The following is a 220,137-nucleotide window of genomic DNA, read 5'->3' as shown; positions in this document are numbered from 1 at the left end:
GGGTGACTGCAGGCCTGGGGGTGCATGGGCACTTGGGACCCCGGGGAGTGGAGGCGGGCTCATCTACGGCAGGGTGACATCCTTTCTTCCCCAGGCTTGTCATCTTGGTTCTCTGAGTAGTGCCCTTGAGTGGGGGCTGTGCTGGGGCTGTGGGCGGGGTGGAGCTGGGGGTAGGGGTCCTCAAGGACCTGGGATGTCAGGCCATGTGGACCCACCAGCCCTGTGTGGCCCTCCCCCAGCGACACCCCCACCTGGGTTCCTGAGCTCATTACCTTGGGCCCGGGGGGCAATGTAGGAGTGCAAACCACTGTTTGTTGGACCAGGACCCAGTCTAGCCTAAAACCCTGGGTGTGTAACGGAGGCCGTGGGGTGGGGACCCCCCCCCAGCAGCATGGCAGCAAGTCATTAGCATCTCAGATGAGCCCCCACAGGATGTGGCTTTGAGGAGCTTGACGTCCGTGCTGGGGGCTGTTGTGTCTCACCTGGTCTCTCAGGACTACGTGCTCTATGGTGGCCACCTCAGACCAGGAACAGCCCTATGACTGGGCTTGGGGATCTTGTGGGGCCTCCCAGGGCAGCAGAAGGTGAGCAGGGTCACCCGGCTGTACCTCTCCTCGCCAAAAACGAAACAGTACGTAGGAACTGGAGAGACGGGGAAGCCTATGGATGCACCCCTTCTCGGCTGCCGTCCCCCACCCCCATGTTTGGACGTTTGTCCTGCTGGCCATTGACCCTTTCTGACATGCGAGTGCAGGTTTCCAGCCTCCACCAGCAACAGCGGTGCTGGGAGGCAGCCTGCTGTATGCCGTCCTCCTCGAGCATTGTTCTCTTAGCCAATGGGTTGAGAGAGACTTCCTGTGGTGCACGTTCTGGAATTGACCCCTGAAGCGTCACTCGTCACACGTATGCCAGCCTGTGCACCAGCTGGGCATGTTTCCTTCACACGCATACCTGTCATGCTTCCTGCTTTTTCCAATCACAATAAAATGAGACTGAAATGAGGCCTCCGTGTGCCACATTTTTAAAAAAATCATTCATTCATTCATTCATTCATTTTTAATTGGTTTTTGTATGTGTGTTACTTTTTACACTTGTGGATGATCCTAAGGATCTCCACATGTATTGCAGGGTGGCCTTTCCTCTCATGTGAGTTTGTGCAGAATTTCACTGCGGTGTTCGTGTTTCCCTTATTGATCGTGTGGGCTTCTTACATATTGTATCGTACTTTGGTACCACGCTAAATTTAAGTCTTTTTTATGTGGTAAAATCTGACTGTGACTTTTGATTATGTGCTATATTTAGAAAAACTTTCTCTACCTGCAAATCGTAAAAATATTCTCCAGCACTTCTAGTATTTTATTTTTCAGTAGAGCTCTCGAATCTAGATGGGATCTATTAGCTGTAGGGTATGAAATAACTATACATTTAATATTTTAAAAGTCAGAGTGCAGTTTACATACGCTGAACCCAGATACAACTCAGAAGTTTTGACAGATGCCTTTGCCCATGTCCCTTCCCAGAGGACAGGACATTCCCATCACCTGGTTCCCATCGCCAAGAGGCGTCTCCTGTTCAGGTTCCTTCCACCATAGATTAGTTGTTCCTTTTGTGGAACTTGATATAAGCAGAGCCACGCTGTAGGGGACTCTCTTCTGTAGCTTCTCTTGCTCAGTTTTTTTCTTTTTTTCTTCTTCTTCTTCTTCTTTTTTTTTTTTTTTTTTTTTCTGGCTCGTGTCAGTTTACTGTGGAAGAGAATCCCTAGTGAGGATATGCAGTTTTGTTGACTCATCCCCCATGGCACGTGCATTTACGCCTCAAGTCTGAAGTTGTTGCCACTATAGTCTGCACGCGGTTCTGTCCGTCTGGGGAGAATCCCCGGGTGTGGGTTTCTGCATCGCGTGGTCAGCACATGCTTTGCCGTGGCTGTGCCATCCCACTCACCAGTCACTGGTGATGGAGCTCTGCCTGTGTCCTTGCTAAGATGGTTTCCTGTCTCTGATTCCGCCCACCCCGGTGAGCACATGGTGGTATCGTGGGTTTCGCCTGCATTCCCGAGGACTGGTGAGGAGCACCGTTCCAGACCCTTGCTGTCTGCACCTGGATCTTCATTTGCAACATGTTTGGCCTTTTGCGCATTTTTAATTGGATTCTCTTTCCACTGCTGAGCATAGGAGTCCTTTGTGCCTTCTGGATACAAGTCCTTGTCAGACGCAAGTATTTACATGTTTTCTCTCCCTCTGTTACTTTGTGTTCATTTTCTTAAGAGCAGAAGTTTACAATTTTGGGCAACCCCAGTGTTTCTTTGGGGGACAGATATTTTTCTCTGTTCCGCTCCAAGGTTGGGAAGATCATCTGCCATTTTCTTCTAAAGCATTATAGTTTTAGATTTCATATTTTGGTGTGTGACCATCTTAAATAACACTTAAATAAAGAAGGAGGTTGAGATCAAGTATGTTCCTCTCCGGTGTGGGCATCCAGTTGTTCCGTACTTACTTGATTTTAAAAAATATTTAGATTCTCCTGTTGAGTGGCATTGGCTCCTTTGTAGAATTTTTTTTTTTAAGATTTATTTATTTATTCATGAGAGGCACAGAGAGAGAGGCAGAGACACAGGCAGAGGGAGAAGCAGGCTTCATGCAGGGAGCCCGACGGGGCCTCGATCCCAAGACCCCAGGATCACTCTCTGAGCCAAAGGCAGACGCTCAACCACTGAGCCCCCCCAGGCGTCACTCCTTTGTAGAATGTTAATTGACATGCATGTGGGCTCCATTTATGAGTTGTTCTGTTCCATTGATTATTGGCCTATCTTCCTGTTTTTATTACTGTAGCTTCATTTTAAGTATCAATATCATGTGGTATAAGTACTCCAAACTGTCCTTATTCTTGAAGATAATTCTTTGACGACTGGCTGTTGTAGGACCTTTGTATTTTTTTTTTAATAAATTTATTTTTTATTGGTGTTCAATTTGTCAACATATAGAATAACACCCAGTGCTCATCCCGTCAAGTGCCCACTTCAGTGCCCGTCATGACCTTTGTATTTTTTTCAAGACTTGTTAATGTATTCATTGAGAGTGAGTGAGAGCACGAGCTAGGGACAGAGGCAGAGGGAGAGGGTAATGTGGTCTCCACACTGAGAAGGGAGCCCAATGTGGGCTTGATCTCAGGACCCCGAGACCACAACATGAGCTGAAGGCAGACGCTTCACTGACGGAGCCCTCCAGGCGCCTTGGCCCTTTGTATTTTTATGTAAGTTTTAGGAAGAGCATATAAATATTTAACAGCAACAACACCAAAAAGCTGGTGGCCCTTTTTCAGCTTTCAGAATTAGCTTTCTTGAGATATAATTCATCTGTCACAAAAAGCACTCGTTCTAAGGGTTCCATGAATTCTGACAACTCTAAGTCCTCCTGTCACCACCATCAACAAACACCACATTGAAGACGTGAGGAACGTCTTCGTTGCCCCCAAAACTCCCCAGTGCCTCTTGGCATCAGGCCCACCCTGCCCCAGGGGAGCCAGCTTGCCCTTGTCAGTACAGATGAACAGTTCCCAGACTAGAATCTTCTGTAATTGGGACTGTCCAGCATATATTGTGTCCTCTCACAATTTTAAAATATACGTGAAGCCAAAGAAGCCAGGAGAGCTGCTGGCCGGGACAAAGGGCAGATCCTCCACGAGCCCTGTGAGGGCAGCCAGCTCGACGCTACATCATCCTTACAGGGCCGTTGTCTCGTGTGACCGACACCAGGATGGCGCCGCTCTGCCCCTGGAGCCCCTGAGTGGTGTTGGCTGTCATGCAGCCCCACTCGCCCCTGCATGTGGGTCTGGCTCAGCATCCCGTGGCGTTGAGTCGTCCTGTGCCTCCAATCTTCATTCTGGAATAGTCTGCCTCCTCGGTTTGCACTTCTGGAGACCACAGGTCAGGTTGCTCGTAGGACAGCCTCTGGGTTTGTCTACGCCCTCTGGGTTGGATGGAGGGTTGTGCATCCTGAGCAGGAGCATCACTGACATGCTGCTGTACTCCTGGGGTGTCCCGCTAGGTGGCCCAGGGGTCACACTTGACAAGGCAGCCCTCAGCCGTGGTGTCTGCACCTCCCCGAGGGCAGGGCCCGCTGGAATCACCCGCATCCTGCTCGAGGGCACTTGGAGACCATGTGACAGCTCCATCCTGCGTCACGACCTCACCTCACATGTCGGCAGACAGACTCAGTCTCCGGTTCAGTGGGTTGTGATGTTGTTGGTATTTGCGTGGGCACTGAAAGTGTTGGAGGTGTGACACATTGGGCAGTTCCTGTTCCCTTTGACATGCCCTGCGTTTGATGAGCTCGCCCTACTTTGTGTCGCAACAAAGTATCCCGGGCTCCTCTGTGCTTTTTCTCCAACCTGCCGGCGGCGTTTTCTGAAATTTAGATTTACCAGTTTGCTACTTGTTTTCTCTTGATCTCATCTGTTCTTTGTTCCTCTGTTTCTGCTTCTTTGGTGGTAAGGATATCTTCATGACCCATTCAGCTCGTCCTTTGGCTTCCTGGCTCCACCACTTTTCTCATCGTTTCACACTTGCTCCAGGCTGTACAGTGTGAATATGTACCTTCCGTTTGGCCACAGCCCACCTTCCTATAATACCATATGGTCCCCTGTTGTACATGTGAGGTCTGAAGTAGGAACTATACGGTGCTCACCAGACCTTCACCACATTCTCATATGTCTTTCTCCATACAGTTTATACCTAAAGATGTTATTGTTATTTTTGCTTTAATTATCCATTTATTATTATTTTAGTTTGTAGTCTGTCTACTCATTTCTTCACTGGGTTCTTTTTCTTTCTTGTAACAGTTTTTTTATTTTTTTTAAAGATTTTATTTATTTATTTATTTATTTATTCATGAGAGACACACAGAGAGAGGCAGAGACACAGGCAGAGGGAGAAGTAGGCTCCACGCAGGGAGCCTGGCCTGATGTGGGACTCGATCCCGGGACTCCAGGATCATACCCTGAGCCAAAGGCAGATGCTCAACTGCTGAGTCCCCCAGGTGTCCTGCGTGTTTCTCACTTTAAATCAGAAGCTAGAAATGATTCCGCCAAGTGCAGAAGGCCTGTCAAAACAGGCCGAGAGCCAGGCCTCTTGCACCAAACATTGGCTACACTGTGAATGGCATTACAGGTACTGCCCCAGGGAACACACAAATGGTAAGAAAGTGGAACAGTCTCACTGCTGACAGGGAGGAAGCATTAGTCGTCTGGATGGAAGCTCCACCGGCCTCAGCCTCCCCAACAGGGCTCTGACTCTTTAATTTTGTGCAGGTGAGGAGCTGCAGAGCCTGCAGCCAGCTGAGGCTAATGCATGACGTTCAGGGAAAGACCCATCTCTATGATGTAAAGGCCAGGTGGAGGCAGCAGGTCACCCATGTGACCGAGATCTTTCATGAAGACAGCAACACTAAACATCAGATTTTCAGTGCAGACAGAGCAGCTCTGTGTTGCCAGGCGAGGCTGTCCCGGACTGTCACAGTGAGAGAGAAGTCTGTGCCAGCCTCAGAGCTCGGGGGGCAGGCTGGGTCTCTTGGTAGCAGCTCAAGTACCTGGTGGCTCGAAGTTGAGGCCCGTGCTCATTGACCTTTCTGGAAATCCACAGCCCTTGAGCACCGTGCTCCATGTCCCTGGCCTGTGCTCTGAGTGGGACAAGGCCCAGGTGACTGCACATCTGCTCACAACATGGTTTGCTGAATATTCTAATCCCACTGTAGAGACCTAGCACTCAGGATACAGGGTTCCCTCTGCTGTATCTGGCCACTGAGAGCTCTGATGGAGACGCACAAGGAGACTGACACTGTGTTCATGCCACTGACATGACATCCGTTCTGCAGCTCACGTATCAAGAAGTGTTTTTTTGTTGTTGTTGTTGTTTTGGGTTTTTTTTTTTTTTAAATTCATGAGAGACAGAGAGAGGCAGAGACACAGGCAGAGGGAGAAGCAGGCTCCATGCAGGGAGCCCGATGTGGGACTCAATCCCAGGTCTCCAGGATCAGGTCCTGGACTGAAGGTGGCGCTAAACCGCAGAGCCCCCCCAGGCTGCCTCCAAGGAGTGCTTTTTACTGGCAGGTCTTATTATCGAAGAAACACATTGCATGAGGCCGTCGCTGCCATAGGGACCCCTCTGATGGGGCTGGACTTTGAGAATCTTCTGGAAAGGGTTCATCATTCTAGATGACACTAAGAACACTCGAAGTTCATGGGAAGAGGCCAAAATATCACAATGGACAAGAGTTTAGAAGCAACTGACGTTGAGGAGTTGCAGCCTTCAAGAGAGGACACAGCAACAAGTGTGGTGGAAGGAGCAAGAGAACCCATGTCAGGGGAGCCCCTCGGGGCCACAGGCTCGTGGTGAAGCTTCGGTGGGTGAGCAGCTGCATCCTGAGCAGAGACAGTGGTTTCTGGAGATGAAACCACTCCTGGCGAAGATGCCGTGAAGACTGTTGAAGTGGCAGCAAAGAATCTAGAACCTGGCTCTGTGTTGAAGCAGTGGCACACAGTCTAGAGGACAGACTCCAGGTGTCAGAGAACTCCCACCATGGGTGAAGTGCTGCCGACAGTGCTGCCGACAGCACCGACTAGTGCTGGGCACCGCGACCATGGAGGAGGGCTGGTACCTGCAGACAGTCGGGCTCGCTGCAGGCTGGTTGATGGCCAGGATTTCTCAGTGAGTAAATGCTTTTTAACCAAGGAATCTGCATAATATTTTTGAGACATACACTATCTCACACTTAGTAAACTACAGGATAGGAGAAGCATAACTTGTATAAAATGCACCAGGAAACAAAAAATTGCATTCAACCTGCTTTATTGTGAAAATCCCTTTATTGTGCTGTTCTGGAAGCCGGCCCCAGCACCTCTGAGGCACACCTGTACCGGTTACCATATCGTGGCCGGATGCAGACAATTGCTAAACAAATGTTCCTCCCTGTTCCAAGCTGACAGTTTCTTTCTTTCTTTTTTTTTTTCTTTCTTTCTTTCCTTTTTTTTTTTTTTAAGATTTTATATATTCATGAGAGACAGAGAGAGGCAGAGACACAGGCAGAGGGAGAAGCAGGCTCCATGCAGGAGCCCATTGTGGGACTCGATTCCAGGTGTCCAGGATCACGCCCTGGGCCAAAGGCAGGCGCTAAACCGCTGAGCTACCCAGGGGGTCCCAAAGCTGAGAGTTTCAAAGGCATTTGTTGACTCATCTCTCCTTCCCAAACCCCAGGTCTTGTCTCCCAGCTGCGTGCTCACACACTCCACTCTGCTTTCTTCCGCACGCTCCCGTTGGTGTCATCCTTGCACGCAGGTCCCAGTTCCTTACGTTTCCACTTAGAAAACACCTGCTGTAAATTCAGCGCAGAAGGGAAACGTGTGGGATGTCCACTCACCCCCAGTGTCCTCCTTGAAATGAGCAGTTTTGTGAACATCCAAACCTTTTATGTAAAAAGTCTATCAATACAAAGAACAAAACCAACTGTTTCTGAAGCTCTTGCTGTTTGTTTGACACCCAGACACTGTCCAAGGGCTGACTGCATGGAACTGCAAGGAACTGTCCACTCCTTGACACATGATGGGACTAGGCCTGCGGCCATGTGGCCATCCACCGAGGGCCCACACCCCACCCCTTTGAGCCCCTGGTGACCCTATGGGGGGCCGTGGCACTTCCAGACCTTTGCCCTCCGGGGGCTCTGCCTTGTGTAGTTTCAGTTTCCCTTGCAATTGTTTGTCCTTCTCTGTGAAGCAATGTTTCAGGTCCTTTGCCTATTTTCAGTGAAGTTGCTAATCTTTTTATTACTGATCTGAAAGAGCTCCTGAGCTAGAAGAGCACTTGTCCCTTGTCTTATGCATCAATAATACTTTCCAAGTGCACTTCTGTGCTTTGTTTATGGTGGGTTATTTAAATATATATATTAGCTTTTGAATGTTTCTTTTGTTTCTGCCTTACAAGAATTCCAAACTCTTCTGGAATCCAGTCTGGTGGCTTCTTCCTTTAAGCTGGTAGCTGTCAGCCCACAGCTGTGCTGTACCGACCACAACCACGGGTGAGCCCACAACACATCTGTGCAGAAGCTTCTGGACCTGGTGTCACACTGAAGCTTGTGACCCCCCCACTGCTCTCCTGGGAGATCGCTTTACGCTTGTGCCATCCCTCCTGCAATTCCTCTGTAAGCGTATGGAAACAGCACGGGCTGCTGCCATTTTATAGCATTGGGACTGTTCCTTCATTGCTCTTCTCCGTGTTCTGTTTCTCATTTGTTTGCTCCTCCAGAGTAGCTCTGTTACACATTTGTCAACTTCCTCCCATCTGTCTTTTTAAAAATCTCATTTCTCTAGGGGAGAATGTCCAGAAACAAATGGATCCCCAGCTAGGAAACTCAGGAGAGGAGTCTGTACCAATTTGGGAACGGCCAAGACAGAGCAGTGGTTTTCTGCAGGGGTGACAATGCCCTCCTGGGGACATTTGCAAGATTTGCAGACAGACCTGGTTGTTGCAAGTATTTTGACCTTTGCCGGCATGGAGCAAGGATGCTGCCAAACATCCTGTAATGCACCGGGCAGCCCCTACAACGAAGAATTCCCTGTCTTCAAACATCAGTGGTGTCCAGATGGACCAACCCAGCAGTACAGAATCTAATTGCAAAGGTAGGGGAGGGGGAGGGTGTTTTGGGTGGGGGGAGGGCAGTGACAACGTGCAGCACGGGCCAGTGGGTCCCCCCCGGGAGTTCCCAGCTGAGCCATAGGGCTAGAGAGGAGGCCGGTTGGCTACGAATGTCCCAGGCCAGCCAGAGAGCTTGGATTTTGAAAGTCACAGAGAGAGCTATGTGCTTTGGAAACATTGCTGTGACTGCTGAGGGGAAGGGACAGGTAGCAGCTGTCCATGCTGGGCCAGGGCAGAGGGAAGGGAGAAACCAGGAACAATTCTGGGGCTGGAGTGAGCAGGGCAGGGTGGTGTGCTGGACACAGGGTCTTTGGCAAGTGTTTCCTGCTGCCTGTCAGTATCATGTCACAGCGAGGACGGTGGGGAAGAGCACAGGCCTCGTCATCTTCCTGGTGGGCATCCATGCTAGTCAGGGACACAGGTAAGAATGGCTGGAGGCTGTGCTGGAGAAGGAGATCTCATGAGGATGCAGCTTCTAGCTGAGACCTGAGGTGTGGACCAAGTTGTCTGGGCCTGGGGACAGCATGTGGCATATGCACAGACTCACGACTAGTAAAGCAGCCACTGGAAAGGAGGCAGGTAGGGTGCTGACACTGGTAAGGTTGAAACTGGAACAGGCCCTGTTGGCTGCAGAACAGGGATGGGACAGGGCCACAGCATTCCCAGGTCCAGGCAGCACTTGCCCAACAAACAGGAGGCTGGCCACACTAATGAAAGGAGATGAAAGAGGCCCAAATATCTTAGTTTTTAAATGACTTATATTTTGTTTAAAAGATTTTATTGAGGTAAAACTCATTAACATAAAATTCAGCATTTTAACCATTTAAAAACATACGATTCAGTGGCTTTGAATCAATCCACAATGTTATGCAATCATCACTGATATCTAAGTTCAGAAAATGTTCATCATTCCAAAAAGAAACCCCATACCTGTGATCAATCCCTCCCCATCAGTTCCTCCCTAACTGGCAGTCACTAAGCTCCTTTCTTTGTCTACGGATTTCCTTATTCTTGAAACATTTCATACAATAGACTCACGTAGTAGGTGGCTTCTTATGTCTGGGTTTTTTCAGTTAGCACGATGTTTTCAAAGCTCATTCAAGGTGCAGATGGGATTAAATGTACAAGGGTTTTATTAGATGGTAGTAGGTGACAATGAGTAGATGTTATTATTACTGGAATAAATTGGGAGGCAGTGGGGGTTGCCCCTGGGGGAGCCATCAGACTGGAGCAGCTCTGACTTCTAGTAGAGAGTGACGGAGCCTGGGTGGGAACATCTTCCATCCTTGAGCATCTGAGGCAAGCTCAGTAAAGCCACCACAGAGTCATTGACCCAAAGAAGTGTGTCTATGGCACAAACGCCATGATTGTTTTGGAGCGTACTGGCTGAGCCCCCTGTGAGTCGTGTTTCTGGCAGTTTGAGGACTCCTGTTTTCATTCAGCCACAACTGTTTAAAATGATAATAATGTCCTGTGTTTCCTTTAAGAAAGTCTGAAAATTAATTAGCTAATCATCCACCTGAAGAACTGATGGATAAACCCAAAATGAAGGAAAGGAGAGGAAATATAAAGAGCAGATATTAATGAACTAGAAAATAAATGTATGATAGGGATGATCAGGAAAGCCAAAATGGGTTCTTTGACAAGATTAATAAAAACAGCAAACCTCTAGCAAGACTGAAAGAGGGAGAGAGGAAAATACGTAAGTAATACTAGGGACTTAAAAGCAAACATAGCCATAGATAATATGTGGATTAAAAGGATGATGTGAACAACTTTGCGCTAGTAGATTTCTAGAAAAATAGAACTGAATCGAACTGACCCAAGAGGAGATAGAAAATCTGAACAGTCTTATAACCCTTAAAAATAGAGAATCAGTAATTAGAATCACAAAGAAAACATCAACCCCAGCCAGTGAGTTCCACTGAATTTTCAAAGTACAAATTCTCTATAGAAATGTTCCCCAGCTCCCTTAAAGGACAGCATGACATTGATACCAAACTCTGGGAGGAATGGGAGCCCAAGGAGAGCTGCGGGGGGATGTCATTCAGAAACCAGTGAAAACTCTAGACAAATTCTAGACAAATTATTAGTAAACCAAATCTCAAAGACAGTAATCAGTCATGACCAAGTTTGACCTGCCTGAGGAATGAGAGGGTGGTTTAACTTCAGGAATTGATGACTGTGAGCCACTGGCTTAGTGCACAGGAGAAGTCAGATGACGGCGCTAATACAGAAAAGGCACTTGGTAGAATCCATCACCTTTTCATGATAAAAACTCCTAGAAATTAAGACTAGAGGAGAATTTCTTAATCTGATGAAGGATACCTACTATGGGGCATAGCAAACATCATGCTTCATGGTGAAATGTTGAAAGTACTTAAGATGAGGAATGAAACACTGTGCCCACTGTCACATTTTGGGACTTTTTTGTACCAACTGGCACAGGAAGATAAGGAAAACACATGATACAAGAATTAGAAAAGGAAAAATGAAACTTATTTTTAAATATTATCTACATAGAAAATAACAATAAATTGTTTTTGTTTTGTTTCTTAAAGATATTATTTATTCATGAGAGACACGGAGAGAGAGGCAGAGACACAGGCAGAGGGAGAAGCAGGCTCCCTGATGCATGACTCAATCCCAGGACCCCGGGGTCACGCCCTGAGCCAAAGGCAGACGCTCAACCACTGAATCACCCAGGCGTCCCTAACAATAAATTGTTAAGATAAGCAGAAAATTTAGAAAAATTGCTTATATAAAATCAATATCCAAAGAAAACTGCGTTTCTAAATATGAGCAACAGAAAATGTGAGCGGTTTAGCACCTCCTGCAGCCTGGGGTGTGATCCTGGAGACCCGGGATCGAGTCCCACGTCAGGCTTCCTGCATGGAGCCTGCTTCTCCCTCTGCCTGTCTCTGCCTCTCTCTCTCTCTTTCTCTCTCTGAATAAATAAATAAATCTTTTTAAGAAAATGGGATCCTTTATTATAGCATGAAAACATAGAGCACCGCAGAATAAAGCTCATATAAATATGTAGGACCTAATTCATGGGAAAAATGATAAAACTTTACTGAAATAAACTAAAGACTGCTCATATAAATGAATATAAAATAGATATTTTGCTCATGCATTGAAAGTCTCAATATCACAGGGATGTATATTTGTCCCAAACTGATCTTTTTTTTCTTCTTTCTTTCTTTCTTTCTTTCTTTCTTTCTTTCTTTCTTTCTTTCTTTCTTTTTTCTTTCTTTTTTTTTTTTTTTAGAGTGAGAGGGAGAGAGGCAGGCGGAAGAGGTGAAGGAGAGGGAGAGAATCCAAGGCAGACTCCATGCCCAATGTGGGGCTCAATCTCATGTCCCTGAGATCACGACCTGAGGCAAAATCAAGAGTTGGACACAACCCTCTGTGTCAGCACCCCCCACACACACATTGATCTTTGGAGTCTGTGTGATTCCTATCAAAAACCCATTGACAAATTGATTCTAAAAATGATATAGACTTAAATAACAAGGATAGCAAAAACTCTTCTAAAGGAGAACACCAGGTAGAGATATTTACCTTACTGTAGAGCTTTCATAACACATGAACACAGCATGGTGCTGGCAGAGAGACAGATGGACCATCCGAGCAGACCCAAGGATGGACCCACACATACACACAACTGTGGTTTATGAAAGAGCTGGTTTTGCAGGGGGGAGGAGGAGTTTTCAACAAATGGTGTTCTGACAATTTAACTATATAAAAAATTAAAGTGGACTCCTGCCTCACATCATATAGAAAAACTAGTTCCATGTGGTTTGAAATGTAAAATGCAAATGTACAAATTTTAGAAGAGAATATGGGAGAATGTACTCTTACCATTCCAAAATAACATTTTGAGAGTATCTTCACAACAGTAATTAAGGAAGAATTTCTTATGATTCAAAAATTACTGGGATGCCTGGGTGGCTCAGTGGTTGAGCATCTGCCTTCAGCTCAGGGCATCATCCCGGGGTCCTGGGATCAAGTCCCGCATTGGGCTCCCTGCAGGGAGCCTGCTTCTCCCTCTGTCTGTGTCTCTGCCTCTCTCTGTGTTTCTCATGAATAAATAAATAAAATCTTTTTTAAAAAATCACTAAAACACAAAGGAAAAATGAGGTAGATTTAGGTTACATCATAATAAATACATCTGTATCATGAATGAGAGGAGGTTTTGCAACACTTACACCTGACAGGCTCATGTAAGAACATGCAAGAACTTCTGAGTCAATAACAAGGAGAAAGATAACCCCATCGAAAGTGGACCAAGATTTGAATGGATGATGTGACAAAGGGGAAACGTGCATGGGGAGTAAATATGTGAGGAGCTGCTCAACTGTATGGGTCATCAAAGAAGTGCAGAGTAAAAGCCATGGTGAGATATTTGAAATGTCCACCAGATAGACAAAAATTTTGTCCTGATAATGGTGGCCTATTAGAGGGTTGCTGAAGGAGTGTCAGCTCACACCCTCTGGGCATTAATCAGGTGGTACCCCGGGAGGCTGAGATCCCGTCCCACAGCCTAGTAATCCCTCTCCTTGATTTGAGACTCCTGGAGATTCTTGCCCATATTCCAGGAGAACCATATTAGATGCTTATTAGAAAATTCTTTGAAGCAGCAGAAAACAAAGCAGCGTGTCTACATCACAGTAAGATGAATAAACGAATTATCATGCAATCAACTAACATATGTGATGACGACAGATGGTTCACAGCTTCATGAAGTGACGTGAGTGTTCAGTGGCAGCTGATTATCGAGTGGGAATAAAGTTGTAGGAGAATATACACAGCTCGGTTCTGTCACCAGCATGGAGAATTATGTAAATATTTTGCAGGGACAACAAGAGGGAAGGGTGAGCATAAAATTCAGGACAGGGGTGCCTGGGGCTCAGTCTGTGAAGCGTCTGCCTTCAGCTCAGGTCATGATCCCAGGGTCCTGGGGTCGAGTCCCATGTCAGGCTTCCTGCTCAAGGGGAAGGGTTATGCTTCTCCCTCTGCCTCTGCCCCTTTCCCTGCTTGTGCACCCTTGTGGTCTCTCACTCCTTGTCAAATAGGTAAATAAAATCTTTAAAAATAAAATTCGGGACAGCAGTGGCCTCTGTGGGAAGTGGGGGGTCTGGGGCACATGGGGGCTTCATGGAGTATCCTGGGTCTATTTCCTAAGCTGGTTGGTGGGTTATTCATTAAACCTCATGCATATTTTATAATTTGCATGTGTTCATTGTTTGATTTTAAAAACTAAATGGCAATATGGGGATGATTAGGGAGGGTGCCAAGAGCAGTGGGGGTGTGGAGGGAGCATATGGGGTGGGAAGTCAGAAGGGGGTTGCACAGGTAAGTGGGAAGTGCGGGAGTCTTGGCTTTCTGTTCCATTTGCCTTTATTATTTAAATAATTAATCATTAATTTATATAACAACAAAAATTTCCTCTTACTTCTCTCTCCCCAATGCCTGTATAGGAACCCCACACCTAGTGGCAGAGTTGTGTCTAGGAGGGAAGGTACCTTTCATCTACATTAGAATCAGAAGCATAAAATACTTAGGAATAAATTTAACCAAGGAGATGAAAGATCTGCACGTTGATAAAAGACACTGAAGAGGGACACCTGGGTGGCTCAGCAGTTAAGCGTCTGCCTTCAGCTCAGGGTGTGATCTTGGAGTCCCGGGATCCTCCCACATCAGGCTCCCTGCATGGAGCCTGCTTCTCCCTCTGCCTGTGTCTCTGCCTCTCTCTCTCTCTCTCTTTCTCTCTCTCTCTCTCTCTGTCTCTCATGAATAAATAAAATCTTTAAAAAAAGACATTGAAGACATACATAAAATGGAAAGACAGCCCCCCCACACACACCCTGTGTCTGTATACCAGAGGAGTTAATACCATCAAAGTGTCCACACTGTCCAAAGCCATCTACTTATGCAATCCCTATCAAACCTCCGACATTTTTCATAGACATAGAAAAAAATAATGATCTAAAATTCATATGGAACCGCAAAAGATCCCAAGCAGCTAAAGCGACCTTGAGAAAGAAGGAAGCTGGAAGCATCCCACTTCCTGATTTCAAGCTATATTACAAAGCTATTTTGGTTACAAATCAAAATAGTGTGGTGTTAGCATAAAACGGACAAAGACCAACGACACAGAATCAAGAGCCCAGAAATAAACCTGCACATATACAGTCAACGATGTTTGACAAGGGAGCCATGAATACTTGAGGGAGAAAGGATGGTCTTTTCAATAAATGGTGTGAAAACCGGACATTCACATGCAAAAGAATGAAATCGGACCGCTTTTCCACACCACTCACAAAAGTGAATTTGAAATGGATTCAACAGGTAAATGCAAGACCCAACACCATGAAACCACTGCAAGAAAAGATTATTAAAGATCTCCTTGACATTGGCCTTGGCAAACATTTTTTTGGATGTAACACAAAAAGCACAAGCAACAAAAGCAAAAACCAACAAGTGGTCATCGAACTAAAAAAAAAAAGCTTCTGTGCAAGGGGAGCCCCCGTCTGACTCAGTTGGTGGAGCATGGGACTGTTGTAGGTTCGAGCCCCATGGGGGCTGTAGAGATTACTTAAAAAATAAAATCTTGGGCAGCCCCAGTGGCTCAGCGGTTTAGCGCCGCCTTCAGTCCAGAGCCTGATCCTGGAGACCCGGGATCAAGTCTGGTGTTGGGCTCCCTGCATGGAGCCTGCTTCTCCCTCTGCCTGTGTCTCTGTCTCTCTCTCTCTCTGTCTCTGTGTGTTTGTGTGTGTGTGTGTGTGTCTGTGTCTCATGAATAAATAAATAAAATCTTTAAAATAAAATTTTTGACAAAAAAATAAAAAGCTTCTGTACCACAAAAGAAAAGGCAACAATACAATGTGGGAGAAAATATTTGCAAACCGCATATCTGACAAAGGGTCGATATCCAAAATATATATAGGAGATGTGTAGAACTCAAGAGCAAAAAAATCCCCAAATAACTCAGTTTTAAAATGGGCAAAGGACCTGAACATTTTCCCAAGGAAGATCTAAAAGTAGCCAACAAGTACATGCAAGGGTGCTCGACGCCACTGATCATCAGAAAACTGCAGATGGAATGCGCAGTGGGATGTCCCACCTGCTAAGATGCCGGGCATCAAGCAGACAAAAGACAACAGGCGCTGGCGAGAATGTGGAGAAAGGGGAGCCCTCAGGCACCGCGAGTAGGGATGCCAGGTGGTGCAGCAAGGGTGGAAACCAGTGTGGAGGGTCCTCCAAAAATTAAAAATAGAGCTGCCTTAGGACCAGCATCCCACCCTTAGGTATGCATCTAAAGGACATGAAGTGCGGGTCTTGGAACGGTGTCTGCACCCCACATACACTGCGGCTTTCTCTACAGTGGCCAGGACGTGGGAGCAAGCTCAGTGTCTGCTTACAGATGAGCGGGTTCATAAGATGTGAGACCTAAGTACAGTGATGTACCTGAGTACAGTCATAAGAAGGAAATCCCGCCGCCCCCCCTCCCCACCCTGTGACATCACAGATGATCCTGGAGGGAGCTGCGCTGAACAGATTAGTTCTGCTGCTGATACCGTACAATGCACTCATGTGATGGACCTAAAAAGGCCGAACTCCTAGAAACAGGGCAGAATGGTGGTTGCCAAGGGCTGGGAGTGGGGGAAATGGGGAGATGTTGGTCCAAAGCCACATACTTCAGCTATCTCAACAGCAACAGAGGGAAAAGAAACTATGTAAAGCAATGGGTGTGTTAGCTGACCTTACCATGGTGATCATTCTGCAATATACACCCACATGGGTTCATCACGCTGTGCACCTTAAACCTATGCCGTGTTATATGCCAGTTATATATCAGTAGGGTGGGGGGAAAGAGGGGGAGTGACCTCTGTAGGAGACACTGAGGCAGCGCTGGGCTTCCAGGTATGTGGATGGAAGGGGGCAAGGCCTCTATCCTCTGAGAATGGACGGCGGCTGACCTTTGAGGACAGTGGGACACGATGATGCTGCTGTCGTCAAGCATGGGGCAGTCCTGACCTGGAGACCCTTGAAGACTTCCCAGGGTACTGTGGTGACCCCGGTCTGTCCAGTGTGTGGCCTTCTGCAGCTGCTGGGACCTCAGGAGGTGTCCCTGGAGGTTCAGAGGGGGGTGTTGTGCCAGTGAGGACAGCTGGTAAGGTACCAGGGGGCCCTGCCAGGAGACGAGGGAGCTGGGGAGTTGGAAACACTGAGATCTGGGGGTAGGGGGACACAGAGCATGTGAGCTGGACGGCCCAGGGAGGGAGACGGTGTCATCAAGGGTGACACGCTTCGGGGCACCTGGGTGGCTCAGCGGTTGAGCGTCTGCCTTTGGCTCAGTTCGTGATCCTGGGGTCCTGGGATAGAGTACCACATGGGGCTCCCTGCAGGGAGCCTGCTTCTCCCCCTGCCTGTGTCTCTGCCTCTCTCTATCTCTAGCTCATGAATAAATAAAGGGTGACAGGCTCCTAACCTCACCCCCAGTGGCGCTTCCCTCTGCCTACCTCCCAGCTCGGCACTGCTTGGCCCCACCACATTTCCCCAGCAGATTCACCTTTTCGTTTCTCTGGGCGAACATTTCCACCTGCTGCTCCTCCTCTCAACCTGCAGCACCCCTACCTCCTCTTGGTTGATTGTCTTGTTCCTTATTTCATGGAGAAAGTAGAGCAATCAGAACAGAGTCCTCTTCTTCCCCTCAGTCTACAAACCCACCTGTGCCTATGACCGTGCAGCGGGTCTTCCCTTCTGTCACGACCAGTGATCCGTCCCAAGTCCTCTGCTCTCTTAGTTCCACTAGGCTGCACGCCCTTCTTGCTCCGCCAAGTTTTCATCCTATTGAGTAATTCCAATGTGCATAAAAAGTGCATTGATGTCCCCATCTTTTTTAAATATTTTATTTATTTATTCATGAGAGACAATGAGAGAGAGGCAGAGACACAGGCAGAAGGAGAAGCAGGCTCCCTGTGGGGAGCCCGATGCAGGACTTGATCCCAGGACCCCAGGATCACGACCTGAGCCAAAGGCAGACGCCCAACCACTGAGCCCCCCAGGTGTCCCTAACATCCCCGTCTTAAAAAAAAAAAAAAGAAAGAAAGAAAGCACACAGACTCCTTCAATACCACACCTCTCTTTAGCTGGACTGTTCCATGTCTCTGCTCCCCTTTTGCAGAAAAACTTCCCGTACAAGGTGTATGCCCTTGCTGTATGTAGTTCCTCATGAGTCACCCTCTTTCATCCGTTGCACTCAGCCTATCTTACTCATCTGTGGAAACTGCTTTGATCAAGGTAACAGGTGTCTCTGTCTTGCTATGCTAATGATTGGGCGTTGGCCTTCATCTCTCTGAATTGCTCAGCAGGATTTGGCAGATGAGTATACCCCCACCCCACATTTGCTCCTTCCATGGCCCTGCAAACCAGGCTGTCCTGACCCTTCCCTCCCTTAGTTCTCTGCTCCGTCTCAGCCGCCTTTTCATCTACTTGATTCTTTCTGAGTGCTCCCCCCCCCCCCGGCTCCCTGGGCTCTCTTCTCTCTGTCTACACTTTCTCCCTCCATGATGACTTCTGATTCAGGCAGTGGTCTGACTGGGTGGCACACTCACGGGGACTCTCTACTGTGACCCGTGCAGCATGTAACAAAGCTTCGAGGGACTAACGACTCCACACCTGCAGAGACAAGGACAGGGAGCAGTAACTGGAAGGGGTGACAGGAATGGAGACCTTCACTTGAGGCTCATGGGCAACCCCTGGTGAGCCAGCAGGAGAGAGCTGGGGGGACACAGACCTCGACCTCGCTCTTTCCTTCCTCCGAGGGCTTCCTGGTGCTTCCTATCAGCCAAATACAACCAAGAGCTGGACGTCAAGGGAGGGAGCTGAAACAGTCTACACAGGCCAGTGCCTGGCATGGAGCAGAGTGAGGAAGGGCAGAGAGAATGGGAGGGTCAGGCACAAAGTGCTCAACACAGCTTCTTGCGTCCCAGCTCCAGCCATGACCTCTCATCTGAATGCCCCTTGCCACAGCCAACTGCGGACTCAACATCACCACTTTTATGTCAAACACGTAATTCTTAACCTCTGCCCTGGGTGCAAGAAGCTCCTCCCCTCATTTCCCTGTTGCAGCGAAGACCACACTGTCACTTGGGTGAAACCCTAGGAGCCTCCATTCCTTCTCCCTCACGTCTTACAACCAACACATCACCACTCAGCCAGCTGCATGATAGAGCTGCCATGTGTAATGCTTCTCATCCGAACCATGCCATCTCTCCTTTGGGCTGAGATGCCCAAGACCTAAGAGGAGGCCAAAGACTCCTGATGGCCTCCCAGCTTCCCCCAGTGACAGGCTATTTGGCAGCCTCCCTATAGACTTCCCTTCCACTTGGCAGCTAAGTGAACCCTGTGTATGTCTGGGGTCAGTCAGTACGTGCCCACCTCTTTGCTACCCATCCACTTCCCCACCCTCTTGAAACCAGGGCTGGTCCATGGGCCAGATGTGCCCAATAGAATTTAAAGAGAAATTTAAAAATAAATAAATAAATAAATAAATAAATGGAAATTTGCTGAGGAGCTGCTGAGAAACTTTTCCTTTGTTATAAAAGGAAATCATGTGTTTATTTTTTTAAAAATGAATTTTTTTACACCCTCCCCTTCTTTCTTTTGAGATGGGACATTTTGTGCTATGGTTGCCACCTTGGGCCATGAGGTGACAAGCATGAGGACATGCTGTCCTCATGCTGAGGATGGAAAGAGTTTGTGTTCCTAAGGTGGCATAGTTCATGAGGTTAAAGCTGTGCTGTGTGAGCCGCGGGTCACTGGCTGGAGTCGCTTACCCTGGAACGCATCCTGGGCAGCGCACCCTGGCCTCCCAGTTTGTTCCCTGCTCACCAGCCTGAGGGGCCTCTTTAGAACTGGAGTCACCATCACCCCTCTGCTCAGAACTCTTCTCTGACTCACTTGTCACACTAGGAACAGAAGCTGGAGCCCATTACCCCCGACTCCTGAACCCCTGGGGCTCTGCGCTCTGTCTTGGTCTGACTTCTCTACGACACTCAGGTCTGTGCAGGGATCATTTCCTGCCAGAGGTCTCTCCTGACTCTGTGATGGAAAAGCCTCCCCCAATGTCACTTGCCATTTTGTGTCCTTGTTCTGTCCTCTCAGCACTCACTGCCACCTGGTGCTGCCCTCCGTACCGATTTGCCATCCTGTACTGGTGAAGGGGACACTGGGTTCCACATCTACTTTATGCCCTCACTCACCAGGAGCGATTCCTGAAGTCTTCTTATCTGAATGTCGTGAGGACCGAATGGACGAATAGTGTATGAATGGAGTAGAGCAGGGTCTGGCACAGTAGCCACTGTGGAAGCACTTGTCATTCCTTGTATGAGATTGTCAGCTCCATGAAGGCAGAGCTGGGTGCTGAGTGCCTGACATCTACTAGGCATTTAGAGGAGTCATTGGATGGACGGGTGGATGGATGGATGGATGGACGGATGGATGGATTAAGAGTAATGGCAGGTTCTCATTAATTTTTATTGACTGGATGGTGGAACAAAGGAATCTCTGAACTGAGATTTTGGAAGTGATTCAGTGCATGTTGACAGGAAGGCCTAGGATAGGACGGAGGGCCAAGGGGCCCCAGGACAGACTTGTGCATCCTGAGAACTCAAGACTAGGGAGTTGAAAGCATGGTGTATGGAGGTGTCACAGACTCGGAGAGGATGGCAGGAGAGGGCCCCCGGAGCTGGGATCTTCTTGGAGGAAGCCAGTGGTCTGCAGCAAGGGGAGTGAGGTGTGGAAAGAAACATGGGGAGCCAGGGGCCTAACCGTTCGCAGTCTGGGCTGGAGCTTCTCACGGCTGGTGACGCCTCCTGCTTCTGGGGGCAAGGGAGGGTCCACGAGGTCAGTTCGGCCGCCCGTTCCGCCGTCGAGGGCGCCCAAGCCCCTCCGGCTCCCGGCCGCAGCCGCCCGACTCAGCATCTGGCCAGCGCCCGCCCCGGCGCGAGGCTGGACGCGCAGACGGCGCCCGCGCCACGCGCCCGCCCCAGCCCCGGGCTCGGCCGGGAGGGCTGGTGGCGGGGACCGGCCGCGGGGGACAGGGCGGGGGCGGCCCGCTGGGGGCGGGGCGGGCGGCAGCCTGGCGGGCGGGGCGAGCGCCGATTGGCCGGGAGCCGCCACGTGACCGGCCCCTTATAGGGCGTGGTGCGGGCGGTGGAGTCGGGTGCGGCGGCGGGGCCGGGCGAGGTCCGGTGCGGGTCCCGCGGCTCCGCTGCTGCTCGGCTCCGAGCGCCTGGCTGTCGCGCCCAGCGCCCTCCCTGCCGGGGCCGCCGGGCCGGGGGATGCGCGCGGCGCCCGGGGACCATGGTCCGCTTCGGGGACGAGCTGGGCAGCCGCTATGGGGGCGCCGGTGGGGAGCGTGCTCGGGGCGGCGGGGCCGGCGGGGCGGGCGGCCCGGGCCCCGGGGGGCTGCAGCCGGGCCAGCGGGTGCTCTACAAGCAGTCGATCGCGCAGCGCGCGCGGACCATGGCGCTGTACAACCCCATCCCGGTCAAGCAGAACTGCTTCACCGTCAACCGCTCGCTCTTCGTCTTCAGCGAGGACAACGTCGTTCGCAAATACGCCAAGCGCATCACCGAGTGGCCATATCCTGCCGGGGGCCGGGCCGCGCGGGGGCCGGGGGACCGGCCGAGGTCGCGGGGACGGGCCGGGGTGCGGCGTCCGGTGTCGGCGCCCCGGCTGGCCTGGGTGGGGCGGCCTGGGCGGGGGGCCGGGGCGGGGGCTGGGGCGGGTCGCGGGCTGCGCCCAGTGGCCATCTTTCCCGGGGTCGGGAGGAGGGTGCGACCTGGGGAGAGGCGGATCGGGGACGCGGCTCTCGGCGAGGAGGGGGCGGGGCGGGGCTCCGGGGCCCTCCGCGCGCCGCGTGTGCGTGTGTGTGAGTGCGCGCGCGCGTGGTCCTGGTGGCGGCGGCTGCTGGAGCGGGCTGGACGCTGGGTGGAGCCCCCTGTCCCTGGACTCGTCCCTTCACCCCTGGGTGTGGGTGCGGAGCGCGCGGCCAGCCTGGAGGGCACCCGAGGGCGAATCCGTGTCTGTTTAGGTGTGGGCGCCCCTGTGGACGCGAGCCCGGGCGCGTGCCTGGCTGCAGGTGCCTGCGTGTGTGTGCGGGCATTCCATGAACCCGGTGGTGCGCGTGCGTGCGTTCAGGACCCTGGGTACACGTATGTTCGAGTGCCTCTGTGGGTCCATGTGGCTACGTGTCCCCAGGTCGGGGTGTGCGCCTGCGCGGGGTCCTTCCTCCGGCCTCGCGCGGGGGGCGCAGTCCCCTCCCTTGGGTCGCGGGGAGCCGGGCGGAGCGGGGGCGCTGTCCGCGGTGCTGACGGCCGCCGGGACGTGCGGAGGGGCTGGCCGCTGACACACTGCAGAGGCTCCGCCCCGAGGCGGCCTCGGGCTGAGGGCGGGGAGGACGGCGTGGGCTTCCCGCCGGCCCTTCTCAGCCGCTCCGGAGGGGGCCTGGCCGCGGCTGCTGCCTGCCCCGCGCTCCGTGGGCCTCGGCCTTCGCGCCTACCTTCCCCCGTGGCGCCTCCTGGCCAGTCCTTAACCCACGCACTCCGTTTGAGTACATGATCCTGGCCACTATCATCGCCAACTGTATCGTGCTGGCACTGGAGCAGCACCTTCCCGACGGGGACAAGACGCCCATGTCTGAGCGCCTGGTGAGTGTGGTGGCGGCCGGGTGGCAGCCGCTTGCCCGATTCCACGACCCTCCAGGATCCGTGGGTCAGTTTAGGTTCCTGGAGCAGGCTCATCCAGGTGGCTCCCTTCTTTTTTTAGTGGAGGAAGAGGAGAGAACGCAAGCAGCGAACACCTCCCTCAGGGACGAGAGGACTGGGGTAGCCAGCCCAGCCCCTGATAGGAAGGATGACTTGAGAGAGGCCACGTTGGCTAGCAGCTCCTCTGCCCTGGTCCACAGCCAACCCACACCCTGAATGGGCTGTCCAGATCCATGACCTTAACTCTTGATCCAAGAAACTAAGTGAAACCTAAGACAGGGAAGGGGTATTAGTAATGGCCCAGGGTCAGGAATGTCAGGGTCTCTGAGCACCCTGGTGCCACCCTTTCCTGCAGGGCCGGTCCCTGTGGTAGGGACCTGGGTCTAGGGACTGTCCACTTGTCCTTCAGAGTTGTCTTTCCTGCTCTGCTTGGAATCCCTTCCCCTTAGGGCCACCCCTTCATATAGGAAGCACTCCTTCCCAGGCCTTCTTCCCAAACATCCTGAATCATTTTCACCCACTCCTGTCAAGAGCTCCACAGATCCCTGTGGTGTCCTCTATTGCACATGAGAATCAACAGTCTAGGGCAGGGTCTCTGGAGGGACAGAGACAGAGGAAGGGTGGTATTTGGAGCACTGAGCCCCATTTCAAAGGTGAGGCCATGTCCCCTAGCCCCGCCAGTCTTTCCTGCTGACCTGACCCTTTTGCTTGGGCTGGGTGTAGGCTCCTAGGCCTGAGAGATTGAGCCTCAAAGTGGGGAGGGGCCTGGAGAGGGGGCCTGGGGCCTGGCTGCAAAGCTGCAGAGGTCCTAAGGTCCCTGAGAGACAGCCCACCTCCTGGGGGCATTGAGCATGGAGAGAGAATCCCTTTTTCCTGGTACCCTGGCAAGTGATGATTGACCCTCTCCATAGCTTCTCTTCCTAACTTCAGTGGGACAAGGCAGTAGGCTCACCGTAGGAGCTCTGAATGCCTCCCCTCCCTGCCATCCCAGGCCAGGGGTGGGGAAGGGAAGACAGAGTGAGGCTGACCTTGGGCAAGGCACCAAAAGACGGCAAGGAAGTGGACATCAGGGGACGGGAGGTTCCTGGAGCAGCCCTAAGCAGGCACTTGGAAGGCCAGGGTTGTGGGAGAGGAGAGGTATGAAGGAAGGCATGGCCGTGCCACCTGGCAAGAGTGGGTGTGGTCCCCATGGGTGACTCTAACCCCATGTGGAGCTGGACGGGTCACTGGCCTCCTGTGGGCCTCATGTGCACACTGGTGTTGTGTGTGCTTGTGCTGAGCGTCTGTTCCGGAGGCCGGAGAAAAGGGTGAAAGTGAGAGCACGGAACCTCTGCCAGGCCACAGGGCGTGGCCGTGCCTCCAGGGAAGTCTGGCAGGGGTAGGGCCAGAACGCAACGGGCCAAGAAATGGTAGGGGGCAGGGAGGCCAGCAGACAGCAGTTGGTCTCAGGCTTGTCCCTGGTGGGTGGCAGGTTCGAATGGGCCAGCCAGACATCTGAGCAAGTCTGAGCTCCCGCTTTCCCGGTGAGGGAAGGTTTGCTTTTGGTGATGGGGGTGGGCCATTGGGAAGACAAGCAGAATGAGCCCAGCCTGGGCTGGGCCTAGAGGCCTGAGGAGCCCTCCTGACCTTAGTCCTGTGTGCAGACATAAGCCTTAGACTCCTGGTCGGAGAGAAGGCTGCACACACAGCAGGGCCTGGAGAGGAGGGGCTGTGGCAGCTTTGGCCTTCAGTCCAGGAGGCTTGTGCTGGTGCCAGGGGAGTAGGTTTGGGGCTTGGTGGTGCAAGGACAGCCTCTTCATTGTTTGCCAGCCTGGCCCAGGGTGGGGCCTCCACAGTTCCCTGTCTCTGGAGGCTCTGCTTCCCAGCCACCTATCAGCCTTTAGCCAGGACCCTCAGCTGGCAGTCCCATCCCACCCCTCCCCGAGCCAGCCCTCAAGAGAGGGGCTGGGGAAAGAGCCATGAAGAGAGGGACCTGGGGTGGGGCCACACCCCATCTCCCAGCTCTGGCCTGCTCTCTTATGTGTCCAGAAGCTCTCTGTGAAGATGTGTGTGTTCGAGCCAAGCTGTTCCCTGGGCCAGATGGTCAGCAGCCCCTTCCCTTGGGGAGAGGGGACCCTCCAACTTGGCTGGACCTAAAGCTTCCGGGGGATGATGTCTGTCATGAGTCAGCATCTGGGTAGCAGAATGGGAGAGCTGGGCTGCCCGGGCCCCTGGGGGCGGTAGCTTCCGCCAGGCACAGCTGGGAAGGCCCAGTAGCAGGGGTTACCAGGTCAGATGGGGAGAGCTCCTGAGGACCAGCTCCTTGGGGGAGGAAGGCACAGGGCGCTGGCCCTCAGTGGGAGCCCATCTGGCTCTCCTGTCCCCTGCAGCCCCCAGGTGGCTGTCCTCCAGTCCTCCAGCACTGGCCCCTCTCTGGCAGGGCAGAGCCAGTTTCTCGAAGGGCCTCCTGTGGCTTCCTGAGGGCAGGCCCTTCCCACTATCTGCTCACCTGCTTTTTGCAACAGCAGCCTTGGAGCACAGGTGTCCAGAGTCAGCACTCAGGCTATTTCTTAGGCCAACCCTCCCAGTGCACTCCCTTGGCCCAGTTCCCTGGGGCGCACCAGCACCAAAGCTCTCTATGCCACCCTCCCCCAGAGAGCGATGCTCCTGGTTACTTACTGCACTGTCTCTGCATGCCTCTGTGTGGCATCCTCGTCCCCAAGCTCCATGCAGCTTGTTTCCTGCCTTGCTCAGCACCAGAGGGGTCTGGCCCTCGTTGATGCTCCTGGCTGAGTGACAAGATTGCTTTGGTCACACTGTCCCCTCCACCTGGAATTCCTTTCCTTGCTGCCCAGCTGGATGCCTTACTCTCCAGAGGCTCCCTGAGGCTGGGCTGTATTTGTGCCCAACAAGATTTGTATTTGCAAGTTATGATTATCCAGAAGATGTGTGTTGAATGACTAAGTGGGTCCTGGGTTGCACTCTAGGGACTTGGGGCATCATCCAGGCAACTTCTGTAGTGGTTGGAGCTCAGGACCAAACCCAGGTCGCTCAGGGTTTGAATATGGCTCTCTTTCCAACAAACTGTGAGTCTCCAGCCTAGACCTTGACCTCTCTGTGCCTGTTCCCTTTAGGAACAGGATGAGAACAGTGCTTAACACACGGGGTGTTGGATGGAGTATAGGAAAGCTCACAAATGCTGTCAACTGCTGCAGGGCTTTGAGGGGTGGGCTGTCCCAGGACCCCTCCCCACTGTGACTGGGATGTCACTGGCTATGGGAACAGGGCGGAGGAGCAGGCTGGCTAGAGGCAAGGGCCAAGTTGGAGATGTCTGTGGGTGGCGAGGCTGAGTGGGGAGTCAGAGCTGGGGCCATGGCTGCGGTGTGGCTGCTAGCCTCGGGGGTGGTGGCGATCCTCTCTCTGCTTCTCCCCAGGACGACACAGAGCCCTATTTTATTGGCATCTTCTGCTTTGAGGCGGGGATCAAGATCATAGCTCTGGGCTTTGTCTTCCACAAGGGCTCCTACCTGCGGAACGGCTGGAACGTCATGGACTTTGTGGTGGTTCTCACAGGGTAGGCGGCCAGGGCCCAGGGTGCGCCCTTGCTTGGGGCTGGGGGTTGGGCCGCAATGTGCACGCCCGGCCGCGCGGGTGTGGCGGGTGCGGGCGGCTGCGTGAGGACAGGCTGGCCGCCCCCCCTCCCGCTCTGGGGCCGGGTTGTTGCCCGAGGGTGGCCATCCTGGCTGAAGGGCTCACTGGCAGTGCTCGGTCCCAGGTGAGGCTGCTGCAGAGCCACAGGCCCTGCCCGCTGGTTCCGTGGGGGCGGGGCGAGGGGCGGGGCGGGGCGAGGGGGCGGGGCGGGGCTCCCGGGGCAGGGGCGGGGCTGTGGGCTCCAGCCTTGCCAACGTCCAACGTCCGACGGAGGTCCACCATCAAGGCCGCATCCGAGGTCGGCCTGCGGTCGGCCGGAGGTGCGCTGGCTCCCGCCTGGGGAGCCCGCGGAAGCACATTCTTAGAGCAGGCGCTGCGCTGGGATGAGTTCGTGCGCCTGATGCGCTTCCTCAGTGTGTCCTACCCACTACGTTCCTCCCCGAATGGCCCTCGATAGTGACCGGTCTGTGGTTCCCAGAGCAGTCCAGGAGGATGGGCTCGGCGCAAGGCGCAGGCAGGGCACCTCGCTTGTCGCCCGCGAGCCGGTCCCCTGGGTCCCTGTCTGTCCCTAGCCCTGGAGCAGAGCTGTTGCTTTTGCTCGGGGTGCAGTGGCTGAGTGCTTGGGGAATTGGCTCCACAGGACCTGTTTGCACAGCGCATGCCCCAGGGACCGCAGTCTCCTCTTCCCTGGGGCCTTGGTCCTCCTCCTCCTCGAAAGACCCAGAGCCCAGATCAGGGGGAGGGAGCAGGCCTTGCTGTGGCCCCGAACACTCCTTCCCAAGGCTGGTGATTGTGAACATGGCCTCTGACCTTGTGCTGGGCTGAGCTGCCTTCGTGCAGTGAGCACGTGTGCAGAGGTGCTTTGGGCAGAAGGCGGGGATGGAGGAGGGCACAGCAGGTGCCCCAGGTCTGGGGCTCAGGCCTCCACGGGCTCCTGCGTGTGAGAGGACGCAGATTGGCTAACTAGCCTCTGGGCTCCCGCAGACGGCCTCTCGGGGTGCCTGCCTGCCCTGTCCCTGTTTGCTCCAGGTGGTGATGGCTCGGCCGCAGTGTCTGGGCACCCCCAGTGAACATCAGGGAGCATCACTGAGCATCAGGAAGCATCAGGGAGCAACAGCGAGCATCAGGGAGCATCAGGGAGCATCAGCGAACATCAGGGAGCATTGGGGAGCATCAGAGAGCAACAGGGAGCAACAGGGAGCATCAGGGCCTCTCAGCTGGCTGCTGTCTTGCAGGGATGGCACCGCTTGACTGCTTGCCCTCTGTGCCAGAGCCCATGCACTTCCCTGTACCACCACCGATGGGATGGGTGCCTCTGGAATCTGAATTAGTAGTTTTTCTGCACCAGGGGCTGATTTCCCTTCCATGCTTCATAGTGACTGGGAAGGGAGGAGGAGTGGAAAGCCTTCTGCTGGGAGAAGTGGGGTTCTGAGGCAAGGTGGACGCAGCCCACAGCTGCCTGAGCCTGGGGCACTCCCACTCCCTGGTGGGGGTGGTGTTGGTGAATTTGCCAAAATTCCTCTGAGGCCTGGTGGAGATCACAGCCCCGCAGACGATGCTGGTGGGGGTGTGCAGGTGAGTGTGGCTCAGTCCACGGGGCTCCGGGTAGGGTGTCCAGGAGTGTCCCTGTGTATATTGCTCCCTCCCTCTAGGCATGCGTCCCTGAGGACAACAGTGCTTATTTTTCAGGGTGTCTCTGGAGCCTTGCTTGGGGTGACCCCAGGAGGGGTCAGAGGAGACCATCTGCTGAATTAACGGGTTACTGAAGCAGGGGTGCAGGGAACGGTCTGGGAGGTCTAGTCCTGCCCCTGGGAGGCCATCAAGGTGTAGAGTGTCTGGGCTTCTGGGAGCAAGGCAGGGAGGCAGAGCAGCCCCTGCTGACGCTCTGGCAGGACCCCTGGTCTTCTGAGAGATGCATCCTGCTTTCAGGTCAGGGGGCCGGTCCTTCCATGGAGCTGTGCCCAGTGACGCACAGGAGGGTAGAGGATGGGCTCACCTTGGCCCCAGCGAGGGGTCCCCGGTCCTGCCCCTTCTTTGGAGACCCCTCTCTCTGTGCATTTGTTTTCTCTCTGATTTTTCTCTTTCTTGGGTCCCCTTCTCTCCTGCGCTCTGTCGTCCACTCACCCGTCTCTGCATCTCTGCCTCCTTTCCTTCTTCTCCCTGCCGTACTTCCTTGGTCCTGTCTCTGCCTTTCCCACCTTCTCTCTCTCTCTACTCTCTCCATCTCTGTCTTTTCCTCTTGTTCTTTCTTGCTCTTTTTCTCTTTCTGGCCTTGTTCTGCGTCTCTCCTCGGGGAGGCAGAGCCTCTGCTCTGTCTGCAGGAAGAGGGCCAGGGTTGGCACCAGTGGTTTCCAGGCTCCCTCTCTCTGCACATTGTCCCCAGAGGTGGCTCTAGCTTGGGAGCGGGCCCCTAGGTGGGGAGGAGGCTCACCCGGGAGCCCAGAGTCGCACGGGGAACCTGCTCTGTTGCTCCTGCTTGCAGCTCACAGGGACTCATGCACCTGGGTGTGTTTGCACGTGGGCATGTGCTAGAAGGAGGCCCTAGGCCCATTTTGGGGTGAGTGCTAGCCGGTGGGGAATCCAGGGAGTTACCCTGACCCAGCCGCCCCAGAGCTGAGGTCCCTGTGGGTGGCCATGGGAGGGGCATTACTTCTCATTACTTTGTTGTTTTTAATTAGGGTTTAGTTAATTGGTGCTCAGAGGGCTGGAGGCCCAGGGTGGGGAGGGGAGACTGGCTGGGGAGGCCTTGTTGCTTGGTGAAGCCCAGCTTGTCCCTCGAGGCCACCTGGGGACCCTGTGCTTCTGAGGCTGGTGAATAGGTCATGGGAGGAGCCTGGGGCGGGGTGGGGTCCTGACCTTGCCTCAGGAAATGCTCTCTCCCTCATACACCCACCTGTAAACCAAGCCTAGCTTCACCCTTGGTGGTAGGGGGCATAGCACCTTGTCCTGGCTCCAGGGGAATGAGCTGAGGGCTGTCCTGCCTGTGGTCCTTCTGTCTGCCCTCTCGTCCACGCACCTGCCTGCTAATCATTTGTTGACCACTCAGCACTCATTTATGCAGAATTTGCTGAGCCTCTGCCAGGCACTGGGGACACAGCAGTGGACAAAACCCCTGAGGCCTGTGGGCAGCTTTCCGGGGGGCACAGTCTCCCCAGCCCTGCTGTTTCTTCTTATTGTGGATAGTCTTCCTAGAACATTACACTTCACTTAACGTGAGATGTTTCCTTGTGGCCCTCACGACCCCTGCCCCTGAATATATGACAATATATCACTGCATTTGCGGGTGGGGTGCCATGAAGATTACTCCATCCTTTAGTTCCCCGCATGCAAGTGGCAATAAGGGGTGCAGAGTGTGGCCTGGGAAGCTGCTGCGTGTGGGATGCTCAGGGGAATCCTCCACGGTGAGTTTGGAATGATGTGAGGGATGAGTCACTTAGATACTTAGAGAGGCTGTGGTGAAGGTGTCAGCGCAGGGCACAGGCGAACTTCTGGTCATCTGAGCCCAAGACTAGGCAGGATCCCTGGGGAAGCCGCCCTCTGAGCCTAGGGACCTGAGTTTGTGGGTTGGGACTGGCCAGTGAAGTGGGTGGAGAACCCCAAGAGGAAAGTGGATGGTGTTTCAGGAAGGAGGAGCTCTTCTTGAACAGAAGCAGGAGGAGGATGCACAGTTGAGGATGGCATTCAGCAGCGTGCACGTGGTGGGGTCCTGACAGTGGCTTGCCAGGAAGTGCTCTTGCAGCAACGGAGGAGGGGTTCGTGGTGAGCACCTGTGGTGGCTCTTCTTTTCCAGGGTGTTTTGTAGCAAAGCAAGGCAGAAGCTGGGGTAGTAGCAGAAGGGAGATGAAGGGGCAGGATGAGGGCTGGAGCCTGTGGGCTCATCCAGGAGGCAAGGACTAGCAGGGGACGTAGACAGCAAGTGCTGGAGAGACATCCTGGGTGGATGAGGGGAGGTGCCACCAGGGGGTGCAATGCGTAGGTGTCTGGGTCTCTCAGTGGGAAGCAGAGGTGGGGGTGGGGGTCGGGGTGGGGTGGGGTGGGGGAGGTGGAGCTAAGTGTGCCCTGGGCTGGCCTGTGAGGAAGCAGCGTCGTCGTTGCACCAGGACTCAGACTGTTGTGTGACTGGTGAACTCGGAAGCAACATGCGGGCTAAGATGCAGTGCAGAGAGAAGGTTAGAGGCTGATGTACAAGGACCAACGGGGTGTGAGACGGGGAGGGACAGGGAGAGGGATGGCGAGATGAAGAGAATGGCTTCGTCCCATCTCCCACCTCCTCCTTGGTTTCCTCTCTGTGCACGTTCCCTCCTGTCCTCCGTGTGGAGCAGTCCACCCCCTCGTGCACTTGGAAGGTACTTGTCAAATGCTCTAGCTGCTAGGGACACGGTGATGACAGGGGGGCTGCCTTCTCCTGGGGGTGATGGTGAAGAGCAGTGGCAAGCACATGGCCTGGGCAGGTTGAGGATGAAGTTTGTCCCTCCGTGGGGGTCAGGAAGGTCCTTGAGAAGCACTTTGCTTTGCAGAGGAACAGGCAGGGTGGGTGGGTCTTATGCAGGAGGCCGCGGGGCCATGGGGGGCTCTGGGTGCAGGGCTGGCTGGATATGCTGGGGCCTTGCACTGCGCTGCAGCTGGAGGGATCACTGGCCTGGTCCTGGTGCCCAGGAAACCCTGAGGCAACCCTGGTGTGGCACCTGTACCGCAGCCCCTCTGTGTGTGACTTCCTGATGCTGCCCCCTTCACTGTCTCCATCCTCCCATTCCCCTTGGAAGCCCCGCCACACCTTTGGTCCTAAGGGTTGATTCCAGCTGGTGTTCAGGGCGGGGGGTGGGGGTAGGGTCCCCTCAGACCCCAGGGGCCTCTTCCTGCTGGCGGAGGGCCCAAATCTCCAAGCCCTGAGTAGCCCTGCTCCTGCCATGGCCTCAGCCTGGTGCTTTCCTTGCTGGTCCTAGGGGACAGCAGAGAAATGTGTCCCAGCTCAGGTGGTTGGCTCCTCTAGGGGACCTTTCCAACCGCAGCTTCTCATTTTACTTCAAATTAAACTGGGATTTCTTTCCAGGACATGTAATTAGAGCTCAAGGTCCTGCCTCCCTGGACCGGGCCTCCTGTGGGAAGGGGAGGGGGAATGGGCTGCAGTGCATTGGGGTGGGGAGGGGAGTTTGGTCGTGTGGCCAGCCCTTGGCCACCAGTAGGCCTGCTGCTTCCTGTCAAGCAGGGGACATGAACAGCCTGCCTCCTGGCACCAAGGAGGCCTGGCTAAAGAAGGTGGTGAGGTGCAGGAGAGTGCTGTGGAGAGTGCTCCCCCCTGCCCTGGGTCAGAGGGGTACAGAGGTGTGGACCCAGGTGAGCAGTGACTTGTGCATCCAAGTGTGGACACCAGGGAGCTGATGACAGGTGACTTCACACCTGAATACAGGGGGACCCTGTGTGTGTGTGAGTTTGAGATGACAAGAGACACCATATCTCAGTGCCCAGCAACAGTGGGTTTGGACGTGGGCTGCCCCGTGTGTGTCCGAGCCCTGGGCGCCCGAGCAGTGTCATGTCATGCCTGGTCAGGTTAGGTGGTTCCTGGGGGGGTCTCTATGCCTGGTCAGGTCAGGGTTCCTGGGGGGGTCTCTATGCCTGGTCAGGTCAGGGGGTTCCTGGAGGGGTCTTTTTTTTTTTTTTGGAGGTACCGCACGCTGAGGGCCCGCAGCTGGCTCCCCTGGAGGGGTCTTTATGCCTGTTCAGCTCAGGGGGTTCCTGGGGGGGTCTTTATGCCTGGTCAGGTCAGGGGGTTCCTGGGGGTCTCTATGCCTGGTCTGGTCAGGGTAGTACCTGGTCAGGTTGGTGGTTGCTGAGTTGGTGCTGGGTCTGGTTGGGGGTTTGCTGGATTTTTTCTCCTTGTCTTCACCTGGGGCTGGAAACAGCCTCCTCAACATGTAGCTGGGACCAAGGGGAGGGGGGCTGAGCTCTAACAAGTGGTCCCCGGAGCAGCCGAAGGAGGCTGCTGAAGTCTCAGGTCCTCTAGGCAGCATCCAGGGGCATCACTGATGATCCAGACCTTTCTGTGGCCCCCAGGGTGCTGTGGTATCATGGAGAAGTCCACCCCCATAGTGGGCTGGGGATGGACGGGGCGAGGTGCTGTGTGCACCCCACCCCCCTCCCGCCCGGTGCCTTCCTGCTGACTGTGGGCTCCTGGGGTCTGCTGGTCCCTGGGGCCAGGCCTGGAGCTCTGAGCTGGCTTATGTAACTGGAAGGAGGTGGGTAGGGTGGAATCCCGGCCTCCCTCAGCAGCACACGCCCCCGGGGTTGGTATTTATAGAGGACCGGCTCACTCCCCTCCGCTTGCCGCCTCTCATGTCTCCTCTCTCCTACTCCCCTTCCCCCTTCTTCCTCTGTTTTGGGGTTCTTCACGCTCTCTGGGGCTGGAAGCAGCCAGACTCAGGCCCCTTTTCAGGCGGTGCCCACAGAACCCCCACTCCCGCCTTATGTCCAGCGGCATGGCTGAGGGGGACCACCAAGGGCCCAGTGATCCTGGGTAGGGCAGGGGATCCAGATCGTTGGCCCTCAGGAGCTGAGCTGTGCTGCGGGCAGCGGACTCCAGATTCAGGCTCTGGTCCTGGGGTGTCCTGAAAGTTGGCTGGGCCTAGGCCTTCCCATGTGTGGTGGGCATTGGAGGGCTTCTGGGCAGGAGCCTCAGGTCAGTGTGCAGATGCCTCAGGGGCACTGCATGACCTGGGAGCACCTTTTCCATGCCATCTAACACAGCAGCCTGAGGGAATATTGGCCCGGTCTCTGCAAACCTGCTGCCATGGAGCCCAGGGCAGAGATACAGCCAGCTGCTTCCTAGGTAGCTCTGGACAGAGAGTGAGGAGGTTTCATCCTGAGGGAGCCTTGGAGCCTCGGGGGTCAGACTTGGGCCCCCTCCACCCAGCTCCCATCAGGTTCCTCAGGGAGGGATGGAGGAGAGGTGGGTGGTGCAGCCTGGGGACATCAGTGGAGTTTTGGCTGCTGGGAGGGGATAGGGTGCTGGAAGGCGGCTTCTGGGAAGGGAGGGGACACAGCCAGGCTGCTCCGTCCTGGGTCTGCGCCTGGTGGGCTGGGGAGCCGCAACCAGAGTTCTGAGATGGGCTCTGAATTAGTTGTCAACCTTTCAGAAGAAAGAGCTTCAGGGCACCTGGGCGCTCAGTTGGTGAGGTGTCTGACTCTTTTTTTTTTTTTTTTATAGTGAAACTTTTTATTTATTTATTTTTTTAACTTATGATAGTCACAGAGAGAGAGAGAGAGAGAGAGAGGCAGAGACACAGGCGGAGGGAGAAGCAGGCTCCATGCACCGGGAGCCCGATGTGGGATTCGATCCCGGGTTTCCAGGATCGCGCCCTGGGCCAAATGCAGGCGCCAAACCACTGCGCCACCCAGGGATCCCGAGGTGTCTGACTCTTGACCTCAGGGTCCTGAGTTCAAGCTTCTCGTTGGGCTCTACCCTGGGCATGGAGCCAGCCTGCTGAAAAATAAAAAAAAAGAAGCAGAAGAAGGAACTTTTACATGAAAATCCACATTTCCATCTGGCTTGGGAGAGGCCTGGAAGCCTCTGTTCCCTTGGGCTCCTGCAGGTCTGTGGCCTCCTATCCAGGCTCTGCTACCCCAGGCGCCACAGTCCTGCCCAGAGGGTCCCCCAGCACCCCCTGCTTCAGGCAGCTGCCCTCACCACCTCTTCTCACACTGGTGAGCCGGGAGCTGTGCATTCACACTGACGTAAGAATGGCTGTGAATGTCTTCTTGCTGCTGGGCCTGGGGCTGGTGGTGGCAGAGCCGGTGCAGAAGGGGGGACACTGAGCAGCTGCGCCCCCTGCCTCCCCGGCTCCTGGGCCCTTCTCAGGCTGTACCACTGGGTTGAGCAGGGCTGGGCTTTTCCCGACCCTGTGCCTCCCTCCCCTACCTGGGCCACCCCCCACCAATCTGCTGTCAGATGGACCTAGAGCACAGTGTTTCTCAGGAGGCCCAGGGCATCCTGCCACTTGCCCTGCCAGCACCATCCTGCACCCCTTGCTGCTCCCCACTCAGCACCTGCTTTCCCAGCTTTGTATCTCGGCCTCTTACCTGAGGAGACCCTCTAGGAGCCCCCACCACACCAGCTGGGGGGCAGGAGCTGGTGTGTTGGGTCCCCTGCCCCCCCCAGGTGATGGGGGGCCCTCTGTGGCTTCTCTCCAGCTCCTGCCCTATTCTCTGGCTTCTTCATCCTTTGGCCCCATGAGGCACTCCATCCGGAGCTCCTCGACAGACCCATCTCTCTGCTCACAGACATGCTCCCTTGAAGGGCTGTGTGGGGTCAGCTTGGCAGGGGTGACTCAAGCGACAGACATTCATTGGAGGCTGCAGGGCTGAAACTAGGTGCTGACAGGGTTGGTTTGGACTTGTGGACCACCTACCTGTCGCGCTGTCCTCACGTGGTCTCCGTGCACACCGAGAGGTCTCTGGTATCTCTTCCTGTTCTCAGAGGACAGGGGGGTCCTACAGAATTAGGGCCCAGTGTTGTGACCTCCACATGCAGTCACATTAGGGCGAGACTTCCATGTAGGGATTTGGTGGTGGGGGACACAGTTTCCGTTCCTCAGATGGTGCTTAGACCCCAGGCTCTTCTGTTCCTATCAGCCTCGTGCCCCGTTGCTGATATGCTCACCCAATCCTGTGGGGTTGGAACCCAGCCTGGAGAGAGGGAGCCCACCTGAGCCCAGAGGCACAGGGTGCTGTTGGGACTGCACACAGGCCTCTGTTTGCCACGGCTGGCATGTGTGGCTGAAACTCATCCTCCTCTGGCCCTTTGCCCTTCCTCTGACAGTGGGCCCTGTCTTATCCCCTGTGGGCATCTGCTCTGCGGCCCCAAGCAAGCAGCAGCACTGAGGATGGGCGGGGCAAAGGGTGGGGGTGGGTGCTGGGCCTCCCCCCACACCGGATGGTGCATTTCCTCCTTGGGGACCCAGGTGGGGTGGATGCAGAAGGGTTCCAGAGACCCCGGGTGGCCCCTGGCTCCTGAGAGCGACGAGGTGTCCTGAGCTGGCAGCTGCTCTGATACGATAGTCCTGCCGCTGTCGAGCCATGTGCCGCTATTAGCACCTCTGCCTGAAAAACTGAATATTTTGAGCTACTTGTAGATTCTCAATATACACAGACAGTGATGAGACGGAGGCACAAAATCCCAGGTGGATGTTTGTGCCTTGTGGCCCCGTGGCTGTGCCACACTGGCTTCGAGCCTTGCCCTCCCTGGCCCCTTGGCAGTCACAAATCCATCCTCCATTTCCATAATGTTTTATTTTTTAAATTATTTATTATTTATTATTATTTTTATTTTTAAAAAAGATTTTATTCATTTATTCATGAGAGAGAGGGAGAGACACAGGCAGAGGGAAAAGCAGACTCCACGCAGGGAGCCCGATGTGGGACTTAATCCCGGGACTCCAGGATCACGCCCTGGGCTGAAGACAGGCGCCAAACCACTGAGCCACCCAGGGATCCCCCTGTATTTTTAAGAACATTATAGAAATTCAGCCACACCTTTGGGGACTGGCTTTCTTGGCCAAGGCAAAAGGGGAAGGTCTGAGAGGCATCCGTGGCTCCTGGTCTGTCTGACCACTCACCTGCTCACGGGGTTGCTTCCAGGTTTTGAAACAACACAAGCAAGTTGCCATGCACATTCCTATGCAGGTTTTCACGTGAACGTGTTTCCTCTGGGACGAATGCCCACGAGTGTGATGACCCAACTGCTATCGAGAGGTGGTATTATCTCACATTCTTTACGTTACCACTAGTAATGTGTGAAGGCTCTGGGTTCTCAGCATCCTCGCTGGCATGTGGTGTTGTCACCACTTTTTGTTTTAGCCATTCCAATAGACATGCCACGGAATCTCAGGGTGGTTTTGCTCTGCATTTCACCACCGACCAGTGGTGCTGGACAGCCTCTGCTGCATCTGTCTACCCGTCTGTGTGTCCATTTCAGTGGAAATGGAATTGTTGGATGCCGGTCCGTTGTCAGGCATGTGACTTGCACGTACTTTCTCCCAATACGTAGATTATTTTTTCATTCTACAAAAGGGATTTTTGCAGAGCAGAAGACTGGAGGGTTAATGAAGTCCAGTTTACCAGCTTTTCTGTACATGGGCTGGGCTTGCAGTTTTAAGTCTAAGAACTCTTTGGCAACCCTCAGTCCTGAGGATTTTCTCCTCTGTTTTTTTGTGTTTTTTTCTTCCTACAAATTTTATTGTTTGACATGTCACTTTTAAGTCTGTGACCTGAGTCGAGGTGGTTTTATATCAGGTTTGAAGAGGAGGCCGAGATACGTTTTTTCCCCTCCTGTCGATGGATGTCCAGTTGCTCCAAAACCATTTGTTGAAAAGGCTCTATTTCTTCCCTTAATTTTTTTTCTTTTGTACTTCTGTCAAAAACAATCTGGGCATGATTGAGTGATGTGTTTGGGATTCTCTCTTCTGTGCCACCAACCTGTGCATCCAGCCCCACACTAGACTTGCGCTGTCTTCATTGCTGTGGTCTCGTAAAACTTAAAATCACGTAGATGCAGGCCCCCTACTTTCACTTTCTTCTTTTTCTCCCCCAAATTGTTTTAACTCTTCTTTTTTCTTTCCTTTCATATAAGATTTTGGAACAATCTTGTCAGTATATTCACAGATCTTGATAGGAGCTGTGTAAAACTGGTATGCTAATTTGAGAGAATGGACATCTTTCTTTCTGTTGCATCTTCGCATCCGTGAGCATGGTCTGTCTCTCCGTGTGAACCTTGTTTGACTTCCTTTACTCAGCATTTTGCAGTTTTCAGGATTCAGGTCCTGCACATGTTTCGTAAGATTTACATCTAAGTTCTCTTGTGTTTTTGCTTGAGTGGAAGTGCAGTTGTATTCTGTTTTTGTTTTTATTTATTTATTTATTTATTTATTTATTTATTTATTTATTTTTGTATTCTGTTTTTAATTTTGGTTTCTACATGTCCATTGCCAGTATCTAGAAAGACAATAGATTTTTTAAACGCTTGTCTTCCATCCTGCAACCTTGCTGAATTCATTAGTTCTAGGGGATATTTTTTTTAAGGTATTTTGTAATTTTCTATGTAGACAACTATGTCGTTTGCAAGTAGAGACAGTTTTATTTCTTTTGTTCCAAACTGTTTGCCTCCTCATGGCTTTTCCCGCCTTCCCACACTCACAGGACAGAGGGCACCGTGCTGAGTAGGGGTAGAGAGTGGACGTCTGTCTGGTTCCCCTCTCAGGAGGAAGACACTCAGACGTTCACGCTCAGCTTTGCAGGTGTCTGTGACTCAGGTGAGGCAGCTCCCCTCTGTTCCTATTTTTCTGAGGATGTTTGTTGTGAATCAGGGTCACATTTCATTAAATGTTCTTTCTGCATCAGATCCCGTGATTTCTGGGCTCTGGGATATGGTGATCACAGCGATGGATTCTGCATACTGAACCAGCCTTGCCTTGTGGGGTAAATGTGGGCGTGGTTTGCACCTCTTTGTCACACCCTGCTGACGTCCCCATGCTGGTAGTTTGTGAAGGACTCTTGTATCTGTGTTCATGAGGGTTGGTGCTCTGCAGTTGTTTTGGGTTTGGTACCGTCTTGATCAGGTCTTACGTCAGGATACTGTGAGTCTGGAGCTCCCCTTGCCATCCTACTTTCTGGAAACCGTTGTGTAAAAATGCTGTGAACTCTTTAAATATTTGGTAGGATTCTGGGATGCCTGGGTGGCTCAGTGGTTGAGCATCTGCCTTTGGCTCAGGGCGTGACCCCGGGGTCCTGGCATCAAGTCCCACGTCGGGCTCCCTGCGTGGAGCCTGCTTCTCCCTCTGCCTGTGTCTCTGCCTCTCTCTCTGTGTTTCTCATGAATAAATAAATATTTTTTAAAAATTGGTAGGATTCTGTGGTGAATCCAGTTGGGCCTGACAATTCCTTTTTTGGGAGTTTTAAAATTATGAATTCAATTTCCTTAACAATTAATGGGCTATTTTAATCATGTCTCTCACATGGGATGAGTTGTAGCGGTTTGTGCTGTTTAGGGGAGTGGTCCGCTTGGTCTCCACCATCGGATTCCCAAGCGAGTGGCTGCTCCGTTCCTCGTGCACAGCCTGCCTCACCTCTTGGAACACTGTGCCCGTCTCTGTGTCCCCGTAGTCCCACTGGGAGTCATCCACTATGTGATTTCTTCAGAGAACCAGCTCTTAGTTTCACTCTCTCTCTCTCTCTTCCCAATTTCACTTATTCTGTCATTATTTCCTGCTTTTGGTCTGCTTCGGGCTTGTTTTACTCTCCCTCAGTTCTCGTGGTGGAACTTGGGTTAGTGATCTGAGATGTTTCCTTTCCTTCCCGATGTGTGGATGTGTGCCTGTCGTGTGAGGAGCCAGCCTCCCGGCGCGGCCCACGCTGCACCCACACTTTCCATAGGCCGCGTTTTCCCGGTGATTCAGTCCCGCACGTGTTTAAGTTTTCCCGCAGACTTCTCCTCCGACCCGCAGGCTTAACGGCGTGCTGTGCAGCTTCCGAACGTCTGGACATTTCCCCGGGGCGTCTCCTTACCGGTCTCCGCTCTGGCTCCGCTGTGCTGCGTGCTCCTGGCCTTGGCGTGTCCGCCTCTCCGGGCCTCTCCGGGCCAGGTCGGGCGGGAGCCCCAACCCCCTCTGGCCCCGCAGGTGCGGCCCGCGCTGGCTGCAGACGGCGCTCCCCAGGTCCCGGGCGTCCCGGCTGGGTTTCAGTCCCCCCGCCTCGGTCCCCCGCCTCGGTCGCCGTCGCGAGGGCGCTGCGGGGGGCCCCCCTGTAACTCGGGAGGGGGTGGCTGGTCTTTCCAGGCTGCCAGCTTCTGTCCGGCATCCTGCAGCCCTGTTGCTGGGCGCGTGGGCAGCGCCGCCGCTGTGTGTCCTTCTTTGTCTCTGGTGGTTTGATCTGCCCTGAAGCCGACACTAGCAGACACACTGCGGTCGCTCTGGCTTTTCCTTCGCTCATATCAGCACAGTATGTCTTCTTCTACCTTTTTACCTCCAGCCTGTCTGTCTCATGACGTGTGAAGTGACTTTCCCGTGGACAGCCCTCAGGTGGCTCATGATTGTTTATTCTCCTTGCCACCTCCTTTGTTTGACTTAGTTCAGTTCCAAGCAGTATGGTTATTGGCGTTAGGACTCGAGTCCATTGTGTTTTTTGTTTCTGTTTGGCCTCCCTCTTTTATGTCTCTGATTTTGTTTTTCTTGTCTTCTCCTGGGCTACTTGAACAGATTTTGTAACTTATCTGTGTTTTTTTTTTAAGATTTTATTTATTTATTCATGAGGGACACACACACACACAGAGAGAGAAAGAGAGAGAGAGAGAGGGAGAGAGAGGCAGAGACACAGGCAGAGGGAGAAGCAGGCTCCATGCAGGGAGCCTGATGCGGGACTCGATCCTGGGACCCTGGGATCATGCCCTGGGTTGAAGGCGGCACTAAACCACTGAGCCACCCGGGCTGCCACAAGCATAGAAATTTTCTGTACCTTTGAGTCCCATCACCTTCCTCCACTGGTAATATAACCACCTTACATATTTCCTGTGCTTGTGTGTGTGTGTGTGTGTGTGTGTTTTAAGATTTTATTTATTTATTCATGAAAGACAGTGAGAGAGAGGCAGAGACACACAGGCAGAGAGAGAAGCAGGCTCCGTGCAGGAAGCCTGATGTAGGACCCGATCCCAGGACTCCAGGATCACGCCCTGGGCTGAAGGCAGGCGCCAAACTGCTGAGCCACCCAGGGATCCCCTGTGCTTGTGTTTAAGAGTTTTATTTTTATTTTTATTTTATTTTTAAATTTATTATTATTATTATTATTTTGTTTAAGAGTTTTAATTTATTTATTTGAAAGAGAGCAAGAGACTGCGTGTGTGAGCAGGGTGGGCAGGGGCAGAGGGAGAAGGATTCTCAAGCAGAATCCATGCCCAGTGGGGAACTTGACTCAGGGCTGATCTCATGACCCTGAGATGGTGATCTGAGCCAAAACCAAGAGCTGGACGCTCATCCCCCTGAGCCATCCAGGCGCCCCGTCCACTGCTTGTGTTGAGAACGGCTCTAACTTTGCTTCAACTGTCAAACATAACTTATAAGACTCAAAGAGAGAAAGAAATTGTGTGGTTTTTACCCTTATTTTAAATCTTTCCATTGTGCCTCCTTCGGGGTGACCAGTGATTCCTTGTTTCCATCATGTCCTTTCTGACTAGAGACTATTTTTTTTAAATTTTTATTTATTTATTCATGAGAGACACACAGAGAGAGAAGCAGAGACACAGACAGAGGGAGAAGCAGGCTCCATGCAAGGAGCCTGACGTGGGACTTGATCCCGGGTCTTCAGGATCACACCCTGGGCTGAAGGCAGGGGCTAAACCACTGAGCCACCCAGGCGTCCCAGACTAAAGACTATTTTTAAGTCATTCTTTTAGGGTAAGTGATAGATTTTCTTGGCATTTCTTCACCTATCAACGTCCTGATTTCCTCATTCCTGAAAGATATTTTTGTTGGGTATTGGTGTCGGGTTGATACTTCTTTTTCTTCAGCACCAGGGAGTACTGGTGCCGCTTCCTCCTCCTCCCCTTCCTTCTTCTCCAGCTTCTCCTCTTCCTCCTCCTCTTCCTTCTCCTTCCTCCTCCTCCTTCTTTTCCTCTTCCTCCTCGTCCTTCTCTTTCTCCTTCACTTCCTCCTCCTCCTCTTCCTCCTCCTCTTCCTCCTCCTTCTCCACTTCCTCCTCCTCCTCCTTTTCCTCCTCCTCTTCCTCCTCCTCCTCCTTCTCCACTTCCTCCTCCTCCTTTTCCTCCTCCTCCTCCTCCCCTTCCTCCTCCTCCTCTTCCTCCTCCTTCTTTTCCTCTTCATCCTCTTCCTCCTCCTCTTTCTCTTTCTCCTCCACTTCCTCCCCCTCCTCCTCTTTCTCCTCCTTCTCTCCCTTCTCCTCCTCCTCCTCCTCCTCCTTCTTCCTATTTCCTCTATTTGGATGTTGAGCCCATCCTGTTAGCTTCTCATTTTGGTTGTTGTATTTTTCAGTTATAAATGTTAAAAAATATTTACTTATTCATTTTTTATTATTTTATTTTTTAAAAAAGATTTTATTTATTTCATGAGAGACACAGAGGGAGAAGCAGGAAGTGGGGAGCCCGATGTGGGACTTGATCCCAGGACCCCAGGGTCATGACCTGAGCCACCCAGGCACCCTATTTATTATTTTAGAGAGAGAGCACATGCGGGAAGGGAGAGGCAGAAACTCTCAAGCAGATAGATTCCTTGCTGAGCACAGAGCCTAACATGGCTCCATCTCTTAACTCTGAGGTCCTGAGCTGAAATTAAGAGTTGGATGCTTAACTGACTGCATGACCCAGGTGCCCCCAATTATAAAATTTTTATAAGATTCTTTTTTGTATCTTTTATTTTGTTGATACTTTGGTTTTTTTTTTGTTTGTTTCAAACATACATGTAATTGTGGAAGCATTTTTATAACTGCCTCAATATCTAGCATTTCTTTGATCTCAGCGTTAGCGTCTGTTGATTGTCTTTTTTTCATTCAGTTTAAAATCTTCCTGTTTTCATTGAATGAGTTTTGATTGAAACCTGGACATTTCTGTAGTATTTTCTGAGACTGGATCTTACTTAACCATGTTTTAGCTGGATCTCTGAACCTGACCCTTAAGGGTCCCTTGTGCTAGTGACTTGGAGGTGTCTCTCCCTGGGGTATCCATGGCTGCTGTGAGAGTCTGAGGTCACGATGACCTCACTGATCAGGTTTTTACTGCACTTCACCAAAGCAGTAGGCCTCTTGTGAGCCTGGGCAACTCAAAGGCTTGATGAACACCTGAGGGGCCACCTTGTGCCAGTGCAGGTAGGGGTGGTGAGGGTCGGGGAGGTCAGAATGAGGGGCTGCATAGCACATCCCTGCAAGGGTCACTCACTGTGCCCTGAAGGAGCTTGGGGCCTGTAGTTCTTACTGTCCACTCTGCAGGATTCCCTCTTGTCCTGCCCTATTTAGGAGAAGTGACTGGGGAGAATGGCCACATGTGTCTGGACTTTTCTGTGCTTTGGGCAGGGACTGACACTTATGGTACAGAGGACTGACCTCAGCATGTGTGTCAGTATGTGGCTTGAGGCCCTGGCTAGTGTCCCAGCCCCATAGTTTCCTGAGTTGTGAGCTGGACACTTGAGTGTACTGTCTGAACATGTTTCTTCCTCTACAATGTGGGGGTCCCTATGCTGACCTCTGAGAGTCCCCAGTGCACAGTAGACAGCCCATAGTGTTTTTGTTTGAGGGACACGTGAGTGCCGTTGGTGCCAGGAGTAGGGCCTTACCCACGCCAGGCCTGGCCCTTCTTCTCTCCCCGAGGCTGCCTGGGTTACCGTAGGCTCAGGGCCTCTGGTGCAGGGGACGTGGGCCCAGCAGGCCCTACGTCTGTGCTTTCTGCTCAGCTCTGGGTTGAGAGTGGGATGGGAAGCTGAGAGGATGCTGAGGCATCTTTGGCCAAGACCCACAGGCTGTCTCCATGGCAACTGCCAGCAGCCTCCTGGGCAAGAACCAGTACCTGGGAAGTCAGTGACAAAGCAGTTCCTGGAGATGGTGCTGCCTCTTCCATGCATCTGCCCGCTCAGCTCTTGGGTCTCCTTGGGCTGTGGCCTGAGTGGCATGGCTCCTCAGTGGGTCCTGGCCCAGAGACCCCTAGCCTGCCTGTGTGAGCTTAGGCAGGGTCATGCAGTGTGGATGCTGGTCTCCCGGGGAGCCCCTCGCCTCCTCACCCCCTCGTTGAGGAGAGCAGTGGTAGTTCTGAGGATGCTGGTGCCGGCACCGCTGCCACTGGCAGGTGCTGATACTGTCAGGCACATCTTCCAAGGGTTCTCTCATGGAACTCTCACGCTGTTATTTCCATATCACGGAGGAGAGACTGGACGCTCAGGCGTGTGGTGTCTTTCCGAAGTCCAGTGGCCAGGAGGGTGCAGGCTCACACTTGGATCCTAGCTCTGGTGGTCCAGGGCTCAGGTTTCCCCAGGAGAGGCCTGTGGAGCCCGGGGGGCTCATGTCGGGGCAGAGAGGGCACTCCCAGCAACCTGGCCTCAACAGGGCCTGAGCTTCCTAAAAGGGGCTGAGTGGTGCCTCTGAAGAGCTTCCTACCTCAGGCTGGGGCTGGGAGGGAGCTCAGCTCAGCCTGGAGCCAGAACAACCATTGCCAGGGTCACAGCATCTCTGAGGAGATGGATGGGCACCTGCACGCCAGACCCTTCTCATGGATGTGTTGTCCAAATTGAGGTTTTCTTCAAAGTCAAAGGGACGTGCTGGGTCAGGAGCACTGGCGAAGGCTGTCAGTGGCAGAGAAGTGGTCACCCTGGCTCTCTTCCCTTTGCTGCACTTGATGGAATGGGAGTCCTAGATCGAGCTGCCAGCTGCACCTGGGGGTGGGCCAGGGACTCCATGTACCACCGTAAAACAACATGTCCCAGGGAACAATTGTGAGGTTCAGCAGGGCAGGACCCTCCAACCCCAGGCCGTCCTCACCAGCCTTGTGTCATGGTTCCAATGGCTGTCCCGAAACACTGGCTGATAAGCTTGGGGACTGCTGGGCCTACTGGGTCTATGGTGCCCCACAGCTCAGCGTGGACCCTCTGAACGGCTGGGGCAGGGCTGTGTCCTGGGAGGGGCCGCAAGGAGCAAGAGCAGGAGGTAGGGGCAGGCCCGGGGTAACTACCAAGATGCAGGTTAATGTTGGGCTGGGAATTAGGGCTGGGGGCAGTGGGGGCTTCCCTGTCCTCCTCCTTCCTCTCAGATGCACAGTGGTTGTGGCTTCCCGCCCTCCTCTGGCAGGTCTTGGCATTTTTAGAAGAGCGGCCTTGTGGGGTGTGGCTAGGTGGAGTAAGGCCTCGGACACCGGCTCTGGCTGTGACCCTGTGACAGGATCCCAGGGGCTGCGGCACAGACAGCTGGTGAAAGGCAGGGTGACCTCGGCTGGGCCCCCAGTGTCTGGGGGGTGAGCTCCTGTTTAGGGAGCCCACCAGGGCTGTTGCACAGTGCAGGGGGAGAGAGGGTTTTGCAGGGGACGGGCTGCTGTGTCTGCGCGTCCCGATGCCCTGTGTCCTTTTGTCCCTGGTCTGCTGTGTGTGTCCCCACATCCCCAGCCCATTACCCCTTTGTGCCCCGTGTGCTGAAGGTGACCTGGACCTGGCAGCTGGGTGATGATCACACGTGGGGGTTCCATGTGCTCTGGGGCCCAGATCCCCGTGTGTCATATATACTTGTATGTCACCTCTTTTCTATTTGTATAGCAGCGCATTGAGGTAAAACTCATGTACCATAATGCTCACTTTTTTTTACAGCGTGTGTAATTCAGTGGCTTTTAGCGTGGCTGTGGAGTGGCACAGCCATTGCTGCAACCTAATTCTAGAAGATTTCCGCCAGTTCCCCAGGGAAACCTCCTGCTGGCCCCCCAGCCCCTGGCCACCCCAACCCTCCTTCCTGTCTATGGACTTGTCTGTTCTGGACATTTTTTTTTTAAGATTTTATTTGATCATGAGAGACACAGAGAGGGACACAGAGACACAGGCAGAGGGAGAAGCAGGCCCCTGATGCGGAACTTGATCCCAGGACCCCGGGGTCACACTCTGAGCTGGATGCAGACCTGGACTCCTGGGGCTCCAGGCAGCCTGTTTGGGATATTCACTCCCAACGTGCCCCCTCGGGTCTCACTGCTCCCACTTAGCATGTTCTCCTGGCTCTGCCAGCCTGTCATTCCCGTGGTGTCACCACGGCGAAGTCCCCTAAGGTGTTACCTTCTGCACCGCCACCTGGTGCCGCGTTCCAGGCTGGGTCCGGTCGGTGCGGAGCTCCTCTGCGTCTGCGCTGTCGCGATTCGTCTGGCTGATGAGCCACCATCCCGTGACACCTCTCCGTGTGACGGTGGCTGCTTTATTTTGTGTTATTTCAATGTGACAGACTCCCAGTGCGGACCGGCCGCAAGTGTCTAAGTGTGCGGTGCTGTTTCATTTTGCCGAGTTGTTTTCGGACTGGAGGGGAGGCCTTACCTTACGTTTCCCACCAGTTGTATTGACATCGTTGGCTTCGCAGCAGCTCTGCCACCAGGGGCGATAATGTCCCAGGGCACTGACTTCTCCACCTCCGGCCGCTCCCCTTTCAGTCCCCATGGCTGGCGAGTCTGGGGTGTGCATGCGGCACGCACTGAGCTTGTTTAATTTTACGGGGTCCCTCTGTGGATGCCTTGCCATTGCCTTGCGCAGTAAGACCACTGCGCTTCCTTACCCGGCAGGCCCTGGAGGCAGGGAGCCCACCCCCACCGTCCCCTCCCTCCCTGACTCGCACCACCACCTTGCCCTCCAGGATTGTTCTAGAGCTAAGACCTCGGGAAGAGTCAGCACCGAGAAACACTTGCTGAGACCAGGACGCGTGCTGAGACCATCTCTGTTAATACTGCTGCTGTTGTTAACATGACGTCTGTGCTCCAAGGACGTCAGAGTCATTATTATCTTGCGGTTTTTAATTCCAGTGAAGGATAAACACTTCTTTTTCCTGTGTAAATAAAAACTATTGGTTCTCTCACTTTAAAATGCTGCCATTGGAAAGAATAAAAACCATGGCCCACAGTCTCACCGTCCAGAGGTAACCACCGTCAGTATCTTACTCAGTTTCTTTCCAAGATTATTCTATGTGTAGGTTTTAGAAATACACAGCTGGGATCATCCTGCAGGGATGTCACCGGCACCCTGCTTCCGCCGCATGCAGGCCACCCCCACGCGGAGTGCACTCTGCAGATGCGGTTCCCTTGCCATGTGGACGGGCCTGGGTCACCCAACCCCTCTGGTCAAGCATGTAGTTTAGGTCCAATTTTGCTTTTACAGAGAAGACCCAAGATGTACGTGCATCTTCACCACACCCCTGATTATTCCCTTGGAGCAAATGCTTAGACATTGAATGATGGTTTGCTTTTTTCGCCCTCTGTAAATCAGATTTAAAAATTCTTTAGTTTCCTGTCATTTGGTTATGGTTCTGTTGTCACATCCTTAAGCATTTTTGTGCTTAAGGGCTCTGCTTCTGTGTTTCGATCCAAACTCGCTTGGTGCTTGCTCTCTCTGTCGGTGTATCTCCAGTTGCTGAGCTCGGAGCAAAGGCTCCAATGTCTCCTTAAATGAGTCCTTTGCTCTTGGCTCTTCTTTTCTTTCTTTCCTTTTTGTTTTTTTTTTTTAAAGATTTATTTATTTATTTATGAGAGAGAGAGAGAGAGAGAGAGAGAGAGAGAGAGAGAGAGAGAGAGAGGAGGAGGAGGAGGGAGAAGCAGGCCCCATGCCGGGAGCCCGATGTGGGACTTGATCCTGGGACTCGATCCTGGGACTCGATCCTGGGACTCCAGGATCGCGCTCCAGGCCAAAGGCAGGTGCTAAACCGCTGAGCCACCCAGGGATCCCTTTGGCTCTTCTTTTCTGAATATTTCTTCAGTTTTTTTTTTTTTTTTTTTTTTTTTGCCTGTTTCGTTTTCCAGATAAATTTTGAGATCGATTTGCTATAATTCCAAGAATTCCCCTTGGGATATTGTTTCAATGATGGAGAATCTCTAAGTTGATCTGTGAGAATCGGATTCTAAAGATACATGTTTTGTCTGTCCATCCAGGAGTTCAGTGTATCTTACCATTTATCCAGGGTTTCCCCTGCTTTTTATAAATCAGATATTGTGGTTTTGTTTCTGTAGGTCACTCCTGTTTCTTCCTCTTTTTTTTTTTTTTTTTTTTTTTTTGGTCACTCCTGTTTTCAGAGTTGTTTCTCAGTGGCTTGTATTCCCAGAGGCCCACGTAATGGGAGTGTTTGATGTTCCTGTATCTGCAAGCAGTGACGTCTGGGGTCCCTTGCACTTGTGCACATTTGTGTTCTTGTTCTCGTCACGCTGCGGGGCTCAGGTGTGTTGGTGCAGGTTGCATCTGGGTGGAGTTGTGCTTTGGTCTTTGCTAATGGATGGCTTACAGCCAGCTCTGTTTTGAGCCTGGATCTCCCTACGTGGTGGGATCACTGCACCTGCCAGCAGCCATTGTGTACCTGTTATCTCTCCTTGCATTTGCTCTTGCTCTGCCCTTTTTTCCTCAAAGGCTCTATGCTATCTTCTGTCTTCCACAAATGTTGCAGTGAGGGGAGGGTCCCTTGCAATCCTGCTGGCAATGTTCACACTGGTGCTGTTGGCCCGCAGACCTCGACCCTCGAGGGGCATCACAGTTGCCCTTGGCCTTCTCGCAGCCCTGGGCCCACCCCTGAGGCTGAGCTCCTCATCAACATCCCGGGCGAGGCTGACCAGGCTCCTGCGAGTTTGATCATTGTCTTTGGAAATAACCACCATGTCTATTCATGTCTTCATTTCTCATTCAAGTTCTCTTATGTTCCCTAGGACTCTTTAATATGATTAAGTGAGAATAATGGTGGTAATTCTTATTATCTGATTTTAAAGGAAATCCTGCATGATGAATGTGCATTTTGTTGCTACTCTTAAGAGTGGGTTTTGAGCATGGAATGTTATTCAGAAACCGTTTTAGTTTCTTTTTTTTTTTTTTCTGTTTTAGTTTCTAAGGATTAACATTCAGTTTATTAAAGTCACAAATACACAGGTGTCATTATTTTTTTTAAGATTTTATTTACTTATTCATAAGAGACACAGAGAGAAAGAGAGAGAGGCACAGACACAGGCAGAGGGAGAAGCAGGCTCCATGCAGGGAGCCGGATATGGGACCCGATCCTGGGTCTCTAGGACCACACCTGGGCCGAAGGCGGCGCTAAACCACTGAGCCACCTGGGCTGCCCCAAATGTCCTTCTTTTTAAAAAATTTAGATGAGTTTGCGACAATGCGGATGGACCTAGAGGGCATTATGCTAAGTGACGTGAGGCACAGAAAGACAAATACCATATGGCCTCACATTAGTGTGGAATCCAAAACCAGAGCTAAACAAACCAAAATGCCAACTGCATAGAGAAAGAGGTCAGCTTTGTGGTTTACCAAAAGTGGGGGTTGGGGGCAAGGGCTCGGGTAAGCTGGTCAGAATGGACAAAGTTCAGTTACAACATCAGGATGGGAAGTACCAGGGATGCAATGAGCTGGGTGACACATGGGGATGCTGCAGAGAGCGGGTGGTGGGAGCTCACCACGTCCTTTTTACGTTCATCTATGGGTGATAGTGGTGCTACCTAGACCTGTCATGTGACCACAGCAGGTGTAAATCAGAGCACCTGCTGTACACCTCACACTCAGTGATGTGGGCCAATTATTTCTCAGTAAAATGGAAAAAAAATTTTAGATTCTGCTTATGAAAAATTATACATTTAGCAATTAAAAAAAGATTTTATTTATTCATGAGAGACACACACAGAGAGAGGCAGAGACACAGCCAGAGGGAGAAGCAGGCTCCATGCAGGAAGCCCGATGTGGGACTCCAACCCAGGACCCCAGGGTCACACCCTGAGCCGAAGGCAGATGCTCACCCAGGCGTCCCTACATTTAGCAATTTTTAACCATGACTTTCAAGATGACTCGAAATAGTGCTTTATCCCATTTCATAAACTTAGTCATTGTCCAACATTTAAAATTTCTTTTATAAATTCACTGTAACTGGCTCTTCCTAAGGACTTACATAATGTGTATCCAGTAACTTAAAGTGTGAATATGGTGGATCATAAATTTGTTAAAATGTTCCAATACTTTTTTTTTTAAAAATTTATTATGTTTTCCATTTGAAATCACAGGTCTAAATCAATTTTTCCATTACATTTATAAACTTACAACCCTCAGGGCAAATGTGATGTTAGATGCAGTCATGTTCAGGGTGCTGGTTGTTCTGACAAATTCTCCTCATCATAACCCAACACATGATGAGGAAAGTTTGACTTTTGTAGACATTTCCATGTTTAGTTGTATGTCTTCCCAGGGATTAAATATGTTCATCCCCTGAGGAAACCATTTTCTTTTTTTTATAATAAATTTATTTTTTATTAGTGTTCAATTTGCCAACATACAGAATAACACCCAGTGCTCATCCCGTCAAGTGCCCCCCTCAGTGCCCGTCACCCATTCACCCCCACCCCCCACCCTCCTCCCCCTCCACCACCCCTAGTTCATTTCCCAGAGTTAGAAGTCTTTATGTTCTGTCTCCCTTTCTGATATTTCCCACACATTTCTTCTCCCTTCCCTTCTATTCCCTTTCACTATTATTTATATTCCCCAAATGAATGAGAACATACAATGTTTGTCCTTCTCCGATTGACTTACTTCCCTCAGCATAATACCCTCCAGTTCCATCCACGTGGAAGCACATGGTGGGTATTTGTCGTTTCTAATGGCTGAGGAATATTCCATTGTATACATAAACCACATCTTCTTTATCCATTCATCTTTCGATGGACACCGAGGCTCCTTCCACAGTTTGGCTATTGTGGACATTGCTGCTAGAAACATCGGGGTGCAGGTGTCCTGTCGAGGAAACCATTTTCAAATGAATGAGGGGGAGGCTCCCTTCCCATTGGCTTTGGGGTGCCTCCTGGGCTGAGGCTGAGCCCCAGAGGCCTGGGCAGGTGCCTCTCTCTCTACGCTGCGCTCGGTGCTCAGAGCACCCATGACTGCCGGTCAGCTGTCATTGTTTTGTGGGTAGATGTGTGTTGATGGTTTTTAAGATTGTGGATACATTCTCTCTGGGTCTAAACACCCTTGGAACCTCCGTCCAAAAGCAGCAGCTGTTTCCCTGGGCTTCGACTGCGCCAACCTGGCCATCGCCGTGCCTGCTTCCATGTGGCGGCCGTCCCCACTGCCCGGCACTGCCTCGGAGGTCCTCAGACTGACGCACCAGGGTCCGTCTGTGGCCCCCCTGAGCCCTGGTGCTTGGAAGCCTTGGGTGAAGGGCGATGCTCCCTCCTGTGTGTTGGTCTCTTCTCAGTGTTGGGGCTTTGCAGGTGCCAATTGGCAACTAGGCGTGTGGTGTCCTTGCTTGGTGAGCTCTGCTGGGCGCGTGCCCGTTGGGCACAGGCTCCCTACAGGTCTGGGGATTTCTCTCGGACGAGTGACCTTACCAGGGTTGCTGAGCTCTCCTGCATGTGCCCACCCCCTCCACCACTTTCCTTCTCCCTCACCTTCTGGCATTAGCAACTGGCCTGACATGTGGTTTTGGCGCCGGTGTGCACGTCAGTACTCACACTCCTACCACGTGCGTCTGTACCCACAAGCGATGTGCAGCATTGCATTGCTCAAGTGCCTCTAGGTGTGTGAGTGGACGTATACACACAGGGATGTCATCATTTCTTGACTTATGTTTGTGCCCCTTGACACTGTTTTAGACATTTTCTGTGTTAATATGCATAGGTGTGCCCGATGTTACAGGCTCCTGCCCATCTTAGGTGGAGTAGCATTACGGCGCTTGCAGGCATGTGTGGAGCAGCGGGTTTTCTTGCGTCTCACTGTTACGAACAGGGAGCTGCTGTGAATGGGCCTGTATGTGTGTCTGAGAGTGTTGGTGCCACGTGTCTAGTGTGTGGTTAGAAGTGGTTTTCTGAGTCACAGGCATGCTCATTTTAAAGTTTTCTGGAAGTAGCCATATGCTCTCCAAAAGGAATTTACAATTCCCTCTTCTGCCTGCAGGGCTGTCCAGCGACATCACTGGGCTGTGATTTGGCTAAGGTGAGGGGATAAAATGACATGTCCTGTAATTTGAATTTCCCTGATTGCCAGTGGTTTTGAGCATCTTCTTGTCTCTTTTGCAGTTTGTTTACTTTTCTGACAGGTTATTTGTATTTTTAATAGGAATTCATACGTACTCTCTAGATTTTGGAGACAAATTCTATGTCAGTTACATGCATTTTCTCCAGTCTCTTTCATGTTATAATTTAAATGTTATTGGAGTCAAATTTATCAACCATTACTTTATGGTTTGGGATCTATATGGTCTGGGATCTTTATGGTTTGGTCTTTAGAAACCCTCTCTACCTCACAGTCATTGAACTCTTTCCTTGTTTGTTTCAGAGTTTTAGATTGCTTTCTGCAATTAGGCCTCTTTTTATTTTCTAATTTTTAAAATTGTGGAAAAACATAAAGAATGTGGACTTTGCCATCTTAGTCACTGCTCAGCGCATGCTCAGCAGTGCTCAGTGTACTGTGTCGTGCGGCCACCTGTCCCCAGGACTCTGCTTACCTTGCAAATCTGAGACTCTGGACCCGTGAAACCCTAGCTCCCCGACCCTCCACTTAGACCCCGGCAGCTGCCCATTCTAATCTTGAGCCCTGTGATTTTAGCAGCTCTGGGTACCTCATACAAGTGGAATCAAGCAGTATTTGTGTTTTTGTTTTTTTGTGTGTGATGGGCTTATTTTAATCAGCATTGTGTCCTCAAGGTTCATCCATGTTGCATCTGTGTTAGAATTTCCTGCCTTTTTAAGGCTAATACTCCACTGTATGTAAATACCATAATTTCCTTCTCTGTTCATCCAGTAATGGATACGTGGGTTCCTTCCTACTTTTAGCTATTGTGAGCAATGCTGCTAACTATGACCCTGGCTGAACAAATATCTCTCCGAGACCCTGTTTTCAATTCTTTTGTGTATATACCTAGAGGTAGAATTGCTGGATTGCGTGGTAATCCTATGTTCAGCTTTTTTTTTTTAAGATTTTATTTATTTATTCATGAGACACACAGAAAAAGAGGCAGAGACACAGGCAGAGGGAGAAATAGGCTTCCTGCAAGGAGCCTGATGTGGGACTTGATCCCAGGACCCCAGGATCATGACCTGAGCCGAAGGCAGGCGCTCAACCACTGAGCCGCCCAGGTGCCCCTATGTTCAGCTTTTTGAAGAACTGCTCTGCGGTTCTCTACAGCGGCTGCACCATGCTGCGTTCCCATCCACAGTGCACAGGCTTCCAGTTCTTCATGTCCTCACCAAAACATAAACACTTATTTTCCTTTTTTTTTTTAATAGTAGCCATCCTAATGGGTATGAGGTGGTGTAGTTTGGATTTGCACTTCCCCAGTGATTAGTGATGTTGATTGAGCATCTTTTCATATGCTTGTTGGCCATTTGTGTATATTTTTTAATTTAATTTTTTAGAGAAATATCCATTCCGGTCATTTGCCTATTTTTAAATTGGGTCTTTGTTGTTGTTGAGTTGTAGGAGTTCTTTGTGTATTCTGGGTATTAATCCCTTATTACAGAAATGTTTGTGAATATTTTCTCCCATTTTGTAGGTTGTCTTTTCACTCTTTTGATTGTGCCCTTAAATTTAAAAATTTAAAACTTTTGTGCATCAAAGTCCAATTTATGTGTGTTTTCTTTTATTGCCTATGCTTTTGGTGTCATATCCGAGAAATCATTGCCAAATCCAGTGCCATGAAGATTTTCTCCTATTTTTTTTCCTAAGAGTTTTATAGTTTGTCTTATATTTAGATAAGCAAAGATCCATTTTGAGTTAACTTTATGTATATTCGATAAGGGTCCAACTTATTTTTTTCATGTGAATTTTCAGCTTTCCTAGCACAATTTGGTAAAAAGATTTTCTTCTCCCCATTGAATGGTGTAGGCACTTTTATTGAAAATCAATTGAATGCCATTGATTTCTGGGCATTGATTTTGTATCCTGCCATGCTACCAAATTGCTGTATGAGTTCTAGCAATCTTGGGGTGGAGGCTTTTGGTTGGAGCCTCGGTGTCCATCGAAAGATGAATGGATAAAGAAGATGTGGTTTATGTATACAATGGAATATTACTCAGCCATTAGAAACGACAAATACCCACCATTTGCTTCCACGTGGATGGAACTGGAGGGTATTATGCTGAGTGGAATAAGTCAATCGGAGAAGGACAAACATTGTATGTTCTCATTCATTTGGGGAATATGAATAATAGTGAAAGGGAATATAAGGTAAGGGAGAAGAAATGTATGGGAAATATCAGAAAGGGAGACAGAACATAAAGACTCCTAACTCTGGGAAATGAACTAGGGGTGGTGGAAGGGGAGGAGGGTGGGGGGTGGGGGTGAATGGGTGACGGGCACTGAGGGGGACACTTGATGGGATGAGCACTGGGTGTTATTCTGTATGTTGGTAAATTGAACACCAATAAAAATTAATTTATTAAAAAATAAAATAAAATAAAATAAATAAAACGTTAAAAAAAAGAAAATCAATTGACTATATATGTGAGGATTTGTTTCTGGGTTATTATTTTATTCTGTTGGTCTATATATCTATCCTTATGCCAGTACCATGTTGTTTTGATTACTGTAGCTTTGTAGTAAGTTTTGAAATCAGGAAATGTGAGTCTTCCAATTTTGTTCTTTTTCAATATTATTTTGGCTATTTAGGGTTCCTTGAAAGTCCATATCAATTTTAGGTTGAATTTTTCTATTTCTGCAAAAAATGTCATTGGAGTTTTGATAGGGATTGCATTGAATCTGTAGTTTGCTTTGGGTAGCGTGGACATTTAACAATATTAAGGTTTCCAATTCATGGACATGGGATGTCTTTCAGTTTGTTTAGTGTTCTTTAATTTCCTTTAGCAATGTTTTATAGTTTTCAGTGTACAAATCTTTCACCTCCTTGGTTAATTTTATTCCTATTTCGTTCTTTTTTAAAATATTTTATTTATTTATTCATGAGAGACACAGAGACACAGGCAGAGACAGAGGCAGAGGGAGGAGCAGGCTCCATGCAGGGAGCCCGATGCAGAACTCGATCCTGGGACTCTGGGATCATGCCCTGAGCCAAAGGCAGATGCTCAACTGCTTACCACCCAGGAGTCCCTATTTAATTCTTTCTTGATGCTACTACAAATGGATAAAATTTTTTTTCTTTTTTTGTTTGTTCATTGCAAGTGTATAAATATACAACTTAATTCTTGTTTTGACTTTCTGTCCTGAAGCTTTGCTGAATTCTGGTAATTTTTAGTGGATTTTCTATAAATTTAGGGTTTTCTACATATGTGATCTGTTGGGATTTTCATTGCAGTTGCATTGAACTTGTAGATTAATTTGGGTAAAAGAGATATCTAATGGTATTGAATTGTTTCATCTGTTAATACGGTTCATTTTAATTATCCCTTTGTTCTTCAAGATGTTTTGTGACTTTTATTATTAAGGTATTGCACTTATTTTATTGAGTTTATCCCTAGATACTCTTGATTTTGTTGCTTTTATGAACAATATTTTTATAACAGCTTTATTGAGATATAATTCACACACTACGAAACTCGCCCTTCTAGTGTGTATCACGCATTCAGTGGTTTTCAGTCTAGTCAGACTGTGCAGCCATGATCACTGTCTAATTCCAGATCATTTTCATCACCCCAGAAAGACGTTCCATACCCATTGGAATGATAGTTTTTATTTATTTTTATTTTTTATTTTTTTAAAAATATATTTATTTATTCATGAGACACACACACACACACACACAGAGAGAGAGAGAGAGGCAGAGACACAGGCAGAGGGAGAAGCAGGCTCCATGCAGGGAGCCTGACATGGGACTTGATCCCAGGTCTCCAGGATCATGCCCTGGGTTGAAGGCGGCGCTAAACCGCTGAGCTACTCGGGCTGCCCGGAATGATAGTTTTTAAAAGTTATATTTTCTATTGTAAATGAAAATAATCTTTTTTGTATACTTATATATTCTATAGCCTTGCTATAATTATGTATAATTCTATATACTTGTATATTGTAAAACTCTTATAGTTTTTCATATATGCTTTTGGGTTTCCTGTGTAGAAATCACATTGCCTTTGAATATGACAGTTTGTTTTCTCCTTTCTAATCTTTATATATTTTATTTCTTTTTCTTTTTTTATTGCCTTGGCTAGGACCTCCATATGATATAAATAGTATACTTGTATTATTCTTTTTAAAAAGATTTTATTTATTTATTCATGAGAGACACAGAGAGAATGAGAGACAGACACAGGCAGAGGGAGAAGCAGGCTCCATGCAGGGAGCCCGACGTGGGACTCGATCCTGGGTCTCCAGGATCACACCCTGAGCCAAAGGCAGCGCTAAACCGCTGAGCCACTCAGGCTACCCTATTTGTATTATTCTTGAATTTAAAGAAGTTGCTCCAAACACATATTGTCAGTTTAACGGATTTTTCTTTCTATCCCTAATTCTTATTTAATGATATTGAAATTTCATTGAATAATTTTTCTGAAATTTTTGACATGATGACATGGTTTCTGTTTTGATTTTTAATGTGGTGGATTGCATTAATAGTTATTCTACTATTGACCTATTCTTTATGTTCCTATGACAACTCATTGGTCATTAAGTATGTACTTTTGAATTTCATTCTAATTAGTAATTTAAGATTTATGTTCATAATTAAGATGTGTATAAAATTCTCTTGTCCTTTTCTTGTTTTGATATCAAGAGTATATTAGCATCATAAAATGAATTGAGATTTTCTTGTATTTTTATTCTCTGAAACAGTTTGTATAACATGGAAGTTATCTGTTCTTTGGATGCTCATAGAACTTGTTTGTAAAATTGACTGGGTCCGATGTTTTGCTGGAGGAAAACTGTATCCAAATTCATTTTTATAAATAGTTTTGTTAGTCAGAATCTGAGACAGCCTCTAAGGTTTCCATCCCTACCTGTGGTCGTCTCCCCTTGAGTGTGGGAAGGAGCATGGATATGATAGGATATCACTGCCATTGTTAGTTTACCAAACAGTTGACTGAGTTAACTGAAAAGGTCCAACCTAATTAAGTTAATCTTTTTAAAGAGACTGAGCCCTTTGTAAAGTCAGAGAGTTCAGAGGTGTGAGAGGGACTGCTGAGACCAGCTGGCAAGGACCTGAGCATGGCTGCCAGGAGCCAAGAGAAGCCCCCTGCTGACAGCAGGACAGTGGGCCTCCAGTTCTACTGCAAAGGATGTGAAGGAGCCAGGAAGCAGGACTTGCCCTGGGTTAGCCTCTGGGTGACGATGCGGCTGCTTCCACCTTGATCTCAGCCTCATGAGACCCCAGAGAACCTAGTCACGGTGTGCCCAGGCTTTGACCTATGGAGCGTCAAGTCCAAGCCTTTTCAAGTCACTAAATTTGTGGCAAGTCTTTACACAGCAATAGAAAACTAATATAATCACTCTTGGTTTATTCAGGTTTTCTACTTCTTCAGTTACTTTTGATAATTAGCATTTGGGGGGATATATCCATTTTATCAGAATTTTATTTTAATGTTGGCATAAAATAGTTAATAATATTCTTTTGTAATTCTAAAAATCTATCCTGTCTGCGGTTGCATTCCCTGTATGTAAACACATCACCATACATATATATACATATGTGTGCATGCGTGCACAAGTCTGAGCATACACATACATGCATGTGTTTGTATATGTGTGTATCTGCATACAGGTGTGTACAGATATGTGCACATTCTCTTTTTCTTGATGATTCCTGCCAGAACCTTGTTCATTTTATTCAAGTTCAAGTTCATTCAACTTTCAAATTCGGCTTTCTGTTATTTTTCTATTTTCTGATTGAACCATGTCTATACTTACCTTTATTATTTCCGTTTTTCTCTTTTCTGTAAATTTACTCTGCTGTTCTTTTTTAAGATTCTTGAGACATATCTGTGCTTGGTTTACTTATTTTTAATCTTTAAAAAAGCAAAACATTTTAGTTTATAAATTTCCTCCTAAACATCACTTTAACTGGCCCCCATACATCATAATACGTAGTATTTTTGTTGTTGATGGGGTCGAAATTTTTGGTAATTTCTCTTTTTACTTCCTTAGTTAATGAGTTATTTAGCATTTTGAGGGTTTCTATACATATGAATTTTCTTACAGTGTGTTTTTATAGTTGTGTTCTCATTTAATTACATTTATTGAACAGCGGAAGTGTGATGATGTAACTAATTCTTTGAAATTTGCTGAAGCTTTCCTTTTGTGATGTAGGGTATGGGCAATTTTCTCTCTTTTTAAAATATTTATTTATTTATTCAAAGTGAGGAGGGGCAGAAGGAGCGGGGAGAGAAACTAAAGAGGCTCCGCACTGAGTGAAGAGCCCAACATGGGGCTCCATCTCATGACTCTGAGATGAGACCTGAGCCGAAACCAAGAGTCAGATTCCCAGGTGACTGCACCACCCAGCTGCCCCAGACATGTGCAATTTTCAAAGATATTCCTGTGTACTCAGAAAAGGCTATGTTCTCTATTTGTTAGGAGCAGATTCTGATAGGTAAGATGGGAAAGATATAGAAGATTAGAACTATATAATAGATCAAGGCTGCTAATTTTTTTTAAAAAAAGATTTATCTAGGGATCCCTGGGTGGTGCAGCGGTTTAGCGCCTGCCTTTGGCTCAGGGTGCGATCCTGGAGACCCAGGATCGAATCCCATGTCGGGCTCCGGGTGCATGGAGCCTGCTTCTCCCTCTGCCTATGTCTCTGCCTCTCTCTCTCTCTGTGACTATCATAAATAAAAAAAATTTAAAAAAAGATTTATCTATTAGAGAGAGAGAGTGAGAGTACACACATGGGAGTGGCAGGATGGGCAGAGGGAGAAAGAATCTTAAGCAGGGTCCATGCCCAGTGTGGACTCTCACGACCCTGAGATCATGACCTGAGACAAAACCAAGAGTCAGATGCTTACCCAACTGAGCCACTCAGGTGCCACAAGGGTGTTAATTTTGTTTTGATCTTATGTAGCCTTACTGAATTTTGGTATTCTGACCTTCAGATTATTTTTTTAAGATTTTATTTATTTCTTCACAAGAGACATATATATAGAGAGAGAGGCAGAGACACAGGCAGAGGGAGAAGCAGGTTCCTTGCAGGAAGCCCAGTGCAGGACTCAATCCCAGGACCCCGAGATCACAACCTGAGCTGAAGGCTGATGCTCAACTGCTGAGCCACCTGGGTGTCCTCAGATTCTGATAGGAGCTTTGCTAGAATCTTTGACTAGGCTTGAATTTGGGATGATGACTTCTTTTATATCTGAAAATGTTTATTTTAAACTCACTCTTCATTGACAGTTTAGCTGGATATAAAGTTCTAAGATGACCATTACTTTCTGCTGCTTTTTGAAGGTATAATTTGTCTTCTAGCATATTTTTCTTCCAAAGTTAAGTTGTTTTTTCTTTTTAGTTATACATTTTCTCTAGATACTTTGTCTTTCCTTTTTCTTTCTGATATCATCTAAGGCTGTCTTTTTATGCTTGATGTTCTGCAGTTCCTTCCTGTTTCTAGTTGGAAATATTTTCTTTATCTGATTGGTACTTATAGTGCACTTTGAATTTGAGAAGTCATTTTTGTTTTATTTTATTTTTTAAAGGTTTTTAAAGATTGAGAGAGAGCGAGAACAAGCCAGCGTGCAAGTAGGGTAAGGAGCAGAGGGAGAGGCAGACTCCCTGCTGAGGAGGGACTCTGGGATTATGACCCAAGCCAAAGGCAGTAGCTTAACCAACTGAGTCACCCAGGTGCCCCAAGAAGTCATTTTTCATTCTGGGAATTTCTTAGCTGCTACCTCTTCAAATGTTGCTTCTTCACCATCTCCCCCATTCTCTTCCACAGCTCATACTGGGTGTGTGCTGGGCATGTGATCTAACCTCCATATTGCTCAATATCTCTCTCATGTTCCTTCCTTGGCTTTTTGATGTCTGTGGGTGAGTTCCTCAGTACTAGCCTCTGTACTGTTTTCTAAACCATTAATGCTCACAAACTGTGTCTCCAGCCCAGAATGTAATTTATTACTGTTACTATTATTATTGATATTATTTCAATAACTATTTGCTTATTGACAACCTTTTAGCTAGTCTTTAAAATACCTACCTGTTTCTGGCTTTGTTTGTTTCATACTTTGCTGATTTCATCAGAACAAAATTAATCTTCCAATAGTCCATTTCAATAGTTGAATGTCCCCCTTAGCTTTGGGTTTCCTCATGTGCTCTGGATTTTTGGTTTAAAGAGGTATTTTCTTGTTGCCTTTCTCTTCCTTTCCACGGAGAGTTTCATCTTATTTTGACTGCAGCTCCATCTCAAATTCTATTCTCACTGCCAGGTATCTTAAGCAGGGGGGCACAAGGCCTTCTTCAGCAAGAGTCCAGGATGCATTCTAAAAGCAGAGCCACCAGGATTATTGGTGCATTAGATGTTGAGTGATGGGGAGAGAGGGCTTGAGGTTGAAACTGTGGTTGTGACTGAAATAACAATTGAGGAGTAGTGCTCACTGAGTGGGTATCAGGGACGAAGCAAGGCCAGGGGTAAGAATCAAAGTTCTTAGTCACCACAATGTGACAGCTCTGGACTTTTTAAAGAAGTACATTTCAACACTTTTAAACATTAACGTTTAAAAAATAGTTCTTTAATTATATAATGCTTGATATACTTTTTTTGGTATCCAAGTGGAAATGTTAAAAAGGCGGTTGGATGTATGAGTCCTCAGTTCCAGATTTGAGTTAAAGATGTGTGATTATGAGTGATGAGCATGCTGTGGTATTCAGGGCTATGGCGTAGGTCTGGTTGGGAGTGAGCCCAGGGGCATCCACGTCTTGAGTCTGGTGGACGAGGCAACAGAGGCAGTAAGGACCTGGAGGGACTCCTGGGGGGCTCAGGGTAAATGAGAGAGTTGACCAAAGGGCAGAAAAGAAACTGTTTAGAGAGGGAGATATTGCTGTTGGGGTGGCAAGACAGAGTCTCAAACAGCATTTCAGTGGGACGGTGCAGGTGAGAGCTTGATGGGGACCGCTAATGGAGACCTGTGATGGTGGGGAGACCCAGGACCGACCATCTGATTTGAGCTCTGGTGTGAAGGGAGCAGAGAAATGTGCCGTGCTGACAGGTGGATGTCAGATGTTTTGTTTTGTTTTGTTTTAATTTTTATTTATTTATGATAGTCACACAGAGAGAGAGAGAGGCAGAGACATAGGCAGAGGGAGAAGCAGGCTCCATGCACCCGGAGCCCGACGTGGGATTCGATCCCGGGTCTCCAGGATCGCACCCTGAGCCAAAGGCAGGCGCTAAACCGCTGTGCCACCCAGGGATCCCTGTTTTGTTTTTGTGGGATTCGATCCCGGATCTCCAGGATCGCGCCCTGGGCCAAAGGCAGGCGCTAAACCGCTGCGCCACCCAGGGATCCCTGTTTTGTTTTTGAAATGGGAGACATTGGAATATGTTTGTCAGCTAATGGAACTGATTGTGATGGCTTTCCTGAGACCCCTGAACCCTTTCTTTCACCTTTCCGGCCCCACTCTGCTATTCTCCTAAGAGAAGGCGAAGAAGGGCATGTGTGGCACCTGCTCTGGAAAATCAGCCTTATTTTATCCCTGTTTCTACTCCTCCTCACCTTGTGAGGCTGCTTGCAGTGCAGTGGGGGTTTGGGGACCTGGTTCTGGCTTGGATTTAGTTGGAGGGTGGATTAAAGGCCAGGCCAGGTACCAGAGACCAAGTGTCCTCTCAGGGTGATTCCTTTGAGCTGGGGGGTCACGCTGTGGGGACATCTGAATTTACTCCTTGCTTCTCCCTGCCTGGCAGGCCCCACACCCTGTGCTAGTCCTGTGTTTGGATGGTGGGGATGTGGGTGATGGGGCATGTGTTCGCCTCCGACCTGAGTATGGAATCCCTTATTTTCCTCCTTTTCTTTTCCTGCCAGGATCCTGGCCACGGCTGGCACTGACTTTGACCTGCGGACCCTGCGGGCTGTGCGCGTGCTCAGGCCCCTGAAGCTGGTGTCTGGGATTCCAAGTGAGTCTGGCAAAAGCAACCAGGCCCAAGCCTAACCATCTCCCCCAAGCCCACCACAGCTATGGCCACTGTTAAACCCTAACCAGAAGGCCCTTTAGGAACCAGGTGTGAGGAGCCTGGAATACCCTGTGAAAGCCCAGACAGTGATCCTGTTGTTTCGCCCTGACTTGGCTTCCCCAGATGGAAGCTTTGTTTCTCCTCATGCTCTCTGCTCTATTTCCAGCTCTTTGCTGCTTTCTTTTTCTGGGGTCAATGCACAGATAAGAGATTGAGCAAGGCAGTGGGCAGGATGCCTGAGAAAATAGTCAGAGGCTGCAAAGGACCACCTATCTTGGCTCAGGCCTGGCAGGGCCACAGAGAATGAGGCCAGATTAAGACAGGCTCCCGGATTCAGCTGCCCAAGGAGCCGAGCCTGGGCAGGAGGATGGCCAGGGCTGAGAGGCAGGCATCCACTCCAATGAGAAGCTTGGCATCAGTTTTTCTGAGAGCCCTGAGTGGGCAGGGACCCAGGGATGGACCTGAGGCCACTGTAGGGAAGCCCCTGTTCTGCCCCAAGACCCTGCTAGGCAAAAGCTCTGGCCTGTATCTAAGAGATGGGCCAGGTGGGAATGGAGTTATGGGCTGAGCTTCCCCTGTGTACTGAGTTCTTTTGGCCTGGATGCACCCTGCCTTGGGGTCAGTGGTAAGACACTCCTGCGAGCAGTCCCCTCCTTCACTTCCCTTAAGGATTTGGGTTTGTCAGGACCTCCTGCACTTCTCTCCCAGGATCTCCAGCTCTCAGCCTCCAGAATCTTCTGCTTTCTCCTCCCAGCATTGCCTCCCCACCGTAGGATCCTCTGCTCTCGCTCCACTCAGAGCCCTTCATAGGTCCACACATCTCATCAGCACATGCTCTCCAGCAGATGCCCCACACTCTGCTCCTCCCCTACTCTCAGTGTATTTCCCTCCAAGACTTATGTTTGTTCCCCTACCCTGAGGACTCTCGTGTAAGCACATGTGGTTCCCCCAAGACTCATGCTTCCCCACAGTCCCCGCCCCATCCCTACATTGCAGGCTCCTCCCTCAGCACCTTTCCCCGGGATGCCCGGTGCTACCCAGCCCAGGCTGTGGCTAGTCTGCGCACCCCCGCCCGAGCCCCTGTCCTGCCCACCGGCTCTGACCTGCCCTGCTTGGGCTACTCTGGCCCAGGTTTGCAGGTGGTGCTCAAGTCTATCATGAAGGCCATGGTTCCACTCCTGCAGATCGGGCTGCTTCTTTTCTTCGCCATCCTCATGTTCGCGATCATTGGCCTTGAATTCTACATGGGCAAATTCCACAAGGCCTGTTTCTCCAACAGCACAGGTGAGGCCTGGCAGGACCCCTTAGACCCCTCCTCATTCCTCCAGGAGACAGGCCCGGCTCTAGGTCTGGCCTTACAGGTGCCAGACGAGTGGGGTGGAGCTTGTGTTCCGGTGGGGGACACACAGCATGACCTGGAGAACACAGATATGTGGACAAAGACATGAGCACAGTGACTGTACATTGTACTGATTTCTAGGGAAAAAGCAAAAGGGGAACTTGCAGTAGAATAATTTGGGAGCCTACTTCGCAGAAACCAGCCTGGGAGGCCTCTCTCCCGAGGTGACAGTGGGGCAGCCATCAGGGTGCAGGGAGGGGGATTGCTGGGTGGCCACTGGGCCAGGGAGCACCAGTTACAGGAACAGTGTGTGAGAGGCCGGAGCAAGGAGCAGTGAGAATAAGGGGAAACCATGCGGCATTCGTGGCTGTGGGGGGAACTGTGTGTGTCATTCTGGAGAACTCAGGAAGGTGGTGGGGGGCTCCACGTGAGCAGAGACATCATCCCAGTCTTCTCGCTGTTCTGGAGAGGCCGAGGCAGAGAGACGGGCTTGGGCAGGAGGCTGATGTCTCGATCTGGGAGGAACAGTGGCTGTGACCAGGTGCTTTGCTGCAGGTGGTCAGAGTGGGGCAGGTTCTGGGTATATTTTGCAGTGAGGCCGATGAGCAATATGATCATGTCCATCGATGCAGAGGAAGCTCTTACTAAAATTTAGATCATTCATGATTTTTAAAAACCTCTTCTCAAGGCTGGTAGAAGCATATCCATGCTGCAGGGGCCAACGTAGTGAGGACCCGGCCCGGGCCCCCAGCCATCCTCCGGGCATGTGTTGGGTGGGCTCTGAGCCAACCTGCCTGATAAACAGGGACTGCAGTGGCTGCATCCAGGCTGACAGGCCGATCCGCGCGTCGGGAGAGTCTTGGTGGTGGCTTGGCTGTGAGGAAAAGGAGAAACAGGTGGTAGTGGCAGGAAGAATTGGGTGTTAGGACTTCTTTTTTTTAAATTTTCAAGTGAGTAAGTCCTGAGCATGGTTAAAGGATGAGGGGCAAGTTCCAGTCAAGAGGGAGAGGTTGACCAGGAGTTCCTGGGAGGGTTGGTCTAAACTCAGGTGAAGGCAGGCTGTAGGCACAGGGAGAGAGCTGGTGCAAGGAGGGGTGGTGGGAAGTTGAGGGAGGATTTCTATCAGGTCTCCACAGCCCAGGAATCCCAGCAGGGGTTCAAGAACTTGGTGTTTCTGGGCTCAGGGTCTGTGCTTCATTCTCTTCACAGATCCAGATCCAGTGGGGGACTTCCCCTGTGGCAAGGAGGCCCCGGCCCGGCTGTGTGAGGGTGACACTGAATGTCGGGAGTACTGGCCAGGGCCCAACTTTGGCATCACCAACTTTGACAATATCCTGTTTGCCATCTTGACGGTATTCCAGTGCATCACCATGGAGGGCTGGACTGACATCCTCTACAATGTGAGTTGTGTCTTGGCCCTGGGACAGTGGATGGGCTCTGGAGCTCCTGGGGTCCCATTTGGGGTGAGGTTTCTGACCTCAGAGCCTCTGCCCATCCCCTAGCTCCTTCCTCCACCGTAGGATGAAATACAGGTGCCTTCCTTCAGGTGGCTCCACCAAGGGCCCACTATTATCACTGTCAACTCAAACTCTTGACCTTGGCCCTAGAGTGTCCGGGATAGCTCTTTGTGTGAAAGTAACACTAAGGGCTACTGGATGCTACTGCTGATGGTTGAGATGGCTACAGCACGATCCCTCAGGCTCGCTGCAAGCTTGCTCCAAGTTAGGTCCTATGTGAAGTGTCTCATCCCTATTAACTCATAGAATCATCTCAAGAAGCCCATCGTACAAGGAAGAAACAGGCATGGAGAGGCTGTTTAATCTGTTCAAGGCCTTAAGACTAGTGGCGGCTTGCTGGGAACTACCATTTAAGCTATCTCTGCTGGGGTTTTCTGGATGGACTGAGGGGTGGTGAAGCTTACTGGCCTCTCCTTGTCCCTAGGCTGCCTGATGAAGACAGAGGAGGGCAGGGTTTCGGGCTGCATGGAGCTAATGCTTAGGGAGACCTCTCTGATGGTGCTGAGGTCAGAGCATGTGTCTTGCACATTTCTGTCTTTTTTGCTGTGTCTTCTGGTGCTGTTTCCTCTCAGTCTTCTTGCCCATTAGGGTGCCTGCCTGTCATAGCAGTGTATACAGGGCAGTCTGGGTTAGTGCCCATGACAGAAGATGGGCTAAGGCCTTTCTCTGGTGACTCCTCTCACTCCCACCTCCCCTCCATGTGAAGCTGTCCTTGGAGGACTCTACTATGAATTCTTGAGCAGATTTCTGTCTCTTTTTTTATGTGATGAAACCCCTAGCTGCCTTCTACCCCCTAGAGCCTTGTGAGTTGCCAGGGCATAAACACAATTAAATGAGTCCCTCAGGGACTTTAGGAGGTAGAGAAAGAAGGTACACAGGAGCTAGGAATCTTGGAAGGTTTGGCTCGAGAGGTACAGTGGGTAGATTGCTGTGTCCTGGATAGCTGGAGTATGCTGTGCTCAGGTATTGGGGGGTAGAGGACCCTGCAGCACAAGGTACTTTACGTTGATCCTGCCACTCGTATGCTGATGTGTGGTTTGGGTTACAAGCTCCTGGAGCCTAGAGAGGAAATGATGGTGGCATAAGCTGGTGGCATGATGGACAGGATGAAAGGGACAGGATGCAACCCTTTGCCCTATGCCTTCTGCCTGGGTTCATAAAGACCCAGGTGGATCTCAGAGCTGGGCATCTAGCAGGTACTTGGTGAATGCTCATTGAGGAGGCACAGGGAAGAAGAGGAGGAGCTAGGAAAAGCTGGCCTGAAGTTCCTTGAACCAGATCCCTCCGTGGAATGGGAGTTGTGTCTTATGACAAGCTCTGTTTAATTGAGGAAAAGAGAACAGGCACAAAGGCAGTTTTGAGGAGCTTGGCTGTTCTCTTCCTGTAGCCAATCAAAGAGCAGTTTCCCAAAGACAGACCCTAAAAATAGCTCTGAGCTGGCCACATCCCTGCCAACCCCACCTGAACAAGGAGTGCTAGAACAGGTTTCTACAGATTTCAGTGCCCACTGGGACTTGGCCACTGGCCCAGGTGACTCAGACTGGTGGGTCTGTGCCCTGTGGGGGATGGGGCTGGGCAGGAACTCAACCCCGGGGCAGCACACACTGGTCAAGAGAGCCACAGAGGATTCATCGGACACATATTTTCATGGGACTCATCAGGCTCTGGACACTCCTCAAGCTGCTCCCTGTACAGTGGCGAGCAGGAGGCATTCAGTAAGGGCCTAATAATGGCAAGTGCTCTGAAGAGGAGCAGGTAGTGATGAGTTAGAGAACCTTATGAAGTTAAGGCCTGGCAAGGTCTGGAAGCCAAACATGCAGGTGTTATGAGATTTTGCACTGGGGGTTTGGCATGGCACCAGGCCACAGTGACTGCAGTCAGCTGAGGCTGGTGCCCAGAGCAGGTGGCCAAGGTCTGACTGGGTCCACGCTCCACACTAACAGGGTGGGTTGTTGCAAATCAGGCAGGGTTTTTGAAGGGGATTCTTTGGAGAGAGAGCCTGCCTCTTTCCTCAGTCCAGCGAGAGGGGCTTTTATGATCCTTTCAGACCCACTCCCTGAGTGTAGAGGCCAAGTGACAGTGCCTGCCCTTTATGGGCAGGAGCCATGGGCCCGCAGTGGTGGGCAGAAGGGAGGGAGGTGGAGAGCATGCTTGGTGTTGGGAACAGGGGAGAACGTGTGAGTATTTCTCACGGACAGACCAGCTGTAGCTGAGGGGTTGTGGGCAGCCAGCAGCCCTTCTGAATTCTGACCAGGGGAATGATGAGGTCTTAGCAGAGAACATCTGTTCAGGACAGACTGCTAGAAAATTGGTGGTGGGGGGTGAAGGAGTTCTCCTTCAGTCCTTCTGTGACTGAAGGAGAAATGACTTGCCTGTATTTTGAAAAGTAAGTGAAGTCAAATGGGGTCCTGGAAGATACACAGAAGCGCCTTGTGAGAGACCAGTAAGCAGGAAATTTCTGTCAGGCCCAGAGAGACAAGATTATCTCAGGGCAGCACCCTGAGAACTTGCCCGTCCCCCTCCGCTCCCTTCCTGGCCTGGATTGTGTTGGGGTCAGTAACCCAGCAGCAAGCTGGGGAAGAAGGAGCCGTGTTAGGCGTGGAGGGGCAAAGAAGGGCCACGCCTCCGTCGCCCCATGAAAGCAGCCAGCTGTGGCAGGCCAGCCAAAAGAGTACAGATTCTCAGTGTGAAGCATGTTAAACAGTTTTATTGCCAGCTGGGACTGGACACTTAATTACTGAATTGAGACTGTGTTTTCTACTTGAGGTGATTGGAGAACTTTCTGTTACCCAGGAGTTATCAAAAAAGTCATAAGACTTATCTCAATTTTTATCCAGGGACATGAATACGTTCAAAGGGACATTAGAAGATAAATAAGTAGGCTTATGACAACGTACGTATTTATGAGAACATATGTATTCATGAGAATATACGTATTTATGAGAACATACATATTCAAGAGAACATACATACATACATATGCCTTTGCATATGTTCATTGAACTGGTTACATAAAGATGTGAAGAAGGGGTGTTCAGATGTGTAGGTTCCAAGGCTGTGTTTTACAGTTAGCACAGGTAGGGCTTGTTCATCAACTGAATGTGCAATGTGAGAAAAGGAAGAGCCAAAGAAGATGTGACTTCAGCGACTAGGAGAGGTGGTGTCTTTTCTTGAGAAGGGAGACTTGGGAGCGAGATATTTGCTCAGTTTTGTTTCATTGGATGAGTAGTAGAGCTCAAGGACCCTGCTTTGGCTGAATTATGTTTCAGAGAACTATTTTCACACTAAGTATGCAGTGACATAGCGGAGAGGAGACGGTAGGGCTGAGAGTGTCTGCCTGAGGTCATGGATGGTGTTCCACATTATGGGAGATGATTGGCCCAGTAAGGGCTGTAGAAAGAGAAGGAAAGGAGGCCAAAGACTGAGCCCTCTCCAACTTGGCTGTGGAGGGAAGTTCTAGCGTTCAGAAGCTGAGCAGGAAAAAAGGAGCTGGCAGAGAGACCAAGGTGGAGCCATTGAGGCAGGGTAAGAACAATACCATGAGCTTGTCTTGGAAGCAGAGCTACGGAAAAAAGTTTTCAGAAAGCGATCAACCAGGATCAGGTGTCTCTGAGAGGTCGAGAAAGATGCTGCTAAACTTGACAAGAGCAGTGTCAGCAATGGGGGTAGGACCTTGGAACGTGCAGGAGATGGAATGAGGGCAGCGGAGAGAGTCAGCTCTTTCACGGGGTTTCCCGGGAGGGGTAGTGGCAGGTAAGCGAGGGAGATTTGAGGACTGGCTGTTTTTGTAAACCTAAACTTTGAGATAATTCAGGGTTTATGTGTAGTTGTAGGAAATCTGTCAAGAGATCTCCTGTGTCCTCTCATGGTGATAACCTGCAGGAGTATCACCACCAGAATGCTGGTGTGGGCACGGTGGAGACAGAGAACCTTCCATCCCAGCAGGATCCCTGCGTAACCTCCTGTAGCCGCACCCACTTCTCTCTTACCCCGTCCATCCCTGTTAATCACTGATCTTTTGGCCATATCTGCAATTTCAAGGAGGTCCCGTAAATGAAACCATAGTCTCTGTAACTTTTTGGTGTTGACTTCATTTCACTCACATGATTCTTTGGGGATTCACGCAGATTACTGTGTGTCAGCAGTTGATTCCCCTTGATCCCTAGCAGTCTTCTGTGGTGTGGGTGGACTCTACAGTTTGCTTAACGTTCATTGAGTTCCATTGTATTCCATTGTATATATAGACCATGTCTTCTTACCCATTCATCTGTCCAGGACATCATGGCTCCTTCCACAGTTTGGCTATTGTGGACATTGCTGCTGTGAACATTGGGGTGCAGGTGTCCCCATGTTTCACTGCATCTGTATCTTTGAGGTAAATACCCAGTAGTGCAGTTGCTGGGTCATAGGATAGCTCTATTTTTAACTCTTTGAAGAACCTCCACACAGTTTTCCAGAATGGCTGCACCAGTTTGCATTCCCACCAACAGTGCAAGAGGTTCCCCTTTCTCCACATCCTCTCCAACATTTTTTTGTTTCTTGTCTTGTTAATTTTCATCATTCTCACTGGTGTGAGGTGGTATCTCATCGAGGTTTTGATTTGTATTTCCCTGATGGCAAGTGATGTGGAGCATGGAGTTTTCATGTGCTTGTTGGCCATGTGTATGTCTTCTATAGAGAAATGTATGTTCATGTCTTCTGCCCATTTCATGATTGGATTGTTTGTTTCTTGGGTGTTGAGTTTAATAAGTTTTTTCTAGCTCTTGGATACTAGCCCTTTATCTGATGTGGCATTTGCAAATATCTTCTCCCATTCTGCAGGTTGTCTTTTAGTTTTGTTGACTGTTTTCTTTTGCTGTGCAGAAGCTTTTTATCTTAAGTCCCAATAATTCATTTTTGCTTTTGTTTCCCTTGCCTTCATAGATGTATCTTGCAATAAGTTGCTGTGGCCAAGTTCAAAAAGGTTGTTGCCTGTGTTCTCTTCTAGGATTTTGATGGATTCTTGTCTTACATTTAGATCTTTAAGCCGTTTTGAGTTTATCTTTGTGTCTGGTGTAAGAGACTGGTCCAGTTTCATTCTTCTGCATTTGGCTGCCCAGCTTCCCTGCACCATTTAATGAAGAGACTGTCCTTTTTCCAGTGGATAGTCTTTCTGGCTTTGTCGAATATTAGTTGACCATAGAGCTGAGGGTCCATTACTGGGTTCTCTGTTCTGTTCCATTGATTTAGGTGTCTATTTTTGTGCCAGGCCCACACTGTCTTAATGATCACAGCTTTGTAATACAGCTTGAAATCCGGCATTGTGATGCACCAGGCTTTGGTTTTCTTTTTCAGCATTCCTCTGGCTATTCAGGGTCTTTTCTGATTCCATATAAATCTTAAGATTATTTGTTCCAACTCCATGAAGAAAGTCCATGGTATTTTGATAGGGATTGAATTGAATGTGTAAGTTGCCCTGGGTAGCATAGACATTTTCACAATATTTATTCTTCCAATCCATGAGTGTGGAATGTTTTTCCATCTCTTTATGTCTTCCTCAATTTCTTTCAGAAGTGTTCTGTGGTTTTTAGGGTATAGATCCTTTATCTCTACGTTTATTCCTAGGTACCTTATGGTTTTGGGTGCAATTGTAAATGGGATTGATTCCTTAATTTCTCTGTCTTCTATCCCATTGTTAGTGTATAGAAATGCCACTGATTTCTGTGCATTGGTTTTGTATCCTGCCACATTGCTAAATTGCTGTATGAGTTCTAGCAATCTTGTGGTGGAGACTTTAGGGTGTTCTTTTTTTTAAAAAAGATTTTATTTATTTATGTATTTATTCAAGAGAGAGGCAGAGATATAGGCAGAGGGAGAAGTAGGTTCCCTGTGGAGCCTGATGCCTGGAACCCTGTAGGTTCCCAGGACCCCAGGATCACGACCTGAGCCAAAGGCAGATGCTCAACCATTGAGCCAGGTGCTACTTTTTTGGGTTTTCTATGTACAATATCATTTCATTGGCGAAGAGGGAGAGTTTGACTTCTTTGTCAATTTGAATGCCTTTTATTTCTTTTTGTTGTCTGATTGCTGAGGCTAGGACTTCTAGCACTATGTCGAATAATAGTGGTGAGGGTGGACATCCCTGTAGTGGGGGAAAAGCTATCTGTTTTTCCCCATTGAGAATGATATTTGCTGTGGGATTTTCATAGATGGCTTTTAAGATGCTGAGGAATGTTCCCTCTATCCCTACACTCTGAAGAGTTTTGATCAGGAATGGATGCTATATTTTGTCAAATGCTCTCTCTGCATCTATTGAGTGGATCATATGGTTCTTGTTTTTTCTCTTATTGATGTGATCTATCACATTGATTGTTTATGAGTGTTGAACCACCTGGGGACAAATCCCACTTGGTCATGGTGAATAATCTTTTTTTCTTTAAATTTTATTTATTTATTCACGAGAGACACACAGAGAGAGAGAGAGGCAGAGACACAGGGAGAGGGAGAAACAGGCTCCATGCAGGGACCCTGATGCGGGACTCAATCCTGGGACTCCAGGATCACGCTCTGGGCCAAAGGCAGGCGCTAAACCACTGAGCCACCCAGGGATCCCTGAATAATCTTCTTAATGTTGTGTTGGATCCTATTGGCTAGTATCTTGGTGAGGCTTTTTGCATTCGTGTTCATCAGGGATATTGGTCTATAATTCTCCTTTTTGGTGGAAGTCTTTGTCTGGTTTTGGGATCAAGGTAATGCTGGCCTCATGAAATGAGTTTGGAAGTATTCTCTCCCTTTCTATCCTTTGGAACAGCTTTAGTAGAATAGGTATTATTTCTTCTTTAAATGTTTGATAGAATTCCCCTGGGAAGCCATCTGGCCCTGGAATTTGTGTCTTGGGAGGTTTTTGATGACTGCTTCAATTTCCTTGCTGGTTATTGGCCTGTTCAGGTTTTCTATTTCTTCCTGTCTCGGTTTTGGTAATCTGTAGGTTTCCAGAAATGCATCCGTTTCTTCTAGATTGCCTAATTTGTTGGCATATACCTGTTCATAATGTTTTTAAAATCATTTGTATTTCCTTGATATTAGTTGTGATCTCTCCTCTTTCCTTCGTGATTTTATTAATTTGAGTCTTTTCTTTTTTCTTTTTAATAAGGCTGGCTAATGGTTTATCTATCTTATTAATTCTTTCAGAGAACCAACTCCTGGTTTTGTTGATATGTTCTATGGTTCTTCTGGTCTCTATTTCATTGAGTTCTGCTCGAATGTTTATTATCTCTTTTCTTCTGCTTGGTTTAGGCTTTATTTGTTCTTTCTCCAGATACTTTAGGTTTGAGGTTAGCTTGTGTATTTGAGTTTTTTTCCAATTTTTTGAGGGAGGCTTGTATTGGGATGTATTTCCTGCTTAGGACTGCTTTTGCTGTATCCCAAAGATTTTGAATGGTTGTATTTTAATTTTCATTAGTTTCCAGGAACATTTTTAATTCTTTCTAATTTTCTGGTTGACCCATTCATCTTTTAGTAGGATGCTCTTTAACCTCCATGTGTTTGAGTTTCCTCCAAATTTCTTCTTGTGATTGAGTTCTAGTTTCAAAGCATTATGGTTTGAAAATATGCATGGTACAGTCCCAGTCTTTTGGTATTCGTTGAGACCTGATTTGTGACCCTGTATGTAGTCTATTCTGGAGAAAGTTCCATGTGTGCTTGAGAAGAATGTGTATGCGATTGCATTTGGATGGAAAGTTCTTTATATATCTGTGAAATCCATCTGGTCCAGTGTATCATTCAAGGCTCTTGTTTCTTTGGTGATATTTTGCTTAGAATATCTGTCATTTGCAGCAAGTGCCATGTTGAAGTCTCCTACTATTACTGTATTATTATCTAAGTGTCTCTTTACTTTGGTTGTTAATTGATTGATATACTTGGTAGCTGGTAGCTCCCACATTAGGGGCATAAATATTCATGATTGTTAGGTCTTCTTGTTGGATAGACCCTTTAAGTATGATATAGTGTCCCTCTTCATCTCTTACTACAGTCTTTGGGATAAACTTTATCTGATATGAGGACTGCTACCCTAGGTTTCTTTTGAGGACCATTTGAATGGTAAATTGTTCCCCACCCCTTCATCTTCAGGCTGGAGGTGTCCTTAGGTCTAAAATGAGTCTCTTGTAGACAGCATATAGATGGGTCTTGCTTTTTTTGGGGGGGGGGTCTTGCTTTTTTATGCAGTCTGTTACCCTGCATCTTTTGATGGGATCATTTAGCCCGTTCATGTTCCAAGTAACTATTGAAAGAGATGAGTTTAATGTCATCATAATACCTATTCAGTCCCTGTTTTTGTGGATTGTTTCTTTGGGTTTCTTCTTTCTTTTACAGGGTCCCCCTTAGTATTTCTTGCAGACCTGGTTTGGTGGTCACATATTCTTTCAGTTTCTGCACACTGTGGCACCTCTTTATCTCTTCTTCTATTCTGAATGACAGCCTTGCTGGATAAAGTATTCTTGGCTGCATGGTCTTCTCATTTAGTACCTTGAATATATCATAGCAGCTCTTTCTGGCCTGCCAGGTCTCTGTGGAGATGTCTGCTGTTAATCTGATATTTCTCCCCATGTAAGTTAAAAATCTCGTCTTAAGCTGCTTTAAGAATTTTCTCTAAAAAAAAAAAAAGAATTTTCTCTTTATATTTGAAATTTGCAAGTTTCACTATTAAATGCTGAGGTGTTGAATGGTTTTTGTTGACTTTTCTGGGGAGGGGGTTCCTCTCTATCTCTTGGATCCAAATGCCTGTTTCCTTCCTCAGATTAGGGAAGATCTCAGCTATGATTTGTTCAAATATACTTGTGGTCCTCGCTCTCCCTCTCTCTATATATATGCCTTTTCTGAGATTCCAATAAGATGAATATTCTTCCCTCACGAGCTTTCCTTTATTTCTTTTTTAATAAATTAATTTTTATTGGTGTTCAATTTACCAACATACAGAATAACACCCAGTGCTCATCCCGTCAAGTGTCCCCCTCAGTGCCCGTCACCCATTCACCCCCACCCCCCGCCCTCCTCCCCCTCCACCACCCCTAGTTCATTTCCCAGAGTTAGAAGTCTTTATGTTCTGTCTCCCTTTCTGATATTTCCCACACATTTCTTCTCCCTTCCCTTATATTCCCTTTCACTATTATTCATATTCCCCAAATGAATGAGAACATACACTGTTTGTCCTTCTCCGATTGACTTACTTCCCTCAGCATAATACCCTCCAGTTCCATCCACGTTGAAGCAAATGGTGGGTATTTGTCGTTTCTAATGGCTGAGTAATATTCCATTGTATACATAAACCACATCTTCTTTATCCATTCATCTTTCGATGGGCACCGAGGCTCCTTCCACAGTTTGGCTATTGTGGACACGGCTGCTAGAAACATCGGGGTGCAGGTATCCCGGCGTTTCATTGCATCTGAACCTTTGGGGTAAATCCCTAACAGTGCAATTGCTGGGTCGTAGGGCAGGTCTATTTTTAACTCTTTGAGGAACCTCCACACAGTTTTCCAGAGTGGCTGCACCAGTTCACATTCCCACCAACAGTGTAAGAGGGTTCCCTTTTCTCCGCATCCTCTCCAACATTTGTTGTTTCCTGCCTTGTTAATTTTCCCCATTCTCACTGGTGTGAGGTGGTATCTCATTGTGGTTTTGATCTGTATTTCCTTGATGGCAAGTGATGCAGAGCATTTTCTCATGTGCATGTTGGCCATGTCTATGTCTTCCTCTGTGAGATTTCTCTTCATGTCTTTTGCCCATTTCATGATTGGATTGTTTGTTTCTTTGCTGTTGAGTTTAATAAGTTCTTTATAGATTTTGGAAACTAGCCCTTTATCTGATACGTCATTTGCAAATATCTTCTCCCATTCTGTAGGTTGTCTTTGAGTTTTGTTGACTGTATCCTTTGCTGTGCAAAAGCTTCTTATCTTGATGAAGTCCCAATAGTTCATTTTTGCTTTTGTTTCTTTTGCTTTCTTGGATGTATCTTGCAAGAAGTTACTGTGGCCAAGTTCAAAAAGGGTGTTGCCTGTGTTCTCCTCTAGGATTTTGATGGAATCTTGTCTCACATTTAGATCTTTCATCCATTTTGAGTTTATCTTTGTGTATGGTGCAAGAGAGTGGTCTAGTTTCATTCTTCTGCATGTGGATGTCCAATTTTCCCAGCACCATTTATTGAAGAGACTGTCTTTCTTCCAGTGGATCGTCTTTCCTCCTTTATCGAATATTAGTTGACCATAAAGTTCAGGGTCCACTTCTGGGTTCTCTATTCTGTTCCATTGATCTATGTGTCTGTTTTTGTGCCAGTACCACACTGTCTTGATGACCACAGCTTTGTAGTACAACCTGAAATCTGGCATTGTGATGCCCCCAGCTATGGTTTTCTTTTTTAAAATTCCCCTGGCTATTCGGGGTCTTTTCTGATTCCACACAAATCTTAAAATAATTTGTTCTAAGTCTCTGAAGAAAGTCCATGGTATTTTGATAGGGATTGCATTAAACGTGTAAATTGCCCTGGGTAACATCGACATTTTCACAATATTAATTCTGCCAATCCATGAGCATGGAATATTTTTCCATCTCTTTGTGTCTTCCTCAATTTCTTTCAGAAGTGTTCTATAGTTTTTAGGGTATATTTTGAGAACCATTTGAATGGTAAATGCTTCTCCAACCTTTTATTTTCAGGTTGTAGGTGTCCTTCTGTCTAAAATGAGTCTCTTGTAGACAGCAAATAGATGGGTCTTGCTTTTTTATCCAGTCTAAAACCCTGCGCCTTTTGATGGGGTCATTAAGCCCGTTCACGTTCAGAGTTACTATTGACAGATATGAGTTTAGTGTCATCATGATATCTATTTAGTCCTTGTTTTTGTGGATTGTTCCACTGAACTTCCTCTTAAAGGGGAATTTTAAGAGTCCCCCTTAAAATTTCTTGCAGAGCTGGTTTGGAGGTCACATATTCTTTCAGTTCCTGCCTGTCTTGGAAGCTCTTTATCTCTCCTTCCATTTTGAATGAGAGCCTTGCTGGATAAAGTATTCTTGGCTGCATGTTCTTCTCATTTAGGACCCTGAATATATCCTGCCAGCCCTTTCTGGCCTGCCACGTCTCTGTGGAGAGGTCTGCTGTTACCCTAATATTCCTCCCCATGAAAGTCAGGGACTTCTTGTCTCTTGCTGCTTTAAGGATCTTCTCTTTATCTTTGGAATTTGCAAGCTTCACTATTAAATGTCGAGGTGTTGAACGGTTTTTATTGATTTTAGGGGGGGATCTCTCTATTTCCTGGATCTGAATGCCTGTTTCCCTTCCCAGATTGGGAAAGTTTTCAGCTAGGATTTGTTCAAATACATATTCTGGCCCTCTGTCCCTTTCGGCGCCCTCGGGAACCCCAATTAAACGTACGTTTTTCTTCCTTAGGCTGTCATTTATTTCCCTTAATCTGTCTTCATGGTCTTTTAACTCTTTTTTCCTCAGTTTCCCTCTTTGCCATTAACTTGTCTTCTATGTCACTCACTCGTACTTCCACCTCGTTAACCCTCGTCGTTAGGACTTCTAGTTTGGATTGCATCTCATTCAATTGATTTTTAATTTCTGCCTGATTGGATCTAAATTCTGCAGTCATGAAGTCTCGTGAGTCCTTAATGCTTTTTTCTAGAGCCACCAGTAGCTGTATAATAGTGCTTCTGAATTGGCTTTCTGACATTGAATTGTAATCCAGATTTTGTAACTCTGTGGGAGAGAGGGCTGTTTCTGATTCTTTCTTTTGAGGTGAGGTTTTCCTTCTAGTCATTTTGCTCAGTGCAGAGTGGCCAAAAACAAGTTGTATTGGGAAAAGGAGAGAAAGAGAGAGAAGGAAAGAAAAGAGAAAAAGGAAAAAAAGAGAAGAAAAAGAGAAAGAAAGGTGAAAAAAAAAAGGGGTGGGTGGGGGAAGCAATCAGAAATCAAAAAGAAAAGAAAAAAGAAAAGAAAAGAAAACAAAACAAAACAAAAAACCACGGGGGAGTATCTTCTGATTCTGTAGACTTTAAGTCCCTTGACTTCCCCTGGAACTGGTCCATCTAGCTGGTCTTCTGGGGGAGGGGCCTGCTGTGCTGATTTTCAGGTGTTAGCACTTGGGGGAGCTGCTCTGCCCCTGCCTGCTGCAGGGCTCAGCGGGGGTTGTTTACCCCGTGAGGCCCCAGGAGGAACAGCCGCAGTTGCTATGGCAGCTCTGGAAGCCTGGATTCAGCCCCCGCAGGAACTACGGGGCTCTCCGTCCGCAGGGCCTGGAGGCTCCGGGGCGGGGCCGCTGATCTGCTCAGCTCGGGGCAGGAGCGTCCTCGCTGTCCTGGGCCCTCCCGGCCTCTGCCTGCCCGGAGGAGGCCGGATCCTGGGCTGTGTCCCGGCGCCCTGTGCTCCGGGGCCTGCGCTGTTGGATTCGCGCTCCCGCCCCGCAGCCCCCTCCGTGGAGCCGCCGCCCAAGCCCCCCCGAGCTGCTCCGGGCCCCGCCGTGCGCGCTGCAGCCCTTAGGGAGCTCCGCGCGCTCTCCTGCGCTCGCAGGTGTCTGTTAGTGTCCCCGGGAGCCCAAGGGCATCCCCGCCCTCCTGGGTCCTGCTCTAACACCCTGCGAGCCCCTTTCCTCCCGCCCGGGAAGGTTGGTGCAGCTCCTGCTCCTCCGGGACGGGGCTCTCCTGTCCTGGGGACACTCGCCCCGGCCTCAGCCCGGCTCCTCGCGGGCCCCTCCCCCTTGGATGCCTTTTGTTTCTTTATTTCTTTTTCCCCGTCTTCCTACCTTGATAGAAGCGCGAACTCTTCTCACTGTAGCGTTCCAGCTGGTCTCTCTTTAAATCTCAGGCCGAATTCGTAGATTTTCAGGATGATTTGAAGGTTATCTAGGTAATTTGTTGGGGACAGGTGGTTTGGGGACCCTACTCTTCCGCCATCTTGCCCCTTCCTCTCCTTTATTTCCTGAAGCCTTTACTCATGGGCTCTTGTTTTGTTTTTTCTCTTTTTTCCTCAGCTTCCTTCCTTTCCATCAACTTCTCTTCTATGTCACTCACTCTCTCTTCCACTTCTTTAACCCTAGCAGTCAGAGCATACAGTATAGACTGCATCTCACTTAAAATATTTTTAATATCAGCCTGATTAGGTCTCAATTCTGCAGTAAGAGAATCTCTAGAGTCCTTTATGCTTTTTTCCAGAGCCACCCGTAATTTTATAATTGTACTTCTGAATTGTATCTCTGACATGATATTTAAATCCACATCCAGTAATTCTGTGGCAGAGAGTATTACTTCCTGTTCTTTCTTTTGTGGTGAATTCTTCCTTCTAGTCATTTTGTCAGTGTAGAGTGGCTGTATGAGCATGCAGAGTCAAAAATATCAACTATGACCTAAGTAAAATACACCCTAGATGATTCCAAAGAGGTCAAAGACCAGAAAGTAAAAGAAAAAGAAGAACAGAACAAAATAAAACAAAAGGACTACTATAGTGATAAATTTTAAAACAAAATAGGGGGATCCCTGGGTGGCTCAGCTGTTCAGCGCTTGCCTTTGGCTTGGCCCAGGGCGTGATCCTGGAGATCGAGATCCAGGATCGAGCCTTGGATTGAGCTCCTTGCATGGAGCCTGCTTTTCCCTCTACCTGTGTCTCTGCCTCTCTCTCTCTCTCTCTCATGAATAAATAAATAATCTTTAAAATTTTTTTAAAAACAAAATAGAATAAAAAACAAAAAAACAAAGGAAAAAAGGGGGTGCTGAGGAAGTGGTGGTGGAGAGAGAATATAGTCTCCCCGAGGGAACCTAGAGGGTGATCCTCTTGGTTCTGAGTGTATTTTGTTCTGTATGTTAGAAAATGCTCATTTCCAAATTTATATAAAGCAGTAAAACTTATATAAAGCCCCAACATTGACCACAAGAGCATAAACAAGATAAAAGAGGGGGGCAGAATGGGAAGGAAGAGAGAATATAGTTTCACAGAATGAACCAACACAGTGTTCCACTTGGTTCTGGGTGTATTGTGGTCTGTGTGTTAAAAGGTACTAACTTCCACCATGTAAAACAAAATGAGACAGAAAAAAAAAAAAACAAAAAACAAAAACTCATGACTCATGTATCTACCAAAATTAAATTGAGTATGTTGAAGGGAATCTAAAAATGAAGAATATACCTAAGACATGTAATTGTAGAAATATTAAAGCCAAAAAGGAAAAAGGTTAAAAATGAAGAGTTGGTAAAATATAGTAGTTAAGGCAGGAAAAGAGAAAAAAAATTAGAAAATTTTAACCTTAAATATAAATGAATTGTAATGAACAAAACCTCTAGTTCTATATACTATTCCGTGAGTTCTGGAGCTTGCCAGTGCTGCGTGGTCAGTAGACTTGCTCTTCTCCGACCTTCCAGTCCTTCCAGCTGGGCTTCTGGGGGAGGGGCCTGCTGCGCTGACTCGCAGGTGTGTGTACCTGGCAGAGCTGCCCCGCCCCTACTAGGTGCCGGGCTCGGTGGGAGCAGTTTATTCCGTGAGGCCTTTGTTCCCCTGCGGCCCTGCCGCTCCCAGGTGAACAGCAGAAAAAAGAAAGAAAACAAAAAAAACGGCGGCGTCCAGATCTCCAGCTCCGGAGCCAGGAGCTCCCTGGGAGCCCCAAACCGCGGTCTCCCGGGCCGAGCGGCAGGAGAGTTCTCGCCGTGCTGTGCCCCCCGGGTCGGCTCTCCTGAGGGCAGTGGAGGGCAGCCGGCTCTGTCCACTTTGGTGCCCTCGGATCCAGGGCCCTGCGCCGCTGGGCCTGCGCTCCCGGGGTCTACCCCTCCCACAGGGAACAGAGGACGGCCGCCTCTATCGGTTGCCCGGCTCTAGGGGGTGGGGAGCTCCGCAGCTGCCGAGCAGCCGAGCAGCCGAGCAGCCGAGCAGCCGAGCAGCCGAGCAGCCGAGCAGCCGCTGGCCTCTCCCACAGGCCCCCGAGGGCTGCGGCGCTCCAGCCCTTTACCGGGATCTGACCGCGGTTGGTTGGCGGGGAGCTCCCCCCGGGGCGCCCCTAGTCTTATTGTGTCTCTGGGAATCTTGCGGCTTGACTGCCCCTCCTGCGATGAGCACTTTCCAGTCAGGGAAGACTCAGGCGTGGATTTTTAAAGTTCCCACTTGTCTGCAGCTTGGCTTTCCTGCCGGTTTGCCCGGCTCCCCTCCCCTACTTTCTTCTTGGCTTTCCTACCTTAGCAGAAGCGATCCTTTCCTCTCTGTAGCATTCCAGCTCTTCTCTCTTTACGTCTCAGGTTGAATTCATAGGTGGTCAGGGTGTTTTGAAGGTTATCTAGGCAAGTTTGTGGGACCCGATGAATGGAGGACCCCTACTCTTTTGCCATCTTGCCTCCTCCGCTGTTGGGATTGTTATTTTGCTGTGGAGTTTTTATATATTCTAGAAACTAGTTCTTTTTCAGATACGTGTTTTGCAAATATTTTTCCTAGTCATTGACTCCATGGACTTGACTTATACCCTTCACCTGATCTTTCACAGAACAAGTTTTTTTGTTTTTTGTTTTTTGTTTTGTTTTTTGTTTTTAACAGAGCAAGCATTTTAAATTTCGATAGAGTCCAGTTTATCAATTTTTGCCTTTTTGGATTGGGCTTTTGTGGTCAAGTCTAAGAACTCTTTGCCTAGTCCTAAATTCTGAAGATTTTCTCTTGCTTTTTTTTTTTTTTTACATTTTATATGCAAGTCCATGATCCATTTTGAGTTAATTTTTGTATAAAGTGGTAGGTTTAGGTTAGATTCTCTCTTTTTCTCTTCCCCCTTTCCCTCCCTTCTTCCCTTCCTTCACTTTTTTAAAAAAAGATTTTATTTATTCATTCATAGAGACAGAGAGAGAGAGAGAGAGAGAGAGAGAGAGGCAGAGACACAGGCAGAGGGAGAAGCAGGCTCCATGCAGAGAGCCTGACGTGGGACTTGATCTAGGGTCTCCAGGATCATGCCCTGGGCTGCAGGCGGCGCTAAACTGCTGGGCCACCGGGGCTGCCCTCCTTCACTTTTTTTGAACTTATGAATGTCCAGTTCCTCTAGCACCCCTTGTTGAAAAGGCTATGTTTCATCCATTGACTTGCTTTTGCACCTCTGCCAAAATAGTTGGGTGTATTTAGTGTGGGTCTGTTTCTTTCTTTTTCTTTCCTTTTGAAAGCAAGCTCTACATCCAACGTGGGGCTTGAGCTCAAAATCGTGAGACCAGGAGTTGCATGCTCCACTGACTTAGCCAGGTAGATGCCCTGTGTGGGTCTGTTTCGTTCCAATGATCTATGTGTCCCTCTCTACCAATACTATGCAACCTTCATTATTGTAGCTGTGCTGTAGAGTAAATCTTTTAAAGCAGGTAGACTGATCTTTCCTGTTTTATTCTATTTTGGAGAATTGACATCTTTACAATGTTAGGTCTTCCAATCCATGAGCATGGTATAGCTCTCCGTTTATGTAGATTATATTTGATTTCTATAATCAGCATTTTGTAGTTCTCAGCATACAAGTCCTGCATACATTTGTATGCCTTTTAGTTCCTTTTTGTGCCTTATTGCACTGGCCAAAACTTCTAGCATTATGTTGAATAAGAATGGGGAGAGCAGACATATTTCTCTGTTCCTTTTTTTTTTTAATTTTTTTTTTATGATAGTCACAGAGAGAGAGAGAGAGAGGCAGAGACACAGGCAGAGGGAGAAGCAGGCTCCATGCACCGGGAGCCCGATATGGGATTTGATCCCGAGTCTCCAGGATCACGCCCTGAGCCACAGGCAGGCGCCAAACCTCTGCGCCACCCAGGGATCCCCCTATTTCTCTGTTCCTAATCCTAGGGAAAAAGCATTCAGTTTTTAACTGTTAAATGTAAAATCAACTGTAAGTTTTTCTGTTTTTTTTTTTTTTTTGTAGATGCCCTTTATCATACTGAGGCAGTTCCTCTATTCCTACTTTTCTGAGGGGTTCTATCATGCATGGGTATTGAATTTTGTAAAATACTTTTTCTGCATATGATAATGTGATTTTTTTCTTTAGCCTGTAATATGGTGGATTATATTGATTGACTTTTTTTTATTGATTGACTTTTGAATTTTGAAACAGCTTGAGAGTAAACAGGAATAAACTCCATCTAGTCATCATGTATAATTATCTTTATATTTTCCTTAGTTCTATTTGTTAATATTTCATTAAGGATTCTGGTATCTATATTCATGAGGTCTTTTGGTCTGTAATTTCCACCTTTTTTGAAGTGTCTTTGTTTGGTATTGGTATGAGGGCAATACAAGATTTAGAAATGAATTAGGAAGTAATTCTATCTCTTCCATTTTCTAGAAGAGATTTATGTAAGTGGTATTGTTTCTTTTGTAGAGAATTGATACATTTTGGTACCATTGGTACAAATTATGCAATCTAAGTCTAGAGATTTCTTTCATGGATTTCTTTTCAAATAACACTTTTGCTGAGATATATAATTCATATACCATAAAATTCACCACTTTAAAGTATAAAGTTAATGACTCTTGTATGTTCACAGGGTTGTGTGGCCATCAGCATTATCTAATTTTTGAAGATTTTTGTCAAGCAAAAAAGAAACCCTGTGTCCATTAGCAGTCATTCCTCATTCTTCCATCCACTAGCCCTTGGTAACCACTAATACATTTATGTCTCTATTAATCTATTCCAGACATTTCCTATAAATGGAATCATATAATATGTGGACTTTTGTGTTTCTAAGGTCCATCCATGTTGTAGCAAGTATCAGTATCTCATTGCTTTGATTATCAAATATGATTTCATTAAGCGGATATGCCCTGATGAAAATTTAGGTTGTTTCAACTTTTTTACATTATGAATCATGCTACTATGACCAATATGTACAAGTTTTTGTGGGGAATATGTTTTTAGTTCCCTTAGGTATATGCCTAGGAATAGAATTGCTAGATCATATGGTAACTTTGTGTGTAACCTTTTGAGTTGCTGCCAGACTGATTTCCACAGTGGCTGCAGCACCCTATATCCTACCAGGAGTGCACAAGCATTCTAAATCCTCCACGGTCTCATCAACACTTGTTATCATCTGTCTTTTTAATTTTAAGCATCCTAGTAAAATTAAAATTTAATTTTAAAACATCCATTTATTCATTCATGATATAAGTGATTTCTATTATTTTCTTTACAGTGTTTTATTAGTTTCAGGTGTACAATATAGTAAGTTAAGAGTCTGTTTCCTGGTTTGTCTTTCTGTTTCTTTTTTTTTTTAATTTGCTCATTTGTTTTGTTTTTTTAAATTCTACATACGGATGAAATAATATGGTATTTGTCTTCTTGGACTGGCTTATTTCACTTAGCTTAATACTCTCTATCTGTGTTGTTGCAAATGGAGAGATTTTATTCTTTTTTATAGCTGGATAGTATTCCATTGTGTGTGTGTATGTGTGTGTGCATTGCATGTGTATAATCTTTATCATTCATCCCTCAGTGGACACTTGGGCTGTTTCCATATCTTGGCTATTGTAAATACTGCTGCTATAGACATTGGAGTGCATGTATCCCTTTGGAATAGTGTTCTTATATTTTGGGGGTAAATACCTAGTAGTGCAATTGCTGGATTGTAGGGTAGTTCTATTTTTAACTTTTTGAGGAACCTCCATGCTCTTTCCCACAGTGGCTGCACCAGTTTGCGTTCCTACCAACAGTGCATGAGTGCTCCTTTTATTCAACATCATCAACAGCACCTGTTGTTTCCTGTTAAAATTTATTTTTTTAAAAAAGATTTTATTTATTCACTCATGAGAGAGAGAGACACACACACACACACACACAGAGAGAGAGAGAGAGAGAGAGAGAGAGAGAGAGGCAGAGACACAGGCAGAGGGAGAAGTAGGCTCCAAGCAGGGAGCCCGACGTGGGACTCGATCCCGGTCTCCAGGATCAGGCCCTGGGCTGAAGGTGCCGCTAAACCACTGAGCCACCGGGCTGTCCTTAAAATTTAATTTTAAATTTAACCAAACAACCATGAAGTGAAGTGGTGTTTCATTTTGGCTTTGATTTGCATTTTCTCTAATGACTTATGATATTGAGCATCTTTTATGTGCTTATTGCACCACTTATATGTCTTCTTTGGAGAAATGTATATTCAGATTCTCTTCCTATTTTAAAATTGGTTAATTTGTCATTTTTTTATTGATCTGTAATTTTTCTCTATATATTATGATGCTAGACCCTTATCAGATATATGATTTGTAAATATTGTGTCATATTCTGTGGGTTATCTTTTCACTTTCTTGATGGTGTCACTTGAAGTACAAATGATTTTTATATTGATGAAGTCTCATATTTCTATTTTTTTAAAAAGATTTTATTTATTTATTCATAGACACAGAGAGAGAGGGAGAGAGAGAGCGAGAGGCAGAGACACAGGCAGAGGGAGAAGCAGACTCCATGCAGGGAGCCCGATGTGGGACTCAATCCCACATCTCCAGGATCAGGCCCTGGGCTGAAGGCGGTGCTAAACCGCTGAGCCATCCGGGCTGCCCTCATATTTCTATGAGGCATATTCTATGCCCTCATATTTATTTTCATCATTGTGCTTTTGGTGTTATAGCTAAGAATTCATTACCTAATCCAAAGTCATGAAGCTTCACTTCTGTATTTTCTTTTTAGGAGTTTTCTAGTTATTGTTCTTGTCTTTAGGTCTGTGAGTATTTTTCAGCCTCCTCCTCTTTGTCCTGTATTCTGCTATTCTGAGGACATGAATGTTAGATCTTTTGTTAATAGTCCCACAGGTTGTTGAGATTTTCTTGTTTGTTTTAGTTTTTAAATCCAGTTTCTCTCTGCTTATCAGACTAGGTAACTGCTCTTGTTCCCTTTTACTGTTCACTGATTTTTCCCCCCTTCTCCTCCGTTCTGATGCTGTGCCTTTCCATTTAGATTTTTATTTTGATTATTGTGGTTTTCAGTTCTAAGTTTTCCATTTGGTTCTTCTTTATATCTTCTACTTGTCTGCTGATACTATTTCTTTGTTGAGACTTTCTATTTTTGAGTGTGTTTCAACTGTGTACATAATTGCTCTTTAAAGCATTTTTATGATAGCTGCTTTAAAGTCTTTGTCTGATACTTTTCTCATCTCTGTCATCTTAGTGTTGGCAATATGCACCAGTCAGGGTTCTCCATAAATACAGAACCAGTAAGATGTGTATATATGTGTGTGCATACATAGATATGTATGAAGAGAGAGACTGACCAATTGATTAATAGAAATTGGCTCTTGTGATTATGGAGGTTGGTAAATCTAAATCTGCAGTTCAGGCTGGCAGGTTCAAGACCCGGGAGAGATGGTGTTATGGTTCCAGTCTGAAAGCCAGCAGGTGGAGACCCAACAGAGTCAATGGTGCAGATGAAGTCTGAAGGCAGTCTACTAGAGAATTTCCTTTTACTTGGAGGGGAGTTTTTTTTTTTTCTCTTTAGACTTTCAACTGATTGAATGAGGTCTACCACCTTATGGAAGGCAATCTGCTTTACTCTATCAATTAAGATGCTAATATCATCTAAAAACACATTTACAGAACCGCCCAGAATAATATTTGACCAAATATCTGGAGACCCCATGGCCCAGTCAAGTTGACACATAAAATTAACCATCATGGCATCTATTGATTATCTTTTTTCATTCAGTTTGTGGTTTTCCTGGTTCTTGGCATAGCAAATGAGTTTCAGTTAAAAATTGGACACTTGGTATCATATCATGAGACCCAGGCTATATAAAAGTCAAAAGATCTGGGAGATGCCCTTCCTTGCATTCTGTTTTTGGATCATACATGAGTGCTGGCTTCTGGCTTAAGCCAGGCACATGGTAAGAACTGTTCCTGGGGAACTTGTAGGCTTGCTCTTGATATGGGGGAAATATGGCATAGGGCTCACTGCCTCTGAGCTATGGAAGCTACTATAGACAGATTAGATTTGGGCCTGGGGCCTGTGGGCCCCATTCAAGAGAAATGTCTTTAGAGCTGACTGGTATGTCCAGTAGCCTGGGAAGAATGAGGAAGGTATCTAAGCGGAGGCCAGGCATGCAGCCTTCCAGGTATCTTGGAAGTCTTTGGCTCCCTGGAACAATTCCTTAGCTTTTTAGCTTTGTTGGGCAGTGACTAGGAGTGCTAATTGTCCTTGGTTCTTTGAGAGCTCCAAGACAGCTCCAAAAAAAGCTCTGTGGGGCAAGAGCAGGCAGATCTCATGTGGGCCCTACCTGGACCCCCCAATACCTGAATTCTCCCTGCCTAGGCCCTGCCAAGTGTTTGAGGAGGGGTCAAGGGCACATCTACAGCCCAGGCTATGTGTCTTGTCCACCTGTTTTTCCTCATCTCCTTTTTGCTTGCAGACAAATGATGCAGCTGGCAACACTTGGAACTGGCTCTACTTCATCCCTCTCATCATCATTGGCTCCTTCTTCATGCTCAACCTGGTGCTGGGTGTGCTCTCAGGGTAAGAGGCCCTGTGGGCTTGTGTGCTGCCTGCCTGCCCCTCTGTGTTCTCAGGCTAAGGGGACAGGTGGTAGAGTCAGACATGGGCATGTGTGATGTCAGGGCCTGGCCTGGCCTCATGGCCACCCTTTGTGGTGGCCACTCCCACTATCCTGAGCTCTGGCCAGCCTTTCCTCTGTGCTACTATGCTGACTCTCTCTTGGACTCCTTACCTCCATCTCACCCTTGGCCTTCACCTTGGCCCCTGATGATGGTGGAGGGGCTGCTCCTGGATCTCACTGGGGTCCATGGTGTGGTTTGCTGGCAGCCCTGGTGCCTAGAGGATCCTCCCTGGTAGAGTGGAGAGTGGGGAGCAGCCCTATATCCTGTCTATAGTGGTCACTGGGATCCCTGTGGTCACTTTGGCCCCTGGTTTGCTCCTCCTCTCCAGATACCTTTCTGTGCTGAGCTCCTACAGGAGAGAACCAGAGAGGGTGAGGGGTTGGGATTCCTTCCTGAAGGGAGGTGGTTCCTGACCCCACAGTGGGGCCACTGGCTACAGACATGCTGGTGCTTAGGGGCACATGGGGCTGGTGTTTGGGGATTCCCCCACTTCCACCAGTCTGGGGAAGCTGTGTAGGGAAGGCTTGGTCTGTGCTCTGTCACCACCTTGGTATCATACTCCCTGTAAGGCTGGAGAAGAATATCTCCATCCTGCCCACCCTGAAGATTCCTGCTCAGGTCCAGGGCTTCTGAGGTAGGCTCGGGGAGAGCCTGGTAGATCCACGGGGCCTAGAAAGGAACAGCCATTGAGAGGACAATGGTTGGAGGCCAAGGCCTGCTTGCTTTGACTCTGGAATGTGTCCTTAGCCTCCATCCTGTCCTGTAAGGGGTATGTCACTGGCATGTCTTTCCGAGCACCTCCATAGGGACAGGCAAACCCACAGCCCAGTGGATGCATGTAGAACTTCTCGTCTGATGGAATTCCATGATTTGAGCTGCACAGGGAATCCAGAGGAGGCCTGGGGCTCAGAGAATGCCCAGGAAAGGGCATTTACATTGAGACCCAAAGGGAGACCAGCAGTGAATGTAGCAAAGGAGGGGAAAGGGTGTCCCAGGCAGAGAAGAGCTGGAGTAGAGGCTCTGGGCTACCCAGAAGGACACATTGTGTGCTGCAAGGGTGCTTAGAGCTGGAACCAGAAGGTGTGGAGGGGAGAGGGTGCTGGGGCTGGCAGACGGCAGTCTTGTGTGGAGCGTGGGCTCTGTGCTGAGGACAGTGCACAGTGGGGAGGTGGTAGGAACATGAGTGGGTTCATGGTGAGTTGGGAGAGCAGCCTGCTTGGGGTGGCTTTGTGCGGCTTACCCTGAAGAATGTGCAGAAAGGACTGAGGGGTTGAGGCTGTGTGGCTCCTCACTGAGGAGGGCCATGAACTTTGTGGCTTCCCAGCCTCTTCCCACCTGTGAGCATCCTGGCCTCTGAGGATGGGGTGATGTGGGATGGTTTTCCCAATTAGTCTCAGCTGAGCCCTCCCTTGGCCATCCAGGCCCAGCAGAGGGACTCCTGGATTCTCCTTCAGGTGTGGGCAGGCTTGGGCACGGCAAGGCCCCTAGTCAGTGCCTTGCCTGTGGGCCCCATGCCGGCTGCACTCCAGGCTGCAGTAATTAGACTCGGCCTCTAGAACCAGACTCGGGGAAAGCTTACCGTGCAGGCTCGGTCCAGCCATGGCTCTGCGGACTCTGGGCAGGAGCTCCTGGGAGGGCTGGGAGGGCACAAGCCCTGTGCTCCTTCATGCCACAGGCTGTCATCCCCAAAGCATCTGGGAGGAGCAGGGTCAGTAATTTCTCCTGTGGCTTTTCCTAGCAGTGAGGACTGAGGCCCAGGGAGGACAGGCTGTTGGCTGCCATGTAAGAAGTGGCTGCTCTGTGCAAGGGAGAGATGGCTGCAGCGTTTTTTTGCTGGGGGCTCTCAGACAGACTCAAGCGGTGTCCCTGTGCTACCCCTGCACCCCTGGCCCACCTGCCCTCATCAGGCTAAGGCAGAGAGCCTGGACAGAGGGGAGGAGCCCTGTGTCACCGCAGATTTGGGGCTTGGGAGGGATGGGAGGTCCAGGCAGGAGCTGGCTCCTCTCATTGCCAGGGTTGCCATAGCTCGGGCCCTGGTAGACACTGGTCATGGGCTTGGGTCAGTGCTGGCCAGAGCCAAGCTCTCTCTTTCTTGCCGCGGCTGTGTGGCCTGCTGGGCTCTAAGCCCAGAAGCTGCCTCTTCTGGAGGAGAAATAGTCATTCAGCTGAGAACATACATCACTGCTTTGGAGTGGGGTGTGCCCATCTGTCCTTTGGGGACCTGGTCTTGTCCCAAGCCTGGGCTGAGAGGCTTGCCATGCTGGACACAGGGTGCATGTGTGCATGGGTACTGGGGTGTTCTCATGTGCCTGTAGGAGCCTACAGGCTGGGCTGGGAGGCTGGGCTGGGGTGCTGAGGACGAAGGTGGGCAGAGATCTCTCTCCTGGTCACTGTGAGCCTTGCAGCTTTGGCTGAGGTGGCTGCAGGGGCTCTGGAATGTTTTCCTTCCATGCCTGGCTGACCCCCATCCAGTCCCTTCTGGCTCCATTCCTGTCAGCCTTTCCCCTCCCAGCAAGGGCTCCGGGTCTGAACCAGCAGAAGAAGCAAAGTGCCAGTCCTCTGGGCAGTTCTCGCACAGAAGTTCTCTGTGGGATGGCCAATGGCAGGACCTAGCCTCGGAGGGTGTGCCCTTGGCCTGTCCTTGTCCCTGGCACCCGCTCTGGGGCCTGAAGTGCTGTCCTTGTGCGGGAGGATATGAGGAAGGAGGGGTCAGGTTGGCAGAGGCTGTGGTGATGTGGCCTCCTGGCCCCGTCTGCCTCTGTGTCGTGGGGCTGGTGGCTGGCTCACTACTCACCTGATTTGCTTACTTTTCCGACCCCTGCACAATGCAGAGAGTTTGCCAAGGAGCGTGAGAGGGTGGAGAACCGCCGGGCATTCCTGAAGCTCCGCCGCCAGCAGCAGATCGAGCGGGAGCTCAACGGGTACCTGGAGTGGATCTTCAAAGCCGGTGAGCACCAAGGGCTGCTGCTATGCTTGTGGCCCCCCCCAACTGTCAGGGCCCTGGGGAGGGTGACGCCAGAGTAGGGGAGGGGTGCTGAGACGTCTGAGGTGTGTTCTTATGTGGCTCTGGGGACGCTGGCCTTTGTAATGGAGGCTTCTGGCCTGGCCCAGCCAAGGGCTAGTTTCTGCCTGTCAGACTCCAGTGCCCTGCCCTTGACGTGAGCCTGCCCTGTGCTCCATGCCCTGGGGTTCTGTCTAACCCCTCACCCCCGCCCCAGACCAGCATTCCTTCCTCCATATGGGGCACCTGCTGTGTTTTGTCACCTAGTGGGGTGGCTGCTCTTGGGGGTGGGGGGTGATGGGAACACGGAAATAGGCCAGGCCCCCCTCAGGGCACTGTCTGCGGGATATGTAGAGGGTGTCTGTCCTAGTAGGAGACGCTCTGCCATGAGCCCCACAGGCTGCTGGAGCTATTAGGGCTGAGAAGGTGAGATCCTGCAGCAGAGGGGCACCTTCATCTTTGTGTGTTTCTGGGTAGCGGGCCCTGGTTGGGGGTAGGGACGGGAAGGCTCCAACCTGAGGCTATGTGTCACTCGCAGAGGAAGTCATGCTGGCCGAGGAGGACAAGAATGCGGAGGAGAAGTCCCCCCTGGATGGTAGGTGACCACTGTCAATGCTGTTAGCAAGATGTGTGTGCATGCTTGCACGGACGATGCATGATGCTCTTGCTGCCATCTGTCACATCATGCACAGTCCTGGGTGGAGCCCTATCTGGAGGTCAGTGCGTGCTCCTGGGGGCTTGTGTGCAATGGACCAGAGTGCATGCAGCTGCTGGGGGGCTCAGACACCTGCAAAGTGTCAGCCTGGGACCCAGAGGAGCCCGTGCCCACAGTATGGTCCCGAGAGCTGTGTTGTCCAGTGTACTTGTAAGTGCGCTGCAGTCACATACAAGTGAAAGTCCTGTTCCTCGGGCTTACCCACCACATTTCAAGCGTCCCATAGCCAGATGGGGCTCGAGGCTACTATGTTGGTCACTATAGATGTAAATCATTTCCATCATTGTAGAAAGTTCTGTTGGGCGCTGCAGCTTCTAGAAGCTTTCCATCAGGTTTAAGCCAAGCTGCATCTGTCTACAGGGCTCAGGATGATAGGGCTTCCATGCAGCCCTGAAAGGACTCCTGGCAGTCTGGGGCCACTGAGACCAGGGCGGCCAGTGTGGCCATAGTCACCAGTCAGGCTACTAGCACAGCCTCAGTGGCGGGAAGGCTGTCCTCTTTTTACATTGATGCAGAGGCCAGAGAGGTTGGCCATGTCTGCCATTGCCTCTGTAGAACCTGCAGCTGGAGCTTTAACTGGTCTGCGCTGGCCCCTCCACAGGCCTGACTGGTCCCTGCTCCCACCTGGCCTTGCCGTGTGGGCTGCTGGATGACTGGCTGCAGCTCTGTCCTTGGCCTGATCTCCCTGGGAGCTGGGGCTTCCCGCTGGCAGCGGTGTGGAGAAAGGGAAGGTGGGATTCTGTGGCAAATCCCTGTCCCTTTTGCTCTAAAGACCCAGAGGGGCTCCTAGGGGCCAGGATGGGGGACCCCGGAAGACAGATACACCCTCAGCTCAAGGACAGCCCAGCCCTGAGGGGGTCACCTTGTACTGGCTCATGCCGTCCCCTCTCCCCACCGTTGTTTAAAGCAGTGTTGAAGAGAGCAGCCACGAAGAAGAGCCGGAATGACCTGATCCATGCCGAGGAGGGAGAGGACCGGTTTCCTGACCTCTGTGCAGTTGGTGAGTCTCTGAGTCTTTCTAGCTGGGTGGTGTCTGTCCGGATGGGGTATAGAGGATGCACCTGGCTTCCTGCCTGTTCCCTGGACTCCCCAGCCCTCAGGGTCCCTCCTTGCCTTCCTCCTGCATCCAGGCTCCTGGCAGCAGGGAGAGCACCCTCTGCCCTGCTGTGTGTGTCCCACTGTCCTTCCCGCAGCCAGTGAGGGAGAGTATGTACAGCTCCTAGAAGTTCCCCTGCCCACTGCTGCTGCCCCTGGCTATGCCACCCTTGTGTGGACACTGAGCCTTGGGCCGCATGCACCCCTCCATGGGGACCGAAAGGTTCTCCCAGCCCCTGCCTGCCATCCGTGCTCCTGGGCCTCTGGCTCCGTCCGCATCTCTAACAGTGGAAGAACAACTGTGGTTATTTTCATCACTCGGAGCTGCTTTGATTTCCATCCCGTGGCTGGTATGCCAAGCCTTTCCCACCAAGCACCCTGTTACTACATGTTCCGGGGGTCTCTGCCTCAGCAGTTGGAGAAGGGTGTGCGTGGCAGGGAGCAGCTCACTGAGGCACTGGGTCATTCACTGTGCAGCTGGTGTTGGTCTCCAGCAGTGAGTGCACCACGGTCAAGGTCTGCTCTCCTGGCATGATCACACTTACGAGCACATTTACTTGTGTGTCTATCAATCTATCCATGTCCTGTGTCTCTTTCCATCTACCAATCTATGTATCACTTATCATCAATCATCTATCAATCTATGTATCTATTGATTCATCACCTGCCAGTCATCATCTATCTATCTCCCTCTTTTTTTTTTCTCATTCAGGCCCACTGAGCACCTGTCAGTAGCTTGGGATCTACCCATTTCTCACATAAATGCACACATGCACGTGCGCATACACGCATGTAGAGTTCTGAGACCTTTGCATGTTACAGAAGTGTTTTCACACGGATTCTCAGTACGAGCTGCAGACCACACCCCCAGAAGCCTGACTGTCATTCGACCTCAGCAGCGGCTGCATGGTGCTCTGTGGGGTCACTATAGATCGTTGGGCTGCTCTCTGTCCGTGGCCATTAATTTATTTTTAGATTGTTTTATCTTCATCGTGAAAACTGAACCCTGTAAGCACCTGCGCTTCCTTCCAAGGGCTTCTGTCCCTGCAGTGGCTCCTCACTCCTAGCATGCCCCCTCCAGTCCGTGCCAGAGCCATGTGTGATGTCTGCTGGCTTGACGCCACTTTGATGATGATAAAACGATGTTTCTTTAGGACTGCCGTTCTCATTTCACTCACTACCAGTGATTTGTGAGTCTCTTTTTAAACGTCAATTTTCCCATTTGAATCTGGGTTTCGGTGATTCTTTGTATATCCTGTCCATTTTTCTTTCGGGCGGTTTGTGTTTGCTAATTAATAAGAGGCTAATGTGTGTGGTGGATCGGACTTTTGTTGCAATTTTTACAGATTTATCACGTAGTTATATTTAAATACCGAGTTTACCTAGTTTTTATTCTGATTTTGTAGCAATAATTGGAATGATTTTTTAAAAAGTCTTTTTCTATGGCTTAGAATAATTTAATAACATCTAGCCAATCTGTTCTTCAGAGGTGAGATAAAACTGTGAACCCAAAATTAAAAGAAACTTGGACCAGTGTTATAAATCATGCTTTGTGAGGAAATCTTCCATTTTTTCAGCGTTTCACACTCATTTCTGTAGAGTCACCTGCACTTTTCTCATCATTCTCTTCATCTGTCCTGTGTTCAGCTGTCACCGTGTGTTCATTCATTCTCACCGTGTGTTCATGGTGTGTGGGTCGCTGTTCCCGATGCTGGGGCGACAGCATTGACCAGGACGACAGCGCCCCTTCCTCTCATGGTTTTTCCTCCAGGGTGCCATCAGATCACAAGCAAAATAACAGGAAACGTATGCAGCGCATCACCCCCGGAAAAGGGCAGAGTTGAGAAGGGCTGGGAGGGCTAAGGGGCTTGGGCGTTTAATGAGAAAGGCCTCGGAAGGACCCTCGGGGACAGTTAGGGTCCTTGCCTCTGGGTCAAGCTGAAGGAAGCGAGGAAGTCAGAACATTCCGGCAACAAGCAGGAGGGAGCAGCACAGGTGGAGACCGTCAGAGAGGCCCGTGTGGCTGGAAAGGCTGGGGGCTCAGTGCCACGGGGATGAGGTCATGGGAGGTGAGGGCCACTGGAGGGTGTGTGGAGGGGAGACGCTGCGGGGCCCCAAGGGAAGGAGGCGCGGGAGCCTCGGGGTCTGGGTGCTTTCTGAAGGCGAGCACACAGGGTGTGCCGCCCAACGTGTAGTTGGGGGAGACTCACTCCCCCAGGGGTCGGGGCTGGACAGACGCCTTGGGAGTGTGGGGGGTGCACTGGGGGCTGGACAGAGGCTAGGAGGGCCTGGGGCACACCGGGGGCTGACAGAGAGGCTGTGGGGGCGGGGGGCACACTGCAGGCTGGACAGAGAGCCCATGGGGGGTTGGGGGGCTAGATGGAGAGGCTGTTGGGGGGCGGGGAAACACCCAGTGGTGAGGGTTTGGGCCTTTGGGGCCTGGACCTGCCACGTTGCTCTTGCTCTTCTCCGCTTGGCAGGCTGTGGTCTGGTTTACAAATTTGGATCACACATACCTGATAGGCCTTGACTATCACATAAAATCTCCCGATTTTACACTTCCTGTCTTAAATGTCATGACATCCACTTGGATCTTCATCAAGTTCTACATTATTTTGATTGACTTTATTATTACTTTCCCAATTTCTTCCAAATGTGCAACCTGTTCTTTGTCTCTTCTTTACCTGCGAGGACACAGAGGCAGTGCCGCCCGTCTGCCTGATGCCTGCGTGGTGGCCTCTCTCGGCCTAGACCGCAGGCTCCGCACTTTGCATCCAGTTCAGTTATCCACCCTGCTCACTGCTCCCCTCCCCTGCGCCCGGGGTTGGAGCTTCTTCACTGCGGGGTCTTGTGTCCTTACTGACGGGATTCACCATCCAGTCCATGAGGGACTTGCTCTATTTGCCATCAGCCTGCTCCTGTGTGCCCCAAAGGTCAAGATATGACCTGCTCTGCCTCTGCCTTCCTGCCCCTCTCCCTCTTCCTTCCCTCCCGCCTTCCCTCCCCTCCCCACCTCCTTCTCCCTCCCTGTCTGAGGACTGTGGCCCTGGGCTGTCCTCAGTCTCTATGGCTGCTACTCCAGAACCCTTGGTCCTTATGGTTGCTGCCATTGCAGAGGTGGCTGCTCACGCGCATGGGGTTGGTTTCAGAGGCCCTGTCCTGCGGCTTCCACGGCTTCTGCTTTCCCGGGTGCTCCTCTGTGCGGCCTCCTCCTGCTCTGTGCTGTTGGCCTCACCCCTGCTGGCAGGGTCAGGAGCCTTCCTTCACCCCTCACAGAGCGCCTTCCCGTTGGTGTAATGAGCTCATCTCCTTTATGGTTTTGCACCTGGAATCCCAGTATTTTTGGTCCCATCTCCACTTGGTTCCTGTCTCACCCTGTGTCCCTCACAGTTTCTGCCCTCATTCAACACAGCTTATGCTTGTCCTTCAGGACTCTTAGGGTTTTAAGACAGAAGCTCCTTTCCTTTCATCTGCTGAAGGGAATTTACTTTTTTCTCCAGAAAGTCTCTCCTTCAGTTTTCTGTTGATAGGTTTGGTGCTATACTTCCGTCCCTGGGATTTTGCTTACTTTTCCTCCGGGGTCCCCAGCGGGGCCTCAGACCTCAGCAGTGGCTGGTTGGGGGCCGGTTGGGGACAGGTTGGGCATGGGCTGGAGAGAGGAAAGACACCTTCTCCATCTGTCCGTATGTCCAAGCACAGCCATGTCTCGGGCACTGGCTTGTCGCCCCTCCATCCCAGCACTGTTGCTTAGGCCCATGTGCCAGCCCCCATGCCATCGTCCATTGACTCCTACCCAACCCGCGAGGTCCAGGTTACCTGCCATCTGTGTTTGAGTGAGGACTCTCTAGGCTGTGTGACAGGTAGAAAGCTGTGTGCCCAGGGCAGGGGGGACAGGGCTTGTGTCTCTGTGGCTTGTTGTTGAACATCACTTTCATCATCCCATGCTGGTGAGTGTAACGGCTGAGCAGGAAGGGGACGCACATTTCTCCTCTGTCCCTTCATGGGCCTCTAGTGGGGTTACTGAGGGCAGGGATGGATCTTAGTCCTTCTGTCTTCTCACTGCTGCTTAGGGCCTGACACAAGACTGTACATGTTTGTGGAAGGGATGGGTGCAGGGCCAGCATAGATTTTATTTTAACTAATGAACTCCCTTTTGAGCATGAGGGAAAGAGATCCAGATGTTGCGTTCAGTCGAACATCATTCTCACTCATGTTTAACTGCTGTCATTCACAGGTTGATTTGATTCTTGATTTCTTCTAGCTTGATGATACGTTCTTTTCCTTGAAATAAGCCTTTTGATTATAAAGAATATACACTGATTAAGGTAAATATGGAAAACGCGCAGTGTGAGGAAAAGCAGTCCTAGTCTCTCACGGTTTTCCCTCCCAGAGCTACAGTTCTGACATGATGTGTGTCCGTGTACACGGTGGACCCCTGCTTTCACCAAAGAGCTGGGCCGGACTCACTGTCCAGAGCTGAGCTGAGCACACACTGGCTGCCTGCTGGGAAAGGCTGTCCTCTGGGGCCTGCACCTGTCTCCAGAGACCCAGTGCCTGTGTGGTGTGTGCCTGTATCTCCCTGTTCCCTGACCAAGTGGAGGCCAGGAGGCTGCAGGTCTCTGTCCTTAGTTGTGCCGTGGCATGTGTGTAGAAACACCTCTCCCTCGGGACGGAGCAGGGAGCACCTTGTGCAGTGCCGGGGCTCTCCCTCCCCATCCCATCCCTTGAAGTGTGCTGTGGGGGGATGGGCGGGCCTTCAAGAGCTAAGCAGGGGTGCGTGGTTTTACACAACTGTGGCTGCAGACACCACTGGGTTTGCCTTGACAGGTGAAGCTGTGTGGTGGTTTACATGTGGGCTTGGGTGGGCTGGGAGTCAGAAGCTGTGGTAGGGCAGCATTCCCGTGAGGCCTTTTGCATGGCAAGGGCTCACTGGTTCTTACTGGGCAGGTCCAGTGAGCCAGGTGGGGATGGCCATGGAACCTCCCCTGGAGAACTTGCTGCTTGTCTCGCTGGCTATACGTGTACGCACAAAGTGGTTCATATGAGTCACATGTCCCCTTTACCTTCCTTCCCAGAGTGACCCTGCGTGTGCTCACAGGTGTGTCCCTGTATGATTCCACATAGTGGTTGTGTGTTTGACAGTGAGGTGGTCAGGGTGTGGGTGTGTGCTCTGCAGTGTATGCGTGTGACTTCATTTCTAAATATCTCAGGAAGTGCTGGGACATCTGAGCCTGTGGGTTCTCCAGGTGGACCTGTGCATGGCTCTGCACATGTGGTCTTTCCTTGTTGGGGCTGCTTGCCTGCCTTCCTTGGGGCCCTACTGCCATTTTTGAGGAGGGAGTAGGTGTGTCTGGCTGTGGCCTTGGCACTTTGCAGCCCTTAGTAAGGCTGGCCAAGAGGTTTTGTTGAATGAGGTCACTCTGACTAATTGGCAGTGGCTGGTGGCTGGACATAGACTGTGAGGCTGTGTCCTGGCTTCTCAGGAGGCTGTGATGGGGCCATGTCTTCCATGGGTATAGATGAGGTCTGGCATCTAGGGTACTGTGAGGGTCCTCAGAGGGCTGGCTGATGGATCCTGTCCTCTGGGCCCACTTTCTGTGTTTGGGGCTGCTGTACATAGCATCTCCGCACCCATGCAGCTGGTCAGCATACAGATAAGTCTCTCCAAAGACCTCAGGGCCTGTTCTCATTTCAGTGAATTCAAGGATACTAGTCCCAAAATGCTATTAGTGTGCTACCAGGAGTCTGGGTGCACACACACATGTATGTGCATGTCCATAGGACATCGCAGGACACACACACACACATACTCCACACTCTCATCTGGGGACCCGAAGCCCATGCTGAGAGACAGCCATGCATACTCACCACCCACCCTTGGCTCATTTGTCAAGGAGTACGTGGGGCTGAAGTGAGTGCCTTGTCCTCTCCTATCCTCACAGAATGTGTGGTCTGGTCTGGAAGCGGGGCACAGAACAGGTCAACAAGCCAATATGGGGGCAGATGGTGTGAGTTGTGATTATTGCTGGGGGGCCGATGACCATATTTCAGAAGGAGCACCCACAGAAGGGTGTTTTATGGAGGTGCCATCAAAGTCCAAGTGTGAAGCTGAGGAGCAGCCAGCTGTGGAAAGAAACCAGCAGTGGGAAGCATCTCACACTTATTGTCACAGCAGAGCAGAGGGATTGCGCACATGGAGGCATGGGTAGGCTGTGGTAGCTTCATAGGCAAATGTTCCAGAGACCATGTGAGGCTGTGTCTCTGCCTCCCCTCTGCCTCTGCACCAGGACAGCCGCCGTGGACCAGAGGCAAACCAGGGAGCTTGGCTGAGTTCTAGTAAAAGTACTTAAGAATAGGTGGCCGGGGCTCCTGAATGACTCAGTCAGTGAAGTGTCTGCCTTCTGCTTAGGTCATGATCCTAGGGTCCTGGGATCGAGCCTCATGTCAGACTCCCTGCTCAGTGGGGAGCCTGCCTCTCCCTCTCTCTCTGCTGCTTCCCTGCTTGTACTGTTTTGCTTGTATTCTCTCTCTTTCAAATAAATAAAATATTTTTAAAAAATGAAACAATATATTTTAATGTTTTATATTATATTTATATACTTAAATTATAAAAATTTAAATAATATTTAAATAATTAAAAAATTAAAAAATAGGTAGGCAGTGGTTGCTGATCCAAGTTGAAGCGAGAGGGAGGCCCACAGAAGGGTTGGGATGGCTGGGGCTGCTGGAAGGTGGCCTGGGGTGCTGAGGCCATTAGGAGCCTAGTGACTGTGGGGACAAGGCTCTTGGTCCCCTCATCTGTGACATGGGATTGGGGTCAAGACCCTTCACTGGATGTGTAGGGGTCATCAGCTAAATGCCAGTAGCACACAGGGTCTGACACACGTGGTGCCTGCAACCAGGACTCGGGCCTTGGGCCAGGCCCGGGCTAGGACAGGTGCCCATGGGAGAGTTCTGAGATGGGCGGGGAAGCGTGTCCATGGGGCACATGTCTGTGGAGGGAGAGTGTGTCCTCAGTGACCCCTTCTTCCCCCAGGATCCCCCTTTGCCCGTGCCAGCCTCAAGAGCGGGAAGACGGAGAGCTCGTCATACTTCCGTAGGAAGGAGAAGATGTTCCGGTTCTTCATCCGGCGCATGGTGAAGGCGCAGAGCTTCTACTGGGTGGTGCTGTGTGTGGTGGCCCTGAATACTCTGTGCGTGGCCATGGTGCACTACAACCAGCCACAGCGGCTCACCACGGCGCTGTGTACGTAGCTGCAGCCTGGGCCTCCCCCTCACCTCTTCCCGAAACACCTCTGGTCTACAGCCTGGAAATCCTGGTTCACAGCCTTTTGCCTTGGAATGCCCTGGGTAGGACCCCAAGGGCCTCTGCTGGGGCCTGAGTTCCCCGTCCCAGGTGGCAGGAGGCCTAGCTGGTTGGAACGGGCTATAAACCATCTGTCAGTGTGGTGGGAAATGATGAGGGGTCCAGGGCACCCTGGGAGGAGGTTGATGGGGTGAGCAGGCATAAGCCAGGCCAGATGGACCTGTGTCCTCCCTTGTAAGGGCCTCAGACCTGTGGACCAGGGCACTTAGCCCCTCATTCCAATCTGCCACAAGGCTGGAGCTCCCTCCCAGGACCCCTGAGGAGAAAAGAGTCCTGCCTCCTCGGCTCTTCCTGGGCTCTTCCTGGGGCTCTTTCTGGGCTCTTCCTGGGCTCCTTTGGTTGTCTGCACTTTTCTTTTTGCTTGTTGAACCTGTGTCTGAGACCAGGGCTAACTTACCCGTGTCGATGAGCCCAAGGATAGGCCACTGGAGTCTGAGTCATGACTTCTCTTGTTACATTTCCAAGGAGGAGAGGAAGGTGACCAGGGTGGTTGAGGCTGCTTGCACCTCTGCAGGAACCAGGGATGCCCTTCCAGGACCAGCCCTTCACGTCCTAGGGCTCTGCAGGTCATGGGGAGCCTGGTCCTGGTCTGTCATCCCATCTCACGAGATCTCAAGATGAAGGCTCGTTGGTGGTTTCTGTTCTCTGGTCAGGGGTTCCATCTCCCATTCCCTGGAGGTCAGCTGCATTTACCCTGCTTGGTATCTGGGGCTGATCTGGAGCTGGTGGGCATAGGACCTTTTTTGGGCTCCCACCAGGGCCTTGCTTTCACCATGGGAGTCCTATATGCCTGAAGCTACCCTGAGGTGGCAAGAAAGTCTTTTCTCCAGAGAAGAACCGTCCTGGACCTAAGTTCCCTGGTGGGTCAGCCACACTCCCCTCTTTTAGACCACAGAGCCTGGTCAGCTCTAAGCAGGAGCTTAGGTAGCTCTGGAAGTGTTCTTAGGAGCTCTAGACTCTGATGGCTCCACAGGCCACTTACACATGTGGGTGGCGGTGACTGTTGGGGATGCAACGCTGGGCTATAGTTTCTCACATTTGTATAGAGATCTCTCACGTAATGGGGAAGGGTGGAGAGGAAGGCGGAGGGGCCCAGGGAGCTATTCCTGGGGCATCCAGGCCTTTCCTTCCCATGGGGCCCAGTCAGTGTTGTGGTTATTCCTTGTTTCCTGGGGATTTGCCACCCAAGGGGCAAGTGGGAAGCTGCACAGCCTGGCCACCCATCTGTGGTGTGGGAGCATAGGACTGAGAGTACCCAGCTGTTGGGCCTGGCCCCAGATCTTCCTTCTTGCTGCTCTGTCTTTTCTGTGGTTCCCTGGGAATTTCTGAGTTCATGGCATTACCAGGGAGCTCCCAGACTGGCAGGAGAGGTGGCTGCATGCTGGGTGTACATACCTCTGCTCAGCGTCCTGGGCTCCATCCTCAGCAGGACTGGAGCTGAGGAGGGCTGATCTAGCCAGGAAGGGCAAGTCTCGCAAGGGGTAGAGGCAGTGGCAGAGGTAGGAAGGGGGTGCCCACCAGGACTAGCAACATTGGAGCTCCCCACAGGGCGCTGCCCTGAGGCTGGCCACGGTGCAGACAGTGAGTTCTGTGCACCGTGGTTATCTGTCCAGCCAGGTCCACCCCTGCTGCACCTCTAGAACCCCCAAAGCTTAGCTGGTGAGGGGGAGGGGGTGCTGTGCTCAAACAGGCAGCCTGCTGTTGGGCTTTGTTGTCGCATGAGCCCTCTTGGCCCTGCAGGTCACCTTGACCACCCTCTCCTCTGCCCCTTGGGTCCCCTGGCACATGGAACAGTGTTCACATCTGCCTTGGCTCCCCCTTGGCATGCGCCTGGAGAGAGGGGTCAACTCTGTTTCCTCTTTAGGTTCAAGGCAGCACCAGTGCCTGGGAGTTGAACGAATGATTCAGGAGTGAATGAACGGATAGTGAGCATATGAAGCCGAGGGTGTTTCTTCCTCAGGAGAGTGAGAGGGCTGGCAGGACTGCTCCCATTTCCTGAAGAAGTCGCACCTTTGTCAGGTCCTGGGCTTGCTCCTCATGGTGCCCTCACTGGATCTCCTGGGAGCAGGATCAGTGACCAGGCAGCTGAAGTTCCAGGGCCTGGCATGTGGGCAGCTGGAAGTCCCGTCTTTGTGGCCTCTTTCTCCAGGGCCTGAGGTCTTCCTGTGGGGTGCCCCAGGGCACATGTGAAGAGGCTCTGGGACTCAGCAGCCATGGATCTTGGCAGGTTGCTAGGGCATTCTGAGTTGGACTTGGGGGCACGGTGCTGTCCTCCAACCACTCCTCATGCCTGCTGCTCCGCACAGCCAGGACCAGTGTTCAGTCATTCAGACCTGGCTGGAGTGGGTTCTTCTGCCCAGGTTAGTGGACATCTGTGCCTGGCACGCTGGCTTCTTGGCTCCTCCAGGGAGTCAGCTTTGCCTTCTCATGACAGATCCCATGCATGGCTGGGGAGTCACTGACTTGTTGGTTGGCCTCAGAGGCCAGGCTGATTGTGTGAGTTGCTGCCAGGAGCTGATTATCCATGTAGTCAAGGCAGAGGAGGGGTTCCCTACCTGAGACCTCGGCCCATGCAGAGGGCTGCGTGGGCAGCAGGGCTGTGCAGCATCTGGGCTATTGCAGGTTTGCCCCTAGCAGAGGCTGCTGAGTGTCCATAGCACAGTGCTGGTGGAGAGCTGTGGAAGACAGCACACGTTGGGGTCCCTAGGGTTGGCAGGAGGTGTGTGGTCTGTTCTACCAGGAGGTGCTTGGGGTCCAGTTTCCCAAGTGATCTGAGTACTAGAAGCCGCAGGGAGGCTGGGCTGATAACTTTCCAGGGAGCGGACTTCTCTGAAGCTTACCATCCATTCATGCTCATGGCCTGGACCCTCTGGGACCAGCCCTGCCCACGCTTCTGAGCTGCCCTGGGGCTGGAGGTAGGCATGGTCCCTGTGGGCTGCTCTACAGAATAACATGCCAATGCCAGCTCCACACTCGTGGGGAAGGATCAAAGGCAGTGCCCTTGTTCTGGCATCTGGCATTCCTGGTTTGGCTGGAGCCAGGGCCCGGCTGTGCCTCGTGCTGTCTGTGGCTTTGTCTGGCTCTTGGACCAGCTCGGCCTGGCTCGGGGTCCTGCTGTCTGTGTGTCTGGATTCCCCAGTATTGCCCTTAGTTCCAGTGCGGCCAGCACGGCCTCCCTTTGGCTCCTAGGCCCTCAAGGGTCCATACCGCTGGTGGCAGGACTCCAGGGTAAGGCAGGAGGGGCACCTGCAGGAAGGTGGAGGAGACTGCAGGAGCCTCTGAGTGCCTCAGAGTGAGGGGGCCATATCCTCCTGGCCCCAAGCAAGCGCTGGCCCTCCTGGGAGCCTCAGGCTGCCGGGCCAGGCAATGCTCATGTGCCAGGTGAGCAAAGGTCACAGCAAACACGATGATGTGGGGTTTTGAGGAAGGTGTCAGGGAAGCTCCCGCGGGAATATGGGGCAATTCTGATGAGGAGGCTGAGGGTCTCCGCGGTGCTCACAGAATGAGGCGGGGAGCAAGCCTGAAGGTGGAAGGACAAGTCCAAGCCCATCCTCCGGTGGGTGCTGAGTGGCACCAAGAACGCACTCCTGAGCCCAGGCCCAGGGTCTCACCTCCTGCATGTCTATCTCTGGTGCTGTAGGCACTGGACACGTACCACGTGTCAAAGTGGAGCCAGCATCTGTGTGTCCCTCCCAGTTCCAGTTGGTTCATCATTCTCATTCTGAGCTGTGATTCCCCAGCTCAGGGGCCACAGACCAGGCTTGCAGGGCTCAACCCTGGGAAGCTCAGAGGTCTGGTGTCCTCCAGTCTGGGCTGGAGCCAGGTGGGAGGAGGCTGAGAGCTAATCCCCCTCTTCTCCGGCTTCTCCTAGACTTTGCAGAGTTTGTTTTCCTGGGTCTCTTCCTCACAGAGATGTCATTGAAGATGTATGGCCTGGGGCCCAGAAGCTACTTCCGATCTTCCTTCAACTGCTTTGACTTTGGGGTGAGTAGGATCCTCAGGTGCTGGCCTGGGGTCCCGGCAGGTCTGTATCTGGGACTGAGCGTCCACACAGCCCCTCCCACCATGCTGTATCCGCGTGTGCTGTGGGGTCTGTGCAGCAGGACCCAGGCAGTTGAGCATGCTATGACCCTGTGTGGGTCAAAGAGGGAGGGGCCCTTGACAGAGAGGAGTCCAGGCCTGACCTACGGGGGTGTCAGCTGCAGGACATCCTCCTCCCTGCCTCCGGCCCTGTCTGTAGAATCTCAAGGTCAGCTGAAGGCACTGTGACCCCCTTTGTGCCTGGTGCAACCATCTTTTAAATATGCCACTGTTTTGCAGAGGGCTCAGTGTTCCCAGCAGAGCTTCAGGGGGGTGGGAGCTGGCTCTGGGCAGCTTGGGCACCTGCTTAGGGGTGGGCCGATGGGGGCTTGGTGGTGGTGCAGCCTTCCTCGTGGGCCTGGCTTGGGTCCCTAAACAACTTCTTTGGGCCTGGGAGTATTCACAGGACTCGCTGGGACAAAGCCCAGGGAGTGACACAGGCCCTCCCAGGCCAGTGGAGCGTGGACACCTCCCCGTGCCGAGCCTGGAGCCCAGGGGTAAGCTCTGACCGGTGCGGGCTTTCCAGAAGTGGCATGCCAGCCCTGAGGAAGGCTCCCACCTCTGCAGAGTCCTGAGGAGCTGGTGGGCAGGGGGCAGCCTGGACACAGGTAGAAATAAAACCTCAGCTCAAAAATTCAGCATGGCTTTGACTTTTCCCATCAGTGGAGTTAATGCAATGCTGTGTCCACAGGGGAGGCAGCAGGGACCCGGAGGCCTGGCCCCAGAGCCTCAGGTGACGCCCCACGGCACTGCAAGGTCTCAGTGGGGAGGGAGGAGCGGAGGCTTCCCAGGCTGTGCCCCAAGCCGTGGATGCCATGGTTCTTTCTGGGGGAAGGTTTCTTGTCCTTGGCCCACTTAGTTACTGGGAAAGACTGTGGTGCATGCAGGCCAGAGGGACCCCAAGGGGTTAGGGGATTTCAGAGGATCCTTGATCTTTCAAACATCTTCTGCTCCAAGCTGACTGGGTCCCGGGCCGTGGCCAGGTTTGCATGTAGCCACACAGAGTAAGCATGTGTCGTCTCAAGGTTCCTATAGGTCAGGGGCCCAGGCCTGGCTCGGCCACGGGCCTGTGGTCCAGGGTCTCTTAAGGGGCACAGCTGACAGCCAGGAAGCCACAGCCTCATGACGTGATGAGCACTGGAGAATTTGCTTTTCAGTTCCTCAGGAGGCTATTGATGGGCCTCAGGGGACTGGCTTCCATGCTCACTCACGTGGTCAGTAGCAGGCCTCAGTCCTGGTCACATGGGTCTCTCCCCGGGGCTGCCTCATGTCCTTATAATCTGGCAGCTTGTGACCTGACACAGAGACCGAGAGTTCCTGAGACAGAGCCGCGGAAACCCAGTCTCACAGAGATGACCAAACTGTGCCATTTTCTTTGTTCAGAGTGAGTCACTTGGCTGAGCCCATGCCCAACAGGGGTGGGGATGTTACCCGGGGTAATGACCCCCAGGAGGCACGGGGCACGGGGGCCATCTTAGAGGCTGCCTGCTGCAGTCCATGCCCCGGCCCCCAGTAGCCCAGACCCTTCCCCATGGGAAATACACGCATGTCCTCCGGCTTCCCCAGCACGTTGCATCCCAGCATCAGCTCAGGGTCCAGGCCTCATCGTCCAAGCCAGGCCCAGGTGTGGTGGAGGGTCCTCCAGGATGGCTGCTCAGCCCCTCCCCACCTGCGGACCTGTGGAACGAAGGAGATGAGCTGTCACCTGCACAGTTGTTGGAGGGGCTCAGAGGAGCTGCCATAGGCATTCCTGCCCAGAGGGACCCACGGTAGGACCCACAGGGAGTCTCTGGAATCTGGCTGGGAAAAGTCAGAGACCCTGGGACTAGACCTTAAGGCCTGAGAAGCCCTTTGGGCTTCAGCTGGCTTTTGGATCACCCTTCTTGTTCCAGGAAAGGTAGCGAGTGTTTTCAGTTGTGCAGGTCTCTCAGCCTGCTTCCTGCCAGTAGGATTCCAGGATCCAAAGGCCTGTCGTTTTGTCTTTCGCCCCGAGCAGGGGGCATTTCTGCAGAGCCAAGTCTTCTCAGAGCGTCTGGGTGTGTTGTGGGTCTTCCTGGAGGTTGTTGCACCCAACAGAAGATGTACCTGAACTCTGGGGATGGGCCCTTCCCTGCAGGTCCCATGGTGACACAGCTGAAGCCTTGCTGTTCCTGGGGCTGCCGTGCAAGACCGTCTCCATGGGGCTAGAATGTGGGACTGGGCGGTACTCTCGGGCGCCTGCAGCATCCGCTGCCTCTGTGGACTGTGTCATTTCTGACCTTGGCATCCTTGGCTGTGTGGCGAGGCTGAGTATTTCCAGAGCCGGCAGGTCCTGGTGGACAGCACTTCCTTCCTTGCACACTGACCATGAGTGGCGGGGGACCCAGGCCGCACCTGCACACTCTATGCGGAGATCCAGAGCCCTCATGGTCATGGTGGCACACTTTCTTCTGCTCACAGAACTGTGGGCGACTGTGTGGCCGAGGTTTCTGCCAGGACACAATAGGGCACCCACCCTGTGTCCTGTGGATTCCTCCTCGCTCCCTTGCAGTCCAGAGCCATGAGTGGTGCGTCTAGGGCTGTGGATCCGACATGCCACTCAGTGCCTGCTCTGGCTCCCAAACCACTGCTGTGTTGTTCAGAGCTTCGCTTCTGTCTCCAAAATGTGCATTGCTTTTCTCTTGACATGTAACAAATCACCCCAAGGGTTAGTGGCTTAAAACAGCCAACACTGTTGCTCTCTCTTGTTTTGGTGGTAGGAGCCCCCTGCTCCTACTGCCCCACCATGCTGCGGCAACTGCAGGCCCTTTGGGTGGGGAGCTCATGTCCAGGCTCCTTCTTGGGGCCACTTAGTCCCTAGCCACAGCTCCTCGTGTCCCACCACACAGCAGCTCTGACCTGCAGCAGAGCTGAGTACCCAAGAGGAAGCCGGTCCTTGTGACCTGATCTCAGAGGGGACAGCTCATCACTCTGTCCCGTTCTGTTGGCTAGCAGTGAGTCACTGGGTCCATCCCAGTGAGGGGACAAGACTGTCCAGGGGAGCACCACATACTGGGGGTCACGGTGGGCGTCTCAGGGGCCATCTGCTCAAGGAACACGTGGGGACAAAGTCTGAGGGTTAAGGAAAACGGTAAGAACATGGACTTAGGAAACCGGGAGCTCCAGCCCCAGACAAACATGGGGTGCTGTGCGCCTGCTGCAGGAAATTGGCGGAGGTGCTCAGGGTCGCCAAGGACAGGTGGTGGCATGCTCATCCCCTTTGTCATGCTGCCCAGGGTACAATGAGTGCAGCTGTTGGGCTGTCTGGATGCCAGCAGGACATCGGATGTGCTCTAAGTGATGCGGTTGTGTTCAGTGTGGAAAAGTGTGCAGAGGAGGGCTGTGAGCTGGGGTGAGCCATCACTGGGGCACCTGCCAGAGCAGATGTATAGGGTCCTAGACCAGTGGTCACTGTACCAGAGCCTCCAGTCATACCTGAGGCCTGGGTCCTAGTACGTCACCAGCTTCCTGGCCCTGGGGGAGAATGCTGACATTGAGCTGATGTGATTTGCAGTTGGTCAGTCAGGGAACCTATCAGCCTGCCAACACTCCATGCCCTGGACACACTGGGGGGCACCTGTTGGGGGACGGATGGCCCCAGGACTGGGGGGGCGGAGCTCCCGAAGGCTGCACGAGCTTAGTGTGAAATGTGAATCCTGTGTTGTGGATGCTCACAGAGGGACTGCAGCTGCTGCCTCCAGATGCGCACGTGTGGGCTGGTGTCTGTGTGCCTAAGGCTGACCCTGTCTCCCTGCAGGTCATTGTGGGGAGCATCTTTGAAGTGGTCTGGGCGGCCATCAAGCCAGGAACATCCTTTGGGATCAGTGTGCTGCGGGCACTGCGGTTGCTGAGGATCTTCAAAGTCACAAAGTATGTTATCCACGTGCTCCTGAGTGAAGGGAGGAGGGACGCAGGCCGCACGTGAGACTGGCCAAGCAGCGTGCTTGCTCCTGGGGGCTCATGGGGCTGGCCTCGAGCTCTACTATCTGCAGTCTCTTTTTGTGCTTGTAATTGGCAGTTTTAATGCCCCTGCGTGGCATGATTGTTTCGGTCACAGGGCCGTACCTGTTCTCAGGGTGGTTCCCCATTGGCCTCAGTGCTGCCGCCAGGGTTCCTGGTTCTCTAGGTAGCTTGCTTCCCACAGTTTCATACTGTCCCCTCTTCTGAAACCAGCAGTCCCGTCTTTCAACCTTCAAACGATTACTTGGCTTCATAGTTAACAGAGAAAATAGAAGTTACCAGAAGGAGGTGTTTTTTATGGTCTAGCCCGCCCCCACACCTGGCCACCTGCCTGTGGCCCCAGCCCTGCAGAGGGAGGGAGGCCTCAGCTGACTCTGCCCTTCTGACCTGAGCCGGCATGGCTCCCATGTGGCTCCCACACCCAGGCCTGCCTTCCCCACCCTGTGCCTGACGCTGCCTTGCTTAAGCCGTGGCAGGAGGATAGGTGCCAGGTCTGTTTTCAGTTCTGTTCCACTTGGTTCTTCACGTGACCCTGGAGGCCATTTGCTCCACTTTGTCTGTGAGGGGCAGCAGCCCAGGGCGGGGGTGTGATGCGGTTACCGAGAGACCACTGTCTACGCCAGGGCCTGGGGGTGGGAAGACGGGGCACCCCACAGCAGGACCTCCCCTACCCTGAGTGCCTGGACCCCTGTGCTGTGAGCATGCAGCCCACACACGCTCTAGCACGGGGCTCCATGCCATATCCCCAGCCATGGGACCCAGGGAGCAGGCCTGGCTACACTGGGCCTGTGTGGGAGGGCTTGGGCCCTGGGTCACCCCTCCAGTGATTTTCAAAACCTCTTATCTCCCCGGGGTAGACAGGAGTTCTTTTGGTCCTTCCCAAACTGTTTATTTGTTTGTTTGTTTATTTATTTATTTAAATATTTTATTTATTTATTAATGAGAGACACACACACACACACACAGAGAGAGAGAGAGAGAGAGAGAGAGAGAGAGGCAGAGGGAGAAGCAGGCTCCATCCAGGGAGCCTGACATGGGACTCGATACTGGCTCTCAAGGATCACGCCCTGGGCTGAAGGTGGCGCTAAACTACTGAGCCACCCGGGCTGCCACCCCCAGTCTGTTTTAAATCCAAACCTGAGACCATTTGAGGACACGATGGTGTCCCTGCAAGAGAGTTTGGCCAAGAATGTGGCCCATCTAGGGCCACAAATGCTGCTGTGCATCCTCTGTGGCCTCCCCATGCGATGCAGGTACATCACCCTGGGAGGAGGCCAGGACAGCCGTCTTCACCTTGGTTGTGAGGCCTGGTGTCCTAGGGCTCTGCTTCCTTCTGGAAGCCAGGCAGCCCCTGTCCTGAAGTGGGCTGGCTTTTCCAGTTTTCCCAGCCCATGATGTACCCTGTAAGAGAATCCATGGAACACAAGTGAACCTCTGTGCCACCAGCAGTAGGGAGGACAGGATTGGAGGGTCCAGGGACACCCAGGGGCAGGGTGAACATGGAGACTGTGATCTGTCCTGCCACTCCTGCCTTTCCAGGGTGCTGGGAGCTTATGTGCAGAGACACAGAGGCATATGGCGTGTCTCCTGGTGGCTGGAGGGAAAGCCACATGCCCCAGCCTTTTCTGGAGGAGCTCCCCAGCCATGGGCATGGGGTTGAACCCCCAGCCTCCCAATGAGCAAGCTGTCAGCAGCCTCAATGCCCCCCCTCAGTGGACTTCAATGGGGCCTGTGTGCCCTTGGGGGGCACGAGGGACACAGTATCTGACCTCCAGGAACATTTGAGGAGTGTGATGGAGAGGTGGGGGTTGTGGGATGCCAGGGGAACGGTCTCGCAGCACTGCCCCCCACCCTGACCCTCTCCAATCCATGCTGTGTCCTGGGCCCTTGGTGAGAGGGGCATTCACACCTGGGTTTCATGTCACCGATCACAGCACCGAGGACCTGCCCAGGCCATGGGCTGATTACCCTCCACTGCAGCTCCTTCTCAGCTTGTGGTCTAGGTGGAGGTTACCCTAAGGCTGCCTGGGTGTGGAGAGGTGGAGAGGGATGGCAGCAATAGGGGAAGCTTTGGGAGATGAGGGCGAGCCCAGCCCTGGATGTGGCCGTCCCCCCTGGCGTCCCTGGTGGAGAAGTGCTCTGGCTGCCCATCCAGGTGGGAAGCCTATGGGGTTTAGAAAGTCTGGGAAGCCATAGGTTTGACTGTGAGACCCATGGAGCATGGTGTCAGTGGTGGGTGGCGGGTGTCAGCCAGCTCTGTGGGGGCGCGGCCGGGCATGGACAGACCGCATCTGCCCTGACAGGTACTGGAGCTCCCTGCGCAACCTGGTGGTGTCTCTGCTAAACTCCATGAAGTCCATCATCAGCCTCCTCTTCCTGCTGTTCCTGTTCATTGTGGTCTTTGCTCTGCTAGGAATGCAGCTATTCGGGGGACAGTAAGTGGGCCTTGGGGGGTATAGGAGGCTGGGGGCCCTGCCAGGGAGACAGAGCTCAGAGCAGATGTGCTGCCCAAGTGCCCCACACCTGTCTTCTGCCTGGGGGTCGCCTGAGGGGACAACGGCCCCTCACAGCCCCCGCCCAGCCTGAGACAGTGCTGCACACCCGGGTGCCTGGCTGGGCTCCTGGTGGGCGACCTCCTGCCAAGACTTCTTGTTTTCCTCAGGTTTAACTTTAGAGATGAGACCCCGACAACCAACTTTGACACTTTCCCCGCGGCCATTCTCACTGTCTTCCAGGTAAGGCTCCTGGCTCTTAGCGCACTGCTGGCCTGCGTAGCTCTCCAGGTATGGGGAAGGCAGCCTTCCCTGTCAGTGCCTGCACGCCCTGGACAACCTACATTTCAGACAGAACTTTCCAGAAAACAGAAGGGGACAAGTGGGAGATGAGCATAGAGACAGTCCCTGGGACTGTACTGAGTCTAGAGCCTGGGTCTGGAGGGAAACCGGGGCCCAAGAATCATGTATGGTTCCCTGGGGAGCTCAACTGTCCTGTGGCCCTGGGCTTCAAACCACCAACTGGTCCCAGCCCCTGGGACCTCGAGCCACAAGCTGTCTTTTCCCCTTTGAGAATAAAACAGCAAAGCATTCCATATGCTTCTCCCTCCTGTCAGGCCCAGTGGTCTTTTAGTTCTCTTTTCTGTCTAGAGAACATGCCTGCCACAGCTCCTGGAGAAGCTGAGGTTCTTGGCCTACATCTCTGTGACACAGACCTTGTCACTCAGGTGACTTCTGCCCTCTCGGAGAGGTTCCCTTTTGAAGATGCTCTTGGTTGAGCACTTTGACCCCTTGCAGGGCTGTAGCACCCCTAATACCTCCATGACTGGCCTCACTGATAGTATAATGCCGACGTTTCTATCTTATGAAGCCTCCTTGGATACCATGCCTGCGATCGAGCTGTTGGGGTGAATTGTTGTTTTGCTCTGAATGACCCTTAGGGGAGTCCAATAGGCCATGTATGCTCAGGCCAGAGGGCTTAGCTAGCCTCCTGGTCTCTGGGGTTGCTCTTGTTGTCTGAGTTGGGGCCTCTAGGAGAGATCTGCTCAGTGATGGGAAGGAGCTCCTTTCTGCTGTGCGGTGCTAGGGCTGCCCAGCAGGATCTAAAAAGTCAGCAAGGGAATTGGTGGGAATGTGTTTCAGGCACAGTGGGAAGGTGAATGGAGTCAGGGCAGCAAAGGCAAAAGGCATAAGGTTTGTGACAGGACTGGCGCTGGCAGATGTCAGATTGGATGGGCCTTCCAGGGCAGACCCAGAGGCTTCACCCAGTGGGAGCAATCTCAGAGACTCCCAAAGTAGGGAGGGCACATGATTGAAAGTTAGAGCTCTGCATTGTTCTGTTTGTTGCAAGAAAGGAGTGAATGTGGTTGGTTAATGGTGGTGGTGTGGGACAGAGGGGAAGAGGAAGTCAGAGTTAGAGGAAAAAGATAGTTTATTATGGTCAGATGATGCTCTGGTTTAGACCTCAGACCCTCTCTGCTCTGGAGTGGCAATAAGGTAATAAATACATCTAGAAAATAAAAGGACCCAGCCAAGCAGAAAACAAACTGTGGCCCGGAAATGGAACAGTGAGGAGAGATCCAGAGACCCGGGTCCCTGGGATGTGGTCTGGATGAGGCAGATGGGTTAGACATTAGGGGCATCCCTGTGTGGCCTACCCAACTTGGCACTGGGGAAGGTGTGTGGCCCTTTGAGGAGCATAGGAGCAGAGCTAAGAGAGGGTAACTGTGGCTGGAGGAGGACAACAAGGTTGCAGGGGTGGATAGCTGGCCAGGCCAAGCCTTCACTTTCTGTGGATGGTGCTGGACTGGGGCCTGAGACCCCAGGATGGAGCTTGCTTTTGCTTCTGAATGGGGCTGGAGAGGGTAAGGGAGTGTGTGACCAGGAAGAAAACACCCCAAGTCTGCTCATGGTAAGCGTGCAGACTGAACCATGGTGAAACTGACCCCACAGAAGAGGCCTGACAACACCTGCAGTCAGAAGGTGAGCTCACTCCTAAAGAAATGAGAATAAGAGAACAAATGTAGGGGACTTTGCACCAAACGTGCTTGAGATCTACACAGTATTCGAGGAGGAACTTGTAACATGTAACACAAATTTACAAAAGTACCTGAGAACCAAGAACAGGTTGATACGAAAAAGAACTAAGTACAAATCCTAGGAATGAAAAATATTGCCGTTTAAATAGAGAAATGAAGGGTAAACTATACACTGGACACAACCTAAGAAAGGTGATCTGAAAGGTGTGGAGGAACATGGGACATGGGTGTGAAGCTGCTATGTCGGGTGAGGGAGACGATGCTAGCACCATCCGGGAGAGTCTTAGAGGGTGTGCACTCAGGCCAACCCAGGTGAACAAAACTAATGCCAAACCTAGATGTGTTGTGATAAAGAGGAAATCTTAAAAGCAACTCTGGAGAGAGATTCCTCACAGAAGAATGACAGTCTGATGGCAAAGGGTCAGGAGGTGACTTTGAAACACTGGGGGTCAGGCCGCATGACCCAAGAATGCCAATCCAGAGAGCTGAGGTTCAAGCATGAAGTGGAATTGGACATGTTCACAGGCAAATACGGAGAGTTACCATCTTCCTGATTACCCAAAGCACCACAGATATTTATGTATTTAGTAAAGCCAATGATTCAGAAGAAAAAAAGTAACATGACACCCAAGAAGAAATGAAAGACCTGAACCATTTCAGAAATTGAGTGATTAAAAATCTGCTTACCCAAGCCACCATGTTCTGGTAATTTCACAAGTGAATTCTACTAAAATTTGAGAAAGACGTCATTCCAATTTTATGCAGATGACTCCAGAGAAGACAAAAGGAAGGCACTCAGTTCACTTTATGAGACTACGGTAACCTTGATTAAAAAAAAAAAGACCCTAACTGAACTAACATGAATCTTCTCCTTAGTGACTTATAGGAAGAAACTCCAGCGAGGGAGCTGAAGTGGGGGTGGGGGGTGGCACAAAAAGGGAAACATTTATTTGCAGTAAATAAGGAGCTCACAGGAAATAACTTCCAAATCTGTGACTCCCCGTGTGGGATGAGTGGGTTCCTTTGATTTAGGGTTCAGAGCTTCGTCATTACAGAGGTGGGCATAAGGTCAGGCACATGTGCTCGGGAAACATGCCTATGCACGCATTGTCTGTTACGCTGACGGGGTTTGCGCTCCTCCTTGGAAGTAGATTTCACACTAGAATGAGGTATAGAGGTAACTGCCCTGCATTGTATGGCCTACCTACGCAGGTAGGGGTCAGGGACTGAGCCCTTCTGTTGCTTTCCTCTGAAAAGATAAGGTTAACATTCTTGTGGAGGAGGAGGCCAGTGGGGGTCTTAGGTCATGGTCACAAACACAGAGACAGAGGGAAGTAGTGACTAACCAAATTAGATATGCCTACAGGTTAACGAACTTGAGTTTATCCTAGAAACATGCAAGATGAACTAACATTGGAAAGTCTATTAATGTAATTCATCATTTTAGCCAATTAAGGAAAAACCATGTCATCAGAAAAAAGATGTGAACCCGGCAAGAGCATGGCACAGAGTGAGAGGGCAGGAGAAACAAACCTGGGAGATATGTTGTTCACTGTTGAGGCTGGATGACCAGCATGAGGAGATTCATCACAATCTCTACTTTATGTATGTCTGAAAATGTGCATAATGCATCCTTTTCTAAAAAAAGTAAAATTGCATGATAAAACCCAACACTCTTTTCAAGTAAAAACTCTTGGCAGATTATGCTGGTCTCAGTGGCCTTGGTGTAATAGGACAAGAAAATAGGAAATGCAATTTCTCAGGGTTGACAAAGAAAGAATAGTCACAGCCAAAATATTTGTGTACACCGAAAACTCAAATGTTGTGATTGCAGATGGTGTGGGACGATTTGGTTATCCACAGAGCAAAATGTGAAAATTGAATTTCTATGGCAATCTACTTTGTTCTAGATTTGAAATCAGTTTGGATAGATTAAGACTTAAATGTGAAAAGCAAATCTGAAGTTTTAGAAGGACGTGCAGGAGTGTGATGGTACTAACTCAAGGCAGGAAAGTCCCTCTTAAAATATAAGAAGCACAGATCATAAAGGAAAATATTGACAAATTAGACTGTTAAAATAGAAATTTCTGTGCATCAAAAGATACCACAGATAGATGTCTCTGAGAAGACATTTCCACCGTGTTACAATAACCACTGGAAGGTTAGTGTCCAGAACTTCCACAAATCAAAGAGAAAAGACAAATAACGTCATAGGAAAAGGCAGAGTGTAAACAAGTATACCAGAGGAGAGGAAGTTGAATGAGTTCTCTGATGAATAAACCTGTGAGAACTATTACTGGTGTTGCTAGAGATACAAATTAAACCCACCATGAGACAACCTCTCCACCTGTCAGTTTAGCAGAAATTTAGAAATCTAATATCAAGTTTTAGAGAAGATGTGGAGAAATAGGGATTCCTTTATGCTGCTGGTGGGTTGGTGGAACGAGTGTGGGTAGTAATTCCATAAAATCTAATAACTACAACTTGCATATGGGTGGTTCTTGTCGTGGGTCTGTGCTCTGGAAAGTCTCCTGCCCAGTTGTACAAGAAGATCCATGTGAGACATCAGGGCAGCATTATTTATAATAGTAAAAAACAGAAGTCACAGAAATGCTCATCATCACAAGAATGGATAAAAAAAGTGAGCCGTATTATCTATAGAGCAGGAAAATGAGCGACCTAGAATTAAAAGCATTAACATGGATGAATCTCACAAATAGAATATTAAGCAAAAAAAATGAGTAAGATTCAGAATAATACACAATATATGATACCATTTGAATAAGGACGAAATCATGCAAAACAATATTGTTTATGGCATACGTGTGGTGAAAGTATAAAGGCTTGCATGGGAATGATAATAGCAGACTTGGGTGATGGGGGAGTTCCACCCAAGGGGCGCCACCTTCTTTTGAATGCTGTGGTTCTCAAGCCAGGTAGTGGGTATACAGAGGTTGGTTAAAAATTATTCATCATCCCTTTCGTAGTGTTTGAAATAGTACATAATTAAAAAGTCAAAGGATACAAAAAGAGAAACTAAGAAATCATCCGAAGGAAGGCTGGCACAATATTCACATAAGCCAAAGCAGAAGCTAAAGGAAAAAAAGCATTTGGAAAAATAAATAAATATATTAAATAACAACGAAGAGAAGGCCGCAGTCATTAGCCTGCCCGACCTAAAAACTCGGCCTAAAAATACACTGAGCAAAAACTGCCAGAAGCACGTGGAAGTGTCCATCTTACAAGAGGGTTGTTAATACATTTCTATCAAACTGCAGGAGGAGGCTGACATCTGTGGACTCTGCACCCAGCTGACAGCAAACAAGACAGTCCTCATTTGGGGCACACAGGGCATTTGTGGAAACTGACTATATGTTCAGTACCCCAGGAAATTCCTACGAATATCGAAGAACTGTCATGCTATAGAACACGTTCCTGATGTAATGTAAATAAATACACAGACCTTGTGGAAAAAGTCATTTAAAATCTTCCCCCAGGTTTGAAAGCTGAAGGGCCAAGCTAAAGAAGACATTACAACGGACCTTATGAAATACTTGGAAGTGAACGATGACATCAAAACTTATGGAATGAGGTGGGAGTAATACTTAGAGGAAAGTTTATGAATGATCTTAAATGCAATGATCAAGATAAAAGAAAGACTGGAAATAAGCTAGTGATATACTCATTTCATAAACCTAGAAAAGAGAACAAGTAAACCAAAGAAAAATTGAAAGCAGGGAAAAAATGGTTAATAAGCAGATATTAGTGACACAAAACACCAAGGCAACAAAATCATAAAAAAAAGCAAACTTGCTCTCGGGAAGACTAATACGGCACCTCTGCAAGACTGGTCAAGAGAAAATGCACAAAAGTATAGCCCAGAAGGGAGGCATACCTACAGGAATGGGAGAGGTTGTCTTAAATCCCAAACAATATGGCCAGAGGTTTGAAAAGTAAGATGAAACATGCACTTTAATAGGAAAACCTCAAAGACATAAAGTAGCTCAAGAGGAAATGAAAAACCTGGGTAGCTTTCTAACCATGAAAGACAAGGGATCTGTAGAGCTCTTTCCCTGCCCTGGGCCTGGCATGTGTAAGATGAGCCTTACCAAGTCCATACAGTTCACTTGTGCCACAGAACACAAAATCAACATTCAAAAATGTGGCTTTTCTATGTGATGTAACCATTCAAGTAAAAAATTCAACGAAAATGAAAAATTTCATTCCAGAGGCAACAAAAGCTGTAAGGCACCCAGAAATCTGCAAACAGTATATAAGACTTTTATGGGTGAAATTATGACTTGTTATCAAAGGACCTACAGTTCTGGGCTCACAGGGGGTATATTTAAAATGGGGAGGCCTGAAAGGGGTCTGTTCTCCTAATTTAATTTCTTGGAATTCAGCATATTGATAATGTGGACAGGTCAATGTCCATGGATAGCCAAAGTGGTTCAGGAAGGAGGGTTTTGCCTCACTGTGTGTCGCGAATGTTTACAAAGCTACAGTGGAGGATCCTGAGATGTGAGGGCAGACCAGAGAACCCAGAAACAAGGCCAGGCTACATGGGAAGCTGGCCATAGGAAGAGGCTGGGCACAGAATATCTTAAAAAGTAGGTCTGAAAACTGGCTTTCTGCTGGGGAAAAGCCAATCTCCGGGTCCATGGATACACAGAGTGGTAACCATACACTGCAAGTGGATTAGAAATCCACCTGTGAAGGACCAGACTTCAAAGTGGTTCAAAGAAGACATAAGAATATTTGTAGGAATATTTGTAGTATTTGTAGGAATTTGTAGGAGAAGAATTTCTCAGCTGCTTCACAGTTTGTCAGGACACAGACATGAGCTGCAAGCATGTGTAGTCGCTCCTGCAGACGGAGGGTGACAATGAGCCAGAGGATGTGTGGAAGTGTCACCATCAGCATGAGGAAGACGAGTCCAGGAGACCCCAGAAGATGACCCTGACCCACTGGCCCTCTTGCCCCTGTGATGATGCAGCTTAGGGTGCACACTTTGGAAATGTCTCGTGAAATCAGAGGTGCACCCGCCTGCTGCCTGGCCACCCCAGGTGTGTGCAGACCTTTCACATGTTCACTGAGGCTCAGTGGCAAATCCCTGGAAAGAAGGAAGGTGCCTGTTGGGAGGCACATGGGTGGATGGCCTGCAGGGACCCTGTGGGGTGGGGGGATGGGAGTAAGCTCATTTGCATGCCTTGTACAGACAAACCTCAAAGATACGGTACTGGGTGAGGATGACCAGATGAAGAACGGTGTGTGCAGTCTCATATCTTCCCACGAGCATTTAAGGCATGTGTGGTGTATTTTGCATGTAAATGCATGTGTGTGGTGTAGGGGGAGCCCTGCTGGCATGGTTCCCCCGCCCCAGCTTTGTGACTGGGGTCTTCAGGTGGGAGTGACTGTGGGCAGTGGGATGCAAATGGACAGATGTGAGCTGGATTCGTTTTGACAGGTAGACACGTGAACGTCTGTTTGTTATCTTCTTGTACTTTCCAAAAATACAGTAGCAAAGACCCACATGCTTCCCGGTGGGGCAAGGATTGCATTTGGCCACACTTGCTGGACCCACTGTCCCCTGGACTGTCCCGTCAGGGCCCGGTGGCTCTGGGAGCAGGGTGCTTTGTCCTCCCAGCCCGGCCTCATTTCTCCAGCTTGTTGCTACAATCCTCTTCCTTGCCTTTGCTCACACTTCCCTTCAGTGTGGTGCTTCCTTTCCTTCCATTTTTGGCCAAAAAGCTAGAACATTGTCATCTTTTGAGGCCTGACCCAGCTTAGCAGCAGCCTTGTCTTTCTGGAAGTTTCTCTGGAGGACCCTGGGCCACCTTGGCCTCTGGAAGCACCATCTAGGAATCTGTGTGCAGGTGTGCCCCCGGGCTCCTGGGATGCAGCCGTGTCTTGACCCTGAGCGTGCATGTGGGTGAAGGCAGCCACGCAGGCATGCCCTGTGGTGCTATCCCTCCACAGATCCTAACAGGAGAGGACTGGAATGCGGTGATGTATCACGGGATCGAGTCACAAGGCGGAGTCAGCAAAGGCATGTTCTCCTCCTTTTACTTCATCGTCCTGACGCTGTTTGGAAATTGTATCCTTCTGCGCGGCTGGGGTGCAGCCTGGTCAGTGGTTGGCTGGGGCCCGCTTCTCCCACTTCCCCCAGGAGGACGGGAAGGGTGTTGTTGAGGGCCAGGACACATGAGGCATCAGTGGGGTCCCACGGCTGGGGAGGGAGATTGGGGCTGAGCAGAGGCATTCAGGCTCTCATGCTCCTCCACACGTCTACATCCCCCAATCAAAGCTCAGGGTCTAGTGCACAGATATGTGTGCTGACGCTATGGCCTGGGGACCTAACTTTGAGCCATGCCATAGCAAACACCCTGCAGAGCCTGGAGAAAGGTCTGAGCTGGCTGCAAGCACCTGTGGGTTGTCTTCTCCCAGACTGACCTATGGGCTCGGCCTCCTCTCCCTGTGTGAGCACCTGGACACCTGCCCCTGCCTTGCTGGCTCTCATGCCAGCCTATGACCTGGGACCCTGCGCACTTTGTTCTCTTGGCCTCCACTGGCCTGTCCTTCCCACTGCGGCTCCGATCAGCCCTGGACCCAGGGCAGGGGGCCCTGCCTCCCTCAGGGCTGAGCATGAGGCCCAGGAAAGAGTCAGGGGGCTTGGGAGGGGCAGGGCTCGCATCCCTGTTTAGCAGGTGGCAGGGACCTGGGCGCTGGTGGAGAGGAAACCCCAAAGTGGCAGCCATGCTTAACAGGGAAGGTAGGGGCCTACAGCTTGGCCTCAGATGGGGGACAGGGTTGAGACTAAGTGGGGTCCACAGGGAGGTGCCCCCCCCCCCAACTAAGCAGCAGCCCAAGGCTCATCGCAGCTCCTTCTGATGCTACACAGGCCTGGTGTGTCAGTGGTCAGGCCTTGGGCTGGCCAATGGGAATCCGTTCCTCTGCCACCACATCTCTCTGGCTGGGGTTCTCTGGGGTGGTGGTGGCTGTGCTTAGCATGGGGAAGCAGCCCCCAACCTCAGTGTCCTGTCCTTGGGGCCCTGCTGGAGCCCTGAGCACCATGCCTGTGAGGTGATGCTCTGGCATGTGGGTGCCTTTCCCTGCAGGGCTGGGTCTGGACCAGCAATAGGTCTGTTGCTGCTGCTCAAGCCTTGCACTGGTGGGAACCGTCGAGGCCTGGGTGGGGAGGGGTGGAGGTGAATCCCGGGCCCATGGTGCAAGAGGCCACCTTGAGGGTGTGGCTTGGCCCCCTGAGGATGTTGCCAATGTCTGAGACAGCCTGCTTGCTTAAGGAGAAGGTGCTGGGCTGTACCCAGGCCTGCTGCTCAATATCCCACGACAACAGAGGGATGGCTCCAAACGTCAGCAGAGCCAAGGAATGAGCTGATGCCTGGGGAAGGCCTGAGTCTGTGGGAGTGGCGCTGAGGCAGGGCACAGAGTGCAGGGAGGGGACAGTTCCAGGGAGGGGCTGCTCTCAGGACAGGGGCTTGTGGGAAGAGGTGCCTAGGGACATTGAAATGACCCGGGTGAGTGCCCGATCTGAGACATGGGAAGGTGGTACAGGGCAGCAGCTCTGGTCGCTGAGCTGGGCTGTGTCTGGAGTAACAGGGCCCTGAGGAGCAAGGGGATTGAGGGGCGTGTGGCCACCAAGGAAAGGAGGCTGAGGGGGATGGGGTTCTGCTCCCCATGGGGGAAGCCACGGGACGCTGGATGGGGGCAGAAGGGCTCCTTTCCTTAGCTGGAGCCAACCAGACACGCTACTGAATGTCTTCCTGGCCATTGCCGTGGACAACCTTGCCAATGCTCAGGAGCTGACCAAGGTATGTGCACGGGGACGCCGCCTGCAGCTGGGAGGAGCCAGAGGGACAGGGGCAGCAGGCCGTGTCACTAGGCCTGAGCCCAGACATCCATGAAGAGCACCAGGCCAGGGTTCAGGATCCATGTGACCACTGTCCAGGGGAGCCTCCTCAAGGTCCCAGATAGGTAGAGGTTAGGCTGCCCCTCGGGTGTGGCACATGGTACTGAGGAAGCTGAAGGTACCATACCTGGATGGGCAGCTCCTGGGGAAGCCAAGACCTGTAAGGAGTGGCCAGGAAGGCAGGAGGGAGGATGAGGAGGTACGGGCTAGAGATGACCCTAAGTGGTAGGGGGCAGACTGCATTGGCCTAGGGGTCAAAGACCAGGAGGAGGTGTGGCTGAAGGAAGGGGCAGTTGTTCCCCAGCCAGAGGGATGCATCAGGTGGGCTTAAGGGACATCCACCCCTGAAGGCCCTAAAGGGAGGTGTGGGATTGTCTGTGCTCATCCCTGGGCCATGAGGGGCCTCTGTGGGCAGTCTGAGTGTGCACAGTGGAAGCTTGGGTGGTTCCGTCCATAGATGCTGGGCCTGGCTGGGCCTGGAGGAGCAGCTGCTGCCCCTGGTCAGCTCGTCTGGGCCTCAGCAGGACAGCCTCTTCTCCTGGCGGTACCCAGCAGGCAGCATCTAATACTCATCTCTCATCCTTGAACCTGGCGGGGGATGTGATTACATGTGTCTTCCCCTATGGCTTCCTTCCTGATGACACAGCCCCCTGCCTGGTTACCTTCACCCTCACACCATGGATGGTGTAGCTGGGTTTCCTGCTGCTTTGGCCTCAGGCTTGTGCTATGACCCGCTCTGGCTCCCAGTATGGGGGGTATGGCTGCAGGAGTCCCTGCCCTCCTGGCTGAGCGTGTGGCCTGTTGGGGCACGGTTGGGGGGAGAACCCTTGTATCCACAGAGCACTCCTCTTTGAGTGGAGCTGTGCTGGAGCACACACCTATGCACATCCCTGTGTGTGTCTGATGCAGTCCAGCTCTAACCACCTAGCACGTCCTGGCTCTCACACCGAGGAAGGCACACCTGTGCTACTCTGCTTCTGGTGGTGTGTGTGGTCCAGTGCCCCTGCTGCCCCCACCCTGCTCTCTGGAAGGAGGGCTCCAGGTAGAGGCAGGCCTAGTCAGTGTGTCTTCCTTTGCTCCTGCTCAGACTTCCTCTCTTCCTGGCACAGATGCAGGCTGCGGCAGTGCCTGTGGGTACAGATGCCTCCCTTGCTCTGGCAGCTGCCTTCCCAGGACCTGGAAGGCCCACTGGGCTGCTCATTTCTGCTGTTGGCCAGGACTCAGCCCTCTAGGAGTGGCTGAAGAATGACTGTCCCTGGCTCCTGGCTGGGCTCCTGGCTGGGCTAATGGGGGCACAGGTGGGTGGGGGGAGAACCCTTGTATCCACAGAGCACATCTTGGTGTCAGGATTTCCAGGACCATGTGAACTGGGGCTGCCCAGGAGCACCGGCTGTCTTGAGCACAGGGCTGAGCTTGAGAGCCCCAAGTTCTCACTGTCTCTTCAAGTTGTGCTGTGGGTGAAGACATGTCAGAGAGGTGATGTCCTTGGGACCCTGTCTCCAGGAACAGACTGCTTGTGCAATGGCACTTTTGGGCCACCTGACCTAATTCAGGAATTCCCTTTCTTTGGGAGTTGGGGCAGGCAGAGGCCTCACTGTATCAGGCTGTGGGGCATTTCCTGGGATGGCTATCTCTCCTTATGTTCCCAGAATGTATTACAGCGTCAGGTTCTTTTCAAAGTGGAAATAAACTCAGTGGAGTTTGTAGAAACTCATCCTCTGCCCTGGAGGGCTGTCGACCAGGGTGGAGTCCATAGTTTAAAGACGGACCTTGTGGGGGGTGCAAAAAATAGATGGACCTCGATAGGGGAATTCTGTGATAGATCAGGCTTTGCTTCCTCTTTGGGGCCTCAAGCTTGAGGACCTCTTCAGTATGGCGGAGAATCTGCAGGCAGCTAACAGGAGTCTTAGTTTTTGTCATTTTGGGGGCCTCTAGGAGAAGATTTTGGACATTTTGGGCCACACTGGGAATGCCACTTTCCATGGAAGCCAGGCAGGCCAGGGAATTGGGGTTTTTTTGGGGAAAATAATGGTGGTTTCAGCAGTCTAGTTGGATGACGTGGAGGCCTTGGTTTCCCTTCCTGGGCCCACGGGCTTAGCCCAGAGCTTTTCATCCAGATCCCAGGAGCAGAGCATGTTGGTTTTGCCTAGTGACATGGGGTCAGGGCCAAAAGGCCTGCCCAGGTGTCCACTCCCCTTCCCATGGAGGGCAGAGACAGGTCAGGTTATCTGTACATGTGTCAGAGAGCTGTGGGGTCCTCCCCAGGAGTTCGGTGGTGGAGGGAACACAGTCAGACACTGTGAGTGGCTGTCCAGGTGGATACAGGGAGGGACTTTCTCCAGTCACAGCTGGGGGCAGGTAGGAAAGCTCAGAGACTGGGAGGTGCCCCTGCTAGACCCACTCCTGGTGACAATTTCTGCGGGCCATGCTGGGCCAGGACCTAGGCTCAGGGTGCAGAGACCCATCTTTTGCTTTTGCTCATGGCTCTGGAGCAGAGACTAACTTCGTCCAAGTGACAGGTTCTCCTGTGGTGGAGGGGCAGTAGGTGAGAAGAAAGGACGGATGGGCTTGCATTTGGACAGCACCAAGTCTGAAACGCTGTGGGACAAGCATGTAGGCAGCAGCTGGGTCCCTGCGGCTTCAGCTCAGGAATGGGGGTGTAAGTCACCAGCTATGAGCACCTGGGAGACAGCCCATGGCGAAAGGTGTTGAGGCAGGTACAGAAGGGGGGGGGGTCCCTGAAGGCTACCAGGGAGCTCAATGCTGGAGCTGCTGCCTGGCCCACAGGTTCAGAGGGCAGGAAGGACTCAGAGACCACGAGAGGAAGAGCTGATGCCTTCAGCACAGATGCAGCACTCCCAAGGCTAGCTGCACCCTTCTGTCTGTTCAAACAGGACGAAGAGGAGATGGAAGAAGCAGCCAATCAGAAGCTTGCTCTGCAAAAGGCCAAAGAAGTGGCTGAAGTCAGCCCCATGTCTGCTGCAAACATCTCCATTGCTGCTGCGTAAGGCTCTTGGGGGTGGATAGCCAGGTGGTGGGTGGGGGCTGCTGCAGAGTCTGGCAGCTGGGCCCTCAGCAGAACACTCCTTCTGGGGGCTTTCTGTTTCCCTTGCGTTGGCTGGAGCCTCTTAGGACACAGCCCCCTCCCCAGCCCCAGGAGCTGTGATGAGAAGGAATGGCTCCCTCCTGTGGGAGCTTTTGAGAAGAGGGTTCACCAGGAAGAGCCTTCATGGCTTCTCCCAGGTTGAGTTGGAGCAGGGTGTGGCAGTGCATGGCTCTCCCATCATGGGTAAGATTGGCTCTGATTCACTCCTCAGCAGTCCTGGGTGGCTCCCGTGAGCCAGAGGATTCCAGCTGGTACTTCAGGAGCCCAAGAGACTTCATGCAGTTTCCCAAATGGCTTTGAGGTTTTGGTACAGGAACAGAGGTCAAGGGGAAGCCTTGATGAGGAGAAAAGGTGAAGGCAGGGCCGAGGATTCCCTGGTGCAGCTGGGCCTCATGGCATGTTGCAGAGCCACATTTGGAAGTGTTAGGGCCTTCAGAGTTGGGACAGAGTGCCCAGCCCAGGGCCAAAGGCTGCAGTGTCCTGGGGGAGGTCGCCGCTGGGGACAGGGAGGAATGGAAGGTGAAAGGAAAGTCTGGCCTAACGTCGGGGTGGCTGTGAGAGAGCACAGAGAAGCTCTTTTGTTGGAAGCTTGCTCTCTAGGCCAGGCCAAGTCCATCTGGAGCTGCTGACATATCTTGGGTGGCACGCCCACCCCACCACATAGCTTCTACCTCCCATCCTAGTCCCGCTGGCCTCCCTCCCTCTCCGTGTTCCCTAGGGCCAGCCTGAGGTATGTCTGTGGTGACACATGCATCTGTGCTGCTGGGTGTGCTGGCATGTGGATGAGTTTGCTGGGAGCGTGGGTGTGCAGGTATGAGTGTGTGTGCACATCATGCAGCCCTATTCTGGTCTGGCTGTCCCCAGGGTGATGGCCTGGGTTCTAGGAAGGCCTTGTGCAGAGGACCAGCCCCTCAGCCAAGTAGGAAGCCCTGGCCTCTGGAGAAGAAGCAGCTAGAGGAGTTACGGGCCCCTGGCGGGTCTGGGCAGGGATGCAGGAGGCCTGCGGGGAGCCAGGCAGGACACGGAGTCGGAGTCGTTACTCAGCTGCTGGGTGGCTTGGTGTCCAGTTGTCTCTGCGTTTTGTTTGGCCGATTCAATGACTCGGTCGGCTTGGTCCTGGGCTTGCTCTGAGGAGGTTGTGGTGATCCAGCAGACGGCCCCTTCTCCTGGAGCTTTGTAGACTGCTGGTGGTCTGCTTTAGCAGAGGTTGCGGGTGAGCCTTTCGCATATTCATTGGGTCTTATGGGTTTCTGTTTGGCATTTGCCTCTTCTGCTCTGGGAGCTGAGTGCACTGCCCCCCAGGCCCCATACCTGCCAGAGCTGCCTACACCTTAGGGGTTTGTGGCGGGTCTCCATTCCCATTGGGGCTGAGACCCCAGAGAGGCAGGCACTGGGGTCCTCAGCACAACCCTGGAGACCATGTCAGGCCACCAAGGAAGGTCTGGAGGTTCCTTATCTGGGGACACTGCTACGTAGGTACAGGGCTGCACAGGGCATGCCCAGGGTATCTGACAATACCAGCTGTTGGCCTGGTCACCACCCTGTGCTGCTTTTCTCCTGGGGATGCACAGGTGTGCTGCCTCATGGTGGCTCCTGAGCTTGGTGTCAGCTCATTCCTGTTGTGCCAGCCTGCAGTGTGTCCAGGCATGGGCTCTGTGCTCCCCTTCTCGGGCTAGCTATAGGCCCTGTAGGTTCTCTGGAGATATAGGTGCTGGAGCTTTGTCCTATAAGGCATGTCCCCAGTCTGCCTCTGTCACACACGGCCGTCAGCGTGATGTGGTCACTGAAGATCCTGCCCACTGGGCCAGGTCTCAATTCCTGGGTGTGTGTGGGACAAGGTGTTGGTGTTTGCTTTCCTGTTTGTATGGAGACCTCTGAGCCCTGGAAGCTGAGGCTCAGGCTCCTGTCTGTCTGTTCACTGCCCCCCAACCTCCCAGCTGTTTCTGCTCTCCTGGTGAGTCGTATTGGGTGGACAGGCGGCTCCTGCTTCTTCCCCCTCTGCTGGGCTGGGGTGAGAGCGAGATCCCTGCGTGACACGCATCTCCATGCTGCTCCCCACAGCCATGCTGTGTGGTCTGTAAAGTGAGAGGACTGGTCCAGAAATTCTCTGTGATGCCTTGGGTGCTGAGGGGCCCTTACTGCCTTTAATGTTGAGAGGCTCCCCTGGGCTGTGTAGCTTCACCTGAGGGGCTCCATGCGCGGTCCCTTGGAGTTGGGCTTCAGCCTCAGGTGACCAGGGGGGGAAGGGATGCTAGGGGTGACAGCTCTCTGCTGTCACCCTTTTCCTCACCTGGACTTCCAAGTGCTGCTGCACACACTCACTCACACCCTTCACTCAGCTTCCATGATTCACAGTCCCCGACAGTCACTGTCACATGCACTCATGCTCACACACGTTCACACTCACACACATGCTTAGTCACAACCTCCTGCTCATTCACACACTTACATCCACACTCACACTCAGTCACACACTGATTTGCACATTCTTTCTTTCTCTCTCACACACACCTATTTGCACCCAGGACCTGCAGGTGGATGAGCGGCTTTGAACACCTCACAAATGTGTGTAGACTCAGCCATGAGGAGGAGGAGCTGGGAAGCCATGTAGTTCTCCCCAGGGGAAACATCCTTAAGGGGGAATGATGGTAGAGATTTTTGGTTTCTCTGTTGATTCTGGAAAAGATTCCAGAAAGTCACTAGGAAATGGCTTGGATTACACCCAAAGGAAGTGGGTTGGAGATGTAGCCTCTTTGCCCTTGGGAGGGTTGTGGAGGCACCTGGTTTAAAGCCTGAGGAGGCAAGGGGACTGGTGCAGGGTGGACAGACAGCAGGGCTCAGGTGAAGCCTAAAGGTAAGGTGTTCTGTGGCAGCTGGCCTTGATCCATCCTGAAGGCACGGCAGGTGCACAGGTCATCCCACCATGGCCCCGTGGGAGTGGGACACCAAGTGGCAGGGGAGGGCCACTTGGAATTTAGGGGCATGTGGTGCTGGCTCTTTCCAACCCTACTGCCCTTCTAGGGGCAGAGCGTGCTGAGCTGGAGTGGATGGGTCCCCAGCTCACAGCTCCCTGTCTTCCAGCCATGGTGGGGTGTGCTGTGTTCTTTTCAATGTCACTTCTCTGCCGATGCTCTTTCTTTCTCAACTTCTCTTTTACCCCGAGGTCTCAACTGGTGCCCATTCTGATGGAAGCGTCCCTGGCCTCCTGCCCAGATGCACACTGCAGCCTGCACCCTGACCTGATGTGGCTTAAATGTGTTCTGTGTCCCTTAGAACCCTCTCTGGTTTTCTCACTTGTGTTTTGTTTTGTTTTTTGCATGTGCAGTTTTGTAAAGCACACTCGAGGTGCTGTATCTCGCAGCTCATCTGTCTCCAGCGTAAACTCACCGTGAGTTGCTCTGCTACGATACCCATCTGTGGCTTCATGGCAGCTACATGCGAACACCCCCCTCCACTCCTAACTGCTTTTCCACCTCAAACCACTTGCTTCGAGGGCAGCTCCAGGAAACCCTTCTGCAGCTGACAGGGGACAGTGGGCATGCTTCCTGACATTCCCGAGCCCTGCTCATGGGCATCAGGCTCTCTGAGCTCAGCCCTTCCTCCTCTCCCTCCTGGTCCTCTTGTCTGCTGTCTGTGTGCTGTCCCTCTGGTGTCTTGAGGCTCTCTGCTTCTCCTGAGGTGGCCACTGCTATCTCCTCGTGGTTCCCACAAAGTAGAGTGTTCACTAGGACTCACTGAGGATATTTATGGGGTCCTCCTGCCCCATCCTTTTTGACTTGAGAGAGAAAGTATCTGTGATCCTTAGGGAGTTGTCCTAGCAAGAGCAGAGCTGCTGTCTCATGATAGCCCAGAGCCTGAGGCAGAGCCATAGAAACCACAGCATGTCCCTCTTGGAGGTGACACCAGTCTGACTGGGGAAGTGGTCCTGGGGACGCTTACCCCTGGGGGCTTCCTCCCGGGGCTAAAACCAACTCTTGCAGGTGAGAAGTCCCTGGTGTGGTTGAGTCTAGTCAGCACACCTGGATGGGCGTAGCCAGGTGCTCTCTCTATGTTCAGGTGGTGTGGGAGCTCTTGCCACCCCGGAGCCACCTGTTCCCTACTCAGCTAGCATAAGGCTAAATTGGGCTTGCACTTGGGACTGCTGGCAGTTGGGGCTCTGATGTCTCACAGAGTAAGAAAGTTGGATCCTGGATGACTGATTCACAGGGTGGAGTGGGATGTGGATGTAGGTATCGATGGCATCACAGTGAGGGCTGCTTTACGTTATCAGCAGCTATGGGTATCTGGCTCTGTTATCCCAGAGACCTCAAAGCAGAGCCATGCCACTGAGGCTCCTTTTTGGGTCCTTCAGGCATCCACAGCCTGGGTTGGGTGTGGCTGGATAGGGCTACACCAGCAAGGGGGTCGAGACACTGTGGAGCTGCTGCCCCATGTGACTCCTTACAGGGCCTTTTAAAATAAGGACTTTGCCTGAATTATCGTCACGGTGCATCAGATAGTAGTCTGGCCCCCACCTTCGTGTTCTTGCTGCTGGTGAACCAGGTGGAGAGGTAGAGAGTGAGAGGCCAGTGGTGGCCACACTACTTTAATGTGCCAGACAGAGCAAGGACAGAACAGCAGCTGGGGGGTGCAGGCTGGCTCAGGCACTGACAAGGAGGACAGGCCTGGTGCAGACCAGAGAGGGAGCCAGGATATTACGGAGGGGTGAGTGGGCCAGACAGTTTGAGGTGGTGTTACGGCCCAGAGAGGCCGAGAAACCCAGGCTGCTCAGGGTCTTGCTCCCCTGGGAAGTTCTGAGGGGAGTCCATCAGCCTCATTTAGCAGGTAGCTCACTCCTTTGTGAAGTGTAGCTGGTTCCTGGGAGAGAAGTTGCTGCAGCTCAGTGTCAGGGCGAGGGCAGAGCCATGTCAGCAGGAACCCATCCTCACCTGAGCTCCGAGCCACTGCAGTGTCTCCATCGTCGTTACTGCCGGCCCGCTCTGACAGAGAACTGGCCTCCAGGTCTTGGGCTGCATCCAACACTGACCCTGCTGATCAAGCAGAGCGGAGTCTAGGCCTATGTCAGGCTGCCGGCCTGGCTGTCTGTCTTCACGGGCTCCTATGCCTGAGGAGTGCCCCTTAGTGCTGTCATCCACTTCACACAATTCAGCATTGTTTGGAGTTGGGTCATTTGTTTTGGTGCCAGGCTGGGATGGGTAGGTCCCCAGTGGCTCTAGGCTGAAGCTGAAGAAACAGAAGGTGTTAGGACTGTTGCAAGGAGTCCCCAGGATCAGGGAAGCACATGTGTCAGAGGAGGCAGGTCAGGGCCTACTGTGGCAGCCGAAGGTGTGGGTTAGCAGATGGCCAGAGAGTCTGACAGTTGTTCCCTGTGCATTGCCCTGCCTGCCCACAGTATGGACTCCTAGGTGCAAGTCAGATATTGTATTCTTCTGCCTCCGTGTTTTTGATGCACTGCCCTGGAAATGGCTCCCCACGCTGGAGCTTGGACTTCACCTCCAAAGAGGTAGGCTTTGGCATCATAAACTTTGTGCAGGTCAATTGCAGGGACTAGGCTTTTCCCACACCTGGCCACCTCTGTCTTTGCAGGTCAGCATGGTGCTCAGTGACCCAGGGCACTGGAGCTGGTGGCCTGTCCAGCCTGGGCCCTGGTTTGAGGCCCCTCAGGCTGTGACTCTGTGCCGTCAGTGCAGTTGGGGTCTGGCTAAGGCCTCGCATCTTTAGATGACCTTTTTTTTTTTTCTGTTTTGCCTTTGCCTGCGTCTGATCCTGGCTCCGTCAGTGACTTGCTGTGGGGCCCTCTGTGAGTCACGCCTTCTAATAAGTTCAGTGTCTTTACCTGTGAAATGGGGACAGGAGCAGCACCTAATTCCTGAGGTAGTTGTGAGGATTGGATGAGGTGGGCACTGTAGCCCATAGCACAGTGTGGCTCTGAACAACACAGGTGCTACTACCACCACCACCAGGGTGGGTCTAGAAACCTCCAGAGGCTGAAGGACAAGACTCTGGCCTCAGATGAGGTTTCTGCTTGGCCGAGGTGGGACTGAGGTCGCCTACTTTGGAGGCCTTTTTCAGCACAGATTCCAGAATGCAAATAGCTTCCTGTGTACCCTGGGCTGTGGAGCCCCACATGGGACCGTGTGGGTGAGGCTGGAGGGGGTCAAGCCTTTGGTAGCCTGTGCAGTGAGGGCCAAGACTCTGGAGCACCATGCCTGGTGTTGGAGGGCTCCTCTCTGCTCGGGTGGATGGACTGGGCTCTCTGTGGAGCCAGGAGAAGGGAGGGCATTGAGGAACACAGGAGATTGCATCTCTAGCCCTAGACCTAACTGCTAGGTTCCTGGGAGCAAGTGGTCACTGAACCAAATGGCAGCTGCCCAGATGGGGCTGACCAGCTTAGGCACAGCTTACCCTTTGCCCCTGATAGGGCTGCTGCCACTGTCCCCTTGCTCCCCAGGCTGCTGCCTGCCTCATTCCCAAGGACCCGCCTCTTCTCAGGGTTTCTCACAAACATCCCTGTCTCCTTCTGGCCAGTGGCTGTTTTTCTGGAAGTGGAGATAGAGAAGCCCCTCCCCGGGCAGCTCTACTCTATGTTACAGCAAGGCCCGCGCTCCAGGACTGCTGAAGGGGGCTCGCGGCCTTCTGCCTCTTCCTTAGCCCTGCCCCATTTGGGCGCTGCCCCCTACTCTCCCCATGTTGGCCTTCCTGGCTGGCAGCTCACCTGCCCTGGAAGCCTGTCTGCCACCTCATGCTGGTGCCTATCATTCCCACTGCCCTGCGTCCCTTGGCCAAGGGCCCCTGTACACCCTCGAGGGTGGCCTTGAGCCCCGCCCCCAGGCTGTTGCTCTCACAGTCTCTGGGATCACGACGCGGTAGGGGCAGTGCTGAATCCTTGTTACCCTGGGTATCGCCTCCTTGTTCTGCACTGACTGCTGGCGGTCTTGAGGGCTCCTGCCACCCCCCCCCCCGCACCCTCTCTGCCATCCCTTCATCGCTGTGTCCATCTGTGGCTTCCCTGTGAGGCAGGGAGGTTGGAGAGCGGCTCAGGGGGCCTCCGCTCACTGCCGGTCTCCCCACAGCAGGCCGCAGAACTCGGCCAAGGCGCGCTCGGTGTGGGAGCAGCGGGCCAGCCAGCTGCGGCTGCAGAACCTGCGGGCCAGCTGCGAGGCGCTGTACAGCGAGATGGACCCGGACGAGCGGCTGCGCTACGCCACCACGCGCCACCTGCGCCCCGACATGAAGACGCACCTGGACCGGCCGCTCGTGGTGGAGCTAGGCCGCGACGGGCCGCGGGTTCCCGCCGGGGGCAAGGCCCGGCCCGAGGCCGCGGAGGCCGCAGAGGGCGCCGACCCGCCGCGCAGGCATCACCGGCACCGCGACAAGGCCCCGGCCCCCGGCCCGGCCCCCGGCCCGGCCCCGGCCCCGGCCGCGGCGGCAGCGGGCGAGCAGGACAGGGCGGACGGCCCGAAGGCCGAGGGCGGGGAGCCGGGGGCCCGGGAGGAGCGGCCGCGGCCGCACGGCAGCCGCAGCAAGGAGGCCCGGAGCGAGCGCGGCCGCGGCCCGGGCCCCGAGGGCGGCCGGCGCCACCACCGGCGCGGCTCCCCGGAGGAGGCGGCCGAGCGGGAGCCCCGGCGCCACCGCGCCCACCGGCACGCGCCCGAGCCGGGCAAGGAGGGCGGCGCGGCCGGGCCCAAGGGCGAGCGGCGAGCGCGCCACCGCGGCGGGCCCCGGGCTGGGCCCAGGGAGGCCGGCAGCGGGGAGGAGCCGGCGCGGCGGCACCGAGCGCGGCACAAGGCGCTGCCCACGCACGAGGACGCGGAGAAGGAGGCCGCGGAGAAGGAGGGCGAGGCCGAGGACCGCGACAAGGAGAAGGAGCTGCGGAACCACCAGCCCAAGTGAGGGAGCGAGGGCCGGCCGGGTGGGGTCTGCAGTGGAGGCGGGGGGGGGGGGGGGGGGGCTGGGGGGGCTGCCCCGCTGCCCCACCACGCCCTGTGCCACTCTCCCTCTGCGATGGTGACCATCCTGCCTCGTGGGGTGACGCGTAGGATAATTAAACCTGCATGGGGGGGGCAGCAGTGAACGTCGGCAGGAGGGGAAGAGGACAGGGGGAAAATTGTTGGGGCTGGTTTCGGACACGTTGGTGTGGGAAGAGTCTAGTAGCCCAGGGAAAAGAGAAAATAGGGGAGAGCCTGAGGGAGGCCTGAGGAGGCCACTGCGCTAAATGGTAGAAGGGAAGAGGGCCCTGCTGGGTGACCGTGACACACAGGGCCTCCTGCCTGGCCACAGCAGCGCCACACAGACTGCTTCCTGGCTGGGACAGGATCCGACTCCAATTCTGTGAGAAACCTGGTGTCACAGGAGTCCCCAAGCTAAGGCCCATAGTCTGGGTGCCTGCCGTGGGCCACAGACCTCTCAGAACTCATGTAACTGGAGGCCACAGCTCAGGATCAGCCCAGTCCAGGCACCGTCTTTATGTACAGAGCTCTGTGCTGGTGTGGCAGGGCTCCAGGTGGAGTAGCTTAGGGAAATATCCTCTTCCAGGCTTCTTCATTCTGCAAACAGTCCCCCTACCCCCACTCCACTGTGTGTGTGTATGTATGTATATATGTATACATACGTATACTCCATGTCAGCCATGTCTGGTCTTAGGCCAGGGACAGTCAGGGGAGTCAGCCCCATTTTACCTTTCAGATCTGAAAACACAGATTAAGTGATAAAAACCATATGAAATGCCAGAGTAGCAGAGGAATGGGTCAGGGATTTATCTGATCTGGATGAGGGCATAAGGAGCTGGATTTTGCAGACTGGATAGCATTTTGGGGCTGCATCAGACTCTAATATATATTCTTGGTTGCAGGGAGCCACACGGTGACCTAGAAGCCAGTGGGACGATGGGTGTGGGCCCTGTACATGCATTGCCCAGCACTTGTCTACAGAAGGTGGAGGAACAGCCAGAGGATGCAGATAATCAGCGGAATGTCACACGGATGGGCAGCCAACCCTCAGACCTGAGTGCCACTGTGCATATCCCAGTGACGCTGACCGGTCCTCCTGGGGACACTGCGGCTGTTCCCAGTGAGTATCTCCCCATATCAGCGGGGCAGGCTCCATTTGCTGCCCCCCACCCCGCCCCATGACAACTCTTTGGGGACACAGCATGCCGGTATGAACCATTCCACCAGCTGCAGAGGAAGTCCTTTGTGGTGCATCTGTGCCTTGATGATATCTCTTTGTTTCCCAGTAGCCCAGAGGAGCACTGTTACTATTACATGTCACTATTCTCTATTCTCCTCTCTTCCAAGAATATTTGCAAATTACCAGCTCACTGGTATTAATTAGAGTGCTGGGGGACAGCAGGAGGGAGCAGGACCAGGACTGCCCTTGGGGGGCTTACAGTCTCATCGGGAAGACAGACCTCAGGACAGGCATGACTTTGTGTAGTTGTGTGAAAGCTCCTAAGGATCATGGTCCCAGACTTGATGGGGGCTGAGAACTAGCCTGAGGAGGAGGAATTGTTGGGGTGCTGGTCTTCCCACGGACTTACATGGTCTATGAACCCTGCTCTGAGGTCCCCACAGGCCTTTGCCTGAACCCCTCTTTTTCTTCCCCTCACTCACACGTTCATGAGGTCCTGATTGAGCAGTGTCTCCGCTCCTGACCATGTGCAGACAATGAGGGTACAGGGCAAACAAGATGCTATTCCTATCTTCAGGTCATTGTCTAGTAGGGAGAGACCTATAGAGATCAAATACAGTCTTCTCACACTGTGTGTGCACCAAGGGCAGAGGAAACGTTCCAGGGGGGAGAGGGAGAGGCCACAGAAGCAGAGCTAACATGCAAAGCCAGATGAAGATTTAGGTCTCAAGGAGACCAGGTGCCATGAAACACCTGCCTGTGTTTGCAGATATGTCCTTACACATAGACCTACGCATATGCCCCATATGCCTTGTGCAAGTGCTCTACCTGGGGCCCTGAACCAGTGTACAATGCTAGTTGTAGCAATGGGAGGTGGCTAGCTCTGGCTCTTAGGCTCCTCCTCTCTGCTTCTTGGGAGAAAGCTTTCCCTGGCCACTTCTCTTGTTTCACCATCCGTGGATATTAATGGGCCTGACTTCCCAGACTCCTGGAAGGCAGCCCCCCTGCTCTGATTCTCTCTGGCTAAGCCTGAGGAAAAGCCGAAGGTTTCTACCTGGCTTTTGTCCATGAGGCAGGTACAGTTCCTGGCCACCACTGATCTTTTTACTGTGTCTATAGTTTTGCCTTTTCCATAAAATCATGTAGCTGGAATCATACAGTGTATAGCCATTTCAGATTGGATTCTTTCTCCATGTCTTTTCGTGACTTGATAGCTCATTTCTTTTTGGCGCTGAATAGTATTTCATTGTCTGGATATACCACATTTTATCCACCCACCGACTGAAGGACATCTTGGTTGCTTCCAAATGTTGGCAATTATGAATAAAGCTGTTCTAAGCATTCATGTTCAGGATTTTGTATGTTTTCAACTCATTTGGGTAAATAGCTAAGAGTATGACTGTTGAATTGTAAGGTAAGACTTTATTTAGCTTTGTAAGAAACTGACAAACAGTCTAACAAAGGGACTGGATCATTTTGCATTCCCACCAGCAGTGAATGAGATTTCCTGTTGTTCCACACCCTCTCCAACATCTGGTGTTGTCAGTGTTTTGTATTGTTGCCATTCTAGTAAGTATGCAGTGGTATTTCATTGTTCTATTTTGCAATTCCCTAATGACATGTGATATTGAGCATCTTTTAATACACTTATTTGCCACCTGTATATCTTATTTGGTGAGGTACCTGTTTGTATCTTTTGCTGGCTTTTTAATTTTCTTATTTGAAAAAAAATTGGGACTTAATTTTTTAAAGAGCAGTTTAAGGTTCAAAACAAAATAGAGAGGAAGGTGGAGGGAGTTCCCATGACTTGGTGCCTCCTCACATACATAGCCTCCCCCGTTAGCAACATTCCCCACCAGACAGTGCATTTGTTACCAAGGATGCGCCTGCTGACGTGTCATAATGACCTAAAGTCTATCATTTACCTTAGGGCTCCTTCTTGGTGGTGTACGTTCTGTGGTTTTGGACAAATGTACAATGACATATATCCATCATTATATGATACAGAGTATTTGAATTGCCCTAATAGTTCTCTGTGCCCTGTCTATTCATCCCTCCCCCTCCCCAACCTCAAGCAACCACTGATCTCTTTAGCGACCATTGTTTTACCTTATTCAGAATGCAACATCATTGGAGTCATAGGGTACATAAACTTTTCAGATTGGCTTCTTTCACTTACCAATATATATTTAAGGTTCTTTCATGGCTTGTCATGGATTAAGAGCTCATTTCTTTTCAGCACCGAATAAAATTTCCATTGTCTGGGTGTTCCACAGTTTATTTATCCATTCATCTTCTGGAGAACATCTTGGTTGCTTCTAAATTTTGGCACTTATGAATAAAGATGTTATAAACGTCTGTGTGTAAGATTTTGTATGAACTTGTTTTCAGCTTCTTTGGGTAAGGAGATAATGGCTGGATCATATGGCAAGAGTATGTTTCATTTTGTAAGAAACCAGTGAACTGTCTATACCATTTTGCATTTCTACTGGTAACGTGTGAGTGTTCCTCTTGTACCACATCCTTGCCAGAATTTGGTATGGTCATTACTCCATATTTTGGCCATTCTGTGAATGTGTAGTGCTATCAAATTGTTTTAATTTGCATTTCCCTAATAATGTGTGATGTGGGACATTTTTTTATATACTTATTTGCAATCTGCATTATCTTCTTTGGTAAGGTGTTTATTAAGGTCTTCGGCCCATTTTTAAGTCAGTTTGTTTTCTTATTTTTGATTTTTATGGAATTCTTTGTAAATTTTAGATAACACTATTTTTTTATCAGATGTGTTTTTTGCAAATATTTTCTGCCATCTGTGGTTCATCTTCTTGTTTTCTTGACCTTGTCTTTCACAGAGCAGAATTTATTAATTTTAGTCATGTCCAGCTGATCCATTATTTCTTTCATGGATCATATCTTTGGTGTTATATTTAAGAAGGATCATCATAAACAAGTCATCTAGGTTTTCTCCTAAGTTATCCCCTAGGAGCTTTATTGTTCTGCATCTCACATTTAGGTCTATGAGGCATTTTGACTTAACTTCTGTGAAGGGTGTAATGTCTGTGTGTATATTCATTTTTGCATGTGGACATCTAGTTGCTCCTGCACCATTTGTTGAAGAGACAATCGTTGCCCCCACTGTTTACCTTTGTTCCTTTATCAGTGATCACTTGACTGTATTTCCAGGGGTCTATTTCTGAGCTCTGTATTCTGTTCTGTTGCTCTATTTGTCTGTTCTTCACTGATACAATACTGTCTTGATCACTGTAACTTTATAGTGAGTCTTAAAGTTGGGTGGCATTGGTCCTCTAACTTTGTTCTTCTCCTTCTGTATCAAAATGTTGGCTATTCTGGGTCTTTTCCTTCTTCGTATAAACTTCAGAATCATTTTGCTGATATCCATAAAATAACTTGAGATTTTGATTGGGATTGCACTGAATCTATAGGTCAAGTTGGGAAGAACTGATACCTTGATCATACCTGGTATTAACTCTTCCTGTTCATGAACATGGAACATTTGTCTTTATTTAGTTCTTTGATTTCATTCATCAGAGTTTCAGTTTTCTATATGTAGATCTTATAGATATTTTGGTAGATTTATACTTAAAAATTTCATTTTGTGGAGAGCTAGTAAAAATGATACTGTGTTTTTTATTCCAAATTTCACTTATTCATTGTTGATAAATAGGAAAGTAATTGAGTTTTGTGTATTAACCTTGTATCCTGCAACCTTGCTAGAATCACTTTTAGTGCCAGGAGGGTTTTTTTTTTTATTCTTTTGGGTTTTCCACATAGATTATCACATCATCCGTGAACAAAGCCAATTTTATATCTTCCTTTCCAGTCTGTATACATTTTATTTCCTTTTCTTGACTTAGTGCATTGGTAAGGATTTCTAACATGATGTTGAAAGGAGTGATGAGAGGTGACATCCTCGCCTCGTAGACCTGATCTGAATGGGAAAACTTCAAGTTTCTCATCATTAAGTATGAGGTGAACTGTAGGTTTTTAGAAGATAGTCTTTATCAAGTTGAGAAAGTCTCCCTCTATTCCTAGTTTACTGAGAGTTTTTATGATGAATGAGTGTTAGATTTTGTCAAATACTTTTTGCATCTATTGATAACTATCAAGTGACTTTTCTTTTTTAATCTGTTGTTGTGATTATTAAATGATTTTCAAATGTTGGACCAGCCTTGAATATCTGAGATAGATCCCACTTGGCTATGGTATATAATTCTTTTTATACTTTGTGGAATTTTATATGCTAATATTTTGTTCAGAATTTTTGCATCTATGTTCGTGAGAAATATTGGTCCATAGTTTTCTTCTCTTGTAATGCCTTGTCTGGTGTTGTTATTAGGGTAATGGTGACCTCATAAAATGAGTTGGGAAGTACTTCCTTTGCTTCTATCCTTTGGAAGAGATTGTTGACAACTGGTATAATTTCTTCCTTTAAGCGTTTGGTAGAATCCATCAATGAACCCATCTGGGCCTGGTGCTTTCTATTTTGGAAGGCAGTTAATTTATGAATCCATCTCTTTAATAGTTAGAAGCCTATTTAGATTGTCTATTTCTTCTTGTCTGAATTTTTGGCAGATTTGTCCTTCCAAGGAATTGGTCCATTTCATGTAAGTTATTGGATTTGTGGGCCTAGGGTTGTTCATAGTGTTCTTTTATTATCCTTTACAAGTTCATGAAATCAGTAGTGATGTCCCCTCTTTCATTTCTTATATTAGTATTTTGTGTTTTCCCTCTTTTTTCTTAGCCTAAGTAGAGGCTTATCAATTTTAATGATCTTTTCAAAGAAACAGTTGCATTGGTTTTGTTGATATTCTTTATGTATTTTCTGTTTTCAATTTCATTTATTTCTGCTTTAATTCATTTTTTAAAAAATTGTTTTTTGAGAGGGAAAGGGATGGAGGAAGGGGCAGAGGGAAAGGGAGAGAGAGAGAATCTTAAGCAGGCTCCACGCCCAGCATGGGCAATGTGTGGCTCAGTTTCATGACTCTGAGATCATGATCTGAGTTGAAATCAAGAGTCAGACACTTAACCAACTGAGCCACCCACGTGCTCCTCTGCTCTAATTCTTATTACTTCTTTCCTTCAGTTTATTTTTAATGCTTTTTTTTCTTTCGTTTCCTAAGGTGGGGGTTTAGATTATTGATTTTTAAATCTTTCTTTTCTAACATATGCATTCAGTGCTATTAATTTCCTTGTAAGCATTGCTCTTGCTGTATCCAGCAAACTGCTTGTTTTCATTTTCATTTAGTTAAAAGTATTTAAAAAATATTTTTACATTTCTCTTGAGATTTCCTCTTTGACCCATATGTTACTTACAAGTGTGCTATTTAATTTCTACATATTTGGGGGTTTTTCATCTATTTTTCTGTTATGATTTCTAGTTTAATTCTATTATAGCCTGAAAACAGACATTTTTGCCCTCTTTTTTTTTTTAAAGATTTTATTTATTTATTCATAGACACAGGGAGAGAGGGGGCAGAGACACAGGCAGAGGGAGAAGCAGGCTCCACGCAGGGAGCCCGACGTGGGACTCGATCCCGGGTCTCCAGGATCACACCCCGGGCTGCAGGCAGCGCCAAGCCGCTGCGCCACCGGGCCCGCCCTTTGCCCTCTTTTTAACTGGGTTATATGTCTTCTAATTATTAATTTTTAAGATTTCTTTTGTGTTTTGGATACAAGTCTTTTATCAGGTATGTAGTTTGGAAGTGATTTCCCCCTTGTCTTTTCATTCTCTTACTGTCTAGTGTTTCCGATTGTTACTGGTGCAAGGGTTAATTTGGTTTCAGTCATGGCTTCTGTTAGGAGCAGAAATCTTGTCTATTGACTTTTCTGTGTCAATTTTGTATCCTATTACCTTTCTGAGCTTTCAAATTGTGTATTAGTTTTAGTATTGACTCTTTGACTTTTTTCCAAGTATATTTTCAAAACTTCTACAAATATAGTTCTAACTATTCCTTTCCAATTTAGAGCTCTCATTTTTTTTAACTTTTAGATTTTTTGCATGATTGCACTAGCTAATACACTATCAGGTAACAATGAATTTAGTGGGCACCCTTACCTTATTTCTACCTGTACTAAGTAAGATTCTGGTTTTCGGCTTGAGAGGTGTGTGTGTGTGTGTGTGTGTGTGTGTGTGTGTGTGTGTGTACAATCAAGGTATGGTACCCACTAATTCCTATTTCAAAAAGTATTTATCTGGAATAGAGGTTGAATTTTGTTAAAGGCCTTTTCAAGACCTTTTCCCCCTTAAATATGGGGATTTATAGTAATGAACTTTCTGCTATTGAACTGTCTTTGCAATCTTAGAATAAACTCCACTTTGTTAACATTTTTTTAAGACTTGTAAGTAATTTCTACATCTAACATGGGACTTGAACTCACAACCCCAAGATGAAGAGCCACATGCTCTATTGACTGAGCCAGCCAGGCACTCCAGTTAACATATTTTTTTTAATGTGATGTTATGATTTGTTAATATTTTATGTAGGATTTTGGGGTTGATACTTTTTTCTGATGTCAGTTCTTTTAGGGTTCTCAGACCCAATTTCAACATTGCAGAGGTTCTCCAGCCCCAAGCACCAGCAATTCTTGAACACCAGTAGGGTATCTGAGAATTCAACTCAATTCTAATACTACTAGTACCTACTAGTAGATAGCATCAGGTTCCACAGGCTAAGGGTTCAGTCCTACAAGAGTGCCTCCCACGTTCTACTTCAGTTACCAGTGAGAAGCCCTAGGCTGTCACCTGTGCTTCTGACCTACCAGCTCCAGAATGGAAGTTCCAATGATCTCCTTAAACTCTTTAAATTTGCTCACAGAACTCAGGGAAACACTTAAGTTTACCAGTTTGTTAAAGGATATGATAAAGGATAAGAATCAACAGCTAGATGAAGAGATACATAGGGTGAGGTCTGGGGAAGGGATGTGGAGCTTCCATGCCTTCTACTGGCATGCCATTCTTCCCAGTATCCATCTGTTCACCAACCCAGAGGCTCTCTGAACCCAGTCTTTGGGTTTTCATGGAGGCTTTGTTGCAGTCCTGATTGACTAAGTCATTGGCTATTGGCTGATTCTTCCTCTAGCCCCTATTCCCTCCCTAGACGTCAGGGTTGGGGCTGAAAGTTTCCACCCTCTTAGTGTGTTAGTCCTCCTGACAATCAGCCTCTGCCCTTGGGTGGAGTCCAGAAGTCACCTTCATTAGTCACCTTTATGGCTCTGAAGTGTTCTCAGGAACTGTGGATGAGGGCCAGATGCATCTGAGAAATTCATCTGAGTGGCCAAATATATATTTCTTATGAATCATTATGTTGCATATATTTTTTAAAGATTTGATTTATTCATTCATGAGACACACACACACACACACACACACACACACACACACACACACACCGAGGCAGAGACATAGGTAGAGGGAGAAGCAGGCTCCATGCAGGGAGCCTGATGTGGGACTAGATCCCGGGACTCGATCCCGGGACTCCAGGACTACGCGCTGGGCTGAGGGCAGGCACTAAACAGCTGAGCCACCCAGGGATCCCCTATGTTGCATATTTTAAAGTCAGTTGTGGGCGGCCCCGGTGGCGCAGTGGTTTAGCGCCGCCTGCAGCCTGGGGTGTGATCCTGTAGATCCAGGATCAAGTCCTACATCAGGCTCCCTGCATGGAGCCTGCTTCTCCCTCTGCCTATGTCTCTGCCTCTCTCTCTTTCTGAATAAACAAATAAATCTTAAAAAAATAAAATAAAAAATAAATAAAGTGGGTTGTGTTCTGTAGCTTTTTTATTTTATGTTCAAGTATCATTAGGTTTAGATATGAATGCTGTATAGTTGCCTTATGCTTAACTTCATTAATCCAAACGTTATAATGTTTCCATTTCCTATTATTTTATTTATTTTTTTAAAGATTTATTTATTTATTTATGATAGACAGAGAGAGAGAGGCAGAGACACAGGAGGAGGGAGAAGCAGGGTCCATGCCGGGAGCCCAACGTGGGACTCCATCCCAGGTCTCCAGGATCGCGCCCTGGGCCAAAGGCAGGCACCAAACCGCTGAGCCACCCAGGGATCCCCATTTCCTATTATTTTAAATGGGAAAAAATTATAATGTGCTATAAAAATTATAATGCATTAAAGTTGGTTGTACTCAAAATCCCCAATTAATTTTAAAAAATATAACTGGAGCACCTGAGTGGCTTAGTCAGTTAAGTGTCCAACTCTGTGTGTGTGTGTGTGTGTGTGTGTGTGTGTGTGTGTGTGTGTGACCAACTCTTGATTTTGGCTCAGGCAGGCCATCATCTCTGGGTCATGAGACTGAGCCCCATGTCAGGCTTCTCACTCAGCAGGGAGTCTTCTTGGGATTCTCTCCCTTTGCCCCTCCCCCTGCTTGTGCTCTCTTTCTCTCTCTCTAAAAATAAATAAATCTTTAGAAATATAATTAAAGTATAGTTAAACACTGAAAAGTAAAAACTATCATATTAGGACAAAAAAAGGCTTAATGCATTCCCTGATCACCACAGTTACAACAGCTATTAACAAGCAATTGCTTTGGACACTTCCTTTATTGAAACTTACCACACTTTTCAAAAACATCCACCCATTAACTCATAGTTAACCAACTGAACTTGGTTGGAATCTTGGCTGAGAGTTTTTTCCTACATTTTTTTGGTTAAAAACGTTATATTGAGGGGCGCCTGGGTAGCTCAGTCAGTTAAACAGCGGACTCTTGATTTCGATTCAGGTTGAGATTTCAGAGGACTGGGATAGAGCCCTAGGTCTGGCTCTGCACTTAGCGGGGAGTCTGTTCCTCCTCCCTCTGCCCCTCCCCCTGAGCTTGCTCTCTCTCAAATAAGTAAATAAATCTTTTTAAAAATGTTAGATTGGGTTTGGGGGAAGTATACATTTTTCCTATATAAATGTCAGCCAAAAAACCCAACAACATTGTGCTGTGAGGTGCATATGTTTTCCTGAAGTGAGGGAATTATTAAAGTGAGGGCACTCCATAAGGAAGATTTACCCGAGGTGGTCTATAAGCTATACCTCTTACTGATTCACAAAAAGAATTAGAAAGTTTTCTTCTTTTCCTTTTCTGAGATAGTTTAAGTAGCATTAGGATTGCTTGGTCTTTAAAGATTTGGTTAGATTCTCTTGTGAAACCATCTGGCTCTAGTTTATTTGGGAAGGGCAATTCTTTGATAATTTCTTTATTCTGTATAGATATTATCTGTTTAAACTTATCTCCTGAGATTGTTTTGGCAAATTACAATTTCCTTAGAAATGATCATTTGATCTAGGTTTTCCAGTTTATGTATATATAGTTATGCAAAGAAGTGGCCTAAGTTTTAAAAAAATTTTCCTGTTTTCTCCTTTATGTTTTCCTCTTTTTTTTCTTGATTAGGTTAATGACATATATTTTGTAGGTTTTCATAAGAAGAACCAACACTTTATTTATTAGTTCTACTGTAGTTTTGTTTTTTAACCTGTTACTTTCCAATTTTATCTGAATTATTTCCCTCTTGCCTTTTTGTTTTACTTTGTTGTTTCTTTACTAGCTTCCTGAGTTAGAGTTTAGTTTACTTATTTTATTCCTTAATATTTGTTATATGATTATTTAAAGCTATGAATTGTCCTCTGATTACTAATTTAATTGTATGCTATAGATTCTGACATTTGGTGTCTTCATTTTCATCAAATTTTAAAGAAATTATGTAATTTTGGTTTGCATTCCCCCAGGTATTTGTAGATTCCTTGGAAATTTCTACATAAAGGATCAAGTCATCTGCTAATGAACAGTTTTATTTTTCACTTTCTGATGTGTGTGCCTTTTATTTCCTTTTCTTCCCTCATTGCACTATCGACCTCCAGAACTGTGTTGCATAGCAGTGGTGGGAGCTGATGCCCTTCTCTGATTCCCATCTTGAGGGAGGAAGGAACATACAGTCTTTCAACATGAAGTATGATATTAGCTGTAATTTTTTAGTTTTTGTTTTTTTGAGGGGAGTGTTGCTAGATGTTCTTTATCAAGTTGAGGAAGTTCCCCCTTTATTCCTTTTTTCCCCTGAGAGCTTTTGTGTTAAATCAGCGCTAAATTTTGTCAAATGATTTTCTGCATCAATTGATGGGATCATGTAGTTTTTCTTTTGTAATATGGTAGTTTACATTGATTGCCTTTCAAGTATTAAGTCAGCCTTGCACCCCCTAGGATAAGCTCTATTGGTCATTGCTTACGGTTATTTTTATATATTGCTGATTTGTGTTTATTAATATTTAGTTAAGAAGTATTTCCTCTGTATTCATGAGGGATGTTGGTACCTTTTTTTCTTTCCTTTTCTTTTTTTGGTGTTATCTTTTTTTAAAAGATTTTATTTATTTATTTATGAGAGACACACAGAGACAGAGAGATAGAGAGGCAGAGACACAGGCAGAGGGAGAAGCAGGCTCCACGCCCGGAGCCCGACGTGGTACTTGATCCCGGGTCTCCAGGATCACGCCCTGGGCTGAAGGTGGCGCTAAACCGCTGAGCCACCCGGGCTGCCCTATCTTTTGGTTTTGGTATCACAATAGTCCTAAATTCATAATATGAATTGGAAAGTGTTCCTTCTGTTTTTTAGAAGTGATTGTGTAGAATTGGTGTTAATTGTCCTTTAGACATTTGGTAGGATTTGTCAATGAAACATGTCTTTTTGGAATTGAAAAATAGTCATCAAAAGTGACAAGGCTGTGTTACCTATTTCATATTGGGTGAGTTGTCGTAGTTTGTGCTCTTAAAGGAATTAGTTAATTTCATTTAATATGTCAAATTTGTGTGTATGTGTAGTTGTTTGTAGTATTTTTTATTTTAAAGATTTTATTTATTTATTTACTTATTATTTATTTATTTATTTATTTTGAAAATATTTTATTTATCTATTCATGAGAGACACACACACAGAGGCAGAGACACAGGGAGAGGGAGAAGCAGGCCCCATGGAGAGTACCCGACGTGGGACTTGATCCTGGGTCTCCAGGATCACACCCTGGGCTGAAGGCGGTGCTAAACATCTGAACCACCTGGCCTGCCCATCTTTATTATGCTTTTTACGTCTTTGTGATCTGTAGTGACATCCCTGTCTCATTCTTGATATTGGTAATTTGTGCTTTCTCTCTTTTATTTCTATGACTCTTACCAGAAATGTGTTCCTCTGAATGATCTTTTCAAAGAATCAGATTCTTTTTTAATTTATTTTTTCTATTGTTTTTCTGGTTACAGTTGCATTTTATTTCTGCTCTATTATTTTCCTCTTTCTGTTGCTTTTGTTCTATTTTGTCCTGATTTAGTTTCTTGAGGTAGGAGCTTAAGTTACTGATTTGAGTCTTTTCTTTGTTCTAAGGTAAACATTTAGTGTTATAAATTTTCATTTTAGTACTGCTTTATCTATGTCTTCCAGATTTTGATATTTTATTTTCATTCAGTTCTATTTAAAATATTTCCCTTGAGACTTCCTCTTTGATTCATGAATTATTTAGAAGCATGTGGTTTAGTTTCCAAGTGTTTGGAGATTTTCCTCTTATCTTTCTGTTACTGACTTCTAGTTTGATTGTTTTGTGGTAAGTGAACATACTCTGTATTATTTTTAATTCTTTCAAATTTGCTAAGGCTTGTTTTATGGCCCCGTATATGGCATATCTTGGTATATGGTCTATGGGTGCTTGAAAAGAATGTATGCATCTGCTGGTGGTGGTGGTGGTGTTCTGTAGGTGTCAGTTGGATCCTGTTGGTGGATGGTGTTGAGTTCTGTGTGCATGCTGATCTTCTGTCTAGATATGTCACTTGCTGGGAAAGGGATGTTCAAGTCTCCAACTATAATTGTGGAATTTGTCTGTGTCTTCTTTCAGTTCTGTTAGTTTTTGCTTCACATATTTTGCATCACTGTAGTTGAGTGCATGCACATTTAGAATTGCTGTCTTCTTGAAAGGTTGACTCTTATTGTTGTGTAATGTGTCTTTCTGTACCTGATAATTTTCTTTGCTCTGTTGTCTACTTTATCTGATATGAAGATACCTAGTCCTACTTTATTTTGATTAATATTTGTATGGTATATCTTTTCACCTTTCTACTTTCAAACTAGCTATGTGGTTGTATTTTAAGTTAGTTTCTTATAGACAGCATATAAATGGGTTATGTTTTAGTTCTGTTTTATATTTGGCATATTCAGACCATTTACATTTAATATAATTGTATATGTTATAGCAAGTCTGCTGTTTCATTTTTTGTTTATTCTTTCTGTTTTCTATTTTTCTGGTTTCTTTTTTCTTTCCCTCCTGTGGGTTACTTCTATGTATTTTAGAATTTTATTTTGATTTATCTGTAGTATTTTTGAGTGTATCTCTTTGTATTTTTTAAATGATTGCTCTATGTATTACATTATATATATTTAACTTATCCCAGTCCACTGGGGTTGTCATTGTACAAGTTTAAGTGAAATATAGAAGGTTTACCTCTCTTTTTCCTTCCCATGCATAAATGTCTTTCTTTCCCATGTATTAATTATTTCCCCACATATCTTTAGGACCCCACATATATTTAAGACTACATCAATGTGTTATAATTTTTGCTTCAACTGTCAAATATAATGTAGAAAATCTAAGAGGAGAAGGAGAATGTGTTGTATTTACCCATATTTTTACTTCTGCTATTTTCTTCTTTCCTGATATTCCAATTTTTCTTCTTTCATAATTTACTTTCTATTTAGAGGGGCTTCCTTAGTGTTTCTTTTAGGGCTGGACTGCAGATGACAAGTTCTCTAAGTTTTCCTTCATCTGAGAGTATCTGGATTTTCCCTTCATTCCTGAAGGATGTTTTCACTGGGTGTAAATTCTGGGTTGACAGTTCTTTTTTTTTCAGCACTTGAAAAACGTGTGCCTCTTCCTTCTGACCTCCATGGTTTCTGATGAGAAATCCACTGTCATTCGAATTGTTTTCTTCCTATAGGTAAGCTGTTGTTTCTCTCTCGCTGCTTTCAAGATTTTTTCTTTGTCTTTATATTTCAGAAGTTTGATTATGATGTATTTTGGCATGGGTTTCTTTAGGTTTATTGTGTTTGGGATTTGCTCAGCTTCTTGAATTTGTAGGTTTGTGTCTTTTTACCAAATTTGGAAATATTTTCATCCATTCTGTCTTTGAACACATCTTCAGCTCCGCCCTCTTTCTCTTTTCTTTCCAGGACTCTGTTGACATGAATGGTAGATCTTTTGTCCTAGTCCCAGAGGTCCCTGAAGCTCTGTTCACTTTTTTCAGTCTATTTTCTCTCTGTTGTTCCAATTGGGTAATTTCTATTGTTCTGTCTTCCAGCTCACCAATTCTTTCCTTTGTGCCTTCCATTCTGCTGTTGAGCCCATCTATTGAGTTTTTCACTTCAATTATTGTATTTTTCAGTTCTTAAATTTATATTTAATTCTTTATATCTTCTATTTCTTTGCTATGACTTTCTATTTCTTTGCTGAGATTTTCTATTTTTTCATTTGTTTCAAGTGTTTTTATTGTCTGCTGAAGCATTTTTATGATGGGTGCTTTAAAATTATTTTCAGATAATTCTAACATCTGTATCATCTTGGTGTCTATTGATTGTCTTTTCTCATTCAAATTAACATTTTCCTGGTTCTTGGTGTGATAAGTGACTTTTTTATTTGGACCTTAGATATTTTAATATTGTAAACCTCTGAGTTTTACTTAAATCTTGTGTTTTAGCTTGTCTACTGTGGTACCTGTCCAGCAGGGGGAGGGTGAGTGAGCTGCCTCATTACTGACAGATGAAGGTGAAGCACAGGTTTCTCATTCGACTTCCATTGACACCCACAGCCAGTGGGAGCAGGCTCTTTGTTCCTGCCTGGCCTCCACTGATAACACCCTATCTGAAAGAGGTGGGAGTGCCTTGTTACTGTTCTCCACATGACCTCCACTGACACAGTAGGAGTGAACTTCGTTACTTTTGGGGGGTGGTAAAGTCCTGGTTTTCTACTACAATTCACTGTGGCAAGTAAAAGGAAGGGATGCCTCATTATTTCTGGGTAGGAATTGCAGTTCAGGCTACACATGTGATCTTTATTGGTATCACATGGGTTGGGGGCTTGTTCCCACAGGGTAAGGATGAAAGTCTCTGCTTCCTACTTGGCTGTCTCTTATTCCACCCCAGCAGAGGCTTTGGGGTACCTCATTATAGGCTAGTGAGGGTAGAAGTCTGCACTCTCAACTTGGTCTCTGCTCGTATGAGCTGAGGTAGAAGTGCGTTTTTTTTCTGGGGTGTTTGGCTATAGTAGAGTGGTTATTGTCTGTAAGTTTCCTGTCTTGCTAGGCTGCACCTTTCCTGATCCTGTCATTAGGGAAAGCTGGCTTTCCTGTGGAATTTAAAAAATCTGTACCTATGGGGATTTCTAGGTTGCTGGCTTCTCCTACATCAAGGTTATTTGAGGCATAGAAGAAAACCCAGAAAATAAAAATTTATTGCTATGTTATTCCTCAGGCCCCAAAGGCCCTAAGTGATCTGGCTTCTCTCCACCTTTCAGAATTTTCTTACATTTGCCTTATATAAGATGCCCAGGGGTCTTCGTTGTGCTCAGTGGGATGATCTTTATAAGAGCTCAAGTCTTGAGTCCGTTTTTATATATGACATAAGGTGAGAGTAAAAGTTTTTTAAATTTTGTTTATTTATTTATTATCCTCCAACCCCCCCTCTGTCCGCATGGACATGCATTTGTTCTGTTGTCATTTGTTGAAAAAGTTATCCTCTTTTCATAGAATTTCTTTGGCACTTTTATAAAAAATCAATTGACAGGTGCTATTTCATTTCAGGAAAAATTCTGGGATTGCAGTCTTAAATGTTCATTCTATTATGTTGTTTTACTTTTGTTTTTCAGACATTCCAGTTACACAGATGTTGATCTATTTTGTCTTCTGTATGTCACTTTCACTCTGATTCTTTTTTTTTAAAGGCTTTTTATTTTTATTTTTATTTATTTATGATAGTCACAGAGAGAGAGAGAGAGAGAGAGGCAGAGACACAGGCAGAGGGAGAAGCAGGCTCCATACACCGGGAGCCCGACGTGGGATTCGATCCTGGGTCTCCAGGATCGCGCCCTGGGCCAAAGGCAGGCGCCAAACTGCTGTGCCACCCAGGGATCCCCTCTCTGATTCTTTCGAAAGCTCATTCTCTATTTTATACATTTCCTCTTGGCTTATTTGACCCCTGTCTTCATCTTGCTGTAATTTCAGTCATGTCTGTTTTTCCTTGGAGTCCTTGTAGTTTCTGAGACAGTCTTGTCTTTCTCTTTAACTTAATTTCTCAGATGATTTCTATTTCAGTTTCTCTCCTGAGTTTGATCAGCTCACATCTCTCATCTCCTGGTTTTCAATATGTTTTTGTATTGAGCTTTTCCTCTTATTTGTGGTGGTTTTTCTTATGAGCAATTGCTGGTTTAATTATATTTGATTCATGTTAGAAAGTTGTGTTCTGGGTGTCCTCTGCTTTGCCATTGTTTCTTTTGTGGAGTATTTTTATTAGCTGAAACGTTTCCTCCTTACTTTCTGTTTTCTTGTGGTAGAAGCTTTGTATGGATGTTAGGTTCCACTTTCTGAAAATGAGGAAGTGTGTTTGTTGACTTTTCCTGGACCAGTAAATTTCACGTGATTTTGTGGAGAACAGGGAAGGACTTTGACGACTCACTTGCTCTCTGGGTCAAGAGCACCCTCTTCTGGTAGTACAGCGAATCCTGTCCCTTTACTAGGTGGTGCCTTGTTGGGAGCGCTGTCTAGTTCTAGTTCCATGTCTAATTCTAGATACCCCATCCCTGGAGGTCACTGTACCACAGCCATCACAAAGCCACTGAAATGTGCTGCTCCCTTCTGACTGTGCCTTTTGCCTGCAGAAGCAGTGTCTTTCTGAGGTTGCTGTCATAGTTCCATGTACTTCCTGGGGGTCACCAGGAGTGGGGCTCAGACCTCAGTATTTCTCTGCTTAGGGCAAGGCCCTCTCTTCCATGGACGAACATTTGCTGATATGTCCATGTCTCACCATCATCTTTACCCTGCTGTCCTTTCCCCCATCCACACAATCCCTGCTTGATGCCTGATCCTGCAGACTTCAGGGTTCATTTTCCTACTTACATGTAAATTCAAGCTCGTACTTTTCTTATTTCCCATACACTGTAGGTGTGCACTGTGGATTATTTTATTATCTTTGCTTGTTGGCTGTGTAGTTTATAGAGGATATAGGGAGAACTTAAATATAGGTGGCTGCAATTATCTGTAGGACAACCTCTTATCTTTTTAGTTTCTGCTGGATTTATAGTTATGGTCACTGTGACATTTCCAATTTCCTTCCTTCTCTCCTAAAAATTTGTCGAGTTAAAAATTGTCAAGCAAAAAAAATATATCAATTTTTGATATTTCAGTTTTGGGCTTTCTTGTTCTTCTCCACTGTATCTTTGTTTTTCTATTTTATTCCTGTTCTTCTTAGTTTTTTTTCTTCTACTTTATCTTCATCATAATATTATTTTTCCTAGTTATGAGTTGGATACTCAGTTCCTGGCATTTAAGCTCCTCTACTTTGGTAATGTATTTAAGTCTTTAACCTTTACTCTAAGAAGGGTTTTAGTTGTGTCTTACGAGTTTTGAAATGCCGTAGTTTTCATACTTCTAAACTTTTTTCCAGGTTTTGCTCTGACTTCTGATTTATTTGATCCATGAGTTATTTATAAGTGTAGTTTTGAATTTCCACATGGCAGAAGTTTCTTTTTCTTTTTCAGAAGTTTCTTTATGTGTTGTTTTTCCCTTTTTTTTTTGCTGTTTATTTCATTATATCTTCTAATATTTCGTCAATTCTTGTATCTTGGAACATCCATTTGGCTTCCCCATCCCTTGTGCTTGAAGAACATCTTTTCTAATTTCTTTTAATGAGGTTTGATAGTGGTAAATTCTCTCAGTTTGCTTGAAAGATCTTTATTTTACCATTGTTAGTGGAAAATAGTTTTGTTTTATATGAAATTCTAGTTTGTTAATTATTTTCTCTCTATAATGCGACCATTCTGCTATCTTTCTGCCTCCTGCCATCTTGTGGAGAAACCAGCCATTAGTCTAAATTGCTCTTCTGTGTGGCTCTGTCTTCTCTCCAGGCTGCTTAAAGGGAAACTTCTTTATTGTTTATTTATCTTTATTGAAAACTGAGACATTGAAAGTAGAGACACAAGTATAATGAACCCTCATATTTTGTCATCCACCCGTAAGCAATGATTCTTATTTTGATAATCTCCACTTTGAACCTTCTCCTTTTTTCCCCCTAGGCTTTTTGTATATTATTTTAGGTGTAACTGTGTTTGTAAGCATCTCTAACAGTTAAGGATGTAATAGCCACAAAGCATTATTACATTTAGCAATATTGATAATAATTTTATAATATTACCTAATACCTATCCCAAATTTAAATTTTACCAGCTATTTCAAAAATAATTTTTTACAATTGATTTGTTAGAATTAGGGCCAAAGCAATGTTCATTCATCTGACGTTGCTTGATCTGTGTCTCTTTCACTCTATAACAGCTTCTCCCCTCTTATTTTATGCATACCATTTTTTTTGTTGAAACTATGTCATTCCATTCTGTAGGACTCTCCACATTTTGCATTTGATTGATTGCATCATGGTATCATTTAATACATTTTATTATCCTCAGTATCTCCTGTTAACTGGAAAATAGATGAAAGGTAGATCTTCCGAACCTTGTTTTTGTTAGTGGTGGCAGTCCTGTGGTTTTTAGGATGTTCAGCAGCATCTCTGGCCTTTGCCGTCCAGATGCCAGCAGCACCATCTGATCGGGACATATAAAACACATCTCCAGAGGTTGCAAATGTCCCTAGGGGGCAAAATTGCCCTTGTTGGTAAACTACAGATCTAGAGACTTGATTGGAATCAAACTGAAGTCTTTTGGGAAGCTTCATAGGTGGTGTACACTTCCTATTGCCTTACAGCAGGAGATACATAGTTTCTAGTGACACACTGTTTTCCTTTTGGGGATGTTAAGATTGGTCAGTGGGTTTGGCCTGACTGTCCACTATAAAGTTCTCCACCAGCTTTCCCCCTAAAGGTTTTAGTAGACACAAATATTTGTTACCCACATCTGTTATTTCATTTGGTATCACACAACAGTGAGTTTATGATTCTGTCATTCTTTATGCATTTATTATGTTTACCTTTTCTCTAAGGAAGAATTTACCTCATCAACTATTTAGAATACAGTTTGTATATGTATTAAGCAAGATATGTCCTTAATTCTGTCCCTGTATGTATGGGCCTTTATTTTTATTTCTATTTTTTAAAAAGATTTTATTTATTTGAGGTGGGGAGGGGAAAAGAGCAGGTGAAGCAGAGTCCACACTGAGTGTGGAGCCCCCACACAGAGCTTGAATTTACAACCTGAGCTGAGATCAAGAGTCAGGTGCTTAACCAACTGAGCCACCCCAGTGCTCCTGTGTATGGATCTTTGCAATAGTGAGTTGGTGCCCAGAAATTCCAAATATGACCAATGAGAGATTTATGAGAATTATCAGTGGGTTTTTTTTAATGTGTTTGGTGTGCTTTAGTTCTTGGAACTCACTATTACTTTTGGTGCTCAGATTGTCCCATATTTGGCCAGAGGGAGCCCTCTCCAGTCAGCTCTTTTTGACCTTCTCACAAACCTAAGTTGTCTTTGATAGCTTTCTGGTTTTCATCTATAACAGCATGTTCCAGGATTATTATGTACCTTTTCTGCCCTGGACGTGGAGTTGGCTGTCTCTCCAAAAAGACCTGGGTGCTGGAAACTGGCTGCTCCTACACATTTCCCTCCTCTTACTTCAGCTCCTCCTGGAGGACTACTGTTGACTACTAGAGTGAGAGGACAGGAGGTGGACATACAGGAGAATTTATGTCTCCCAGGTGACCAGAGCCAATGAAGGGATGGTGTAAGGAGTAGGAAAGCCCAGCCCTGTGGCTTCAGGTTGGAACAACTTTGAGATTTAACTCAGACCCCAGAGTCCCTATGGGCGCAGCCTGACCCTGCTGTTGCACGGTTTTATCTGAAACTACACTCTTCCTTGGCTGTTTTCTCTTTCCTGTTCTGTTTTCCTCACTTCCAGTTTATTCTGGGAGTAATCAGCCATTTACACGCAGCCCATCTCTTGGTCTGCTTCTGTAGAACCTGATCTGAGACACTGTGGCTCCTTTAATGAGAAATGCTGTTTACTTAGCAATGTGGTTGTTGCCACTGCATTTTTATTGCTTCCAGCTTTTTCAGTACCTTTTTTCTCTTTTAGATTTAAATAACTAATTATTTATTTATTTAAATTCCAGTATAATTAATGTACAGTATTGTATTAGTTCAGATATGCAATATAGTGATTCAGTGATTCTATACATTACTCAGTGCTCATCATGATGAGGGTACTCTTAATCCCTTTCACCTATTTCATCTGTCCCCAACCCCCACCTCCCCTGTAGTAACCACCAGGTTTTTCTTTATGGTGAAAAGTCTGTCTCTTTTTTCTTTTCTTGTTTGTTTAGTTTCTGCAGTTCCACAAATGATATTTGTTTTCCTCTGACTTACTTCACTTAGTTTATACTCTTTAGATCCATCTCTGTATTGTTTAAATGGCAAGATTTCATTGTTTTACGGCTGAGTAATATTCCACTGTGTGCATGAATGTGTATATATATATATCACATCTTTATTTATTCATCTATTGATGGACTTTGATGGATGCTTCCATAGTTTGGCTCTTATAAATAGTGCTGCAGTAAACACAGGGGTGCATGTATCTTCTTTTTTTTTTAAGATTTACTTTTTTTTTTAATTGAGAGAGAGAGAGATGGAGAGAGAGTGAGCATACATGTGGTGGTGAGGAGGGGCAGAGGGAGAGAATCTCAAGCAGACTCCCTGCTAAGCATGGAGCCTGATGTTGGGCTGGATCTCACCACCCCAAGATCATGACCTGAGTTGAAATGAAGAGTTGGACACTTAACCATTGAGCCCCCTGGGCGCCCCTGCATGTATCTTTTTGCATTCATGTTTTTGTATTCTTTGGGTAAATACCTAGTAGTCCAATTGCTGGATCATGTAACAATTCTATTTTTAACTTTTTGATTAACCTCCATACTGTTTCTACAATGGCTGCACCAGTTTGCATTCTGACCAAGAGTGTACGAGTGTTCCTTTCTTCCTACATCCTGTCCAACACTTGTTGTTTGTTGTGGTTTTGATTTTATCCTTTCTGAGGTAATACCTCCTTGTGGTTCTGATTTCCATTTCTGTGATTAGTGGTGTTGAATATCTTTTCATGCGTCTGTTAGCCATCTATATATCTTCTTGGGAAGATGTTCATGTCTTCTGCCAATTTTTAATTGGATTATTTGGGGGTTTTTTTTGGTGTTGAGTTGTACAGGTTTTTTTATATATATTTTGGAACTAACCCTTTATTGTATATGTCATTAGCAAATATCTTCCTTCACTGTTAAGAAGCTTTTTATTGTGAGGTAGTCCCTATAGTTAAATTTTGCTTTTATTTCCCTTGCCTCAGGAAACTCATCTAGAAAAATGTTGTTATAGCCAGTATCAGAGAAGTTACTCTCTGGTCTCTCTTCTAGAGTTTTTATGGTTTCAGGCCTCACATTTAGGTCTTTAATTCATTTTGAGTGTATTTTTGTGGATGGTGTAAGACAGTGGTACAGTTTCATTTTTTTGCATGTAGCTGCCCAGTTTTCCCAGCACCATTTGTTGAAGAGACTTCTTTCCATTGCAAATTCTTGCTTCCTCTATCACAGAGTAATAAACATAGGTTTATTTTTGGGTTTTCTATTTTGTTCTTTTAAATTATGTGTCTGTTTTTGTGCGAGTATCATACTATGTTGATTACTACAGCTTTGTAGTATGTCTTGGAATCTGGGATTGTAATACCTCCAGTTTTGTTCTTTTTCAAGATTTCTTTGGCTATTCAGGGACTTTTTAAGTTCCAAACAAATTTTAGAATTATTTGTTCTAATTCTGTGAAAAGTGCTGTTGGTATTTTGATAGAGATTTAATTAAATCTGTAGATTGCTTTGGGTAATATGGAATTTTAACAGTATTTGTTCTTCCAGTCCATGAGCATGGAATATTTCTCCATTTGTTTGTATCTTCTTCAGTTTCTTTCATCAGTATTTTATAGTTTTCAGTGCATAGGTCTTTCTCCTCTTAAGTTTATTCCTAGATATTTTATTATTTTTTGGTGCAATTGTAAATGGGATTAGTTTCTTAATTTTTCTTTTCTGGTAATTTCATTATTAGTGTGTAGAAACACAACAAATTTCTGTATATTGATTTTGTACCCTGCAACTTTACTGAATTCACTTATCAGTTCTAGTAGGCTTTTGGTGGTATCTGTAGGGTTTCCTCTTTAGGGTATCATGTCAACTGCAAATAGAGAAAGTTTTATTTCTTCCTTAACAATTTGGATGCCTTTTATTTCTTTTTCTTGTCTGATTGCTGTGGCTAGAACCTGTAGTACTATGGTGAATAAAAGTGGTGAGACTGGACATCCTTGTCTTGTTCCTGATCTTAGGGGGATAGCCCTCCATTTTTCATTATTGAGGATATTAGCTGTGGGTTTTTCATACATAGCCTTTATTATGTTGAGCTATGTTCCCTCTAAAACCTGCTTTGTGAGGGTTTTTACTCATTTTTTTAGAAGATTTTATGTATTTGAGAGAGAGAGAAGGGGAGAAAACACAAGCAGGGGGAGGGGCAGAAAGAGAAGGAGAAGCAGATTCCTTGCTGAGCAGGGAGCCCGACATGGGGCTGTATCCCAGAACCTTGGGACCATGACCTGAGCTGAAGGCAGACCCTTAACCGACTGAGCCACCCCCGGCACCCTGTTGAGGGTTTGTTTTGTTTTGTTTTAAATCATGAATAGATGTTGTACTTTTTTTCTTTTTTAAAGAGAATAATATACCATGTGTTCTTTTTGCATTTGTAATTCAAATGTAAGATTATAGGATTTTTATCTTACTTCTTTGATTTTGTATTTGTATCTCTTTTATACTAAACATTTTATCTTTAAATTTTTTAAAAATAATTTATTTATTCATTCATGAGTGACAGAGAGAGAGAGAGAGAGAGAGAGAGAGAGAGAGAGAGAGGCAGAGACACAGGCCAAGGGAGAAGCAGGCTCCATGTAGGGAGCCTGATGTGGGACTGGATCCTGGGTCTCCAGGATCATGCCCTGGGCTGAAGGTGGCGCTAAACCACTGACCCACCCGGGCTGCCCTAAAATGTTTTTAGAGCAGCTTTGGGTTCACAGTAAAATTAAGCAGAAAGTATAGATTCGGTATATACTCCCTGCCCGTGCACATGTACAACTTCCCTTGCTATCAGCATCCCCCCACCAAAGTGATACATTTGTTAGAATCAATGAGCCTACACCCAAAGTTCATAGTTTATATTGGAGTTCACTTTTGGTGTTCTACATTCTAAGGGTTTGGACAAATATATAATGACATGTATCTACCTTTGTAGTGTCAGAAGAGTAGTTTCACTGCCCTAAAATTCCTTTTTTTTGGTCTTTGTTATTTTGCTTATTCTGTTTTTTTAATGATACTTTTTTAAAAATTTGTATTTTTAAGTTGCTTGCTCCTACTGTATAGAAATACAGGGCAGTTCTGTGTGTTGACTTTCTTTCCAGCCACTTAGAGTTGCTAAGTAAACTTTCTTGTTACCCTAAATAATTTCTTTGTAGATTATTTTGTTTTCTATGTAGACACAGTTATACTGCTTATAAATAAATAATTTTTGACCAATGAACTATTTAAAGTCTGTTTTTCAATTTCCAGTTGTAAAATTTATATCTTAATCCTTTTGTTTCTGATTGTTACCTTAATTTCTAACTTAATTGCACTGTGGTTAGAGAACATGACCTGTATGATGATTTCTTTGAGATATATTTATGATTGCTTTAGGACTCAGCACATGATCAACTTTTGTAAATTTTCCACATGTGCTTAAGAGAAATACATTTTTGAGGTGCCTGGGGGGTGCAGTTGGTTAAGCACCAACTCTTCATTTCAGCTCCGGTTGTGATCTGGAAGATCTGAGATTGAGCCCTACATCAGGCTCTGCACTCTATGTGGAGGCTGCTTGAAATTCTCTCTCCCTCTGCCCCTCTCATTCATGCTTTTTCTCTCTCTAACAAATAAATCTTTAAAAAAAAGAAAAGAGGAATATGTTTTCTCTAATTTGGGGAACACTGGCCTTTTTATATATGTCTGCTAAATCAAGTTTTTAGTTGTATTGGTAAATATTCTGTGTATTCACTAATATTTTGCCTGATTGACCCATTGATAATTGAGCGAGGGTGCATTGAATCTTTCTTTTTTTTAGATTTGTCAGTTCTTGGTGTATATATATATATATATATGTATATAAACACGTACACCATATATATACACATATGAGTATATATACAAATATGAATATGTAATATATAATGATATATTATTAATATATAACATACATATGAATATATAATATGTATATTTTCATTTATATGTATTTTATTTTATTTATATGTTTAAATATAGTATAAATATATATATTAATACAGTTATTTTGAATAGTTTGAAACATGCAGCTCAGTATAGAAAACAGTCTAACAGATGACCAAGTACTGTTGTATATGTTTCTAAATTGTGGCTCTGTGTATTTGAATCTCTTTTGTGGGGCTTTTTGTTTTATTTCTTCATCACAAAACCTATTTCTATTAAGATCTATATTCCTTTCTGTATTGGGGGTTTTTATATGTGTGTGAACCCTTACATCTCATAAGGTCTGAGCCTCTTGTGCTGACCCTCTGTCCCTCTATTAATGATTTTTTTTCTTAAAGTGTATTTTTCTGTTGTGAATATAGAGCTGAAATTTAAATTTTTTTAAAGATTTTATATATTTATTTGAGAAATAGAGACAGAGCACAAGCTGGGGAGACAGGTAGAGGGTGAAACGGACTCCCTGCTGAGCAAGGAGCCGGATGTGGGACTTGATCCTAGGATCCTTGGATCATGACCTGAGCCAAGGGGAGATGTCCAAATGACTGAGTCACTCAGGTGCCCCAGAACTGAACTTTTAAAAAAACATTTGGCAGGTGTATCTTTTTCCATCTTTTGACTTGCGACCTTTATGTGGCCTTATATTTTAGACTCGTCTCTTGGGAACTGAATGTAACTGTGTGTTTTAAAAATGCAGCTGAATAATCTGTCAGTGAACAGCCAGGCTGACTGTGCTTGCATTTATTGTATTGGTTTACTTGGACTTGCTTCATCTATTTTACATTGTGACATTTTTTTCCGTTAATTCCTATGCTTTTTTATTCTTTCCTTCCTTTTAGAAATATTGAATAATTGGTTGTTTATTTGGTTGTGTATCACATTTTCCCCTCTGGTAGTTTAGAAGTATGAACTCTTGTTGTTGTTGTTGTTGTTATTGTTGTTTTACTGGTTACTCTTGTAATGACTATTGTGTACGTGTAACAAAGTCTATAGTTATTTTTTACACTCAAGTCCCTTTAGAGCAATGCTATGACCCTAGAGCAACAGCTGCAATCAGATTTCTCCCATCTTCCTTGTTATTGTTGTCCTTTCTTGGACATTTTAGTCCTTTTTCCAATCTTACAAAGTAGATATTTTTATTGTTTTGACTTTATTATAGAGATCATGTTTATTTAGATTTATCAGTTTCTTGGCTTTCCTTTTTATATTGCATCTCATATCTTTATATCATTTCTTTCTTTTTAAATTAAAGTATAATTAACATACAGTGTTATTATCTTCAGGTGTACAATATAGTAATTCAGCAGTTTTTTAAAAATGTTTTTATTTGAAAGGAGAGAGAGAGAGAGAGAGAGAGAGTGTGTGTGTGTGTGTGTGTGTGTGTGTGTGTATGAGTGGGGGAGGAAGAGGCAGAGGGAGAGGGGGAAGCAGACTCTCCACTGATCAGGAAGCCCATGCAGAACTTGATCCCAGGATCCTGAGATCGTGACCTGAGCCAAAGGCAGATGCTTCGCCCACTGAGCCACCCAGGTGCACCTGATTCAGCAGTTCTCTACATCACTCAGTGCTCATCAAGATAAGTGGACTCTGATCCCCTTCATCTGTTTCACCCATTTCCCCACCTATCTCCCCTTTGGCAACCACCAGTTTTTTCTCTGTGTAGAAGTATCTGGTTTTTTTGTTTGTTTGATTCTCTTTTCTTTGTTTGAATGTTTTTTTCTTAAATTCCACATATGAATGAGATGATATGGTATTTGTCTTTCTTGGACTTATTTATTTCACTTAACATAATACTCTCTAGCTCCATCCATATGGTTGGAAATGGCAAGATTTCATTCTTTTTAATGCTGAGTAATATTCCAACATGTGTGTGTGTATACACTACATCTTCTTTATCCATTCAACTGTCACTGCACACTTGGGTTGCTTCCATTTCTGGCTATTGTAAATAACTCTGCAATAAACATAGTGGTGCATGTATCTTTTTTATTATTGTTTTCCTATTCTTTAGGTAAAGACCCAGTAGTGGAATCACTGGGTCATGTGGTAATTCTATGTTTAATTTTTTGAGGACCCATCATACTGTTTTCCAGAGTTTGTATTCCCACCAACAGTGCATGAGGGTTCCTTTCTCTCCACATCCTCCCTGACACTTATTATTTCTTGTGTTTTTATGAATATAATTTTCTATCTTAACTACAGACATTCCTGCTACAACATAATATATGCATTCCTGAAAACACCAGGCACTGAAAATAATAGGCCTTATAGGAAAGATGGGGTGAAGGGCAATGATTCAAGATCTCTGTAACTTTCTACCTAGGACACCGGCACAAGCAGGAATAACCCTGATAAAATTTAGGAATAGCAAAGTTAAATCTGTTGACATTGACACCCAGCATCAAGCCTTCAACTGTGCTCTATTCTTTGACATGAACTTCCTTGAGGTGATTTGCTTCTAATGAAGACTGGCCTCATCTTGCACATGTGCAACAGTGAGGGGAGTGTAATTAAGTGGGGTGGATGGAGTGACTCAGTTCCCCACTGCACTTCACTCTGGGATTTTGCATTTCATTTCCAGGTACTTTGTTACTCTCAAACTCCAGTCTTTTTCTCTTTCTCCCTGTAAGAGTGCTGCTTTCTACTGGGTTCTGTTTCCTTGCCTACAAATAGGTACATGGCCTTAGGGAAGAAGCTGGGGGGGACCATGGGCTCACTCTCTGTGCTTCCCTTTTCCCGAGGACTGTAGCTTCTTGGCTTCTGTCCAAGGTGATTAGTTCCCAGTGCCTTTAAACAGTTGTATTACGTATTCTGCTCAGTTTTTATAGTGTTTTCAGTGGATGAGTCCATTTTAAGTTTATCTGTCACACAGGTGATGGAAATGCTGGGTCAGTTTTTTTTTAATTAATTAATTAATTAATTTAATTTTTTAATTTTTTTATTGGTGTTCAATTTACCAACATACAGAATAACACCCAGTGCTCATCCTGTCAAGTGCCCCCTTCAGTGCCCATCACCCATTCTCCCCCGCCCCCCACCCTCCTCCCCTTCCACCACCCCTAGTTCGTTTCCCAGAGTTAGGAGTCTTTATGTTCTGTCTCCCTTTCTGATATTTCCCACACATTTCTTCTCCCTTCCCTTATATTCCCTTTCACTATTATTTATATTCCCCAAATGAATGAGAACATATAATGTTTGTCCTTCTCCGATTGACTTACTTCACTCAGCATAATACCCTCCAGTTCCATCCATGTCGAAGCAAATGGTGGGTATTTGTCGTTTCTAATGGCTGAGTAATATTCCATTGTACACATAGACCACATCTTCTTTATCCATTCATCTTTCGATGGACACCGAGGCTCCTTCTACAGTTTGGCTATTGTGGACATTGCTGCTAGAAACATTGGGGTGCAGGTGTCCCGGTGTTTCATTGCATCTGTATCTTTGGGGTAAATCCCCAACAGTGCAATTGCTGGGTCGTAGGGCAGGTCTATTTTTAACTCTTTGAGGAACCTCCACACAGTTTTCCAGAGTGGCTGCACCAGTTCACATTCCCACCAACAGTGTAAGAGGGTTCCCCTTTCTCCACATTGTCTCCAACATTTGTGGTTTCCAGCCTTGTTAATCAATTACCCACTCCTGACCTGGGGAGGTAGTGATGAAAAATAACAATACAGGACTCTTTCGAGGCCCTGTAATTGGAATGGGTCAATTTTATAGACTTTTACTATTTGTTCATTTCTTTAAGATTTATTTTTTATTTACTTACACATTTATATTTAGCTACTTTATATTCTTCATCTAAAATTTTTTTTTCAAAATTTGTATCTGAAGTTTATGAAGGGTAAAGCCTATTACTTACTTCTGCTGTCTTTTATTCATGGTAACCTTGCTTCCATGTCTGGTGACATTTTTTATTTTGAGTTTATATATTACTGACCCTAATCCACCATTTCTTGGTTGGGATTCTGTGAAATAATGAAGCCCTATAGAAAATGAATTGATTGATGACTTTTTCAATTCTCCCAAGGGTGGTATATAGCTAATGCCATTCTGAATGTATAGGAAGGAACTCTTTCTATAGCATGGATGTCAGTAGGGCTTAAATTCTCTTCTCATGGGGATGGGTTGCTCAGTCTGTGGTGCCATATGAGGGATGCTTTTGTCATTACATTTGCTTTCCCAGGAGCCCAGGGCACCAGCAGTCTGGGCTCACCTTAGCCCTCTTTGAGGAGGATGGCTCCGTATGAACCCTCATGTGGCTCCCTACCTTGTAGTGAGCCCTCGGCTCCTCTTACCCCATCCTTGGTAGGTCACGTTCCCCAGGTAACGTCTCAGGTCTTAATCTAGAACACAGAGGTGACGGCACCAGCGGTGAGTGCTGTTATGAGGTGTAAAGCATTTGGACCACGTCCAGCATGTGGTTGTTTCTCATCAATGTTCTCTTCATCTTCACTCTGCCCAATTTGCTGGATCCTCTTTCATGATTTAACTTTTATTACTGTCAAGTTGTTAGTTGTTGTTGTTTTGGTAACCTGCTTCTAACAATGAGTTTACTTAGTCTGCTGCATTTCCATTTTGATCCTCTCCTAGTTTTCTTGGTTTGCTTTGACTTAATTGATGCTTTTGTTGTTACTGTAAATCATTTTCAGGAAGAGTATTTCTATCCAGTGTCTGGCATCTTTGTTCCACGTCTTTCGAGCAGCAGAATTCTTTATTGAGTCCATATTGGTCCTGTCTTATTGTTATTGGGAGGAGTCTGAAAAGCTGTGGTTTTATTTTTTTAAGATTTTTATTTATTTATTCATGAGAGACACACAGAGGCAGAGACACAGGCAGAGGGAGAAGCAGGCCCTGCGGGGAGCCTGATGTGGGACTTGATCTCAGGACCCCAGGATCACACCCTGAGCCAAAGGCAAATACTCAACTGCTGAGCCACCCAGGTATCCCTGCTGTGGTTTTAAAATAATAAACATTTCTTATTTTAAAAGTAATGCATGCTCATGATGGAAAAAAATTTTAAATGCTAAAAGTACAGTGAAGAGAATTAATATGACTTTCAGCCACTGAGAGGTCACCACAATTATTATTATTATTTTGGTATTATTTCTCTTCCCATATATATTATAGTTTTGGAGTTGAGCTCATCTGGGATATACAAGTATGCAGTCTTTTTTTTTTTTTAAACTTACAATACCGTAAGTTTCTTTTGTCGTTAAAACTGTAGGTGTTTTTAATTCTGTGGTATGTGAATCATGTGAGTATTGTGTACGTAGTCTTTTTCCTATGAGTGTACATTTTGTACTTTTTTGTCATTGTGGAATACCTTGAGACAAATTCTTCTTTGAATACAGATTATTGTGGGCATGCTTGATTTCCCAGGGAGCTAATGCCTTACAGAATAAATCAATAAACAGAATTTTTAGGGCTTTATTGCGAGATCTCTTTCTGAGAAGATTCTATCATTACGCATCCGCAGGGATTTGGTGACGACAACCACTGGCGCCATGAGCTCCTCCATGTGCAGCCAGGGCTTTTCTCTGGCCCAGTCATCCTCTATGGGACTAGCAGCCACCCAGGCTCTGGGGATAACCACCCGCATTGCAGCTGCCCTTTAACATCTTCTGCTTTTATGTTTCTCGTAAGACGTAGGCATTGGCTCCAAGGCACTGCCCTACCTTCCTGGGCAGCCCTGAGGTCTCAGGAACCATTACCCACAACAATGGAAACACACTTTAGGATAGTGGAAAATGAAAGTCACTGTGAGGAAAACACTACGCGCAAACTCTAGAATCCACTTAACAAGAACAAGGTCATGGACATTGCAACCCTGGGTAGTTTTATTAGTGGGAAAGCAAAGGATGGAAATGAGGGACGGGGGTGGGTTGGGGAGTGAGCAGTGAGGAGCCCAATAGGAGCCTGTAGCTAATGTGGACTGGGCAAAGGTGCTCCCTGGCTCCCTGTCCCGGCTTTGCAGACCTTTGCCAGGGTCCTGAAGGAGAGACTCCTAGGTGGTGTCAGCCCCGACTGCCAAGTTCAGAAGAGTGTCTGTGCTCCAGGGCTGGCCCCTGCTCCCCCCTCTCCTGCTGACCCAAGGTCCCTGCAGAGGTAGTGGGGCACTGTCATCAGGCAGCCACACTGTGCCTTGTTCCAAGGAGGCACCAAGCCCTGAACTAGTGAGTTGAGCCTGGTAGCCCTGATGTCTGGGGCCAAGGGGGACTTTGGTGTTCATAGCACATCCAGACCAACAGCAAAAGACACAGTGTAGTTCCCACCTGACTCTGGTGCAGTGAGAGGTGCAGAAGGGCCTCCAGTGCTGGCTCAGGTAGGATCTGACCACAACTGGAGGGAGGCTTATGTGAAGCTGTGTTCTCAGCCACACGCACCTCCTTGGCTGGGTCCCTGGAGGCCTATGGGGTTAGTGCTGGGACCGCGTCTGTTGCCCGGGTAAGACCTGTGTGGTGCGGGCTTCATGGGCACCACATCTCTAACTTGGTGGCCCTTTGTCCTTGTAGGTGGTAACGTGGACCTGGAAAGTCAAGCCGAGGGGAAGAAGGAGGTGGAAGCTGACGATGTGATGAGGAGCGGGCCCCGACCCATCGTCCCATACAGCTCTATGTTCTGTTTAAGCCCCACCAACCTGTGAGTCTCCTTCACCTGCCATGTGCCTGTCCCATGTCTGTGGCCACAGTCCTTTGGCATGGTAGCAATATGTGCTACATGTGACGTAGCAGCCCCCGATTCCTGGCACTTTACATGTACTAGTGTCCTGGTCATTACAGCAACCCACAGGCACATATGGTTGTTACTCATCCTCCAGATGAGCACACAAAGCCACAGGGATGACACCTGGCCTGTCCACAGACACACAGCCGGTCAGCCCTGGCATTAGAGCTAGGGTTTGAACCCAGATGGTCAGTCCCAGTGTAGCCTGCCTGCAGTGATTGCTCATCACCCACAATTACCCACAGTGATTGCACACGCACCCAATTATACCCATTGTGTGCCTGCTGTGCATGCATTGTGTGTGTGTGCGCCCCATTAGCTCACGTGTGTGCTCGTTACTTTCCCCACTGCTTGTCACGACGTCACCAGCATTTCTCATCCACTCATTGGTCCAACTACTAAGTCAGGTCAACCAGTACTGACATACTGATGGCATTTTAGGTCCTGGGAATACAGGGCAATGCACAGAACAAGGACCCTTGTCACTGATAAGCCTCTGTGTGCAGTTGGGAGGGACAGTCAGCAAACCAGACAAATCCATAAACATTGGATGTCACGTGGTGGTACGTCTTAGGAAGTGCAATGCTGCCGGGGGTGCTGATGTCAGGGCAGGAAGGTCAGCTTGGACCTCAGTGGGAGGTGAGGTTGCTGAGGAAGGGCAGGGAGACCATCCTTGGTAGAGGCAACAGATAGAGCAAAGGTGGAAGGCACGTGAAACCAGCATGGTAGAGCAGGGGCCACAGGGAGCCAGCTGCACCCCCAGTGCCCAGCCCTCCAGTGTGCAGTCTTCACCCAGCCTCCACTATCCACCCTCCGTTGCTCTCTTCATGCTCTCGCCCAGCGCACATTTCCTGGGAGTGTGTGGTCTCTGCTAGGGAGAGCGGCCCCTGCCTGTGAGCGCTGACCTGTGGTGGAAGAGGGGGCAGGTTGCCCATCAGTCACATGCAGTCCCAGCAGATGAGGTAGGGAGTTTCTGTGTCTGGTTGCAGGCGGGGAAGGTCAAGGAGCCTTCCTGGAGGAAGTGAGGGATCTCAGCCAAATCCTGAAGGGTGAATGAGTGCAAAGGTGAAGAGAGAGGAGCAAGCATTCTTTGTGGTGAGGAGAGAAATCACAATGGTTCAGAAGCGAGGGCGTCGGGCGCAAAACAGCTGAAGAGACAACCAAGTGGAAAAACACAGAGGCCAGTGGGCTGCTGTGAGCCCGACAGACAGGCCACAGTCTATGTGCGAAGTGCTGTGAAGAGCAGAGAGGTCGTAGGCAGCTGGGGGTCAGCAGGACCCCAGCACTTGGGCAGAATCCTTGGACAGGGCTTAGTAGGCAGTTAAGGTTTTCAGGAAGAAATAGTGGAGATCTGATGATAGTGATCATGTGGGGAAGTTTGGGAGTTAAATGCTTGGTAAGACCTTTTGGAGAGAATCTGCAGAACTTGACAAGTTAGATGTAGAAGGGGAAGGAATGACACTCAGAGTTTCTGCGTGAGGGCCGGCACCAGAGCAGAGGCAGCTGGTGGAGGTCTTATGTCCACGGGTCTCAGGGGCATGCGCTTGGCTTGGAGCTGAGCATGAATAGTCATTCCAGAGATGGAGAAGGAAAGAGGCAGAGATGGAGTATCCTGAGGTGGGAGCAAAGGCGTGTCCATGGAGAAAGACCAGGGGAGGTCACCAGGGAGCCTGGGAAGGGTGGCGCTGGTTGGCATGGAGTCCAGAAGGTGGCAGTGGTCATGGTGAAGAGAACTGAGGAGTCCCTTCAAGGCAGAGAGAGAAGTGGGTGCATGTGGCTGAGAGGTGGGAGGCCCCTTCAGACCCCAGGCCTGAAGCATAGGGCAGGAGTGGTGAGGGGAGGGGCAGGCCTCACAGCGCCTCTGGTTCTGTGGCTGCTCTTCCTGGTCACCTGGGAGCAGCCTCACTGCCCCCAAGGGGTCTTGCCAGATCTCCTAGTCACTGTCTGCTGCCACCTTGTGGTGTTTGTCAGCAACTGAGAGGGTCCTGTTGGCTTATGTCTACACTGCTCAGCGCTGGGCTGTGTCCGGCCTGTGCCTGGGCGGAGCAGGATAGTGGTCAGCACTGTGGACTGGTGCTGCAGGATGGCAGATGCTGTGGGTGTGCACACGCGGCCCTGGGGGCTCAGAAGAGTGGGGGCGGCACGGACCTCTCTGGAGGGGCCAGTGCCACCTACAGCAAGGCTGTCAACACCACGGGGCAGGCTGTCTGTACACAGGAGGTAGATGCGGCCCGGCAAGCCCTAGTTGGCTGCCGCTTGCTGTGGGTTTCTGCAGCCTTCCCACCCCTCTTTCTGGGACACCGTCTCAAGAACCTGAGTCACCGTCAGTCGCCTGACCGCTGTCCCTCAACCAGAGGGACGTGTAGTCGAACTCGGTTCTGCCACGGCACCTTCCCCAGGGCGAGGCTGAGCATGTGCTCCAGTGCGGGGACTAGCCCCACCCACCTGTGGGCCTCAGGCCACCCATGCTTTGCCCTCCAGGCTCCGCCGCTTCTGTCATTACATCGTGACCATGCGGTACTTCGAGATGGTCATTCTTGTGGTCATCGCCCTGAGCAGCATTGCCCTGGCTGCCGAGGACCCAGTGCGGACAGACTCGCCTAGGAACAACGTGAGCACAGCATTGGGCTGGTTGGGCCTGGGAGGTGCCGGGGGCCCGTCAGCTCCCTTGGGAGTGTGGGGAGCAGGTCCGGGGTGCCTCCTGGCCAGCCCTGAGGCACAGACGGAAGAGCAAGCACGTATGCCCGGGCCGGAGTCGCTGCCAGAGCAGGCCTGATGCACAGGCACACTCGCCTTCCCAGACAGCTGCCCACAGAACTCTGGGCAAGGCAAGGTCTGTTGAGAGGCCTGGAGGAAAAATGTGGTACTGCTGGGATTGTCCTGGCTCCAGCTGTCGGCCCAGCCTTGACAGTCCCCTTCCTCCTGGTTCTAGGCCCTGAAGTATATGGACTACATTTTCACGGGCGTCTTCACCTTTGAGATGGTGATAAAGGTGAGATATGTGGTTGCCCTGGTGGCCCCGTGCCTTGCTCATCTTCCCTCGTGACTGACACGAACCGGGGCCTGTGAGCTCTGATGATGGCCTGTGGTGGGTGTGCTCAGAGAGAGAAGGCATGCACACGTGTGTGCGGCTGTGTGCTGCAGAGGACAGGCCGGCATGCCAGAGAGTCCGCGCAGCAGCTTGGGGAGAGCTCACCAGTGCCCTTCCTATCCCCATTGCACCACGAACCAAGGGTTGTGTGGGCCCAGCTCAACCTCAGGATTACATTGTGACAGCACACCAGGAAGAGGGGGCACTCGGGGACAGAGCGGTGGCCTCAACACCCAAACATCATGGCGAGTGGGTGCTGAAGACTTGTTTCAAAGAGCTCTGGTGTTTCGTGTTTGGATAAGGACTGACCATTTCCGTCTCTAAGTGCTGACGGGCATTGCACCTTCACCGGCATCTGACGTGTGGCTGCGTGTGTGCACAGCTGAATGTGCATACGTGTGCCATCTTTGCACAGTTGCGTAGGGTGCACCCATGACTTGGTGACCTTCCTCCTGTGTGTGCATCTGTGTATCACCTCTGTGTTTTTACTTCCTCTTAAAAACTCAAGAGGGGAAGCATTTTTTTTTTGGGGGGGGGGCGTCATCCCATTTTATAGATGTGGAAGCTGAGGCTTAGAGATGTTAAGGAGCTTGCCAGAAATCACAGCTCTGGGGGTGGCAGAGCCAGGTCCTTAGGAGCCTCACAGCTCTTCCTCCTCTTGCAGAGAGCTGACCCTCAGAGGGCCTGGGCAGGGCATGGGCTCCCTGGGGTGCTGTGTGCCTGCAGCCCAGCAGGGCAGGAGGGGTCTCATTCAGGCTCAGAGGGCTTGGGAGCCCAGGCAAGATCTCAGCCAGTCATGCCCATGTGGGGATATTTGGATTAATGGCATTGCGGTTCAGAGGCCCACGGAGACCCTCAGGGGGTGTGATCTGGGTGGCATCCTTCCCCCGGCCTTGTGAGTCTGGGCCTGGCCCTGCTTTTCTTTGTGAGATATTCAGCACCTAATGTGTGTTTCTCCCCTGAAGATGATTGATTTGGGTCTGCTGCTGCATCCTGGGGCCTACTTCCGGGACCTGTGGAATATTCTGGACTTCATCGTGGTCAGTGGGGCCCTGGTGGCGTTTGCCTTCTCGTAAGTGTCATGTCTGCTCTGGGCCTGGCTGGGCTGCAGTCTCCAGAGCTGTGGTGGATGTGGGATCATGGAAGGCTGTCTGTACCCCCTCCTGTCTACTTGGCATGGGCTGTGTGAGGTTGAAAGCATCTCAGGGTCCACGCGTCCCTGCCATAGGTCGTGGTTCTGACATTGGGTGGGCAGGCCTCAGGTTTGTTTGGTGCCTGCCTGTTGGATCTTTCAAAACAACTTACCTGCCCTGACCTCAGCTGCACCACTGGGTAGGCCAGAGCTGGGGGTGCTGGTGGGTGTTTTCCCCTATTGGAGTGTTAGACCCCCTCGTGGGTGATGCTCAGCTCCCTCGTGGCTGGGCCTAGGTCAACTCCCTCAGACCCTGCATGGTGGTGGGCACGGGACAGGTGTGGGGGGCACGGGTGGAGCTATGGAGGAGAACCAGAGATCAGGATGGTCCGAGGGATGGTGTTTGCATCCTCTCTGAGCACTCGAGGCCTCCTCACTGACTCTCTTCTCTTTGTCTCTTTGTTGCTGGACTCTCGGTAGGAGCTTCATGGGGTAATGCCTTCCCTCTGCCCCTTACACTGCCCCGCATCATAGCACAGCCTGGCTCCTTCTGAGCCAGTTCACCACCATGCCTCACCCTTGCTCATCCTCCTCCACTGCCAGGGTGCATGCTGCCAGGAGCCATGTCCCCAGGCCATGTGTTCCTGCCTCACCTCTGGGGGCTGGGTTGGGGGCTGGGGCTGGGGCAAGGCCAGCCCTCGGGGATGGGGTGCCCGTGAGCAGGACACCCCAAGTGAGTGCTGGAGGCTGGGAATACGGGTCTTGAGGGCAGTGAGGGCTCTGGGTAGGAGCCGCTGTAACCATGAGTGCCAGGATGTTGGTCATCCTGAAGTACCTTCCCACTCTCTTCTCTGGCAACGGGCTTCCTCCTTTCTTCTCTCTCTTCTCCACAACTGCCTTCCTACAACGCCCAGCATCTTCCCTAGGGGGCTTACCTGGCTTTCTTTGTATATAAAGTGTCAGCGAGGAGCTTGGGAGTAAGACAAGGGAAGAGGGTACAATCCAGCCAGTTGGCCTCAGAACCAGAGAAAGCTCTGAGCTGGCAAGCAAGAAATATGGCCTCTAGACACAGAACACAAACCACCTTGAGGCCTGCCCTGCAGAGGGCCCTCCCCTAGGAAACCAAGGCGGCATCCCTCCCTTCTACATCCCTCAGGTGTTTCAACAGGGCTGCCGAAGGAACCTGGCTTGGGGGTGGGGGGTCAGAAAGGCTGGAGTGATGGAAACACCTGACATAGTTGTCTGGAGGCTCCATGTTTCAGAGGGAGTTTGATCTGGTTCTGGAATGTAGTCCCTGGCTGGGGCTCCCCAGCTCTCCTTAACCCACAGCTCTTACCGGGGCCTCATAGTTTACTTTCCCTAGAGCTTAGCGGGAGCCCAGAGAAGACCACTGGAGGCCCTGCCCTCTTTCCCCACTTGCAGGCTCCTTTGGAGCTTGGAGAGAAGTGACCTCTGACCAGGACAGAACAGGACCCCCAATCCTGAATCCTCAGCCACTGCTGAGGGTGGAGTGTGGCCTCTGGATGCAGTCTAGGAAGGCCATTCAGGAGATCCCCACCCCCTCCCGTATCTGGCTTTGGTGAGAAGGCCAGCCCCCTGAGTCTAACCAGCACTGGGCCCCTGCAGCCTCAGTGAGCTACCCAGTCTGCTCGGCTTCCTGAGAGGCTCCAGTCTGGCCCCAGATCTTGCATCTGGGGCCTGCGATGTTCTTTTCTGGACTCCCTGTCTTATTCCTCCAGCGTGGATTTTCTTGTCTGCTACTCTCTTCTCTCCCTGTGGGCTCTTGCCCCTCCTCCTCCCTTTCTCTTTCTCTTTCCTGTGGTCTTTCTTTCTTCCTTTGTCCGCTCCTTGCATTGCATTGTCCCTTATAGCACCTGTGTAGTCATCTAACTTTTTCTCTTTCTTACTCTGTTTCTCTCCTTCCCTTCCTGCATGCCCATCATCCCTCTCCTTCTCTCCCTCCCAATCAGTGTTACATGGTCTGGAGGAGTGTTGAAGCAGCTGGGTGAGGACAGGCAGGAAGATCCAGACATGTTCCCCTTGCCTCCCTCTACCAGGACTGAAAAGCAAGAGAAACCAGCTCTTCCAGAGACTCTTGTACTAATGGCTTTGTTGGCTTAGTGTGCCGACTGAGTTGGTGTGCTGGCTCTGAGCTGGGTCTGCCATCCTGGGGCCAGCCCCCTTCTCTCCTCTTTGCTCCCAGTGTTGGTCTCAACATGGTGGTCAGATGAAGCTGCTTTGGGCTGGTGTTAGGGGAGCGCTGGCATAGGAATGGCTGCTGTGGTCTGGAAGATTGGGATCTTCCCACTGGAAGCCCAGCTTTCCCTGTGTACCTGGTGCTGCTGACCGGGCCCTGGCCCTTGTCTGCTCAGATGAGGCTGTGGCCGTGCAGTTCACAGGAGGAGATGTGGTACTTGCAGGGCAGAGGCTTCCCTGTTCCTAGGTCTCCTGCCCTGGGGCCTAAGACAGAATGCACAGGGGAGTGCAACCCAGGTGGCTTCGTGGGAACTGGGCGTGGGTGTGTGTCCTGCTCGTCCTGCTCGTCTGCATGTGTGGCTTCTCCCTTCTAGAGGATCCAAAGGGAAAGACATCAGCACCATCAAGTCCCTGAGAGTCTTGCGTGTCCTGCGGCCCCTCAAGACTATAAAACGGCTGCCTAAACTCAAGGTGAGAGCCTGGGTTTGGGGCTTGAGGAGTGTGCAGGGTTGTGTGTGTCCATGTGAGTGTAGGCATGCACATATGTGTATGTGTGCGTGCCTGTGCAGATGGGTACACAAGGGTGAGTGCACGTCTGTGTTGTGCATATAAGGTTGCACTGCATGTGAGTGCACACGTGTGTGCTCTGTGTGTGCGTGCACATGTGTGCATATAACCAACCCTGTCTGGCTGCAGCTTCCCACGTGGGATGGGATGGGCAGAGCTGAGGGAGGACCCACACTGGTTTCCTCGGATCACACAATGTGTGAGTGGATCCGTCTCTCAGCTCTGTGAGGCCTTCAAAGGAGAGTGTCCTCTCCACAGTGCTCTGTAAGGCGCTGCTTCCTAGACCTCACTGCACCAAGGGCGGGGTGCAGGGAAGGACGGGCTGCCAAGGAGCTCCTGTGGGTCAGTCGGTTAAACATCCGACTCTTGTTTTTGGCTCATGGTTGTGAGATGAAGCCTCCTGTCAGGCTCCCTGCTCAATAGGAAGTCGGTTTATAATTCCCCCTCCCTCCACCCTTCCCTCCAGGTGCTTGTGCTTGTGTGCACGTTCTCTCTCTCTCAAAATAAAAAAGAAAAGAATAAAAGAAGAGGCTGCTGAGAAAGGCGGAGGGTCCTGAGGGAGATGCAAGGCGGGCAGGGGCCCCTGAAAAAAGGTTCTTGGGCTGGGCCCTGAGGATTAGTGTGGCTGGGGTAACATTTCTGGATAAAGGAAAAAGTGTGAACCCAAGCCCTTGGAGTTGTGCTAAAATATGATAATTACTGAGCATGTTCCTCACTGTGAGGGATGCTTTGGATCCTTAAACTCATTTAATCCCACAAAACCGTGCAGTGAACTGTTGTGAACAGCATGCAGTTGTAAGCCTTGCAGACATGAAGTGGACTGGGGACTACAGAGGCAGGTGGCATGTGAACGGATGGGCTGGTGGGTGGCTTAAAGGGAGCTGGAGGCCCTGGTGTCAGCTGGGAACTTGGACCTGGGCTGGCAGGTCAGGGGTGTCATGGACATTTGGCAAGTGGGCAGTGGCTGCATCTGCTGAGGCAGCTGCTGGCGTCTGAGTGTGCCAGGCAATGTGCCAGGAGATGAGTGTGGGTCTGCTTATTTGCACAGCCAGAGCAGGATAGAGTATCTCCTCCAGGGTCAGGATCAGCAGGACAGGGTCAGTCAGGGGGTCCAGGGGACACCAAGCTTCCAGGTAGGGAAGATTCTAAGGAAAAGCCCAGGTGGTGGTGGTAACAGACACAGTTACCTCGGAGCCACACTGAAATGTGCCACAAGTCCCTGTGTTGGAACCACCTTTCTGCCCCACTGATGAGCAGGGGCAAAGTGTGACCCATGGGCAGGCTGGATGCAGGAGCAGGGGGCTGGCGTACCCCCATCCCCACTTCTTTCCTCCTCACGCAGGCTGACCTGGGTTCCAGGCCTATCACACCAGGTTCCCATCAGTGCGCAGCCCGTCTGCCCACGCCACCCCTTCTCGCACTGCGTGCCCACTCTTCAAGTCCTGGGAGAGGCAGTGCAGGCAGCTTCCTGTGTTAAGGCAGCGAGTCCCTGCGTGGTTGTGGGCCTGGGGTTCTGAGCTGGGCCCTCCTGCCTTCCAGGCCGTGTTTGACTGTGTGGTGAACTCCCTGAAGAACGTCCTCAACATCCTGGTCGTCTACATGCTCTTCATGTTCATTTTTGCTGTCATTGCGGTGCAGCTCTTCAAAGGGAAGTTTTTCTACTGCACGGATGAGTCCAAGGGGCTGGAAAGGGACTGCCGGTAAGCTGAGGCAGGGCCCGGCTCAGGGAGGGGCCAGCATGGGGTGCCCCAGTGAGCTGGGGGTGTGCCTCTGCCTCCAAGGCCACACCAAGGACTTCTGGCTCACTTTCCTCAGCAGAGGCAGGGACCAGCCACTCCCGCAGGACATGCTCTTCCTGCCCGTAGACACTGGGGAACACACAGGGGCCGCGGGTATTGCTGGAGGGCTCTGGCCAGGCTAGGATCAAGGGGCGGCCCTGGGGCTGGAGCCACTGTCACCATCACTAGGAGGCCTCAGGCCCTTCTGGACCTGGCCCAACCCCCGAGGAAACAGGAGAGGGGCCCTCGGTGGGGGGAGCAAGGGGAATCGGAGGTAGGTTGGCATGGCTGCTGAGCGAGGTAGCACATAGCTCCTTCTCTACCCACAGGCAACGATTCCAGTTGCCCCCGTGCATGTAATGTTCTGTATATCACCACGTGACTGGGCATGGGGAGTATGTCACCATGTGACTGATGGGCATGGGGGATGTTCCCAGGCTGAGGCTCCCATGAGCAGTGCTGCTGCGACTCTTTCTGTACACGTCTCCGGGGAGCACATGCATGCAGTTCCAGGAGGTGTGCAGACCAGACCTCACAGTGGGATGGCAGGGTTGTGCACTGTGCTTATGCTCAGCTTCTGCAGCTGCTGCCACATATGTGTGTAAGATTACACTCCTGCCACACAGATGAGAGCTCACGGGAAGATGAGTGTTTTCTATCTTTGGCTCTTTGGACTTGCTGACGGGCTGGTGGCATTTCTCTGCAGTTTGATTTGCGCTTGTGTGATGACCAGTGAGCTTGGGAGCCTCCCAGGTGATCCACCACTCGGGTGTCTCTGGGAGGGGTCTGTGGGAGTCATTGTCTGTTTTCCTTTCTGACTGATTTGTAGGAATTTTGTAAAGTCCTGGGTAGTCATCCTTTGTCAGGTCTACAGGTTATGGTTGTCTTCTCCTTTGTGGGATGCTTTCAACTTTTTAAAACAGGTCTTTTAAAAAATGAAGTCTTGATTGTAGGACAGTCCAATTTATTTCTCTTATGTTTACTACTCTTCATGTCCTGTTCAGAAAATCTGTCTGAAGGTCAGGGAGAAGTCCGTTTACATTTTCCTCTAAAAGTTTTATTTTTGCCTTTCACAGTTAGATCTGGGATCTATCTGGAGTTGATTTTTGTATGTTAGGTGAGGTGTGGATAAAGACAAATTTTCTGTAGATGGATATCCAGTTGATTCAGCACAACTTATTTGAAAAGACCATCCTTTCCCCATTCAGTGGTATCCTTTTTTTTTAAGATATAATTCATGATTCATCCATTGAAAATATGCAATTCAGTGATTTTTTTAGTATATTCACAGATATGTGCAACCATTACTACAGTCAAGTTTAGAACATTTTCTTAAGTTAAAAAAACACAAAAAACTCCCACATCCTTTATTACTAGCTCCCCATCTCCAGCCATAAGTAGCCATGAATCTTTTTTTTTTTCTTTATAGATTTCCCTGTTCTGGATGTTTCACATAAAGGAAATCATACCTATGTGGTCTTCTTTGTCTAACTTCTTTAATTTTACCATCATGTTTTTTTTTCTTTTTTTATTTTATAAATTAATTTTTATTGGTGTTCAATTTACCAACATACAGAATAACACCCAGTGCTCATCCCATCAAGTGTCCCCCTCAGTGCCCGTCACCCATTCACCCCCACCCCCCGCCCTCCTCCCCCTCCACCACCCCTAGTTCATTTCCCAGACTTAGGAGTCTTTATGTTCTGTCTCCCTTTCTGATATTTCTCATACATTTCTTCTCCCTTCCCTTCTATTCCCTTTCACTATTATTCATATTCCCCAAATGAATGAGAACATACACTGTCTGTCCTTCTCCGATTGACTTACTTCACTCAGCATAATACCCTCCAGTTCCATCCACGTTGAAGCAAATGGTGGGTATTTGTCATTTCTAATGGCTGAGTAATATTCCACTGTACACATAAACCACATCTTCTTTATCCATTCATCCTTCGATGGACACCGAGGCTCCCTCCACAGTTTGGCTATTGTGGACATGGCTGCTAGAAACATCGGGGTGCTGGTGTCCTGGCGTTTCATTGCATCTGAATCTTTGGGGTAAATCCCCAACAGTGCAATTGCTGGGTCGTAGGGCAGGTCTATTTTTAATTCTTTGAGGAACCTCCACACAGTTTTCCAGAGTGGCTGCACCAGTTCACATTCCCACCAACAGTGTAAGAGGGTTCCCTTTTCTCCACATCCTCTCCAACATTTGTTGTTTCCTGCCTTGTTAATTTTCCCCATTCTCACTGGTGTGAGGTGGTATCTCATTGTGGTTTTGATCTGTATTTCCCTGATGGCAAGTGATGCAGAGCATTTTCTCATGTGCATGTTGGCCATGTCTATGTTTTTTATGTCACCTGTGCTGTAGGGTGTGTCAGAACATCATTCCTTTTTACGATTTAATTTTATTCTGTGTTGTAGAGATGGCACGTTTTATTTATTCATTCATCTGTTGATGGACACCTGAGTTGTTTCCATCTTTTGGCTGTTATGATTGATGCTGCTGTGAACAAGTGTGTGAAGTGTTTGTGTGGATAGATATTTTCATTTCTCTGGAGTATATACCTAGCCCTGGAACCAATGGGTCACATGGTAATTCAGTTTACCAGTCTCAGGGACTGCCAGACTTTTCCAACGTGGCTGACCCATTTTATATTCCCACCAGCAGTGTGGGAGAGTTCTGAGTTCTCCACATCCTTCCCAATACTTGTTATTTTCCTTTCTAAAAATTAATTAAAGGGACACCTGGGTGGCTCAGATGTTTGGCACCTGCCTTCGGCCCCGGGTGTGATCCTGGAGTCCCAGGATCAAGTCCCACATCGGGCTTCCTGCTTGGAGCCTGCTTCTCCCTCTGCCTGTGTCTCTGCCTCTGTGTGTGTGTGTCTCATGAATAAATAAATGAAATTTAAAAAAAATTAATCATAGCCATCTTAGTGGGTATAAAATGATATCTCATTGTGGTTTTCATTTGCATTTCTTGATGACTCATGATGTTGAGCATCTTTTCATGTGTTTATTGGCCATTTGTCTATCTTCTTTGGAGTCATGTCTATTCAAATCTTTTACTGGTTCATTTTTCTTTTTAATAATTGATTATAATAGCTCTTTGTATATTCTCTATTCAAGTCTTATCAGAGAGACGATTTTCCAGTATTTGGTCCCATTCTGTGTGTTGATGATATCTGTGAAGCACAAAGTTTTACATTTTGATGACGTCCAGTTTACCTATTTTTCTCTTTTGTCGCTCATGATTTCGGTGTCATATCTAATAATCCTTCCCTAATTCCAGGCCTCCTGTGTTTCCTTCCAACAGCTTTCTAGTGTTAGCTCTTACTTTTAGGTATTTGATCCATTTTGAGTTCAGTTTTGTACATGGAGTAAGGTAGGATCTAGCTTCCTTCTTTTGCAGGTGGACACTCAGTTGTCCCAGCACTGCCTGTTGAAAAGAATGTTCTTCCTCCATTGGATGGGCAGGCCTTTCAAAAGTCAATTGACCCTAGACAAATGGGCATATGTGGATCCTTTGGCTTTAACCTCTGACCTCCTCTATGTTCTTGTTTCCAGAGGTCAATATTTGGATTATGAGAAGGAGGAGGTGGAAGCTCAACCACGGCAGTGGAAGAAATATGATTTTCACTATGACAACGTGCTCTGGGCTCTGCTGACACTGTTCACAGTGTCCACGGGAGAAGGGTGGCCCATGTGAGTGCTCATCTGGCTCATTGTAGCAGATCAGGTTAGAGCAGAGGGGCAGCTAGGCCAGGGAATCCCAGCAAATACCTCATAGGCTCTTGTTCCTACCAGGTAAGACAATGCTCTGCCTTCCAGGAGTGGGCAGCCTGAGAAGAGAAGGAGATTAAATCAAAGTGCATAGCATGGTGACCTCCAGAAAATCACTTTTGGCTAAAAGTGAGAGGGAGGAGGGGGCTATTCTGCGTCTCCCTGTGCTACCCTTCTGGCCTCAGCTAAGGGTGTAGACAAAGGGGTGTATGTGTTCAGTGCCATTCTGGATGACAGGGGACTTCTTTGGGGGCTGAAAGGACCACCGCTGAAAGGTAGGATCAGTGCTGTGCCAGGAGTCCAGGGCTTTCTAAAGGCAGTTGAATCTGGGTATGAACTGGTGACCTGGGCACGAGCAGGTGTGAGCCAGGAGTAAGCAGGGCAGGAAAAACCTCCTGGGACTCCACTTGTCCTGGGGTTAGGACCTCAGGCCCCCAGAGACCTCCCATTGATGGCTCTCCAACAGCCCTGAGTACAAACCCCATTGGGAAGGTCCTCAAGAGACTGCAGTCCTGGGGAATGGGCTTGGGCCCGTGGTGTTGAGTCCCCTTCCTCTTGCTATCTGTGGCTCAGGCATGGAAGCCTCCCCTGTAATGCAGGTCTTGACTTTCCCATGGCTCTGTCCTCAAGGGTCTCCCTGAGACTTGGTGTTTGCTCTTGGCTCAGGGTCCTAAAACACTCTGTGGACGCCACCTATGAGGAGCAGGGCCCCAGCCCTGGGTATCGCATGGAGCTGTCCATCTTCTATGTGGTCTACTTCGTGGTTTTCCCCTTCTTCTTTGTCAATATCTTTGTGGCCTTGATTATCATCACCTTCCAGGAGCAGGGGGACAAGGTGATGTCTGAATGCAGCCTGGAGAAGAATGAGGTGGGTGGCTCCCTCTTCTGTCCCATGTGCGTGTGTGTAGTATTTGCTCTGCCAGGCTCCCCTGATGGGCAGTGTGGGCAGGACCAATAGACTTCCCTTCCACATGGGACTCACTCACCACCACATAGCTGGTGGCCACCACAGGAGCAGGGAGAGACTGAGTGTGTCTGATCAGGGCTGGCTGCCAGGATGGAGGAAACAGGTGTGGGTACAGTGGGGTTCCCCCTGACCGTGTTCTTGGGGCTCCTTCCTCCCTGTACAGAGGGCTTGCATCGACTTTGCCATCAGTGCCAAGCCCCTGACGCGATACATGCCCCAGGACAAGCAGTCATTTCAGTACAAGACATGGACGTTTGTGGTCTCACCTCCCTTTGAGTACTTCATCATGGCTATGATCGCCCTCAACACAGTGGTGCTAATGATGAAGGTATGTGGGCCTAGGATGGGGGACATTGGGTGCCAGCTGGGATGTGAGAGAGCCATACTTGTAGCTGATCATTGGTCAGCATGGGATGTCTCTGGAAGCCCAGTGCCCTGGGCTTTCTGTGGGCTGAGACGGTGAGAATGTCCTAGGAGAACACAGAGGGAGAGCAAGGACGGGTGTCCCTATGTAGGGTAGGCATGCAGTTCACTGTGCTCTGGCAGGAGGTCAGGGTGATCCCTGGTGGGGTGTCTTGGGGCAGCTGGACCTGTGGCCAATGGCACTCATTCCCCATACAGTTCTATGATGCACCGTATGAATATGAACTAATGTTGAAATGCCTGAACATTGTGTTCACATCCATGTTCTCTATGGAATGCGTGCTGAAGATCATCGCCTTCGGGGTGCTGGTAGGTGCCTTGGCTCCCTTTGGCCTTTTTGGTGGTCTGCATTCTGGCTGCCTCTCTGTAGGGGGACCTTCAGGGACTTACAGCTTGGAGCTGGGAATTCACCAAGGGCTGGGTGCCTCCTCTCTGGACACACAGCTCTCAGTTCTGCACCTGCCCAGACCCACAAGTGTTTGCTTACCCAGCTGTGGTGTCTCACCTGGGGTGGCCCATTGGTCCCTTTGTTCCTTTCTTGATCCAGGGGCACTTCCTGCAACTCCTTGCCTGACAACTCCTTACCAGCCTCTAGCAATAACTGCTCCTTTTTTCTCTCTAGAACTATTTCAGAGATGCCTGGAATGTCTTTGACTTTGTCACTGTGTTGGGAAGTATTACTGATATTTTAGTAACAGAGATTGCGGTAAGTAGCATTTCCTGTCCTTCCTCCAGGGCCCCAGAATGGTTTCCTTCTAGGTGGTGCTTCCACAGGGTGCCTCCAGGTCTTGAGTGTTAGCCCCTCCTTCCCAGAGGTGGAGTTGGGGATTGGGTATTGTCTTGGCCAATGCTTTTTTTTTTTTTTTTTGCATAAGAAAGTGGTTCCCAAAAGGTCTTCCAGTCTGATGGTCTGAGAGTCACCTAGGAGCTCCATTGTAACAAGTGACCAGGAAGATAAGAATCTTTTAAATCTGTGTATATCTAACAAACCTAGCAACTTGGCACTGAAATGATATAAACTAAAACCAACAAGAATTTAGAATCTTTTAGAATATGAGGTTTGTTTTATGTGTGTGTGTGTGTGTGTGTGTAAATAAAACGGGAGATACTCATTCATATCAAGCCTACATGGATTATATGTAAAAACTGACCAAATGTTAGAACATAAACTTGTCTCAATAAATTTCAAAGACTGAATCATAAAGCAATATTCTTTAAGTATAGTCCATTAAGTTAGAATTAAATGGCAGAAAATCTCATTTCTGTCTTAGGTTGATTCTCTAAGAGCAGACACTAAGGTGGGGTTCTTGTACAAATCATTTCTTAGGAAGCATTCTCAGGCAAAACCACTAGAGAGCGGTTTGGGAAAATGAATGGGTAAGAGAAGGAGGATGAGAAATGTTGTATCTGAAGCCAAATATCAGGGTGAATTTGGTTCATCCCCCATGGGGGCTTGGAAACATGGTGGTCACACCTCAGAGCTGCAGAGCTCTTGGATCTGTGCTTACTAGTCCACAGCTAAGAGCTGTACCTGGGGGTGTTAGTTGTTGAGTACCTCCAACCCTTCTGAATGCACCCCACGTGCAGGCACAGCAGGCTCTGGCACTGTTGGGAATGAAGGAACATCTGGTACTATGGTAACAACTACAGTGGAATACATGAGTGTCTGCTGTCACCTGGCCCTGCTCAGCTCTGCCCACACCTCACACTGGGTCCATTTCACTCAGTCTTCAGGATAGTGATGGTCACGATGTCTGCAAGAGGAAGGTTGGTAACCACCTAGAGCTAGTCTGAGTTAAGTTGATGTTCCTTAACTCATTCTTCCTGTCCCTCTTTTGGGGCCCCCTGACTGGTGTCCAGCTTTCTGCTGCTCTGGTTGCTGGGCCGGATGAGACAGCCGACGCTGTCACCCTATATAGCACAGCCCTTGCTTGCCATACTCCTATGAGGCTTTGGCTGCCATAGTCAAGACATGATTAAGGCTGGTTGTAGAGCATCTAGAAAGGCCCCACTGAACCCCCTGGTTTCTAGATAGACTTCTTCCTGCCCCTTCCCAATAGCCAACATCAAGTACCCTGGCCAGTATATCTGGAGATTCTGTTCTGCCTGCTGGTCTTACGGCATGAGGAGCACAAGTGACAGGGGGCCACCATGATTTTGGTGTTCCACAGTGGAAGCTTTCCCTACCCCTTGAGCCAGGACCTCTAGATTTGTCAAACCTAAACTGGTGGAGGTGATGAGCACAGTCTGACCTGGGTTCCTGGAGGATAGGGAGAGGGGCCACCCCTCCTTCCATCCCTTGCTTTCTGGATCTGCAGTTGGTCTCTTGACCATCCTTTCATCTTGAAGGACAATATCCCAAACCCATGAGGTACCTCATCACGCCAGCATTTAATCTGTGCCTTTAAGAGGCTTTTTCAATATTTTGTCAGGTTAGCACCCTCTGAATGATGTTGAATATGATATGCCAGTGGATATCGTGCAGGTCCAGGTATTCCATCAGCAAAGACAAACCCGAACCCAGAATATGAGTGATCCCAATTGAGACTAATTACTGCCTTTTCTAGGTGAAAGGATTCCGGTGTAAGCAAATTACCACCTAGTGGCTGGATGACAGCCTAAAGGATGGTGCACTGTAGAGGCCTAGTTGACTTCAGCTCATAGTGGGCCGGATTTTCAATAGTGGCCTTGGCTGAGTCAGCCTTGCTGAAAGGGAGCCCACTGGTTGGTCTCAGACACAGACTTTCTTTCAGCCATCATGGTCACTGCGTTCATGGATCTACTATGTGAACACTGGGGCTGCTAAGGATAGAAGCTGGCTGTCATCTGTTGGGTAAACCATCTCAAGGCCTGGTTTTTAGTGTCCCTACAGCTGTGGATGCTCTGTGGTGGACACTGATGTATAATACAAGGACCTGCATGTCACACCCATTCCCTAGGCCCATCTGGATCCCTTTATCCGAACTTTGTTCCCTCTGGAGTCCTGACCAAGCTTTAGTTCTTGCCTAAGGTCCTATAATCCATACAAGGGCAGCTTCTTTCTCCATCCATGCCATAGCTGATCAGGTTCACCACCTAGAGCTCTGCCTCACCACTGTCTTTCAGATCTTGTGTGGGGTTCTAGTGAGGATGCACCAATATATTGAGCCAATTGCTTCATAAACCAGGTTTGCATTTTTCCTCCTGGCTTTAGTGATCATCATATGATATGTTGGGGTTAGGAGTGAGCTAAGGAACATAGAGGTGAAGCAGAGGTGAGAGGCCTGGGGCACTGGGCCACCTGTCATGTGACTGTGCCTTCTAGGTATGCCAGGGTGTGGCCCTGGATGTAGTACTTCCATCACACACTGGATTGTTGGCAGGCCTGTAACACTCATAAGGAGAAGTATTGGTGCCGTAGACACAATTATCTCATAGTCAGACAGTCTCCAATAGGACCCAGCAGCCAGGAGTGGCCCCTCTCATTGGTGATGTCTTCAGCAGATGACATGGCCTTGCTCCAGAATCCTAGGTGTTTGCGTTGACTTTTCTATGTGGGCTTTCCAAGGACTCCACAGAGTGTCTTTATAGAATCTGTTGCATCTTAAGGCCCAAGTTATAGGGCTCCTGGTATTGCAGCATGGATCTGCTAGAGAGCCCTCTCTTGCTCTGAATCCTTTCATACACAACAGCTTTGTGTCACCTGATAAATAGGTCACAGCAGTATTTCCTAAGTGGTGTATGTCATCTCCAACCCAAGGAAGCCTAACAGGAGTAGGAAGCGTGAGGTGTGATAATTAACTTGTCTTTTACCTTGGGATCCATGTCCTCCTACCACTGATTATAGTAGTCTTATGCATCAGATTTCTACCTAAAATATGATGAAAGATCATTCTAATCCTAAACAAATTCTTTCAGTGAATAGAAAAAGAGTGAACATGCTCTAGCTATTTGTATGAGACAAGTACAATCTGGACACCAAAATTATTTAAAAGATAGAGTATAATAATAATAATAAAGAAAATTATCTTAAGTAAAAAAAAGTATAAGAAAGGAAAATCATGATCCACTCTTACTGATTAGCATAGATGTAAAGTACATCAGAAAGTCTAATTTACATGAACAGATCCACAGACACTGTTAATGTGATCCTATCATTGGTGCAGAGAAGACATTCAATAAAACTCAAATTGTATTCATGATAGAAATCATTGGCAATCTAGGAATTATTGACTTGATGAAGAGAATTTACCAAAAATCCTGTGCTGACATCATATAATGATGAAATTTGGGAAGAATTCTCTTTAAAATCAGAAAAGGACAATACCTATAAGCATTCCTTCTTTTCACTATTGAACTTCAGGGCCTGGTCAGTTCAATAAATTGAATGTCAGCTCCATGAGGATAGAGGTTTCTGTGTGGTTCACTGCCATATTCCAGTGCTTAGAATGGTGCCGACACTTTAGGTGTTCAGTAGACACTTGTTGAATGAGTAAGACTGGAAAAATAAATGAAACATCGAAGTATTAGAAATAGGCAAAGCTGTCATTATTCACAGGCAACACTATTATCTATGGATGAAATCCAGAATAATCTCAAGCTGATAAGAGTGTTTATTTAGCACTGTTGCTGAGTAGAGTACCTGAGTGAGTAGTTGACTATACATGTCATTATAGCATCAGCAGTCCTGATTGTAAATGTAACAACATCCGTATACAAGACCTTAGTGTGGAAAAGTGCTAAACCTCAATGAATGATAGTAAGGAAGACTTAACTAGATAGTGTTATATAGCAGTTAAATAAGAAGTGTCAATTTCAGAGATGATTTTGCCCAAATTGATCTGTAGACTCAATGTAATTTCAATAAAAATACCAGTGAATTTGTTTTTGTTTTTGTTTGTTTGTTTTTGGAAATTGACAAGTGGCTTCTAAAACTCATGAGCAAGAGCAAAGGCTCCCCAAATACTCAAGATACTTAAGAAGCAGAAGGGCTGCTGGGGTGGTGGGGGTGGGCAGTTACTGTTCTTGTTGATATTAACACTTTTTATAAAGCTAGAGTATTAAGACTGTGGTACTGGCCCCAGGACAGTAAATGAGCCAGGTGACAGAATCAAGAGCCTAGAATCTAAATCACTTGTAGATGGAAACTTAATGTATGACTGTGCTACTTAGTGGGGAGACAAGTGAACAATGTAGGTATAATGACGATCAATATTGGGAAAAACAGAAATTGAATCTTCACACCAGTCACAAAAATATCAATTTCAAATGGATGAAAATACTTAAATCTAAGAGGAAAAACTTTAAAACTCTTAGAAGAAAATACAGGAGATATCTTTAACACCTTGGGATGGGGACTGATTGCTTAAGCAAACTATAGGAAGCACCAGCTGTAACTGAAAAAAAAATTATATAAAATAGTTTCTGTTTATCAAAAAAGAAAGGACAATACATGAAGAAGGAGGGGATATTTGTATCACATTTCTTCATTTATCCATTATAAATGTTTATGCACTGCCTGTCATGTGCTTAGCAATGTTCTAAGTTCTTCTGGAATTTCATTCCAGTGAGAGACACACAGGGTACACAATGAGAGGCAAAGCAGAAAAAGGGATATGAGACTTGCGGGGGGGAGCTTTGATGGCTGTGTACCCAGACAAGTTGTCACTGAATTGGTGACTTCCAAGTAAAGATGTCTGGGTTGGTGAGAAAGTGGAGCAGGGGGACCTGGGGCAAGCCATAGCAAGCCCTGCGCCAGCCTGCACCTGCATGCATGAGTGCCCTGCTGCAAGAGCAACACGAACAAGGGCTGGAGCAGAGGAAATGGGGAGCCTGGAAAGCCTTGTAGTTGTAGTAAATTTTGGTTTTTATTTTGAGTGAGATAGGAGGATTTGGAGGGTTTTGTGAAGTGGAGTGACATGATGTGGCTGCTCTATTGAGAACGTAGTGTAGGGCATAGGCAGAAGCAGTGAGGCAAGTGAGGGCTTAGTTGGGTTATCCCAGAAGCAGACCCCAAGGCAAGAGTTCAGTGCAAGTCGTTTATTTGGGAGGTGATGCAGGCATAGCAGGGAAGCAGTGAAATGGGCCAGGGAAGGGAGGCAGTCAATATAAGGTGTTATGGTGCTATGAAGTCAGTTACCATTATGGGGCCTAGTTGGGAGCTCTGAGCCTATTATCCCAGCAAGGGCCAAGGTGACTGGGTATTTTTCACCCAAGTGCTGTCAGCCACCTGTTGAAAGCTGTTGGTGACAGGCGGCTGGAGAATGTTAACTCTCTGGCACTTGAGTCCTGGCCTGGGAAAATTCTCAGGAAAAAGAGATGTTGATGCTGACAATTGAGTATTGGGCCTGTGAGGACATGAGTGCTGCTGAGGGGCACTGCAGAGGAGCCCAGCAGAGCGGCTGGGAGTTTGGGCTATGAGCAGAGACCGTTGTTCTGGATGTATTTTCCAGTAGAGCTGCAGATGGACCAGATATCAGTGTGAAACTTGAGGCAAGAGTGACATCAAAGTTTGAGCACTTGAGAACGTGGATTATCATTAATTGAAATGAGAAAGGCTGTGGGTGGAACAGGTTTGTTGTGAGCTGTATGGATGCAGTTTGTACATGTTAGATTTTAGTTGCCTGTTGGCCTTCCTGAAGGAATCATCTAACAGGCAGGCAGGTGGACAGATGGTCCTGGAGTTTGGAGGAGAGATTCATACCAGTATCATACAATTGGGAATCAGGATCATATAAGATGGTATCAGACCCATGAGACTGCCTGAGATCAATAAAGGAGAGAGAAGACTGAGCCAGGATGAGCTACTGAGTTCTTCAATGGACCAATAGTTAGCGACAAAGGCACAGCCAGAGGGCAGAGTGGTTTCCCAAACCACTAGGAAAGGTTAGTGTCTAGAATGTGCAAGGCTTTTCTGTGAATCATTAAGAAAAACCAAAGCCACCAAATGGAAAAATGAGCTGAAGGTATGACTGGGCATTTTATTAAAAGAATAAGGAACAGAAATGACCAATTAATATAGGAAAAGATGCTCAGCCTTACTTGTAATTAAAGAAATGTAAAGTGAAATGACATTGAGATACTATTTCATACCCTCTGGTTTGTCAAACAGGAATCCCAACCATGCCAATGCTTAGTGAGTGGGACCACCAGAACCTCCATGCTACTGCTGGGGGTGTTTGTTGGATGACCCCTTAGTAAGACTAGAAAAGTCCCTAGAAAGTTGAGCATATGCTTGCCTACAGCTCAGCAGCTTCCCTCTTAGGTACATATGCCAGAGGGTGTCTGGGCAGATGACCTGGATACACTTCCACACAGATGTTCATGGCAATGTTGTTCACGGTAGCAGCAGAGTGCATTGATTGTTGTGCACCGACACGGTGAAGTGCCAGAGGCAGTGGAAGTGTGAGGGTGATCTCCACGCCAAGAGGGAGGCTTCTCAGAAACAGGGTTTGCTCACTGTCAGCGCAGAGTCTGCCCAAGTCCAGGAAGGTTACATTCCATATAGTCCCATCGGAAAGGTTCAGAACAGTCAGGTGTAACACATTTTAAGAGTTTGTGGTGAGACGGTAAAGAAAAACAATTATTAGCAAGAATTAAGGGTAGCCACTCCATCAGGGAAGGAGGAAGGGAGACGAAAGGGCTTCGAAAGTAATGGTGACATTCTCTTCTCTTTAAGCTGGGTGATGAGTCTATGAACACTGTATTATTTTTCTTTAAAATGTGTGTACATACACATGTTTATACATATCCTTTTGTGTATGTGGTATGTTTCATGGTTTTAAACATTAGTACTCCAAATATTCTGGGCAGAAGTTCCGAGTTGCCAAAGAGGCCTCCTCATACAGGGCAGAGACCTTCTGTACCCAGTAGGTGTTCCTCAGCTGTTGGACACTCGAGGCCAGGATGGCTTCTGCTTATATCAGACCTTACCTCAGATATGCCCTCCATGGCTGCTGCCATCAGCCCCAAGGCCCAGCAGAGCCAGTGAGAGGGCCGAGGAGCCACTTGGGTTGGAAGGGGTGCTGCGTCCTGACCACTAGTGCTGTCAGAGCTCTGGCCTGCACCCTGGTTCTGCCTGCAGGGGGAAGATGAAAGGAAGCCATTGTGTAGACTAGTGATGTCTTTATTTTTGTTCATTCATACGTAGTCACTTCATATGTTACTTTGTGAATGTACTTTTTTTTTCCTTAGGCAAAAATATGAGTGTCAGTTCCCCACCTCCAACTTAACAGTCACAGTAGAATAACAGGCCTTAGCAGGGTCGTGTAGCGCCGGTGCCCCCCACGCAAGTGTAGAACTGACATTGATTTCTTTGCCTGGAAATAAAAAAACAAGTGTCTGTGAGTCATCTTTGGATTTGCATTACAAACAGGAATGCAAATTAATGCCACCCTGTCTGCATAACCTACAGATTTCAAAAACATGTTTTGATTTGATGCATTTTAAGCAAAATATGCAAAGTTTACTAAAATTCTAAAATTTTCCAGTGAGGTACTCAAAGTTTGAGTTTTTGCTTGTGTTGATGACTCATTTTCTCTTTTGTTTTCTGTTTTTGTTCTTGATTTACCTTAACCTACCTGCTGACTCACGCCATCCAACCAACATACAATGCGAAAACCATGTCTCCGTCTGTATGTTGCGCACCTGCTGCTCAAACATCCCAATTTGTAAATAATATGCAAATATCCATCCATGAAAACATCACATATAGGAAACGGTTGGTTTCATGACTTTAAACGGTTCTTAAAACTCCTTGCTTTTGCTTGCTCTGCTCCTGTTCTTTCTTCCATTCCCTGTGACCCCTCACCACTGCCTTCCTGAGGTGTGTGGTCAGAGTTTGGAGGTACCCATCACCTCTGGCCTCTTCTCCTCAGCTCCTGGGGTCCAGCAGGGGCTTCTGAGGTCCCTTCCGGGAGCCATTTGATTCAGGAACTGACCTTGGGTCTAGAGAGGAGGTGGGGTCTTCTGAGTGAAACGAGTAAGCACCCAGTCAGATTTTCCTATCAGAATTGGGCTCAGAATTGGAAGGATTTTGTAGGACATGAGTTTGGACCTGATCCTGTAGAGTCCATGGTTTCTTCCACAGCATTTCCCTTCTGCTCTCTGTCTCCATCACACCAACACACAAGGTTGGTTCTCCCCAGTGGCTTCTGATGATTCTTCCTATACCATTCTTCCTGGACATGCCCTTCTACAGGGAATCCTTTCTGGGCCACAGGGGTGGAGGGGAGAGAAAATTTTGTCTTCATGATTCAGAAGGAGTTGTGTAAGTCCTGACTGAGAAGGAACAGGCTCTGCCTTAGGAGACAGTGGAGCACAGGGTTCCTGCATCCAGGCATCATTGATCCACTTGTGCACCCTTGGTCAGTGAGCCTGGGTAGAGTGCAGGTGGCAGGAACTGGGGCTTCCTTCCAGGCCTTTAAAAGTATCTGAAAGGAGAGCAAACATACCAGAACCAGACTAAACCGAGGCTGTGACATTCACATGAAATAGCAAATATTTGATATTCCTGTTATGGAAAATGGACATTCAAGACAAAGCATTTCATAAGTGAAGCATAAAAGCTTAGTTTTGAGAAAGTGCCATTTGTGCTGCAGAAGTACCAGGCACAGCCTTCAGCTCACTGAGGCATCTTCACGGCCATTCCCTGTCGACTTGAGAAGAGTATCCCCTCTGTGCCCTTCCTCTTCCCTCAGAGTTCACCGTCACCTGATGTGCTGTACATGAGTATGCTGGGGTATGCAGAGCTTTCCTTTCTTTTCTTAATCATTGTCCCATGAGAAAGCTGAGAAGGAGAGTACTTTTTTCCATACTTGCTGGACCATGCTGCCAGCATGGAGTGTGGTCCCCAGCTACATGTACAGGTCACTTTGCTGTGGCCCTGACTGGTGGCAGTGATGCACTTGGATGCAGGGGATCTCGATCTGGGTCTGGGGCCAGTTGATCACCTCTGTGGGGCTGTGTTTCACAAGGCCCAGCACACTTTTAAATCCCTTTGCTCTGATTCCTCACTATCTGCGTATAGTGTCCTAACATCTCCATCTTGTGGATGAGAAAGCAAGGGGTTCAAAGCAGCTAGAGACCAGTGTACCATCATTGAGATACCACATTGAGGGGTACAGTAATGCATCTTTGGGGTGCTCTAGACCTTTCCTGATAGAGGTAGGTGGCAATAAAGACGGCTCTGGCTTTGAAATAGTAGATGAAGTAGTAGGTGCCCCCTGGTGTGACAGAAACCATGGACTCTGGGAGGATGGGGCAGGCTACGTCCATCTCCAAGGGTTGGCTGAGGCCAGAGGCGACCATGCACAGCCATGGGAAGGCTACCCGGTGCTTGCTGCCCCCTGCTCTCCTGCATGCAGTCCGCATGGTGTTACCTGGCAGTTCCCACCCTGGGTGCAGCCGCGGTGTGCTCAGCCTGCCACACTGTGCTTGAAGTGTCTGTGGCTGCTGTCACCATCCGTCCTCATGGCTCTCTAGGGCTATCTGTCTGCTGCCACCCCCACCCCTCTCCTGAGTGCCCACTGGAGCCCTGAGAAAAGAAGTCCAGGAGGAGGGATGAGAACGTGAGTCTCAATAAAAAGTAATAGGTGACTTGTTGAGCTTTGCATTCGTGCACTAACCATGTGGACAAACAGTGCCTTCCCCTGCCTTGTTTGTCTTCCATCCCTCCTTTCTCACTCAGAGCCCATATGTTCCCCAGTATCTCTAGGAAACCTTTTTGTCCATGCCAGTGGCCTGAGCAAAGTGGTTTGGGCTGGGCATATGCTGACTGTGTTATAACGGTCTTGGCCCCCCTGGACTCAAGTGAGCAGATGCTTTCCAAGTGGAGACCTTTGAAGACTCCAGGCACTTGGAAGCTCCCTTCTCTTCCTCTACTTTATTGTCTTGTACCAAGGATTTCCCGGCACACTGTAGACAGAGCCCCCCTTCCATCCCTTTGCCCACCCTCCCTCAGTGACTGGCTTATTTGAGAACCCTAGGGCCCATGGGGTGAGTATGGATGTTTCTTGCTCATCCTATACCCCTGAGATTTTCTTTCCTTAGCACAAGCCAGTGAGGGAGCTGTAGGCAAGCCTGTGTGTCCTCCAGGGTCACGCCTTGAGGTCCACTTCTGCCTTCCTGCTGATCTGGGCCATGGTCAGTACCTCCTTGTGACTACCAAACTTCCCACCCATGGCTGCAACATATAGCCCTCCAGCAGAGACAGTCTAGAGTCTCCAGCCACCTTGGTAGGAACCAAAGGGGCAGACAAGGGCTGGGTTGGGGCCACTGTCCTTAGAAGTAAGAGTGAAGCTGGCCTCTCCACTGAACGTCTCATCCCAGCCAAGACCAGATGGGCAGCCCTGGAGGGAGGGCACCCAGCTCTCCCTAGGCTTCCCATGGCTCTTGCACATGCTCTACTGCTGCTGCTCTCATCCAACATGTTGTGTTCTCTTTTCTCTTCATTTGACCACTGAATCTGGCGATACAATGTGTCTAAGCCTGAGCTGCTTTCATATGTTAAAACACCAAAGTGGCAGGAAGCTGCTCTCAGGCTGCGTGCGGGCACCTGGTCTCTAAGCAGACAGAGGGTGGGAAGCTGCCCAGATCTACAAGCACCCCCATCTCATGGACACCATCCAGAGCTGTGCTCCCTGAAAGGGATGTGCCAATAATTTCAAGGTGCCCCTGGGCCAGGGTGGAAGCCTCACTCCCAGGTAATCTGTGGAGTCCAGAGATCATTGTTTCTTTTTGTGCTTGATTTTGAACCCTGTGGATGAGGGAGCAGTGCTAGATATCCTGGGATCTCTGGAGCTGGGACCATTTATAGTTTTTTGTAAGTGGCTTCTGTGGTGTGAGCAGCAGGATCACCAACGCTTACACCTCCCGTGGTGACTTATCTGCAGGCACCAGGAGCAGCCCCAGAGAAAATGTTTGCCCCTCTGCCGGGTCCCAGACAGGCAGAGGCTTTGCTAACTGTGTGGAGAAGAGAAGTGCCTTGCCACCAAGCCTGGGGTGGGGCCTTCCAGAGGCTCTCTGTGGAGAAGCAGCCCTGCCCGGCACTTGGATGGCTTGGCTGTGTCCTGCAAGACGTGGTCAGTGTTAGAGGCCTGTCCACCGTTGGTCTCCTGGCGCCACCTGGCAGCATGGAGCTGCTTCTGAGAATTTTTCTCTCTGTCCCTCCCTGTCGGGAGCCTAGAGCAGAGGGGTTTCTTTGATTTGCTGCATGAGAAGTGATTTGCAATGACAAGCTTTACTTTTGGAAGATTTTCTGGTGGCTGATTGCTGCTTACACTGTAGAGCAGGGGACTTTCTTTGGGACCACAGCAAGTCAGGGAGAGGCGTGTGAGGAGCAGTGTACCTGTCCCTGCAGGAGGCTGGTTTCTGCAGGTTAGAGAACAGCCTCTCTTCCCTACAGAACAATTTCATCAACCTCAGCTTCCTCCGCCTCTTCCGTGCTGCCCGTCTCATCAAGCTGCTCCGCCAAGGCTACACCATCCGCATCCTGCTGTGGACCTTCGTCCAGTCCTTCAAGGTGAAGCCCAGTCACGGCCCTAGTGCCCTGACCGTCCCCTTTGTTGTGCACAGTAGCGTGGCTGTCATCTCCTCCTTGCCACCAGAGCAGCCCCTCCTCTTGGAGGCTCCTTTTTGGCACCTATTATCCTATTGTAGTTTATATAAAGGCATTTTAAGTTATCCAGAGAGCATCTCAATAATGCTCGCCAACTCTGAGGTGGGTTTTATGACTGACTATAGATGAAGAGACTGAGGTAGTCCCTTGGTAGAGGGGCTTCATGGTCAGTAGGGGGTGGATCTGCGTTGCTGAGGTGTGAGTGGTCCCAGAAATGTGGCCACCGTCCACTCTGCAGATGAGGCCCGAGCAAGGCGGCTAGGCAGCCCTCCCTGGAGCTGCCCTGCCCTCCATGTGTCTCCACAGGCCCTGCCCTACGTGTGTCTGCTCATCGCCATGCTGTTCTTCATCTACGCCATCATTGGCATGCAGGTGGGTGCACCCGACGGGACAGGGAGCACAAGGGGCACCTATGCCCTGGGGCAGATGGGCACCGACTGTGGTCATCAAATGATAGCAATGACAGATTGATCCTTAATGAACATGTCTATGAGGGAGGTATTGCTTTAAGCACTTCATGAACTTAATTCTCAGAAAGGCTGTTCTACCCCTAAGGTCACTGAGGTTGTGCGTCAAGAGTTTGTGCCTGTCGTCCAGAGTCCATTGTCTGTGGGAAAATGCACAGCTGTGCTTCTGATAGGAACTCCATTGGGTTGTTAGGGTGTGAATGGGCATGTTTGATTAGGTGGTGGGCCGCATGGGTGGAGCATTTGGGCACATCTGCCCAGTGCTGAGTGGTCTGCAGAGCACCAGCTGGTCATTCTGTTAGTCCAGAGCATTGACCTGATCCTTCACAGGAAATCATATAGTACGGAAGAAAAAAGTCAATGGGATCATATCAGATCACTGTACTTATACTATCCAGTTCAGCTCAAGTAATTAGATTGCCTTTATTTTGCCAAAGAATCCTTTGTCAGCTATTTGGAAAAACCTTTAAAAGACACAAAGCAGTGTTCCAGTTTTAAATGTTTGGCATTTGGCGACTTTTCAACAACAGGGTTGGATGGATCCAAATGTTAAGTTATAGTGGGAGAGGCCATTGTCGTAAAGGTGAGCTGAAAACTGATTTTTAAACTCTATTTTGGGGTTTGAGAAAGTTCTCTTACCTTAAAATTTGCTGAGACGTGATGCTGTTTAAAACAAATATGTATTTTTGCCTGCTTTGGTCTGTGGATGTACAAGACCATAAGTGTCACTGATTCTTGTTTTTGGTGATCATATAATAGTTCATAATTTTTTCAGCCAGATTCCAGATTTTAAGCCAAGTACAGTTACTGGCTTGTTTGCATTTCTGACCCTAAAAAGAAATAAATTAAAATGGATAAAAAAGCCCATTGTGATATTTGCACAGAAATTTAAAAAGAAATTTTCAAGTTGATCTCATAGCTATTACCAATGTAATTACTGCTTCAGAATCATTGACGACAGAGTGAACAGAATGTAGCACAACCCACGTAAACTTAGCTCTGGGTCCCATTTTTCCTGGGCATGCAGACTTGCACCTGTGTGCATGCTGAGCTGGGCAACATTGATGTGTTTGGCTTTCGAGAGGTTTTCTCTGCCCTGGAAATGCACAGACACCGCCAGGGCTGGACGCACTGGCCCCTCCAGCCCCTACAGTAGTGGTGGTGGCTCCTGTGCCCGTGTGTCTTCATGCTCACACAACCCCTTCTACCTCACATCTCCTCAGAACCCAACGATGTCAGCCCTCAGCCTTCCTTTTCATTTCAGGTGTTTGGGAATATTGCCCTAGATGATGACACCAGCATCAATCGGCATAACAACTTCCGGACGTTTTTACAAGCCTTGATGCTATTGTTCAGGTGTGTTGTGTGGGAAATCAGTCCAGGTTCAGAGATGCCTCTGTTTGGGAGGGACGGGATGCATGCTGACCCCTCTGACCCCCAGCTCGTGCTGGCTTCCCCAGTGGAGACCTTCCCAGCTTCTCCCTTCTTTCTGCTGTCCTTCCCCTTAATGGTTCCTGGGCCTTGGAACAGACTGAAGGGAAGCCCCTGAGAGAGGTCATCCTGAGAGCCCCAGGTGAGGCTGGCCTTGACCACCTCATCTCTGATCCCTGACGGTGGCCAAGCGGCCTCTAATGGTGCTACAGCTGAGGGTCTGGAAGGACAGAAGACATCCAGCAGGGCTTTTTTTCAGTGTGCTGGCCAGAAGCTTTCTGTCCTCTCACCTTGTTGGTTGCAGGGATCTAGGATCAGGGGGAAGCAGAGCAATGGAAGTAGCACACAGTGTGACCCAACAAACTGCTAGTGTGAGTGTGCCTCCACCTGCCCCCATGGCTCACAAGACTGCAATTCCCTAGGCCCTAGGCTCCAAGTCCAGCACTAGGGTGAGTTCTGGAGGGCACAGGTTTGCTTCTAGCTCAGGTGCCCCCTGTGACTGTGTACTCTACAGGGCTTGGTGCTAGCTGTTGTTCTTACACGTGGCACACTCTCTGTGGCCTGGGGGTTGTTGACCATCCTGGTTTGGGGGCTGAGGAAGAGGGGTGAATATGTCTCACCACCTCCAGGGTCTCCCTCATTAAGGTAAGCCCACCACCATGACCCTAGGAGGGAAGAGAGGAGCTCTTTGTAGGGACTTACACGGAGGAGGGGTACTGACAGGAGACCCTGCCTGAGGCTGCTTCTTGAGGTTCCCACACTTGTGTTTATTTATGTAAATGCATCAGGCTGCTGTGAGGCCAGCCCTGGGAATGCCCAGCACAGCCCCATGCAGGTGAAGTTCTCCTTTCTGTGGAAGGAGATCAGATTGAGATCTGCTTTGCTGAGCTGCCTGGAGACAGTTGTCTGACTCTTGTTTTTTTTAATCAGATGGGCAAGTATCCTTAGGCCTATACTTTCTCCAAATAATATAATTTCTCTGGACTTTAGCTATTATGTTAATTTCATTTATTAATGTCCTGCCTCATGCTATAAGATTTGAGGCAGAACTATGAAACTAGCCTCAGTTTTAAGTCTTTGTGCCCAAAAATCCCTTTTCTTCCCTGATCTTTGTGTCACACATGAGCACCAGTATCAGTCAGGTCTGGCACAGGGCAGCTACCCTGCAGGAAAAGCCTCCTACTCCTAGACATTGTCCATGAGGAGTGGGCTCAGCTTGTGCCACACAGGCACACCACGTCAGGGGGAATCCAGGCCTCTGGTCTGCCTGCAAGTCTAGTGTACATCTGGCCCTTGTGCTGGCTGCATTCGCAGGGACAAAAGTCCATGAAGAGGTGTCCTCCAGGGTGGCCACTCAGGGCAGTAGGATTGTTCTTGGTGTTTTGGGGAAACAGATGCTGGTGTGACTGGAGTGGACGGAGCAGAGACCACTGGGAGGGAGCAGGCAGCCAGTCATATTGAGCTGTGGGCACTTGTGCAGATTTTGGCTTTTGCAGTGAGTGAGGGGTCATTGAGAGAAGTGACTTGGTTTCACCACATTTAGTGAACCCACTCAGCTCTTGGGTGGGGCAGAGGAGGAAGGTCCATTAGGGAGCTGTTGAGGCAGCTCAGGGGAGGTGATTGCTGCTCAGCCCACAGAGTTGAGAAGTGGTAAGAGTCTAGCTGTTTTTTGAAGGTAGATGAGCTGGTGAATAGGGTGTGGTGAGAAGGAGAGGAAGCAGGAATGGCTGCAACATTTTTGGCTTAAGAAACTGGAGGGATGGAGTCCCCATTTCGTGGTTCAAGGAAGGCTGGGATGGCACATGCTAGTGGGGAGGCCAAGAAGGAGGTCCATGAAGGGGCACTCACCGTGGTGCTCACTTCTGGTGTAGGCCCTTATTTCCAGTAACTAGTTCTTTCCAGGTTAATTATCAATTTGAAAACCTAATGCCAGAGGATTCTTTTTAAGAGGAGGCATTTTTTACCCAGACCTTACACATGAGCAGGTTCTCTGTAGGTGTGCACTTGAGCCAGCTCTTCCGAGATTCCTTCCCAGGCTGGTTTGGGCCTTCCTTTGTGGGCCTCATGGCTCTGCCCTTCTTCTCAGGAGTGCCACTGGGGAGGCCTGGCACGAGATCATGCTGTCTTGTCTCAGCAACCAGGCCTGTGATGAGCACGCCAATGCCAGTGAGTGTGGGAGTGACTTTGCCTACTTTTACTTCGTCTCCTTCATCTTCCTTTGCTCCTTTCTGGTAAGTCCTGGTCATGTGTCCATGTGTCCACCTGTCTCAGTCCATCCCGGGTCCCCCTACATCTCTCACTGATCCCTGTTACTGATTCATGTCACATTGCAAGTTGATTCAGTTGTGGTCCCATTTCCCCAGAAATGATGACCTCTAAAAGGACTTACTCCATAATGAGCTCCTGTGGGCCTTGCCTTTCCTTCTTGGAAAGGGTTTTAAGTTTCCACGGGACAACCGTCCTTTAGTCTTTAGCCTCTAGTATGGTGATGAGTTTCAAAGAAGCAGCACTCCAGCTGGCATGCCTGGGGCGGATGAGCCTCAGGAAACTGGTGGTTGGAGAGGTTAGTGGACTACGTCCTAAGACTGTGGATTATTCCAAGTCAGCAGAAACCTTTGGGAAACTTTGAGCAGGGGCATGACACAATCTGGTTGACATTCTAAAACGTTGCTCTGGCTTCTGGTCAGGAGAAGCTGAAGGGTGGTTGGGGAGATGATTAGAGGTGACAGTGCCTAGAGAAGGGTAAGGATGAAGGGAGTTAAGCTGCATTTTAAAGGCAGAGCCAACATTATTGATGATTAAACACCAGTATGAGTGAGAGAAAAAGAGAGAGCAAGCAGTACCTGCAGTTTGCTGAGGTAGTAGAGAAACAAGCCTTGTGTGCTGCCAGTAGGAATGTGAAGTGGTGCAGCAGCTGTGGAAGACAGTATCCCACTTCCTCAGTAAATTAAAAATAGAATTACAATATGATCCAGCAACTCCACTTCTGGGCATGTACAGAATTGAAGGCAGGGCCTTGAATAAATATTTGTACACATACGTTCATAGCAACATTATTCACAATGGCCAGAAGGTAAAAGCAACCAAAGTGCCCATCAACAAATGATTGGTAAACAAAATGTGACATGAACATATGAGGGAATATCCTTCAGTCTTAAAAAAAAAAAAAAAAGAGAGGCAGTTCTTACACATACTACAAATTGAAGTCATTATGCTAAGTGAAATAAACCAGTGACAAAAGAAAAGGCTATGTATGTATGAGGCTCCTAGAGCAGTGAAGTTCATAGAGACAGAGATCACGGTGGTGGGTGCCAGAGACTGGGGGAGGGGATGAGAGGTAGTGTTTAATGGGGGCAGAAGGTGGGGGGTGGGGTTGCACAACAGTGTCAACGTGCTTGATGCTGCTGAACTGTGCACATAAAAATGATTAAATTGGTAAGCTTTTGATATGTATATTTTACCACAATTTGGAAAATGGTTTAAAAAAAGATTTAACATAAATCCTATCCAAATTCTTTTTTTAGAGGAGGGGGCAGAGGGAGAGAGAAAATCTCAAGCAGAGTCCTTGCTGATTGTGGAGCCCAATGTGGGGCTCAATCTCATGACTCTGAGATCATGACCTGAGCTGAAATCAAGATTCAGACACTTAGCTGACTGAGCCATCCAAGTTCCCCTATTCAAACATCTCCTAACACATCCTCTGATGTTGCCACTATCCTGATAGCAAAGGCAGGAAAGATGCCCCCAAATAGAAAAGTACAGGCCAATGTCCCTGATAAATATACAGTCAGAATCCCAAACAAGATACTAATTCTGACAACACATTCCAAGGATTATATACCATGATCAAGTGGGATTTATCCCAGAAGTGCAAGGATATATTTTCAACATACAGAAATTAACCAGTGTGATGAGGGGGAAACCCGCACATGATTATCTCAATAGATGAAGAAAAAGTATTTGACAAAATTTGATACAGTTTCATGATAAAAACGCTTAGCAGACTCAGAATGGAAGGGGGTTTCTATCACATGATGAAGGTCATTTATGAAAAGACTACAGTTAATATTATACTCAGTGGTGAAAGACTAAAAACTTTTCCCCAAATTCCAGGAACAAGACAAGGGTGCCCACTTTTTTTTTTTTTTATCACTTCTACTCAACATTGTGCTTGGAGTCCTAGTTAGAGCAATTAGGCAAGATAAAAAAATAAAAAGCATCCAAATTGGAAAGGAAGAAGTAAAACTATCTCTATTTGCAGATATATGGAACATCCCGAAGAACACACACACACACACACACACACACACACACAGAGTACTAAAACTAATAAATGTATTACAGTGTCAGGATACAAAATCAACATGTAAAAAACAGTTATGTCTCTATGTACCAGCAATAAACAACCTGAAAAGGAAATTAAGGAAATAATTCCATTTCTAGTAGCATCCAAAGGGACAAAACACCTAGGAATAATAAATACCCATGGAAGTGAAAACTGCAAAAATATTGCCAAAATAGGTTAAAGAAGACCTAATGAAATGGAAAGACAAGCATGTCCAGGGATTAGAAGACTTAATATTGGTAAGGTGGTAATGTCCCCACAAAGTGAGCTCCAGATTCAGTGTGATCCCTGTCAGAGCTCCAGTGGTCTTTCTACAGAAATGGAAAGCTGATCCTTAAATTCATATGGGATGGCAGAGGAGCCCCAGATAACAAAAAATCTTGAAAATTAAAGACCAAGTGAGAATTTGGGGAATATAAATAATAGTGAAAGGGAATATAAGGGAAGGGAGAAGAAGTGTGTGGGAAATATCAGAAAGGGAGACAGAACATAAAGACTCCTAACTCTGGGAAACGAACTAGGGGTGGTGGAAGGGGAGGAGGGTGGGGGGTGGGGTGAACGGATGACGGGCACTGAGGGGGGCACTTGACGGGATGAGCACTGGGTGTTATTCTGTATGTTGGTAAATAGAACACCAATAAAAAATTAATTTATTAAAAAAGATAAAGACCAAGTGAGAGAACTCACATTTCCTTATTTCAAAACTTACTATATAGCTACCATGAGTCAAACAATGTGGCTGACTAGACACTTTTTCAGAGAAGACATATAGATAGCCAACAGGTACATGAAATGGTGGTCAACATCACTTATCATCAGGGAAATGCAAATCAAAACCACAGTGACCTATCATCCCTTTAGAATGGCCCATCATGAAAAAGACAGGAGATAACAAGTGTTGGCAGAGGTGTGGAGAAAAGGGAATCCTTGGATACTATTGGTAGGAATGTAAATTGGTGCAGCCATTGTGGAAAACAGTATAGAGGTTCCTCAAAAAATAAAAAATGGAACTAGGATATGATCCAGCAATCCCACTTCTGGGTATATATCCAAAGGAAACAAAAATAGGGTATTGAAGAGAGATATGCACGCCCATATTCATTACAGCATTACTCACAATAGCCAAGATATGGCAACAACCTATGTGTTCATCAACAGATGAAGAGATAAGGAAGATTTGGTATATATAATGAAAAATTATTCAGCCATGGGAAAAAGGGAAATCCGTCTGGCAATTGTGACAACATGGATGGATCTTGAGGGCATTATGCTAGTTGAAGAAAGCCAGACAGGGAAAGACAAATACTGCATGGTACAACTTATATATGGATTTTTTTTAAAAAAGTCAAACCATAGGGGATCCCTGGGTGGCGCAGCGGTTTAGCGCCTGCCTTTGGCCCAGGATGCGATCCTGGAGACCCGGGATCGAATCCCACGTCGGGCTCCCGGTACATGGAGCCTGCTTCTCCCTCTGCCTGTGTCTCTGCCTCTCTCTCTCTATCTGTGTGACTGTCATAAATAAATAAAAATTTTAAAAAAAAAGTCAAACCATAGAGACAGTAGAAGAGTCATTGCCAGGAACTAGAGAGTTGGGGAGAAGTTGGTAAAAGTATACACGTTCAGCTATAATATGAATAAAATCTGAGGATGTGAAGTAAAACATGGGGACTGTAGTTCATAACACTAGATTATATAATTGAAATTTTCTTTTTTAAAAAATATTTTATTTATTTATTCATGAGAGAGTGAGGCAGAGACACTGGCAGAGGGAGAAGCAGGCTCCATGCAGGGTGCCCAATGTGGAACTCGATCCCAGGGCCCAAGGATCAGGCCCTGGGCTGAAGGCAGTGCTAAACCACTGAGCCACCCGGGATGCCCTAATTGAAATTTTCTAAGACCTTAGAACTTAAATAGTCTACCAAAGAAAAATTTGTGATGGATGTGTTAATTAACTAGACAGTAGGAATGCTTTCATGATGTGTATGTATGTATATATACCACAATATGCACTTTAAATATCTTATAATTATATCAGTTATTTATTTCTCAGTAAAGCTGATGAGGTGGGAGGGGGGCACAGTATGATATTGGCATGAGGATAGACCAATGGAGTGGGATTGAGATTCCAGAAATAAATCCAAATATCTATGGACAATTGATTTTTGACAAGGATGACAAGGCTGTTCGTTCCGTATGGAAAGAATAAGAAATGATGAAAAGACAACTGGATGTCCATATGCAGAAAAATAAAGATGGACCCCTACCTCACCCCATATACAAAAATGACCCAGAATTGATGAAAGACGTAAGTATAAGAGCTAACACTACAAAAGTCTTAGAAGAAAGCATAGGGGGCAGATCTTCATGATCTCAAATTTGTCAAAGGATTCTTAGATTTGACACCAAAATCACAAGCAACAAAAGAAAAAAATAAACTGGACACTCAAATATTTTTGTGTGTCAAAGGGGATTATAAAAATGTGAAAATGCAATCTAAGGAATGGGAGAAAATATTTACTAATCACATATTTTATAAGATGATAATATCCAAAACATATGAAGAACTTTTAGAACTGAACTACAAAAGACAGTCCCCCTAAAAAATGGGCAAAGAATCAGAATAGAAATTTTGGAGAAGATATACAAATGGCCAACAAGCACATGAAGATATTCAACATCTTTGGGCATTAAGAAAACTCAAAACTGCACACTTGCTTCACACTCACTAGGGCTGGCTATAATAATAACTTTTTTTAATGGGAAATAACCAACATTGGCAAGGACATGGAGAAATAGTAACTTTTGCGCATCATAGTGGCAATGTGAAATGCAGCAACTTCTGTGGAAAACAGTTCGGCCAAAAGGTGGAAACAACCCAAATGTCCATCAGTGGATGAATGGATAAACAAACAAACCTACCTTGGAATGTTACTCAGCCTTAAAAAGCAATGAAGTTCTAACACATGCTACAAATGAATGGATGAGCCTCAAAAAATCATGCTAAGTGAAAGAAGCCAGGCACAAAAGGTTCTATATTGTATGATTCTTTTTATATGAAATATCCCAAATAGACAAGCCTATAGTTGCAGAACAGAGATTGTTGCCATGGAATGTGGGGAGGGGGGAATAAGTGAGTGATTACTTAAGGTACAAGGCATTTTCTGGGGTGATGAAGAATTCTTGAAACTAGAGAGGTGGTTGTGTAATGTTGTGAATACACTTAAGCCACTGAATTATACACTTCAAAATGATTAATTATATGTTATGTGAATTTCAAGTCAATTTAAAAAAGAAGAAGAAGGAGAGAAGCTGAGCTTTTGTCCGGAGTCTAAACTACTAGAGTCCAAATTGTTGACTACAAAGTCACTGGTTTCCTTGCTGGCTAGCTAAGAGAGGAAACTGATGGTCATGGGAGGTGGGGCAGAAGGGGTTATAGACATGAATTAGGGTTGGAGCAGCAGAAGTAGGGAGCAGGAGGGGCTCAGGTTTGTTTGCGGGATCTAGAACCCTGGGGTAGGAGGCTACTGTGGTGGGTGGTGACGGTGGTGGCATCGTGGAGGCCCAAAGGCTGTGGGGGAGCAGGGCTGGACAAGCTCTAAGTCAGTGGCCTCTGCTGCTATGATGGTTTTGCACACAGACTTTGGCTGGTGGGTGAGGGCTAGGTAGAGGGCAGGCTGAGGTCTCTCTATGTCACCCCTTTTCCTTCCTGTCCCGCAGATGTTGAACCTCTTTGTGGCCGTGATCATGGACAATTTTGAGTACCTTACACGGGACTCTTCCATCCTAGGGCCTCACCACCTGGACGAGTTTATCCGGGTCTGGGCTGAGTACGACCCGGCTGCGTGGTGAGTGGCCCCCGTGCTCCGTGGTCCTCAGGGTGGTCCATGCCACGGATCTTGCGACAGGTCTGGGGGGCTTCAGACCTGTGTCACATGAGGCATCACCCTCAGGTTTTGATGGGACCCACATAGGGTGGTGCTGGGTCCCCCTCGAGGTAGTGCTCTCCTTCTCATGCCCACAGTGCTTTTACACAGCTCCCTGGGCTGAGAAATCCTCTGAGACCCTCAGTCCAGCATTTAGAAGGTTCCAGGGGGTCTGTGAGGCTCAGGGCTCTTGCTGAATAGGAGTGTACTGTCCCCTCACAGGTCTGTCACATGAGGGGCATGGAGGGCTCAAGGGAAAGGGTGTAGAGACAGCAGGAGGGCCTTCCCTTGGGGCCTCACTGTCCTCCTGAAGCTTGGAAGCTTTCATGGCAGAAATAACATTTTTTCCCCTGATGGGCTCAGGCCTCTCCCTCTCTGCCATCTCCCTCAGGAACAGGAGCCAACATGCACCTCTGTGTCCCCAGCCCAGGCTGTAAATAGCAGGTGCTTGGTGAACTTTTACTGAAATTAAAGGAGCTACCAGGAAGGGTCTAGTACGTTGAAGACCCCTTTGGTCACGTTGGGAAAGGTTTACTGTGTTTCATTAAGTGAGAGGTGGTTCATTTCCAGACAGAGCAAGTGTGTCATGAGGGGACTGGCTTGGGTTAGAAGGTGGTTCTGTGATCCGTGGGAGAGTCCTGCACACCCAGGACATACTCTTATCCTCGGGGCTAGCAAAGCAGCATGGACTCGCCATCTGCCCATTTGTCTGTTCCTTCATCACGCGCTCCTTCACTTGCTTATTCATTCATTCACTCTCTCAAGCAGATACTTGAGTAGTTACTCAGGGAATGCTCTCTGCAAGGCCAAACACAGGACATGGAGGGGCCGAGAGACCTGGCTGCTGGGGAAGACACAGGCTTGCTCACCGCCTCGCTCATGGCGAGCGATCAGCAGACCTGAATGTGAATGCACAGTGCCCCAGTAAGCGGGTGGGCATCTGTCCCTTCCCATGCTCCAGGGGAATAAGACTGTGGAGATGGGGTGTGGCCACTTCCCAGCTCCTCTCTCTGAGGCTTCCCCGCCTGCCTGTGTCCCCCTCACACAGTTCTGTGTTGGGCCACCCCTTGCGTGGTAGAGACCTGGAGAAGATGGTCGGTGTCCTCTCACGGTGAGGACCCCACTGCCCACAGAGTGCCTGAGCTTCTACCTGTTTTCTCCTAACCTGAAGCAGCATGGGAATTGCTCCAGAGCTCTCTGGCCCTCAAACTCCTGAAGCCTGGAGCTTGGCTGGGATCCCTCACCCTCCTCACTCAGCCTTCCTAGGGCCACTACCCTAACATGTGAGGGTCCAGAAGGTGCTGTGTAAGACCCTTCCCTGACGGGGCAAGCCCCAAAAACCACTTGCAGCCCCAGCAACCCTAGGGCATTTCCGTGCCTGTAGTGTCTCTGAATGTTTTCCATTGTAGTGAAAATTTTACAGTTTTTGCATAGTGCAGAACAAGCATGGCTGTTATTTATGTTTCATGGTGTAGGTGACCGTTTTTGTGGCCTTGGAGAGTCCTGTCATTTTGCTGATGCATCAGCACATTGGCCCTGCAGTGCCCAGGCTCATTCTGGCATCCACAGGCTCAGGGGTAGGCATGGGTTCTTTGGTCAGGAAGGCCCAGTCAGGTCAGAGGGCAGGAGAGACTCTGAGTAACCCTCAACCCAAGGGCAGGGTCGAGGCTTGTTCCAGGAGTGTCATTTGGACTGTGGTCTCAAGAGATGCTGCTAGTTCTAGACACACTATTTCCAGAGGTTGTGTTGCAGAGATACAGAGATTCTGTTTGGGATTTGACTTGGACTTAGGGACAAAGGCAGGTCAGTGCAGGCCTGTGAGGGGGGAAGACTTCTCCCCAAATCTTTACGAACCGTAAACCCAGGACTTCTCTTAGCCCAGCAACGGGTGGAGCAGAATTAGGGCATACAGCAAATGGACTTGGGCCAGACTGTGTTTTTGTGATGGTGCACAGGGGGCTCAGACTGTTTCCCAAATCCAGAGTTCAGACAATGGGGCCTCTCTGGAAGGCAGAGGCCACTGGGAGTGTGGTAAAGAAAGTGCTGTGGAAGTAGACAGCAAGTATAAGCCTTACCCCAGAGGTGGCGTCTGCGAAATAGCACATAGGACCATGGTCCAGAAGTAGCATGGATGTGACCCACAGCTAACGCTCAGACTTGCTGCTCGCACATGTGGCCTGGGCTGAGAACATAGCTCACCTCCTGATGGCAGGGCCTAGGGGAAGGCCCAGCAGAGGCAGCTGAGGGGACTGAGTCTAACCCACATCCCAGGCAGGAGCAAGGTTGCTTCCAGGCAGATGTAAGGATATGTTCATCTTTATATCCCAGGGGGCCACTCTGCTGTCTCCTTATTCTTGGAGAGACTTAAAAAATAACTACTTTGTGAATTTCCCAAGCTTCCATATGTGTATGTGTGTGTATATATGTGTATGTTTGTACCTGTGTGGCTATGTGAATGTGTGCACAGGTGTATACTGTGTGCATATTGTATATGGATGTGTTGTGTGTATGCATACAGGTCTGTGTATACATGCGGCTTGTGTGTTTGCATGTGTGCAGCAGAAATACATGTGTGCATGTGTGCACAGGTATGTGGTGGTTTGTGTGTGCACATACGAGCATGCACACCTATGACTGCAAACATGTGAGTGCAGGACGTGTTAGTGTGTATGTGTGTGCTTGTGTGTGCACATGTAAATGCACAGGGCATGTGTGTTTGTGCACGCACGTGTGTGAATGCATGTGAGTATGGGTATGTGTGTGCACACATGTGCTGTGGGGAGATGAAGAAGGCGTGGGGTTGTTGCTTTCTGGTGCCGCCTTCTCCCATCCTCCCTGTTGTTGCTGCCTCACTTTGTGTGAAATGTAGACTTGAAAAAAGAATCACAACCACACCTGTGAGCAACCTGTCTACTCATCTTTGTGTTCATCCATCTGTCCAGTCAACATTCCTGAGCATGCGCCGTGTGCTGGGGACTGGGGGTCTGTAGGTGAAGTGAGCACGTGCTCTGAGGATGCTGAGTCCAGCAGGACAGTGGGAGAACAGAGGGGCTGTAGTATGAGGCTGGGGTATTGGAGGAGGGACAGACCCCACCTGTCTGGTGAGTCAGAGGAGGTGGCATTTGAGCCAGACTTAAGAGGGCAAGACAGATTGAGCTCTAGAGAAGGGGATGGGGCCAGGGGTGAAGGGAAAGGGGTTTGATTGTGTCTGATGGAGAAGAGAGTGCAAAGGAGCAGGAAGGGCAGCTGGGACAGGTTGAAGAGGTCTTGAAATTTGGGATAAAGAAATATCTTTGACTTTGTTTTATGGACAATGAGGACTGTTCTTGAATTGGAGTGACAGTATTGTGCCCCCACTTTACATCTGGTGCCATCTGAGGGATTTGATGGTGGAAGAGAGAAGATGAACCCAAAGGGCAGGCTGTGAACTGGGTCGAGTGATTATTGGGGCTGGGGCTTCACCATGCTTTCTGACCCTTTGGGTCCCATGAGGTTAGCAGGCACCTTGGGTGAGGCCAAAGTGGGATTTCCTCTTTCTTCCCTCTTTTCCAGAAGTAATTTGGAGCTGATTAGACCAAGAGGTACAGTACAGGAAAGAGAAACATCAGTGTTGGCCAGGGTGCCCACCCTGGGACGAGGGGGTTCTTAGCTGGACCAGCAGATTCTAGAGATTTGGGAGGTAGGGACAGTCAGGCATGGGGTTTCAGGCACTCAGGGAGCCAGAATAGGGGCTGCCAGAGAGGGTGGGTGAGCAAGGCCCCGGGAGAGACGCACCAACAGTTTCAGTACGTGCACAGTGGGGGCCTGGGACAGGGGCCGGCACTTGTTCTGTTATGGCGTGTGTCCTGCCTGCATCAGGCTCTGGAAATCATCTTGGGATTGCCATGCTGCCAGGGGCTTTCCAAGCCCCGGGATTCCCTGCAGGGAGCTGCCTGTCCAGCCGCCTGGCTCCTCTTCCTGTCGCAGGCTGGGTGGGCGGGCGGGACGGGCTCATCGTGCCTTGGTTGCCATAACCTGTGACATTTCCTTTCCAGTTGCCGGATTCATTATAAGGATATGTACAGTTTGTTGCGTTGTATTGCGCCACCCGTTGGCTTAGGGAAGAACTGCCCTCGTAGGTTGGCCTACAAGGTTTGCAACTTCAGAGCCTCCATCCGACATACTCTTCCCTGCCCGAAACGCAAACACAGCACACACTCCCTGCCTGGTTTGGGAATGATGACACCTCACCTCTCTTTCCTCCCGTCCTGCCCTGCCCCGCACTCCAACCTCCTGGACGCTTTGGTCTCCCGTCTAATCTCCCCACCCCTCCAGCTGGCTGGGGAGAGGCAGCCTTCTGAGGCAGTACACACGAAGCTTTCTGGCTGGGCCTTGAGGGTAGGGGTCGGCTGTTGGGTGGGAGCTGGGGGCCAGGCCCTGCCTGTGCCAAGGAAGCAGCTGTCTTACCTGGCTTTGCCTCCAGGCTCTCAAGGGTGGGCTAATGGTCAGACAGGCTGGAGGCCGCGGGCCCCAGAGGAGGAGGGCTTGGGCACGCACAGACCAGGAGCAGCTGCCCCTCCCAGTCTGAAGAGCCCAACAGCCCGAGGGTTTCTGGTCCCTGTGGGAGGAGAGGACAGAGGGAGCAGAGGCCCAAAGGCAGGCCCGCCTGCTTCACCTCTGGATGGATCCACGCAGCTGAGGCTGGGAACCCTGGGAGGAGGGTCACAGCCTGGGGCAGATGTGCCTGCCAGGAAAAAGTTGTCCCTTTTCTCTCCTGGGTGGCCTGAACCCGACCGTGTCTCTGGGACCCCAAGCAGGTCCTATAGGCAGGTGTCCACAGGGGTGGAGGTGAGGCTGCAGGCCTGGTGGCCTGTCCGTCTCGGAAGACACAGTTATCAGCCCCTAGACACCTCCCTGGATCTGGAGCCTTGTCCTGTTGGTTGGCCCCGGCCCTGTCCCTGGGGTGCTATCAGGAGGGTGCAAGAGTGGCTCTAAGCCACATCCCACCCCAGCTGCCCACCGTGCCCCCTCCCCCCCCCCCACCCTCCGCAGTCTCCCATTTCCTGCCCAGCCCTGACTCCCAGCAGCAGCCCTGCCCTGGGCGGCCTCGGGCGTCTCTGGGCTTGGAGCAGGACTCACCCGTCAAGTTTGTCTCTAGAGCCTTGGGGCTCCTTGCAGAACAGCGTGGCTCCCGCTCTAGTTTTCTGGCTTGTTTTAGATTTTTTTCTCTCCACTTTTTTAGCCTCTAGGCTAACTTGGAAGCAAATTGAGCATTGAGGCAAGCTGATGTTTCTGCCGTGGTTCTCAGGCCGGCCTCATCGGTCATGTAATTCTGTCTGCCAGCTCTCCCGGCATGGTGAAACAACTCTTTTCTGATTTGGCATTATCTGTGGTTTCTAAAAGTGTAAAATCAGAAGTTGACAACCCAAAGCCGCCCCGATGCAGCCCTTCCTCATCCCTCCATGTTCATTAGCTCAGATGTCACCCCTGCCCGCTGCCCTGCGTGGGGCTGGAGTGTGGAGGTGAGGCTGGGAGGGGCAAGGAGGGGATGAGTCAAGCAGAGAAAGTCCCTCATTTTTTTGTATTTTGACGTTTGGCATTTAATCTGATGCTGGTTAACTGGATCTGTTTTCTTGTCTGCTTCCTCCCCCCACCCCCTCCTGCCGCACCCCTCCTGTGGACCCCACCCTGCCTCTGCCTCTCTGGGCCGGGTCTCCAGTGGGCGCATCAGTTACAATGACATGTTTGAGATGCTGAAACACATGTCCCCACCCCTGGGGCTGGGAAAGAAATGCCCTGCTCGAGTTGCATACAAGGTAGACCCCACCCCTGCACCCCGGAGGCTGGCTGTGCTGGGCTTGTCCATCTGTCTGTCTGCCGCTCTGCTGTCTGTTTCCTCCTTTTCTCTGCTCCAACCATGTCCTCTACCTCTTCAGACAGAGGGATGCAGATACCGTGCCTCGTCCCTGCAGGTCTGCCCCCTCTGAGAGCTCCTGTGAGGCTCAGGAAGGTGGAGCCAGAGCCCTTCACCTGCCTTTTTTCTTTTCTTTCATTTCCTGGAAATGAGGGGACAGACCAGCTGTTTTTGCCCTGGGCTCAGGATGGCACTTGACTTCTGTGTCCCATAAGTGCCTGAAGAGGGTGGACTTACCCAGCCCTCAGGATCTGAGCCTGGGGTAATAGGGGCCTGCAGGGCCTCTGGTACCCCTGAGGAACTCACTCCCAGCCCCACACATGCAGAACCTCCCCAGGCCTGGGCTGCTGTCAGCCTGAGGAGGAAGCATCTCCAGGGCCTTGTAAGTGCCACTCTGTTATGAAGAAGGAAAGGGTGCGAGGGAGAGGCGTCCTGCTGTCATTCCTGGGGCTTCTGAGGGCTGCTGCCGGGTAAGGACAGCTTCAGGGGCCCAGGTACTCCCAAGCTCCCTCCCTCTGTTGCTGAGGAGCCTAGGAGGCTGAGCTGCAAGGAGGGGGTAAACTGAGGGCATCTCCAGGCCTCCCTCCTCGGGGGGTGAGCAGGTCACATGGTCCAGCCCCAAGCCTGCTCCCACCTGCCCATGTGCCCTCAGTCACCACACCCCCACCTTCCATCCCTCCAGCACTGCCCCCCCCCCACTGCCCCACACCCAGAGCCCTCCTGCAGCTCCTAGAGCTCCCAGAAAACAGCCAGCCCCAGTCTGGCAGCTTCACCGGCATGTGTCTGGGGCTTCCCCACCACCGCCCTGTCTCTGAGCGAGCTTCCCACCAGAGCCTTCATCTCTCTGGTTCTGTCCATGCTGCCTGTCTCTCTGCTCTCGATCTAGGCCTGCCTCTGTCACCTGGCTCAGCACAGCCTCTGGGAGCTAAGTGGCTCCTTCGAGCCACTGGCAGATCCCTTTTATGTCTTCCTCGGCCCTCCCCTGCCTGGCATGTATGTTCTGCCTGCCTGGAGGCCTGCATGCAAGGCTGTAGCTTTGTCCCCAAGAAGGAGAGTTCTGTCCACTGATACCTGAGGCCAGGTTGGGCATGCAGGGCCCTGATGGGCTAGCCTTTAGGGTCCCTCCCCCGCGGTGCCAGCCAGTTCCACGGTTCTGGTCATGACTAGACCAGAGGAGGCATGGATGGGCCTGGGGAGCTAGGGAGGGTCCAGGAGATGTGCAGAGTGCTGTGACCAGGAGGGTCTAGGCCCAGGGCAGAGGCACATGTTTACTCTGGTCTTGCCCTGCTTCTTGAGATCCCAGCCCCTCTAGGGCCTGGGCAGGCCGAGGAGAGCCTCTGGTGAAGGTGCCCTGGACAGAGCTCTCTTCTCTTGGAAATCACCTGCTTGCTCCTCCTTGATGCTGGTGCCCGACTCCCTGACTTCCCTGGAGAGGAATCCCTCTTCCTCTACTATTGCCATCGGTGCTGGTCTACAGGGACACTGCTCTGGAAAGCTGATTTTCCTGGTGTGTGTCACACAGGTGATGTGTGAGGTCCTGGGACCATGATTGGATGTGCCATGTGGGGCTTTGCCAGCATTCAGGGGGGCAGAGTCTGGGCCCATGTCTCTAGCCACCCAGTCTCTGTTAGGCTGAGGGTTGGATTTGGGGCCAAGATACTGGTGGCAGGGCTGGGGGGTCCTCCCCAGAGGGAAAGAGATGCTGCTATGTCACAGGATGCAGTCTTGGCAGAGGGTAGGCAGACCCCAGGGAGAGACCTTGTGCCCCCATCTCTAGCTCAGTCTTGTGGTAGAGGACAAGACACTGCTGTGAGAAGATAGTGGGGTTGGCGCATGGTGCCCCTAGGGCTACCTTGCCAGCTAGGTGATCTCCCATGCTGAGGACATTTCCAGACATGCCAGGGATACTTTTATTCCTGGACATCATGTAAGTTCTCAGAGCCTCAGGCTCTAGGCAGCTGCTGGCTATACCTAGAGGTCTGTGGTACAGACACGTCTGTCTCCAGCTGTTCTGTCCTTGAAAGATGAGAAGAGGAAAGAGGCTGTCCACCTGATGGGGAAATAGGAGGCACAGCAGCAGGGCACTGGCCCCAGTCTGGTCCGGAGTACTTTTACTCCTACACGGTGGCCCTGGGCCTCCCCTCCCAGACTTCATGCTGGCCCTGTGCAGTCCCATCTGTCCCAGGTCCTTCTGACTGTAAGGTGCTGGATGCCTTTGGGGAGTGGCATCAGATGTCTCTTGCTGGCCCTCTGGCTGGGAGGTGTGAGACACAAGCCTTCCTGGGGTGGGGGGGGTGCCTAACTGGGAGCCAGAACTCAGAGCTGTCCTCCTGGCTATCCTGCCCGCCTCTTGTCCAGTACTCCAGGCTGCAGGTGGAGATGGCAGAGCTGTGGGGACAGGGGTCTTCCCTCCTGTCTATAGGCTATCCCAGGGGACCCCAGGTTCCGCTTTACAGCCCAGAACCCTTCCTCTTCAGCCCAGGCCACACATCCCTTATTCCTGCCTTGGGTAGGGGTCCTTCTACCCCTGTTCTTTCAGAGGGATCCAGGCTTCTGGCTTGGTGCTGTGTGACAATCTTCACCTGGTCTTCTATTTTTCTGCAGCTAGGAGAATCCTCAGCTCCAATGAGGGTGGGGGCCCAAGGGTGAGTGTGAATGCTGGCAAAACTCCCAGCCACCCAACCTTGCTTGGGCCTGGGCACCTGCAGAAGCTGCCCCTAGGAGGCCAAGCCCAGCCTCTAAGGGACTCAAGCACCTGGTAGTCCTGTGGTGGAGGGACCCTGGTGGGCCTGGCCCTAACCTTCTCCCCTTGTCCCTAGCGCCTGGTTCGTATGAACATGCCCATCTCCAATGAGGATATGACTGTCCACTTCACGTCCACGCTGATGGCCCTCATTCGGACCGCACTGGAGATCAAGCTGGCTCCAGGTGAGCAAGGCAGCATCTGGGGAGGGCACCAAGCCAGGGCTGGGCAGTCTCACTCCAGAGCCACCCCACGTGGGTGTGCAGGGAGGAGGATGTGGAGGCTTGCGTGGAGGGGACCAAGGATAGCTGCCCATGGCAACTCCATTCCCCTGACAACCATCTTGCCCATGAGCATTGTAATTATCCCATTTTCATGTGAGGAAGCTGAGGTGCAGTGAGGTTAAAGGTTATCCAGAGCTAGAGCATGTGCAGGCACAACATAGCCTGCCCCGGGTTCATCTGAGGCAGCACCCTTCCCCAGGGGGGAGAGTCTGTGTGCCTTCTGTCCACTCCTTTTGTGAGCCCAGTCCCTGTCGGGTCCCCTCCTGAGCTGACCGGACTGTGCCAAATCTAGGAGAGGACAAACCTCCAGGGTGTCCTCTCCACCTTCCCCCTCCTGTGATGACTACTGAGAAAATTAAAGCCACCAAAGGGAGTGTGCACTGTCCCTACCCCCACACCGCCCTCCTGGCTGCGCCTGTGCCCTTGAGCTCAGCCATTTCGTTTGCAGTGGATGAGTCAAGGCCAGTAACCCCCACCCCCACCTTGCATTCTAGTTCCTGTTCTCATCTACCCAAAGATGTCACACTAGAAATTCTGTACCCTGCTTCTTTCCCTGCCTGTTTTTTTTTTCCTCTATTGGATAATTTGTGTCAACAATGAACATGGTATTATCTCTCCCATCTTTAGAAAGTTTTCTTCCCCCTCCATTTGCTTCTCTATTTTTATTCTTCCCTTCCTCACAGCCAGCTCCTTGAGAGACTGGTCTGTATTGTCTATCTGGTCTCCTGTTTAGGCTGCAGTTGGGCTTCCCCTGCAGCGCTGCTGGAGCTGCTCTCATTAAGCTGTGCAGGGACGTCCATATGCTTGGCCCTTACCATGGCTATCCATAGCTCAGTCTTTCCTCAGTTGTCACATCCTTCTTTTGTGTTTCTTGTTCTGTTTTCTCATGTCTCCCACCCTCTGAATGTCACTGTTCAGTGACATTTCAGACTGTTCTCTCTGCAACCGTTGTCATTCCTCAGACTGTTCTCTTTGCAACCATTGTCATTCCTCCTATTCTCGTCGCTTTAAATACTGTGACTTCTAACTTTGTATTTTTAGTGCAGGCAGCCTCCTGAAGACCTGCATTCTCATGTGAGGAGCCACGTGAGAAAAGTTATTTACTGTCTCCACTTGGAGGCCCAGTAAACATTCCAGAGGTTTACTTGCCCAGACTTGATTGCCAGATGTTCCCCATGATATTTCCCAGAGTTGATTGCCAGATGTTTCCCATATTTCCCATCTCCATCAGTGGAAACCCTGTTCTTTCAGTTAGTCACTCAAGCCAAAACCTTTGGAGTCATTCTTACCTCCTCTTTTTTTTTTCTTTACTCCAATTTTGATCCATGTCTCGTCTCTTGTCATGTCTTCTGACTCTGCCTTCAAAATACACCAGAATATGATCACTTCTTTGTCTTCGACCACAGCCAACTCCTGGTCCAAACCACTGTATCTTGGGCCTTGACTAGATTGTTGCTGTAGCTTCTGATCGGTCTGCCTCTGTTCTTGTCTGCCTTCAGCATAACAGCCAGAGTGATCATGTTACAAATCAAACCACTAAAATTAATAAACTGGCTAGACCGATCAAGAAAAAAAGAGATAAAAATAACCAATATAAGGAATGAGAGAATACCACTGCAGGTCCTAATGCCATTAAATGGGTAGCAAGGAAATTTTATGAACAACTTTCCATTAATAACTTCAACTTAAATGAAATGGCAGAAGTCCTTGACATCAACCATCAAGTTCAATCAAGAACGAGAACATGAGTAGGTTAATAAAAAAAAAGGAAGAGATAATCTGAGTAGCACTATATTTATTACAGAAATTAAAATATATAGTTAAAAGCCTTCTAACAAAGAAAATCCCAGGCCCAGTTAGCTTCATAGGTGAAGTCTACCAAACATTTAAGGAGGAAGTAATAATACCAATTCTATATAAACTTTTCCAGAAAATAGAAAAAGAGAAGGTATTTTTCAACTTACTGTATGATGCTAAAATTACTCTGATACCAAGATGAGACAAAGACATTATAAGAAAAGAAAATTACAGATCAGTATCCCTCATGACTATTGGCACAGAAATATTCAACACAATTTTAACAAACTGAATCTAACTATATCTATTTGCTTGATGACAAAAGTAAGGTTTATCCCAGAAATGCAAGTTGAGTTCAAGTTTAAAAATCAATCCATATAATTTAATACATCAAAGAAGTAAAACTACATGACCATCTCAATAGATGCAGAAAAAGCATTTCACAAAATTAAGTATCTATTCATGATTTTTAAAATTCTGCATCAATCTGATCAAGGATACCTATGAAAAACCTTCAGCAAATCATACACTTAACAAAGAATGACTGACTCCCCTTCCCCTAAGATCAAGAACAAAGGAAGGATTTCTACTGTCACCATTCTTGTTCAACATCATACTTTATGTCCTAGCCTTTGCAATAAGTTAGGAAAAAGAAATAGGAGTCATACCAGTTGGTAAGGAAGAAATAAAATAGCTCATAATAACAATTTACATGATTATGGAGAAATCTGAAAGATTGTAATAAATAAAGTCAATAAAATGGAGGCATCTGCAGGCCAAGGAATGCCAAAGATGGCTGTGAGCCACCAACATCTAGAAACTGGCAAGGATGAATTCTTCACTAGAGCATTTGGAGGAGGCATAGTCATGCTGACACCTTGATTTTGAACTTCGGGCCTCCAGAACTGAGATAGTACATTTCTCTTGTTTTAAGCCATTTAAAAAAGTTACTAAAACTAATGCACAATAATAGCAAAGTCACAGGATACAAGGTCAATACACAAGAAGCAACTTATTTCTATATATTAGCAATTAACAATTGAAATGGGGAAAAGTTCCATTAAAATCACACCAAAAACATGAAATACTTCTATGTTGCTGGATAACTCTAAAAAGTATGTATGTGAAATTTGTATGTTGCAAATTTCAAAACATACACTGAAAGAATCAAGACCTAAATAAATCAAGCACTGCATCATCTTCACACATTTGAAGACTCCATATTGTCATGATGTCAGTTCTTCCCATACTGATCAATAGAATAAATGTTAACTCAATCAAAATCCCAGCAGGTATTTAGGTAGAAATGTACAAACTGATTCTAAAATGTATGTAGAAAAGCAAATGAACTTTAACAATTTTGAAAAAAGAATGAAGTTGGAAAACTTACTCTACTTGAATCAAAAGACTTTCTATAAAGCCTGTTAACTGAGATGTGTGGTATTGGTGACAGGACAGAGACATGACTCAATGGAACACAATAGAGACTCACACTCCCATTGCCAGTGGATTTTTGATGAAGTTGTAAAGGCAATTAATGGAGAAAAGATAATTTTTTCAACAAACGGTACTGGAAAACTTAGACTGCTTTATGCCCCCCCGCAAAAGAAGGGAAAAAGCTTGACATTTAGTGTTTTTGCTTGGGCTGCCATAACAAAATACCATAAATGAATTGCTTAAACACAAAAACTTATTTTTCACAGTCTAGAGGGTGAAAGTAAATCAAGGTGCCAGGAAGGTAGGTTTCATTCCTGGCCCTGTTCTCCTGGTTTATAGGTGGTCATCTTTTCATTGTGTGCTCACACGGTCTTTCCTTGAGCGCATACAGAGGGTGAACGAATTCTCTAGTGTCTTGTCTTATAAGGACACTAACTCTATGGGTCAGGGCCCCATCCCTATGACCTAATTTCACCTAATTACCTCCTTCTAGGCCTTATACAATCAAAATGAGCATTCAAACTTCAACATGTGAATGAGGGGAGCACCCAGTGCAGTCCATAGCACATACCTTCCACCTTGTACAAAAATTAACTTGAAATTGATCATAAACAAAATGCAAAATGTGAAATTGTAAAACCTCTAGAAGAAAACATGAGAAAATTTTGACAATATGGAATTTGACAAGGATTTTTTTTAAGACACAAAAAGCATGAGCCATAAAAGAAAAATTGATATATTGAACTTTATCAATATTAAAAACTTTTGCTCTTCAAAAAGACATTTAAGAAAATGAAAAGACAAAGCAGTGGTGAAAACATTTTTGAAACATATATTTGATATAAGATCAGTTTAGAATAGATAAAGTGTCTCACAACTTAGCAATAAGAAAATTTAACAACCCAATAAAAATGGGCAAAAGATTTGAATGACATGTCACCAATATATATGTATATATATATATATATATATATATATATATATATATATGGAAGGCAAATAAACACATGTAAAGACACTCAATATCGTTAATCATTAGAGAAATCCAAAATGAAGCCACAGCACGATAACACTACATGGTTATTATAATGGCTAAAATACTCTTTAAAATGATCATACTAAGTCCTGGTGAGAATGCATATTGTGGAATTCTTGTGATCCTAGTTTTGGCAGTTCCTTACCATGGCTCAGCCATCCTACTCCTAAGTTGGAAGACGAGAAAACATATACCCACATAAAAACATATATGCAAATATTTACAGCTTTATTTCATAATCACCTCAAAATGTAAGCAACTCAAATGTTCAAAAATGGTGAATGAATAAACTGTGGTGTATCCATACAGTAAGATAGTACTCAGCAATCAAAAGAAACAGACTCCTGATATGTTCAGCAACATGGATGAATCTCAGATGCATTATGCTGAGTGGGCAAGTCTTACTCAAAAGCCAATATACCCTGTGATGTCATTTGTGTGATATTCTGGAGAAGACAAAACCACAAAGATAGAAACACACCAGTGTTGGGATGGGATGGGATGGGATGGGATGGGATGGGATGGGATGGTAGGAGGCCAAGGGGTCAGCTGCAAAGGGAGCACAGAGGGACTTTGGCAGTGGTGCAGTGGGTGTACCATGTCTTGATCCTGGGGGTGGAAACATGGCTTTATGCAATCACCAAAATTTGTAGAATGGGATAACTGAAAAGGGTACATTTCATTGTATGTACATTAAACCATAGTAAATCCGATGCTAAAAAAAAATCAGTATTTTATCTGCTTAGCACCCTCTACTGCTTCCCCTCTCAGCATCTACTCCTTGCACCACACTCCCACCCCCATAACTAGGCTATTGTACTTCCTGGGCCCTTTCTGCTTTCAGGGTCTTACACACACCTCCTTCTCGTGAGACCTTTCCTGACTCCCCTGTCCAAAATTGCAGCCCTCCTCATAGTTCTCATCCATCCCTACTTGGCTTTTTCTTCATCTAACACACTGGATTTTTTGCTTACTGCCCCTTTGTTGTTGATTCAGGCCACATGGTGCCGTGAAGGCAGCTCTGTTGCTTTTGTTCCATCACCTAGAACAGCACCTGGCCTGTGGTGGGTGTTCACTCAGTCCTCCTGAACAAGTGGATGAACGGGTGGGTCAACAGCTGGACCACCAGGGCCCACGTGCACATGTCTCTGGGCAGGTGCCATCAAGGGGGCTCTGACAGCTCCCCTGGCACTGCTTTCTCCTGCTTTGTGCTTCCTGCTAGTGCCATCCTTGCCCCATTTCCCCCCATACAACACCTGTCCCTGCCTGTTCCCCGAACGGGACTCTGAGACGGCTCCTAACATGTCTTCCCCTCCACACCCTTGTCTGCCCCCGCCCCAGCTGGCACGAAGCAGCATCAGTGTGATGCAGAGTTGAGGAAGGAAATTTCCTCTGTGTGGGCCAATCTGCCCCAGAAGACCCTGGATTTACTGGTGCCACCCCATAAACGTAAGTGAGGCCAAGAAATTCCCCTTGTTCACCCCCTTTTTATATCCCACCCAGAGGCAGACGGGAGAGGCCTGGGCCAGGGTAACCTCATTACTAGTCTAGACTTAGTTTCCACCTGCAGGGAAGATGGTCTTATAAGTGGGTGCATAGGGGCTGTGGGAGGGGACGGTCACCCACATTACTGGTGGGGGTTATACCTCAAAAAAATCCAGAGAAAATCAGGAGATTCCTACAGTTAGTGGTAAGGTGCTTAAAGATGAAACTCCATGTCTACTATATTGGAAGGAGATAAAGGGACCTGTGGGGAGAGTCAGTGCAGCTCCAGGGTGCATGCGCTCTGTGTCCAGAGGCACCACATGGGGACCGCACGACTTTGGCCAAGCCCCATGCCCCTGCCTGAGCATGTGCAGGAGTCCTCGTAGTGGGGGCTGTTTCCTTGCCTTTCCTCCTCTACACTCCATCCTGTTTTCTCTCCCTCCAGCCGATGAGATGACAGTGGGAAAAGTGTATGCAGCTCTGATGATATTTGACTTCTATAAACAGAACAAGACCACCAGAGACCAGATTCACCAGGCCGCGGGAGGCCTGTCCCAGGTACCGGGTTCCAGGATTTCCAAGAAGTAGATCTCAGGCTCTGCTACCCGCCTGTTGTTTGACAGCAGGGAGAACCCACACCCTTCCTGGATATTGCACAGCAGGAGAGAGGTTCTTGCTGTGGCCTCCCCTCCCCAGCCCCAAAGTCAGAAGCTCCTTACAGCCTGTGTGCTTTGCAATGGCTGCTCTCTTGATGGTACTGGGGGTTTCCTGACTTGGAGAGCTGGTGTTCGGGAGCAGAAGAAAAGGGGCTGAGAGCAGGTGACCTGGAGATGGCACTTTTTTAAGTGGTAGAAGAAAGAAGTTGGAAGACTACTAGAGGAGGTGGTTTGGGGAGGTGCTGGGAGAACCCGATTACCCTGTGCACAGACAGGGATCAGAGAGATTCAAGCTGAGGGGTCCAGGATCATGATTTCTTCCACTCATGACTTTGGCCTGGCTTGGGGTCCCATCTTCCTGATGTCATGCTTCAAAGATAACTTTCCCACACAGCCAAACCATCAGTGACCCTATGTAGACTCTAGAAAGTTCCCTGGTGTTCAGTGCTTACAGGAACATTCACCCATTGTGGGATAGGAAGTCTCTGATGCCCACACCACCACCCTCCATTCCCCTGTCTGTTGTGGAAATCCATACATACCCCCCTCCCCACCCCCAAGCCCTGAAATCTCCTCAGAATTCCTGAGAATTCTGGTCAGTCCGGGGTTCATGCAGCCTCAACCTGTGAATTCAATTTGATGAGATGAAATCTTTTTACCATTTGTAGTTGGATGTGGTTCCCAGATTTTGTAGGTAAACTGAGGCTCCAAGAAGTTAAATTACTTTCCTGATGTCATTCACAGGCCAGGTTGCAAGTAAGCCCCTTCTTGCCTCATGTGAAGGGCTGGGTGCAAGGCAGAAAGAGCCCCAACCTGTGCTGTGGGGTCAGGCCAGCTTTCTGACACAGCTGTCTCTGTCCTCAGAGCTCTTCTTCTCTGCATCCCTTCTGCAGATGGGCCCTGTGTCGCTGTTCCACCCTCTGAAGGCCACGCTGGAGCAGACACAGCCAGCTGTGCTCCGGGGAGCCCGGGTTTTCCTTCGGCAGAAGAGCTCTGCGTCCCTCAGCAATGGTGGGGCCATGTGAGTACCCAGCCAGGGTGTGTGGTACAGGGAGGGGGCAGGACTCCTGGTTTCTCCACCTCCCAGAGAGGCCGCCTGCAGGCAGCACTCCAGGACAGGGAGCCCTCGGGTGTCATCACCGTTTTCGGAGACTGGCTCCACTGTCCACCCAAATAGTCCACTGTGCTGCCTGAAAGCTATTCCTGCCGGCTGCTGGAACGGGCTGTGGTGGACTCCAAAGCTAATTCCTGGGTGCCTCTGACAGTCAGTGGGTTAGACAGTTAGTGATTCCCACTGTTACTTCCCCATTGTGCATGCCCATTTCGTTATCTGGTGAGGAGCCTCTGCTTCTTCACTGACCTTTGGTGCCTGCTGACCACTGAGAAATTACTTGCTTCCACCTCATTCCCCACCCTATTCTGCTGATGGGCCTGTATGTTTTCTAGTCTTCCTAACTCCTCTAAGGATTTTGCCTCTCAGATCTCCACTCTGGTACTGATTTTTTTAAGCAACTGCATTTTGTAAATAAGTTGGGAATGTCCTTCTTACCTATCCCCTAATTCTTGCCACAATAATTCTTGGTAATGAACCACCTAAAACCAAGTGTGGTGAAGTAACAGTCACCTGTCTTGCACCGTGTATCGCTGAGGGGTGGTAGCAGGCAGGCCCCCCCTCAGCCCCCCGCCTCAGCAGCGAGGGTCCCACGTCTATGAACATCACATGGCCAAAGCAAACCACTTGCTGAGCCCGAAGGGGGGGCTTGTTCTCTGCCTCATCCAGCAAGGGCTGAGGTAGGGGCCTAATACCAGACGGGGCACAGTGTGCATGGTTAGGAGAAAGATTTCTTCCTCTCCTGTATGTGTTTTGGATGTTCTTTTTTTTGAAGCCTGGTGATGGGTTTTGGGCTGTTAATCAGGTAGGTTTTGTTGAGTAATAAATTGTCATAACTTAGTGGTGTTACCTTTTACACCACTGTTGGTAAGTGGCCAGCTTGGCAGCTCCTTGGGCCTAGGCCTGGGCTAGCTCCCCTGGGGCTGGTGGATCAAGGAGATGTCTTTTTGGATTGATCTAAGCCAGGTTCAGTTTGGGAAAATGAATATAATTTATTTTTATGGTTATAATTTTTATAAAATGAGCCACCACTCCCTTTTATTGCAAGTGAGCCAGGTCTGATCAGCCTGTAACAGGCAGTCAGGGCATTTACTGAGCCACCTAACAGTGCAACTGGCTGCATCATGTAGTGGCCGCAGGGCTGACAAGGCCTGGAGGTCCAGCTGCTATTTTCCCAGCTGGGCCTCCTCTCAGGGCCACGGCAGCTCCAGACAGCATGCTGCAGAGGAGAGGCTTGCAACTCTAGGAAGATGGAGGATGATTTTCTCAAAACCCCAGCAGTAAAAAAAAAAAAAAAAAAACAGCAGTAATTGGTCTTGTCATTAGTGTGGCCATCTGAGGCCATCAGGCTCCAGCTCTGAGCTCAGGGTGTGATCCATGCCATGCAACCTGGATGACTGAGAACAAGCAGTAGCCCAGACAAATGCTGGGCAGTGTCAGTGCCACTTGGGAGACAGACACCAGCAGCGTAAGGATAAGCCGATGGGGTGCATGGACTGGGGAAGGCCTTCCCCAAAATATGACAGTTGAGCCTAGATCTGAAGTGCAGAAAGGCCTCCATGGCTGGAAGTTGAGGAAGTAGGGAGGTGGCGGTGGATTTGGAGGGGTGAGAAGCAGGAGCAGCTCTCAGGGCTTGCTGTGTGCCCACAGGGGCAGAACATTCTTACTATCCACCACGCATGCTGTACACACGTGGCCTCATCCTTGCCAAGAACTTGCTCCCAAAGCACATGGGAGACCTTGTCGAGGGCTGAGGAACCTGCCGGATATCCCCAGACCAGGAAGTGGTGGGTTCAGACTTCCCTCAGAATAGTCTCTGGGGCCCTCTCTGCCCACCTACTCGAGCCCTGGCAACCGGGTCCATATCCCTTGCTGTGTGGCTGCTTGGGGGTACCTGCACTTGAGGGGCTTCACGCCTCTGGGCTTCTTCTAGCCCAGAGCAGAAAGGGCCAGTATAGCTTCCGGGCAGATTAGAGCCAGGTCCTTGGGGGGAATTCTGTGGCCCACAAACCTCTGAGTCAACAGGACAATCCTCTGTTCTCTGCAGACAAACCCAAGAGAGTGGCATCAAGGAGTCTGTTTCTTGGGGCACTCAGAGGACCCAGGAGGTACCTTGTGAGGCAAGGACACCCCTGGAGCGTGGCCACTCTACAGAGATCCCAGTGGTGCAGCCAGGAAAACCGGTGAGGGCTCCTAGGCCTGGAGAGCCAGGCTGGAGATGGGGGTGAGACAGGGAAGGGAGTGAGACAGGGTGGTGGGAGATGCAGGAATGTGGGGTGGGAGGGGGGAGCCTGGAATGGGGGAGAAGGTGAGGGTGGAGTGGGGGCTTGTGTGACTGAGGGCTGCTGTATGCCCAGGCTGTGGATGTCCAGATGCAGAGCATGGCCCTGAGAGGTCCTGATGGGGAGCCCCAACCTGGGCTGGAGAGCCAGGGACGAGCAGCTTCCATGCCCCGCCTGGCTGCAGAGACTCAGGTGGGTGGTCTGGGAGGGTCAGGGTCATGGGAGGGTTGGGGAGTAGGGGATGAGGAGACCTGGCTTGGGAAGGGCTCGTGTCCCATGCCAAGGCTCCCACCTGCACTGCAGCTGGACACTGCCGGCCCCATTGGGCACTCCCAGAATACTGTGATGGTCTCAGGAGGTGCAACCAGAGTCCTCTGAGGCCTGCCAAGAGTCCCGACCACCCACTTGCGCTCAGCCTCCTGTTGGGGCACTGGGGCCTCCATCCCCCAGGCCTGTGTCCGTGACCCAGCCTTTCCCTGTCTCGAGGATGTACCTCTTCCACCCCAGCCCACACTCCCCACCCACACCCCCCACCAAAACACACACGGTGCCTCACATCCTGGGCTTCCTGTTTCTGCATCGAAGCTCTGGGGATGATCTGCCCTGTTCTTTCTCTGGACACTGGAGACGGCAACACCTCTATCCCCGGCTCCTCTGGGATGCTTTGACTACTGAGCAGGATGCTCCAGGGCAAGGAGGCTGTGGGCCCTTTCACAAGGACTCAGAGAGGGGTCTGCAGACCTGAGACTGTGTTGGGAGCCCTGCTTTCACTTGCTGGGAAGGTTAGGGGCTTTAGAAGGGCATGGCCAGCAGGCTGGGGCGTTCAGTGCTTGCCTGTAGCGGACCTTGTCCCTGCCTCCTTCTGTGGTTCCTGGTTCTGCACATTTTAAATGACTTCGTTCTCTAAGCTTGTCTCTGCCTCCCATTGGTGGTGGCTCCTGCCCTCTTCCCCTTTCTGACCCTGGCCAGCTAGGCAGTCAGCCTGAGGACACCAAGTAGAGGGTGGGGGTCAGCACTTGGAGGGCCCATTTCCACAGGTCCTCATCTCAGCCCTGGCCCAGCAGAGCCATCACATGCAGCCACCCCTTGGGGTTCTCCCAGCCAGGCCCACAGCCCCCTTCCTGGTATCCTCCCTGTCCCCCGGGTGGCCTGGCCCCTGCCTAGTCTGGCAGAGATGGGCAGCACCTTATGCAGTGTACTCTGGGAGGAAGGGTGGACCTAGGTGGGGAGGACCTTTCCAGGGAGGGGGAGGGGCCTAGTGGTTCCTGAACCCTAGGCCCTCAGTGTGGAGCCTGCTCCAGGCCCCTCTCTCAGGCTGCACACCAACCCTGATCCTGCCTGCAGCCGGCCCCAGACGCCAGCCCCATGAAGCGCTCCATCTCCACCCTGGCGCCCCAACGCCCCCATGTGGCTCATCTCTGCAACGCAGCCCTGGACCGAGCACCAGCCAGCCAGGCTGTGCCCCACCACCACCACCGCTGCCACCGCCGCAGGGACAGGAAGCAGAAGTCCCTGGAGAAGGGGGCCAGCCTGTCTGCAGACACAGATGGTGGTGCGTGCGGGGGTCCCTCAAATGGCCAGGGCCTGATGCAGGGGTCTGAGACCCTCTTCCTTTTTGTGCCTCTACCATACAAGCATCCTTGAGTGCGGGGGTGGTGGGTCCCAGGCCTGGTGGTCAGGTGGTCAGGGGTCACCTGCCCCCTCACCTCTTCCCCTGGGTCCCGCTGTTGGCCCTGGGCAGCCGGTCTGGGGTGGGGAACTGTCTCCCCACGTGGGTTGCTGTGCTGACTTCTCCTCTTCCTGGCCAGCACCCAGCAGTGCTGCGGGGCCAGGGCCACCCCTGGGAGAGGGGCCCGCAGGCTGCCGGAGGGAGCGCAGGCAGGAGCGGGGTCGGTCCCAGGAGCGGAGGCAGCCCTCTTCCTCTTCCTCGGAGAAGCAGCGCTTCTACTCCTGTGACCGCTTTGGGGGCCGTGAGCCCTCACAGCCCAAACCATCCCTCAGCAGCCACCCCACGTCACCAACAGCGGGGCAGGAGCCAGGACCCCCGAGACCGGTAAGACAGGGATTTCTCACAGCCCCTTCTTACAACCTCTGCCCCCACCCCCATCCATGCTCCAAATCCTCTCATGTCCGGTTCCCAGGCCCCATCTGTACTCCCCCTCTTCCTCCCCTTTTCCTCCCCACCAAAGCTCCCCTCCCAACTGCCCTGGACTGGCCTTTGGTCTCTCCTCTCCCTGGGCTATGCCTGTCCCTTTGTCACCCATGGTTCTCTGACCACCACCCCAGGCCTAACGGTACCATCTGCCTTCACCCCATCATGTGCCCTACCAGTCCCCCCCTCCCAGGGCACCTGCTTCTCTCTGTGCCCCTCACCCCCACCTCCATGGTTCTCACCTGCACTGGCCTCTGATCTGGTCCTTTGATATTTATTTGCTCTGTTCTGTTTTATGTAGGGTGGTGGTTCAGTGAATGGGAGCCCCTTGTTGTCAACATCCGGTGCTAGCACCCCTGGCCGCAGTGGGCGGAGGCAGCTCCCCCAGACTCCGCTGACTCCCCGTCCCAGCGTCACCTACAAGACGGCCAACTCATCCCCTGTCCACTTTGTTGGGGCGCAGACCAGCCTCCCCACCTTCTCCCCTGGTCGGCTTAGTCGTGGCCTTTCTGAACACAACGCTCTGCTCCAGAGAGACCCCCTCAGCCAGCCCCTGGCTGCCAGCTCTAGAATTGGCTCTGACCCTTACTTGGGGCAGCGTCTGGACAGTGAGGACACTGCCTGCACTCAGCCTGAGGACACACTCACCTTTGAGGAGGCTGTGGCCACCAACTCAGGCCGCTCCTCCCGGACTTCCTACGTGTCCTCTCTGACCTCCCAGTCCCACCCCCTCCGCCGCGTGCCCAACGGCTACCACTGCACTCTGGGACTCAGCTCGGGCGGCCGGGTTCGGCACAGCTACCACCACCCTGACCAAGACCACTGGTGCTAGCTGCACCGCCACCGCCACGCACCTGCTCAGTGGGTGCGTTCCAGTCGATGAGTTTTATCATCCACGCTGGGCTCCCGGGGACGCTCAGGGGCACCGAGGCGGGGGCAGCAGCCCCTGGGAGGAGGGGCCCCGCCTTTGGGGCCAGTTGGGGGGAGGCCCCGCTGCTCCCCCCAGCCCCACCCCGCCCCCACCTCCTCTTTCACGCTGGACCAATTCCTGAAGTCCTTTTAGAGAGGGACGTAGCTCTCTCTATCCCCTTGTATGCTGCCTGCCGGGGTCTCATACCACAGACCCTACACGGGAAGTGGCTGCATGTGCTGCGTTAGGACCCTGCCAGTCTGAATCCTGTGTGGTGGACCCCAGCATCTGGGGCGTGTGCCTGGAGCCATTTTTAGGAGGTCTGAATCTTGTGGAGACCATCCTTTATCCAAGTGTGTGGTACGGAGGACCCTGGGGTGTTTAAAAGTTTGGCAAGATGAGACAGAGTTGGCGGTAGATGGCCGCAGCCTTGGGAGCCGGCCTGTGGCTCCATGCAAGTCTTGTTAGTGCCCACAAACATGCCCAGTATTGCTCTTTGTAGCTGAAGCAGCAAATGGACACGGGAAATACACTCACACACTCTCTATCCTCTCCCAGATGCCGTCAACCCCGACAGGGACCAAATCTGGAAAACATTCTTGCTCTTGGTTTTGGTTTTTAATCACAACACCCTTCCCTCTTTTGTCAATTCCATATACTTGATTTAGAAAAAAAAAAGAGAAAAACAGAAAAATAGGGAAGGAAATAGTAATATAACTTTAAAAAATCCAACCTATAGGAAGCTCTCAGCTCTTTGATGTGTGTGTGTGTGTGTGTGTGTGTGTGTGTGTGTGTGTGTGTGTGAGGCTTGTGTGAGGAGATGCTCTTGCATCAGCCTGGGTGGTCTCCCGGCTCTCCTGGCTCCTGCCGCTCTCGACCAAGTGCCTGATTTCCGAGCCCTCTCGTGCCAGGCTCCTGGGGGCGGTGATGTGAAGCCTGCGTGAAGCATGGGTGAATCCTTGGAGCTGGAAACGGTTCCAAATATCAACCAAGTGGAAAGCTGGTGTCCGTGGAGAACACTCATGTAACATCCAGGGGGACGGTTGTCTTGGAGACAAAGCAACCATTTCTCTGATTTCCTCCCACAAGTGGAAGGGTTTTCCTGGGAAGTCACAGAGCAGTGTAGAGCGTGTCCTTGTATGGGGTGTTCTCAGTGTG

At 49.1% G+C, this 220,137-nt stretch overlaps 1 protein-coding gene across 1 annotated transcript; it reads left to right on the top strand.

Annotated features, from left to right (window-relative positions):
• The first annotated feature begins 21,055 nt into the window (after positions 1-21,055).
• CACNA1B (calcium voltage-gated channel subunit alpha1 B) lies at positions 21,056-218,915 on the top strand. Its single transcript, XM_055334477.1, has 47 exons — positions 21,056-21,336; positions 22,299-22,404; positions 25,875-26,014; positions 60,698-60,789; positions 61,978-62,130; positions 63,395-63,585; positions 85,045-85,148; positions 88,081-88,196; positions 88,789-88,845; positions 89,876-89,965; positions 97,097-97,306; positions 101,298-101,410; positions 105,282-105,394; positions 107,788-107,919; positions 108,147-108,219; positions 115,995-116,112; positions 117,780-117,847; positions 120,840-120,949; positions 128,128-128,940; positions 129,903-130,120; positions 160,285-160,411; positions 162,977-163,106; positions 163,428-163,487; positions 164,552-164,658; positions 167,289-167,385; positions 169,021-169,181; positions 172,827-172,964; positions 173,709-173,910; positions 174,173-174,337; positions 174,631-174,741; positions 175,055-175,138; positions 183,125-183,130; positions 186,815-186,931; positions 187,334-187,399; positions 188,759-188,850; positions 191,012-191,156; positions 196,988-197,115; positions 202,892-202,988; positions 205,906-206,014; positions 211,725-211,832; positions 212,314-212,426; positions 213,418-213,545; positions 215,683-215,818; positions 215,993-216,109; positions 217,262-217,469; positions 217,726-217,957; positions 218,545-218,915. Exons 1-47 carry the CDS (start codon positions 21,056-21,058, stop codon positions 218,780-218,782), a joined length of 6,720 nt encoding a protein of 2,239 aa, XP_055190452.1. The 3' UTR covers positions 218,783-218,915.
• The last annotated feature ends 1,222 nt before the right edge of the window (positions 218,916-220,137 follow it).

The sequence above is a fragment of the Nyctereutes procyonoides genome, unplaced genomic scaffold, assembly GCF_905146905.1.
Source record: "Nyctereutes procyonoides isolate TBG_1078 unplaced genomic scaffold, NYPRO_anot_genome, whole genome shotgun sequence".
Taxonomy (NCBI): domain Eukaryota; kingdom Metazoa; phylum Chordata; class Mammalia; order Carnivora; family Canidae; genus Nyctereutes; species Nyctereutes procyonoides.
The sequence above is the reverse complement of the archived record's forward strand: the minus strand, read 5'-3'. Positions and strand labels throughout refer to the sequence as shown.

Bases quoted from the DNA above. Each gene is read 5' to 3' on its own strand.
- CACNA1B (XM_055334477.1), top strand. From the start codon at position 21,056: ATGGTCCGCTTCGGGGACGAGCTGGGCAGCCGCTATGGGGGCGCCGGT. The intron at 117,848-120,839 runs GTATGTGCACGG...CTGTTCAAACAG, and splicing joins ATGCTCAGGAGCTGACCAAG to GACGAAGAGGAGATGGAAGA. The intron at 211,833-212,313 runs GTAAGTGAGGCC...CTCTCCCTCCAG, and splicing joins ACTGGTGCCACCCCATAAAC to CCGATGAGATGACAGTGGGA.